General features: G+C 51.3%; 4 protein-coding genes, 1 long non-coding RNA gene and 1 pseudogene across 24 annotated transcripts; 2 read left to right on the top strand and 4 right to left on the bottom strand.

Moving 5' to 3' along the window:
- Positions 1 to 14,994: 14,994 nt before the first annotated feature.
- LOC128117875 (uncharacterized) lies at positions 14,995 to 26,059 on the bottom strand. Its single transcript, XR_008220935.1, has 4 exons — positions 20,504 to 26,059; positions 19,676 to 19,829; positions 15,465 to 15,566; positions 14,995 to 15,378 (listed from the first exon to the last, which is right to left on the bottom strand). It is a non-coding gene; the product is annotated as an uncharacterized LOC128117875 (long non-coding RNA).
- A 129-nt stretch (positions 26,060 to 26,188) lies between these two features.
- Kif1a (kinesin family member 1A) lies at positions 26,189 to 116,035 on the top strand. 18 transcript variants are annotated; one of them, XM_052750352.1, is made up of 51 exons: positions 26,189 to 26,309; positions 44,997 to 45,161; positions 50,531 to 50,607; positions 51,538 to 51,717; positions 52,341 to 52,406; positions 53,168 to 53,346; positions 54,883 to 54,994; positions 56,090 to 56,167; positions 56,884 to 56,949; positions 57,661 to 57,678; positions 61,637 to 61,712; positions 63,227 to 63,305; positions 64,148 to 64,290; positions 64,766 to 64,792; positions 66,162 to 66,295; positions 67,477 to 67,556; positions 67,896 to 67,971; positions 69,942 to 70,021; positions 70,456 to 70,562; positions 71,625 to 71,708; positions 74,387 to 74,567; positions 74,638 to 74,710; positions 74,889 to 74,982; positions 75,829 to 75,977; positions 76,340 to 76,518; positions 78,179 to 78,316; positions 79,079 to 79,357; positions 84,524 to 84,642; positions 87,866 to 87,951; positions 88,798 to 88,936; positions 89,036 to 89,204; positions 89,373 to 89,463; positions 89,822 to 89,940; positions 90,675 to 90,730; positions 91,482 to 91,590; positions 92,035 to 92,101; positions 92,200 to 92,284; positions 94,455 to 94,560; positions 96,777 to 96,803; positions 103,689 to 103,712; positions 104,844 to 104,958; positions 105,902 to 106,035; positions 107,483 to 107,544; positions 107,920 to 108,065; positions 108,463 to 108,663; positions 109,129 to 109,206; positions 109,762 to 109,886; positions 110,461 to 110,613; positions 111,075 to 111,267; positions 112,036 to 112,154; positions 112,866 to 116,035. In XM_052750352.1, exons 2-51 carry the CDS (start codon positions 45,056 to 45,058, stop codon positions 112,906 to 112,908), a joined length of 5,427 nt encoding a protein of 1,808 aa, XP_052606312.1. In that variant the 5' UTR covers positions 26,189 to 26,309; positions 44,997 to 45,055; the 3' UTR covers positions 112,909 to 116,035. The 18 variants fall into 18 exon arrangements, with proteins under 18 accessions (XP_052606312.1, XP_052606313.1, XP_052606314.1 ...); XM_052750353.1 differs by having other exon boundaries at positions 79,103 to 79,357; XM_052750354.1 differs by lacking the exon at positions 103,689 to 103,712.
- Positions 116,036 to 120,577: 4,542 nt separating this feature from the next.
- Positions 120,578 to 126,710, bottom strand: LOC128117383 (aquaporin-12). The gene is made up of 3 exons (XM_052749279.1): positions 126,104 to 126,710; positions 124,100 to 124,216; positions 120,578 to 120,726 (listed from the first exon to the last, which is right to left on the bottom strand). The coding sequence occupies exons 1-3, from the start codon at positions 126,708 to 126,710 to the stop codon at positions 120,578 to 120,580; spliced, it is 873 nt and encodes a 290-aa protein (XP_052605239.1).
- Positions 126,711 to 129,483: 2,773 nt separating this feature from the next.
- LOC128117384 (transcription factor Sp1-like) lies at positions 129,484 to 131,605 on the top strand (annotated as a pseudogene).
- Positions 131,606 to 148,258: 16,653 nt separating this feature from the next.
- On the bottom strand, positions 148,259 to 158,895 carry Gpr35 (G protein-coupled receptor 35). 2 transcript variants are annotated; one of them, XM_052750371.1, is made up of 3 exons: positions 158,694 to 158,895; positions 158,194 to 158,439; positions 148,259 to 154,700 (listed from the first exon to the last, which is right to left on the bottom strand). In XM_052750371.1, exons 2-3 carry the CDS (start codon positions 158,226 to 158,228, stop codon positions 153,773 to 153,775), a joined length of 963 nt encoding a protein of 320 aa, XP_052606331.1. In that variant the 5' UTR covers positions 158,229 to 158,439; positions 158,694 to 158,895; the 3' UTR covers positions 148,259 to 153,772. The 2 variants fall into 2 exon arrangements, with proteins under 2 accessions (XP_052606331.1, XP_052606332.1); XM_052750372.1 differs by having other exon boundaries at positions 158,067 to 158,895.
- A 22,774-nt stretch (positions 158,896 to 181,669) lies between these two features.
- On the bottom strand, positions 181,670 to 195,319 carry Capn10 (calpain 10). 2 transcript variants are annotated; one of them, XM_052750377.1, is made up of 12 exons: positions 194,989 to 195,319; positions 191,569 to 191,700; positions 189,982 to 190,178; positions 189,012 to 189,229; positions 186,912 to 187,053; positions 186,057 to 186,223; positions 185,567 to 185,829; positions 184,608 to 184,810; positions 184,202 to 184,466; positions 182,638 to 182,837; positions 182,363 to 182,408; positions 181,670 to 182,095 (listed from the first exon to the last, which is right to left on the bottom strand). In XM_052750377.1, the coding sequence occupies exons 1-12, from the start codon at positions 195,127 to 195,129 to the stop codon at positions 182,066 to 182,068; spliced, it is 2,004 nt and encodes a 667-aa protein (XP_052606337.1). In that variant the 5' UTR covers positions 195,130 to 195,319; the 3' UTR covers positions 181,670 to 182,065. The 2 variants fall into 2 exon arrangements, with proteins under 2 accessions (XP_052606337.1, XP_052606338.1); XM_052750378.1 differs by lacking the exon at positions 194,989 to 195,319 and adding an exon at positions 194,699 to 194,803.
- Between the last annotated feature and the right edge of the window lie 11,708 nt (positions 195,320 to 207,027).

Consider the following 207,027-nt stretch of genomic DNA (forward strand, 5'->3'; position numbering starts at 1 on the left):
AGGGAGGCTCACCTCACTCTGACCCAGCTGGACCAGAGTTTGGCAAACAGAAACATCCAGGGCAGCGTAAGTGGGACAGAGAGGCAGTCACGTGGCCTTCAGTCCTGGGGGGTGGAACAGCCTCCAGAGAGGAGCCAAGATGGTTGGGACATGAGCAGCAGGCCAAGCTCTAAGCCAGGAGTACACCTTGATGAGGAGGACTGTCAGGAGTAATGGGCAGGAGGGAAAGAGCCTACAGAGGCTTGTGCCCCCGGCAGAGTCACTCAGAGTCCAGGTGGCTTTGGTGGGTTCAAAGCCCTGGGGGAGGTGCTGGTGGACATAGCTGTGGGTTAAGATGCTTCCTGCCCTCACTGACAGGGCTATGCCACAGGTCTCCCAGAGCCTCTGATTCAATGCTCCACTTGTCACCCTCACAGAAGCTAGAAGGGACTTTCTAAAGTGGGAGTCGTCCCCAGATCCACCTGGCCAGTGGCCTAGTGCCCACACAGCATACAGATTCTATGGGTGCTGCCCAGATGGTTTCAGATGGACCCTTCTGGCTGGCCCTGCAGCATCACTGAAGCCCAGCTCTTCATTGGCAATCTAGCCAGACGCTGAGCACCACACAAGTGTGGCTGCGTCTGTCATCTTGGCATCCCCTGTCCCTAACTGGGACGCTAACCCTTTACCTTGCTAATCCATGTCCCTTGAACAGTCTCAGCTTATTTTTCTGTAGGATAAGAATAGACCACGTGAACCCTGCTTGGGGGTCCCCTTATTCCCTAGTTGGGAAAGGGCGGGCTCTCTCCCCTGTATCAGGTCTTGGCTTGGCAGAGTCTGAGAAGAGAGGCATTAGGGGGGACCTTCCTTGGACAAGTCTGTCTGGCTGAGTGCAGCACACACCCCTCAGTGTGGCCTCTGTGACCTTTGTCAACCTTTGACCTGAGACTCCAGCCATTCACTGTTGCCAATACCACAGAATGGGAGTACCACCCCCCACCCCCCCCCACCCCACTCCCCCCCCCACCCCCCACCCCACCCCCGCCAGCAGCTCCGCAAACCCTCGCTCTCTTCCCGCCATTGTTTCTCTCCTCCTGACACCTTCTCTGGGTTTTATTTCACTTCGCTGGCGAGTTTTATAACAAACCCTAGACACTATTTCAGAGTACGTTAAAAAACAAGGAGCATTCTTATAGATCCCTACCCTAACCAATGTAGTCAAGATATATCTGTTGGGCATTATCGTGATTAGGTTGACTTGGGAAGTTAATCGGCTGCATTGTGGCCCACTGTGGGTGGCACCATTCCCTGAGCTGGGATCCTAGACTGTATATAGAGGGGAGAGAGTTGAACTCCAGAATTCTTCTCTCTTGACTTCTTGACTGTGAATGTGATGTGACCAGCTACCTCAAGCTCCCGACACCATGCCTTTCCTCCCATGATGGACTGTACCCTAGAACTGTCAGTTAAATGAAACTTCTCTAAAAATGCTTTTGTCAGGGTGGGGTGGTTTGAATGTAACTGGCCCCCATAGGCTCATAAGGAGTGGCACTATTAGGGGGTGTGGCCTTGTTAGAGTGGGCGTGGCATTGCTGCAGGAAGCATGCGTGTTTCCTGTTCACTTCCTGCTGGCTGAGGATCAAGATGTAGAGCTCTCAGCTCCTTCTCCAGGACCATGTCTGTCTGCATGCCGCCATGTTTCCCACCATGAGGGAACTAATGGACTAACGTCTGATCTGTCAGACAGTCCCAGTTATATGGTTCCTTTGTAACAGTTGCTGTGGTCATGGTGTCTCTTCCCAGCAATAGAAACCCTAAGACACAGGGGATTTCATCAACAACAGGAAAGCAACTAAGATACCTGGTCTCCACATCACAGACCTCTTGAGGAAACTGGATCCAAGGGCCTAGCACTGGCCCACAATTTGGTCTCAGCATTCACAGTGGTCTCCCCACAATAGTCCTGTGCTCACCAAACTTGATTTATGTCTACTGGCTCCCTTTAGCTCAAATACTTGTTTGTTTCGGTTTTATCCATTTCCCCCACAACCTGTCTGAGGAAGGCTGAGTCTTTCTGCCATATGTTATCTGCCCCATTGGAGACAAGTGGGTAGGGATTCCTGTCATCTCTACTTTGCAGTCACAACCAGCTCTTTTGTGCAGGGTGGATACGATTTCCTGAGGGCGGGGAGCCCTAAAACAAGTTGGCAAATGGGCCCAAGAGTGATGTCCCCTCTGAGATAGGGGGCAAGTATGCCAGTGTAAAGAGGAGGCAAGAGCCAAGCCTGAGCCCGTGGGTTTCATAATCCGTCTCTTTCTGCTTCAGTTTCCCCACTAGGGAGAGACATCGAGACACGAGGTGTCTACTTGAGTCAAAGTCTGAGATCTATAAAGCCCAGAGGAGGAATCAGCCCCACTAGGAAGCAATTTACCACAATGCCTGGTCAAGAGCCAGCTCCAGGAAGGGGGCAGGTGTGTGGGTGAGGCTGGGATAATGTTCCTTGTCCTCCATCCTGCTGCCCTCAGCCCTGGCCTCCAGAGCTGGTCTCCTCTCTCAGAACCCCTCTCACACAGGAGCCTAGACCTCCTATCTCAGAGCTAGGAGACCAGAGAGACTCATTGCCATCCAGAGGTTGAGCCTCAAGCCTATAAACCACAATCTGAGGTCACAGGACCCAGCTAACCTCTATCTGGGAAGGTGTCCCCTGTGCGGCTGCTGGAACCTCAGACAAGGCATGTTGACTGCCACAAAGCATAAGCACAGCCAGAGGACCCCCGAGAGAGACCTTGGCTTGGTCCATTTAGAAAGGAATGACCACAAAACTCCCACGGGAAGCAGAGTATCAGCATGTTCTAGACCAGTCTCTGAGTGCCCTTTCTCTAAGTTCTGCAGGTCCTGCTCAGCCACACCTCGCAGCTCCCAGAAGACCTTCTATCCTTCCTACAGGTGAAGAGGTCCAGGGCAGGGGGGTGATCTTCCCAAGAGCATCCGGAGAATGGGGTAGAGGCCAGATAGGGGAACCTGAATAGTGCTGGAATGCAGACTGGGCCTCTCCACTTGAGATTTGGGGTCCTGTGTGTGCTCTGACACGGCTTTGACAATGAATTGTGGCTTCCTATCCTCGGGAGGCCAGTTTCCAGTCACTGCACTGAGATACCCCCTTTCCCAGGAGGACATTTGGACAGTGGGTTGGGGGCAGGTATTACCCCAATGGGATGTATTCCCTGCGGGTCTTTCCTGACATGTCTCCATATATTAGAGTTCACTTCTTTTACCCAGGTGTGACACTGGATAGGCTACTTGGAGCCTTCCTATTTGATGGGCTCAGATGGCGTCATCACTGGATCCCAGCCGGAGAGTCTTTTCCATCATTCTTACCCCAGGCCGTGCCTTAGTTTCCAATATTCCCAAGGAGTCCCTGACTCTGACCCTTCTTGCCTCCCTTGCCTTTCTTGCCTTCACACCTTCTGATTGTACCTGGGAAGGAAGAGGGGGACAGAACTGACCCTGGAAAGCAGTGATCAGTGACACCTGGAGAATGCTTTGTGAACCACAGCGTCATCTGCAGTGAGAGAGCCTCCTGGGAAACAAAACAAACAGGAATCGATCCCTAAACTCCTTCCTCCAAGGTCAGCCTCTCTTCTGCCAAGATCTAAGAAAAGACTTGGTTCCAGCGGCTTCTACTGGTGGCTTGGTTCTGCAGTGTCATCGGCTGACCTGTGAGGTTGGATGGAATGAATTCTTGTGCGCTGTGTGGGGGTGGAAGTGGCGTCCAGTCCCTTTGATGGAGCCCCAGAGGCTTCCTGGTTTACACATGGAGAGATCGAGGCTGGAGAGACAGAGCTCTTCCCAAAGCCAGGAAATACGTGGAATGGGGCGGGGCTCAGGTATCCCCTTCCTGGGGGTTTTCCAGGGTGGGCTCTGAGGAAAATCATTTCCTGGTTCCACAGAAGGAGCTTAGAGGAGGTGGGGCCAGGTAGCTCAGTGCACATGGACCCCAAATTGCCAACACAACCTTGCACAGGGCAGGTGCTGGAGGCCATTCTGACAAGTTGACCAGGCACGATGAATCAATCCCATGGTAACCGGGCCTCTGAGGAAGTCTGATGGAGTCTGATTCCTACCTACAGATGAGGAGGCCAAGCCCCCCGCCCCCACAGCAGCTTCCTCTTCCTGCCATAAGTTGAAGCAACATGTGTGTGTGTGTGTGTGTGTGTGTGTGTGTGTGTGTCATTTATTTGTTGTCCCGTGACTTAGAGAATGCCATTGCTATGGTGTATAATCTGCCTTCCACATGTTCATGTGTCAAAACGTTTTGAAGCTTTCAAAACCGCGTACCCATCACCAATTTAGTAAATGTTAAGGATTTCCTCACTTTTTGCATCAGACCTCCCCTCACTACTCTTTTTTTTAAGGAAATGGTGTCAGTCACCAGCCAGTGTGGCACTGGCAAGAGGAAAGACAAACGGATCGATGGAGCAAAGTTTCACAAACAGACGCAGCATACTGGGCAGGGCAGGCCCTAAGAGAGAAGTGACGCTGTGAGAGGGAGAGAGGCGTCTTCAGCGAGGGGGTCGAGCTTCGTCATGCTGCTGCGTCCGTGGTTCCTACACTGAGGCTGACAGATGGGTGGCCAGAAGATGACACTGAAGGACGTCTTTGTAGACTCAGAGACCAACAGTTTTTTTCAGCTATACACACACACACACAAACACAAACACACACACACACATAAAACACACACACACACTCACAAACACACACACACAAACACACACACACACAAACACACACACAAACACAAACACACACACACAAACACACACACACACTCACAAACACACACACGCACACACACACACACAAACACACACACACACACACACACACACACACACACACACACACACACACACACAGTACTGGTACTAACTGTAAAAGGAGAAAGTGGAACTTTAGTAAATTAAAAACTTGTTCACCAAAAGCATCATCAACAGAATAGAAAAGCCACACACTGGGCTGGCAAGATGCTTGGCAGACAAAGGCACCTGTCACCAAGCTTGATGGCCTGCATGACTCACATGGTGGACAGAGAGCTCTGACCATTACATGTGTGCTTACACACACACACACACACACACACACACACACACACACACACACACACAGAGAGTCATACGAAATAAATGTAAAAAATGTAATAAAAAATCATCTAGAAACCACAAATTGGTAGAAATATTGATAGCCCAAGTAACTGGTGAATGCATTATATCTAAAATTTGAGTCTTGCAATTCAGACATAAAAAGACAAATGTCCAGGTGTGGTGGCGTATGTCTTTAGTCCTAGCACTCAGGAGGCAGAATCTGGCTAATTTCTGTGAGTTCCAGGCTGACCATGGTTACATGGTGAGACCCTGACCCCCCCCCCAAAAAAAAAGGAAGAAAAAGAAGAAGAAAAGACAGATGTTCAACCTTCCTTCTGCTTGTAATGGGCAAAATCTTGAGCAAGCCTTTCACAAAAAGAATATCCATGCACAAATGAAAAGATGTATATGAAAAGGTTCTCAGTATTGTTGGTCACAAAAAAAGTCTCAGCCTTATTAGGAAACATGCCTTCTAGAATGGCAAAAGTCATGCATACAGACAAAACCAGTGAGAATGTGGAGCAACTGGAACCTTTGGGCAAGGGTGGAAGTGCTACAAACACTTTGATAACCCACTATAGCTCCTTCAAGTCAACCTGGACTGCTACGCCAGTATTTACTGCCCAGCAATATTCATAGCCATAAAAGATCAGAAGTAGCCTACAAAGCCAATAGAAGAACAGATCAACACATGGTGGGAAACTGAGAAGTTATTATACACAGGAAGAGGAAGATGCAAAGTTCAGGAGCAGCAGCAGCCTGGGCGAGCCTTAGATGCATGTAAAGAGAATCCATCCAGGAACGTACAGGAGTGCCAGATTCCAGAGTGGGAGTCAAACCAGAGGAGGTTACCTCCCAGCTGGGAGCACATTGACTGGGGGCAGGAAAGAATCCTCCTCCTGCTGTGCATTTCAGAGTGCATTAAACTCTACGTACCTGAGCTATCTATGTATGTAACTTGTATCTCAGGAAAAAAAAAAAAAAAAGACCAAGCCCTTCACCTTTCTCTAGGGATGATGCTGAAGACCATCTGAGCGTCAATCTTTGAGACTTTATATTGTTGTAGATATATAAGCAACAGACTGCACTGTCTGTATGAAACAGGTCAAGTGAGTGGCTGGCTGTTTGACTCACCATCCAGCTTTGCGTGGGGAATTTATCGGTGTAGTGCGTCCGTCTTGGTGCTAAGTACATGAGCATCCACACTTCCTTTGCCCTGTCTTCTGCTAAGAGACTCTTCAGTGCTGTTTTATTTGGAGATGTTCACTAACACAGCAATGAGCATCCTTGAGCACACCTCTGCTCTCCTACTGAAGCAGGAACACTGGGTCTGTGGGAAGCACGTCCTCACTCCTTGGTCCTTAGGTGTGTGGGACTCAGCCTTGGCCAGCAGCTTGCCACCTGGACAGATACATAGGCTATGAGGCTATATTTTGCTTAAAATTCTTACGTTTATTATTGTATGTGTGTCAAAGTGGTGTGTGTGTGTGTGTGTGTGTGTGTGTGTGTGTGTGTGTATGGCACATGCCACACACAGTGTGTGGAGGTCAGAGGACAACTTGAAGGAGTCCGTTCTCTCCTTCCGTTGTGTGAGTTCTGGACATCAAACTCAGGTCATCAGGCTTGGTGACGAGCATGTTTTCCAGCTGAGCCATCCTGCCGGCCCTTAGTTTTGGTTTTGGTTGAGCATCTTTCTGTGTGTTTTCCTGTGTTGACTGGCCGTTCACTCTCCTACCTGTCGTTCTCACCCTGGCCATTGCGTTTTCAGGCAGCTGCTGGTGTCTTTTCTGCTTGATCTAGTGTCTGGTCACTTTACGAATGTGTTTATTCTCTTGCACTTTCTAAGTAGCAACAATATTTCACTTGGAAATGGTCATCAGTTCCCTTCCTCTCGACAGTTAAAGCCGGCACCTTCTTGTCTGCACACACAGAACAAGCACTGTGGAAAGACTGAGTGTGGATAGTGAGAGTGGCCAGAGCAACAGCTTAGTTTTAATTGATTGGAAATCCGCCTCAGTCATTTCAGTTCCATCCACCCATCACTGCCATGTATTTACTGCCTCATGCTCTTAGAAGGTACCTCTTTTTTAGAAATTGGCATGTAGTATTTGCATATATTTATGAGATACAGTATAATAATCTGATGTAGTCAAGGTGTAACAATCAAACCAGGGCAATTAGTATTTTCTCTCCTTAAATATTTTTCATTAAATATATGTACATATATACACATATGTATATATAATATATGCAATATGTAATTATATATGTAAATATATTGTAATATATATATAAAACAGTGCTGGCAGTTGAACCCAGGGTCTTAGGCATGAAAGGTCAGCATTCTACCATTGAGCTGTGTCCTAAACCCACTGAACAGCATCCCCAGCCCAACATTTATAGTTCCTCTGTGTTGGGAACACTGGGACTCTTGTCTTCTAGTTCTTTATAAACTATACAATAAATCATTGTAACCTATAGTCCCACATTGTGCTGTAGAGCTGAACAGTGGTCCTTATCCTTCTCGTCTGTGTTTCGACTGTCACCCCGCCTCTCCCCCCAGCTTCTCCGTGTCTTCCCAGCTTCCAGCGCCCGCTGCTCTGCCATTTCCACCAAATCAACTTAAGCATCACTTACATTGGTGAACATGCGGCACTCGCCTTTCAGTGTCTGACTTGCTCCATTTAACAAATACCATTTCACTCTCTTTTTTTAGACTATACTTAGCCAAGGGTGACCTTGAACCCCTGCCCACCACGTCTGCTTTATGCTGTGCTGGGGTTTGAGCTCAGGGCATGGTGTGTGCCAGGCAGACACTCTGCCAATGAGGTTCACGAGTTCACCTTCTTTCCTTCCTTCTCTAGACTCTGTGTCAAGCTTGGTTGTGATTACTCTCTAGATCTAAATGAGTCACAATTCTCATCCTCCCTAACTTGTCCGAGGGCTTGTGGTGTGCCTTCCCGTTGCTGTAGGTGCTGTGTTCCTCTAGAATGTGAAGGAGAACCCCCCTTTCATTCATTTCTGAATGCTTTTCTTTGTTCCTTACACTCAGTAAGTTTTTCAACTTCTAAGATGTTGGACTTTTTCTCAGCTGTTCTCTTATTACTATGAGCGCAGAGACCAGGGACCTGTGTTGTTTCTCTGTTGACACTTTTTGGGGGGCAGCATGACTAGTTAAGTGACGTCAGTGCTCTTGGGTTCTAGAGACAGCCTGTGCCTGTCAGAGAACTGCAGCGGAAAACCCTGGGGACACTGCAGATGTCAGCGGGGCCGGGGACTCACTGAGGAAGGAGCCCAGTTACGAGCACCAGCCTGGAGGGTGAGGGACAGAGCCATTGCTGCAGTGGAGGAAGGGACGAAGGATCCAAGGCCCCCAGCAAGAGCTGCAGCCACCTGAGAGGAAGGACTAGGCAGAGGTGGGTTATGAGGCCTAGTGGAGCTGGGCTACCACACTCCACCACCTCTGCAGCATACCCAGCCCAGCCCGGCCCCTCCACAGAGCACCCAGCACAGCCCGGCCCCTCCACAGAGCACCCAGCACAGCCCGGCCCCTCCACAGAGCACCCAGCACAGCCCGGCCCCTCCACAGAGCACCCAGCACAGCCCGGCCCCTCCACAGAGCACCCAGCACAGCCCGGCCCCTCACAGAGTACCCAGCACACCCCGGCCCCTCACAGAGTACCCAGCACATCCCAGCCCCTCCACAGAGCACCCAGCACAGCCCGGCCCCTCCACAGAGCACCCAGCACACCCCAGTCCCTCACAGAGTACCCAGCACACCCCAGCCCCTCACAGAGTACTCAGCACATCCCAGCCCCTCCACAGAGTACCCAGCACACCCTATCCCCTCACAGAGTACTCAGCACACCCCAGGCCCTCACAGAGTACTCAGCACACCCCAGCCCCTCCACAGAGTACTCAGCCCACCTCAGCCCCTCCACAGAGTACTCAGCACACCCCATCCCCTCACAGAGTACTCAGCACACCCCAGCCCCTCACAGAGTACCTAAGACACTGCACACCCCAGCCCCTCACAGAGTACTCAGCACACCCCAGCCCCTCACAGAGTACCTAAGACACTGCACACCCCAGCCCCTCACAGAGTACCTAAGACACTGTACACCCCAGCCCCTCACAGAGTACTCAGCACACCCCAGCCCCTCACAGAGTACTCAGCACACCCCAGCCCCTCACAGGGTACTTAGCACACCCCAGCCCCTCACAGAGTGCCTAACACATCACACACCCTGACACCTCATAGTAGCACCTCCCTAGCTTCAGTTTCTGTGTCTATCTGTCTTCTGCAAGACTGGAGAGTTCCGGAGGCAGGTGCCAACCTCCAGTAGTGCACTCCAGTCCTCACAGACACCTGTTAGTGTCCATTCCCTCCTCTCTACAGGCCAACAACAGAATCTGTGCTGTGTCGTTGGGTGCTTCCACCATACCCCCCACCCTTGGCCAGCTCAGGGTAGATGGAGGGGCTCACGTCTAACAAACTTCACCTAAGTCGTACACAGAGGGACAGACTTCCTGTCCTCAAACCTTAGCCCAGAGCAAGCTTAGGCATATCTGAATAGAGGAGGAAGCATCATGGGCCAGGGCTCATGAAAGGAGAAGGTTGTGGCAACTTTGATCTGTAAGCAGTCACTCCTCCAGGCTGGGTCACTAAGGGACAGTGGCTGCTTTGCAGACCCAGGTGTCCCACAACGAGTTCTGGACCAGTCCACATCGCCGTTCCCTACACCAGCTGCTTCTGGCCAGGTACTGAGTCAACAATGGGTAATTCAGTGCATAGCAGCAGAGCCCAACAGATCTGTCTGTGCAGCACAGGTCTCCAGCCTCCCCAGCCTAGAGCAAGGTCATTCTTTGGAACCCTGCACAATCCACCATCAGCCGACCCCAGTTCCAGCTTCCCTGAGACTCCTGTGGCTGAGCTGGGTGAGCAGTGAGGTGGGGATGGGGCAGTAGTGAGTCAGGATTCCTGAGAAGGTGGGAACCCCAAGGTGGGGCCCACGAGCTCTTTCCTTTCACTATCAGACCCCCAACACCCACTCGAAGCCGGGGTGGGGGTCTCACAGGCCTGTCACTCAGCTTTCACCTGTACACATCGATGTACGCACACATGTGCTATCTAACTGTGGGTCAGCCTTCATGGCAAGAGGCTGTGACCATACAGGCTGATGATGGATTAGCATGGCAGTGATCTGGAGAGGCTGAGATATTGCAAGTCCAGAGGCAGATTATGTTAGGCTATCTTCAGCCCCTCATCAGCCATACATTACCCACCTGTGCTGGCTAGTTCTATGTCACCTGGAAACAATCTAGAGTCATTTGGGAAGAGGGAACCCCCGGAGCTGCCTCCAAGAAGAAAAGGCACCCCAGTGTTAGTGGTGACCAAATGCCGGGTGGATGGTGTAATGGTGTCACATCAGTGATGTTTGACTCGAGATAAGACAGGCCAGTGATGGGGCTGGGATATGGGAAGGGAATCGTATCACAGATTTGCCCTTGGGCAGAAGATGATGCCCAATACAGGAATCTACACTCTTTTTTCTTCTCTCTTCATCTGCTTCTTTGCTTTTATTTTTTCAAAAGGTCCTCAGTAAGTAACATTAAATTTTTTTTTTTTAGTTAAATCGTAATTCCATCGGTACTGGCTAGTTTTGTGTCAACTTGACACAAGCTAGAGTCATCAGGGAGGAGGGAACCTCCATTGAGAAAATGGCCTCCATCAGCTAGGGCTGTTAACAAGCCTAGGGGCATTTTCTTAATTAGTGATTGATGGGGAGGGCCCAGCCCATTGTAGATGGTGTCATCCCTGGGCTGGTGGTCCTGGGTTCTATAAGAAAGCAGGCTGAGCAAGCCATGAGGAGTAAGCCAGTAAGCAGTATCCCTCTGTGTCCTCTGCATCAGCTCCTGCCTCCAGGTTCCAGCCCTGCTTGAGTTCCTGTCCTGACTTCCTCCAGTGATGGACTATGACCTGGAAATATAAGCCAAATAAACCCTTTCCTCCCCAGCTTGCTTTTTTGGTCATGGTGTTTCATCACAGCAATAGTAACTAACTCTAACTAAGACACCATCATTTACCCCCTTTCCTTCCTCCAACTCTTCCTGTGGCTCCCCCTTTAATCTCAAACTCACTGCCTCTTCTCTATGATTATTGTTGTTACATATATGCATAACTATGTAAACACCACCCGATGAGACTGTTTAGTGCTGCTTGTATGTACATGATGTCAGGGCTGACCATTTGGTATTGGGTGACCAATTAGGGGGCTCATCCCTGGGGAAACTAATCCTCCCTCTTTATAAAGTTCTTAGTTACATATAGTTCTTTGTCTGGAGGTGGGGCCCTGTGGGATTTTCCCCTTCCACATTAGCATGTCTGGGGGGGGGGTGGCATTGTTTGAGTCTTGTTTAGTCGTTTTGTTGAAATACAGGTGTAGCTTCCATGTCATTTCTAGGAGACACAATCTCACAGCAGACTTCAGTTTCCTCTGCTCTTTCAATCTTTCTGCTTCATCTCCTGTGGTGTTCCCTGAACCTTAGGTGCAGGAGTTGTGTGTGGATATATCACCTGGGGCTGGAAACCCCAGGATTAGTTCTCTATATTTTGACTGGTTATGGGTTTCTGTGATGGTCTCAGTCTGCTGCAACAACAAGCTTCTTGGATGTGGTGTGAGAGCCGCACTCACGTGTGGATATAGTGATAGGTGTTTAGAATACAGTGGGGACTGTATTAATTCCGGAACGTGACAGTAGGAAGTGTTCTCCTGTAGAGTCCATGACCTCACCAGCCACGGGCAGAACAATCAGAGATGAGAAAGTAAATGATGAGATACAATAGGAAAACAAGAAGTGAGACCATCCCAATCTGCAGATGATATTGTATTATACGTGAGAGAGCCCAAAAGTTCTGCCAGGAAGCTTCTAGAGATCATCAATATTTTCAGTAAAGTGACCGGATACAAAGTCAACTCACAAAAGCCTCTTTTTATACACCAATAACAACCACTGTGAGAAACAGGCCGTGGAAACATGAATGAGAATTCAGTTGCCCCAGAAAATTACCTAGAGATAAATCTAAGCAAGGAGGTGAGAGACTTCCAAAACGAAAACTTTAAACCTCCGAAGAAAGGAATCGAGGCAGACACTGGAAGATGAGAAGACTTCCCAGTGCTCGTGGATTGTTGAACTCAACATTGAGAAAATGAGCATCCTACCGAAAGCAATTTATAGACTCAGTGTGACCTCACCAAAATCCTCACAACATTCTTCACAAAAGTAAACAATCCTCAAGTCCACAAGGAAGCCCAGGAGACCCCAAGAGCTAAAGCAATCCTGAACAAGAGGGACAATGACCGAGTTCTTTCACTGGGTGTGTTCCTAAATGATAAAACAATGCTAATCTTGATTTTGATAAAGTCATAGATGAAGATTTTGTACTGGCTGGTTTTGTGTGTCAACTTGACACAAACTGGAGTCATCAGAGAGGAAGGAGCCTCAGCTGAGGAAATGCCGCCATGAGATCTGGCTGTAAGGCATTTTCTCAATTAGTGATTGATGGGGGAAGGTTTAGCCCATGGTGGGTGGTGTCATCCCTGGGCTGGTGGTCCTGGGTTCTATAAGAAGGCAGGCTGAGCAAGCCAGGGGAAGCAAGCCAGTAAGCAGCTCCTCTCCATGGCCTCTGTATTGGTGAAATTATTAAGGCCATTCCACGTAGTTAAAAGGGAGGTTTATTTTGTGGGGTAACTTACAAATGAAGGAATAGTTTACAGAGTCTGGGAAAGGGGTGGCCCAGTCCGGCGGTGTTCTCTGGAGAACTCTGCTCAGTCTACCTCCAGTGTCCAGAGTCCAGGAACCAAGAGAGCAGGCCCATCTGGATCTCGGGTCTTTAGGGTCCTCCCTTGGCCCCGCCTTGTAGGCGTGACAGTTCCCGAAACCTCAATGCGGGTTGGAACTTCCCGATCAAAGCTGGAATAGCTACCCACTACACCTCTGCATCAGCTCCTGCCTCCAGGTTCCAGCCCTGCTTGAGTTCCTGTCCTGACTTCCCCAATGATAGACTATGATCTGGAAGTGTAAGCCAAATAAACCCTTTCCTCCTCAACTTGCTTCTTGGTCATGGTGTTTTGTTGCAGCAATAGAAACCCTAACTAAGACAGATACTAAGTCCTTTCATTAATCAAGGTTTTGTTAGGAGTAGTTGTTCACCTGGAACAGGAAAACTAGACTTGAGTGCAGTTTTCAAGTTTAAAAAGAGTCCAGTTTTTTTCCCCCACTGTCTTACAAGAGAATTTCCTTATTATTCAGTATAATTTGGACAAAAGAGATCTACTCTTTAAAATAACCAAAACTTACTTTAAAATTTCCAAAGGAAACTCTATTTGGGGGTTGCTTATACTTTAAATCCAAACTCTTAGACAAACTTTTTCCAAAAGGGAAAGCTATACCTGGACTCTTCCTTTCTTTTTAATTTTTAGTTTTTCGAGACAGGGTTTCTCTGTGTAGCCCTGGCTGTCCTAGAACTCACTCTGTAGCCCAGGCTGGCCTCAAACTCACAGAGATCTGCCTGCCTCTGTCGCTCCGCCCCACCCCCGAATTAAAGGCGTGTGCTATCCCTGCCCAGCTAGGGATAGCCACTTTTTTATGAGGTTATAGCTATATGGTCAAACTGGTCAAACAAACAAAAAACAAACACCCGCCCAAAAAAGATTAGTTTAAATATGCCAAATACAAAATAGCTCAAAGAGCACAAAACAAAAACGAACAAAAACCTGTAAAAACACAGGGAATGCTGCTTAGGAAAAAAGCTGAAGACAAAGTATGGTCAGTCGCAGGGCTGGCCTGCCATAATGGCCCGGCTATGGGGCAGCCGCCTGGAGCAGAGCAAGCAAGCTGAGACCAGGAGGTCTCCGTTTTCCTATCTGTACCATGCCTTTGAATCCCTACAGGCTTCCATTGTTCAGTCTGCGAGGCTGCACCCCAACCCCATCGTGAGCAAATGCGAATCCCCAGAGCTCCACAGGCTCACTGGCACTGCAGAAACCTGCTGAACACAGCAGTAAGCCCTCCAGCAGCCAGGAGCCCAGCGCAGGCAGGACCAGGCACTGGCTGCAGTTTACAGAGAGAGCCCTGGGGATCTCAAGCCCGCCTGCCTCACAGTCGCTAAGAGCCACACTGCTCTAGTGAAGGGCGGGGCAGGGAGTCTAACAACTACCAAAGAGATTACCACGGCAACCGGGCCTCCTGTGGGAGTGACTTGAGGGCGTGGCTGGAAGCGGAGCCGGGCGGTGGTATCTGCTGGAGTCGCCAGCATCCTCAGAAGCTCAGATGGACTTGGGGCTCACAATCGGCTTCTGTCCAGATGACCTGTCTTCACTCTTCTTGTTTACTCCTTGATCTCTAGGTTTGTTTGTTTGTTTGTTTTTGTTTTTTCTAAGCCAAGACAACTTCAAATACTGCTTCAGTGCCTATACTCTTAAGCTCCAGGGATCTTTCTTAGCCCTTCCCTTCTCTGCAGGGCGCAGGCCTGCCTCCTGACCCGCCTTGTTCCCCTAAGGCTAACCTGGGTAAGACCTCCCATTCCCATGTCCACCTAATCCCTGAATGCTTCCCCTTATCCCCCGGATCTGCAAATCTGCACAATAGCTGTCTGAATGCCTCAGTTCTCCCCATCCCTGGGTCAGCAGCCTCTGGAGGGTTGTTCCTTTCAGATGGTGAACTTAGGCTCCTCTGATGACTTGTTATTCCGACATTTATGTGGTTGAACCTTTAAATTTTTATTTCTTTCTTTTATTTTTTGATATTATAATACAATTACATTATTTCCCTTTCTTCCCTCCAAACCCTCCATATACCCTACCTCACTCGCTTTCAAATTTATGGCCTCTTTTTTTCATTAACTGTTGTTACATGTATACGTGTATATATACACATAAATTCCTAAACACATAATTACAGCCTGTTTAGTCTGTGTGTATGTTTACAGATATGATCGTTGGATAAACAATTGCTGTATTCTTTCCTGGGGAAGGTTATTTCTCCCTCTCCTTGCATTCTTAGTTGTCTGTCGCTCTTTGTGTAGGGTAGCGACCTCCAGGATACACCCCGCCCCATCCATGTTAGCATGTCCACTGTGTCATCCTTGTTTTGCTCATGTTTAGAAGTCATAAGACCAGCTCAATGCAAGGGAAATAATGCCTGGTACCAGAACACCTAGCCAACTAGCCTGGGCTAGTGAAGTCATGGATCCTGGAAGAGAAGACACAACCACCACTTTACTTAAAAAGCATAATCCCTAACGACAATCTAAATATTTATCTAAATATTATACCCACCTCTCATTAAGGAAACTTCTCTTTGCAACACGTGGAGAGCATCCCAGAAACCCACAACCAATCAAAATGCAGAGTTGTGGAGTTCAGTCCCAGTGGACACATCTACAACACCAAGGCTCAGGGATGATTTCGGAAGAGGGGTCAGAAAGATCCTACGAGCCAGAGGCCTGGGAGTGTGCTCTGACATTGAGTCTCCTATGGATATCAGATGCTGTGGCCACAGCCTCACCACCATGACTGCCCACGCGTGCGCTAAGCAAGGATAACAACAGAGATATTAAGTGGAAGGAGGAGAGCCCTCGTGCCTCAACCTACACAAAGAACTACAGGTGACTAAGGAATGCTGACAGTGGCTGGCCCTTTTCGGATATGGTCACAGCCCCAGACCCAAAGAATTTCATAGGATTCAACCGACTGATTGTTCATCATGGTTTGATTTTATCTAGATGTCTGAATCTAGTAAGATGTTTAAAACTTTTTCTTGTTTTGCCGGGCGGTGGTGGCGCACGCCTTTAATCCCAGCACTCGGGAGGCAGAGCCAGGCAGATCTCTGTGAGTTCGAGGCCAGCCTGGACTACCAAGTGAGTTCCAGGAAAGGCGCAAAGTTACACAGAGAAACCCTGTCTCGAAAAACCAAAAAAAAAAAAAAAAAAACAACAACAACAAAAAAACTTTTTCTTGTTTTATTGGAAGATTTTTTTTAGCAGTTTAAACGCAGAACATTATTAAAAAATTAAATAGAGTGAAAATTTGCCCTCATCAGTACTCAAGTCTACTGGTGAGAAAGCGTTATATCTGAGCAAAACCTAAAAATTCAAACTACAGACAGAGGGAGAGTATTTATTTAAAAAGTGAAACAGAGAATGCCACCCCTCCTTCCAGCAGGTTCTGTAGTCTTGCCAACCCTGAAAAACCAGAAGCAGGGTTACCTATTCATACCTGTCTCTAAATAATTCATCAAAACATCCCAGTGTGCTAGCCAGCATTCATCAACGCAATACAAACTGCAGTCACCTGGGAAGAGGAACTTCCATTGAGAAAATGTCAGGCTGGCTGGCGGGCACACCTGAGAGGCATTTTCTTGATTAATGATTGATGTGGGAGGGCCCAGCCCACTGTTGGCAGTGCCACCCCTGGGCAGGTGGTTCCAGGCTGTATGAAAAAACAAGCTGAGCAAGCCATGAGGAGCAAGCCATTAAGCAATGTTCCTCCATGGCCTCTACTTCAGTTCCTACATCCAGGCTCCTGCCCTGAATTCCTGCCCTGACTTCCCTTCACGATGGACTACATCTGTAAACCCCTTTTCTCTCCTTATTACTTTTGGTCATGGTGTTTGTCGCGGTGATAGAGAGAAAACTAGAACATCTGGCCATCTTCCTCCCTCATCATACACTGTTCTATCTATCTATCTATCTATCTATCTATCTATCTATCTATCTATCTATCTATCTATCTATCTCTCTAGCAGCTTTGGAGTATCACCCCAATTCATCAAGCCAGTTCCCAAAAAATGAACACTCTATCAGCTTCAGTTTTTGCTTCCATTGTGGTTAATATTCTTGTCTACTTGAGCAATATTCCTGTCTACTTGGTTTATATCCTTGTCTATTTGGGCAATATTCCTGTCTACTTGGTTTATATCCTTGTCTACTTGGTTTATATCCTTGTCTACTTGAGCGATATTCCTGTCTACTTGGTTTATATCCTTGTCTACTTGAGCGATATTCCTGTCTACTTGGTTTATATTCTTGTCTACTTGAGCGATATTCCTGTCTACTTGGTTTATATCCTTGTCTACTTGAGCGATATTCCTGTCTACTTGGTTTATATCCTTGTCTACTTGGGCAATATTCCTGTCTACTTGGTTTATAGCCTTGTCTACTTGGGCAATATTCCTGTCTACTTGGTTTATATTCTTGTCTACTTGAGCAATATTCCTGTCTACTTGGTTTATATCCTTGTCTACTTGAGCGATATTCCTGTCTACTTGGTTTATATCCTTGTCTACTTGGGCAATATTCCTGTCTACTTGGTTTATATCCTTGTCTACTTGGGCAATATTCCTGTCTACTTGGTTTATATCCTTGTCTACTTGAGTGATATTCCTGTCTACTTGGTTTATACTCTTGTCTACTTGAGCGATATTCCTGTCTACTTGGTTTATATCCTTGTCTACTTGGGCAAATCTCTGTGTGCATTGAAAAGAGGCACAGAGCAGGGATCAAGTGTAAGCTCAGTTTAAATGCAGATGTATCTGGACAAACTTCCTCTAGGGGAGTGGCACTACTTTTCCTGGAGTGACAGTGACAGACAGCTGGCTCTGCCGAATGTCACCAGACATGCTCATCTCCAGAGGCCATATAGTTCAACACAGATCTCTGTTTTGATCTGAATTTCTCTGTGATGGTCTTTTGGTTTGTTTGTTTGTTATTCATCTATTTTCTTTATGTAAGTGCTCCATCTCAGTCTTTGTCCATTTGGCTGGGGATTACATGTATTTCTGTTTTGCTTGCTGTTGACCTGAACAATCTTTTCTTACAATTAGGGAATGCTCATTACCTTCATGTGTGTTGAAATGCTCTTTCTGGTGTGGGGTCGCCTTTTGGATTCTGTTCTTGGCTGGGTTAAATAGATGTTCAGGCATTTTTTTTTTTCTTCAGCCCATCTATCTTCTGAGAGTTCAGGTTACAGGCTATATCCTACGCTCTCCACTCTATCCAGCTCCCTAAATGTTCTCATCAGAGATTGATCTCACCGTCAAGTATCAGGTGGAATCCAGCTTTATAGCTTCATACAGGTCCCACCCATTTCCCCCAAACGATGCCTTCCTCATGCGAATTTGATGCCCTTCATTCTGGCATCTTTGTAACTACCAGAGTTAGGTGTTTTGAGACAGTCTGTCACTTTGTAGCCCTAGCTGTCCTAGAGCTTGTGGTGTAAACCAGGCTGGACTTGAACTTACAGCAATCCTCCTGCCTGTTTCCCTAATGCCAGGATGACAACGTGTCCTCACGCCTGGTCTGAGATTTGATATATGAGTGGCAAATCCTCCTAGACTTCCTTATTGTTTTTCCCATGTAAACTTCGGCTGCTGTTTTAATTGTATATTGAACACGGATTTTGAACTTGGGGGAGTCCTCCCTTTTCACTAAGCTTTAGTGGATTTTGAGTCTTTTCTATATTTAAAAATAACTGCACCACTCTTATGTGTCTCGAAGCTCTCCACTTGTCATTCAAGTTTTCTAGCTAGATCATCACATCATCTGAAAATAATAATTTTGTTTCTTCCTTTCTGGTATTTTTATCTTGTGTTTAAATAGGAAAAAAGCACACCTGTGTTTTTCTTCAGAGTCAATATCTCTGGCACTGAGTTTGAAGTGAGATCACCCCCACATCACAGAGTTCGTTAGCTCTCCTGCAAACCAGCCAAGTGTCCCACAGCTCAACTCTGTCATGGATTACCGAAGCCAGAGTGAGTCCCCACAGGGCAGAGCTAAGTTCCTTGAGATGGAGTCCTGCTTCAGTGCCAACTACAGGTAGTGAGTTATAGGTCACCTAAACTCTGACCTGTGGTAAACCAGGGACTCCTGACGCCTCTCCAGAGCTTTGGTAATTTTCTCTGACAGCTCACAGAATTCAGAGCAACATAGAGGTTCACCCATGTGTTAATAGGACATGGTAAAAAGCCGGGTAAAGAGGTCACAGATGAGTCTAAAACAGTCCTGGGTTCAGGAGCTTCTACCATCCTTCTGGCTCGGGGATGTGTTTACCAACTTTCGAACTTCCCAGTCCTGTATCTCAGGGATTTTTGTGGAGGCTTCCTGTCTTGGTCTGTCTGGGGTGCCATAACAGTATACCTTAAGCAAGGTAATTTAGAAACAGCACATTTTTTTCTTCTCAGTTTTGGAGACTGGAAGTCTGAGAAAGGAATGCCAAAAGAGTCATTGTGCCAGATGAGGACCTGACCCTCATGCATGGAGACTTCCTCACATGGTGGAAGGTATTCCCTTGATCCTTTTCACATGGGCACCATATTGGTTACATGTCTCATCTCTGTGGCCAAATAGCCAACTAAAGCAATTGGAAGGAAGGAAGGAAGGAAGGAAGGAAGGAAGGAAGGAAGGAAGGAAGGAAGGAAGGAAGGAAGGAAGGAAGGAAGGGATAAGGGCTACCTAGCTGACATCTGTCATCCCGTTGTTCATGATGCTTACTTAATTCAGCTGATCCAGCCGCTTATGTGGCCTCCCTCACTACTCTGTGTCACTCTTGAAGTGTTGTGCTCAGCAGAGTAGGATGGCCTTCCCTGATAAGGAGAATGCTTCTTCAGTCCAGAACATACTATAGGCTATGATCTCTCGATAGAACCTACAAGCTCAGAAGAATGAAAGCGTTAGTTTGGCTTACTGTTTGAGTGAATGCATGTCAGGAAAGGCATGCCAATGGGTGGCTTCTTGGTGACTGGAGTCAGATGTAGCCAGGTCTCAGACCAGAAACAAGGCAGGTTACAAAGCAGGTTACAAAGCTCAAGGCACACCCCAGTGGCCCACTTCCCTAGGCCCCTCTTTCCTAAGGTTCCACAACCTCCAAAACTAGCTCAGAAACCACACTTCAAACATACAAGCTTGTGGGGACATTTCATGCTAATGGTACCAAGCAAGAATCTCATTTGTGAGGGAGGGCTCTGCTTTTCTGACCTAATTTCCTGAGACTCCATCTCCCCGCCCCTCTCTCTCTGTTTTTTTTTTTTTTTTTTTTCAAGATAGGGTTTCTCTTTGTAGTTTGGCTATCCTGAAATTCTCTTTGTAGACCAGGCTGGCCTCGAACTCACAGAGATCCTCTTGCCACTGCCTCTCGAGTGCTGGGATTAAAGGCATGCACCACCACTGTCCAGCAAGACTCCACCTCTTAATCCTATCTCACTGAGGGTTAAGTCTATCTGGATGACATAACAGAATACCTGAAACAGGTATAAACTGCGGTGAGGGGCAACATTCAGTCCATTGTCTTCATCCAGTAGGTGTGATCCACGATGAACTTACCTCTCTATCCCCAAGGATAAGGGGATGAGATCGGAAGTTCCCAGCTCCCAGTACAGCTTAAGCTTTCTATGACAAGCCTTGGGCCCAAAACTGTCCAGGAGCCCACCAAATTTTGCTCATTAGAGCGAAAGGCATTCCATTGTCCTGTAAGGTCCAAGAAGAGAAGTCAGGTCTTAGAACCAAAGATTTGGTCTAGGAGAAAAATATGGAACAAAAGATGGTCCTGTAGTCAATAAATAATAAGAATTTTAGCAACTTTGGTGGGCAGAGGTGGATATGAATATTTCTCTTCTTATGTCACATTTTCTTCTCTTCTCTATATGTATCAGATGATACTTGAGTTGAAGCAAGAGTGCACATCCTTATGATAACGGGAGCTACTTTGCTGTCTCACTATTTGTCTTGTGTATGTGGGCTTTGCTGTGTGCCCAGACCCAGGCTCAGCATTCACATCTGCTAATTCATTGCTAACTCAGGTGCCTGAGGGTGCTCTTCTCCCACCCGGGGAGGACTAGCCCAGGGCTGAGCACTTGTGGAGGTCACACAATTGCTGGAGGATTGGGTTGACCTCTGCCCCTGGTCGCCCCAAGGCTGAAATTGCCTAGTGAGACGCTGCCAAGCTTCTCTTTTCTCCAGTAGAAGAGGAGGTCAATCCCAAAGGGGATGCTTATTTTTTATTTTTGTACTGAGCAACATAGCCGGGACTCTTTATCCAAGGTGGACACACCTTTGACTGCTTAGCTACCCTCGTCTTGACCACTTCAATCCAAAGGTTTAGCCGTGGTGTAGCACAGAATGTAGTACTGGATCCTGCCTGGTCACGGTGTTACTACAGTGTTAGCATCACCAGGAAACCCGTGGAGGTCACTAAGGCCTCCCCACCAGGCATCGCTGTTGTCCTGACTTTGAAAAAGGGTTTCATGAACATCTTCCATTTTGCAGCTGTAAATCGCTTTAGCCAACACCAGACGACTCTCGACTATTTTTATGTTTGAAAGAATGTGAAATTCTCCTGGCCAAGTCTGTGGGGTGCTTCTCTGTGAAAGTGTCCATTTCCTCCATGATGCCCGTCTATTTGAGTTTCAGCTGATTTATTCACAAAACCATTCACTTCACACATATTTTTCAAGTTATTTGTGTGGAGCGTTTCACTAACTCTAAATCTGTTTTCTCTTTTGTTCTAATTTTGTGTTTCTGTGTTCTTCCATAATTTCTTTGAGCACGCCAGTCAGCACGGCTTCTGCTCCACCTCCTCCTTTGTAAAGTGTGTGTGCGTGTGCGTGTGCGTGTGTGTGTGTGTGTGTGTGTGTGTGTGTGTGTGTGTGTGCACACATGGTAAAGTCTCACTGTGTCGGCCACATTAGCTTGGGACTCACTGCATAGCCTAGGCTGGCCTGGAAATATTGCAATCCTCCTGCCTCTGAGACATCAGAATAATTTCCAGCCAGGATCCATGTTAGAAGACTTTACATGTCATGAATAATGTAGATATAAAAGAAGCTTCAAGAAGTATGGAGCTAGACAAGGTGATACCCACCAAGAAGCTCAGAGGCTCAAGGTCATTCTCAGCTACACAGCAGATTTTAGTCGAGCCAGGGCTAAGTGAGACCCGGTCTCAAAGCAAGCATGGAGAATGAGGCAACAAGAGGGTCAAGTATTTCAGAATGTGCATCCACTGGTTTAAAGCAAGGAGCCAGGGGAAGAAGACTGTGTTTCTGCCATAGCTATAAGTCTAGACAGACTCAACAGTGCCTGCGATAGGGAAGAAGGGACCAAAGTGATGCCCAGCAAGTGAACATTGAGACTATGCGTCCTCCATAGGTGTGTGAGTCCTGTGCTCTGCACAGTGAGTGTCCCACACCAAGTCCTGACCCCAGGTGGCACTGTGGGGAGAGGGCACAGATTTTTAGAAGGTGGAGCCTAGTGGGAAGCCCTGAAGGCATTGGAGATAAACACTTGGCTCCAGCACACTCCAGCCCTCACCAGAGGGCCAAGGCGGAGGAGTCGCCCTCCCCTGTTGTGCCTGGAACCTCCAGAGTCATCTGCTGACACCGAGCCTTTCCTTTCTGTAATTTCATTGTTTTAAATATTTTATTTTTGTTTTTTTGGTTTTTGAGACAGGGTTTCTCTGTGTAACCTTGGAACTTGTCTTGGAACTCATTCTGTAGACCAGGCTGGCTCAAATTCACAGAGATCCTCCTGCCTCTGCCTCCCAATGCTGGGATTAAAGATGTGCACCACCTTTGCCTGGCAAATTGTATTATTATTGTAACAAACAAACAAACAAACAAACAAAAAAAGCAGACTTGTTGGGACTGGAGAGATGGCTAAGCAGTTAACACTTGTTGCTCTTCCAAATGACGTGAGTTCAGTTCCCAGCAGCCACAGTGGGTGGCTCTCAGTGGCTTGTCACTCCATCTCCAGGGAATCTGATGCCCTCCCCTGGCCTCTTAAGTCACTTGCACACACGTGTACACACACTCAAACACACATATAATTTTTAAAGAAAAATTTAAACTTGGATACAGGATAAATCAAAATGAGTCTTAAGTTCAGAGCAATTGTCATAGAATAAAAGTAAGAATAATTTAGCAGAAGAAAACTCAGATTATTTAATGAGAAATAAGGAGAACGCCATTGAATTAATGGACATTTAAAATATGGTGTTAAAACTGGGTCTTGATATAGTTGATTATTATAGTGGATTAAGTTAGAAAATTAAAGGTTGAAACAAAGTAGACTTAAAAGTTCCAAGAATTGACTGGGCAGTGGTGGCACATGTCTTTAACTCCAGCACTTGGGAGGCAGAGGCAGGTGGATCTCTGAGAGTTCAAGGTTAGCCTGGTCTACAGAGTGAATTCCAGGGCAGCCAGGGCTTTACAGAGGAACCCTGTCTCACACAAACAAAACAAAAAGCAAGCAAACAAACAACAACAAAATGATCAAGATCTGTAGAGGCTCAGCTGTTAGGAGCACTGGCTGTATACAGAGGACCAGGCTCCAGTTCCCAGCACCCACATGGAGGCTTACAGCCCACTGTAACTTCAGTCCTAGGTGATCCAATGCCCCCTTCTTGTCTCTTCAGCCTCCTGAATTCACACAGTGCACGTACATACATATACTTCTGGCCAGGACCTTGACTGAACGTACTTTGTAATGTAAGGAGGTTTAATTGGAAAGTGGTAACAAAAGATTACAAACACACACTACAGGAAAGTAAAATTATTCAAGAGAGGTCATTAGGCACACAAACATTTAGATCAGAATGACCACGAAAATGCAGGAGCCAACTGGTTAGATCAGTCTGAGGCAGGACTGGAGAAGGAGTTCTGCAGCTCTAAATAGATACTGAAATTTTAGAATACGGAAAAGCTTAAAGAGAGACACAAACAGAATCCAAAGACTCGTGAAGGAAATAACAGACGGGGACAGAAATAAATAAAATAAAGGGGAAACCGAGAAGATTCACAAAACTAAAGTTGGATTTCTGACAATATTCAAAATCACATCAAAAAGAAGAAATGGGGCTGGGGAAACGGCTCAATGGGTAAGTGTTTGCTTCGAAGGTGTGAGGGACTAGAGTTCCGTGCCCCAGGATCTGTGTAAATGCTGGGTAGGTGTGGTGGCCCACCTGATCCCATTGCTTGGGAGACTCAGACAGGAATCTCTGGATAGAGCTGGATAGGTAGACTCACCCAATCAGTAAACTCTGGGATCACTTGAGAGACCTTACCTCAGCACACAAGGTGGGTGGCCAAGGAAAATACTGTGTCAGCCTCTGGCTGCTGCATACAAGTGCACATATGCAATGCACTTGCACACACATGTGGCTTCACTCATAAATGCATATAACACACACACACACACACACACACACACACACACACACACACACACACACACACACCACAAAGTGGAAGGAACATATATAACAAAAAAAGTACAGAAACAATGGCATCTTTTTTCATTGTCAACCTGGCTGGATTTAACATCACCAGGAGACACATTATGGACTTTGTCTATGAGGTCTTTCCAGAAAAACTTAACTCAGGGGAGAAAAACCCTAAATGTGGGTAGTACCGTCTCAAGGGCTGTGGTCCTGAATTGAATAAAGCAGAAAAATTAATCCGGTTCAACATTCATCTCCCTCTGCTTCCCGACTGTGAACACGGTGTGACCTGCTGCCTCAGGCTCCTGCTAGCATGTCCTCCCGGGAACACAGCTTCCCACTGCCCTGACAGTATACCTTCTTAACAAAAACCATTCCCTTCTGTTAGTTGGCCTATGTCACAGCGGCAGCCAACGGTAAGGAACATACTTCCATATGCTGGCAATTCAAAAACTCAATCGACATGAATGCTTAGCAAAAGCTCAGCTGCCTGGAGAGCCATCGGCTTTGTCCGGATTAACAAGCAAAAATGGAGTCATAAACATTATGACTTTTTGTTCTTATCATCCTTGAAGATTAGCTGCCTATCAGCTCTGTTGTCTATAGCTGTCCAGTAGCTTATTCGGGTGATACTGGGAAACAAAAAGGGGGGAGCTTTTCCCCAGCTTTGGAGGGGTGGGGTGGGAGTGGGGGTAGTATCTGCCAGAAGATGGAGGGTCTGGGCCCGCGTTGCTTACAGGGAATCTTACTGCACAGTGGCGTGGTGAGCGGAGGTGGAGCACCGCCTCCCTCAGGCTGCTGTGGATTAAGTGGCTAACAATTTAAAGTGCCCAGCAAACTGCCTGGAGCAGGAGATGCTGCCGGCAGGGGCTCTGTGGAGAGGAAGTCTGGAGCCCTGGTTTCATGGTCACATGACGTCATCACACCCACCACAGCAGTGCGGGGAGTCCTGGTGGGTGAGCGACCATAGGCCCTGTCCGAGTTACTCAGTCCTGGGCTGTGACTGGCCCCATAGTGCAACGGCTACCAGCCAAGCCCTACTGAAAAAGGAAAACGGAGGAGAGTCCGTGAAGGCTGGGTTGGCCAGTGAGGATCCAGAGAAGCGTGTGGGTTGAGGGCCGGGGAATCTAGACCCGAGTAATAGTATGTGATGACAGCCACGGAATAGGAGGACAAGGATGGAGGTCTCCACCTGCAGGAAGGAGGTTCGGGTCAGCTCGCCGGCTGTGTCGTCATCCTGGTTAGCAGCACTCCCTGCAATGTTCTGGCTTTCTTCTGATGATCTGGGCCAGACACCAGATGCGATGTTAAGACCCACCTGTTAACTCTCTGGAGTCCAGATCCCTAGCCCGCCCCTACATACCTTCTTCAGTGAAAGAAGCGCCCCAACCCCACACCTAGCTGTATTTTTTTTTTGTTCCCTATGACGCGCCTGTGTTGATGTCCCCGGGCCCAGCAGGTGGATGGTTCACAGTTTTTATGATTTCCGTTGAAAGCAGTAAGGGCTTCGTTCCGAGTCTGCAGGCAGGTTCAGCTGGGCGCCACCGAGTCCCTCTCTGGGAGTGAAAGGCAGTGCTGAGCGAGGGGATGCTGCCTCCGATTCCGGGCGTCTGTCCCCCACCCCTCTCTGGTGATGTCACAGCCCAGCCCCAGCCCCCTCCCGCTCCAACCTCATCTCTTCTGCCTGTCCCTCTCCCCGCGCGACAAACCAGCTGGCGGCTGAGCCTCGGACGCAGCGCGCAGCCAACCAGCGCATCGGGAGGGGCTCGGGGAGGGCCGGGCCGGGGGCACGGAGCTCGTCACGCGGCGCCACCGTCACAGCACCAGCAGCAGCCAGCGAGCAGCATCAGTTCCAGGCTCGGGGACCCTCTCCGGTGCCAGTGCCCATGCGGGGCCGCCGCCAGTGACGCCTGAGAGGTAAGGCTACCGCCCGCCCTGCCGGTCGCCATCCGCGTTCATCATCCCGCACCTGTCCGTGGCATCCGGCACCCGCACTAAATGCATCGGGTGGGGGATTCCGGGCCATCGCCAATGTCCTTGTCGCAGCCCAAAGCGCGGGCTTGGAGCTGCGGCTTCCCTTCCCCCGACCTTCCTCCGCCTCTTCGAAGAACAAAGGGGCGAATTCAGGGGTGTCGGTGCTCCTTGCGAAGCTTTTCAGGGCCCTCAGAAAAGACTCCTTTGCTGCTGAGCGACCCTTGGCCCGTGTGGGCGGAGGTCGCCAGCGAGAGGGACAGGCCGATTTGGTCACAGCCTCCTTTCCCCCTGTATCCCTCCACTGCAGAGGAGCTACCCAGAGGGATGCGACGGATCCGCGGGGGGAGGGGAGGCAGAGATGCCGAGTAGGGACCAGGACAAGGCTGCGGGGCGTCGGGACGGGGCGCGGCTGCTGATCCAGGCCCTAGGGAAGGGTGCGCGGGGCAGCCGCTCTGGTCCCCGGTGGGTGGGGGAGGGCCGATGCTGGAGCCGACAGCAAAACAGGCGGGCGGGGCGGGGGATGCGGCGCCACGGCCAGGCCACCGGCTTAATGCGCACTTCACCGGTGACTGCCCATCACTCCTATTGCTATATATATGCCCCTCCCTCCAGAGACCCCATTTCCCTTCCAGAAAGACACAGCGCGGGAGGAACCACCCGCTGACACGCCTGGCAGTCACTAAGCCAGCGCCCCAGTAACAGGTGTGGCCCCCGGCTGGAGGGAGGGGGCTGAGGGACGCGTCGTCTGGGCTAGCAGAGATCCCCGGGCGTCTGGCAATGGGTTGACTCTAGGAACATTGCCTGCGAAGACCCTCGCACTCCCTCATTAAGCCACTCCTCGCCCCAACTGCTTCCTAGGGGAAGGCCACCGCCCTCTGCTCCCCAAGGGGCAGGGACCGCATTCGGGCTGAGAGGGAGAGGGAGGGTCTGCGGTGCGGTGAGGTGCAGGCTGCTGGGGGCCACAGGCGAGGGGCGGGGGAGGGGAGAGAGGGATTGCCAAGTCATGGGGCCTGCTGGGCCCCGGCGCAACGTCGCCCGGGCGCGGACCCGATGCGCGCCCACGTCCCCAGGAATGGGGACTTCACCCCCGCCCCCCATCCCCGAAGGCCAGAGGACCGGTCCCCCAGCGGCTAGCCTACCTAAGAGGGGACCGCATTGCTGGGATTAAAGGCCTGCTAGGGCAAGCGGATTGGATCACGAGGCGGAGGGAGGAGGAGGTGCGGAGAGTTCCTGCTGCGCTCAGGGCTGGTGCGAGTCCAACCCCGGGGACCCACAGACTCAGCGCAGGCTCCTGCGGAAGACACGGTCACACCAAGCGGGCCGAAGGCGGCTGCCAGGGCAACGTGCCCAGCGCCTCTGTCGAAGGAGGCAGCGCAGGCTGCAGGGAAGCTGTTGGGGTTCGGGGGGCTGGGGCCGCACCTGCGGCGGCCATTTTGCAGGTGTGGCTGGTCACCTGCCCGAGTCAGGCTGTGGGGAGGGGGTGGGCAGGGCAGGTGTGGAGCAGCAGGGTGAGGGGTGCTGCCGGCACAAGCATGGTCCTCTGCAGGTTCCTTGCTTTTGGTGGGTGGAGTCAGCATTCAAGCCTTCTCAGGCGGAGGGCTGCGGGGGAGCTATGTGTCCTCTGGGTGTGAAGCCTGGGGAGGGCCCTTTTCCCAAGGCAGGGACGGACCCCCTGTTAGCGGCTTCCTCCTGCAGTGAGGATGGATCTGAAGGACAGGTTGTCCTTCTTGGTTTGTGGGCCACTGGTCAGAGAAGCCCTGTGTGGGAGCTTGCAATGTGACCGCGGGGGGTGGGCTCCCCCACTGAGACCTGTCAGGCTGGATGCCTCTCTTGCCGTGCCCCCTGTCCTAACGCCCTACCCAGATGGAGCATGGAACCTGTAGACTGCACTAGCCTCAGACAGGTGGAGGTCTGAGCTCTGCACAAAGCCAGAGCTGATGAGTGGCTGAGTAGAATTTAAGATCAGGCCAGGAGGCAGCGGGCAGGGGGTGTCTCAGGATTCAGGATTCAACCTGTACTGTGCCTATTTTTCTGTCTCTTATGATGATTGTGTGATCTGCAAATGTAGCAGGGAAATCCTTCTGTGGGCTTTGTAGGGTGTTTTTTTTGGGGGGGGGCAGCAAAGACAGGGTAGCAGGTGAGTCTGACCAGCAAAAGCCCAGAAAGACAAGATTGTTCAAGGAGGGTCATCCCGCACAAAAACTGTACCCTGGCCAAGCCTTTGGGCAGAGCTCATCTCTCCAAGAACTGGGGGGGACTCAGTGGTCACCTGTGGAGAGTGATGGGCCTCGGCCACTGAGCTAACAGATGAACACATGATATGCAGTGTGCAGAGGTCCACATGTTCCCTAGAGCATGGGCAAAAACCTTAGGCCCAAAGAGCTTCCCACAGCCCGCCCCAGAAGCAACACCAGAGGCAGTGTGGAGCCTCCTCAGCCCCACCTGAGGTAGTAGTGCTGCTTTACCCCTGAGCCCAACCAGGGTCCTGGATCCACACTTGGCCTGACTGACTGCACCTCCCCGCAGGGTCTTGGTGACTCAGACTGGCTAAGCCCGGCCTGCCATGATATAGGAGGGGACACTGTGGGGATGGACAATTCAGTCAAGGTCAGCAGCAAAGGCCCTCCTGACTCCTCTGAGTGCCTACCCAGTCCCTCCGGCTGGCACTTAGTTCCTGAGTTGCCCTCAGCAAAGCCTTTACACCCTATGTTTAATCTAATCCTGGGTGCAGTGTGGGCAGGCCGAGACATTCAGATGGTCTGGAGGTCCCCCTGTGCGCCCTCTCCTGCTCAGATTTCAGGACTCACATCCACCTACCTTACTCCCGCCCAGGGACCTGCAGCAGTGGCAGCCCTGGTCCTAGAAGCAGGCGGGGGAGTTAGGACCAGGGCCACTAAGTAGCTGAGTCTCCTCTTGCTTGGGTTGGCAGTGTCCTTCAATGCTGGCTCCCACGGACCTCTCACTTCTCCTCATCCTGGTTTGAGCTGGAGATAGGTGGGGAAGGCAGCCGTGGCCCATCTGAGGGTGGCTGGCAGGCGTAGACAGAAGCACGAGTTCTGGCATCGATCTAGGACTTCCCGGGTACCACTAACCTTATGCTGGGACAGACCAGAGGTCAGCTCAAGGGTAGGGGACTGCAGAAGCAGTCAGGGCCATTGAGACCCTAAAGGTTCCATCTTCCCCCCCATTCACCTGGGGGGCTGCAGCCACACACACCAGATACAAACACACCATGGAACAGCCACATGTACACACATCTGCACAGGTCACACTCAGGCACACAGACGCACATGTGTAGACACACATGCTTTTCCCCACCGTTTGAATCTTCTCTGGGTCGCTGTCTTTCCAGGCTTAGATCTTCCTGAAAGGCCTCTTGGGTGCTGCCTCCTCCAGAAGGCTTGCTGTAAGTCACTAGCACACAGGATGCAGACCCCTCCCCCTCCCTTCGTCCCCATTTCTCCTCGCCCCCATAGGCTTGGGGCTGAGAAGAAAGCAGGGGACATTTATATGACATAAACTGCACTGTGCCGTTGTGTGCATTCCATTATCCGATGCTCTCAGATGACAGTGAGGAAGTGATAGCACGCCCATTACTCAGATGCAGACACTGAGGCTCCTGAAAAGTCATGCTTGACTTTTCCAGGCACCAAACAGTGGCTGCTGCTCTTTTAGTGCCTTCTCTCTGCCTCCCACCCCTCCCATCTGTCTTTCCCTTTTCTCTTGTATCCCCATTCCTTGCCCCTTGGCGGGGGAGCATAGTGTTACCTCTTATCCTCCAGTAAGACTCAGTGAGTACCTTCTTTGATCTCTAAAGCTCAGGGTAAGCAGCTGCTACACTATCTACTGGAGCAGTCTTAGGTCTGTGGTTTTTGAGGCTGGCTGGGCAGGACATCCTTCCCTTTGGTGGAGCTCTAGGGGTCACAACAGCTTCTGATTGTCCCTGTGGTCCCCTCCCCTTGAGCTGACCTCTGGGGATGATGGTGCCCAGAAGTGTGCTAGAGGGGTGCCAGGACTCCCCACATCCACTCGCCTTCAAGTGGGCCTCAGTTGCCTATCCCATCGGTCACCCGTTCAAAGTAAGACAGTAAGATACAGGGCCAGTGGGCACCATTCTGAGGCTGCTGCCCTGGGGTAGGGGTGGGAGGGACTCAGCGGCTCCGTGTGATTGGCTCTCACTTTCTGCCCGCTTCTCGGTCTAGGGTCACTGTGGCTGCAGGTCCCCTCCCCAGCATGGGGCAGAGCTGTAGCAACTGCGGCAGGCGACTGCAGGGCATGGAGGAGCACAGAGAGGCACTGGCCTGAAGTTTAGATGCTTGTGCATTACTTCTGTGCTTTAGCAGGATTTTCTTTTAAATTTAATTTTATGTGTATGTGTGCTTTTTTTGCATGTATGTCTGTGCATGCTTGGTACCTGAGGAAGCCAGAAGAGGGTGTCCTTGAAACTGGAGTTACAGGCGATGGTGAGCCACCACGTGGGTGCTGGGAATTGAACCCAGGTCCTCTGGAAGAGCAACCAGTACTCCTAACCACTGAGCATCTCTCCAGCCCTGGCAAGACTTTCTCGGTTAGGGTTTTCTTTTCTTAGACCTCAGATATCTTTGCTTTTTAATGGAATGGATTTCTTTTGTCTCTAGGGTCCTGCAGCTCTGCTAAGTCCCTCTTTCCTGCCACCCCATCTCCGTCTGTCTGTCTGTCTGGTTGCTATTAGCCTGGTGCTCACCCCCTTTGTCAGTTCGTTACCGCTCCCGTCAACCGAGTCTCTGATTCTTGGCCCACCTGGCTGTCTGTTTATGGTTTTCTATCTTGCTTTCTTTCTATCTACCTCACTGGGGTGTATCCTTGTGAGCTGTATTGAAAATGACGCATGAATCTCTGAGTGTGTGAGGGGGCTCTGCTCCATCCTCACCCGATGCTGAGTCATTTCCTCAGAACTGGGGAGGCTATGGCTTCACAGGCCTGGGCATCCCTGGCTCATGAGTGTGCCTTCTGTGATTCTCTTCCCTCTGGACGCTCCATTTTCCATGAGAGTCCACCATGCTCTTGGAGAGGTCTCAGTGGGTTTTGTTTGTAATGATGCTTGTGGGCCGTTTGGATGGAAGGTTGGGTCTCTTATTTGTAGGTTTACGGTCTTCCTACCTTTTTTCCCCCTTTCTTCCTCAAATTTCCTCAAATGCTGCTTTTCTCTCTCATATTTGTCTCCTTGTCTTTTCTGTTTCGTGGACACCTCTTAGTTTCCATTTTCCAGTTCATGGCTTGCCTCCAGCACATGCCTTCTTTAACTGCTTCCATTTTAGAGCGTCCTGCTCCTGTTGCCGAAGGTGGCTCTTTCTAGAGCACCCCAGTCTGTAAGCGGAGGTTTTGTTTGCTTGCTTTGTGTGTGGCTCCCCTTTCCCAGGGGGACCCGTTTCCTGCTGCTTTACTCAAGCTCCCCGCTTTGCGCATTTGCGGTACTCATAGAGATGCCGGAGTCCTTGTCGGTACACGTAGGACTTGGGGGGGAGGGGCAGCATCAGAGGAATGCTTGTGATGCATCTTCTTCCTCCGAGTGGGGCTCTAACTGGGGCACGGACCCTTTACAGGCTCAGGCCCAGGTGATGGGGTGGCCGCTGCCAAGTTCCCCACCCAGCAACAGAGTTTTGGTCTCAGCCTCTGCCCTGAAGACTGTGCTCTTTAATATTTGTCCGGGGCGCGGGGGTGGGGGGAGCATTCTGCTGCCTGCTGATGGTCCCAGTAATGCTATCTATTATGAGGTGGATGGTGGCAGCGGGGCTGTTTCCTGTTTAGCCCTATGCCTCGCACCTGCCTTCCTCCAGATTCTTTGGGTGCCCAAACATAGCCCTGGGAAGAGTACCCCACAAGCACCTTCCTCGCTTCCCTGCACCCCTGCAGGCCATCCAAGCCCTTTATTCTCACCACTGGGCTGACTCTACTGCACTCCTTCTCTCGTTCTATGAGGTCTCAGTGTGACTGGCAGGCATGATTGTTAGTTTGTTGAGGGCCGGGCTCCTCTCTCTTTGGGGGTCTTGGGTGTGAACTGGCTTTGACTCTGTGCATCCATTGTGATAAGAAGGGAACCCATTTCAGATGTTTTCCCTCTCATACTCAGGAAGAGGAACCTGTTGATGCCATGTTCTTCAATGTCCTTGGCATGTTTGTGTGTCCACAGATCAGCTCATTGACCTATCTTAAAGGTAGATAGATTCCCTAGGTAAAAGTTGCTGCTAGGTTGCAGAGGCTCATCCTTCCCTGGTGGCTAAGAACACCTGCTGCTCATGCCCACCCCACATACTTGTCTGCCTTCTGCATGTGTCTTGATCCAAGTTCTGTAGCTATCATGAAATACCTGGGACCATGTAACTCACAAAACATAGGGCCTTATTTGACCCATAGTCAAAGAGCATGGTGCCTGCCTTTGCTTAGCTCTCGTGAAAGACTTATCTGCATCTAACAGCCAAAACTATCCCCTTCAAGACAGAACAAGTGTGTCAGAGAGCTTGATTTTGTATTAATGTTGATCCTGTGATGAGCCGTTAAACCACGAATGCATGAGTGCTCCATTTCTTCATCCTGAAGCTGCTGTTAACATGTGGCTCTGGGGATTCAGTTAGATCCACGACTGTGTTCTCAGCCATTGCATCATGGTTGTCTCCTACCCACTGTCCACAGGGATCTGGCATTTCCTTGCTCTCCCTGTGCACAGTCCTGTCCCATGTTGACAGAGCATCCTGAAATATACAGATGCACCCTGGTCCATGCCACTCTCAGACACTGGTAGCAATGCTTCTGATGCCCCAGCATGGGCCCCATTCCCTGGCTTAGGACCCCCCAAGACAGCTCAGTTTGCTTTTGACTTCGCTGTGACAATGCTCCACATTAGCCTCCCCTTCCATTGTGCACAATGACCTATTCTCTTTGCCTCTGAGAGAATTCACCCTCCCCCACCCTCTGGAGAATGGTGTGATGATGATGTTACCCTAACGATCTTTTTGTTTAATTAAACATTTAAAAATTTTTGTATATATGTATGTGTATGTGCACATATGTGCAGGTGTTTATGACCATGTTTGCACATGCAGAGAGGATGCAGAGACCAGGGGAGAACTTCGAGTGTTCTGTTCTGCTATTCTCCATCTTACTTTTTTGAGACAAGGGTTTCTCACTGACTCTAGCTCATCATTTGTTCAGCTAGGCCGGTTGGTCAGCAAGCCCCAGGGATGCTTTTGTCTCTGTAACCTGCCTCTTCAACCCTTGTTTGGGTTACAGGTGTGCCTGGCTGCTTCCATAGACGTTGGAAAGGTGGACTCAAGTTCTTATATTTGGTTAGCAAGTGCTGTTACCTACTGAGACATCTCCCTGGCTGTGGCTACACACCACATGCAAAGGACTGTACTTCATAGGTCCGTTTCTGATCCTTTCTGTTTACATGGTGGGTTTCTATCCCTCTCTATACCACATGTCTGTCTGTCTCTGTCTGTCTATCTATCTATCTATCTATCTATCTATCTATCTATCTATCTATCTAAGATTACACATAGATCAGACTGGTCTTGAACTTGCTGTGAGTAGAAGATGAACTCCTGAACCTCCTGTCTCTACCTCTCAAATGCTGGCATTACAGAGGTGGGCCCACCACATCCAGCTTTCTACTCAGTCCCAGCCATTGTACCTCCTGATCTGCAGGGGACACATCCCAAGACTCCATGTGTATGCCTGAAACTGTGGTAGGATATGGCTCCATACAGACTTTTTTCCTACACATGTGTATCTGATAAAATTTTGTTTATGCAGCGGGCACAGTAACAGGTTAACAGTGGTTCATAATAAAATGGAGCTGTTATAATAATAAATCTTAACAAAATTTGCAACTTAGAAACTGCTTAGTTTTGCAAATTTCCATTTAATATTTTTAGGTCATGGTTGACACCAGGTAACTGAATCCAAATACATTAGCTGTTCTTACAACAAATGCCCTAGAGTATCAGCTGATAAAGGGGAAGGTTTAGTAGGCTTAGAGTTTGGGTCCAAGGTTGCATGGCCTCATTGCTTCGGGTCTGGGTTGAGATATCACTGCAGGAGTTCACTGTGAATGAAGCTATTTATGTTTAGGAGAGAGGAAGAGAGGGGCTGGGGTACCTCTATTCCTGTCAAACATTTCCCCAGTGACTGGGAGACCCCCCCCCCCCAATTAGGTCCTTTCCTAAAGGTTCTGTCACCTCCCAGTAGAGTAAGCTCAGATCACATGGGCTGAGTGTGGGAAGTTCAGATCTAAATTGTAGCTCAGGGGACCGACCGTGAATCCATGGTCTGTTTCCCTTCAGACTTGGTATTGGCATTCCTAGTATCTTATTCTCCCACACACATTTTTAGAAGCAAGTTGCCAAGTTTAATAAAAGAGATTAAGATATACTTGAAATTACACTGGCGCTTTAGATAGATTTACATAAAAGTCAACATTTTTGAGATGGTTGTTTTTCACAAAAGGTCATAGCTCAGGCCGGGGAGGTAGCTTAGCTGGTAAAGCTGGTGCCAGGCAAACATAAAGACGTGAATTCAAATTCGACCCCCAGCACGATTGGGGGATGGGCAGTTCTTGCTTGTAATTTGAGTGCTGGGGAGGTAGGGGCAGGAAGGCTCCTGGGGCATGCCGGCCAGCCGGTCTAGCTGAATGGGTGAGCTCCAGGTACAGTGAGAGTGCCTATCTCAAAAGCTAAGGTGGAAGAAGACACCTAATGTAGACTTCTGCACCTGCGGGCACCGTGCACACAAACGTGGACACAGTAAATGTGCACGGAAATAGGCAGGAAAAGGTTAGAGTTCTTTGTCTAGATCTTGGTAAAGTTTAACATTTTTCTTCCTGGAAATTTCATGGGATCTTTAGTCATGAGCTTTAGGTACTTCATAGTTTGGTTATTATTTTAAATGGTAAAATGTTAAATGTCAAATGTTCCTAATTCTCTGACCTGGTGTGCATCAACGCGTAGAGTTCCAACAATCTTGCCGAAGCTTTGCACTTACTCATGACTTGTGGGAAATATTGGTGTCTATGCAAATGAGCAAATGGGCTGAGTGGTGACTGTCCCCTCCCCTCATCTTTGTTTATTGTTTTTCCTGTCTTAGTGTGTGGCTGGAACCCCTTAACAGTTAAGCAGAAATGGCAGCAGTCATCCTGGGCTGGTCCCAAACTTTTTATAGGTGGAATATTTTTTCCCAAGTCACTGACAAATGTAACGTTTGGGTGGGTTTCAGGGGATGGCTTCTGGGATTTAAAAGTCTTTTTTTTTTTTCTGAGAGAGTTCTTATATGTGGGTCTGGAAGACTACTGACTTGTTGTTTTGATTTACTTTTAGTATCTATTGAGGATGTCATATATTCCCCGTTTCCCGGGTGTGTAATGACTTACAATGACAGCTGTCCCCGTTGTGCTTGATGCCAATATTTCAGGAGTTCCAGGTTGTTTTGGTTTGTTCTTTTGCTAACTAAATGTTTTACATTACATTTCTTTTCTTTTTATTGCGTGTGTTTGCAAACTTGAGAGCCGTGACCACACCTGTGGCGACCAGAGGAGCGCCCGCCTGTGTTAGCAGGTTCTCTCCCCCCACCACGCAGGGCTTGTGACGGACGTCAGACACCAGGCTCCGTGGCCAGTGCCTCCACCCCTTGAGTCATCTTGTCAGCTCTGTGCAGTCTTCTGGGCTCCTGAATCTATGTTCATTGGTGAAATCAGCCTATAACATCCATTTTTCTAATTTTCCCCGATTAATCTGTCACCAAAGTCTTGCTAGTTTCAGTGAACAAATCGGAAATATATACTTTCTCTCTGTATCGCCTCTCTCTTGCCTACTTTCTTTCAAGGTCTATATAAAATTTGAATTATTGTTTTTAAAATGTATGGTGGACCTCACTTATAAAGCACTTCCAGTTTTTGTGTCTAGTTTGTTGGCAAATTTAATATTTTTATATTATTTAATTTAATTCTTTTCCTGAGGTAGAGTCTTGCTCTTTTGCCCAGGTTGGTATCAAACTCCTGGGCTCAAATGACTCCCACCTCAGTCTCTTTAGTGCTGGGAAATCACACACACCCCAGGGTGCCTGGCCTGTGGGTAAAATTTAAAACCACTGACTCAATTTTATCTAATAATGTAGAAAAATGTGTGTTTCTGCTGGCTGGCTGGCTGGCTTTTCTCTAGTTACAGGTTTTCCTGCTTCTTGGCACATCTAGTAATAATTTATTGGATACTAGGTGTGGTTTTTACACTGTGGTCTGAGTTACAGGTTTTGCCTCTAGAGCCCACTGGATATTGCTCTGGCAGCTCCCTGGAGGGATGGCTTTGTCAGTCAAAGCCCATTAAACTTTTCCAGGGTAGGTCTAGAGTAGATTTCCTGCAGGGAGGTGTAGGGTCACCCAACGATTCTTTGGTGTCTCCATGGAGTTCCTGGGATGGAGAAGACCCTGTATCCTGGCTGATTGCATCACAAATACCTCTTTACCAAGTGCAAGCTTTGGGGACTGTTTAGCCTTCAACTGCTCTGTCCTTTGGTCTCTGGATCACATAGCCGTAGACAGACACTCTGCAAGGCTCAGGGGCATCACTGACAAATACCTGGAGTTGTGAGCAGTTTCTTCCTTCCAGAACTATCCAAATTTCCCACCTACCCAAACCCTGAGAGTTAAGTCTTGGCCCTGTGGCTCCATCCCGGTTGGAAGTGGAAAACCCATATGGTTGCCAGTAGAACTGTTGTTATTGTTCACCAAGCATTTCTGTAGTTCCATTGTGACTTTGGTGTATCCATTATTAAAAAGTTTATTTTTAAAATTTCTAAATATGTGGGCTAGGGTTTTGTTGTTGTTGTTGTTGTTAATATTTTGTTTTCAAGTGAAGTGATCCATTTGATAGAATATGGAAGTTATTGGGAGTCACTTTGTGGCCTGCTAAGTTTCAGATTTTTAAAAGTTCACATTTTACCCTATTTTTAATTACTGCTTTTTTTCAGTAAACATTAAGACAACTAACTCTATTTGGGCATTTAAAAAAAAAAACAAAACTTAAGCCTGGACTGGAGAGATGACTGAGAGGTTAAGAGCACTGGCTGCTCTTCCAGAGGTCCTGAGTTCAATTCCCAGCAACCACATGATGGCTCATCAGCCATCTATAATGAGATCTGGTGCCCTCTTCTGGCATACAGGAAGAACACTGTATACATAATAAATAAATCTTAAAAAACAAAAAACAAAAGAAAAACAAACAAACAAAACCTGAAGCCTTCCAGGGTATGAGTCCCTGCCTACTTCCTCTCTCCCTGCTTTGCCTCCAGTGGAATGAAATGCTTTTCCATTTGCTTGGCAATCTATGACTTTGAGCTTACATGATCATCTGCCCCGGGGAGACTGGAGCTGGGAAGCGTGGATGGTGATAATTTGCTGGAAGGCTTGTGGCTGTTCTCACTGAGGATTCAGATCTGATGCTGAGACCAGCGTGGGTGCCATGGGTCGCCCAGATATTCTCAACTTGAAACTGAAACTCCATGAGGACAGGCCATGACCTTCGACTCTTGGCAACTCTTGCCTTGCCATTCCTGTGTCTGAATGTCATTGAGTCAATCCCCTGTGACCCTTTGCTGGTGTACCCTCTCCCCAGCCTTGCACACTGAGGGTGTAGCTTTGAGGATCTGCTGTCTTGAGGTGATGCTTGTAGTCATGAATGGTCTACCTCCTGCCACGTGGTCCCAGTGCTCGGATGCCCTTGCATCAGCAAAGGCCCTTGCCTTCCTCCTGACATGGCGCCCTTATTTTAGTAAAGCTGTGTACGCACTCTCCATTCATTTTTGTTTCCTGAGTCGTTTTCTGGCTTGTTTCTGATGTGTGTTGTTTGTCCTGGATTTCCAGGTGCTCTGTCACGCAGGCCAGAAGTGGCCGTCTCCCTTCCTCTTCTCCCTCCTGAGAAATGTCCATTTTAACGAGAAAACTTTCTCTTGTCTTCACACACAGACACACAGTATTTGCCGATTAAAATGAGTCCTTTTCTTCTTGATTGTTTGAAGACATGTGGCCCAGGCTGGCACAGCCTCCTAAGTGCTGGGATTACAGGTGTGTGTGTGTGTGTGTGTGTGTGTGTGTCCACCAGCTGAGCTCTTACTTATCTGAACTACCTATAACATTAAAATAATTCTTTTTAAGTGAATATGCGCACAGAAGAATCAAGAGATGTACCTAATTTAGTTAGAAAAACCACCAGTTTTTCCTTCCATCTCAATTCATTTCACCCATGTAAATTTTTTAAAGCTTTCTTTCTATAGCAAAATAACAGGCTCACTCTGTGGGCTCTCACTATTTTAAGCATTGTACAAAGACGCAGTGAAGGCATTTTAGCCTTTGTATTTTGTTTGTTTCAAGGTCTCATTTTCGAGATTCATTCATTCATTCATTCATTCATTCATTCATTCATTCATGCTCTCTACCCTGAAATTCCACTGGAAAAGACAGCAAACTAGAACCAAAGAAAAGAGCCGGGCTTCCCATGAGGATGCCGAACAGGCGAGAACACGGAACAGCAGAACAACCAAATCAGTACACATCCAAAAGAAAACTACCACCAAGAAAAAAAAATCTTTTGTAAAAGGCGAAAGATTTATACGATCTGAAGAGAAAGCGGAGTGGAAGTTGCAGTGATCGAGCATAACCCACACGTTTGTATAAATTATTGAAATCCATTTGCACCCTGTAAGAATGGACTTAAAAGTACTGCTGGGCAAGTGTGCTGAAAGTACATTGACTGCTCAAGTCTAAGGAAGTGGCCCAATGAACATGGTTGTGGGAGGGGAAGAGGAAACAGAGCTAGTCAGATGTGAATTGTATCTGTTGTAATAAACATGTTTATTTTTCCATCCACAAAAAGAAAGAAAAAGAAAAAGAAAAAAAGAAAAAAATCCTTAAAAATTAAAAAAAATAAAAAGAAAAGATTCTTGATGGACAGAGAAGCAAGTCTTCAACAAAATACCTATGGAGCCAAACCCCACAGCACTGGAAAGAGGGTCAGTTGAACAAAGCAGAAGGGATTATACCGTCTGAATTCAAATGACTATGTGTCTGTTGTAATCCAAACAGCACGACAGTGACGTAAACGCAGATACACAGACAAATGGAACAGAACAGGGAGCTAGAAGTGAGGCCCGCATCTGCAGCCAACTGCTGTTGACATAGAACACGCAGTGGAGGAGAATGGGGGACAGGCCTCTAATCCCAGCACCCGGGAGGCAGAGGCAGGCGGATCTCTGAGTTTGAGGACAGCCTGGTCTACGGAGTGAGTTCTAGGGCAGCCAGGGCTATGTAGAGAGACCCTGTCTCAAACAAACAAACAAACAAAACAAAACAAAACAACAAAAAGAACACACGCTGGGAAAAGGACAGTCATCCATAGTGGTACTCAGACAATCAGTTATCCATGTGCAGAAGAATAAAGCTAGACCCTGTCTCTCACTCAGTATAACTAACTCCAAACAGGTTAAGTACTTACATGGAAGATCTGAGATGTGAAAGTACCGGATGACATCGGAGGAATGCTTCCGGACACGGTCATCAGCAATGAGTTTTCAGAGAAGACCCCAGAGTCCAGGAAGCAAAAGCAATGATAGGCACATGGGGATTGTTTGGCTGCGGTATAGCAAGAGCCTCAGGAACCCCCAACCGACAGAGCAGGCAGCAGTAAATGGCCCTTAGGCAGCAGCTCCCGAGGCTCACAGCCATGCTAAATGTTGCTCTTCTGCTGTCTCTGGACTGCTTTGAAACAGTAGTGATTCATTTCTTGCAGTTTTGGGGACTGGAAGGCTGCACTGAGGTGTGCTCAGTGTCTGACGCAGGCCCACTCTGGCACCTTCTTGCTGTGTCCTCACAGGGACGATGGGGCCTGAGCTCTCCCTCAGGCCTCCTTCATAAGTGAGCTAGGCCAACACGGAGGTCTCCCCCTCTTGACTCAACTGCTTAGCAGATGTTCCAATGCTTTGGAGGTTAGGACCTCAGCATAAGAATCTGAGAGGGACTTTCAGACTATGCCTCCCATTCCACCGACCCCCATATTGCTACTTGTCCTTCTCCTTCACAGTTCTATCCAGTGTCTTCAGCTCTTCATTTCAGTCAGTGTATTTTTTTTTTCAGTTTGAGAATTTCCTTTTGATTCATTGTAGTTTCCAATCCTGGGCCTGGAGAGATGGATCTGAAGTTAGAGCATTTGTTGCTCTTATGAAGGATCTGGGTGCCATTCACAGCATCCATACAGTTGTTCATAACTATCTATATGTCTGATGCCCACTTCTGGCACCCTGGGCACCAGGCAAAATACTCATGCACATTAAGATAAATATTTTTTTGAACTTCAAACTAAAACTGAATCTTCTGGTAAAATTCTCCTCTTCACTGACGTCTTCTCCCCTTTACCCTGGGATTTGAACGTGCAGGTCATGGTGCTCTTAAATCCATGTTGGTAATTCCTAGGTCTGTATAGTGTGTAGTTTTCTCCCCCCATTTTAAAGTTTTGGTGGATCTCTGTGAGTTCAAGGCCATACTGGGAACAGTCAGGTAGTGGTGGCACATGCCTTTAATCCCAGCACTTGAGATCTCACGCCTTTGCTTGGAAAGCACACACGCCTTTAATCCCAGGAAGTGACATGGCTGAATGGAGAACGGTATACAAGGCATGAAGAGACAGGAACTAAGCAGCAGTTCAACTGAGACCCTCAGGGGTGAGGACTCAGAGGCTTTCAGTCTGAGAATTTGTGGAAACAGGATTGACTGAGGAGTTGGCGAGCTGAGATTGGCTGTGGCTTGTTCTGTTTCTCTGATCTTTCACCCCAATATCTGGCTCTGGGTTTGTTTGTTTGGTTTTTGGTTTTTCAAGACAGGGTTTCTCTGTGTAGCTTTGCGCCTTTCCTGGAACTCACTTGGTAGCCCAGGCTGGCCTCGAACTCACAGAGATCCGTCTGCCTCTGCCTCCCGAGTGCTGGGATTAAAGGCACGCGCCACCACCGCCCGGCTGTTTGTTTGTTTTTTAATTAATAAGATGGTTTAGCAATTCATGTTACATCGTCCCTCTATGCCCTTCTTGTTTTAATGACATTTCCCAGACTATTTAAAAACATTTATCTTTATTTTATATATATAAGTGTTTTGTCTGCACATCTGTATGTGTGTGCACCATATGCATTCCTGGAGCCATTGGAGGACACCAGAAAAAGGCACTGAATCCTCTGGAACTGGAATTACAGATGGCTGTGAGCTGCCACATGGGTGCTGGGAACTGAATCCAGGTCCTCTGTGAGAGCAGCAAGTGTTTCTAACAGCTGAGCCATTTCTCCAGCCCCGAGCCTTGTAATTTTTGATATAAGGGCTCACATTGCTGACTGAGATGCCATCCAGACCCTGACATTGCTGTACCCCACTGCAGAAGGCTCATCTCTCCCAGGAGCTTCAGTCACAAGCAGTTGAGGCCAGGCTGCGGCAGGTCTCATCCGTGGGACCTCGTCTACTGGGCTCTGCGGTCCATCCCTGGATTTCCAAGACTGGCCTCCATGACCCCTATAGTCTGTAGTGCCGGCCTACCACTGCAGAAGTTTCCTTCGGCTTTCAGAGGCTCTTGGCTTGGGCTCTTAAATTCTATACCTTGGATTCAGAACTTGCCACATGTCTTCGGGGGAGAGCTGCCGGTGTGTCCACCTTTGACATTCCACTTCCTTATCTTGGCCTCCTGTTTGTTTCTACACCACAGCTCTGCAGGTTTTCCTGTCACTCGGCAACAGCTCCCTGCCTGGAAAGACTCCAGCCTTTCAGCCTCTCGCCTCGTGTCCAGAATGCAAATGGGCTGGGAGCCAGTGCTGCTCAGGGTTCTCTGTCCCTGCACCCTCTAGCCCCCTGCCCCAGTACCTTGGCCTGTTACCCCCACGGCTTCAGTAGCTCTGATCTTCACCGGCTGCCCACCTGCACGCAGGAGTGTTTTGCTGGCTTCCTGAAGTGGCTTTTTTTTTTTTTTTTTTTTTTTTGGAGTGGGAATAGCCCCGTGTGTTTGTGTTTCCAGAAAGGAAGTTCCAGTCTATGGTTCAAAGTGGCCATTTGTCCAATACTGACCTTAAATTATTTTTCACTGTCCGTGTGTGAGTGTTTTGCCTGCATACATGTCTGTGTACCACATGTGTGCAGTGCCTTTGAAGGCCCGAAGGGGACATTGGAACAGCAAATGGTTGTGAGCTGCTGTGTGCGTTCTGAGAATCGAACCTGGGTTCTCTGGAAGAGTAGTCAATATTCTCAACTGCTGAGCCATCTCTTCAGTCACCCAATACTGAGCTTGTAAAACATTACTATTGAGAGAGAGAGAGAGAGAGAGAGAGAGAGAGAGAGAGAGAGAGAGAGAGAGCCGGGGGTGGGGGGTGGCACATGCCTTTAATCCCAGCACTTGGGAGGCAGAGCCAGGCGGATCTCTGTGAGTTCGAGGCCAGCCTGGTCTACAGAGCGAGATCCAGGACAGGCACCAAAGCTACACAGAGAAACCCTGTCTCGAAAGAGAGAGAGAGAGAGAGAGAGAGAGAGAGAGAGAGAGAGAGAGAGAGAGAGAGAGAGTCTATGAACATGCTCTATCTGCTCCAGAGAGCCTCCCTGTGTGGGTACTGTTCTAGTCAGCTTTAATTGTCAACTTGACACAGCCTTGAGTCGTCTGAGAGGAAAACCTGGATTGGGGAATTGCCTAAATCAGATTGGCCCGTGGGCCCATCTGTAGGGGACTGCCTTGATTATTAAGTGACGTACGAGGGCCCATCCCACTGTGAGTGGCACCATCCCTAGGCAGGTGGCCATGGGCTGGATATGAACCTGCCAATGAGCCAAGAAGCAGCATTCCTCCATGGCTGCTGCTTCAGGTTCCTGCCCCGACTTCCCTCAACGATGGGCTGTGACCTGGAAGTCTCAGCCAAGTAAATCCTCTCCTTCCCATGCTGCTTTCAGCAGCAGAAGTAACTAGAGCAGAGCTGCTGTCAGCCCTTAAATGAGCATGACTTTGCGGTGGAGGTGAGGCCGGGAGGGGTGTGTGGCCCTCCTTTGTCCTTGTTCTCCAAACATCTCATCTTGCCAGATTTCACTGAACATCCTGCTGGAGTATCTGGGTTACAGGAATTGAGCATCTGTGCAGCTGAATTTGAGGAGAACAAGAAGCTTACCACGTCATCTATCTCAGAAACATTTTCTTCCTCGCTAATGATTTCCTGTTTCGATCCCAGGATACCGCTTAAAGGGCGCAGTGTGTGCTGCAGCATGCACGCTGCCCAGGACTCTTGTCCTAGTGCTTCACGGGCTTGCCCGGGCCACACCCTCGCCACACCCTCATCCCTGGCCAGGATGTCAACACGAGGAACCATGGTTCACCTGCCCTTCTTGGGTGGTCACTCATAGTCTTGGGGAAGGTGGCACATGCTCTCAAAGAGTGACGGACACTCTGCCTTGTGGCTGCAGGGATTACCATGAAGGTGTGAGTCCAGCCCCACCAGTTTCGGTTCCAGTGTGGATTTGTCCATCCTCAGTGGTGGGGAGGTCTGTCCCTCTCCTGCAGCCTCTGAAAGAGCTGTTAATGAGGGGCCATCAAGCCCCAGTTTCACCTGTGAGTGGGGTCATCGGCCTCAACCCTGCCCTTTCAGCATACCCATAAACCAATGCCCAGAGGTGAATCACACAGCCAGAGAAAGGCAGGAGCAGACTGACACCTGTCCATCTACAACCCTTGCCCAAAGAACCCTGTAGGTGTGATGGTCCCCACTTTCTTCTTTTTTCAATTTGGTTAAAAGATTTCTTTTTTCTCTTCTTCCTTTCTTTCTTTCTTTCTTTCTTTCTTTCTTTCTTTCTTTTTTCTTTTTGGAGACAGGGTTTCTCTGTGTAGCTTTGGAGCCTGTCCTGGAACTCACTCTATAGCCCAGGCTGGCCTCAAACTTAGAGATCCACCTGGCTCTGCCTCATGAGTGCTGTGATTAAAGGCCTGCACCACTACCACCTGGCTCAAAAGATTTTTTCATACTTGGGTCATAATCTTTCTCCTTCCACAGCGCCTCCCAGCTCCCTCCTCATCCCAACCTACCCACCTTCATAGTCTTTCTCTTAAAAATGAGAACAAGAGAAAGCACACTGCCCCCACCCCACCCAGGACACACACAAGAAAACAATAACACAGAGTCTGTTTCATGTTGGCCAACTATTCCTGAGCACGCAGGCTGCCCTGGGGTGTGCTTGATACACCCATTGGTAACTCATGCTCAAATTCTGCACAAGTTCAATCTGGACAAAATCCCAGCACTGGGAGAAGGAAGTGGGCACAAAGTCCATCCCTAACCAAGAAGTCATTTGCAAATTATGGCTGCCGGGAGAGGGGGACAGTTTTCTTTGCTGGAGGGCCACTTTGTTCTGGCGTTGTCGGGCTCCTCACCCTCAGCTTAGCTTTGTGCTATTCACACCAGTGCCTTTTCTCACCTGTCCTGTTGGCTGCTCACCACACTGTGTCACTGGGGAGGCTGAAGGGAGGGGAGAAGTCCTGGGGGTATAGCCAGGCACTCTTGTACTGCCTCTTTGAATACTGCTCCTAATTTTTGTGTCCCCCGTTCCCCCAGGTGACTCTGCCCTCTCTGGGGCAAGTATAGCGGCTGAATTACCAACCAACGCCACAGAAATGGCCGGGGCTTCTGTGAAGGTGGCGGTCCGCGTCCGCCCCTTCAATTCCCGGGAAATGAGCCGTGACTCCAAGTGCATCATCCAGATGTCAGGAAGCACCACCAGTGAGTACTGACCGTAACGGCTACCATCAACTGCTGGTCACACGGGACCATGGGACCATGCCTACTAGCCAGACTCAAGAGCCAACCTAGCCTACGTCCAAGAGCCCTGAGCCTTCCTCATCCACATGATGTGTGTGGGGAACCCAGGGCTCCCAGATAACACATGACCACAGATGACGGCTTGTGGAAACAGAAATTTGTTCGCAGGTTCTGGAAGCCAGACATTCAACATCAAGGCATGGGCAGATGTTTCCGCTCCATTCAGGGGACCATCCTTTCTGCCTCTCCAAGCGTCTGGTGGTTGTTGTCTGGCTGGGCCTGTGGCCACACTGCTCTCCCTTCTGCCCACATTGGCCCTTGATCTCCGTGCTGTCCATGCCCCTGCGTTCTGGTTGTTCGTTTGAGATAGTCTCAGATTGGATCTTAGGGTGGATTAATATTCACAGTGTAGCCCAGGCTCTCCTTGAACTCTTGCCTCAATCTCACATATTGTAATTCCAGGTTGGCCTGAGACACGGGCATGCGCCGCCCTACCTGGATGTATCTCTGGCCTCAGGTGGCCTTTTTTTTTTTTTAAACAAGGACTTAAGGCATAACGCAATTCAGTATGGCTCCACGTTAAAGGCTAATCACATCTTTACCATCCTGTTTTCAAGCCTGTAACCTCAGCTACTCAGGAGGCTGAGGTGGGGGTACCAGCTGAGATTAGGAGGGCCCAGTTTAGGCACCATAGTGAGGTCCTATTAAAGGAAAACAAAACACAACAACAAAAAGACCTGTTTCCAGCTAAGACCACACCCTAAAGTTCCAGGAGTATGAATTTGGGGGTAGAAGCCAACACTGTTTAACTCAGGGTATGGTTACAGCCCTGGGTTTCCAGCTCCCCACTTGGTCTGTTCTTTGCTGTGTTTCTCATTTTGGTCATGTCAGACCCCAACAAGTGGGAGGTATGGTCGGTCTAGTCTTGGGGAGGCGGGGGACAGTCCTTCCATGAGGCCAGGGACATAGACCTGCCCCAAAGGGCCCATCCACAGCAGGATTTGACTGCTAGGGTGGGAGACAGGCCCAGGCTCTGAGGCTCTTGTCTGCTCATTATTTTATCTGGAAGATTTCTTAATGAGATGTTATAGAATGGCAGAGAGGTGGGCAGAGGCAGATCACAGTGGGAGGCTCTCTGGATTTTTCAAGCTCTGACAACCACACCTAGTCCTAGAACAGTACTCAAGCTGGGGTCAGGTGCTGCTGCTGCAATCCCCCCATGCCACCACTAGGGGAGCTGTCAGCCTAGCTTCTGACTCACTAGGCTGGGTGGGCTCACTTTGGGGTTCTCTATGAACGGCCCAGTGTCTGAGGGGACTATGTTGATGACAGTCCACCCTAAAAAGCTGAAATCTTAGGATTAGAATTAGCCATCACCTCTGTTCAGGGTTGGTGGACCTGTGAGCCTGGGTCTCATGTGGCTTCTGTCCACTGTCTTCCACAAGCTCCTGCTGGTCCAAACTGTACCCAGTGCTTGGCACCAACAGTTACCTGGTGCTTCCTCAGGGTGTCAGATGATGACAGGAGTCACCACACAGTGTTCAGCACCTGTGCAAACACCTGGCCGGTCACTTCCTGGCTCACAGGTGGCTGCTGGAGTCAAGGGTCCCAGAGGTGTCCATTGCTGCCTCCTTGGGTGGTCACTAGGCCTATTGAGGGAGGGAGGAGGGAGGAGGACCTTGGAATCACTGTGGGTGCTCCAGGCACCTTTAGGTCCCGTTAGTCTGTAATAGTCATCGGGGTAAATAATGTGTTGTGTGCTTTATTCATGGTCCATATCCTCAGTACACCCCAAAACCTCTTGGGTTTTGGTCTCCCTAAGTCATGTTCTGTTCTCAGAGAACAAAGAGACGTGTGGGCTCTGGCTCAGCCACGTCCCTGGGCAGGCCTTAGGGTGGGCTGATGACAGGCCCCCTCACACAGAAGAGTCAGTCCAGGACGTGCCTCTGAAGTGAATTCCTGGAGAGCCAGGGACAAAGAGCCTGAGAGGGAGGGACTCTGCTGTGCTCTTGGCTTACTTGGGACCGACCTTGGTGGACCATATCTCTAGTGATGCTGGGTCCTCCCCACAGCCCCAATTCCAGGTCACTTCTGAACCCTCTTGTCACACAGAAAAACCCCTGGGGTCAGGAAGCAACGCCCCCCCCCCCCCCCCCGCCTTCGCTCACTCTACCCCCCCACCCCCGCTCACTCTGCCCCCCCCACCTCCACTCACTCTGCCCCCCCCACCTCTGCTCACTCTGCCCCCGCCTCCGCTCACTCTGCCCCCCCCACCTCCGCTCACTCTGCCCCCCCACCTCCGCTCACTCTGCCCCCCCACCTCCGCTCACTCTGCCCCCCCCACCTCCGCTCACTCTGCCCCCCCCCCCACCTCCGCTCACTCGCCCCTTACTCCGCCGTGTTACTGGTTGCGGGGGGGGGGGGGGGGGGGGGGCATTCTGATCCTGAGAAGACTGCTCAATTAATTTCTTTCCCTCTGCCACTGTGCACATTACCCCCACCCCCACTTTTGTCCTTCCCACTGGGTGGCCGCCTCTGTGCAGTCCCCACAGGCCTTGCATTGTGCATTCCTTGTCTTGGAAGAGCCTGGCTTCCGGGGGCCCAGCCAGAGTAAAGGGTAGGAGGGATGGAGCCTTTAATGAGCTGGTCCAGTGGACTGGCTTCCAAGCCTAAATGGCCCCTTTTCACTCTCCTCCTGCTTCCACAGGACCGACAGTTGCTTTCTGGCCTAATGGGCTCTGCTTTTATGAGAAAGGGACTGTTGGGGGAGGGGCTGTTGGCCCCAAACAGGGCCTCTCTGCTGGTTGGGGGCTGGGAGCTGTGGTTGGACTGGAAGGCCTGATGCACTCTGGGATCTAGGCTTTCTGTGTTATGTGAACTGTGGGGAATCTCTCCACTCTCTGGAGCTCGGGCCCCATGTATAATGACTGAAGGCATTTCCAGTAACATACTGCAGGATCCAGGAGACAGGTTATGGGGGACAAGCCCAGGGTTCTATGCCAGGGGGCCCCCACAGTAGATTCTCCCCAAGGACCACTTACAGCTTGAAATGAAGACCTGTCCTCCCCATTCATTGTCTGCTGCCCCATCCCCACCGAGCTTGCGTACTTCTTGTGCCCTGGGAGGCCCCCATCCTAGGGAGCTTAGGGTCCATATGGGGTCCAATGATGCCTCTAATACCAGGACCCCATCAGAGTCAGAGAGGATGGGGAGGTTGGGGCATGGAGTCCGGAGCTCAGGCCTGTCCAGGAGAAAGAATGGGGCAGGGACAGGGAATCTGGAACTATGTGAAGGTCCTGACCCACAGTACAAGGGGTAATGGAGCAAAGCCAGTGGAGATGGGCATTTTAGTGGCGTGAACAGAGGGGTCCTGGCCTCCTCGTCGGGGTTTCGGAGGCCTGGTTACGCTGCACTGAAGAAGTACCACAGCAGTTTCCACAGCACCGGCCTCATCTGTGCTTGGGTTCTGGCTGCATTGAGGCCACCATTCCTGGGTCCCAGAAGGACTTGAAACTAGGTCAGCTTGTACCTCTGCCTCCTTGAGGCAGCTGTGGTGGGACATACATGGTCAGTCAGTGTGTTCTCCCACTGGCCTCCCAAAGGCTGGACTCGGGAAAACTCTAGTCTAGGGGCCTAGGTAGGCTCTGAGGAGAGAGGGATCCCAGTGAGGCTTGGGCCAGATGTTTGACCAGAGGGGGGCTACTGAGCATGTTACAGCGGTAGAGGACTGCGTGGCCATAGGGTGTTTGGCTTCCCAGAGCTGCCATGACAGGTCACGGAAGGGTAGTTTAACTTCAGGAATGGACTACACAGCCACTCCGCAGATTTACAGTCTGGGTTGAGGCCTCCTGGGGCTGGAAGGGCGGATCCTCCCCAGGCCCCTGCATAGCTCCTGGAGTGCTGATGGATTTGGTGTTGTGGAGTTCTCACCCTGCTTTTCAACTTTATCTTAAGCGGTGCAGTGTTCTCCCTGTTTGTGTGTGTCTCCCAATTTTTCTGTAAGGCTATCTAGGTCATACTAGACGAAGGTCCACTCTGACGACATCTTTTGCAGTGACCTTCGTCTCCAAACAGTCACCTTGGCATACCAGGGCGTTCATTCTGAAGTAGGTGCAGGTTTTGGAAAAAAAGTTCAGTCATGTCTGAGAAGAGGTGTCTTCTCCCTCCTCGTACTGGAAGCAGGAAGTCATCTTAGATGCAGGCTGGTGGATGTACCAGGGATTCTAAGGGCTATGTTGTGACTCTCACTAAGGAAGACTAGTCCCAAGTTGACAGAGTCCTGGGGGTGGGGAGCTTTGCTTTCCAGAATTGATGATGACTATGATTGGCCCATGTCCTTTATGGATGTGAGAACCCCGGCCAGGGTATGCATCTGACCTGGGGGTCTCAAGTCTACATCATACACAGGTATTTTGTCTTTGATAGTCTGAGGAACACAGCCTTAGGGTGTAGGAACCAAGTCCCCTCTCTACGGCTACTGAGCATAATAGGTGCTGTGGGTCAGGCTTGTGGGGGATGGAAGTTGTAGGCTTTTGTGTGGCATTGTAGGCCTCCTGGACTACTGGGGGCCTCTCTTGGGAAACTTCAGGCCCTAGCTGTGGGTGACACATCAGTGCTCACTCAAAATTCGTCCCTGGCTATAGGGCTAAGATGATGCCTCAGCCATCTAGGTCTCTGGGGTTGGGATGGGGCCTCTGTGAGGATGGGAGGAGGAGGCAGACACTGTAATACCTCAAGAGGAACAAGTCAGGGGAGAAGCCCATGAGCTTGGGTCATAACAACAGGCTAGAAGGCATTCTCTGACAACAGAAGAGGAGGGGATTGTGATATGCCTGGCAATGAGTACCTCCCCTGCAAGACAGTGAGCATTACCCCCCCCCCCCCCCCCCCCCCCCCCCCCCCCCCCCGCACACAAACACCCAGATGAGCTGTGCAGGTATGAGAGGGCCTGCAAGAGGTAGGGCTGGGAGTGTGACAGGGTACCCTAGACATCAGCTACTTTGGAGGCACACGTGTGCCTGGCAAGGCAGGTAGACCAGTAGGCTGTAGAACCTTAGAACCCGGGAGCTGGAGCATGCAGTGTGACTGTCTTCAGGAGGGATTCGCCAGACGACAGGCCTGATCTGGTGATGCTCTCTGGCATCCGTGAGTCCACCCCAGAGAGAAGGGCCGAGACTCCTGCGTGTCTGCAAGTGGGTCTCTTGTCCCATCTAGTTTGGGGGTCAGTTTGACTTGCCTGGGACTCCGAGGATTAGGTGTCTACTTTAGTCAGGATGGTTGGGAGTCCGTAGCATAGAACTAACCAACCTCATTATCTTTGTCCATTGCAGCCATTGTTAACCCCAAACAGCCCAAGGAGACCCCCAAGAGCTTCAGCTTTGACTACTCCTACTGGTCACATACCTCGGTGAGCTGCGTCTGGGGAGAGGCAGGCTGGTGGTGTGAAAACTGGTCCAGCCCTGACTGTAGTGTGACCCTCGGGAGTCCTGAGATCTCCCTAAGCTGCATGCATGTTCTCCTATAAAAAGGAATGAAGACTCTACCCTATTCTCCTGGAGGGTCACTCTGAGTTGATCACCAACCTCTAAGGACCAGATCCTTCTGCTCACAGTATCACAGCTATGACCATCCACTTATGTCTTCTCCCCTCTCCCAAATATTCCAAACTCAGAAATCCCAAAGCTGAGCCCTACCTGTGAGCTCCAGTATCCTGAAAGCTGAGAGATAGAAGGACTCTAGACTCCTTCCTCCCCAGCCCCGACACCCAGTCCACACCAAGCCGTGCCCATGTTCCACCTCTTCCTGGCTCCTTCTAGAAGCGTGCCGTCCATTCCCTCAAGCTCCTTGGCCTCTGGATCTCTGAATGTAGCCCCAGTTCTTCAGTGCTGTCTCCCCATCTAGTCCTCCTTCATGGTTGTGCCCTTTGGCTTGGCCATGTCCTCCCTTTGCCTGAGGAACCCTCTGCCTTCAGGATAATGTCCAGCCTAAACAGTCCCTGAGCCCCTGAACCCCTGAGCCCTGCCTCCTTTCAGCTTTTGCTACTGCTAAACCCAACACTGTCACAGGAACCGGCTGGGTTGAGCTCTTCTCTCTTATCTCTGGGTCTTTGCACATGCTACACTCTGCTGTGATTTCTTCACCCCCCTCTGCTGCCCAGCCACCCTCTGACTCTCGTTTGTGACTCAGAGGACCCCTCAGAAAGCCATTCCCAGTCAAGATTAGGATGTACTATAGCATAGCCCTTCATCCGGAGGCCCTGGCCCTACTTGGGCTCCGAGGATTCAGGGACACTCTCAGGGCCCATAGCCTTCTACAGCCACACTTCTTCTCTCTGCAGCCCGAGGATATCAACTATGCCTCTCAGAAGCAGGTGTACAGGGACATCGGAGAAGAGATGCTCCAGCATGCCTTCGAGGGCTACAATGTGTGCATCTTTGCCTATGGGCAGACAGGGGCGGGCAAGTCCTACACCATGATGGGGAAGCAAGAGAAGGACCAACAAGGCATCATCCCACAGGTATGCGTGGGGCCTAGAAAGGGTCATGGGAGGTGGCCTGGGAAGAGGAAGGGGTAGGACCTGGGATGCGCTACAGGAGGGGGTCAGCCTTTGACAGTGCCCAGTGGGGGCATATACATAAGATAAGGCACTGGCTGGGGAGATGTTCTCTGTGGGGGTTGTGAGGATTGGGGGCAGATGTCAGGTGGCCTGGACAAGGGGTGACAACATGTTTGAGATATAGATGGCTCCTCAGAAGCCACTAAAAGTCTGACCTCTCCCAGCCCTTCCTCTCCTCCCAGCAGGAGGTCTCTGGATCCAAGCTGGGCCAGCACTTGTCCTGGTCAGAGAAGGAGGAATGTTGGGTCCGCTGAGGAACCATGGCCCCAGCCTCTATGCAGATGAGGACAGGGTGACAAATAGATAATCTCGGAAAGGGTCAGATACTGACCAGGGGGACACTAGAGTCAGAAGATGGGGTGCTTAGATTCAGGCCTTTACATTGGAATGCGTATCTTGGAGGGACCAGAGGGGTCTGACCGAGCAGCACCCCGTCTGGGTACAAGCTGCCCACAGCACCATGAGGGACAGGGATCCAGGCCACCAGCCCTCATCAGCTAACATGTTTTCCTCCATCCTTGAAGCTCTGTGAAGACCTCTTCTCTCGCATCAATGACACGACCAATGACAACATGTCCTACTCCGTGGAGGTAGGACCGCCTGCATGCTGCCTGCTTCTGAGTGTAGATCTGGGGAGTTCTAGGCATGGTCGGTGATGCTTCTGTGACCTAAAATGATTATCTATTCCTGTCACTTATCCGCATAATGACTGTGTCAGTATGCCCACATGGGACTTGGAAACTCTCAGAGCTCAGGGGTGATGGGAAGTTGACCTCTGGCAGGTGTTTATTACATAGCTACTCATTCTGCCCGGTGTAGGGGAAGACACCACAAAGCCTGGGCTGTACTGTGGCTTCATCCTTGAAGCTGAGGTCGCTCCAGAGTGACCACAGCGGTTTGTGCTATGTGGCTAGTCTCAAGATGGCTCTGAGTGGGAGAGGGCTGGGTAGGTGGAAATAGGCTGAGCCTGGCTGAGGACCTCTGTGTGTCCTGTTCAGTAGGCAGGCAGCCACTGTCCTGCCTTGGAGTCCCTGATGGTGTAGCTTGGTCCTGTCAGTTACATGGAGGAAGGGCTGGACAGTTAGAGGTGGGATGACATCCACACTCATGCAGAGGCCACAGGCTGATGCCCTGTGTGCCCTTTTCCAAGGATCAACTCTCTGCCATGCCACAGGGTTCTGATGATGCAGCTCAGCCTCACTTGGGGTCCTGATGGTGCAGTTCAGCTTCACTTGGTCCTGACAGTGTAGTTCATCCTCATTTGGGGTCCTGATTGTGTAGCCTAGCTTCACTTGGGGTCCTGATGGTGCAGCCTAGCCTTACTTGGGGTCTCGATGGTGTTGCTCTTCAGGTCAGCTACATGGAGATTTACTGTGAGCGGGTCCGTGACCTCCTGAACCCCAAGAACAAAGGCAACCTGCGTGTGAGGGAGCACCCTTTGCTGGGGCCCTATGTGGAAGATCTCTCCAAACTGGCTGTAACCTCCTACAATGACATCCAGGACCTCATGGACTCAGGGAACAAGGCTAGGTAGGTAGGATGACTTACCCTCCTTAGCCACATTCACCTCTGGCCTGGTTCTTGGGGGCACTATTGACTTCACCTTCTGATAGGTCTGTGTTGTGGCTCCCAAGGAGGCATGGGCCTCATGTGCCAGACCACGGAGGGCATGTGTCAGCCTGAGAGAGGCATTGGCTTCCAGCTGCGTGAGGGTTGCTCATAGGCTGAGCAAATGGGCTGTGTGGCACTGTCACCTCCAACAACAAGGCTCTGATAGCAATACCAATAGCTCCGAGCCAGTCTTTGAGTCCAAGGGCAGCTGTTCTGTTAGGCCTAGGTCTAGACACTGTGAGGGTTCATCATGGTGGCCATAAGCAATCCACTCCCTTTGGCCTGGGACACTGATTGTCCTCATGGTCCTTCTGACACACATTGATTGCCCCAGGTTGCTCAGGTGATTGCCTTCAGCTCCTGGGGTAGTGTGTGTGTGTGTGTGTGTGTGTGTGTGTGTGTGTGTGTGTGTGTGTGTGTCCTGAGCTACCCCAACAGTCCTTTATTGGTGAAATTATTAAGGCCACTCCACGTAGTTAAAGGGAGATTTATTTAATGGCATAACTTACAAATTAAGGGATAGGTAGGTCGCGGAGTCTGGGGAAGGTGTATCACAGTCCAGCAGTGTTCTCTGGAGTTCTGCTTGGTCCACCTCCACTATCCAGGGTCCCGCAACAGAGAGAGCGCTGGCCGATCCAGATCTTGGGTCCCCGGGCGCCTCCCTTGGCCCCGCCTTGTAGGCGTGACAGTTGCCGAAGTCTCAATGGGGGTTGGAACTTCCAGATCAAAGCTGGAATGGCTACCCACTACAGTCCTTCAGTGTTGTTCATAAAGCCCCTCAGCGCATGTAAGGGACAGTGTGTCCTCTGCAGGTTCTGAGCTGCTGCAGTGAACTCCATCTTGGGAGATTCTATGATTATGTAGCCTAGCCTCACTTGGGGTTCTGATGGTGCAGCCTAGCCTCACTTGGGGTTCTGATGGTGCATTTCAGTGTCCCTTGGGGTCCCGATTGTGCAGCCTGTGTTTGGCAGACTGGGGCAGTTAGGGACCAACCCCCACCTGTCTCGAGCAGCTTTGGGCTCTTTCCCTGATGGGCCACATAGTTGGCCCATATTACCTTCTGTGGGGTATGGCTACTGAGGACATGGCACTCTCCTAAGAGTGGCTGCAGTGGCATGAGATGGGTGATGGGTATTTTTCCCTTCCAAGGGGCTTTCCCGCATCAAAGCCTGTGAGGACTTCTGTCCAGTTGGGTGACATTGAACCTTAGTAGCAGGAAGCACTGGAGACACTGTACCCCTGCCCCCATATCTATGACATTATTGAGGGTTGAGCACGTCCATGATGGACCAGCAGGTGGGAACTGGTCTTGAGTTTTGTCAGGTAGTGTGGTCATAGCAGGGCTGAAGAATTTGAGTTCCAGTGACCTAAGGGAGCACACTGCTGCCACTAGTGACCCTCATGCCTGACCACCGGGTAAGGGGCAGAAAGCCTCAAGCAGCTTCTTGCCCCCAGGACTGTGGCGGCCACAAACATGAATGAGACCAGCAGCCGTTCCCACGCCGTCTTCAACATCATCTTCACCCAGAAGCGCCATGATGCAGAGACCAACATTACCACAGAGAAAGTAAGCATGTGGAGTGGTCTGGGTGGGCAGATTCCACCTAGGGTGGTAGCTGTCACTGGGTTGGGGGTGGAAGGTTACAGTGGTGTTTGTGGACTCTTGATAAAGGCTGGTAGGGCAGGGTCTCCTACTTTCCCTGGAGAGATAGGATCCCAACTGGGAATAGGACATGTGGTGGGCAGTGTTTTCTTAGATAGCGTGCCTATGCTGAGGGAGCACAGCCCTGGCAGTCCATGCTCCAGATGCCCTTCCTACAAGGCACACCTTGGCATTCTCAATGGATTGGGACATTGTCTGGGTGTTGTTTCCGGGGGTCTTTATCTTAATGATCCAATCTGTGGGCTTCTGAGAGGGTAGCGGGGTCATTCTGAGCCTGTTGGTCTCTGTGTCTCTTTGCCTGGAGGTCTTTCTGTGCAAACATTCTCTCAAATGCCTGGGGAAAGAGCTCTGAAGAGGAGCTAAGTGTCCTCTAAGCTCCCTGACAGTGGTGGGATCACCTGGACCTGGTGCCATGCTCCCAACTGTGTCCCCATGAAATAGTCAGAGGCTCAGGAAGGCAGAAGAGGGCTGGGGCCACTGGAGAGGACAAGGTTTCACTGCCAGGGTTTTCTCTGAGAAGATTCCTCTTACATCCAGATGGTCAGGAGAGGCTGTGCCTTCCTGGAGTCATGTAATTGACTACATCTCTGCAGGGAACCTGGCCAGCGCCCTATGAGGCAGCCAAGCAACAGCCAAGGCCTTTCATGGATCTGAGTTCAAATTCCATGACAGATGATTAGAGACATCTGTGAAAATGGGTGACAGTACCTGAGCCTATTTCCTGTGTTGCTGTATAGCACGCCCAGCCCAAGGAGGCAGGGCCGTGGGAGATGTGCGCAGCTTCTGAAGAGGTGGTGTGGTACCTTGCTGGGATAGAACATTGAAAAAGCTGTAAATGGGGATGAAGAAGGAAACTGGGGGGATCAAAGATGGGAAGACCCCAGGGAAGGGGTGTGGCCATAGCTCCTCAAGTGGTTCATGAGACTCTCCTCAGAGGGACAAGATGCCCCTAAAGGGGCTTGCGGCAGGAGATTGCATTTGATGCATCTGCCATTTCAGGTGAGCAAAATCAGCCTTGTGGACCTGGCTGGCAGTGAACGAGCAGACTCCACCGGAGCCAAGGGCACACGACTCAAGGTAGGGCCAGGCTATCACACCCAGAAAGGGCAGTGAGTCCGCTCAGAGGCCCAGTGTCCAAGCATTTGCTGCTCCAGGGTGGGCCGGACAGAAATTCTGTTTGGGGATGGAGCAAGACTGGGCCACTGTCAAAGGCAAGCCTGTACAGGAATGGTGGGGTACACAGGCTGGAGTCTTTGGTCTTCAGTAGACAGAATACCAATCTCAGCACCCCAGCTCTAGTATACAAGGACAGATACCAGCCAGAGAGTAAGCTCGTAGTGTCCTTCACTGTACTTCATATCCAGTACATTTTATTTCCCACCCTAGAGGAGATAGGCTGTGGGGCAGCAGTGGACTGAGCTGACTAGCCTGTGTCCTGAGCACACCCTTTCTGAAATCAATCTTGCATGTCAGGAAGGAGCATTTTTATCTTTCTGAGTGTCTCCTACCTTTGACTCATCGTGCCTATGGTCTGTTGATTGGGAAGGGGCCCCTGTAAGTTGAACTGTGTGGGGACATCTAAGAGATTATCTAGGATGCTGATGGGAGCTGAGCAAGAACTCTGGACCTCTGACCAGCTAGCTGCCTGCCCCAGCATCCTCTGTGCCTAGTGACCTCAGAGATCAGCTTCAGGGCTTCAGCCCCATGCCACACAGACCAGACCCCTGGGGACCATACTAGATCAAGAGGCTGCAGGTACCACCTGCCCCCCTGATCACCTTCTCTACACACAGGAGGGAGCCAACATCAACAAGTCTTTGACCACCCTGGGAAAGGTCATCTCTGCCCTGGCTGAAATGGTGAGCGTGCTCCGGGCTTCTGGAGCTCAATTGGTGGGAATGGGCTACAGAGGTGTGACCCTCACCTGCCCCCAAGGAAAGGCTGGGTGTCTTCACGCATGTCCCTAGGTTCTATTTTTAGAGAGAGAGCTGGGACTCAAGGGTAAGTCTAGAGATGGAAATGAAATAATAATCCTTGTTACTCTCTAGAACCCTGATTTTCTTACCTGTAACAAAGGGATGATGTGCCTCCTTCATCACACCTTTCTAAGGATTACCACATGTCAGCTGTGAACGTGCTGACTGGCGTCCTTGTGGACGGGTAGTACAGCGCTTAGCTCTGACCAGTGCTGATCTGACAAAGGCCATCCCCTAGAGGGAGCCCACAGTCCTTGGAGGCGAGGAGCTAGGAGTGACAGACACTGCAGGACAGACAGCAGTGTCTACCCACCAAAACATCCAAGGAAGGATTCTAGAGACTGTATCCTATTCTGAAATTATTAAGAGTATGCGAAGATTGCTGTGTGACAGCAGCCTGAGAAGTCACACTCTTACTTGATTTCTGTGTCATGACCAGCTCAGGGTGGCCAGCTGTGTCTGGGCAGTGAGTGACAGATACCTGGCTTCTGCCTACCATCGGTCCCTCTGGAGCCAGCCTGTCCTCCCTGCCCACGGTACCCCCGTACCCCTAGAACCTCTGGGTTCTTAGACTCTCTGTTCTTTGTTTTTCAGGACTCTGGACCCAACAAGGTAAGCTGAGTTCTTTAACTTCGAGGGAGAGGGGTTGGAAACTGAGTGCCCTTGGCCCCAACTATGTACACCTCAGCAGCAGAGTCTACACCCCATTCATTCACTCCATGAAAAAACACAGAGTGCACTTCTGAGCTGGGGACCTGTGCTAGCAGCTGGGTCTCAGGATGAACAGCGCATATGGCTCCGTGTTGGGGAGGGGCACGGTAAACAGAAACATGAAAATGTAATTACAAATTGGGATGAATTCTACACAGGGTGAGGAAGGTCTTCAGCGGTGGCCCCAAAGTGAAATCCTTTCATCTGAATGGATAGAAAGCTTTCCAGAGAAACTCGGCCTCAGGCAGAAGACCTGAGCCCTGGCGGGGAGCCAGAAGGGCTGACGTAAGATGCTGAGGTGGTAGAAGTTTGGAATGTGTAGGGAACTGTGGGAGCTACTAAGAGGCAATATGAGAGAAAGGAGGTGAAAAGCGCGTGGAATTATATGAGGAAGTGTGTGTAAAGGTGCAGGAATTGTGTGAGGGCAACACAAGGAACTGTGTGGGCAACTGTGAAATACCACATGATAGACTGGAAGGAAGGGTGTGAGGAAGTGAGAGCGAATGCCTTACGCTGGGTGGAGACGTGCAGGAAGCTGTGAGGAACTGTCCCGGGGTTCTTTGAGGAACCGTGAGAAACCTCGGGGGAAATGCCTGAGGAACTTGATGATGGCTTCTGACGGGGACTGACAAATTATGTGAATTTTGAGAAACTGTGGGGGGGTGGGGGGTATTATGGGAATTTGAGATGAAATTGTGAAATTGTGGGGAGCTCCGTGGAAATTTCATGAGGAATCATCAGAAACGTGAATTTTGTGGGACTGCGAGGAGTATGTGAACGGTTTCGAAATGACAGAAGCATTTTAAAGAAACTGAAATGAAGCATGTGCGTGGTGATTCTTTTCTCACTGCTGTGACAAAATCCCCAACAACAACCTGAAAAGGGAAGGGTACCGGCAAGATGGTCCAGTGCGCAGAGGTGCTTGCCACCAAGCGTGACTGATTGAGTCTGAGCCCTCGGACCTGCGTGGTGAAAGAAAAGCCAACTCCACAGGTTGTCCCCTGACCGCCACATGTATACAGTGTGTAAACGGAAGTTTCTGTCCTGCCAGCAGCTCCCAAATACCCGGCAGCTGCTTCTCAAATTATTGACTCAGAGGCTTAATATTACTTATAAATGTTTAGCCATTAGCTCAGGCTTGTTACTAGCTAACTCTTACACTTAACCCATAATTCTTATCTATGTTTAGCCATGTGGCTTATGGCTTGTTACCTCATTTTCTACATGTCTTGCTTGCTCAGCGGCTGGCTGGCATCTGGCCCGACCCTGTCCTTCTTCATCTCCATCTTCAGTTTGAATGTACTGCCTAACCTTATTCTGCCTCGCCATTGGTCAAACAGCTTTATCATCAACCAATGAGAGCAGCATGTAGTCACAACATATGGAAGGACATCCCACAGCACTCCTGTGTGTAAATAAATGTTTCTAAACAGAGAAAGGAAGGGTTTATTTGGCTCAGTTTGAGGATATAGCCCACCGTGGTGGGGAAGGCAGGGCAGGGACTTAGGAAGCAGACAGTAATGAATACTGCAGCTCAGCTCCCTCCTTTTTATTCAGTCCAGGGCCGTGTCAACCCTGTGAGGGGAATGGTGTCACTCACATTTATGTTGGTTCGTCACACTTCAATTAACTTAACTAGAAACTCTGTCACAGCCATGCCCAGAGATTTGTCTCCTAGGTGATTGTAGATTTCCTTTTTTCAAGTTGACAGTATTTACAATCATGCTGTGGTTTGTGAGTGCCCAAGAGACATGAGCGTTGTGAGGAGCTGTGAGAAACTAGGAAACTGTGTGAGGAAGCATGTCCAGGACTTTTGAGGATTTGTATGAAGAATTTCGGGGAGTTTAATTACGTGGGCAACTGAATGAGGAATAGGAGCAGCATGGACATACATGAAGGAACTTTGAGGTTCTGTGTGGGAACCTGTGTGAGGAACTTTAAAGAACTGTTTGAGGAACTGTGGAGAATTTTGATAGAAAATGAACTGTGGAGAGAATGTTACTGAATTGCATAATTGCTGTGTCTAGGATTGGGGAATTATGTGGGAAACTGTGAGGGGATGTATGTGGGTTTAGGAGAAATCGTGTGGGGAACTGGGTGAGGAGTGGTGTCTGAAGTACCTGTGTGGCCATGCTTGAAGACTTGTGAGGAGCTGTGTGGACAGTTGGTGCCGGAACTATAGAGAAGCCGATGACTTAGAGTAGTTGTATAGAAATGTGAATACTGTGTGGAAGAACAGTGTGAGGTGTGTGTGGTGTGTGCACGCACGTGTGTAACTTATGAACACTGTGAAGACTTATGGGGAAACTGAAAAATGGGTGATGATGTAAGGGATTCTGTGAGAGGTTTGAGGGATAGTAAGAAGCCTTTTTAGGGAAAAAGTTGCGTGACGACCCTTCAGCAGCTGTGAGGCTGAGAACTGCGTGAGGAACCCTGAGCGGAATGGTGTGGAACTCTGAGGGTCTGTGAGGAACAGCTTGAGGAATGGTGTGTTTAACTGTGAGGGACTGAGGGAGGAGAGTGAGGCGGTGGGAGACCTTGTGAGAACAGTATAACGAGCCGTGTGAAAGACTTTGATAAAAACTTCTAGGAACGGAGTGAGTTCTGAAGTTGCTGGTTGAGGAACAGAACCTGGAGAGGAGGCAGCTATAGATGAGGAAAGACAAGGAGGCTGAGGACGAATGTGAGATCTTTGGTCTGCAGTTTAGAGTTTGGCTGATTGTAATTTAATAGGAAGCAGTGGGTGGATTTTCAGCAGGGCTGAATCAGATTTAATCTGGGCCGTGCTCAGGCATGAACGTAGATTGGGAGTGAGACGGTCTGGCATGGTAGTCGGCAGAACAGAAAGTCAGTGTGGCAGTGATCCAGGTTTGAGATGGCAGAGAGAGAGAGCAAGCGAGCGGGCGGTTCTGGGAAGTGGCAGAGATGACTGGACAGGGCTCCCAGGGGCTGGAATGAGAACCGTAGACTCATGGGTACTGTTGGGCTCCTTGGCTGAAGCGACCAACATAGGCTGTGGGACAATATATGACAGAGAAGTCAACCTCAGGAAATAGACATTAGAAAACCAAACCAGAAATTTTTTTTTTCTTGCACTGAGTTTTCAGAGGTAAAGCAGAAAGTGCCTGGTGTGGTCAAGCTTTCAGCGGGGAGGAGGGCACTCTTACGAGCCACTCAGAGAAATTAGTGCCGCGGTTCTGAAACCCACTTTGATGGTATGGCTTCAGGACATCCAAAATTGACACCCTTGTGAGGTAGTGGAGTTCATCCTAGGGATGATGATGGACTGTGTCTGCATCCAGGAAAATGAATGGTACCTGTGTGCTTGAGATGGTACCTGTGTGCTTCCCTTAGAATGGAGGCTTCAGGGGACAGGGGCTGTGTCTGCTGGCCACAACTGGTGCTCAGGAGAGGCACAGAGAGAGTGAATTATTAAAGGAGGGGCTCAGAGTTGACTTCTGAGGGACAGGAGGGAGTTTTGTGGGGAAACAGAGACTGGGTGGACATTGGAAATGTCTCATTAGTGGAGAATACGTTTCACCCTGCTGGAAGGGGTTGCTGTCCCAGCAGAGTAGGGGAAGACACAGTGGCCAGTGATGTCAACATCCCTGGTCTCGAGTCCATTTGAGTGACCCAGACACATCGGAATGGGTGAGGGAGGAGCCAGAAGGATGTGCTAGCATGGCCTTGATTCCAACTCAGATTTGAGTTGCCTGGAGGTGGCACCCCAGGATTCAGGTGAAGTGTAGGGAGGCACTGAGAACATTGTACTTGCCTCCCTTCCTTCCCTCTCCCCCTTTCCCTTCACCCTTCCTTTCCCTTCCAGTAGACTCAGGCTTGACCTTGAATGTCCCCACAGAACAAGAAAAAAAAGAAGACAGATTTCATCCCTTACCGAGACTCCGTATTGACCTGGCTTCTCCGGGAAAACCTGGGTGAGTGTGTGCCAGTTCCCTAGTCACCGGTGGGTTAGCTGCACCAATTCCCTGGTCACTGGGCTTTTGACTTCCCCTCTGCGCTACACCAATCACCTTGTGAGAAAAGAAATATTTCATTGCTTAGTCACAACGCAGCCTCTTGTCCTTTCTGGACAAGTCCAAAGTAACCCTGGAAGGGCCAGTTGGTTCGTAGTACAGCCCTTCTGGAAGGCCTGGGGCAAAGGCGGGTAAACCAAAGCAAGTTTGGGGGGTGCACAATGGCCCTTGGGACCCACAGAATGCATGCTCTGGCATCTACCTTCGTGGGTGAACTTGTTTAAGGCACCTGAACAAATTCCCACTCTTCTTTGGACCTTTAGTTTTGTGTCTATAACACAGACCTAGTTCTTGGTTCTGGGAGTCCTGCTGACCTGCTAGGATTTGAGGGACTGACATTAACCTCCTCCGTGCTGCCTGAATTCTGAGTGGGGAGAGATGATGGAGAGATGAAGGCTGAGAGATGAAGGCTGACCTTCATCTTTTCCATGACCTCAGGGTCCCCTCTGAATGCCCTTATCGCTGGAGAAGCTGACATCCGAGGTGATAAAATAGATCTTGGTTGGGACTCCCTGACTTCCTCGGCTACATGACTCTGCATCCCACAGCTGGCTACGCTGATATCGATCTCAGGCCAGCATCATGTGTCATGGCGGCCTCACGTGTATGAAAGCATGTTGGGTCCTAGTGAGAGGACAGGAGTGTTGCACAATCACCTGTTCCTTCGCCTGAGATGAGACCTAAGTAAGAAGCAGGCCTCTCTCATGGGGTCACAACCAGTTTCAGCACTAGAGGAGGTCCTCGGGGAGAATCTTCCCCTATAGCCATTCTTGGGGTGTGTGTCCAAGCCCTTCTCTCCTCACAGTCTCTATCGGAGACTCACTGGAGTCACACATCAGGGACACAGTTCTCTGAGGTAAAGCAGGCAAGCCTGGGCATACTTGGAGCATGGACAAGTGTCAGTCCTGAGGACTGAAGTAGGCTCAGCATGTAACTTTGTCAGGACCACTGGGCCAACTGAGCCTAACAGGGTTCGCTATCCAACACTCAGACAATGAGGAATCCAAGAACCGCTGTTTCTTTAGTTATTACCCACTCCAAGCCAAGAACCCGATGGCAAATATTCAGGCGAGTAGTTCAAATGGAAAAGATAAAAATGAGTAGGAAAAAATTGGTCACAAATACTGAAATAAACACCAAAACAAACAAGCAAACAAACAACAAAATCAAAACCCAAACACACAAAACAAAAAACCAAAAACAGACTCCCTTCAACTTATCTCTGCTGTAGGGAAAAGGAGGCCCATGGTTGGAAAATGGCTAATGGGAGCTGAGGGGCAGCCAAGGAAGGCCCGACCCGCCACTGTCTACGTAACACAGGACTGTGACTCAGTTTCCTCTCCGGGCTTCATCATCTCTTAGACCTGTAGCTTTGGGAAGAGGACCTTATGTACACACTGATTGTCTTCCCACAGGTGGTAACTCAAGGACAGCCATGGTGGCAGCCCTGAGCCCTGCAGACATCAACTATGATGAGACCCTCAGCACACTGAGGTATGTTCTGCAGGGGACCCTGGGGTAAGGACATGTCTTTCCATGTTTCAGCCAAAAACACCAGAAAAAAGGGTGTTCCTTTGGAAAGCATTCTGCAGGAACTCAGAGGCCAGCAGTAATGATGCTGGAGCTCCAGGGTGTTTGTGGGCCTTGTTCTGTCCCTAGTATCCTTTAGGGCACATTTCAGGGCTGCAGGTGGCCCAGAGCTCTGTGGCGCCACGCTGGAAAAGACATACTTCTGGCTGTGGGAGTGGAGGACTTTAAATTTGCAAAGAAGGGCCAATGAGCTCCCCCAAAATCTCCCACTAAGAGGTGGGCATTTGGGGATGGGAAGCCTGAGGCAGAAAGCAGCTTGATTGACTGGGTTGGGAATGTTTGGCCTCTAGAGAGTGTACACTTTCTGTGGAAAATAGAGCTCATGTCACGGCAAATTCACATGTGCTTCTGGGATGACAAATAGCATGCTGAACTGTGATAGGTGTGGGTGGCCGTTCTCACATACACGTGCATCTTGCACCCCTGTTCTAGAATAGCCCTCTCTACCCTGGACTGTCAGATTCAGGTCCAAGGGTGTCAGTATGGAGTAGGACACTGCCCTGTGCCTTCTGCCCCGGAACCTCAATTTCCTAAGTAGACAAGACAGGCTGGATTATCCTACCTGTAGCTTGTTCCTGGTCAGCGGTCCCAGAGCCTATCCTTTAGGGCAGTGGGGTGATTTCTCATTCTGCCAGCCTAGGTCAAAGATTTTCTCCCCAGCCGAACTCACCAGGCAGAGTTCTGAGCACCCCCTGGGCACGCTATATGGACCTATCCCCCAACTCCTACATCTCTTTGCTGCCCAGATATGCAGACCGGGCCAAACAGATCCGCTGTAACGCCATTATCAATGAAGACCCTAATAACAAGCTGATTCGAGAGCTGAAGGATGAAGTGACCAGGCTGAGAGACCTGCTGTACGCCCAAGGTCTTGGCGACATCACTGACAGTGAGTGTCTGTGCCAGCCTGCCCTGGGTAGGGCAGGGGCCTCAGACTTAGGGAGCTCTTGGGCCTCAGGCCCTCTCTCCTGCGGCTGCCTCCTACTCATGTGCTGATGACCGCAGCCACAGTTGTCTGGAAGTGTTTAAGCTGGTCCACAGCCTCATCCCTCCTCCAGCTCCTGGGCAGAATGCCTCGGGGTGGGAGGCCTGGGCGGGCAAGGACAGGGCCAGGTTTTCTGGCCTTGGCCTGGAAGGATTGCATGGTTTGGGTTTGGAGCCGGCCCAAGCAGGCCAGGGAATGTTTCCTGGAAGCCCACAGGCCAGCCAGCTGCAGCTGCTGGGATTTCGGTGGGTACCATGTCCCTACACTGAAGACCCACTTTACCCTAAGCTGTTCACTCTGTGAGATGGGTACGTGAACCCTTGGGAGACAAACCGCTCTGTTTCTCTGTCTCTTCCTCCCCTGCCTGCCCTCCCCATAGCCAACACTGTGCCTGGAGGACCCAAATGTGTGTATTCCCCACTGCCGCTCCGCACCCCTGCTTTCATCCCGGCCATGGGGGCCACAGGGCAGCACGGGTGGGGAGGGAGACCCCACTACCTCTCCTGCCTCCCCTACTTCGGGGCTGTAAAGCGATGGGGGATTGCATCTGCCTCCAAGCCACGTTTCTTGTTCATCCCTGCCTGTGTGGGAAACGAAGGCCATAAATAGGCAGAGTGCAGTCAAAAGTGGCTGGGGCCAGACTCCTGAGTGCCCGTGGGCCTAGAAAGGTCAGATGTTAGAGCCTGAGGACTTGGAGGGCCAGGAGGCCATGCTCTCCTGGCTCCTGGCCCAGACAGACCTACCTCTGCCTGCTCCTGCTCCAGCTACCCCCACGTCTGGGTCCCTGAAAGTTTCTTGAGGCTGAAATAAAGCAATGGTTGCTGCCAAGTCCTGCCCCCGCGGTGTCTCCTCCATTCTGAGACCTGGATCCTTGGGGTTCACTTCCCCAGTGCCCCGTGCTGTCCTGTGCTGGCTGCTGCTTTGCTGTGTGTCTGCTTCTGCTGGGAAGGGCCTGGTACTTCTCCTCCAGGCGTCACAGCCCGACTCCCCATCTTTAAGGGCTGACGGGATTTTGGGGTGGTGGAAGAGTAGGGGCTCCCTCAGGAGTGTCCTCCATGCTCCTTCTCCAGGTAGTCTTTGGGTCCATTCTGGGTTCAGTGGGATGCTGAGTACAGCTCGGCTTGCAGCAGAGGTGCAGCCCATCTGCAGAAGATGGACATGAACATTGGGGTGTAGGGAGGACAGGTGCCTGAGCGAGCTTAGGTGAGCTCCTGGCCTCAGGTGCAGGGGTGCTGTGAGGCGGCTAACGGTCGTGGGCCTCGGATGCAGGTACAGGGGCTGCAAAAAGACCCTAGTCAAAGGGAGAGTGGAGTGGAATGTGGTACAGAGGGGCTGTGGGTGCTGCTGAGGGGAGAGAGAGCCTGGGGGTCAGGCAGGGGAGCGGCAGGGCTGAGGGTAGCAGAAGACCTTGCATGCGGCAAAAAGACCCTAGTCAAAGGGAGAGTGGAGTGGAATGTGGTACAGAGGGGCTGTGGGTGCTGCTGAGGGGAGAGAGAGCCTGGGGGTCAGGCAGGGGAGCGGCAGGGCTGAGGGTAGCAGAAGACCTTGCATGCGCTTGTCCTGGGCGGCTGGGCCAGGCTGCCGGGCCTTGCCTGTGTTTCCCAATTCTTGCCTTCCCTTCCCCTGCCTCTTGCTTCCCCCAACTGCTTCTTTTTCTTCTCTCTCCCTTTCTATCTTGCCTTCCATTCTTGCCTTAGACATGTCCGACCTTGAGAACAGGAACCATAACTCTGGTGGGGCCGAGCTAAGCCAAGCCCCTAACAATCTCTCCACAGTGACCAATGCCCTGGTGGGCATGAGCCCCTCATCCTCGCTCTCAGCCCTGTCCAGCCGTGCAGCCTCTGTGTCCAGTCTCCATGAGCGCATCTTGTTTGCTCCAGGCAGTGAGGAGGCTATTGAAAGGCTGAAGGTGAGGGCCGCCTGGTCCAGGGCACTCTGGGGGTGGGGGTGATGGACATCAGCCTGTGGGACAAGGCCGGCTTCGAGAAGAGAGAGAGGACTCTTGCCTGTGACCTCTGAGATACCCCTTATGTACAGCCTCACCTCTCAGGATCAGAGTGATATAATAATGGAAGTCTTTGGGATGTGGCCACCCTGGTACACTGTGGCCAGCCCACCCACAGCAGCCAGAACAGCTTGTGCATTCAGGCACCAGGCTGCACGAGGTTCAGATAGTGAACTTCTGGGCAGTAAGTGCCTTCAAAGGTTCTCAAACCTCTCTGGATGGCCTTGACCCTGAGTGCCAGGGGAGGGAAGCCCAAATGAAGAATGTCAGGCACAGGATTCACACTGAGTCTTGAACTGGGTGAGCTGGTGCTGGTACAGGAAACAGTGGGCTGTGCAGTGGCTGGGGTGGGGGCGCCGGGTTCCAGCAGCACCTCTATGGTGCCGTTGTGGGTCTTGGCAGCTCTATCTGGTGTCCTGATGAGCTGCCTTCACCAAGATGATGTTCAGGCTCTTAGCTACTTCCAGGCTGTCTGTTTTCCCTCTCAGATGTGTCCCCTGCTCCCCAGCACTGTGCTTGGCTAGCTCCAGCCTCACACTCCTTCCGAATGCAGTGTGGCCCAGTCCTAGGGGCTGAGGGCCAGGGAGGCAAGGGACAGAGGCTAGTGTGAGGCGTCATATAGGGAGACCAAGAAGCAGGGAGCATAAAGCTTCAAGGTGTGGGATAGATGGCCTATTTGGGACTTGGGGGCCCAACTGAAGTGTTGGGGAGGAGGAGCTAGGACATAAGTGGGAAAGGGAACAAGGGACAGTGCCATGGATGAGGCGCGCGGCCAAGTCCTGAGAAGGGACTGTTACATTTGGGAGCTGCGTCCAGTGTTTTCCAGGGGCACTTGCTTCCTCTCCCCTCCTGATTTATTTTGCTGTCCTTGTTCTATGGGGTGCGTTCACAGCAGAGGCCGCTGTACCTCCCCTCGACCCCTCAGAATCTCGTGTTCCAGGAGGTACCTGAGAGTCAGCCCAAGTTCTCTGCAGCCCCTTCCCTGGCTCCCCTGCATCCTCTGACACCCCGCTCCCCCCCCCCGCACCCCCCCCACACACGCACACACTCCCTAGGATCTCACTGTGCTTGGTCTCGCTCCCCAGGAAACAGAGAAGATCATCGCCGAACTCAATGAGACCTGGGAAGAGAAGCTGCGGCGGACAGAAGCCATCCGGATGGAGAGGTGAGTAGTGTGTGTGTGTGTGTGGGGGGGGGGGGGGACAGGCCTGGGGGTGGGGGCGGGGTCAGAGAGTCCTGGCCTCCAACCCTGGAAACCCAAACCCTGGGGGAGGTTGCGTGCCAGCTGTGGGACAAGCCTGTGCCATCTGACCCAGGCAGCTAATGCGTGGCACTGGCCACTGGCCACCGAGGCCTTGAGGAACAGATCTGCGGGTGAGCACAGTCCCACTGGTGGGCACTGTCCAGGCATTGCTGATAGCTCCTGGTTGGTGGGTGGGTCGGGCAGGGTGAGGCTAGTCCTGGAAGCCTATGAGCCTGTGCTGACCGCAGCTCTGTCTTCCAGGGAAGCCTTGCTGGCCGAGATGGGTGTGGCCATGAGGGAAGATGGTGGCACCTTGGGTGTGTTTTCTCCCAAAAAGGTAGGAGCTGGTCCACGTGCCAATGTGGCGAAGTGGCACTACCACGGGTGGATGTCAAAGAGGGGGGGTGTCCTGGGGGAAGGTGTGGCAGGATGGAATTCTGGCCCAGGCATGAGTCAGCCTTACTTAGACTTTCCATTGTGTGGTGACGTCCTGGTGGCTGAGTAACATCATGTGGGTCCCTGAACGGCTTGAGGTTTAGACTGGATCCCTCAAGAGTGGAACAAGACTTGGGAGTGATGCCCAGGCTGGAGAGCTGAGTGTTGTAGACCTACCTCCACTCCTGGTCCGCTGCCTCTGGAAGTTTCCTCCCCAGAGCGGTTCCGCTGGCTGCAAGGCAGAGTGGCAAAAGTCCAGGAAGATGGTCCCCAGCCACAGCCAGTTTCCAGGCCCTGCTTTGTGTCAAAGAAAACGCTGCCCTGGGGGAAGTGGAGTTAGTGACTTGGGCATCTGAGAGATAGGGCCAAACACCTGTGGTGGGGGGGTCAGCCCCCCTAGATTCTGCTGTCCTGTCTTGGTCTGGGACTGCTTAGAAACAATGTATCAAATGATAGCTTGAGGTGGGGGGCATGAGAGAGGCCCAGGTGTAGGTGTCCCCGTGGGCTCTAGCCAGGCCATTCAAGGCACTGTAGCCGGTTCAGCGTGCACACACAGAGGGGCTCACTTCAACTTGCTCAACTGTGAAATACGTTGCCAGAGAGCCTTTTTTGGCATTACACATATCTCTGGCTTTCAAGACTAGTTAGTGTACTGCCCAGAGGAGGATACAGAACTGCAGAGTCCCCACCATGTATCCCCGCCAGTGTCCAAGTGAGGGGCAATGTTGCCAGGACATGCCATTAGGGGGCTGATCACGTGGACAGTCACCTCTGCGACCAAAGCTTGGGGAGGGCTGGGAAAGGCCACGATCTAGCTTGGGACTCTGTGAGGACCTCGGAGTTCCCGAGACTCAAGGAAAGTAGTGGTCCTGCTGAGTCACGATGGTACCACCTCCGCTCTGCTCTTCCTGGCCAGACGAGTTGAGGATGGTCGGTGCTGATAGTCAGAACTCTACACCCATGCTCAAGGGTGCACTTGGATTTATAGTTTAGCGTGGCAGTGGCTCACCCCACCATACCCTAGGGGAACAGGAAGCAGTCCCATCCTGGCACCACTTCCTTGTTACAGGACCCTTGCTTGGGACACAGGTAGAAGATGGCTCCTTAGAAGCTTGCGGGAGGGGTCTGAGGCAAGACAGACCTGGGACAGGGGGCAGAAGGCAGCTATCAATGGGTGTGGGGTACAGGAGGCAGACACCTTGACCCGGACGCTAACATGCAGGTCCTGGGTAGGCCAGTGGTGACTCCATCGGCTGGTTCTTCCCAGGCCTCTGGAGAGACTCTTCTTGGCCAGGGCACTCATCACTATTTACTGATAGTTTTACTGGAGAACCTTCTATTCCAGGTTGTCCCCCTGGAATGAGATTTCTGGAGCCTCCTTGTATGGTGCAGAGTCAGGTGCCTAGGACTCTTGGGATGGGGTGCAGGACCAACCCTGGAACCCAGAGTGTACCCTACACATCCAGGACCCACACACACAGATTCCATCTAAACCTTAGATGGGGCCTTCCAAGAAATGATCCCCTTGCAGCCCAGCTCCCCACAAAATCTTCAGGCCCTTGAGCCTGATGCTGTCAAGATGGGCTGAGCCTGGACCCAGGGCTTTCTTTGTCCTTCAGTTCCCTGACAAGGACTTGCCAATCTGGTGAGGCCAGCTTGAGCTTGGGGCTCTGGGGTTCTGGATGCCCTACTAAAGATTCCATGTCCTCCATGTCTCTTTTCTTCTCTGTCAGGCTGGGGAGGGCACTATGTCCCCAACAAGGCCAGGTCTGAGAATGGTGGTGGTCTGGTGCCTGAGCAGAGGGCAGGCGGGATGGCCACTGTGAGGATTCTGCTCCTCCCCAGGAGAGTGACCCTTCTGTTTCTCCCCAGACACCTCATCTTGTCAACCTGAACGAGGATCCATTGATGTCTGAGTGCCTCCTCTACTACATCAAAGATGGAGTCACCAGGTAGGGACTAGATGGGTCATCAGGTGGAGGGAAGGGTATCCAGCTGAGGGAATCACAAGGTGAGGGTGCTATAGCATCTCCAGCCAGTCTGGGTCTATGGGTTGGGGAGTGTGGGCCCCCTGTTCCCACTATCCTGCACTGTCCCATAAGAGCTGAATTGGGTATCAGCCCTTTGTGGCCCACACTGCTTTTCCAAAGTGCTTCTGGGGGCCATCTGGATTTCCGTATAGCTGGGCTGCACTGGAGGTCTGTTGCCCACTCTCGCTTCCCCATAACCCCATAGTACACATACCCTGGTATTTAAAAACAAAACCAGAAATGAAACACACAACGAAAACCAGCTGGGCATCCCTGGGAGGCTGCATGTAGGAGTGAGCCAGGCAGAGTGGGTGTGCTGGGGCCCTGCTGCTAGGCTGCCCCTGATTCCTCAACAGAGTGGGCAGAGAAGATGCAGAGAGGCGGCAAGACATCGTCCTGAGTGGGCACTTCATCAAGGAGGAACATTGCATCTTCCGGAGCGACTCCCGGGGAGGAGGAGAAGGTAGTGTTGTCCTGCCTCCCCCCCCCCCCCCCGCACACCCATCCTGCCCACCCCCATCTTGCTGACCAGGCATAAGTGAGACCTAGTGGGTCAGCCCTCGGAGGGCACTAGCCATCCGCCCAGCTTCCTGGCTCTAAGTGGAACCTGAATCATACTTCTGGACAGGAACTGTATGAGCCTTGAGGATAGCTGAGTGACACCCTCTATTAGAAAGGTATTTGGGAAAGGCCTGGTTGGTTCCTGTGGCCAAGTGGTGGTTGCTCCGGGGAGCCAGCTGCCTTGAAGGGTGGAGCCCAGGGGTATGGTGGGATTCTGGGACAAGGAGGGTGCTAAGTATGTTAAGTAAGCAGGTAGGTGTAAGCAATGCTTACAGTAGGGATGTGTGCGGGCAGAGGGACAGCGGGCCACCTGGATGGAGCCCACTCTAGGGTTGAAGGGGTTTGGAGAGCACCCTCTCCTGTTGGCTGGGGAGCAGCTATCTGTTTTCTCGACCTGCCCACCACTGCCCTGCAGAAGATGGTGCTGCCTCAGAGCTGGTGTGCAGACACTGTGTCCATGCCTCCGAGTACAGGGCTGGTGTCCAAGCCAGGAGGCATCTGACCATCCTCAGGCCTGCGAATCCATTACTGAATCTGTGTCTGACTTTGCTACCTTGGGATGGTGGCCTGAAATGGTGCGCGGGACAATTAATACTCCTAGATTTTCCCATCCACAAATCCCCATTTCTCTCCTGTGCAGATGAGTCAAAGGGATCTAGGGCCTCCTGGGGACGTGTTAGCCACTATTTCTTATTCTTGTCCACTTAGAGACCTGAATAAGAACATGAGAAGTGAAGCTCAGCATTGCCTCCCCAGCCTTGGCTTGGGCCCAGGAGCCTCCTTCTTGACATTTTTCTCCTTTACTAAGTGATGAGACCCTCAGTTTCATCCAAGGGGTCTTACTCATGGTCAGGTTCTGTGGCCAGCCTGGAATGAGGAACCTGAGTGGTGCCCACCAGGGGCCAGGGGAGCCGAGCCCCTGAAGTAACGACCTCTTACAGTACCCCTCTTATGTGTCTTGTAGCCGTGGTGACCCTGGAGCCCTGTGAAGGAGCCGACACGTATGTCAATGGCAAGAAAGTCACTGAGCCCAGCATCCTGCGGTCAGGTATGGCTGGGAGCACCAGGGCACTGCAGGGTAGATGAGGCAAAGCCTTTGTGCTCATCCTCTCGGGACAGTTTGCTCCCGACAAAAAGCAGCTTTGCTAGGGGGACATGAGCATCCCTGAGATCCTCTAGTCCCCAAACTGGGCACTTGAGGACTCGAGTGCCTGGGCCTGAGACTATAAACGCAGAGGAGGTCCCGAATGGTCACTTCGTTGGACTAGGCTCAGGAGAAAGGGCAGGAGACGACAGACAGTTGCCAAACTGTGGTGTTACAGAGCAGTCAATGTGGGACAGGTCACCACCCTCTCAACACCAGTTTCCTGGGATTCAGTACTGTGATCCCCAGCCTGCTGCTATAAAAACCACGCATGGAAGCATTAGTCTCTTTCGGGAAAGTCATTTAGGATATATAAGGTGGGTCCCCAGATGACGTAGCTCTTGCTTGCATGGTGGGAGGCATGAATGTACATGTGGCTGCAGACAGAGCTGGGCAGATGAGTCTGAGGCATACACACATGAACAAGGAGACTCTCAAGGAACTGACTTATAGCAGAGTCAATCACCATCTGTTGCTATGACAAAGTATCCAAGGAAACAATTTAGGGGAAGAAGGGCTGCTTTGGGCTCACAGTTTCCAAGTCTGTAGTCCATCTCCATTGCCTTGGGCCTGTGGTAGTCAGAGCATCATTGTGGGAGTTTGTGGTGGAACAGAGCTGCTTACCTCTTGGTAGCCAGGAAGCAGAGGAAAGAATAAGCAGGTTCTGGGAACAAGATATACCCTTCAATGGCATACCCTCTACTTCCTCCAACAAGCCCCGCCCCCTAGTCACTCACTCATCCACTGGTGAACTAATTAATAGATTAATCTACCAATGAAGTTAGTACTCTCATGATCTGATCACCTCTCAATAGTGCCACTGGCTGGACCCCCAAACTTCAACATATGAACCTTTGAGGGAGACACCATATTGAACCCATAACATTCTACTCATGGTCTCCCAGCCTGTGTCCATCTCACAATGCAAAGTGCATTCCGTCTTGTCTTCAAGAGTCTCCATGCATTTAAAGTTCCGTCATTGCTTAGGAGCCCGAGTTTAAAGTGCCCTCTTAGACTCAGAGCAAACTTCAGGGCGAGCCTTTGTAAAATCAAGATGACACACTTCTGGTGTATGATGAGACGGGATGTACATTCCCACACTGAAGGGGAGGAACAGAAAATTAGCAAGGAGAAATGGGGCTGAAGCCAGACAAAAACTCAGCAGGGCAAACGTTAAATCCTATAGCTCCATGTTCAGAAGCTAAGGCATGTGGTGGTGTGATATGAACTTCAAAGGCCTTGGTAGCCTCATCCCTCTGGCCTCTCCAGCTGTAGCCCACAAGGCTTATTTCCTGAGAAGTCTTTGCTTGTGGCTCATGGCTTTCCTCAGAAGACATTCTGTGTTCTTGGCGTCTCTAGCATCTTGGGGTCTTCATAACAACACAGTATTTACTCTCACGGCTTTATATACTATCCTCTCGAGGTCTGCCTGTGAGGGATTTAACCCTACTCTGTAAATATTACCTGACCTCTCAGGGCTTCCTTTGAAATCTATTTGGAAGCCTCTGTGACTACACAACCCTAATGGTTCATATATCTGCAAAATCAGCATCCCTGGACAATGCTAAAACTTACTGCCAGCTTGAGAGGTAACGGGGCCTGCTTGGATCATGGCTGCAGTGGTCACTGAGTTCCTGGATGGTTGGACACAAGGAAGTACTTACTGAGACAGCCTGTGTACACACCTTCCTTGGCTCTACTAGAACTTCCAAGTTTTCAAATCTTTCTGCTCCCCATTCTTACTGTAAACATGGCTAACAGCAGTCGTTAAAGCCCATGCCACGGCTGCCTGGATGCTACGCTGCCTTGACATGTCTTCCGCTAAATTAATTAGTCCAACACTGAAATCCAGCCTCTCACGCAGTCTTAGCACATGGACAAAGTGGAGCCAGGTTCTGGCCAGAACGTAGTGTGAAGAGCCTCTAGCCCAGGTCCTAATGGAATCCTTGTTCTCATCTGAAACCTCACGAGCAGTCTTTACATCTGCTTTCCAATGGGTGTTCTAACTTCTGCCACAATTAAGCTTCCCTTACAGCACCCTGGGGCTTCTATAACCCTGTGTCTCTAAACTTTACCACATCCCTCCTACAAAACCTAAACCACATAGTCAAGGGGCTAGATTTGGGAGACAAGAAAGGGACCCATTCCAAGGAGAAAGATCGGGCTGGAGAGATGGCTCAGAGGCCAAGAGCACTGGCTGCTCTTGCAGAGGTCCCAGCAACCATATGGTGGCACAGCCATCTTTAATGAGATCTGGTGCCCTCTTTTAAATCTTTAAGAGGAAGAGGGAGAGAAGGAGAGAGAGAGAGAGAGACAGAGACAGAGACAGAGACAGAGAGACACAGAGAGACAGAGAGACAGAGAGAGACAGAGAGAGACAGAGACAGAGAGAGAGAATCCAAGGAGAAAGGTGATTTGGAGCCAGGGTTTTGGGGGTTGGATGCTCTTCCCGAGGTGGGTGGTGCTGGGATACCCAGGCAGATGAAATGCCTGCACCCCTTTCTCCCTTCTCCTTCTCCCACCCCTTGAGGGCACCTGGAACCCACAGGCACCTCAAGGCTGGTTTTGCCTCCATCTCCCAGGAAACCGCATCATCATGGGTAAGAGCCACGTGTTCCGGTTTAACCATCCTGAGCAGGCCCGCCAAGAGCGGGAGCGAACACCCTGTGCAGAGACGCCTGCTGAGCCAGTGGACTGGGCCTTCGCCCAGCGTGAGCTGCTGGAGAAGCAGGGCATCGACATGAAGCAGGAGATGGAGCAGAGGTGAGGCCTGGGGTCAGCTGCCCGCCTGCCGGGTCTGATGGCCGTGTGTTCACCGGACGTGCTCTTGCAGGCTCCAGGAGCTGGAAGATCAGTACCGGCGGGAACGGGAGGAAGCCACATACCTGCTGGAGCAGCAGAGGCTGGTGAGGATGCCCACCCAGCTTCACGGCCCCTATGTGCTCTAGCCCACTGGGAAAGTGGATCTCTGCTCCCTCTGGCCCCCCTCCCTGCTGGCCTGGGCCCTCTCTTGCACTCCAGTGGGCTGGGGTGAGGCTGTCTCCGTCTCTATGGTGGTGCCACAGGCCCTGCCTATCTCTTCAGGACTATGAGAGTAAGCTGGAGGCCCTCCAGAAGCAGATGGATTCCAGGTACTACCCAGAGGTGAATGAGGAGGAGGAAGAACCAGAGGATGAAGGTAAGGACTCTTGAGATGGCATGTCTCCCACCAACAGGGCCTGAAAGAGCAGGTCCCAGGTGCCTCACTGGAAGTCAGCCGATCTGAACTTTGTCCCTGGGAGATAGACCTCCTTAATTCTGGGTACTATCGTATAGACAGGATTGGGGAGGCCGTACCGAAGCAAGTGACCCCACATCTCACACACTCAGGCACATGTTTGCTAATGGGAATGGGCCAGAACAGAACCATGGGTGCTGGCGAGGGCTCGCCTTGCTCACTGTGTGGTAGATGGAGACCTTGACCAAAGTCCTGGTTCACTCTGCACCTCATCTGAGGATTCCCTTTCTCTGGAGGGCTCCATGAACAAAGGGCATGTCAACCTCCGCTCTGGCCTTCCCCACTACCAGCCCCACAAGACAGATGTGGCTGTCACTGGTGATATGGCCCCTGAGCTGCTTTGATTTTTAAGCTATTAGGGGAGCTCATTTGGGGAGTCTACCTAATCTTTGGGTGACCGGGGGCGTTTCCACACTACTTGTTTGGCTGGTCTTTCTGCTGGATTCTCCTTTCTCCACACTAAAGAGGCTTAGGATGAAATTAGGAATTCAAGCGTGGGGGCCCCAGCCCAGCATGGGAGGGACTGATCAGAGCCTTTATCTGGGGAGAGAGGGCCGGAGCCCAGCAAGTCTTCCAGTGACTATGGAAGGGCTACTTTATTTAACAGACCAGCTATAGTGTGAACTGGGTACAGGGTCCACCCAGCTAGTCCTCTGGCGTTGCCAAGCCATCTTGATCTTTCAAGACTCAGGTTGTGGTAGGCTCTATTGTGGCTTTCTTTGATGACCCACATGGCTTTCCTCACAGTCCAGTGGACAGAGCGGGAGTGTGAGCTGGCATTGTGGGCCTTCCGGAAATGGAAGTGGTACCAGTTCACTTCTCTACGGGACCTGCTGTGGGGCAATGCCATCTTCCTGAAGGAGGCCAATGCCATCAGTGTGGAGCTGAAGAAGAAGGTGGGACCCGTCAGAGGGGGTTCCCCACGAGTGATGGTCTAGTTGCTTATAGTCACAACACAAGACCAGCACTCAGCCAGCCCTAGAGTTGACTGGGGGCCCTTGCCTGAACTAGGTACCAGTGTGGGTTGATGAAGGAAGCACCGGCTGAAATAGATATCTTACTGGCTTTGCTTGAGAGTCGACAAGCAGTGGTGGACGGGGGTGGGGGGTGGGGTCAGCCATTCTCAGTGGTTAGTTGAAAAGATTGGTGAACTATGGAATATAGAGCTGAGATCTCAGGGGCGTGGGGAGAAGCCCCCTAGAAACCTGGCTTCCACTCAGGAAGGGGTGGATGCATGGCCATCTTCTGCCCCTTACAGGTCCAGTTCCAGTTCGTCCTCCTCACAGACACCCTCTACTCCCCGCTGCCGCCAGACCTACTGCCTCCAGAAGCTGCCAAAGACCGAGAGACACGGCCTTTCCCTCGAACCATCGTGGCAGTGGAGGTCCAGGACCAGAAGAATGGGGCCACCCACTACTGGACGCTGGAGAAGCTCAGGTGCTACTGGAGGGCAGTGAGGTGGAGGACGGATGGGGTCTTCCCCGGGGAGAGGACAGACTGGGCTCTGCTTCACAGTAACGCCAGTGGGTCTCCTGGTGTCCTGTTTTTGTTCTGAGCAAACACGTAGACAGCAGAGGGGACTGGAAGGTGGCTCAGTGTCTCCAGCCGGGTCTGTGCCAAGGGCCTCAGAGACAGGGGGGCCCTGGCTTCTCCACTCTGCGTGTCTGAGGGAACCCATCCTCCTCGGCCCCCAGAAGGCTGAGGACCTGGGAAGGTGGAGGGGCATCTGGAGTGCTCCGCCATCACTGAATTTTTTAACTGCGTGTGTGTTGTGAGAGCGCTCTGTCTCCTTGGACTCTTCCTCTAACTTATGCCAAGTCTCCATGTGTGAAGGTGACCGGGTAATGACAGAGACATCTGCCATGAGAAGAGTAGAATGTACTCACAGGCCTGGAAATAGGAGGCACAAAGCCTGCAGGGCCGTGACTGGGCACCAGAGCAGGCCAGGAAAGCCAGAGTGTTTCCTGGACTTCTGAGGAAAAAAATGGAGCAGCTGGTCTCTAGGGACTCCCTGGAATGAGGCCAGACTTGGGCAAGGGGGTTTCCTAGTTTCTCAATGTCCTGGCTGATTTAAGGCAGAGAGAACGCTGGCCAGGTGCATGAGACTCTAGAAAGAGGGGAGGTGGTGTGGACTTGGGGTCTGTTGGTTTGTGTGTAGAAGGCAGGCTCACTATGAGTTGTTAGCTATCTCTGGGATTAGCTAGATCAGAGGTTCCCAACCTGTGCATCATGACCCCTTGGGGATGGATGACCCCTTCATAGGGGTCACCTAAGACCATTGGAAAACACAAATATTCATATTACAGTTCCTAATAGTAGCAAGATTACAGTTACGAAGTGGCAATGAAAATACTTTCACAGTTGGGGGTCACCGCATCTGACTGTATTAAAGGGTCTCAGCATTCGGAAGGTTCAGAATCACTGAGCTAGATAGAGAGGACCCTTCCCGGTCAGCCAGGTCTCCTGGAGATAGCGGATATGGACGGTAAAACATGATTAGTAGGCATGCCCTTTTCTTGTTCCATTTGTGTGTGCCTACAGGCCCTCCATCCCTCCTGAGTTCTTCTGCGAAGTTAGGTTGACTGTAACACCATCAGAGAGGATGCATATCCCTCTAGAAGTCAAACTCCGTGTCCCCTAGAGAGCACAATCTCATTTTCTCCTCCCTACGTTTTGTCCTCCCTGGGGGGTGAGATCTAAAAGTACTTTGTCTTCTCCGCTCCCTTCCTGCCTCACTTGAGCTCACTATGAGAGCTTTCAGGGCTGCATTACCAGTCCTACTTCTGAGTTGCCATAGGGTGCCTCCCTGCTCCTCTGTCAGCTTCCCAGCTGGGCTCTGCCTCGTCAGTTCAGTTCACCTTACTGTCACCGAGGAAGACTTGGGAGGCATTTGTGGTGACCTGCCATTCTCACTTACCCGTTTCCTGTGGATGCCGAATTCTGAGGGCCACGGAGGGGTTTCTGGCTGGCAGACCTCTGAGCCTGTGACCCTGACAGGCTGATGGAGCCAGGCCCAATCTGGTGCCCTAGGAGGAATGGGGTGCTGGGCTACACCTGGGCACTGGTCTGAGCCTACATGATCTTTGAACCCCGACAGGCAACGCCTGGACCTGATGCGGGAGATGTATGACAGGGCCGCAGAGGTGCCCTCCAGCGTCGTTGAGGACTGTGACAACGTGGTGACTGGCGGGGACCCCTTCTATGACCGCTTCCCCTGGTTCCGGCTGGTGGGCAGGTGGGCACCTCCTCCCTATCCTTGCAGAAAAAGTGAGGGACAGAGGTGGCATGGGGTCAGAACCCAGACCCTGAACTGCCCTGGCCTGAAGTCAAGAAAGAGCCAGATTCCATTTTTGTCTCCCCCACCCCAGTCATTCCTCATCATGTACCTGTAGGGCCAGCTTTTTTAGGAGACCTGGGGTGTCATCTTGTCACTGCTGCTACACCTGCTGTGATTCATGTCTGTGAGTGTGAGTGTGTGTGTGTGTGTGTGTGTGTGTGTGTGTGTGTGTGTGTGTGTGTGTGTGTTGCCTAAGCACCCAGGGGCCTAGAGCAGGCATTGCAGGTCACTGGTGTTTTGGGGGTGGGGACACAGAGGCAAGATTAGAGACTACCAGCCCCTTCCTTGTTTTCCAATCTGGGGTCTGTACCTAGTCTCCGACCCCCGCGTCATCCGAGGAGGTCCTCAAAGAGCTTTGGCTAGGGCCAACCTGGACCCTTGTGCTCACTCATACCTGTTGGTGGTGCTTTCCAGAGCCTTGTACCGACCATGGATTCTGTTGTCGTTGTTAGTCCGGGGTGTTTCGTTTTGTTTTCTCTTCCCAGCCCTGGAGACTGGGTGCATTTTTTTTTTTTTTTGTTCCTTGTCTTTTAAAGCAGCATCTCTTGATGGTTGGTGCTTGGTTTTAAACAGAAGCCCTCCTTGTCCCGCCCCGCCCCGCCCCACCTCCCCCGGAGTAGCTGGTGTTAATTTCTTTCTGTCTTGTCGCACTAACCTCAGTTCAGTCATCTCTGGCTGCAACAGCTACCCTCTTCTCAACACATGCATGAGCGAGCGCATGGCTGCTCTCACCCCCTCCCCCACCTTCTCAAGCCCCGACTCCGACACCACCGAGCCTGCCGAGGAGCAGAGCGTGGGGGAGGAGGAGGAGGAGGAGGAGGAGGAGGAGGAGGAGGAGGAGGAGGAGGACCTGGAGGACGACGTCTTTCCGGAGCACTCGCTGTGCGACGGCCGGGACCCGTTTTACGACCGGCCCCCCCTGTTCAGTTTAGTAGGAAGGTTGGTGAGGTTGAGGCGCGCATGCTGGGGAGGAACCAGCTCTTTTGCGTAGAAGCACTGCTGTGGCACGATCGATCGGGGGATCAGGGCAGACACCGGACCCTCTGGGCCGGGCAGGCTAGGGCTACTAGTCTCTGAGGAAGCTGAGAGAGCCAGGCTCACTTTGTGTCTTCACGGTGGGACATGTGCACATCTAGGAGACGGATGCTCTGGCTCGGCAGGGAAGAGTCTGAGGCCGGGGGGCAGGAGAGGCTGGGGCTTGGAACACACAGCTACAGCCAAGAGCTCCTGGTGCCCACTCCGGATGGCTGGGATAGTTCCTGTAGGATAGGCCGTAGGAAATGACCAAGACTGCGACTCCTTGTGCAGGGCTCAAGGGGCATTTGAGAGGGGAAGAAAGACGTCCCCAGGCAGGGTGCCCCAAACCCTTGTCTTGGGAAACAGCTTGGTTCAGCTGAGGTGGCTTCTGCTTATTCCACTGTTGTCCAAAGAGAAGGTACCCTATGTATTCAATGCCGCTCTGTTCTGGGAAAAAGAGCAGGTGTGTGAGCCACCCAATGTAGGGGAGGAAGGGCTTCTACCTATCTGCCTTAATTTTGTAGAGCCTAGCAGGTGGCAGTAGCTCCAAGCCCCTGACCTACTGGGCCAGCTTGATGAGATGGGCATGCAGCCTCTTGCAGAGAACCCCCCCGGGACACTGAGTTTCTGGAATAGGTGAGAGAGGCTGAGGTTGGGGCCACAGGGAGGCAGGTCTAGCCACTGGCTGCAGCAGCAAGGCAAAGGTGACTTAGAAATGCTAGGGTTTGTATTCTACCTGCTTGAAACAGCAACAGTAGCATCCTCTCCTGGAGTTTGAGATTGCTTCTAGGACAATGGGAGTCTCAGAACTCTTGATCTTGGAGCACAAGTATTGAAAGTTAAAGGCTGAGCATGGTCCTTTACAGACTATGGACTTTCTATGGAGTTCCTTCCTTCCTTTCTTCCTTGAATGGAGGTGATGGTATAAGCACCCCTCTCCCTGGGAGGTAGCAGGTCCCAGATCACTGGCTAGGATCTTCTCTGATTAGTTTTCCTAACTGTCATTGGCTGGCATTAGCTATGATGAGCTAGCCAGGTGGACACAAGTGGGTAGCCTCTCCCTCCGAGATAGCCTGGGTCTGGATTTCCACCCTGCTGGGCCTGAGCAAGAGGTACAGATTCCAGGCCAGCTCTGTACGGGCTTCTCCCAACAAGCCTTGGGCTATAGCACCAGACCTCCCATGCCTGCTGGGCCCTGGGAGTGGTTCCAGGTGTCAGGTAGGCAAGGGGTCAGGAGATACAGGGGACAGTGACGTGAGGAGAAATGGGGTATGGGCTCTGCAGTCTCACGAAAAGAGCTGGGTCCTTCCAACGTTGTTTCCCCTCTTGTGGACCTGAGATTTCACAAAATGACCAAGCTTAGCAAAAGTCATCCATGAGAGGCCCGGCCCCCTGTATCGTGGGGTGCTCTGTGCAAGGCTTCATTTCGGCAACATCCTGACCTTTTCGGTTTGGCAAGAATTGGCTTCTCTGCACAGCAGCTATGCAGGCCCAGTCCTGAGGAGGGCTCCACCTTGGTTTTCCTTTTATCCTCTGGTAGCTGCTGGCTCTCTCTCCAAAGCTTAAGCGAAATTGGGGTGCCCACTCTCGTCCCCTCTGGAAAGGCTTCCCTGGGTTCCAGCATGCGTTTCTGCACCTCACCAATCTGTGGTTAGCGCTGCCTCCTCCCTCCCGCCTCGCCACACGTGCCGCTCTGCCCCTTCTTCCCTCCCCTCCTCTTTCGGGTATTTGAGCCTGCTTCAAGGTGCTCTGGATCCGGGGCAGTGGTCTCATGGCCATAACCAGGGCCCCTCCTCCTCACATCCAGGGTCTCTGGTGGTTAGGTGTCCAGTGGCCTGGGGATGTGGGTGAGTTAGCTGATGCAGTGGGCCCAGAGGCTCCCATTTCCTAGTTAATACACATCCAGAGGATGGGAGCAGGGGGCAGGTACTGCAGACAGGACAAGCTCCTCTGGGGGAGGAGCTGGGGAGGGCACCAGATGGGTAAATGTTGACCCAGCAAGAGCCTGCACTGATAGCTCCATGCAGCCCGGAGCCTCTTAGCTCCATGCTGGGCCTCCTTATCTGGACCTCCTGTCTTTGTCAGTGTGGCTGTGGACAGTGTTCTTCGACCTTGAGAGCAGCTGGGTGTTTGGCTGGTGTGGCATGCCAAAGGTTGGCAAGGGCTGTGTTCTCTGACCCTGCAGTGGCTTACACTGTCTTCTAGTTGTTTCTGGTGCCCAGAGAACAGGTAAGATGAAGGCTAGAGTCTATTGTCCCCCTGAGCAGTGTCTGCCTAGGTGCCCTCATCCCAGGGGTGCTGGCTGAGTGAGTCCTACTCAGACTGGGGCACAGAAATCTTCCAGATTCAGCTTGCAGCCTCTTCAAGACCCATGCTGCCCCTGGGAGGCATTGCAGGCCCAGAGGTCTCTTCTAGCCGATTGACTCCACCACAGTGCCAAGTGGACTGGGTTGGTCATGTAGATCATATAGAGAAGTGGGGGGGGGGGGGCATTGCATCCTTTTTGTCTTCTACAACATCTGGCCCCACAGCTGCAGCTAGACTCGCAGTTCCCATGAGCTGTGCAGGGATTGTGAGGTCAGGGAGGCTCCAGGGGCTTTGGCCACAAATGGGTCTCTTTCAGTACACAACCCCAGCCTCCAGTGGGAGATTAGGGTTAGGGTTAGATGTGGGTCACTTCGTTCCTACAGTTTGGATGTGGGCCACGGCAGCCTGGATTTTCCCTCTCTGATGGAAGTTCTAAAAGATGGAGATACAAGATTTATACATGATTAGTTGCGCTGACGAGCAATGAACAACAGAGTTGAGAGCTACCTAGAGGGCAACTTGCAGGTCCCATCCTAGCTCTGGCCCTTGCTGCCACCCCTGGCTACTGCCTGATATTTTTATGCATCAGTTTCTTCTCTTGTGAAATGAGCCTGAGCGCCATATTCTACCAGCTCTAATGGGCCATGCTGGACTCCAGACTCTTTTTTTTTTTTTTTGGTTTTTCGAGACAGGGTTTCTCTGTGTAGCTTTGCGCCTTTCCTGGAACTCACTTGGTAGCCCAGGCTGGCCTCGAACTCACAGAGATCCGCCTGGCTCTGCCTCCCGAGTGCTGGGATTAAAGGCGTGCACCACCACCGCCCGGCTAGACTCCAGACTCTTTACATCCATAAAAGAGGAGAGCACAGATAGCTAAATTGAGGGGCATCACTGTTAAGACATACTTGATAAACTACCTTCCAGGCATCGGGGAGCAGAAGCTGTCCCAGGATGTGTATTTCTTCTTTGGGTCCTGTGGTCTCTGGGGTCAACCCCATTTTAAAATAGGCCCCATAGGGAGCCTAATGTGGGGATTTAACAAGGCAACTCCACGTAGTTAAAAGGAGGTTTATTTTGGGGTTAACTTACAGCCAGTAAAAGGGTTGGTTACAGGATCCGGGAGAGGTGAGGTGCAGTCCAATGGGGTTCTCTGGAGAACTCTGACTCGGTCTTCCAACCAGCATCCAGGATCACGAGCAACCAAGAGGCCCGGCACATCCTGATCTCCGGTCTTAAGGGCTCCCGTCTCAGCCCCGCCCCAGGGGCAGGTCATAGGTAGGCGTGGCAGGTACCAGAAGCCTCACTAGGGGTAGTACTTCCAGGTCAAAGCTGGAATAGCTACCCACTACAGGAGCCTTACCATATGACTTGGGCATGGCCTTGCCCTACCTCAGTCTACCTATCTGAGTACTGCTCCAGAACCCCTAGTTCTGGACAGTGGAGGAAGGTTAAGCAGTGAGTGTGTAAGATCTATGAGCCTCCCTATGAGTGCTCACAGAGCTGGGGGTATCTCTGAAGTGCTAGTAGAGCACATCTGGAGAGCCCAGAACCTGTGCTCTGCTGATTTCAAGCAAGCTCTGTGGCGCTGCCTCCTGGGCCTTCTAGGATGTCCGAGCCTTGGCAGAGGTAGGTTTCAGTCTGGCTCAGGGGACCAGGGCAGTCAGCACAGTCCACATCCTTTCCACAGCACTTCCCCAACTGGACAGAGGGGGTTGGGCTAGTACTCTTCCTGAGAGGGCACCATGCTAGGGAAAGTTGGGGGAACCACTAAGGCCCCTTGAAGAGGGCTGCCTCCCACCATCTGAGGCCTGACTTTGAGGATTTTGCTAGAACAACTTGCTGAAGCTCGGACATATATTAAAAGCACAGAAAACCAGAAAGTCTACAGACAGATTCTTAAAGTCAGAAGATGTCACTGAGAGGAGAGTGCAAATGGGCTGTTGTCAGGAGAGTAGACAGATAACAGGGACCCATCGGCCCCTGTGGCCAGATGGAGGCTGAACATAGGGGCAGTAAGATGTAGCTGGCCGTCTTGAACCTCTTAGGGCTTCGATGATTCTGTAAGGAGTTCAGGCATCACGGAGCCCCTTCCCATCACTGGAAACTTCTATGTGACAGGTTCCCTACAACCCTCTAGGGACAGTGGGAGAGGCAGAGTGATGGAGAGGCCGGCTGAGGGAACTCCAGCAAGACTCTTGAGAGAGGTGGTATCTATAGATAGTGAGGATCAGGGCAGGGCACAGGCTTCTGAGTGATGGGCCACACGCTCTGAGTTGTACCTGCCCTGAGAAGGGTGATGCTTAGCGATGGATTGTGTCTGACCTCCAGGTCAGCCGAGAGGGCACAGGTGTTTGTTAAAGGCGCTCCGCGGAGGAGTTGCTTGATGGCGCCCAGTGGGAAAGAGGCATCTGTCCTCGACGTGTTGAGGCTTGTTAGCATGGCCCTGTTCAGCTCAGGTCCTCCAGCCCTTGAAGCAGCCTGAAACCCTCTCTTCAGCTGTCCTCAGACAGCCATGGCCAGGCTGAGCTGGGCTGTACCCTCCACCCACCGAGGCCCCTTCCTTCCTCTCTGTACCTCCACCTCGTGTCTCCTCTGAGCACCGACAGCCCTCCCCCCTCCCCCCCTTGCCTGTCCCCAGCCCCCCTCGCTGCGTTCGCCCTGGCTGTCCCGCCGCTTTGCTCCGCTTTGCAGCTTCGTGTTGTGTGTGAGCTGGCCTTGGTGTCACTGCTGTAGCTCAGAGTCACACCCCGAGGGTCGCCCGTGACTATGGCTCTGCCCCTGCAGGGCCTTCGTGTACCTGAGCAACCTGCTGTACCCCGTGCCCCTGGTGCACCGCGTGGCCATCGTCAGTGAGAAGGGAGAGGTGAAGGGCTTCCTCCGTGTGGCGGTGCAGGCTATCTCAGGTGTGTGTGGGCCCAGGTGGTGTGCGCCTGAGTCCCTTGGGGGGCTTTGCCTCTGTGGGCCGTGGCGGGAGGGAGGACATGGCGCAGGATCCAGTGTGAAGCTGGCCTTACCCAGGACTCCCAGCCTCCCTGTGGCCAACACGAAACTTTTTCCCTTTCACGGACAGGTGGGCAGGTGGGGATAGATGCAAAAGTCTCCTGTGCTGAGCCCTTGGCTCTGGCCTCCTAGACTCTCCTAGACTACATAGAGACATCTCAGTCATGCAGGCTCAGTCCAGGATGCCTCAAGCCTGATCTGGCTTGGAGTCCTCGCCTATCCCACAGATCAGGTGGACCCAGAGATTGCCTTGTCAGCAACCTACCCACTCTCCACTTTTCCCCGTAGTCAAGGGAGCCTGCAGACTCCTAGTCCCTGGCCAGAGTGGCTCTCAATAGCTGCCTCAGTTTCTCTTCTATGTTCCTCCCTTAGGTCCTGGTCTCAGGCACAGGCCTAAGCTGGAGGCTGCAGACGCTCCCTCCTCCTCATTTGTGGCCTGATAATAGAGGCTCTCCCGTTGTAAAAGAGAGACTTTTTCACTACCCCATCCCTCTGGAATGACCAGGAAGGACCAGGATTAGCCAGCTGCAGAAGCCCCTGGGCCTCAGTTTGCTCGCCTGTGGGCCTATAATGCACTTCCTACATGGTGAGAACATTTGTAGGGACACCGAGAACAGTATGAGGGTCGTGACTCAAAAGGCATCCGCAGGTCAGTGGTAACATCTACTGTAATGGCAGCTCGGAGACTCCTTCCTCTGCCCGAGACCGTGGTCTCTTCCTGGAGTACTCACTGTCTTTATCCCACGGCTTCCTGGCACCTGGGGAGAGAGGGAGACAAAGGAACAGAGGGGACTAAGTGGGACGCTGCAGGTTGGCCATGGTTAGTCTGGGGCTGGCTCAGGGTGGGCACATGGAGGATCTGGAGAAGGCCAACCCCCCACATGTGTTAGACATGCCCAGGTTCTCATATGCTCCAATTGTCTACTCCCCAGGCTCTCCTACCTGCAGGTTATCATGTCCTCACTGCCCCTGTCACTCTCATACTCTCAGATCCACAATACCCCAAGTTCTCCTACCGCATAGCTTATCACACCCAAATACCACCAATGTACCCCCAGGTTTTTATGTGCCACAGGTTTTCAGACTACCTTCCTCGAGGTTCTCACACTCCAGGTTCTCACACCCCAGGTTCTCGTACCCTGGGTTCTCACACCCCAGGTTCTCACACTCCAGGTTCTCATACCCCAGGTTCTCACTCTCCGGGTTCTCATAACCCCAGGTTCTCACACTCCAGGTTCTCACACCCCAGGTGCTCACACTCCGGATTCTCACACCCCAGGTTCTCACACTCCAGGTTCTCACACCCCAGGTTCTTACATTCCAGGTTCTCACACCCCAGGTTCTCATACTCTAGGTTCTCACATTCCACGTTCTCACCCTCCAGGTTCTCACAACCCCAGGTTCTCATATCCCGGGTTCTCACACCCCAGGTTCTCACACTCCAGATTCTCACACCCAGGTTTTCACACTCCAGGTTCTCACATCCCGGGTTCTCACACCCCAGGTTCTCACTCTCCGGGATCTCGCACCCCAGGTTCTCACACTCCAGATTCTCACACCCAGGTTCTCACACTCCAGGTTCTCACATCCCGGGTTCTCACACCCCAGGTTCTCACACTCCAAGTTCTCACATCCCAGGTTCTCATACCCCGGGTTCTCGCACCCCGGGTTCTCACATCCCATGCTCCCACGCTCCTGAGTTCTCATACCTCTGACCTTCAAATGCCTCTTCCTCCTCTCCTCTGAAATGTCTAATCACTTCTTCCCTGGCATTCTGGCCACATTAGGTGACTTCAGTTCTACTAATTAAGCTAATAATTGGCTCTATTTTCAAACTCTCCTCAGCCTGTGATTTCTAAATGTTCTCCCCCACTCCCACCTGTTACCAGCCATGACATACCCATGATTGCTTAGATGAGCATAGTCTAGTCACTGTTTTCCTCAGTGATGGTCCAGAGGTCCCAGCTAGCAGGGAAAGCCAGGAGTGGATGGATTATGAGCTGCTAGAAGAAGCCACACTTCACCCTGGCCACACTGCTGGGAAGTGAACGTTACTAAGATGTCCTCACTTGGGGTGCCTCCTTCCTGGGGTCCTTCCTCCTCCATCTTGCAAGGCCCTCCTTCTCTTGTCTGGTCTAGCAGCTCCCAAACACACTGGGTAGATGTCTCCATTTTGTCCATGTATTCCTAGAGGCCAAGGGGCTCGCCCATGGCCCTTGTAGAGGACAGTGGCTATCTTGCTCTGTTCTTGGTGAGAAGGGCCCTCTAGAGGGTCATTAGGAGAGCTGGTGAATGACCCTATCTCCAAATCTAAGCTCAGGTTTACCTCCAAGGTCCACCACTCTAAACCCAGTGGAACTCAGTGGGTCCTCTGTATATCAGTTAGTTATACCAGATAGTATATCAGATAGGGCTGATCGTTAGGAAGATGTATGAAGCTCAGAGCCCAGGCCTGTGAGGAGCCACAGCCCTGCTGTCCTCCAAGTCATATTCAGGAAAAGAGGATATGATGAAGTCTGATCTGTGTCGGTCCCCAAATCTTATAAGAAGATAACTAGGCTTTAGTGTATTTGGGGTCACAACTAATATTTCCCCATCTGCGGCCATGGAAGAAAGGAATTTAGGAAACACACAATCTTGTCACCCCTGCCATGCCCTGTGGCCATGGGTTGGGGTCAGCTCATCCACTGAGCCCCATTGGGGCTGGCCCTGGCTATCAGACACTGTTGGCTGACTGGGTAGTAGCAGAGGAGTAGCCACAATGCTGGAGGTGGCATGGTAGGGCCCATGGGCTCTGAAGAGGGTGGTGGAGGGATATCAAGAGCCTCCCGTTCTCCCTGAGCACCTGGGACAGGCAGGTCAGGGTCAGAGACTGTAGGTTCGTGGCTCAGGATGAGTAGGTCTTGACAAGGACATGTGTCTGGGTCCCTGAGGCAACATAGGCTGGTGGTCAGCTTGTCCTGGTGACTCCTGAGCCACTCCAGGTGAGGCTGGCTGCCCAGTGCAGTTAAGAATCTGGTCACCTGGTTCCTAGACCCTCTCCAGGGTCCTGGGCCATTTGGCCCGGCTCTGTCCACTGTGGAAAACAGGTTGGCCAACCAACCCACCTACTTATTCTTCTCACAGCTGACGAAGAGGCTCCGGATTATGGCTCAGGTGTCCGTCAGTCAGGAACTGCTAAAATCTCCTTTGATGACCAGCATTTTGAAAAGGTACTGTGAAGGTTTGCCTTGTGTACTGAGGAACCCCTTCCACTGAACCCTAGGCTCTAAGGGCCAGTCCTGGCAGGGTCCCATGGGCTTGGAGTCTTTTCTCTCTCCCTGAGCGCTGTGCCTGTCCCATCCCTGGCTGTCTAAAACACACAATGTCCCTCCCCCAGTTTGTCAGGACCCACTTGGTCCAACCATCTTCCTGAGTCTCACACAGCAAGGCATAGAGCTGGTAAGTAGAGCCAGCTTTTAGAATAGGCACCCCCCCATTCTCCCTTCTCTTGGGTTAGCTGTTCTTGGGGTTCCCAAAGCATACTATAATTTCTACCATCCTTCTTCCTGCCTTCCCCAAAACCTGTGAGAATGAGGACAACCCCATTGAGGCCACCCTCTGACCCACACAGGAAAGGCTATCTGAGGAGCTGGTAGAGGGATTAATCCCATGCAGTGCCCCTCCTCGGGTGGGTGGCTTATTTAGCTGTCTGACTTCAGATCTCAGTCTGAGGATGTTCAAGATGGAAGAGCTGCCTGTGACCTGCCACAGGAAGTGCCCTGGTTGGTAGAACTGAAGGCCAGGAATGGTTCCTGTTTTCCCTTCACTATGCCTCTTGCATTGAGGCAGGCAGAGTGTTCTTCTCAGGCATTTACACCTCAGCTCATCTAAACCAGAGAGTCAGTCGGAAGTAGAGTGGTCTAGAGAGGTGGGTGCTTCATCTAGAGGTCAGTGGCAAGGCTGGCGCAGGGCCCTAGAGACCCAGGCCCCGGGGCACAGATCTCTATAGCCTGTGACAGGGAGGCTTTAGCTTAGCCATCTAGCTCCCGGGCTTTCTCAACCCTGTGTCTTCACAGTTTCAGTCTGAGTCCTGCCCTGTGGTGGGGATGTCCCGCTCAGGGACCTCCCAGGAGGAGCTGCGCATTGTAGAAGGCCAGGGTCAGGGTGCTGACTCCGGGCCTTCAGCTGACGAGGTCAACAACAACACCTGCTCAGGTAGGCGCAGCCCCACTGTGTGGAGACACGGATGTGTGGGACCAGGGCTTGAAGAGCATGGAATCTAAAGGCCCCGCGCTCTGCTCTGGCTCCCAACAGCTGTGCCTCCTGAAGGTCTCCTAGATAGCCCTGAGAAGTCTGCCCTGGATGGGCCCCTGGACACGGCCCTGGACCACCTCCGTCTAGGCAGTACCTTTACCTTCCGCGTGACAGTCCTGCAGGCATCCAGCATCTCTGCTGAATATGCCGACATCTTCTGCCAGTTCAAGTGAGCCTGATGTCTATACCCTGGGATACTGGGAAATAGGATGCTCTCCTGCGGGGCATGCAGCCCACATAGGCTGTGCTGGGGGCCACGCAGGCTCATGCAATGCCCAGTGAGGCCACAGGTCCTTGTTGCAAGTCCTTGCTCCAAGTTCTTCTTCTTGATCTGCAGCTTTATCCACCGCCACGATGAGGCCTTCTCCACTGAGCCCCTGAAGAACACTGGCAGGGGACCCCCTCTTGGCTTCTACCATGTCCAAAATGTAAGTCTTGGCCCTTATCCCCCAACACCCAAGGGCCTTCCCATCCATTCTTTCTCCTCTGAACGGACTGTCCTGGGGGCTGTCTGTCACCAGGTTATAGAACCTCCGTGCCATGTTGGAATACTGACATTGTGGTTAGGTAGCAGGGGAACCTGTAGTGTTTAAAATTGGAGCCTAGGGTCAGAATAGAACTCCTGAAAGCTGCTCACAATGAGCCTTGGGCAGACACAGACACAGAGCATCCAGGGATGTCATGGCTGGTATTAGTGCTGAGGGCTGGCTGGGACTGGAGTGTTGTGTTTTCATGGACACTAAACATGTTCAGATATGACCCATACTTTCCCTTTTTTCCCTCTAGATTGCGGTAGAGGTGACCAAGTCCTTCATCGAGTACATCAAGAGCCAGCCCATTGTGTTTGAGGTCTTCGGCCACTACCAGCAGCACCCATTCCCACCTCTTTGCAAGGATGTGCTCAGGTCATCTGCCTAGGTCACCCAAGTGTCCTTGTCTCCAGGCTACAGAGCCCATGTACCTGATCCCCTCTCCTTAGCTTTCTGGGATGGTCAGAGCATGGGCCGGCCTGCCTCTCTCCTTTGGAACTAGGTTCTTTAAAGACCATTGCTGTCAGAGCTTTGACATCAGCCAAGCATGGGAAGCATCCAGGGCATAACCGGGTGTTGCTGCCCACTGCCCACTTCCAGGAAGGGAACATCTGTCTGACTCCCTCATTCTTTGCGGGGGAGGGGAGGGAGGGAAGTCTCAAGAGGCTAGGGTATAAGGGTAAGGTACCCGTAAGCCATCTCACCCTGTGTCCAGGAGGTGGGCTGGGAATGCCAGCCACCCTGGGGCCTGGAGATACGTTGAAAGGCCTTCCCTCCTCTCCAACTCTGTCTCTCTTCAGCTGAGCAGACCTCACAGCTGAGGGATAACCGGGATATGATAATGGAAGAGGGAGGCAACAGAGATTATTTGAGGCACTGCGTCCCTGGAGCCTTGTAGAGCCTCCGGGATGGGGTCTAGGGCCCCAAGGGTCCCTAGGGTTCCTCCTTTCACATCTAAGCGTATACGGAGACCTGGGTTCTTCCTGGGTCTGATGAACAGGGGAATTAGGGATCCACGAATGGGCTTCTGATCAGCCTGCCCTGCCCTGGGCTGCCCCAGGACTCACAGACACCAGCCTAGGTCTGCTCACTCTGACTTTCCTCCACAGCCCCCTGAGGCCCTCACGTCGCCACTTCCCCCGGGTCATGCCACTATCGAAGCCAGGTAGGTGAGACTCTCCCGAGTCCAGTGGGGCAGTGACGGCCCACACTATGGGTGCAAGTGTGGTTGGACCTGCTGTGAATGTAATGGTTCTTCGGGCTGCAGATGACACAGCAGATGTCTTCTGGCCTGTGGAGTATACAGCTTTCAGCTTTGTGCTCTGCTGTTCAGCCCTGTCCACAATTTAGACCCAGTGACAGGTGACATGATGATCAATCGAAGGGGACTTCGAGGAAGGGCCCAGAGCAGGGGCTGTGGACAGACATGGTTGGGCCCAGGAATCTGGGGGTGGGGCGGGGTGGGCAGAAGCAGTCAGGAGGTAGACATATTGGAGAGCCAGCAGAGCTGAGTGTAGGGCATCCTAGGGGAGGTGTGGGTGTTGGCAAGACACACTTGGACTGATACATTCTGCTGTGGTAAAGTGTAGCTCAGGTAACAGGCCAGGCAGCCGGGTCCTGTGATAGGACCTCTGAGCAAGTGTCTCTGCTGCCCTGGTGGTGCTCGGCGTCTCAAGCCACCACCCTCATACCCAGCTGTGTAAGGCCACGTGCTCCTGCTCGGGTGTAGAAAGCATAAGTGGCCACTCATGTGAGACCTGTGCCAGATCTCTCATGCCTGAGTGTGCAGAGCTAGGGGGACCTGGCCATGGGTATGCCAGTTGGGCACCTCTGTTTGGGCGATGTGTTGCCCGTGCAGCCTGTGCTGCGCTCTCCCTGAGTACCCCCACGACAACACTGCTTTCTTGTCTTCCTAGTACCTGCCACTAAGCTCAGCACCATGACGCGGCCTTCCCCAGGTCCCTGCCATTGCAAGTACGACCTGCTGGTCTACTTCGAGATCTGTGAGCTGGAAGCCAATGGCGAGTGAGTTGGTACCCAGAGTGCCCATGTTGGGCACCAGCTTGGGGTCCAAGAGTCTGTTCTGTGATGACGAAGAAGGGCACTGGGAACGGTGTTCTGAGGGCAGCTGAGAATCCACAGTGGCTAACATGGGAAGGGAAGGTCGGTGGGCTCTGAGCTGATGGCTGGGGATGCCTGGGACCAGGTTCTCCTTGAGTGCCCCAATCCTAAGGCATGGAGCACAGAAGCCCTTACACACAGTACCCAGGTCATTGGGTGTAGATTTCTGACTTGTAGGGTATGAAAGAGAATATGAGAGCTGCTGTAGAGAGCCAGCCTAGAAGGACCTGCTCTCCTCAAGGGGTGGTCAATGATCCCGTTTTCAGCTCTGCCGACTCTGGGACCAGGTCCTATGCTGTGGGTGGGACAGAGAGAGGTTTTGCACCTCACCATCACTGTCTTTTCCAGTTACATCCCTGCTGTGGTAGACCACCGTGGAGGGATGCCATGCATGGGGACCTTCCTTCTCCACCAGGTGGGAAGCCTTACCTGCCCTCCTCAAACCTTGCCCTATTCCAAAGTCCCCCATGTCCCCAGTGCCACCTGATGGTTCCCTCTCCTGGCATGTGACAGGGCATCCAGAGACGGATAACTGTGACGCTGTTGCATGAGACGGGAAGCCACATCCGCTGGAAGGAAGTGCGGGAGCTGGTTGTGGGTGAGTGGTGCGGGCAGGGGTTACCTCAGGAGTGGACTATTTTGGGCAAAACCCTGGGTTCTAACCACAGTTCTGTCCTGTGCTTTGTGGCTCTGGCTAGGTCACCAAGCCTTTCTGTGCTTCAGCCCATCGCCTGTAAGGGAGAGCCCTGGATCTGTGCTATAGTCCCAAGTTTCTACCTAATCTGTGTTGCCCTTCCAGGGTAGTCGAAACAGTACAACCAAATGGCTTAAAACAATGGAAAACTACCAGGTGTCACCGTTCTGGGAATCAGGGTGCCAGCAGCAAGCATGCTGTCTGGGGCGCTGCAGGGTCCTTCTCTGCTTTGCCTGGTCTTGGGAGATGGCTGTAGTCCTGAGTGTCCTTAGCTTGTGGAAGACTACTCCAATCCTCAGCTTTGCAGGGCGGGCTCCATGCGCTTTGATGGTACCAGACATGTGGCGGTACCAGACATAGGGCTGCCACACTCACTCCAGGATGACTTTAGCTTGGCTAATGGCACCGCTGTGCTATGGGGTCGGGACTCTAGCACATCTTGTAGGGAGGAAAAGAACACTGTCTTTCTCTGTGACCTCCCCTTTTGAACTCTGCTTTACCACGCTGTCCTCTAGACTCTCATTTGGGGACATGGGTAGATATCCATCCCAGTACGTAGCTCCTCTACCCTGGAGCCAAGGCATATCTATCTAGAAGCTCCTCCCAATCCTGGGTAGGCAGGATCTCAGGACCAATGTCCTTAGACTGACCTGTCATTCTGTGTCCCAACATACAGGGCTGTGGAGAGTTGATCTGGGTACCAGGATGGACACTTGTGTTTTACAAACTCTGTGTCAGGGATCAGAAAAAGCTGAAATCAGTGATCAAAGTGTCCTATGGGAAGAGTCCAAACTGAATCAGTTCCAAGACCAAGGTCAGGCCTAGCACCTGGCTTCTGAACCAAGCTATCTCTGGAGTGGGGGCAGCTCTGCCTATGCTGTCATCCAGTGGTGTCCCACCCCACCATGTCCTCCCCTTTAGATGGACAGCCCAGACTGCCTCAAATCTCACCTTCTTCTCCTCTTCTAAAAATGAAGACACCAAAAGCTGCCAATTTGGGGTGGCAATGGGGACTTAGAGGAAGTAGGGGAGATACTGCTGTGAACGCTCAGTCCCATTCAGGTTATAGCCAAGCCTGGCATCGCTCCCAGGAAGGCATGGGTCTTTTAGGCCCCGTGAAGTGGACATTATGGAGATGGGCCAGCAAAATAAGGAAAGACAAGAGACCCTGGGGCCATGAGCTCCATGTAGGTGGCCTTTTGAGGAATACAGATGACCCTAGCCAAGTCCCCACATCCCTCTTGTGTCCTGCCAAGTATATCCATCAGATCCTCAGGCAGAGAGCTCTATGAAGGCCAGTTCCCAGGGTTGAGTATCTGCTCTGGGCAGGCTTTCCTTGCCCTAAACTTCTCCTTGCCATGGGTATCCCAAGCAATGGAGAGTCTGGGATCAGGAAAGGACTGGCTGAAGGATCCCAAATTGCCTCCTCCCAGAATCCTCATGCTGTAGAGCTACAGGGAACTGGGCAGGACTGCCCAGGATGTGCAGCAGAGGAGAGGGAAGCTGGTCACTCTGTTGCTGGAGCAAAGGACTTGTGAGCCATCTGTGTGCTCCTTTCAATGGGCAGAAAGTTGCTTCCAGGGTGAGGATTTATGAGATGAAGTGTCTCTCTCACAGACAGACAGATGGACTCCAAAAGCAGGCATCTCCTAGGCCCTGGAAGAGTGGCTAGTGTTCAAAGGGCGTATACATGGACAATGCTGCCTTCTCCCTTCATTTTTGTTATGTTAAGCATGAAATGGGGTAGGTTCATCCCCTCATGGCTTAGATCTCCTTGTCCCACAGGTAGCTTGCTAAGCTAGGTAGCTGAGATCCACCAGAAAGTGTAACTAGAGTTGAAAAATAGAATGCAGCCCTCTCCTGGAAGGAGACAGAGAAGGGAGACATTGGCTCTGTCACAGGAGCCACCAGGTCCCCATCAGCCTTCTGGTCCACCCTAGTGCCTGCCTTTTACTCATGGCCAACAGTCATGTAGGGAATCCACTTGCCACCCTGGCTTCTGTCCAGAGGCCTCAGCATCCCTTGATTACTAGCCTTCCTGGGCAATGACACCCAGCCACTGCCCTTCCCACAGGTCGCATCCGAAACACTCCAGAAACTGACGAATCTCTGATTGACCCCAACATCTTGTCCCTCAACATCCTCTCCTCGGGATATGTCCACCCAGCCCAGGATGACCGGTGAGTCACGAGAAGGGTGGGGAGAACCACAACTCCTGCTGACCAGCTCCCACCCAGGTCAACCGCCAGCCTGCCATGGTCTCTACTGACCCAGCCACTCATGCCCCGGCCAGCTCCAGGCCTACACACCCTCTTTCTAACACCTAAAGGGACAGGCAGTGAGCGATGGCCTGTGGCCTCCAAGTCTCTCTGCTCCCTTGATTGCATGTCCCCCATCCCTGGTTTATACTCTTCATGTCATCCTGTCTGTCGCCTGGTGAGTGCCAGCATGGGCTCAGAGTCCTGTCCCTGGGAGTTTGTGGGTATATGGTTGGTGGCATGGGGTGGGAGACTTAACATGCAGGCCATGTTTCTGAGGACCACACTGGTATGAACAGGTCTGAAGTCTCTAGCAGGGGTCCCAGGGGTGTGGGGATCGCGAAGGCAGTCCAGAGCCCACAGAACTGGCAGTTGGGCAGCTTGAACAGAGGGGTGACTGTGGGTCACCACTGAACACATGCTTTTCATCGCTTTCCAAGCTCCAGAGAGTCCCAGCTCCCATCTTCATTTGAACAGTAGAGGGGTAGTGGACCCCTGAGATGTTCTTGGCAGCCCTGAAGGGTTTGCCAAGGTGCATGGGTATGACAGTTCTCACAAAGGCTGCCAACGGCCAGGCACTGCAAGAGTCACCCTGCCGAGGCAGGTGCCCAGCTGGACAAAATTGCCTGGGACACAGTCTTCCAAGGATTTGTGGAGTGTTTGTCCGGGGCTGAGCCCTGGCCTGGTTCTTCCTCAGCCTGGCCCAACGCCAAGGAGCCAAGAGCTGACCCAGGACCTATAGCTGAGGCTGTTTGTGGCAAAAACATTTTTTGAGGGTGTGACAGACACCCTTGGAGAGGCGCAGGAGGATCACACCCCTGTGAGGGGTTGTATGGACCCAGAGTCCTGGGTGTGGCCTGTTCTTCCAGCTTCTGGGTCCAAAGCTCTACTTCTTCACAGACACCTGGGGAGACACCAGAACAGGTCCTCCCCAGAGCACCATAGGCAACCTCAACCGGGAGCCCGGGCTGGGCGGCAGTGGGGACAGTGAACAGGACAGGACAGAGACTAGGGTATACACATGTGGCTGTGCTCCTCACCCTGTGCTCCTGGAGGCGTTCTCTTGGGAAGATTGCACGATGAGGGGTAGGCTGGAGTTCACGTCGAGGAATAGCAGGAGAGCCAGACCACGACATGAGCCGGGACCTAGAGCGTCCTCTGGTCTTCCGTCGCCTCTTGCTCTGCAAATGCACCCTGCTGAGGCAGGGAGACCTATGACCCTCCTAATATGAGTGCTGCCCCTGAGTGTAGGCCACGGTACCTGGGCATGGGAGTTCAGGGCCACGGAGGCAAGGGTGGGCACTGGGAGGCCCCATCTGACACTGAGTGCTAAGAGGTGCTTTGGGGTCTGGGAGTGACTTAACCCCCCTGACCTCTGACTACCCACTGCAAAACATTCTGGGAGCAGAGGAGGAGGGATGAGACCAGGAGGCCAGTGGGTAGGTGGGAGCCTTCCGGACCTTCCTTCCTAAGTTGTCTCCTTGTATTGAAGACCTTGTGGCCGGTGTCTTCTTGTCATCCGCTCCCCACCAGCTCAGCTGTTGAGGGCAACTAGGAGGCCAAGACTCATTGTCCGTCAGCTGACAGAACTTTGGTTAACCAGGCTCGGCCCTGGCCCTGGACTGCCTAGCTTCTGTCCTGTTCCGTGTCCAACCCCACACCTAGGCTGGAGCCCCTGGGTGCCAGGAGGAGGGAAGACAGACGTGGCCGCTGGCTTGGCTCCTGCCCTTGCTGTTCCTGCTGGTGCAACCCCAGCCTTCCCTACCCCAGGAAAGTCTCAGGCACGCTCCTTAGTTCATGGCCTCCTCCCCAGGGCCCACTGGGGCCAGCTTCCTGTTCCCTGGACATGGCTGACATCTTAGGAGCCTTTGAGGGCCAGGCTGCTCAGAGACCAGCCACTCTGTAAAGGCTGCGGCTTGGGCCTGGCCTAGCTCTGCCCAGGGCCTCAGGCCACCATGCGCTTTGCCACACCTGGGCCTCTTCCTGCTCCGTGGTCCCTGCTTTGCAGCCCCCCCTGGCCCTGAGTGGGTCCGCCAGCCACAGGCGGCTGCCCGCCGCTGCCGCTTGCTGCTGCTACCCTGCTGTCCCGCTGCCCACCCGCAGCCCTTCACTAACGTGTGGTTGTTTGTGTTTTGCAGGCAGTTTCTTGATTCGGACATACCTAGGTACCATTTCTGTCCCTCGGTTTGATTTCAGCCTCTTCCCTTCCCCTTCCCCTTCCCCGGTCACCTACACAACCCTGAAATTTTTAATTTCTAGCTTTTTCAACTCATAACTTGCTCACCTTTCCTTCCTGTTTCTCCCTCCTTTTAATTTCGTTTCCTTGGTATCATAGCTTTCTGGTTTTATTTTTATTCTCCTCCCCCAGCCCCACCTTCCTGGCTGAGTCTCTCCCGCCTCCTCTAGCCTTCACTCCTGATTTCGGCTGCTTTTGTAGTTCTCTGCCTCTGTAGACACTGGCCGGCTCCTGCTCCTCCCATCCCAGCCTTGCCTCCTATGCCAACCTCTAGCCTGGCCACAGTGGGTGCAGGTATCTCCCGCATGCAGGCTGGACAACCCGGCTGCTGGGCTGCACCAGCTCCCAAGGGCCAGCCACTTCCTGCAAGGGGCCGTAGCAGGCAGAGCCGGGAGCATGGGGAAGGGGCAGACAGGACCCACAGCCAGGAGACTCGAGCTCCCATGTGCTCCACAGCTGCCAGGGAGCCCTTTCCAGGCCAAGTCAGGAGGAGGGACATCACTCTAGCCTCACTTTACCCCAGCCATGGCCTCGGCCTCGCCTTTTGGAAGTGGCAGGCACTAACTCCACGAGGAGACTAGCAGGCTTTTGAACGTGGCTCGTGCCCATTTCAGACTCACTTACCAGCGCTGAGTCCTGGTAGGGGAGATGGCTGCGGCTTCCTTTCGCACTGGCCTGTGCCGGGACTCAGTAATCACTGGGAAAGGACAGCCTCCAAGTCCCGAGTCCATACTGAGTCCAGGGAGAACTTGGGGCTGTTCTGAATGGAAGGCCAAGTAAGGTGTCACCTTCTGGGCGCTGGCAGGATGGTGGCCAGAGCTTCATGGTGGTTATCTGTCTCACGGGTCAGCTTTCTTAAAGTCATGAGCGCTTAAACCTGTAAGCTGCTCCACCTATACAGAGCTCCAGGGTCGAGTGGGCATAGCCGGGACTTCAGGTGTGTCCTTGTGGTCACGGCTGTAATGGTCTGAGCAGAAAGTATTCATTTGCTGTCTTGCCTGGGTACCTGGGAGTGTGGGCCCCAGAAGGAGACTCTATGGGGTTATAGAACAGAGGTTCTTTGGAACATATTCCTTGGGCCATAATAGGTGTGGGACACATTTAAGTTATTGACCAGATCTTTTTCACATGATACTGTGGGCCAAGAGCCGCGTGGACACTCCCTGGGGACCTGGGGCTAAAAGGATGCAGAAATCTCATCAAGAGACAGCTGGAATGGTGGCCACACTCAAGCAGAGGACATAGCTCTGCCAAGCCTGAGCATTTCTCCCTACCAAGATCAGCTGGGTGGGCTCACTGTAGGAGGTGGCATGTGGGCTGGCTCTGGAGGCAAGTGATCTATGCTCAGACCAAAACAGAACTGGGCATCCATCTGCTGGGGCCTCTGTATGTTAGAGAGGTCCTCTTAACTGGACCAGGTAGCTCCAGCAACAGACATCTAGTGCCTCAAGGGTTGTTAGTAACCAGCCTGGGGCTTGACCTCGTGAGAGGGAAGGAACAAAGGAAGGAACGAAGGAATGAAGGAGGGAGGGATGGAGGGAGGGAGGAAGGTAGGGAGGCAAAGGAAGAAGGAAGGAAGGAAGGAAGGAAGGAAGGAAGGAAGGAAGGAAGGAAGGAAGGAAAGAAGAAGGGAGGGGAAGGAAGAAAGGAAGGAAGGGAGGGAAAGAAGAAAGGAAGTCTTTCTGTCCTTAGGCTGGAACTCAAGCTTCCTCCCAAAACCAGTTCTACAGGACAGGGATCCATTGTGGTGGCCAGTAATGCCATCATGGTTATGAAAAGGGAGAAGCCTTATCCCATGTGATCCTGGGACGACACAGCTGAGCTAGAGGCAGCCTGATTGAGTCACTTGCTAACTAAAGAGGGACATGAAAGTGCCAGAACTTTCTGGAGGTTAGTCCCGCCCTGGGCATGGGAGGTAGTGATAGCTGTGGGCTGTGATGAATTAGCTGATTCATGCAAAGCTCTCAGTTCAGAGCCATTACTGTCACTGACAGTGGCCTTTGGTGTAAAAATGCAGAGCTCCTGAGCGAATTTGTGGTTTTTATCCTGATCGCTGAGAGACCACACCAAGACACTGTGGGTCACACACAGGGACTCCATGAGAGTTGTGGAGTGTTAGCATGGGTGTTTATGACCTCTTATCCACATTTTAAAAGACACTCAGTCTGACCTTCTGCCCATCCTGTGCTCCTTCAATGGCTTCATATCCTGCCTATGCTGAATTATGGTGTTCTCCTGGATGGGTGTAAGGGGCATCAGGTCCTTTAAAGCCGGGTCCTTCTGAAGCATCCACAGGAAGTAGAGGAGTAGCTGTATCTTGGCTCTTTTCATCTACCGAGCTTCAGAACTCATTTTCCTAAAGCTCTGAGAGTTCTCTAGCCTCCTGGGGAGGGCCGGATGTGGGGTCTCATGGAAACCCATTTTCCTGTCTATCTCCTCTGGTGTATTTGTGAGCTCATAGCATTCGTTCTTTGAGGCATCCCTCCAATCCTCTGAGCTGCATCTGGAACTGTGGGGTCCAGAGACACTAAAGCCCATTGGACTCCTTCACCCCATCCCCACTGCCGTGGCAGACTGAGCAAGCTCTGTCCTTGCCTTGAGGCCCTGGGGTGGGGGTGGGGGATAGCAAAGAGCTTTGCATCAGGATCCAGCTCCTGAACTTCCTTGATGAGGGCGGGGCCCTACGGAGAAATGCACCAGTTCAACCAGGCTGGGAGTGGAAAGGGGTCCCATGAATACAAGAGGAGAGTCGGGAGCAACTAACCAGGATTTCCCTAAAGGTGGGTCTGGCCAAAGTGAGTCCTCCCCCAAGGATAGTGACTATCAAGACTGGACGTGCCAATGTGGAGGGGGGGAGGGTCATGGAAGGAAGGCCGTCTTCCAGGTACAGAAGTCATTACCAGCTCTGACTGCCTCTGCTGGGCTGTGGCCCCAGCACTTGCCAGGCAGATCTTAGATAGGGCCACACTCTGTTTTCCTGGGTTCCTGTACATCCCTACGGTCTGTGTATCAGGAAGAGGCTCTCCGCAACTACACGCCCTCTCTCTGGCTCGCTTGCCCTCCCAGCTCCTCAGCCCACATCCTTCCTTGGCAGGCGTCATGGTGAGCAGCACCTCCTGGTCTAGGTGTCCTCCTTACCTGCCTGTCTCCATCTCCCCTTTGCCTGTCTGGATCTGCTGAATATGTCTTCAGGTTAGGGTTCAGATTCTAGCCTCGTAGTTCCCCCAAAGGATGGGACCCTTGAAGGAACCACAGGTCACCTTGAAGAGTGAGGAAAGCAGGCCAGGATGATCCGATCAGGACCCAGCCAGAGAGGTGGAGAGCCACCATGAACCGGCAGGGAGGGTTCGGAGTACAGCTTGCTGAGGTGGCTGGTCCAGCCTCCCGAGAGCGACTGCTATTTCAGTCCTTGGAGAGGGTCCAGCTGCGTGTGGCCACTGTCTGTCATGGGCCATCAGATCTGGAGCTACGGGTGGGATTTCTGCTTGACCGTGCATTGTGTCCTATCTAGACCTTTTACACAGGGTCTCCAAGGTGATCCCTGGACCGCTTCCCTGGTCTCCGTTTGTTATCAGTCATGCCATCGAGCCCCTCCCCCATGGCGAAAGGAGCTGCCCTGGCTGTGGCTGGGATACCATCGAGATCTAAGAGGAGTCAGAGTCGGGGTGCAGTTTAAATACACTTCCACAGCCGTCAGCAGCAGCAGGCAGAGCGCGTCGCCAAAGAGTGACAACGTTTATTTACAAACGTGTCATCGTAACCCACAAGCTTACTCAGAGAGCATGAGCAAGAGGAAGCTTTTTTTTTTTAAGGTTTTTCATTTTTGGATTGCATCAGTTATTTTGAAACAGCGATCTTTAGTCACAGTGATCAATACCAAGAGACGTCAGCAGCAGGTTGACGAGACATGCTTGCAGCAGCACTCGTGCAAGCTCCTGGTTGTGACCGTCTTGTGACAGTCACTTGCAGACAGTTGTGATGAGAAGTCTCCCTCCACCGCCTCCTGGGTTTATCTTTTACGTGTCATAGTTGACACAAGGGAATCCATTTCAGTCCGTCGATGTCCTCTGCTGCTCTCCGGCACCTGATGTGCTCGTGCCTGCCCTCTGGAGGCCAGGCGAGGAAGTGCAGCTACCTTCACAAGGACGTTCACAAGCATCATCTGGTCAGACTGGGAAAACACATGTTCCTAATTTACAAACACGCGGTGGCGTGGAGTCACTTGCCCAGGTCCCTGCAGCCTGTCTGTGATGATAATGGAGGTAGACAGAGTGGTTGTTCCACCGTACCCACTGTCCTCTTTGTGACCAATCCTTGTATAGTGAAATCTGCAGTACTACTCACACATGGCTCATTCCCTGCTTGAACACTCCGCCTGCCGTATTACAGGTCTGAATTTGTCTGTCCTGTTTGTAGGCTTGCAAGGGCAGCTGTGTCCCCTTAGGAGAGACGAGAACCACACAGTAGGCCTCCTGGTGTCCCTCCGGGTCAAATAAGCCAGTTGGAGGCAGGACATTGCCCGGAGGCCCAAGCTACTACATCCTTAGGCTCTGGCTCTGGCTTTAGAAGGAGCCTTGCTGGCCAACCTTTCCTTTGGAGACCCTATGTTACCGGCCCCACACGCTGCATGGTGCAGATTAGCCATTTCACGTCCCGTCCATTGGAATGGGGTCCCAGGAATGCCATGTCTACGGGGAGGCCAAGGGGGTATGCACAGTGGACGTGGGCTCAGGAGGCACCAGAGGGGTTGCAGCCAAAGCAGTTGGTGATGGGGCTTGGAGGGACTTTGCCTGCCCTAGACCTGTTTCTTCAGCTGTCCTTGGAGGGTCTGCAAGATGATGGGGGGCAGAGCAGATAACAGAGGCCGTTTGGGGTCAGCTGAGGTTCTCTGCTCACAGTTTCTGACTCAATGGTCTGGGGTGAGGCTCGAGAATGCACACCCTAGCAAGTTCCTGAGTGGTTCTGGTATAGGGTCTTGGCTGTTTGGACTGCTCTCGTAGTGTATCTGAGAGCTACTGGTCCATTTCGCGACACTCTAGGAAACTGTCTGAGGTTGGGTGACTTGGAGAAGAGTGTTGGGGCTTGGAGTTCTGGTCCATTACGGGTTGGGATCAGGGGAGACTGGCATCTGGAGAAGGCTTCTTGCTGCAGTTATAAAGTGACATAAAGGCATCATGTGACAAAAGGCAGGAGACGCACGTGTATGCTCTGTCTCCTCTTAGCCATCAGAGTTCTGTCATGGAGAACCCCTGGCAGCCTTATGTAGTTCCACTCGCTCCTGGAGGCCGCATCTCTAGACACTGTCTTCCACCCTGTGGATGCCTCCCAATAGGGAGTACATTTTGGCCCAGGAATGCTGGGGTTCCCATCTCCGAGCCATTGGCTAAATGTCAGCCCGTAAGGAGTGAGAGGCTGTGTGGAGGGGGTCCCGGCTTCCCCTGAGGTACCTGATGCCCAGTAATCCAAGGGGATCCTGAACTCCATGTAGAGTGGGGGTCCACTGCACCTCCAAGGGCTTCCCCATTGTCTTTGTCCTGGGCTTTCCTGTGTAGGCCACCTCAGCGTCTCTGAATTCTATTTTTCTGCCTTATTATGGATGGTAATAGATCGTGGGTCCCACATAATGGCCTGCGTATTTGGTGGGTCCCACAAAGGTGACAGTCCCTCTGCTTCCCCTGCACCACCCCCAGCTTGCCCATTCTTGGGCAGGGTGATTTCCCTCAGCAGAGGCTTCAGGAACACTGAGAAGCTCCAGATCCTCCAATCCTTGGGCCACCACAGTCTGTGTCCCATGATCTAAGCCGTGGCTGGTAGAGGATAAAGTCTGGTCACAAGGCCCCATGTGTACAGCCCCCAGGGGACAGCAGATGACCTCCAAGGCGAGGGACTGACCACCATATGGAAGTGACTTGTGTGAAGATTCATGGCTGTGTTGATGTGGGAGCCTGTTCTGGTTGGCTACCTGGCTACTGGGGCAGTGTTTGAAAAGGCCAGTCCTGCTACCGGAAATGGTCCAAATGGAGTCATACCTGCCTCAAATTGGCATCCCCTGGTCAGGCTTTCGGAGATATTCCAGTTTGCTGGGGTTTGCAATGTCCTCCACCAATACACTCAAGGGCAGTAGTTTTGTTTTCTCTCACCTGGGCCCAGGCTAAGGCCACTTTAGACCAGCTGGAAGAGCCTACTCTATTTCCAGAAGCACCCTAGATAACTCCGAGACCACACTAGCCTGGCCAGACCCGTCCCTTTGGGTGTTTTACTCAGGGCCAAGAGGCAAGGACAGGCCTGGGGCTCAGTTCCTGAGGGGTACCCCAAGCTGGAGAAGCCATACTCTTTCCAAGGGCATAGAGGGACTCTGACTACACACACACACACACACACACACACACACACACACACACCCTACATTCGGAAACTGCAGGCCACTTCAGAGACTTCGAAGGCAAAGGATGGTAGATACAGGTGCAAGGTCCAAGCAAGGTGTGACAGTGATGGTCCTACCCTGGCGTCACTGTAACAGTGACACTGGCTCGAGGTGGCCCACCCTACGCTCTCCTCACTCACACGTTAGCTCCTTGGTTCTGAAGGATAAGGTGGGGGACAGTTACTGCCCTACGTACCGCCAGGAAACAGAGCCAAGATGCAGCTGACCCCTGTGGTCATAGCTGGAGACAGTTTTGTGAGGATATGGGGCATCTGTGGGGCTGGGCTGGGGCTCCAGGGGACCCCTCAGCAGCTGTGCCGGCCATGGAAGGCCTGTTCTGACGTCTCGCTCTCTTCTGTGTGTGTGCGTGTGTCCTGGCTGCGCCCTTAGCGTTTCCTTCGGAAATGACACTAGGTACAGGCACCATTCTCCCCTGCCCCGCTTGCTCCGCCCCCTCTACTCCGCCCACCCCCCCCTCCTCCTCCAGTGCTGCCTGCTCTTCGCCCTGTTCTGGTTGCCCTGCTGTCTCCACCTGCCTTAGACCCCTCCTTAGTGACATGTGTCTGACGGTGGTCCTGTCCAGCCTGCCTTGTTCCACGTCCCTGACCCGTTGACCCCCATATCCTATTCCCTGGACAGTGTCATACAGGAAGAACGGCAGCACCCAGCCAGGCTCTCACATGGCCAGGCACCTCAGGGAGTCTGCTGGCGTCCTTGAACGGCCTGGCCATGAGGTGGTGGGAGAGTGTGCTGCTACCTGGCCTGTGAACTGTGTGTCAGTGAGGATGCTTGGAGGGAGTGGGGCTGTGGAGTGGCCATGCTGTGAGCTGAGGCAAATTCCCCCACCCCCTGGGAACCCTGGAGGTTTCTGTTAGGATAAATGAAACAGATGCTGTCACACAACCGTCATCTTCCAGAGCAGGGGTCCCTAGGATAGATGTAAAGTCCTGGGCTCCTGGTAGCCACCCTGAGCCATTATCCTGGGAAAAATTTGAGTCCTACTGACACCCCAGCTGAATACAGGGACAGAGGAAAGAGCCCAAGGTTGCTATTCTCATGGAATTGCTCTCAGGAGCCCATGGGAAGCTGCTTAGGGGCCACTGTTTCCACTCCAAGCATCCTCCTCCAGGGCCTTCCCTTGGCAGCGGGAGTCTCAATGGAAGGGGTGGGCTGAGGAGGGTTGGACTCATTTGGGGAGATCCCTGGTGATGTCTCCTTGCTCAGACTGAGGCCAGGGCAGCCCCCGCCCCTTCCTCTGCCCTCTTCCTTACCCGTGGTGTGTCCTCTGAGGGTTCTTCCCTTCCTCCCAGTCCACACTGTGGAGCTGAGGAAGCTGGGGCTGGCAGGAAATGGCCCCAAGGAGGCCCCTGCTTGGTCCTAGGTCTGAGTGAGGAGGGGTCAGCCCTTCTTGGTGCCACCCAAGCTTCCCAACCTGTGACTCTAGTGATCTCCCTGCAGTTCTCCTCTGTCTGTCTGTCTGCATGTTCCCATTCCTGCTGAGGGCAACCCCACACGTCCTCTTTTACCTCCTCTGCTTTCTCCTAGGACCTTCTACCAGTTTGAAGCAGCCTGGGACAGCTCCATGCATAACTCTCTGCTGCTGAATCGTGTCACCCCTTACCGGGAGAAAATCTACATGACCCTCTCTGCCTACATTGAGGCAAGACACCCACCTCCACAGTACCCCCTATAGCTTGAGGGACTTGCAAAGTGACATTGAGGTCCGGTGACCCCCACTCTCTCCTCAGAACGCCTCAAGTCCTTGAGTAAACCCACATGCCTTTGGCAATGCTCAAAAGTAGTGCACACCTATGTCTTTAGTGTGTGGGTTTCAGCTTTGAGACTCCAAAATGGCTGCATCATCACCAGACATTACATCAACATTCCAGAAAGTACAAAAATAGAAGCCCTTCGCTGCCACTCCTAGCCCCGGGCCTGCAGGCACCAGGCTATGGCCAGATGTGTGCTGTGGCCCTTTCTGAGGCGCAGGTAGAGACCAGAATGTGAGTGCTTCCGCTTGGGCACAGCATCAAAGGAGAAGTTTGGAGACAGTGGGAGCCGGGCCTCCTAAAGGCCATCACTTCTCCATGGAGACAAATCACACCGGATGTCAGGTGTGGGCTGCCTCAGGGGCAGTGGCCCAGTGAGCCTGGGAAACACCGGCCAGGCCCCATACTCAGGGCACACTTGCTGTGATATGCCCATCATGCACAGCTGGAGTAGCAAGCATCAGCAGAAAGGAACTTGCTGTGGCCTGTTAGAATCAAGAGTGAGAGTGGCCAAGGTCAGCCTTGATCTGCAAGAAGATTTCAGGCTACGCCCCTGGTTTATGGTTACCCAGCCAGGGAGCAGGTAGAGCTAGTGCCCTGGAGATCCTTGCTAGCCTCTGTCTTCAGCAATGGGGGCGGGGAGGGGGGACACACAGAGCCCTGGTTCCCTCCCCTAGGACTCTGCCAAGGGTCAGGAGCAGGCATTAGCAGCCTTCAGTGAGTAGCTCTTATGTCCTAAAGGAAGGGAGGGAGGGTGGGACATTGTACCTAGTTGAGCTGGGCCCGGGCACTCTGGAACATCTCCATGCCCGTGACCTCTGTCATCTGTCACAGATGGAGAACTGCACCCAGCCGGCTGTCATCACCAAGGACTTCTGCATGGTTTTCTACTCTCGTGACGCCAAGCTACCCGCCTCACGCTCCATTCGCAACCTGTTCGGCAGTGGGAGCCTGAGGGCCACAGAAGGGTGAGCTCACTAGGGTGGGCAGAGCGGGGAGCTTATGCTTTAAAGACGAGAACCCACCAACGGGATGGGAGAGGACTGCCTCTTCCCACCCGGGGCATAGCAAAAACTATGTTGGACTCAAAAACAGCCTCACCCCAGCAGACTGACACTCCTGTGTCAAGAAGCCCCTGAGCTCCCCAGCATAGGCTGCTGGAGTGAGGACCAACCGCCCACCCTCCAGCTCCCTGCCTTCAGTTGCTCCCGCCCATCAGTGAAAGCACATGTAGGAAACATGCGTCATGTCAAGCAGGCATGAGGGAGTGAGCCTTCTATTCTCCATGGGAAGTAGAGAGGCCTACAGATACCAGCCTCCCCACGGGCACCCTGCAACTCTACCCCAGGAATTTCTGCCCTTATGTCTGCTTGCAGCTCCCAGGAGAAGCTGAATGAGTGTGTGCGTGTGGGGGTGAGTTAAGTGGCTTTGCTGGACACTGAAAGGCCCAAGGAAGTTGGGTCTCGGACACTGGACCATCCTCCCCCATTCTTGCCGCTTACTATAGCTTCAGTGGGAGGGCCTGAACTAGAACCATGGGGGCAGAGAGGCCTCTGCGGCTCAGTGCAGGCCACTAATCTACCGCACGGGCCAACTCTGGACACAGACAAAAGGAAGGCGCTTGGGGATCAGGACTCAGTGGCCATCAAAGCCCATCTCCATGAAAGAGCTGTGTTGGTGACCTTGGCATCATAAGAACAGGAGGGCTTCTCTGTGGGGTGTGAGGACTTCAGGGAACTAATGATGCCTGGTGCTGAGTATAGCAAGTCTGTCTCTGTCCCACCAGCCAGCTCCCAAATAACCACACAGAGACTTATCATTAATTATGAAAGCTTGGCTGGTAGCTTAGGCTTGTTTCTAACTAGCTCCTATAACTTAAATTAACCCATTTATTTTAATTATTAGATTAACCCATCTATTAATCTCTGTGCTGCCATGCGGCTCATGGCTTGTTACCTCATCTCCTACCTGTCATGCTTCCATGTCCCCCCATGACTCCTTCTTCCCAGCATTCTCTCTGCCCAGAAAACCCTGCCTAGTTATTGGCCATTTACCTTCTTATTAAACCAATCACAGTGACAGATCTTCATACAGCGTAAAGGAATATTCCACAACACCTGAGGATCTGGGGAAGGTGGGGGGTGCAAATGTGTTCATGTTTCTGTGTACCTCAACTCCCCAATCAGCTCCAGCTTCCAGAAGGGCCATTTAGTTGACAAAGCTGAGGTCCCATGGGGTCTCCATCTAGAGCTGAAGACCAGCAAGGGGACTGCAGCTCAGGATGTGACATACCACAGCCTGAGACAGGCTACCTGCCTTAGGCCTGTGATGAGATCCGTGCCCGGAACGCCTCAGTGGTGGTGGCCTGCCCCCATGTGCTTACTAATGATGTGGCCTCTCCCTCTGCTCCCTCAGCAACCGTGTGACTGGTGTGTATGAGCTCAGCCTTTGCCATGTGGCCGACGCAGGTAGCCCAGGTAGGAGACCGTCTTGACTACTCCCTGCTGGGGCAAGGGTCAGGGTCCCGGGATGCCTGGCTTGCTTAGCCTCCACCACTCTCCTTGGCTTGACCTCTGCTAAGTTGGGAGCCTCACCTGCAAAGTACAAGTGTTTTCTCTCCAGCCTCCAGAGTGTTCTCGGATGGGAGGGCAGAGAGGAGGAGTCAAGTTTGCTAGCTGCTGTGGCCACCTACGGCATAGTCACATGGGAGAGAGACTATTAGACAGCCTCTTGTGGGTAGGCCCAGGGGAGCCAATCTTGAACCCAGAAAGGAAAGAACTTTGGCGGCTGTGCCGCCAGCATGGGAGAAGCCTGACGTCTGTCAGAATGCTAGAGTGTCGATCCCCATGCAGGGATGCAGCGCCGGCGCCGGCGGGTGCTGGACACATCAGTGGCCTATGTCCGGGGTGAGGAGAACCTGGCTGGCTGGAGGCCTCGGAGTGACAGCCTGATCCTGGACCATCAGTGGGAGCTGGAGAAACTGAGCCTCCTACAGGAGGTGAGTGTGGGGGCCACTGGGGACCGAAAAGCGAGTACAACTAGCCAGCTGTGACCCAGAATGAAGCCCAAGTGAAGCCAGGGAACCCACCCTCGGGAGCTGGCAGTGTTAAGTCTATCCACAGGGTGCACATGGGAAGCGGGATACGGAGGCATAGTCCCCCTACCGCTCACGGCAGGGCCCGGGAGCATCGTGGGGGTGGCTGGCTAGCTATGAAGGAGACCACGAGGCTTGTCTGGAACTTCTGAATCCTGCCAGCAGTGTGCCCCTCAGGTTACCAGCCATAACCCAGGCAGGGAAGACTCCCCCACGCTTTACCAGAGGACCCTGCTGCTGTGCGGGGTGGCTGGCCGCCTGCTCTGGCTGGTGCCATCTCTCACCGTGGTTCCCCTTACAGGTGGAGAAGACACGGCACTACCTGCTCCTACGGGAGAAGCTGGAGACCACCCAGCGGCCTGGCCCTGAGGCGCTGTCCCCAGCCTCCAGCGAGGACTCTGAGTCCCGCAGCTCCTCGGGTGCCTCTTCCCCACTGTCCGCTGAGGGTCAGCCATCGCCTCTGGAGGCCCCCAATGAGAGGCAGAGGGAGCTGGCCGTCAAGGTAGGTTGGGCTGGTGGGTGTTGTGGCCATGGCCGTGGCCCAGCCTGGTTTGTGGCCAGCTCCAATCTGAGTTGCCAGGAGCCGGGGAGTGTGTGTGTGGGGGGGGGGGGGGGGGGGTAGGGGCCAGCTAGTCCCTTGCCTGCTACCTCGCCTCACTTTACTCTCCTTCAGAACCCTCAGCTGGAGGCCTTTTATAGGTCCCTCCCCAGCAGTGACTTGCCATCTCTTGAATCCCTGAACTGCTGGGGAGCTAACTCCCTGCCTCTGTGCAGAGCCAGGCCACCAGGGAGGCCGTGTGTCTTTAGGTGATGCTCAGTCATAGCCTTCCTGGAAGCGGAGTGTGGGAGTGCTGCCCCCTCAGCCCGCTATTCTTCAGCAACCCCCATCTGACAATGTCTGGGACAGGGCGGATGGAGGCCCCTACTGCCACGGGTGCGGGTCTAACGGTGTGCTCTCTGTCTACAGTGCTTACGACTCCTCATGCACACATTCAACAGAGAGTACACCCACAGCCACGTCTGTGTCAGTGCCAGCGAGAGCAAGGTGGGTACAGGCCCCGGGTGCCTGTCGTCAGGGGCGGTCCTGGTCTTGCCAGGCAAAAGCGAGGAAGGTCTTCTTGGGAACTTAACTCTCAGGGCCCAGTGAGATGCCTCACAGCTGAACAGTTGGTTCCCTGGGCCTGAGATCTGAGGAGGCTGGCGTGTGAGGGAGGACCTGACCCAGCCTGGCCCAGAGCACGTGGTGTCTACCCAGGCCCTGTCTTCTGCTCTCTTCCTAACCCCTTGACATCTTTTTTCCCCCATGGGACCCTCATCCTACAGGCTCCTACCAACTCCAGAAGCTCATGCTCCCACCCACCCCACCCCCCCATAGCCCCTGAAGGGGGAACCCACCCGGGTCAGGGCATTCTGAAGCCCTGAGAGAAATAGTCAGGACTGTGTAGGAGTTAGAAGAAGACCAGGGGTACAAAGATAAGGAGCACCTTGAGCTGGAAAAAGGGGGAATGAGGGCGCATTAAACAGAAAATAAAACACAGGCCAGCCCCATCCTCCTCCAGGCCCAGAGGTCCACCTGAGGAAGGCTTTCTGTCTCCTGCAGCTCTCTGAGATGTCTGTCACCCTGATGCGGGACCCATCCATGTCCCCTCTGGGTGCAGCTACGCTCACCCCCTCCTCCACTTGCCCCTCTCTGATTGAAGGACGCTATGGTGCCACTGACGTGAGGTGAGTGAGCTCTGCACTAGCGGGGAAGGGCTGAGGCTCCAGGGCAGGGCGGGAAGGAAACACCGCCTCCCGTGGTGTTGTAACATCACTGTCTGGCTGCGAAGATTCCTGGCTGTTTTCGTTCTTTTCTTTAAAGAATGTTTTGGACTTTCCAATTAAAAAACAAAACCAGAAGGGATGGGGCCTTCACTCGTCCTCAGCCACCTTGCCCCATCCCGGTCATCTCCTGCTATACACCAAGAACGCGGAGCCACCATTGAGCAACGGTGGCCATTTTAGACAGGAAGGGGAAGATGTATGGGCTTTCAACAGGGCAGAGGCTGGAGAATGTCCTGAAGGAGGGGTGGTGCCTCCCCAGCGTCGCAGAGCCTACCCTGGCTGAGCGGCTGTGGAGCCTTCTCACCCAGTCCAGCAGCCCTGGAGCCAGATGGACTCTGAAACCCAAGAACCCCTCTTGACAACTCAGCCAGACAGTCCCTGAACTTTTCCCTAGCAGCTCCAAGGAGGACATTCCCAGGGAACACCAGGCCCTTGAAGGACCCTGGCAGAAGGCAATGTTACCTTCCATTTCTAGGACCCCCCAGCCCTGCTCCCGGCCCGCCAGCCCAGAGCCCGAGCTCCTGCCAGAACTTGACTCCAAGAAGACTCCCTCCCCTACTGGAGCAACAGAGGCGGACAAGGAGCCACAGCGTCTGCTGGTCCCCGACATCCAAGAGATCCGAGTCAGGTATGCAAGGTCTTTGCCTCGATCAGAAGCTTTCTAGCAACAGGCACCCAGCCCTGACGTGTGTGCAGGGCAGAGCTTGGTGTGGGGGACCCCTCACCTATGTACAAGGCAGACAGGCCCCTCTGGCCCTTGGGAACAGAGCAGGTAACCATCAGAGAGTAGAGGGCAGGTGAATGGGGCAGAGATGGGCATCTAGTAGACACTGGGCACTGGGCAACTGCTCTGGGACTTTAGCTTTTTTTCTCCCAAATCTCCCCACTGAAAATTGGGGAATTATCCCAGATATGAGTTGGTGGTTCCGTTCTTGGATATCCCAAGGCAATCTGTCAGCTACCCTTTCATACCTTGTCTCCTTCCTTCCTGAGGACCTAGTGCAGGGTAATAGAGTGTGAGCCCCCTTGTGGGCTCCCCTATCCCTTGCCCAAGGTTCCTGAGCCAAAAGATGTGTCTCTACCTCGCAGCCCAATCGTCTCCAAGAAGGGGTACTTGCACTTCCTGGAACCGCACACGGCTGGCTGGGCCAAGCGCTTCGTGGTGGTGCGGCGCCCCTACGCCTACATGTACAACAGCGACAAGGACACCGTAGAGAGATTTGTGCTCAACCTCTCCACTGCCCAGGTGGAGTACAGCGAGGACCAGCAGGCCATGCTCAAGGTGCGGCCAGGGCCCAGCTCAGGTGTACTGGGTCCGCCCGGGGGAGGTGCCCACTGTTCCCTCTTAGGCTGTTAAAGCCCCTGACCTGTCCTGTCTGAGCCTCAGCAAGGCTCCTGATAACCACTATTGGTGATTGATAGCAAGTATTGCCATTCGCCCACGCAATGGTCAACAGCTAGGTCCTGTCCGGGGGTCCCCGAGAACCCTGGCAGGTGAGGCAGAACCTCACAGCCCCAACAAGCTCTCTTGCCCGAGGCATTGACCCAAGGCCCTCCACGTGCAAACAGTGGCCTAGAAGTGTGGGAGCCAGCTCCTTGCCTCTGGTTAGAGGGAAGGCGCTCCAAGACTGTGGAAGGAGGTCCAGTGCCACTGGATATTTTATTCCCTGTGGTGAGAATTCTATGAACCGAATTACTCCACACAACCAGCCCAGAGGGTGCAGATGAATGGGACACTTCAGCCAGGGTCCCGGGCTCATGAGGTTGGAGTCATGCCCCCGGGGATACAGAGCAGCATGAACATAGAACTGGAACAAGTTTCCAGCCCTCAGAAAGCTTCCAGAATGGAGCTGCATGCCTGTGTGATCAGGACAAAGTGTGTGTTTTACGGAGAAACTAGCCGCCCCCACCCCCAGGGGCTGCTGTGCTGTGGAAGGCTGGCCTTCTCTCCCACCTAGCCACTCTTAAAACTTTCCAAACCGGCTCTTTGTGTGGGATGGGAGTGACCATGTCGCCACGGAGCCTTCTCACCGGCAGCTTCCCTTTACAGACACCCAACACGTTCGCTGTGTGCACTGAGCACCGAGGCATCCTGCTGCAGGCCAACAGTGACAAGGACATGCACGATTGGCTGTATGCCTTCAACCCGCTCCTGGCCGGGACCATTCGGTACGGGCTAGGCGGAGAGATGGAAGAAAAGGAAACATCACATGGAGAGCTATGTCCAACCCTCCATGTTCTTGGGGCTGGGGCAATCTTGATCACGCTGGTACCTAAAGTGTCAATTCCACTTTAGTCAAAAGGATTTATTCTGGGTTAACGCACGCGCAGTCTGTATAAGGGAGTTGGTCACAGGATCCAGGAGGGGTGGGGCGTGGTCTAACGCGGTTCTCTGGAGAACTCTGCCTTAGTCTGAAGTACCAGCATCCAGCATCCAAGACCACGAGGTAGCCAAGAGAGCGAGTGTGTACACATTCCAGGTCTAAAGGGGTCCCCCCTTGGCCACACCCCAGTGTGGGGGCAGTTACCTGCTGCCTACTAGGGGTGGTGCTTCAAGGTAAAGCACAGACAACCACCCCTACATGTGTCCTCACAGCTAATGCAAAAAGTCGGCTGGAAGACTTTCTGAATGGACGGATCTAATGGATGGATCCAGGCCCTTCTGGGGGGGGATCCCACCTCTCCCATATCACAGACTTGATGAAGTACCCTCCCAAAGCACTGATGTATCAGATATCAAGTCTCCACGAGTCTAAGGGGCTGAAGAAGATGCGTGGCTATGGTGTGGTGTGGGGTCTGCTGAGCTGCCCCTGGCTGCTGGAGGGCCCCGGGGGTCAACGCCTGGCTCTGACTACAGCTTCTTTACCCTCACCCTTGCAGGTCCAAGCTCTCCCGGAGGAGATCTGCGCAGATGCGGGTCTGAGCCGAAGCCTTCCGGACATCCAGTGGCCCAGACCACTCCCCTGTCCTTCTCATCTGTCCTGTCATCTGCCACTCAGCCCTTCCCCCACCAGGGGACACCTGTGCTGGGCCCAGCAACCCCACCTCTGGCAGGGAGGCCTATGCCACATGACGAATTGTGCCCCCAGAGGTTGTGTGTGTTGTTGTTTCTTCCAAAATTGCTCTGGTGGGAAGTTCGGAATGCCAGGAAGGTCAGAGGGCACAAGACCCAGGGTATTGCCGCTGTTCTAATATTTTTTTAAGCATAGACAGACTTATAATTAATATACATTAGTTAGTGGCGTTGAAACAGTCCTCTGAGACATTAACTATAAGACTGTGTTCTGTTTATAAGTATTTATTTCTAATGCCTCCAGGTAGGACTGTAAGGTTCATGTGGAGCTCTCCCCAACACCCTGCCTCCCCCCACACCCCAGCCTAGGCCCTGCTGGTTCCCACGTATGTCTCCAGCCTGCTAGGAGCAGAGAGGGAGGAGTGTGAACAGCCACGGCTCCTAACAGCTGGCACAGGGATGCTCCGCCCTGGCCAGTTTTGTCTGAGATGCACCCACCAGGGTATGTACGTGAGGGGTCTGCAAGTCCCGAGACTTAGGCAACTCAGCAGGTGCTGTCTGCTGCTTCTGAGGGAACAGTTCCCAAGATGGCGCGCTAAGGGTGGTGCAGGCGGCTTCAGTCCTGGAGTCCCGGGGAGGGTCAGATGCAGTGTATGGAAGAAGGTCAGCCCCTGCCAGGCAGTGCAGACTGGCTCCAGCTGGGCTGTGTCCAGGCTGCTGGGTAAGGTGGTCGGGTTTACACAGGGCTGTGGGGGCGGGTTGGAGGCAGAGTCCGCTGGTGTTCAGGATAGGGTCTCTGACTTTAGCCTTGGGTGTCGTTGGTGAGAGAGGGGTGGATCTGTATCTGTGGGCAGGTTCTGTGATCAGCGACCCCTTACAGTCTCTGCCCAGCGGGTAGAGCTTCTCTGTCAGTCTCAGCAAGAGAACTCAATGAGTGATGTGTGTCCTTGTCAGGCAGATGAGGGTGACCTCGTGGTGGTCTTGGCAAAGGGGACTCTCCCCTTTTGCATCTGGGGGAATTTCCATACCACGGGCCCATTTGGAAAACCAGAAACCAAACCTCCAGTCCCCAGCGCCCATCAGGAGCAGTTAGACTCAGCTATTTCAGGTCTCTCTCGACACCTTAACTAGCCCCTCCCCCTCTGGATAAACTGCTGGGTCCGAGCTCCCTGTCAGCCCAGGCTGTCTCCACATGACATGACATGGATAGTCTTAAGACCGTTCACAGCATCTCTCCTGACTGGAGAGCCACAAGGGAAGGCTCTGGTTTCGAGGTCCCTCTGCACAGTTATCAAGGGCCCTGTCCTTCATCCAGGCGTCAAGTTCAGGGTGGTAGCAAGGTTCCTGCTGGCAGCAGTGTGTGCACCTGCCAGCCAGTGTGAGCCCTGCTGAAGCTGAGAATTCACCATCACTGGGGTCAGGTGCCACATGAGCGGCCACCCTCATGCTTGGCCTAACCTCATCCCCGGGACCCGAGGTAACAGTCCTTAGCATCAGGTCTCAGGAAACCCTATCTTTGAAATGTAGGATAAGACTGACTTCCAAGAATCCAGATCAAGATGTCCACCCCAGACCAAAATTAAACCATAACCAGAAACCAGGTGACCTGTGCTGTCCAATGTGGACCTTGGAGGCAGGAGGCTGAGATACAGAGGAGAGGGGACATCTGGGTCCTTAACAAGCTCACTCTGGCACGCATGAACTGCTCAAAGAAGGGATTAAGAGTTACTTAAATTTCTTGGTTCCCAAGAGAGAGCCACACATCCACCCAGCCCCCAGCAGGCAGAGAGGCAGTCAGGCCTGCCATGTTCGCTCAGGTCAGCCAGCCTGAAGCTGAGGCCTTGGAAGAGTCCGGCTCCACCCAGCATGTGGGTGTCTGAGGCCAGCCAACCTACAGAGCACCTGTGCCTGGGTCGGGTTGTAGAAAGGTTAAGAACTCTTACCCCCGCCCGCCCCCCCCACACACACACGCACACGCACACCATTCAGGGGCCATTCCATTTCGGCCCAGTGCTATCCTGGTATTGTTTGGGAACCAAAGTGGGCTCCCTGCTTTTGTGGGAGACCCTGAGTCAGAGCCTCGTAACCAGAACTGATTGAGCAAGAACTCCATGCACAGCGCAGGGAACCTGATTTCTTCATGCCCTTCCTACCCAAAACTATCATGTCGGCTGAAGGTCATTCATCCGACAACTGAGACACGGAGGGCTGACTTGGAGACTGGGGGTGGGCTCATGTCCTCAAGAAGTCTTCCTAGCTGAAGCCTGTTTCCTGCTAAGTGCAGGGAATGAGATGGGTCCAGAAAAACACTACCACAGGCAGTTTGGTTCTGATACTTGATGCTTCCCAGGCTGTAACCTCAATTTAGTTTGAGATAATCATCTTTCCTGGAGAAGGTGGGCTGCTTCTGCGTTCTAGGAGAACCCAGGGCTGGGTTCTTGTGATACCCTGCTAACGCCTGGATAACACATCTAAGGCCTCCTGTCCTGCTCCAAGCAATCATGCCAACATATTATTCAAAACACACACACACACACACACACACACACACACACACACACACACACACCCCTACTAAATTGCTCTCCTCATCTATTTCGGCCCCTGGAGACCCCTGGGTATCTTGGGATTACTGAATACGACTGATGTTACAGATGTGAACAAGGCTAAGATGTTGATCCTCTGCTCCACCCAGCATGGGGACCTCACAAGACACATTCCTTTACCCCTGGGTCTGGAGCCATGCAGTCCCCCAGGATGGACAGATGCTGTGGCCGACCTGAGTCTCCCCATGAGCCCGGACCTCCTGTAGTTTGTCTATCCTGAGGGCTCCCCTGCAGCTCAGAGGCTGTGTCCCTGACTTGTACATATGTGATTGCTGTGGGCACCCCCTGGTCCCCATGTCGTAACCATCTGACGTAATGACTAGTATCCTGCTGTTTACACCTGAGTGTTAGCTGTAGCCCCCTGTACTGTTTGTGTGCACTTAGGGCTCTGTCCAATTCAGAAATAAACGTGGCTCTCATGCAACACGCAACCATCTACTTACGTCTTTGTCTATTCGCTGCAGCTGATAACGCTCATGGGCACATTTATCCAACCAGAGATGGCACCGGCCCCTGGTGGTGACGAAGGGAGGAGGTGGCTTCTTGGGGGTCAAAGAGGCAGAGAGGAGAGAGCTTTGAGGGGTTAGGGGTGCATGAGGGTGCCAGCTCTGAGCCCACCTGCTTCCCTCAGCGCCGACTAAACCTATTCCAGATATACCTGTGTACCAGGCTCTGGGCAGCTGCTACCCACTCCTCCCCTCAGCAGCCTTGTGGGTTGTGGTCCCTCAGAACCTTTGACCCACGGGGCCAGGACCCGATGGGAGGCTCTCACTCACAGGGTCCTGCTCTTTCGATGGGCTGAGAGTTTGGGGTCCCCATCGCACTGGTGATTCACGGTGTGTCTTGGGCTTCAAGAAAATGAATGCACAAAAGTCCAAAAGCATATTGGCAAGTCAAGAGCCCAGCGCCTCACTCTGGCGGTCATCGCTTTTCCTCACACTCTTTGGTGATTGGCTAATACAGAGCCGCACAGTTTCCGGGCAGAAATGAAACTTTAGCATATATTTTGATTTCAAGAAATGCTGATCCTGTAGGAATTTGAATTTCTGCCAAGTGGCTTCTTTACATTTCTCTTTAAGTGGAATTTTGTCTTAGTTAACCCTTTGAGAGAAAAGACAGTCCATTTTGCTTCTGTTTGTCATGGGAGGATGGGATCTGTGTGGCTACACGTCTTAGCTGGTTACCTCCGAAGGACCCCAGGTTGGCTGGGACCCTGGGGGAGCAGGGATGTTCTCTGGAGTCTCCTGTTGTACCACCCTCTGGCTGCAGATGGTATTGCATCAGCCTGAGGTGTGCCTGTGTCAGTCTGGAATGCTGAGGTGGGAGTGTTGGGTCTCAGGCCTGGTAGGCTCTAGGCTTGTGGTTGGTGGGGACCAAGAAGGCATCAGAGGGCATGGGCTAGACTTGCTTCCACTTCCTGAGCTGGGTCACCGTGTTGTATTCTAGCCCTGAGCTCATTTGGCCTGGCTAGCCTGTGCGTGTCCCAGGGTTATGAGACTAGATCCCTACCAGTTGTGCCAAAGCTAGGGTCCAGATTCCCAGAAATGTAACATGGCCCTGAGACACTCAAGCTCTGGAAAGCTATATTGTGACTGGGTCACTCCAGACTGAGCAGGGCTCGCTTTGAGGCCACCAGACACCAAGAGTAACAGGTGTTTTCATAGAGTAGGGCCAGCCTGGGTCTGGAGTCAACTCAGGGGCTTAGCACAGGGCCCTACTCCTTAGGATGGATTTCAGGATCCTCTTGGCCCCTGGCTTCGGCGTCCTGACTCCTGTCCACAGAGGATCTGAACAGAATCACGCTCTCTCCAGCCTGAGTCAGGTTCTGGGATAGCAGAACAAGGGATGCAGAGAAGGCAGAGGGCCCAGCAGGGGCAGACGGGAATCAGGGACCCCTGTTGGTTGGCTGAAGTGACCTGAGTAGCTTGGGGCTTGGGAGTGGTGATCCCAAGCTCTTCTGCCCCGAGTGCCCTAAAGGCTATGAAAGCTTTAGTCTAGACTCGTGCAGGACACAAGGCAGATGACCTTACACCCAGGACTGACAGTGGCCTCCCTCTGATTTAGGGTGAGTGGCTACTGCCAAATACTCTGGCAGTAGAATCAAAAGAGTTGAGCACTCTGCCTGAGAGGACTGGACACCAGGGGCCTGCATGGAGGAACCAGCATGGGCGGGGAGAACTGTCTAGTCAGGAGGGGCTGTGGCCCAGGAGGAGGAAGAAGATCCATGGGATACAGGGTCACAGTGCTCAACCGTTGGATGCCATCTGGGAGACAAGTGGCTCTAAACACCAGAAGACAGCCACACAGAAGGTGGCACCAGCTGCGGAGCCCAGGGTCATCCCATGGCCTTGTGGCCTGACTCATGGTTCCACTCCTAGGTATTCCAGAGTCTGTTGGCGGTCACTTAGCATTTGTGGGTGCCCAAAATGGAGTCAGAGCTGGGCAAAAATGACACAGGTTTATCCTTACAACTGAAACGTACGTGCATTTTTAAATTTTACATTTTCTTTTTTTTTTTTTTTGCAAAAAGCAAAAAGCTTATACTAGACTTATGTGGTATATCCAGCCCTAGGCTAAGCCCTCTGAAAATATGAACTCACCTCCTCCTCATCCGAAGCCACAAGGAATCTGCCAGGCTCAGATTTCTGTCTTGGTTCATGTCCTCTTTTCATTTTGAAAGAATTAAGCAATAATGCAAACTTGTTGTAGGGCAGTTTTCAGAATGTGAGTCACGGCAGATTCACGGGAAATTGCAAACAACAACAAACTCACCACACACAGTGGAGAGGCTGCGTTCTCCTCCCAGCCCATCAGATGCTGACAGGTCCGTCTCAGCAACCAGAAGGGAGAGACCCTGCAGAATGCACCCACTGGGACAGAGGACCACACAGGCTGAGCACCTGCCAGCCTGACACAGCCCCTCCCCCCCAGCCTGATATAGCCCCTCCCCCACCTGCCAGCCTGACACAGCCCCTCCCCCACCTGCCAGCCTGACACAGCCCCTCCCCCACCTGCCAGCCTGACATAGTCCCTCCCCCCCAGCCAGCCTGACACAGCCCCTCCCCCACCTGCCAGCCTGACACAGCCCCTCTCCCCCCACCCCCCAGCCTGACACAGCCACTTCCCAAGCTCAGGCACCAACGTCCTGGTTTCACAGTTCTGTAGAAGGCACTGGGGTTGGACTGTCCCCACAGACAGCCAGGGGTATTTCCTGAGGAGATTGCCCATGGCCACTTGGCTTCCTCCAGCATAGATCCGGCAGGCTGCCTCTCTACATCTCTCATCCACCTCCTCCTCTCTCCCATACAGAGGAAATCAGTGTTTCTCTGCCTTTTCCAAGCCAATTTTTGGAAAGAAAGAGGGGAGGCAGGAGGGACAAAGTGAAACTATTCTGATAAACAAGTGGGCATTTCTTGCTAGAAGTAATTTGTTTTCCACAAAAATAATGCATTTAATTTTTCGACAAATCTTAATCTATGGGGTTTTAGAGACTTCTTAATGTGTCACATCATAGACAAACCATAGTGAAAATGGTCTATTTTCAAAAGAATTGTAAACAGTCGGGCAGCAAACATCTATATACCAAAGACTAGGAACATACTCTGGGATAAATTCCTATCAAAAATTGTGTGTAGATATCACCCCTCTGCCCTGTGTATGTGGGTGTGTATGTGTGTACAAGCATGTTCATACAACACACAGCTTCTAGAATAGCTCCTCCGTATACATCACCATATACATCACCCTGTACAGCCACCCTATACATTAATGTAGTATTTTCTCACTTTAAATGTCTGACCCAAGTTCTGCCACATCGTATAATAAGACTGTGACCCTGACACTTTAATCACAGCAGGATGACCTGTCCTGGTCATCTGTGCAGGCTATGAGGACCCCAGGCTGCCAGCCTCCCTGGGTTCAGTATGGCCATGAGGAGCTGTCTCTGCTCCTGGGATGCCACCTCTGATTCAGCAACTACCCACCACCCAGCCCCCATCTCTTGCAGGGATGATCCTAGCTGTCCTGCTCCATCAGGACCACCTTCCAACAACATGCCCAGCCCTGATGCAGGATGCTGATAGGCTCACAGCCCTTATCATCATCCATGGTAGACACACTGCCCCACATCACCACCTCTGTGGTCTCACCCCCTGAAGTCAAAGGCCACACAGAGCTGGCTCTCCGGCCTCTTCCAGGGGCCATCAGGGAACTGGGATCCTTGTCACCCTTTCCCAGGCTGGTCACACCAACAAAGGGAAAGAGGCTAGGGTTCCAGGCAGGGACCTCTGCCAGGATGGGTAGGCAGAGGTGCCTTAGAGAAGGTGAAGGGGCAGGCACGGAAGGGCCTGGAAGAATCTTCTTTTGCCTCCATGTGGCCTCACCAGTATCTGGGAAACCGGGACTACCCCCTTGTTTTGTCCTCTAGTCCTACCCCACCACAGAGCAACTGACCCAGGAACTCATGGGAATAGGGTTGGCCTAGCTTTGGGGGGCAAATAGCCTGTGTCCTAAGGGTAGGAAACTTGATAGATGGCAGCATTAGGTTCCTTGTGCCAGGCCCAGACCCCTGAAACATTCACTGAAATCTCCACTGTTATCTTTGGGGTCCCCAGAAAGACTTAGGCCTCTCTTGACTGTGGGTTCCCAGGCATGTACCAGGTAGCCAGGCCCATGTTAGCTCACCCTGGGCTTTCTGCCAGTCTTTGTAGCCTTACTTTTAATTATCACTCTGTAAACACGAATCAGGAAAGAACGTGTAATAGGTAAAAAGGACTCACCCTCACCTGTCCTTCCAGAAGCTTCCGTCAGGCCAGGGAGACAGGCGGGTCTTAGCAACGGTTTATTGGCAAACGATTTCATCGAGGGGACCTGAGGAGTTTTAGGAGGTGACTGAAGCCTCCGTGAGCAAGACAACTCAGCTGGACTCCAGTGCCTACAGCCCTGGTGTGCAAAGGCTAGAGCCTTTTGCCACTCTACTCCTTTGTGAGCATCTGGGTGTCCACAGAACCTGGGGACAGCTTCCCTCTGGGAGTTCGGTATTTGTTTTTCTGCCGGTAGAACAGATTTCTCTGGAAAAGGCGGGGAAGGTGGCCCTGATGGAGTAAGACAGCCAGGGTCATCCCTGCAAGAGACGGGGTCAGATTATGGAACAGCCCGGATGAAAGAGTCCAGGCCCTCCCGGCAAGGCTCTTCCTGGCCACATCCTTTCTCAGGGTCCTGCTCCTTGGTGCTGAGAACATGCTGCCTAGATAGCCCATGGAGCACTCATGGGAGGTTAGGATCCTTCCAGATTATGCTCTGGGGACCCAGGACTCAGGATGTCCCACGCAAATGTCCCATGCCATTTTCCGGTGCTATATTTTACAGCCTCTCTTTCAGGCTGCCTCTGAGGGTGGTGTGGTGGGCAGGACTGCTTTCAGTGAGGAGTAGTTTGGGGGGAGGGGGCATGCTGGATAGTTTTATGTCAACTTGACACAAACTAAAGTCATCTAGAGGAGGAAACCTCAGTTAAGAAAATGCCTCTGCCTGGTGGTGGTGGTGGCGGTGGTGGCGCACACCTTTAATCCCAGCACTTGGGAGGCAGAGGCAGATGGATCTCTGTGAGTTCAAAGCTAGCCTGTAGAGCAAGTTTCCAGGACAGCCAGGGCTACACAGAGAAACCCTGTCTCAAAACAAAAACAAAAACAAAAACAAAAACACCTCCATAAGAGTGGGCTGTGGGCAAACCTATAGGACATTTTCTTAATAAACAATTAATGGAAGAGGGCCCAGCCCAAATTGTGGATGGTGCCATAAGAGAGCAGGCTGAGCAAGCCAGAGGAAACAAGCCAGTAAGCAGCACTCCTCCATGGCTTCTACATCAGTTCCTGCCTCTATGTTCTTGCCCTGTTTGAGTTCCTGTCCTGACTTCCTTCAATGATGAACAGTGATATGGAAGCATAAGCCAAATAACCCCTTTCCTCCCCAAGTTGTTTTGGTCATGGTGTTTCATCGCAGCAATGATAACCCTAAGACAGGGAAAGAGCAGGGTCAGACCTGGGTTGGGAAGGACAGCGGGAAGCTGGCTCAACCTCCATGTTTTCACTGATATTTTAAGTCCCGCCTCCTCCAGGTTCTTAGAGGGACCAGCTAGCCAGGGAAGGAGGAAAGATCCCAAACAGCAGGTCCCACTCCCCTCCCCCTCCTCCCCCTCCCCACATCCACTCCTCTGTTCAAAAAAGGGCAGGTGTCCCATGGGTGTCAACAAAACATGGCATATCAAGTTGCAGTAGGACTAAACTCCTCTCCTTGTACCAAGACTGACAAGGCCACCCGGGGTGAGGAATAGGCTCTCGCTGTTAGGAGTCCCACAAGTGGACCCAACTACACAACTGTAACACATATGCAGAGGGCCTAGGTCAGTCCCATGCAGGATCCCTGGTTGTCGGTTCAGACTCTGTGAGCCCCTATGAGCCTAGGTTAGTTGATTCCGTGGGGGTTTTTTGTGATGTCCTTGACCCCTCTGGCTCCTACAATCCTTCATCCCTCTCTTCCATAGGATTCCCTGAGCTCTGTCTAATGTTTAACTATCTTGGTCTTTTTGGGGGGGGTGTTTTTTGTTTTGTTTTGTTTTTTCAAGACAGGGTTTCTCTGTGTAACCTCTGGCTGTCCTGGAACTCACTCTGTAGACCAGGCTGTCCTGGAACTCACAGAGATCCTCCTGCCTCTGCCTCCTGAGTGCTGGGATTAAAGGCGTGCGCCACCGCTGTCCAGCTCCTCAATGTTGAATTCTAACTAAACTTTGTAAACTTTTGTTTTTGTGTTGTCAACTTCTAGATGAAGATGGTGGCCTGAGCCAGGCGTGGTGACATGCCCGTCATTCTGTCACACCAGGCAGGAGGATCACAAGTCTGAGGCCAAGCTGATCAGGCCAGAAGTGACGCCCATATCATGAGGGATGAGCATGGGGGCAGCCTACCCAAAGTTATGCCAAAAACTGAATTATTAGGGCTGAAGAGATGGCTTGGCCCATAAAGTGCTTGTCTTGTAAGTACGAGGGCCTGTGTTTGGTCTCTAGAACCTATGTATAAAAAGCCAGACAAGCCGGATACAGTGGTGCAAGCCTTTGATCCCAGCACTCAGGAGACAGAGGCAGACGGACCTCTATGAGTTTGAGGCCAGCCTGCTCTACGTAAAGAGTTCCAGGACAGCCAGGGCTACATGGTGAGACCCTGTCTCCAAGCTCACCCCAAAAAAGCAAGATACAGTGGCACGCACTTGTAATGCCAGCACTGGGGAGGAAGTGTCAAGATCCCCGGTGTTCGCTGGCCAGTCAGTCTACTCAGAGAGCTCTCTCAAAACACAAACCACGAGGGAATGACATCCAAGGTTGGCCTCTGGCTTCCGTGTGCACCCGCGCGTGTACTCACATACATGAACACATGTACACACATGCACATACACCTACATACAAGTTAACTAAAGCTGAAAAAATCATAGAGGAGCCCTGCAGCGTGTATGTGGGGACAAGGGGATAAACTGGAAGCAGTCCACAGAAGCGTGGCCCGTGGGGATAGGGTCCATGGGGCAGAGAGAGGAGTCTTATCTTTTCTACCACATTACAAGAACCCAGGTTCCTGGTGGTGAGACCATCTCCCAGGCATCACGCCAAGCTTGTGTTTGTGGGGAGAGTTGGGACTTCTGTCTCCGTTTCTCCCCCCCAGCCCCGGGTTGAGGCTCTGCCCTGACTCCTGCCGAGTGTGGAGTGTGGACCTGGAAGGAGTGGAGAGTTTCCAAGGTTCCGGTGGACATCAGTCATCTGGCAAAGCCATGAATGGTGTGGGAACACCTAGTGGCTGGGCCCAGTGCCAGAGAGGAATCTGCCAGAACCAGTATTTCCCAGGTCCTGGAGCGAGGGACATCTGGTGGCCTTCTCTGGATTACTCTAGCCCAGGGCCTTTCACTGCTATTCCTCATTCAGACCTTGATGACCGGAGGGGGTCCCCTTTGGGCTTCAAGGGGTCACAGGGCAGACCTACCAGGAGCTACAGGCCCTGACCACTCAGGGCTGCAGCCCCAAAGGGCATGGGATCATCCAAGCATGTCCCAGAGACCCCGTGGTGGCAGCACCCAGAAAGACAGCTTTAACTGGGTATGTAAAGATGCCGTGAGGAGAAGGGAACCCAGACACAAGTGAACCCGTGCAGCCTGTCCCTGCTGCCCACACAGAGCCCTCGGAGTGTCAAATTCTCCATACCCCATTCTCCACCTAACACCATCCCCCTCCTCTGTGACCATCCAAACCAAGACATACCCATCCTAGTCACTTCCTCCAACTGTCCACACTGCAGAGACCAGGAGAACAGATCTGAAACCCTTGTTGCCCCAACCACCAAGATCCTGGGGAGCCAGGAAGGATGGCAGCATTGTGAATCTGTAGCCAGCCATGCCCTGAGTGTCTGTGTCTGTGTCTGTCCATGGACACTACCCAGGTCGGCCTTGCCCCCACAGCTCACCTGCCACAGGACCCAGGCAATACACATGGGCATACTCCAGCAAGGTGTTCCCAGAGCAGTGGAATGTGACAGAGGCAGCCAGGGCAGGATTGAAGAAGGCAGATGTGTAGGGTCCAGCTGTGGACAGATGCACAGAATCCTCATGGGCTGGTTCTGACTGAAGCTGCCGCCTCTGAGACCACACCGTTAGACACAGGCTTCGGCTCTTGGCACTAGGGGACTGGGGGCATCTGGTCTCCCTGTGGCATGCTGATGAGCACAGAGGAACAAGGCTGGAGCAGCCGAGGGCAAAGGTCACAGGGGAGGAGCTGGGACCAAGGTTATACCAAGGATGTCTGACACACTCCCCCATCCCTCACCCCGAGACTCCTGCATCAGGAGTCCTCTGATCCAACGCCCCTGCCTTCTGGGAGGTGGCCCAGAGAGGTATGAGGAGAAATATCAAAGGCTATGGAGAGGGAAAGAGAAAGGGGGTGGGGGGGCGGCGGGCAGACACACCAAGAGAGGACCAGAGCCAGAGAGGGGATTTAAAAAAAAAACCAAAAAACACCACAAAACCAACACCAAAATAAAACAAGGAAAGGAGACGGGAGTGGGGGTGGGTGGGGTGGGGTGGGGGGTGTAAAGAGTGAGACGGGGAGACTGAGATAAAAACAGCAACAGGGACAGAGATGTCACCTTCAGGCCTTGGGATAACTACAGAGGAGTCACCAGCTGAGACCCCACAGGAGAGAAGCCAGGTGAGGGGAGCAGTTGAGCCAGCTACGATTTTTCAGGCCACACCAGGAAGCAGACAATGACGTTGGGCAGGCAGAGCAGAAGCTGGGCCTCAGGAAGAGCAAGTGTTGTGTGGACCTGGACCTGGGTGCAGGTCACAGGCAGCTCTGCGGTGGGAGGTGAGAACCCTGGCCCACAGGGTAGGACACAGCTGCTCCTGTGCATTCTGCAGTAGACCACCACCCTCCCGTGTTCTCTTGTACTTCTGGCCTCAGCTTATCCCCTCTGATCAGGGTGTTGGAGGTCTTTCTCGTGATCTTGCTAGTATAGGTTGCAAAGTCTTGAGCTGGCTTGACTCAGCATTGGCTTGTGCTGTTTCTGCTTCCTGGGCTCTTGGCCTCCTAGAACAAGCCTTTAGAAACCTCAGCTCTGGGCTGGAGAGATGGCTCAGCGGTTAAGAGCACTGGCTGCTCTTCCAGAGGTCCCGAGTTCAATTCCCAGCAATCACAAGGTGGCTCACAACCATCTCTAATGAGATCTGACGCCCTCTTCTGGCCTGCATACAGAACACTGCATACAAAATAAATCTGGAAGGAAGGAAGGAAGGAAGGAAGGAAGGAAGGAAGGAAGGAAGGAAGGAAAAAAAAGAAACCTCTGCATCTAGCATGATGCAACATCCACAGAGTCTGCAGCTCTCGGGAGCAGCTGGTCAATAGCCTGCGGTGATCCCCTGTAGTGCTCCCTGTCCTGGGATCCCATTTAGGGATGCCTCCCTCCAGGTGGATCTGGGAAACAAAATCAGAGTGTAGGCTTTGAGTTGGCCTGAGCAGCGCCCGCAAGAGCACCAGAGACCACAAAAGCCTAGTCAGGATGCCAGCATGGCCGGGACAGAGGTTACAGGCATGAGGGGCTGCTGCTGTCTCAGGTCTGAGTGAGGAGGGTGGAAAGGAGAAAGAAATCCTAAGACTTGTTGCCCTGTATGGGCTGTTCGAGGGCTCAGGGGCATCCAGAGCACAGCCAGGACCAAACCTTGAACTGCCTAGCTGCTCCCGCTGCCCCAGATGTAATGAACATTGCAGCTGGGAATCGAGGAGAGATATATGGGACACGGCTCCCCTACACAAAACCCACCCCCCAGGTCTAGCCTTCCAGCCTCTACCCACCTGTCAGGGGCCCAAGAAGTGACCACAAGGACTTGTGGGACCCTTGGCCAGAAGAACCCCTTTTGGGTACCCGTGAAGGTGTTGAGGTCCTGACAGGTCCAGCAGAAAGGGGAGCGGGTCTCACCTGTGTAGGCCATGACAGTGACCAGCAGAGCCAGGGCAGGCACCCTGTAGACAAGAAGGCTGTGCTGCAGACGGAGGAGGCTCAGATGAAAGAAGAAGGTGCAGGCGCCCTCCACCAGGGTGCCCTGCAACACGGATGTGCGCAGGGTCGAGCTGCAGTGCACAGCCATGAGGCTCTGCAGCAAGTGCAGGTCACTGAGTTCCCAGGCCCAGCAGCGCTGCGTCAGGGCAGCGGCGGCCTGCGCGCCCAGCACCTGGGCCGCCACTTTCAGCAGAGTGCTGGGCAGCGAGGCCTCCGCCATGAGGAACTCCTGGAAGGCCACAGTGGGGTTGGCAGAGGCCCCATCAAAGGTGACCCCGTGCACCACGAAGAGCAGGAAGACCAGGGTCAGCAACAGGTCGGGCCCGAAGCCCCCAGCCCAGGGGCCAAGTTCCACCAACACTCGCATCTCTAGGCAGCAGGCTGCCAGCTGGGCCGCACCCACGGCCTCCCGGGAAAAACTGACGTAGGTCCCTGCTGGGAGCAGGGCTTTCGAGACCCTCCTGGCCACCTCACAGAGGGCACAGGTGGCAAAAAAGAAAGAAAGGGACACATTCAGACTGGCCATCGCTCTGGGATCTGCAAGGAGCCGCGCTGAGCAAGGACCTGGTGCCCTGTGGGAGGCTGGCTGGCCCCACGGCCCAAGGACAGAGGAGCTGTAAGAGAATGCACGTGGCTACTGGGAACACCACACCTGTGCCCCTTACAAGTGACAGCACCGGTCACAGTGCCAAGTGTTGCAAGGAACACCCACAGAGGGCCCGTCTTGCTTAGTGAAGTCCCTGGGCTGAGGCACCCTGCCCCCCGTCCCCCCCCACCTCCCCCACCCCACCCCCACCCCACCCCCACCCCGCTTCCCTCTCCCACCAGCCTGGAGACAGGCCACCTTCTTCAAAGCCACCATGAAGTCTATGACTCATACCCGGGGGTGGGGGGGGGCATCAGGATCACAACACCTCTTCCCATTGTCTACATTGTCTCCACTTGGTCCCTCATCATTCTGCAACTGTACGATGTCCCCTCCTGGGAAGGACCCTTAGAGCCACAATCACACTGGCTCACTAACTCCTGGAATTAACCAAGAAGTAGCTGCCACACTGGGACCCGCTGTATGGGTCAGTCCCCACACTCGCTCCCCCATGCACACGGAAAACCAGGGCCCTAGTAGGGAGCTCCAGGCTGCAGGACACCACGACTGCAGAAGTGGGCCCTTCACCGTGCTTTTGATTTTTCTGCCTGGCTGTGTACATCAAACAATATATATTTTTAAAAGAAAGACCTAGAAGAAGTGTTTGACAAAATGATTGGCCGAGAAACACTGCTGCTTCCTACAGACCCCAGGATGTGTTGGGCCAGGATGAGGGCATGGTGTTACCTGTCAGGGGACACAGCACCCTGCCCCTGCATTGTGGACAGATGAGATGCATGGGCAGGTACCTTCCTGAGGTCATATGTTAGGCTGCGGCTCTCAGGACTAGAGGTATCAGAGGAGTTGTGGACATTACGGGGACTCTGCGCTGGACCCTGGTCAGGCTGCATAGCATAAAGGCTAGAGGTCACTGGGGTGGGGGCTTGTCATAAGGACACCACAGAGACACTAATGGGACAGGAGGATGAGTCTGTATTCAGAGGGGATACTGGAGGGAGCTTCCAGGCACAGGGCTCGAAGTCTTCTATGAGGGGGACTGTGAGCTTCCTTCACACATGCTGGTCCTGAGAGAAGAGTAAGGTAGGTCCAGACAAAGCATGTCCCCAACTACAGAAGGGACATTTCCAGAAGACGCTGCTGTGATAAAAAAAAAAAAAAAAAAAAATCAGACTGAGGTCTGAACAGTGTTCCCCAAGACATCACTACGGTTCCAGAAAGGGGTGAAGTGTGACGGGGATAGACAGAGTGAAGGATGGGGGGGGCACCTGCTTGCCTGGTCCCCCAGCAGTCCCAGAGATGAACGCTCTCTAGGCCCCACTGAGGTCACTGAGGTCACTGAGGTCAGAGTTAGGGAACTCAAATATAGTTACCAGTGGGAGGCTGAGAAACAGGCCTGGCATCCGGCTTCTGACTCCCCGGGGAATGAGAGCAGTAGCGGGCTGGCTGCTCCTTGTGGTGTGGACTTCTGTCTAACATGTCAGGGCACATTTTATGTGGAGGGTGGGCACCAGTGCCGCTCTTCCACCAGAGAACATTCTGGAAGCTGCAGAGCCTTGGATCATGGGTGGAAGAAGGAAGATTCGCTGCAGGGGATCATGGGAGAAAGGGTCCAGGTGATACCCCCCTATCCTGACCCCAACACTCCAACATCTGCCTCGCGCCTTCTCATTGGTGGCTCTTGTCTCCATCCATAGTGGGGGTCTTTGGCCAGGGAGCCTTTCGGACGCTTTGCTCTGGTCTCTGACCTGTTTCTCCCCGACAGCACCAATGTGACACAGTGCACGCACACACACACACACACACACACACACACACACACACACACACACACACACACGTGCACACTCTGGAGCCGAGTGATTTAAGGACTCCAGCCCTCGTCCCTCTCACGACTGTTTGCTATCCAGTATCTTTGCATATCATACACACTTCAGCATCAGTGTGTCAACTTCCATTTTGATCTTTATAAAAGATTTTTATTTGCTTTTCATTACATGTCTGTGTGTGGGTTTGTACACGTGCGCAGGCTCCCACAGAGATTAGAGTTGGATCCCTGGGAGCTGGGCTTGTGGGCTTGTGGCCTGCCTGGCGTGGGCGCTGGGAACCGAACTTTGGTAAGAGAAGTATGTGCTCTTACAGGCCCCGACTTTAATTTCAAAATCTTGTGGAATTACGTTGCTGGAATTGTGTTGAATCATAGAGCAGGGGGAACTGAGTATTGCTATTGAAGAACAGGAGGATCTTCCATGTGGGATGTGTTAGTTTTTGTCCCTTTGCGTTGCCCCCAAAGAACCGCCAGTGCCTGTGATGACGAGAAGTGCAGACAGTGAGTTACCATGTCACTCCAGACCTTTGTCAAGTACTCGCCCTCACCAGCACACGCCAGGGCCTCTATAGATGCCTTTGGTCAAGTTGACGGAATTTCCCTCTGTGACTGGTTTCTCAAGAATGGATGTCAGAGTTTGTCTGGGAAGCTTTCCACTTCTTTTGAGACATTACAGGCAGCAAAGTAGGTTCCAGGGCACAGCTTCCAGCTTATTCCTACCTTTGTCTTTTAAAAAAGCCTCATCTGGACAAGCCACTCCCTCCTGCTCATCATCCCTCCTGAACTGGGTCCAAGTTGGCTTGCCTCATCACCACTACCCGCCTCCCTCTGGACCAGCCCTCTTGAACTCACCCCTCAGCCCTCACCATGAGCAGCCAAGGCTACTCCGGAGAAGAAGTGGCAGCGGTGGTGAAGATTTGAAAAAGATGTTGGTGGCAGTGGTGGCCCCTTTCCCTCAGGCTCACGTGGCAGTGATGGTGGAGGCAGAGGGCAGGAGGCCCAGCTGGCTTTGGCCCTGTTGGCAGCGACCTGCAGCAGAACCGAGTCACCGAGAAAGAATAGCGATTCCTAGGATCTGGGCCAGTCAGAGGCACAGGTGGACTTGACCTCACAGCTTTTCAACTTTCACAGGGAGCCAGTGACTGACAGATCATCTTCCTCCTCTGAGGCTACTACTGTCCCAAAGAAACAGGGGTAGCAACAGCACCAGCACCGGCTATGACCGTGAGCCTTCCAAGAACTGCAGTCTCAGGTGGGCAGTTTGCTGTGGCTGCCGCCTCCGACTTACAGAAGTATCCAGTTCAGGTATCACTCCCCAAAGCGATGCCTAATATTCAGTATGAAGTGATCCCACAGTTCCCGACGCTGACAGGCAGCAGCCAAACCCGTCTCCCTCCAAGGCCTGATTAATAACGTACTCTCAAACAGACTCCATATGCGACTGATGTACCAGAGCCCCTGAGTGGAAGCATTGTTTTGCTTCTCTATCAGCAGTGTTTCTACACTTACCTCGACTCCCAGTTCTCAGGCAGTCACGATCAGCAGCTCCGGATCCCGGGAGAGCGGCTCACAGCCCGTCACCTCAGGGACCTCCATTAGCTCTGCCGTCTCGCTTGCTTGCTGTCTTCACACGCTAGTTCCAGCTGCTTTTGCACCAGAGCCAATAGGCACTCAAGAACCACTACCACCGGCGACACGGAAGTTATGAAGTTTACTACCAGTAGATGATCAGGGACCAGCTCTCAAGGCCAGATGCTCCAGGTCAGTGGGCTACAGGAGCCCGATGTTCTGAACATACGTCAGAACCAGACGCTGGGAAGCTCGCTGCGAGGGAGTCAGCAAAAAGAGGCAGAGTGAACCCAGCAGACATGCTAACAACAAATCCTTACTCCTCTTAGCTAGCTCAAGGGGGACAGCTCTTCAGGCCCCCCCAAGCAGCACCATCATCAGGGCGGACCTTCACAACTCAAGCTACTTCCCAAGGGAACCCTCCAGAGCCTCCAATGTAAGGCTGTTCCAGACTGTGGCATCATCATCGTTTGAGACTCCAATAGTGAGGGTCAAGGGACATGTGAGTCAGCAGACACCACTCCTGCAGCTGCAAGATCTCCAAGTTCAGAACACACAGGCCCAGACAATCACCTTGCCTCAAGTGCAGGGTATTTACTTGGAGCAGAATAGCAGCAGCGATATCACCCTCTACCTCAGCTGCCTCCATTCCTGCTGCATAGTCAGGTGAATGCTGCTCAACTCTCCTCTCCACCAAGCCTCCAGGTGATTAACCTCAGTATTGGGTACTTCAGGGAACCAGACCCATCTCCTAGCCTGCCATTGGTTATCAAAAATACCCCATTTGATCACGGAACTCACCTTGACCTCTATGGATCTATTGGTGATAGGATACATCGGAGACATCAGGTGGGGAAGAGAACAGCCCTGATCCCTATGCCTAAGCTGGTCAGAGGGCCCAGTGGAACATGTGTATCTGACCCTACTGTAAAGACAGCACAGAGAGGGACTCTGGAGATCCGGGCACAAAAACAAACCGTACATCTGCCATATTGGGGTCTGGCACAGAATATGGCAAGACCTCCTACCTCCAGTACTGTGGAGCTGGCATGTAGAGAAGAGGCATGCTTGTGTGTTCCTGGTCATGCTGTGGGAGACACTTGGCACATCCAGATGAGCTGCAGAGACATAAAACACACATTCACGGGGGAGATGAGATTTGCCCGCTCTGAGTACCCTAAGAGCTTCATGAAGAGTAGTCATCTGTCAGAGCTCTCAAGGCCCACCGGATTAAGAAGGGAGGCCCTGACATATCCCTGGGTGGAGGAACCTTGCCTCTGGACGATGAGGCAAGTTTGGAAGGCTGCAATAATGTCACCACTTTATCCTTGTTACCGCCAGTATGGAGGCCATCTGCCCAGAAGATATTACCCATATTGCCAACAGTGGCATCAATGCCATACAGGTGGAAGATCTGTAGTCCACTAATACCTGTGGCAGTGACTTCTGAGATTAGACAGCTGGGGTTAGGGACATAGGCGGACTATCCATCAACCGTGGGGTGCAAGGTTGTATGGATCCAAGAGACATGCAGAAGAGAGAGCCATGAGGCATGAAGGTGCGCGGTGGTGGGAAGAACCGGAAGACGACAAGAGAACAGATGTGGCACCTTTCTTTGTCACCAGTGCCTCCATGACTGTGGAAAATACTCGTGAAAATTTATGTTACCCTTTAGGGAGAACACCTTAGTGCACCTTTTTTTCCTCTCTTCCTTCCTCCCTGTCCCTCTGTGAGGGAACTGGTAGGTAGGAACTATTAACTATTTGGATTGCATTTCAGTCTCCTCCATACTCCTCTGTGTGCCACTCCAATCAGAAGCCCAAAGTTCTCTCTGGAACAGTTGAGGCTCACCACACAGTCGACCTCGTTCACCTGCAGCCAAGCTTGGCCACTGTACCCCTCTCTTCTCACCCTCCCTTTCTCGTCCGCTCCCTGATGAAGGTCGGATGACTCCAACACTCCTCAGCTCAGATCCTTCCTGGAGAGCAGAGACCTGCCCACGCCACAGCTGTCCACACTGCCTGACCACAGAAGGGTGTCATCTCCTTTTCCAGAGAGCCCATCCTTCAGGAAGTCCACTGCTGAATTCTAGAGCCACAGCAAGACAACTCTCTTTACTTAATGAATGCTCATTTTTTTCTCTTTTAGTTTTATAGCTGTCAGTCAATCTGACAGATAATTCTAGGACAACATTCTGTGTTTAGGCATGCTGGGCAATGTAGACATGACTCTTAGAAATTGAATGTTATTCTATTTGGAAGGGGGGTAATTGTGTAATGAAGTAGCAGGAAGCCCAAGGAGAACTTCATCTTCTAAAATAGTTTTGATGTTTCTCTGGCTTTTTTCCCCCTAGTCTAAGCAGTTACACAGGCTCTCAGTGAAGCCCTGAAAGGCTGAAAGGGATAGCTTTAGAGTAGTGTCTGATGAATATGCATTATTACATTAATATGGACTGCTGTGTTCTTTGAGAGTGGATCTCATATGATCCATGCTGGCCTTGAACTCACGACATAGCTGAGGGTGACATTGAACTTCTGATCTTCCTGCTTCTACCACCCAAGTGTTGGGATTGCGGGTACGCACCACTAGGCCTGGCATACATATGGATTCCGTCAGCAACTGGTTTCCAGCTTATTTGATTTCTACATGGTGTGAGTGGTTTGAGAGTCTACTGACCCAGGAGTCCCCATCCTCATGAGCCAACCATGTCAGTTCCTCTCACTTGACTTCATGCTGTCATGAGTAACATGGGGGTGGGGATTGTGCACTCTAAAGTGGGATGGAGCCCCAGATCTGAAGACAGCAGCTCCAAATGCAGCTTGTCTGGAGGGGAGTCCTCAGTGAACTATGATCCCTCTTCCCCTCGGGACCAGGCAGGGATACATCAGACACGAGTGCATGGTGCTGCCCGTGGAGCAAGTGGTGGGCTCACTCCCGGGACAGGACTAGTATGCTTGTGGTACTCAGACGGCTGTGGTAAAGGTTGGGGAGCAGTGCATGATAAAGTTGCCACATACTGGCATGCTGGTTGTTATGCCCAGATTGGGACCCCAAAGACAAACCACCACAGACCTTAGGTTCAGAATGCAATTAGCATGGTTTATTTCTGTTTGTTTACAAGCCGCGGACAGGGAAGCTCGATCCAAAGCACTCACTTGTAGTTGTGAGGCCAGGAGGAACTTGCTTTTTCTTTGTGTGGCTAGCTTTTTAAAGGCAAAATCCACAAGCCCTTCAGGGGGGTTGGGGGAATTTTGCACGGGTGCAACTCGGATTGCTTTATTTTTATCTCTGTTCTCTTTTAATTGGGTGAGGGTATGTAACCTTTGAATTTACTGGTTGGTGGTTACAATTTATTACTTTGGGGGCAGTCCAGCACAAGTCCCAGGCTTTGTCCTTGAGCCACCATGGGGGCTGGCTGGCCAAGCACGTACTGCACATAACTCTAAATTGGTGAGGGGCCCCAGAAAGTAAACATCTGGCTAAACTTTGAGCAGTCTTTCTGGGAGTCATGGCCCTCCCAGAAACTGCTTGCTCAAGTCTCAGGAAACTGAAATTGAGGCCTGATCTCTGAGAGAAGACTGAGCAGCCTGTTATGGCATCTGCTTGGTCCTTTCACTGGTGACTCCAGGAAGTATGGTCCTGGGCTTTGCCTCTTCAGTCTTCATCCTTATATCAATCCATCTTGGGGTGAGTCCTTGCGCAGCATCTGGTGTCCCCCACTTGTCTTCCCAACACCTTTCCCTAGCCTCTCTCTTGAGCAATAACTCTCAGGGCCAGGGTTTACTAACTATACTTCAGAATGCTCCTGTAGGTACGATGGGGCCACAGAGATATTCCCAAGTTGGACTCACCCCTTGTCAGCCAGTCCTGAACCCTAGATTTTCCAAGATTTTAGCTGTCCTGTGTCCATTGGCTCCCAAACCTCTGCCCATTCCTGGCTTTAGATGCCCAGCTCCCCCCCCCCCCCTCCCCCCCCCCCCCCCCCCCCCCCGCCATTCTAGCCCCTCCACTCTCCCCTTTATCTATGCTTGGCCACACCCACTGACAGTTACAACTGCTCAGGGTGGACCGTTTAGAATTCTGCTTCCTCCCAGGCAGCGCTAGAGCTGTGGTCCAGTAACAAGAGCACAGAGAAACCCTTCTGGCTGGCCATGCCACCCTGAGTGCTGTCTGCCCTCTCTACACCGTTGTTGGGTAAGGCTACCACATATGTATGGTCAGAATTTGACATCAAGAGGGGCAAAGTCCACATCAGTGGGAAGAACATGTGTATGGTCAGAATTTAGTATTAAGAGGGGCAAAGTCCACATCAGTGGGGAGAAGAACACTTCCTTTGCTCTGAAGATTATTCAGGGATAGTGGCCTCTGACTGAGGGGATCTGCAGCCTTCTCCTGTAATTCAGGGGAGGTCCCCTTATATAGAGATGGTAACTCAAACTGTTCATTTGGTCCCCGAGGCTGCCTGACTGGCGCTGCCATCAATTTTGCATGGATAGTCTATACTGGGAAGACAGACCTGTCATTTCCTCCTAGTCTCTGTCCACAGGCTTGAGTGCTTTGTGGAAGATTCTAGCCCTGTGGAGAAATATTAGAGCCTCCACCCCAACATAGGAACTACTGCACTTTCTCCAAACCTACAGACAGGTCTCTGTTGCCCTATATTGTCTGAGAAAACACACCCTCCTGAAATTGCAGCTCATGCTCACCTTGATGGGCCTTACAACACAACATGCCCTTATATCCCAGCTGCCAGAACCAGGGTTTTTGTTGTTGTTTTTGTTTTTCCTGAGCCTGACATTTGCTAGTGTCTCCACTAAGCTCCACGGAGTCAGAGGAGTCAGACCAGGGCTCACCACCCTCCCTTGGTGTCAGTTTATGTTTCTATTTTACTTGCAACCCTGACTTCCCAGCTGTCTCTACCCCACAGGCTAAAAACTTGCTCGTGATCGTTCATTCCTCTTTAACGTCATCGAGAGAATGGTTTCAGTGCATCGTGTTCTGGAGGTGCTGGTGAAGCCCCATTCTTTACAGCCTCAAATCTAGTACGCCGATGCTCCGGGATGGGTGAATCGGGGTTTAAAGGCATCCAGAGCATCATGGACACAAGAAGGACCCACTAGGGAGGCAGGGCTGGCTCTGATGCTACCGGCGGCCTCCCTCCCCCATCAAGAGCAGCATCTTTTTGATCCCCTCCTCTAACTCTGTCCACACCGTTTTCCTCATTTCTCTATATTCAATGTACAGAACAACTCAGAGCATCAGGGCTAAACTGCCTGTGGCCTCAGCCTCTAGCCTGCAGCCCCGATCTCAACATGAAGTGCCTGGTCAAGGTGCTTGTCATGATCTGAACATGGCTGCTTCCATGTCCTCTACGGTCGCCACCTGCCTCTGCTTATCTGCAGACATTGCTGCCCTGCTGTCTTCTCAGAAAACATAACTGAGGTTATGAGTTCCACATCACTGCAGCTCCCAGTGCCTTTGTACACACTGGAACGCATATCTGGACTCCTAACCTCCTTCGGGTGTCTCTAACAAGACTAGAGCTTGCAAGCATCTAGCCAGCAGTTCTTCCTGGGAGTATTAGCTGCTATCTGAGGGCCCATGGCTCACAGAGCACAGCCTCCCCCGCCCCCAAATGCCCTTCCTGTCTGGTTGGACATTCTCTTCCTTTTGCCCCTGTGCTGTAGGGTGGCTCCCCGCAAGGCATCCCCATGCCCTGGGGCCTTTTCTTTCCTAAGTATCACCACTGTCCTCCCCAGGATGGACATAGCTTGCTGATCACTATGTGACAGAAGCCACACCCAAGGTGAGTCTGGTCCCCAGTTCACTGCCAGTGCATCGATTTCCCACCATCTCATATTTTCACACAGCCTCTCTATTGACAACACTTTGAACTTGCCCTCTGTGGGTGAAACGTGCTGTTGATTCTTGCTGTGTTCTAGAGCCAAGCTCAGGATAAGGAGCTGGCTATGGCCATGCTGGGCCAAGGAGAGGAATCTCAGTTCCTACTCACCTGCGTTATTCCCAGTCCAGAGTAGTGAAACTTGTATAGGACTGCTCCTTTTTTAGAAGCCAATTTCTCTGCAAGCTCAGCCCTCCCTCATCCCTACTGAACTGTTATGGATAAAGGCGGGGCTTGGCCTTGCACTTCTTAGCAAGAAAGGAACTTGGAGGCATCAGCCTGACGTCCCTGGTGGACCTGTGGACCAGGCCCGGAGCTCCTCCTGGCTTCCATTGCAAGTTGCTGTCTGTGGGATCTCAAAGGCATCTGTTGATTTGTGACTAATGATTGTTCTCGCCCAGCAAGTACAAAGCTGACTGGCTACAAAGGAGACTAAACGTTTACTATCTGGCCCTCTATAGAAAAGGTTGGCCAATGCTAATGGAGACCCCTGGCTTTGTAACTTGCTACCAGAACAAAAGCCACCTGCCTGCAGACCTCTAGGCCAGTGGTCCCACATTAACCTGAGAGGATGAGGGGTGAGCATCTAGTCACGGCCTCAGGGAGAGAGAGCACAGTTCCCACTTCGGGAAGCTGACATGACAGACGGACGTGCCCCATTTACCTCAGGGGGTGCTTAGTCTTCTCTTGCCAACGGGCACCTTGTACGTGGCCTGACTCCTCTCCTGGGCCTCCCACTGCTGGCTGCCACAGTTTCTCGCCATGTGAGGGAACAAGGCAGAGAAAATAATGCACCTACCAACAGCACCTGCTCCGATCCACAGGAAGGCCTGCACCATGCCATTCATCAATGGGACAAACCTACCTTCATTTCATCTGCTCAACAAGATGCCAGCGTGCCTGTCATCCCACAGCTCCACCTGGCACTCAGTCCAGAGCAGAAACCAGCTTCCTCAGACCCTAATTACCTCCCACAGCTCAAATCCTATCACAGCTGAATGCAGCTCAGTGACAGAGCCTTTGGCAAATCCTATGTCTCCGGCACCTCGGACTCATCACAACAAGCCTCCAGCTGGCCAGGACCCTTCCACCATGTTCAGACACCTCCACTAGCAAGTACCAAACCAGGCATGGTTGTTGCTAAGACTTCCTGAGTGGTCTTGGCTGGCAGGCATTGGCGCTGGCAATAAATAGGGCCACCACACTCCTGGCAGGCACCAGAATCTGATCATAGCGCACTGGAATTTCCAGGTTCATGTTTCCTGGTAAAAGAAACGGCCCAGGGACGTGTGAATAGTAGTAGAAGCAGAGACAGTTTATTAAGGAAGAAAGCACCTCCAGGGGAAAACGTGGGCCAGAGTTTGAAGAAAGGTCAGAAGCTCAATGGCGCCAGCGCCTAGGGGTCATTGTAGAGTGTAAGCTTTTTGTGGATCTGCTATGCATTGGCTTTGCAGGGGATGGGGTCAAGTCCCCTCTGCCAACTGGTTTCTTTCATATGCTAATGCAGACCTACCTCTCTGCCCTGCTCTCCTGACACAATCCCTGCTGTCACTAAGGGCCATGCTGGCTGTTGGTCCTTTTCCAGGTTCCAGGTCACAAGGCCCATGCCAGTAGTTCTGCATGCAGATCAGCAGCAGACTGCTAATAAAGCTTTCTCCTGATCGGAGGCACAGCTGTCCTAGCTTGTTGTTTTTTTTTTTCTTTCAGTGATGTGATGATCATTTGGGTCACTTTAGTCCCCTATTTAGACTGACAATGTCACAAAGACTGAGGGACGGGTTCTGCAGTTCCACGGGCACCAAAGTAGGCAGTGTTTGAAGCTATTGCAGAGGAAGCCTCCAGGCTGGGGCCCACCCAACCTGGTCCTTGCGTTGGTTGCTTTAAGAAACCCTGGAAAGCAAATGACTTTTCTGTGCCCATCTCACAGGCCTACCTAGAAGCCTGGTGTCGTGCTCAGCTGGGAAAATGGTGAGACATGTAATCCTCGGCAGTTCCCTGCAGAGGGGACATAACTCAGACCTGTGTCAGGAGGTGACTGGGCCATGTCCCCTAGCGCTGGCCCTGGCCTGAACACTCTCTCTTAAGAGGTTCTTATTCTGGGGTGGCCACAACAGGGAGTCCAGGTAATAAATAAGGTCAAGTGCTAAAATTTTCTTGGCTCTCACCCAAGATACAGGGCAGGAAGCTTCTCTCCTCTCCCTGGATATGAGCAGCTGGACCCAAGGTTGGGGGTGGGGCAGGAGTCTCTTGATCATGCCCAGTGGATCAGCCCCCATGGCCCAGGCATGCAGTAGGAGCAAGAAGTAACAACAGCCCAGGCTGGCTGGCTTCTGCTCACAGAACTACTGAAAACCAGGATGTCACCAGGGATCAGTGCTCGGGTGGTCATGGTCATTGCTACCATCTGAGGTCACTGGGGGGCTGCCCTCCCTTTGGGTGAACAGCATTTATATAGGCAACCTTGGGCTTCCATACCCCCAGGACTGGGATAGGCTGCAGAGGCACGGCCTCCCTGGCCCCGCCCCAGATGTCCCTGTGCAGCTGAGGCTATAACAGGTACTTAGAGACTTTTGCTACATAGCACTGATTCCTCACTTGGGCCCACAAAGCAACAACGTCCAGGAAGAGAGCTTGGCATCTCTGCCTTGTTTTTATTCTTATCTCACCCACCTTCAAGGCTGAAATCTCAGATAAGTTACTGTCCTAACCCTGAGGTTCACCTTGGATTCTAGGAGCAGCAAAGCCTCCCAGGACAGGCCATTTCTCCAGAGGAGGGCAATATCTATGAGCATAAGGCTGTACCTGGACCAGGACTGCTTCGTTATATGTAGCTCCGTTTGTCCTGCACCAATTCTCTGTTGGTTTTTTGTTGTTGTTGTTTGTTTGTTTGTTTTGGTTTGGTTTTGGTTTTTCGAGACAGGGTTTCTCTGTGCAGTTTTGGAGCCTGTCCTGGATCTCACTCTGTAGACCAGGCTGGCCTCGAACTCACAGAGATCCTCCTGGCTCTGCCTCCCAAGTGCTGGGACTAAAGGCATGTGCCACCACCGCCTAGCTCAATTCTCTGTTTTAACCTAAAGCTCACATCAGTATCCCAAAGATGACTGGGGAGGTCATTATATCTGTTCCTCTTTCTACTGTGGCCACAGTGATTAAATTTTCTCCTTTGCATCAGTACTTGTTTTTTTAATTGGTGTACCAGTGACGACAGTGGGTATTGGGGTGTGGTGGGTACATCTAGAGGGGTTCCAGGCTCTTATATCCCCAAACAAGGAATTGGACAGGGACACAGAGTGACAAGCAATGCAAGTAAATGTATTAAGAATGTGTCTCCAGCCGGGCGGCGGTGGCACATGCCTTTAAGCCCAGCACTTGAGAGGCAGAGCCAGACTGAATCTCTATGAGTTCAAGGCCAGCCTGGTCTATAGAGCGAGATCCAGGACAGGCATCAAAACTATACAGAGAAACCCTGTCTCAAAAAACCAAAAAAAAAAAAAAAGTGCCTCCCAGGGAAGCAGTGTGCTGGAGCAGGAAGAAAGGCTAGCAGCTCAGTGCTGGCTCACAAAGGATCGGGGCATTTGTGTCACTAGGGTGCGTTTTAGGGGCTCCTCTGCACAGCATCTACTTTGAGGTTCATTTGTATAGTACAGGATTTCTCTGCACCCTGTTACTTGCAGCTCATAATGAGTTACGGCTAACTTTGGCGTGTTCTGGAACGCGCTACACCTGTTCCAGGAACTTCAGCCAGTTCTAGTCAGGCTTGGTGGCAAGTTAGCTGTTCCAGCCATCCTGTTCTCACCAGCAGCTATTTCTCATATACCGTCTTCACATCCATCCTTTTCTGTAAGGCCTTCTCGATCTCACTGTACCCAACTGTCCCACCTGGACTCCTTCCTGAGAGCTGTGGTCCCAGAAATCTTTGCGGGAGAGCTGTATCTATTTCATAAGTATTTCCTGCTGTGAAGGGGCACAATCTCTGCCTACGAGGGACCACAAAACTCACTAGTTCTAGTCAGTGACTGGGAAGATTTGGACCCCATGTAGTAGGAATTTGCTGAGATCCCCACCTCACACTGAGTTTACTCTGAAACTTCTGCATGCTAGACTCAATTTTTATAAGGAAGTTAAAAACATAAGATCCACAGTGCCCACTAATGGCTCCTAATGGAGTAAGATCCAGGAAGGCTACGAACGCATATTGTCCCAGGGGGGCCATTCTTGTATAGTGTGCTCCTGGGCTGTATCTCTGGGTTGTTTTAAACAAAATACTGATGGTTATATATTGAGAATGCGGGAAAGAACAAAATAATTCTAAGGAGAAATATAATTGTGAAATAGATTAAAAGGAAAATAGTTGAAGTTGTAATCACCGAGCATGTAGCATACAAATAGTGCCAAAAGGAAAATAAAATTGCAGTTATATATGCCAGCAGATGCATTAATCAGACATCTTTAGATTTAAAAGATGTATTTTTCTTGATTAAAGAAAATGTTTAATTTTTTAAAAAGTTTTCAGGTATAAGTGGTCTTCAAGATGTTCTTGAAGCTGTAGAGACCCAGAGGAGAAGAACTGTATTCTAGGGATTAACTTTGTCAGTCTAGGTGGAATAGGCATTTACCCACTCTGAGAAGATGCCAGCAAATATCAGATGCTATTTGCCTCCTGGACAAGGCTTGTCTTTCACATTGCTCTGACTGCTATAGTTTATAAGCATCCTAGATAGTAAACGCTTTGGGCCAAGCAATGTCCACTCGCTTTTGAGTGATGACTCCCAATGTTAAGGCCTATTATTAGACCAATATAGGACAAGTCCCTAACAGGGACACCCACTGCATTAGACAATTAGCTGTGATGGCAAAGCTGAACCCCCAGGAGCAATAATCTCCTGAGACTCAGTCCATACTTTGAGCAATAGGAGCTTTTGGGGACCACCTTCTGGGGCCATAATGGCAATGATCAAATAACACCTTGACCGATTATGTGTACCTCTGACTCTCTGTTTTTTATTTAAATGTAAAACTTGTGTCTAAATATGGACCTGGGGCCATTAGACCTCTCAGTTTGCTTTTTCCAACATGACCACATTGAGCGAACCTCTTTTCTCTATCCCTTTCATCATTTCAGATCAACCGACCATAGCAGTTTGGCCTAACACTCCATTTACTCTGTGAACTGAAAGGAAAAATTTCAGTTTTTTAATCTATAAATCACCTGGGTAGCATGCAAACAATATGCAAACCTAACGCATGCAGACAATACAGATCCACACACAGCTCTATGTGTAGAGTTAAAGCCCGAAGGTTCTGTGGCTTTGGATTTACCGTTTGCCAGTTTTTAAGTTGAGCTGATTCTTTTCCCCCAGAGCACTGAGTGAGCTTTAATCCAAGACCTGCTCTTTCAAAGGCTTTTAATGGAAACAAAGGAGGGCTTAGACCGTAAGGACAGGGACAAGGCTGAAACCAGCCCGGTCTGTGGGTACAAAGCATAAATACTTAGACCGTAAGGACAGGGACAAGGCTGAAACCAGCCCGGTCTGTGGGTACAAGCATAAATACTGAGGAGGCAATTTGACTGCAGGGCCACTTAGCAAAGTAATATTGGCTTCTACCCAGAGCCTATGACTTGCCCAGCCGTAGACTTTTGACCAGGATCTCTGTACCAACCATAAAATTTCCTGGTGTAGAGGAGGCCCCAAATCCAATCAGAAGGTAGTGAGTCACCCCTTCGAACAATTCTGTCACTACTGCACCGTGGGCACATCTTGCAAACAAAATTACAGATAAAACAAAACCAGGCAAATGGGTAGGGAGGGTCTTGTTTCATTTTCTTCCCCAGACACGGCTGGCTGTGGTGTGGGAGAGTAAATCCACACCCTCGGGTGGACTGTCAACAGTAAATGAACAGGAAGGATTCAAAGTGTAACCAGCTCCTTGAGTTGCTGTGTGGGGATGAATTTGGGGAGATAAGACCACAGTGGCTCATTATCTTCTTAGGACATAAACTGAGGCAAGGCACCAGGGCTCTTTAGGAGGTGGGAACTTATCCTTTAAGGTATCACCAGTCACTGGGTCAGGCTCCAGGCAATCAGGATTTGATCTTCAGAGAATGGAGGTGGGGGGTCACTTTTTGGTTTTGGCTTTTTTGTCTCTACATCCCCTCCCTGCTCCGTCCCCACACCCACCCCTACAGATCAGCAGGGTCAGATCATCAAAGGGTAAAGATCTTTCTTCTGGAACTGCTTCACACCCAAGAAGGGGTGCTGGGGGACCTGGTTGGTGCCTCTCTGTCACAGAGTCCTAGGATCATAAGGCAGAAAAGGATTGAGCTGTATATTTGAGAAGAAGGTGGATGGTTATTACAGGAGGTTGAAGGTCACCTGTGACATCATTTAGAGGTCAAGAGGTCAATAGTGGGGCACAGTGTCAGTGTAGATAGTAATGATTGACATCCCTGAGACAATCCTAGCTAGAGCTTAATGGCCTGGAATCCGAAGGTTCCAAACATACCAGAGAGTTAAGCAAGCAGAAGCCCACGTCTCAGTAACTTTCCTGTCGCTATGATAAAATACCTTTACGACATCAGCTTAGGAAGGGGAGTGTATTTTAGCCAACGGCCCAGGGTCACATCCATCACTGTGGGGAGTCACAGCAGCAGGCACTTGCTAGACATATGACAGCCCCAGCCAAGACGCAGGGAGTTATGACGGGTAAGGTGACCTGCTGACGTCCCACGCAACCTAAGTCAGAAGCTCATTTTTTAGTAAAAGTGGGACCTGTAGGGCCCTGACCCCCATTTTGGGTAACTGTTGCCTTGCTTGCTGACCTTGATATCCTCCCTATGCTAATTCCCTGCCGGGTTCCACCCACCTGAATGCTTAAGGGAAGTTCCTTGTTTGTGTATCCTGCATAATGGGTGTTAACAGCTTAGATGCAAGATTGTAAAACATCGGTAGCGAACTTCTGCCCTCCGGGGTGCTCCCATTGTGCTGTAAGCCTGTATTTAAGACCTCCTCCCTCCTTCAATACACGGCATTCGGCATTTAAAAAAAAAAAAAAAGGGAAACACTATTAAAATGGAGGGAATTAGGTCTCTGTATGATAATATGCTGGATGGTTTGAAACTGGAGCAATTAAATGAGAGGATAATTAATTAATTAAAAAAAAGAAACTATCAGAAAAATCATATTTAATCCAAAGTCAGAAAAATGTATACTTTTCTTCTAGAGTTTTGTTATTTTAACTCTCATATTTGATACATCTTGAATTAAGTTCATTTGTGGTGTGAGGTAAGGGCTTAGTGTCATTCTTTTGTATGGTGGCTAGCTCTTTATATTTTAACTATAATTCGTTAGGGTTTTTGTTCTTGTTTGTTTCTAGTGTTGCTCAAGCATTTACAATGCATGCTGTAACTTAATAGAAGTTGCCGTAAATTTCTCGTAACTGTAGTGATACCTATAAAATTTCCCTGTTTTGTAGCTCCATCTATTTATCTGTTATTATATGTGTTATGTCTGTGTTAGAATATAACAAATCATTGTTTTTTTTTTTTAAAAAAAAAAAAAAAGAAGAAGAAGAAGCAGGGAGTTACCACCGTGTGGCAGTCTTCTCCAGACTGAAACACCAGGAAGTGAGCAAACTTCAGTCTTCTCCAGACTGAAACACCAGGAAGTGAGCAAACTTCACGCGTCCCAGAAAGCTGAAACAAAGGTCACTAGGGCCCTCCCTAAGGTCACAGAAGCAGGGAAGAGCTACTGAGGTGGCCGACCAGCCACGCTGCCCAGAGTCTCAGCCCTGTCTGAAGGCTGTGTAAAGAGTTCTAGGAACGCAACCTTCCTGAGCCCTGTTTTTCCATGACGCAGGTTCCTTTGCATGGGTTTGTCTGGTCTGCAGATTTAATAAGTCATTATGTACTGAAGGAGGCTACTTCTGGGAGGATGTTGAAGGGAAGGCAGGTCCTGGGAGAAGGCCCACCCACAAAGGTGGGGCATAACCCAAAGCCCCAAAGTGGGACAGATCAGATAACCTGTTGAGTGTTCTGGGTGGAGGGGTCCTGCCATTTGAAAGCAAATAGGAACTGAGAGTCTGGATGGAGAGAACACGAAAGGATCCCTAACATCTAACACTGTGAATGAGGAGGCCTCAGAGGATGTCCTAGTTTACTTTTTCTTGCGCTGATGAACTCCATGACCAAAAGCAACTTGGAGAGGAAGGGGCTTATTCAGCTTACAGGTTACAGTCCATCACACAGGCAGGAACTCAAGGCCTGGGGGAAGGAACGGAAGCAGAAGCCATGCAGGAACACTCTTTTACTGACGTGCTCCCCATGGTTTGCTCAGCTGCCCAGGGGTGTCACTGTCCACCCTCCCAGATCAACTATCAAGGCTAAAAGTGCCCCCCACAGACATAATCACGGGTCAGTCCGATGGAGGCAATCCTTCAATTAGATTACCTCCTCACAGGTGACTGTAGTCTGCATCAAACAGAAGATGCCTGTCCCAGAGCATTAAAGAACTGCAAACTGTAGGGTGGGTTAGAACCACACAGCCTCATTTATTGTTGTCGGGTCCTGGACCGTTCTAGAAGATCCATCTGATTGCTTTACTACCCAAATGGGGTGGTACATATAGAGGGTTACATGGGTGTCCTAGCCCAGCAGTCAGAAGTCACTGAAATGACTAAGCCTTCCTTTAAGCTGTATTGGGGTTTTTTGAGGAAAACCATTAGAGCCCTTAAGAGTAATTGTTGGCCAGGCAGTGGCAGTGCACACCTTTAATCTCAGCCCTTGGGAGGCAGAGGCAGGTGGATCTCTGAGTTTGAGGCCAGCCTGGTCTATAGAATGAGTTCCAGGACAGCCCAGGCTACACGGAGAGATCCTGTCTCCCCCCTCCCCATCCCCCCCCCCCCCGTCCCCCCCCCCCCCCGCCCCCGCCAAGTAATTGTGACAGGGGTGGCTGTTACCTAATCTCCAGGGATGAAGGCCCCATACTTCAGGTGACACTTGCCAGGTGAGGCAGGAGTCTACAGTAGAGACTATAGGAAAGACATCTGAGGCTCCAGGTGGCTCTTGGCCACTATGGGACAGGGAACTTGGTGTTAGGAATGCCACAAGAGCCTATGGAGTTTTTTAAATGGACCTGAAATTTAGACATAATATCTCTACCTGGGAAGGGATGGGGCAACAAGGCAGGACCAGAAAGGGATGAGTGAAAAGATACTTGTCTGTCATATAAATTATAAGGGGGTTCAACTGGGCTACTTCTGACTTTCCATAAAACAGTGAGGAGAATAGGAAGTGAAAGGTTGAACTGGAGCCACCAGAGTTGAAAAAAATAGTTCCATGGTATCTAAAATGAAAGTAATGTTCCTATCACATTTTGGCTTATCCAAGGCCATCCACAGAGGTGGAGAATACAGGAACCCTATCTTGGCAGTAAAGAAGTCAGAGAGATTGTCCAGAACATGTCAGGACCTGAGTTTAGTAAAGAACAGATGGAGAGAAGGATTGGGGGGGGGGAGTCTGGGAGGGAAAGAGGGATCAGAGTTAAGTGGAAATGGGGCTGGATGGATTGTGAAGCTTGTCCTCTGGGAAAGGAGCTGGTGTAAGAGAATCTGGTGAGACATAACGTTCCTCCCACATGTGAAGGTCCTGTGACAAGGCTGTGAAGGTTTGGACACAGGAATCTCTGAGTCTTTTGAAATTATGAGAAAAAGAGTTCTAATTACAAGATACAAGCATAGCTTAATGAGACTTTAGGCTATCAGCGTTCTTGGTCTAAGAGTGGATAAAAAGAATAAATTTTGTTACAAGGGAAGATAACTTCTTGAGGGTCTGAGGATCAAACAGCAGCTTTTCGGATACATTGCAGAGATGCATGCAGAGACGATGGTGACTTTGAGACCAACGTGGGTCTTACCAGAGACTGAGCACATACCCCCCGAATATATCCCTTACAGTGGTGGGTCAATCTGTGTGCGCTGACTCCGAGGCAGGCCTTCTTCCTGGGCATCCCCAAGGGAAAAAGAACCATGCCCTGTAGCTGGAGAGCCTGCAGAGCATTACAGCTGGCCTGAATTCCAGAGTGTTAGCACCTGGGCTTTGGACTGCTTTTTGTGACTGTTGGCTTTTGGGATCTCTACCTTTTGTTTGAGGTGTTTGAATCTTATCAGAGTTCTTTCAGAAGGGTTCAAGGCCTCTGCAAAATTTGGCTGTGAGAGAACTTGGAGAACCAAGAGGCCTTGTGACTGAGAATTGCTTTGGTGTTTGTTTCCTTCGGGGAAGCTTCAGATAAGAGGTTTTGGTATGCGGAAATTGACTTGCTAAGGTGTAATTTGTATAACAATAAAAAAGGCCTTTGGCGAAGCAATGGCAGTCAGTTCACCAGAAAGTGGCTTCCTTGCTGCTGCTAAGGCAAAGTTCATCCCGGAGTGACCTAATTTCTTCCACTGACCCTCACAAAAGCGAACACTGACAATCCCCTATGGAGGTAAAATCCAGTTTCACTCCAGAGCTAAACCTTCTAGTTGATCAGGCTGGACCAACCTCAAAGGAACAAGCCGTCCACACAGCCCTCGTGAGGGGAGGGACTCTGACCATCCCCAAAGTCAGCGAGTTTGGCTGGGAAGGAGACTGCAGGTTCAGACACCTCCACTATCCTGCTCCCTTCTCCTCTGAGGAGCGAGGCTGGTGCTGGGATGGGGAGAGGAATGAGAGGAGAGGAAAAGGAAGGAGTCCTCAGAACATGCGGGAGTCACTCTAGATCAGTGCTTCTCAACCTGTGGGTCGCGATCCCTTTGGGGAATCGAACGCCCCTCACAGGGGTCTCCTAAGACCACCAGAAAACACAGATATTTACATTACGATTCATAACAGTAGCAAAACTGCAGTTGTGAAGTAGCAACGAAAATAATTTTATGGTTGAGGGCCATCACAACATACTGCATTAAAGGGTCACAGCATTAGGAAGGTTGAGAACCACTGCTCTAGCTGGATGCCACTCTCCCTGTACCACACATTGAGGGTGAGGGGGTTTTCAGAAGGAAGAAAAGAAGTCCTTGCCCTTACAGACTATAGTGGCTTAACCTCCTTCAGGTTCTACCAAAGCACTCAGGATCTGTCAATTGCAAAGAAGAAGAAAGACTTTCCACAAGGGGCCCAAAGTAACCTTCTAGCTAATAATACCTTGATGGGAGATGCCAGTCCAGAGTCACAGTGCAGAGGTTTCCAGACCTCTGGAGATGTGACCCAGACACAAATCTCCAGTTGCATGGGAACAGCTTAGCTGGCCACCACAAACATCATAGTTTAAAGGATCAAGGCAAGGGGTGAGGTCCCCTAGGAGGCTGCCAAAATATGCTGGGAATGAGGAGCCCAAGGAACAGAGAGGTACTTACTAAGCCAGAACTGACTGACGCACAAATTGCAGTAAAGGATAGGCACTGTGGAGTCCATCACAGTGAGCAAATTATCAAGAGAGAATTACACCTAACCCCGGGAAGAACTAAGTCCTTTTATAGCAGTTAAGAGAAGTGACTTGGCCTTGCCTCTTGGGCACTGTGTAGGGATCATATTGGAATTGCTCAGTGGAGTTTGGCAACTCATTACCTTCTTGGGTAGGTACATTTGTGATGCTTGCCCCTCCTGAGACTAGCCACTTAGTGGGCGGTGTCAGCGGTCCTTAGGAGTTAGGCTGTAGTTGCTTGTATAAGGCATGGTAAGTGGCTGGTTTAGGCTCCAAGCAGTCAAGGTCTTATTGTTAGAGTGTGGGGGTTCATACCCACCTTTGTTCTTATCTCCTCAAGCAGGGGAGAGAGAGAATGGTAGCATTTTAGGCTCCTTTCAAGTTATTTCTCTTAGCAGGAAGCTGCTGTGGTTTTAGTGTCTTGATGCAGGAGCATTCTCTTGCATCTGGTGAAGGCTAATGTCTACAACCTCCGCTCAAAACTACATTAGCCTGTCGTGGGAGTCTTCAAGAATAGCATGTAATTCCCTGACCCATCCCGACAGCTGGAGTGGCTCCTCTCAGATACCCCTAGAATAAATAAAACGTTTAAGAGGTTAGACACTTAAGACTTGCCAAATGATGTTAGTGAGTTCAATGGGCATTTCAGGCATCCCAAAGAAGGAACTGGACAGACAGACATGTGGATAATAGCAAGCAAAGCAAGAGAATTTATTAAGAAATGATTCACTTCACAGAGAAAGTTTAGCAGCAAACAGTAATGGCACCCTAAGGATTGGGGACCTTGTTACATAGGGTGGGCTTTTGAGGTCATTTGCATAGTGTCTTAGTTGGGGTTCCTATTGCTGTGATAAACACCACAACCAAACGCCATCTGGGGAGAAAAGGTCATTTCATCTTATAACCCTCAGGTCACACTCTGTTGCTGAGGAAAGCCAGTGCAGGAACTGGTCTGCTCTCCATGGCTCGGTCAGCTTGCTTTCTTCCACACCCCATGACCACTTGCCCAGGGGTCATGTGTGTGGCACTAAACATAATGGGCCCGGCTCTCCACATCAACCACTCATTAAGAAAACAGGCTTGCCTGTAGATGTAACCAACGGTCTTATTAAATAAGAAACACAGAGCCAATTCAGAGAAGAAAGCCAAGAGGTCAGAGCTAAGAGCCTCACCCTTTCTGATTCAGGGATCCTCTCCAGCCAAGAGAGCTCTCCGAAAAGGGACTACTTCCTGTGTGAATGTCTTTTTAAAGTCTTCCTGTTCTGCCTTCTCATTGGTTGTAAACCCAAACATGTGACTGCCTTGTCACTGCCTGAATGTACCGCCCTCCAGGTCCTTAAAGGCGTACGCCACTTGCTATGGCTCTGATAGCTCTGACCCCCAGGCAACTTTATTTATTAACATACAATTAAAATCACATTTCAGTACAAGTAAAATTCCACCACACTTGCCCATAGGTCAATTTTTTTCCTTCTATTGAAAATATTTTTTTTCCTCACATGATGTATCCTGATTGTGATTTCCCCTCCCTTTACTCCCCCCAGTTCCTCCTCACCTCCCTCCCATCCAAATCTATCTACCTCCTTTTTCTCTCATTAGAAAACAAACAGGCTTCTAAGGGATAATAATAAAATATAACAAAATAAGATAAAACAAAAACTATCATACCAGAGTTGGACAAGACAAACCAACAGAAGGAAAAGAACCCAAGAGAAGGCACAAGAATCAGAGACTCACTTGTTCGCACACTCAGGAATCCCATAAAAACACTAAACTAAAAGCCACAATATAGCTGGGCAGTGGTGGCACACGCCTTTAATCCCAGCACTCGGGAGGTAGAGCCAGGCGGATCGTTGTGAGCTCAAGGCCAGCCTGGTCTACACAGCAAGTTCCAGGAAAGGCGCAAAGCTACACACAATATATACACAGAGGACCTGGTGCAGACCCGTGCATGCTGCCTCAGTCTCTGTGAGTTCATATTAGTTTGCTCATGTTGATTTAGGACCTTGTTTCCTTGATGTCCTCCTTCCCCTCTGGCTTTTACACTCTTTCTACCTCCTCTTTCTCAGGGTTCCTTGAGTCCTAAGAGGAGGGATTTGATAGAGACATCCCATTTAGGGCTTAGTGTTGCAATGTCTCTCACTCTCCGCATAATGTCTGGCTGTGGGTCTCTGCATCTGCTCCCATCTGCTGCAGGAGGAAGCTTCTCTGATGATGACTGAGCAAAGCACTGATCTATGAGTACAGCAGGATGTCATTAGGAGTCATTTTGCTGCTGTCTTGATGTTTTGTTAGAACAGTAGTGTTTGGTTTTAACTTAGATCCCTGGCTATTTAGTCTCTGGTTCTTGGTCACCCAAGCAGTACAGGGTATGGGCTCCATCTCAAGGAGCGGGCCCTATATCAAATCAGATATTGGTTGGTGACTCCCACGAGGTTTGTACCACCATTGCCCCAGCATATCTTTCAGGCAGGACACCACTCTAGATCAAAGGGTTTGTGGCTGACTTGGTGTTTATGTTTCTCTTTGCTAGTATGCAGAGTACCTTCCTGTACCAAACATTCTAGAATGTAGGGGTGAAGGCTCTAGGTAGGCACCAGCTCGACTTCTCCATGTTCAATGAGTTGTGTAGGTGTTGAGGCCTTGCTGTCAGTTAGTGGAAAGCCACAGCCTGGGTTGTTTGGGGAGTCCCATGGGACCCCTTTGGCCAACAACCCAATTAGGTGTAACCCAATCCCTATACTGGAAACTTCATTTGGTGACAAGAGATGGCCTTTTGGGACTCTGTCATCCCCATTATTTGGCGATTTCATTTAGCTCACCTTCATATATGTATATATTTTAGGAAACTTTTACTGTATTAGGTTTCAACACTGATCTCAAATTGCCCTTAATTTTAGCTGTCTCTCCCCACATTCCTTCCCTCATCCCTCCTCTCCTTTCCCTCCCCACTTGATTCTCCTATTCCAGCACCCTCATCCATCCATAACTATCTTTCTATCTCTCTTTCCTAATGAATCTATCTGTCTGTCACCCCCTACTTCCTTACTCTATACCTACTCTGTAGTTCTACAGGGTATAGGTTGGTTATCATTGACTTACTAGCTAATATCCACATATAAGCAAATACATACCAGATTTGTCTTTCTGGGTCTGGGATACCTCACTCAGGATAATTTTTCTCTAGTTCCATCCATTTATCTGTGAATTTCATGATGTCATTTTTTTTTAATGGATGAGTAATACTCCATTGTGTAAAAGTTCTACATTTTCTTTATCCACTCTTCTGTTTAGGGACATCTAGGTTGTTTCCAATTTCTGGCTATTATGAATAGAGCCCACATCATTTAATCATCAAGAAAACAGGATTGCCTACAGGCCAGTCTGAAGCGTTTTCTCAATTGTAGTTCCCTCTTTTCAGATGAGCTGTGTCAAGTTGACAAAAACCAATATGAAACAAAACCAGCCCGTACACACAGAATGGGCTTTGGGGAAGTTATTTGTATAGCATGAGCTTTCTCACGAATGCTCTGTCACATCAGTTTTTAACAAGTCAGAGGTCACCTTCAGGTGTTCTGGAGGGTCCCAGCATGTACTCCAGTGGCTCTGACCAGTTCTAGTTGACCTTGGCCAGTAGTGGTATGGGGTCCAGTCTTCCTCTTTGCCAACAGGGTTTTCTACTATGTTATTTTTTTTTACATTTATTTATTTATTTATTTATTTTGGGTATGTGTGGGACCAGAGCACAGCTTGTGGGATATGGTTCTCTCTTACCACCACGTTGGTTCCAGGGATTGAACTCAGGTTGTCGGGCTTGGTCGCAAGCACCCCTGCCAGATGAGCCTTCTCACTGTCTTCATAGTTTTTAGTATGCTAACTTTGCAGCTTTTGTGCGAAGACTCTGCCCTTCACTTCCCACCCATTTCTTCTGCATCATCAGGCCAGATGGCCACGCCTAGCCTAGGGGAGCATGGGATGTCCCCCTAAAACTGTGGTTACAAAGAGGATGAGCAGGGTAGAGTGTTCTCTTCATCAGGGCAAGCACTCTGCTGGTGCTGTGGGCAGAACCAACTGCCACATACGAGGAGGTGCTGCGGGGCCCCAAGGGATCCATTTCTTCCCCTCCTAAGGTTTGTTTCTTCTACCAAGGTCAGGCCGCTTAGAATAAGTGTCTGTTCTTATAGTCTAGAAGCATAATACTCAGAAAAGAACCATAGGCACGCACATGTATATTATATATTTATAGATTATATAGATGCATCATCCCTTCTAAGGTGAAGGTTCAGAGAATATTGCGGAGGGTGAAAAGAACCTGAGAGCTGAAGGAAGAGTAGTAGAGTGTGGTCGGAAAGTCATTTCCTCTGGCTTAGCACGATCACCAACCATGAGCAAGAAGATTGCTGCTTCCATCCACTGAACACCTTGGCTCACAGTCATGACAATGAAATAAGAAAATACTACTGTTCTAAACAGATTGGTGTTGGGCGTGAAGCTGTCAGCATTCCCTCTTAGAGGGACATGAGGGCCAGCGGACCTGAGGTTCCAGCCACCGCTCCCTCAGACCCCCATCTGTATCTTGTCTGGAGTGGGTATCCAGGTGTATATGAGGTGGAAGTTTCCTAGGGACTGGTAATCTACTGGTGCAGTTTTTGTGAGTTGTCACCCACGTTGAGTAGAACTTTTCAGTGATGGAGCCACCATGGAGTAGTGGAGCCACCATGGAATAGTGAAGCCATCATGGAGTGGTGGAGTCACCATGGAGTGGTGGAGCCACCATGGAGTAGTGAAGCCATCATGGAGTGGTGGAGCCACCATGGAGTGGTGGAGTCACCATGGAGTGGTGGAGCCACCATGGAGTGATGGAGGCACCATGGAGTGATGGAGGCACCATGGAGTGATGGAGCCACCATGGAGTGATGGAGCCACCATGGAGTGATGGAGCCACCATGGAGTGATGGAGCCACCATGGAGTGGTGGAGTCACCATGGAGTGGTGGAGTCACCATGGAGTGGTGGAGCCACCATGGAGTGATGGAGGCACCATGGAGTGATGGAGGCACCATGGAGTGATGGAGCCACCATGGAGTGATGGAGCCACCATGGAGTGATGGAGCCACCATAGTGGTGGAGGCACCATGGAGTAGTGGAGCCACCATGGAGTCTCCATGCTTTTGTAAGTAACTCCAGTAAACTGCTTCGCCAGTCTGTACTTGGATGGAATCCTTTCTTTGGTATCTGGAGGGTGAGCAGACTTTTGGTTTCTGCAGAAAAGGTCATAACAAATAGGGGACAGTTAGGCAGTAAGAGCTGGATGAAGTAGAAGTTGGGAGTGTGGCGGGCAACCCCTAGTTGGGGGCTCTGGCTCCAGGTATGGCCGCAGCATTTGAGCCAAGACAAAAAAAAAAAAAAAAAGCACACAGAGAGAAAGCCCAGGGCTATCACACTCCAAAAGTGACTGGCTTTGTAGCTGATCCTGGTCTGTGGAGCCCCTTTGCAGCCTGAGGCCACACCCCCAGAGAATGCAGGGACCAGGCCAAATGTCAGTCTTCTTCACAACAGACTCCAGCAGACCACTACTCCAGCCACTGGCCTTGTAATCAACAGGCCCACTACCAAATGGAAACGCCACCAAGAGGCTCAGGGCTTCAGCAGCAGTGTGTTACTGTTGAACATAGCTTTATGACCATTGGGTCTCCTGAGCTGGAACCCCCTCTGAATACAGAGCAACATCGACAGCCATGTGCCGTAGAAGACAGCCTTCCAGACCACAGCTACTGCTCTCCTCCCTAACCATATAGGAGGTGTGAAGTCTGGCGGCCCCTCAAGGAAGCAGCCATTAGAGAGTCTTCTCAGAAGATGTCTCCTGGCTCTCCGAGCTCCATGTTCCTTCTTAGCCTCTCACAACTTGCATCTGGGTGACACCGAGGGCCCTTCCAGGACCATCTCCAGGACAGATCTCTATTCTAAACCCAGTGGCTGGCCACCAAGGCCCCATTCTGGTGCCTCAGGGGTTCTAGATCTGAAGTGGCAAGTATATGGTCTTGTTCCAGGGTCCTTCAAGTTGGTCTTTAAGAGTCTCAGTCCTCTGGTCCCTTCCAGGGAGCAGATACAGCCTCTCCAGGCCACCTGAGCTTCCTAGAGTGTTCAAAATCCACATCATGTTCAGGCAGATTTGGGGGGGCTCCTTGCTAGTATCACAGGTTCCTCTGGTTCGTGGCACATGCTCACTTCTAGGTGAGAGTCAAGCTCTGAGAATCTTGGCTCTTGTGGGGTATATTGGAGGACATGGCTGACATGGATGCATCTTGGAACTCCTTGGCCATGTAGTAGTAACAGATGGCGTCCAGGCAGCAGTTGGCATCTGAGAGTCTGCTTGTGACGGACAGGGCACGCCTGAAGGTATAACGGGCAGCACAGGTGCTCGGGCCCATGGAGAACTGCACGGTCAGGACCACGTGCAGCGGTAGGAAGCAGAAGATAAACACGGCCAAATTGGCCCAGACCATGTGGGTGGCCTTGCGGGTGGCCTCTGCCTGCGCTACATCAGTGGTTGGCCTCTGCGCCAGGGCAGTCACAACCTGCAGAGAGCAGAAGACCACTATGGCCAGTGGCAGGTAGAAGCCCAGCAGCGAGAAAGCAATGGTGCCGGAGTTTTGTCGGCTGTGGTTCCTGAAGCAGAAACCACCCTCCTGCAGCCCCAGGCGCCAGCGCACTACCAGGGAGATGACCACTACCACCCAGAGGGTCACACACACTGCGGCAGCCTGTCGTGGGGACCGCAGCTCACGGGCACGTATCGGATGCCGCACTGCCACATAGCGGTCCACAGCAATGGCCGTGATCAAGCTTATGCTCATGTACCGATTGACCAGGTAGATACCCTGTGAGAGCTGACAGACCGGAGTGTCCGAAGTGTCTTTCAGGGAGTGCAGCATGAATGGCAAGGAACAGAGCAGGCAGAGGTCAGCCACAGCCAGGTTGGTCATATAGACGCGGGTCTCTGTCCACTGGTGCATGCGAGAGCAGAATACCCAGAGTGCCAGGCCGTTGAGCAGCAGGCCCAGCACCAGCAGCAAGGCTGAGTAGGTGGTGAAGATGTAGGTGATCGAATCAGGCCATGTGCTGCTGCTGTTGCAAGTTGCATTCATGGTCCTGGGGCTGCAGGAGGGTCAGAAAGTCAGTGAGGGTAGGTAGAAGGAGGAGCCCTGGGGTAAGGCCCTACCCCTGTCCCAAGGCCTACCCAACTCGGTACAGGAATTCTGGAGCAAGCATGCACCACACTGTGAAACTCCCCTTTCCAAAGAAACCAGAGAAACTGTAAAAGTCTCAAAGTCACCCTCGAGACCTAACCTTTTCTCACTGGACAGGTAGGGAAACCAAAGACTCCAGAGATGTAGGAAGACCTAATGTTGCAGTGAGCAGCCCAAAGCTAGAGACAGAACGACTCCTCCATCTCTCCCTAGCCTTTCTCTCCTCAGACCAGCCTGTTGCAGGGGAGAGGGAAGGTGGGAGGAGTGTCTATAGGTCCAGTCCAGGAAGCCTCCAACTCTCCTGAGTTCAAGTCCTGGGTGGAGACTGATGCCTGCCAGCCTCGTTCAGCATGCAGCTCTCAGCAGGGAGGCCTCAGAGGCAGCCCCACCTATGGGTCCAATGATCCCAAGGCTGGGCCTTGCAGCTTTCTGCCCCCAACCTGACTGCAAGAAGACACCTACATTTGATTCATAGATATGGCCAGCACCCACTCTGCCCGGTCTGTCCCTGAAGCACAGGACCACAGTGGGTTTATATAACTTGAGATCACCTCTGGAAAGCTGTGGAAACTTCTGAGGTGCCACCACCAGGCATGCATCAGCCCAGGGACTAATCCCAAGCTCATGTCTGAGATCAGGGTGTCCACCTTGAGCTCAGAGGTACACAGTTCCCAGTGGTCATAGCCCTGTCCCTCCAGGACCTGGATATACTCAGAGGCCCACGCCACTCCACTGTCACGAATGCCCCCAAGGCCACCCTCCACTGTCTACACTGGCCCTTTACTCCCCTGTCTGCTCTCTACAATGAGGCCCAGGAGGGTTACTGAGTTCATCAAGCCCCCTCCCCCGTAGGCTTGGGCAGTGGCCTGGCATCTAGGGTATGGCAGTTGGTATGACAATCAGACTCCCCATCTCATCCTACTGTTGGGCCAGCCTCGGCTACCCCACCATAGGGGTGCTGGTGTGACTCCACAACATTGGGTGGGAGCTAACTCAAGAAACTGCCAGCAAGCGCTGAGCCCAGGCACACTGGACACCTGGCTCACCTCCTTGTTCCTTTCTGGGTACCAGGATCAGGAAGGGCTGCAGGCTGGGTGAGTCATGGGTCTAGGTTTTAATGGCTAGGAAGATGGGAAGATGACAGAGGAGAGGAAGAGCTGTTCACCAGGGAGAGTCAGGCCTTGGAGAAGTGGAAGGCATGTTTCCTTCCCCACACCGGAAATGGATAAGCACCCAGCCCAGTGATTGCAGACAGGGAGGTTAATGCATGCTAGATTGGGCCACGGTTCATTTCCTCTTTAGTCTCCAGGGAACCTACAAGGCCACAATCCATTAGAGAGGCCAGGCACAGACTCCAGCTGAGCTGAATATTTTGCTATCACATTTTTGTGTCTAGATTCCATATCTGCTAGATTAGAATGGGCTGATTGCCAGCAATCAGTTTCATGAGCCCTGCTCTGCAGTTTGTGTTTGTTTTTTCATACAACTCAGGGTTCTGAGGCCCCTGGAGGGCCCTGAGCCAGGGTGCGCTCTGAGGACATCCTCGAAAGCCCTGGTACTGACTACTAAGATGGCCCTTCCTGTCTGCCCTTCACTCCCAGATACACTCACCCAGAGGCAACCTGTGGGGCCTCCAGCAGAACATGTCCCTGGAGTTCGTTCAGTATCCAGGAGCAGGACAGAACGGGTCCTGGGCTGCCAATGGGGCAGGGCTCCATGCTGCCAGCAGCTGGGCTCCCACCTGAGGCCCCTTCACCTGAAAACATAGTCCCGCCCACACACACTCTTACTCTCTGCCTCTGGGCTTGGAAGGGGCAGCCTGGCTTCTCAGCTGCCTGAAACCTGTGGCTGTGAGATATGGGGCCATGCTTGGCCCCTCCCTAGTGCCCACTGTCTCACGTGGCTATATGGAGGCCTCTTGTTACATACCCAAGCTTGGAATTTTCAGGTTAGTCTCAACATGACCCAGCATTCTGTAGGGTCAGATCAAAACCTTTGTCCATGCCGGGCGGTGGTGGCACACGCCTTTAATCCCAGCACTTGGGAGGCAGAGGCGGGCGGATCTCTGTGAGTTCGAGGCCAGCCTGGCTACAGGAAAGGCGCAAAGCTACACAGAGAAACCCTGTCTCAAACAAACAAACAAACAAACAAACAAACAAACCTCTGTCCATTTTAAAGATAACACAAGACCCTAAGGAAGAAGGATTCAAACGCTCCAAGAGGTTAAGGTGCACACACAGCTGAGAAGAAGCACCCTGCTCAGGGAAGCCTAGTCCTTCAGGACACCTCCTTGCAAAGTTCAGAATATCAAGTCCCAGGGCCCAGTGACAGCCAGCGCATGTCCTGGCCTTGCCTCAGTATAGCACAGGAGACTGTAGCCAGACAATCCCAATTGCCTCAGAGTTGCAGACGGGTTGCCCTCAACCAGCACTCGGCCTCTGCCACACAGCCAGTGCTGGGATGCTCACGGCTTGGTCTGGAGAAGCTGCCATTGGCTGCTGGCTTGGGGAAATGGTGCTTTCAGGCGAGTAACTTCCTACCTGGGGTGAAATATGGAGCTGATATGAGAAGGGGAGCCAGCTGGGCACCGCGGAGGCCCTTTCCTTCACCTCCCTGGGCAAGAGCAAGCCCCCTGACGGAGAAGCAGAAGGCTGCCCTATGGGTTCAGGCCCGATCATCCAGGAAAGAAGTCTGTGGGGGCAGACGGAAAGCCTGAGCCCACCCGAGCCTGTCCCTCACCCATCCCGATGTCTGGATGGGGACCCACAGACCCCTGAGTGCTTGTCTGTTCATAATCAGGCCTGGGGGTCCCACCCACTACCTGAGATTTGGGGACAGGAATAAGGGACTATCAGTCAGATACTACAGAGGTTCTAAAACCACAGGTGCCAGAGCCTGGACCCCTATGGAAATGCCCCAGGCCCCACAGAAGGCATGCGGCTGGAAACTCACTGCTCCTCTCAAAGACAAAAACAGTTACTTTCTTTTCTAGTTTTCAAGTGCAAGACACCACCTGCAAAACAGACTTTGGAGTCCCCGATGAGGGAGGCACCAGAGCCCAGAAACATGCGAAGTTACTACGTCACCTCAACCCCTACGGAGAATAGTGCACTGGTCCTGGGTGTAAGTACTTCTGCCAGGTCCCTCAAGAAGGCTACCCTGAGGATCCAAGTCCCCAGCCCAGTGCCAACTGTGCTCAAGCATACCTATCTGACAGACCCCAGCCAAACCCCACTACCCCCTCATCTGACAAAGCTCTGCCGCCCCGCCTTACCCATCTGACAGATCCCAGTCCATCCTCGTTCATCTGATAGACTCCAGCTCGGCATCATCAAATGTGATAAGTCCCATGCATCTCTGCCCCATGTGGAAACCCCAGCCGGCTACCTCATGTCACACACCTGGTCTCGCTGGGGCTGAGGATGGCCAGCCTCATGGCTGTCTGTCTCAAGCTTCACGGCTGTCTGTCTCAAGCCTGTCTCTTGCCTGCCGTAAGTTGAGCAGGCTGTGGGCTTATTGACGACAGCAGCAGGGAGGTGGCCGCTCCCCGCCCCTCGCTGTCTGCACTGCTTACGCCAGTCCTGAGGTTGAGCTGAAAAGCGGGGATTTCTGGAAGGGAAGCTGGTACCTGTCACCTCTGAGGACACCTACAGAAAAACAGCAAAGAACGCATTTGCTCTAGAAACAACTTGAAATGGTTACCCGGGCAGCTCGGCCCCACCCTGGGATGCTTCCTCTTCCTTAGTTCACTTCATTCTTTTTTTATCATGACTGGGCAGGCCCCCACAGAATCTGTGGTCACGAAATGGCACCCTATCCCCTGCTCCCTGGCCAGAGGCAGCAATGTTCCCTCTCCTCCATGCTCATGAAGATGTGTTTGCCAGTCGTCACATATCCCTACCTGACAGACGGCAGAAGCAGGCCTGGCTCAGTCGACCCACAGACAAATGCAGACCGGCCCCTCCTGACCTTCTGCCTCTTCAGAAACCTCAACCTCTGGCCACAGGATCTGGAGAAGGTGCTGCTGAGTCCCCTACTGTCCTGTGGACTGGCTCCCAGGGCAGGGCACCACTCCAGGAGATTCTTACCTCTGGTCAGATAGGTGGGACAGCAATATCAACACCTCTCTCCCCTCCCCACTGGGCTCCCCCCCCCCCCCCCCCCCCGCCATCCCGCAGTAGCCTGGTGATCTAAAGGCCAACGTATCCCAGGAAGATGCTGAACATATGGAGGTTACAGTGGGCTCTAAGCCACCATCTTCTCCTGCACAGGCTACAAGTTGCCCTCAACCCTGTCTCTACACCCCACCAGGCCACTTGTACTCTAAACTGGGTTCTGCAGGCGACTCAGGACACCACTACCCAGGCTGCCCTATGGGGGTGCCCAGCCCTTTTCTCAGGGGCTTTAGATCCCCAGGTCTCAGAGACCTGGCCATTGCTGGTCAGGTTTCAGGGTCCTGGCCAAGTCTACACTGTCCCTGCTGGGCAGCCTCAGGACCATATCTGCAGACTGACTGGTGCCTCTTGCCTCTACCAGCCTCAACTCCTGGGCTATACTCCCTCCCTGAGGCCTGCCTGCCCCAGCCAGGGCCCTGCCTCGGCAGCCAGCCTTCACCTTCTTCACATGTGCTGAACCTGCTAAGCCCGCACCAGGCCCAGTCAGTCTCTCTCTCCTCTCTCTTCTCCTCCCTCTCTCTGGATCCATATAGCTGGATCCAGCATACTGCTCCAGCGCCACGCTCCCCGCCATGATGATAATGGACTGACCTTCTAAAACTGTAAGCGAGCCCCCAATTAAATGATTCCTTTTATAAGAGCTGCCATGGTCATGATGCCTCTTCACAGCAAAGAACACTAAGACAGTGCTCAGGCCTGCAGGCAGTTGGAGAGCAATGCCCTCCTCTTGAGGATTCAGAGTACTGGGGGCCACCTCCAGAACCTGAGTTAGAAGCTGGATGGAGCCTGACCTTCCACCCACCTCCCCGGGCCCACCTAGTGCCGAAGGCAAGCAGAACGCTAGGGGTGAGCCTGTCTTTGTCTAAAATGCTGACTGTTGTTGGTTGGTTTTGCTCTTTGCTCTTTGGGGGGCCCACCACCCAGCTCCCAAATAAAATAACGCACACATTTTCTTTCTTATAAATGCCCGCCCGGCCTTAGCTTGGCTTGTTTCTTGCCAGCTTTTCTTAACTTTATAGTATCCTATCTCCCTTTTGCCTCTGGGCTTTTACCTTTCTCTATTTCTGTATATCTTTCTTTCTTACTCCAGTGCTGGCTGTGTGGCTCTCTCCATCTATTTATCCTCTCTGCCTGCCAGCCCCACCTATTTCTCTCTCCTGCCTCACCGTTGGCCGTCCAGCTGTTTATTAGACCATCAGGTGTTTTAGACAGGCACAGTAACACAGCTTCACAGAGTTAAACAATTGCAACATAAACAAAGTAACACACCTTAAAACAATATTCTACAACAGCTGACAATGATCTACACAGATATTTTTGCATTTGTCTTACAAAGACAATGCCTTGAGCATTGACTTTTCTTGGAGTTTATTTTAGGGTTCTCTTAGGTGCTACACCCCATCTAGTGACCATTTAGCTGCACACAAATGGCCCAGTCCCAGGAGCCGGGATCAGAAGGCGGGATCTTCTGTGTTCTTGACCCTGGCTGTGTGAGGTAGGGTGAGCAGAGAGGATGTGAACTACCTCCCACTTGTATGTTGGCACTTTTGGTTCCTTCTTCACAGAACACGGTCTGGAAGTAACCTCTCCCCTCCCCCACTGGCTGGCCCAAAGCCAGCAAAGACATGATCCTGCTTCCAATGCTAGGCTGATGGGATTACGGACTGGAATCCACAAGAGACGGGTGCAGAGTGGAAATACGACACCTAGGATTGTGAGCCCCACTCAGCCATTGGCCCCAGGCGATCCAGCCTTTCTTACTTCCCATTCTGCCCTCATGCCAGGTCCTCCAATACCAGCGCTCAGGCTGCCGAGGCCACCTCCCTTTATTCCACAAGTCCTATCCCCACTTGACAGGACAACAGGGGGACAGAAATGGTAACACCCTCGAGCTCCACTTGAACGGAAGCCCCTCACCATCTCAGGACCCCAGACTTTCCACCTCCTCAGTAAACTACTGCCCAGAAGCCTTGCCTGCTGTCTGAAAGCCCCCAGCATCCAACCTCATATCGATTCCAGGAGTTACCAGTGAAACACCCTGGGCACTCTCTCGCCCCATCCACTCCCTCCCCCCTTGGACCCAGTAACCCCTCTGCGGGGCCTAGCCTCAGCTACGCCTTTCGCCAGCTGTCTACTCCAGCTCTCCCCAGCTCTCCACCGAGACCGTTGGGCATTTCCCACGGCACACTGTTCTTCTGGATGGTTTTGGCCCTGCTGCTGTCCTCCTCTTTGGCTTTGTACCTTTGTCTCCTCTGCAGGGTGGTCTTGACAAGACACAGTGAAGCACCAGGCTGTGGCTCTCACCTCCAGCCGCAGAACCTGGTTTTCCATCTTGGTCCTTGCCTCTGTAGGCCTTGCCAGGCAGCCTATGGCACGGCCCAGACTTTTGTCTGGAGACTAACACTCCCCAAACTCTCCTCTGCTAGCAACACACACTCAAGTATCCGATGTAGTGGCGGGATCTGCGATTCTCCTGAAAGTCCCCGGCAGAGTAAGGCTGGGGGGAGTGGGATCTTCATTAAGCAGATGTGACAGAGGTGGCCCTGTGGGGATGGGTGGCTGGGACCCTGTAATCTCTGCCTTACCCCCCCCCCCCCCCGCTTTTCTGTGCATTTGAAAATTTCCACAGGTTTACAAGAATAAAGAAATGAGTGTACAGCTGTGAGGTGGCCTATGAATGACGAAGTCCATCCGTTATTTAGGCAAAGTGGCCACATAGTTGAAGGACATGATGCCACAAGGCCATTGGCTTTGTTGTGGGGTCCCTTCAATCTGAGACTTGCCCTATGTAGCCCCTTGATGGCGGCACCCCAGCCTCTCCTGGCCTTCCTGAAAAAGAAGTCACCTCAGGCTCCTCCAGCTTCCTGCTATGGCAGAAGAACCTAGACCATGGAAAGAGATTTGGTTTGTGGCAGGGGTGAGGTGACTCGGGGGGGCTGAGTTAGCAGCGGCCACTTCCTCTATCTTTTCCTAAACCAAAGTGCCATACGGCGTCTGAGAGCTGTGCCACCCACTCACACAATCATTTATCCACGCATGCCTTCCACAAGGCTATGGCTTACGACAAGGGTGGCAGTAGGGAGCTGAGAGAGCGAGGGCTGGCTAGGCCTGGATTCACACTCTCTCTTAGGTGCTGGTGTCACACTACACAAACATGCTTGTATTTCCCACTCAGGCTAATTCAAAATGATAACGTCAACAAAAACATGGCAAAGGCAAAGAGAACCCATCTTAGGTCCAAGAAGGGCATTGGGGTCATGCTCTAGCAGTCATATCTGAGACCCCAGGGCCCCACAGTCCTTGGGTAAAGTTGCTGGCTCTCTGAATACATGGAGGCTTCCTGGAGATGAAGGCATATCCTCCCACTCAGAGATACTCAATCTCCCTGGATAGCTCTGGCTCTGCTATACCTTGGCTGCTTCTCCTGGGTGATGCTAAAAGCCCCTTCGGGACTCTTCTCCCAGAAGCTGGACCTCTCCCTCCACCTGTGGCTAGTTAGTGCATTCACAGGTATAATGACTACAGCCCTGGTTTGGCTGAGTGGCCTTGTCCACATCAGCCTCTCAATCTTCTTGGCCTCTCTTCCATCTTAACCAGCACCTGGAGCTGATGCACAGACCCCATTCCTTCAGTGGGCAGCTCTGGCCTCCAGCCATGCTAGTTCCATGGTCTTTACAGGTGGGATTTCCATAGACCATGGGGTTGAGAGCTTTATTAGGAAGACTCTAACATAGGATGGTCAAGGGACATGGTGAGGACCCAAAGAATCCTCCAAGAGTCTTGAATGAGGCCCTTAGCTAAAGGAGTTTTGAGGGGGCTTTAAGAGAGTTATGAGGGGATTGATATGAAAGGGTCCAGGGGACATCCTGAGAGAGTCCTGAAGAGATTCTGAGGCACTCTGATGAGATCCTGAAGTAATCCTGAGGGTTCTAGGGGATCCTGAGGAGGTCCTGAGGAGACACCAATGAGGTCTGAGAGGACCCTGAGGTAGTCTTAAGGTTTTTGGACATCCTGAGAGAGTCCCTGAGGGGAGCTTTCAAGAGTTCTAAGTAAGTCCTGAGGGGCTCCTGAGTTGTGAGGGGGTCCTGATGGGTTGCGGTAGCATTCACTGTCCTTCCTCCCCACTCATCCCTTTACTGTAGGAGCCCAGCACCCACCTCCAGCAGTGAATCTATGCCAGAGAGACATGGGTGTTATCCTTTCTTCTAGGAACCTCCTGCCCCCTTGCCCCTTGGTGCCCACAGAGGGTTTAGGTCAAAACCCATGGGCTGAGGGCAGGTGCCGGCTCAGATGCTGACCTCCAGTCCTTTTATCCTGGTGACTCACTCACTCACCTCAGGCAGTGCTCTTCTGCTCCAGGGCCTTCCCAAAGTGCTGCTTGGTTTCAGTGCTGTCACACACCCTTCTGGGACTCCCTCCGGGACAGTGGGATGGGACCTTGGGTGTCAGCCAGGCCACAGGTTCCCGCCTCTTCAGAGCCTCACCGCCTCTTTGCTGCCCTTGAATTGCTGGTTCACCCTCTCTGCCCTCCTTCCTCTTTTTCTGACCGTAAGGCTGGCTCCTGACCTCACGCTAGCCCCACTGCTGGGGATGCTGTCTTCCCCCACAACCTTCTAGCCACCCATTATGTTTCCTCAGTCTCAGGGAGTTTCATGAACACTCTGTACCTTTCTCGCCGAGTCCTCCCCGCTCAACCCACCTCTAGTCTGAGGGCTCCTCTAGCTACTCCCTTAACCCAGAATCCTGACAGGCTTCTGGCAAAAAGCTCACAGGTCCTGAACTGTGGCACAGACCTCAGACTAAAGAAATCTGGTGGGACAAAAATGACAGTTCAGGCCAGGCAGTGGTGGCACACACCTTTAATCCCAGCACTCAGGAGGCAGAGGCAGGTGGATCTCTATGACTTCAGAGACCAGCCTGGTCTACAGAGTGAGTTCTAGGTTAGCCAGGGCTACACAGAGAAATCCTGTCTCAAAAAACAAAAACAAGCCAGCTCATTAGAGTTGTGTATAGTGAACATCTCACTCTGCTCCAAGTGGAATGGTCGCCACCCAGAAGCTGACACTGGGCAAGAGGGGCCAGTCTCTCTGTGAGGGACTTTTCTATCTCCCCCATCAGGACATCAGCCTGCTGCTTGGGTAGACTAAGGTAATATATCTTGGGTGGGCCAGGAATTGGCTTCATCAGTACACCAGACACACTGAGGCAGCCCTCTTGAGAAACACAGAGCTGAGAATTCTCAAGCCACCCTTTCCTCTACCCCAGGGCCACCAGCTCTCTGAGACACTTCCTCTGAGGCTGAGCAAGATGTGACTGATGGTAGAAATGGAAGCAGAAGCAGATATGAAAAAGGTATCCAGCATAATCAAGAAAGACTGATACAAATTACCAGCTCTCGGCAGCGCCATGACCGTTCCCTCAACAGGGCAAGTCCAAGTGTCTGATAGCAATCTCAGAGTGACTTCCTCTGCTCTGACGCATTGATTTCTAAGATATTACAAACCTCTGGGGGTGGTGGGGGAACTTGAGCATGTTGAGTAAAATGAGAGCTGCCATTATTATTTGACCCCAAAACCCCTTATCCAGGAATCTACCACAGACAGTGAGAAGGTGATGAGCATATGGTAGTGACCACTAAGCCTCAAATGTCAACCTGTAGGGCTCTGGTTGAAGGAAGGATTCTGGTGCCATGGAGCATTGCACAGCTGTAAGAAGCAAGAGGAAATTCTTTGTCTAAGATCTATTCCTGACGGGTGGTGGTGGTGCACGCCTTTAATTCCAGCACTCAGGAGGCAGAGGCAGGCAGATCTCTGTGAGTTCGAGGCCAGCCGGGACTATGGAGTGAGTTCTAGGAAAGGTTCCAAAGCTACACAGAGAAGCCCTGTCTCGAACCAAAAACCAAAAGAGAAAAAAAAAAATCTATTCCAAAGCTGGGTGGTGGTGATGCACACCTTTAATTCCAACACTCGGGAGGCAGAAGCAGGTGAATCTCTGAGTGCAAGGCTAGCCTGGTCTACAGAGCAAGTTCCAGGACAGCCAGGGCTACACAGAGGAACTCTACCTAGAAAAGCAAAAACAAATCTATTTCTAAGCATGTGTATGTATGTATGTATGTATGTATGTATGTATGTATGTATGTGTGTGTGTGTATGGGTTTGATGGAATGTACTGGAATTTCATGTATGCTCAATGAGCATTCTACCCCTGATCAAGTCCTCCTTTTACCTTTTATTTTTATTCAGGATCTTACTGTGTTTCCCAGGCAGGCCTTGAAGTTGTGATTTCCCAGTATTAACCTTGAGATTAGCCTGGGAAAACACGCCTGTGCCACCAGGCCCAGACAATTTATATTCTTTTTAATTTTTGTACTTTTTAATCTAATTTTGCAAAGACAAGATGTCACTGTATAACCTAGGCTAGCCTAAAACTCATGCTCCTTTACCTCAGTGTGATGAGATTACAGCTGTGTGACACCACACCCAGCTAATTTATATCTTGTTCATATGAAGCCAGGAGCTTGGGAAGTTTGTTTATCTTTGTTTCTTTTTGAGACTGGGTTTCATTTAGCTGAGGCTGGCCTTGAACTCCTGAGCCTCCTGCTTCTGTCTCCCAAGTGCTAAATACAGGTATGTGCTACCATGCCCAGTAATCTTGTGTTTTTATACATGAAATATTTATATTTCATATATAAATTATATATAATAAAAATGATATAGATTGGCTTTGATGATGTTATTAGCCAGAGGGTAAATGGGGTGAAGAGACAGGGACAGAAGCCAGACATTATTAGTGTACACACCTTAGAGACGTATGCATGTCAGTGCAATTGCCAAATTAAACTACTCTTAAAAGATTTATTATTTCTATTTATGTATTTATGTAAAGAGACCACAGACCCCAGAGTGTCTTTTCCTTCTGCTGTGCCTTTACATGTCTGCTGCTGCCATCTTTCTCTGGTATCTGGTATGGTGTGAATGGGTGTGGGGAGATCCCCACTGCCTGTAATGTAGTGTGTTTATCACATGGAAGCATCCCGTTCTACTGGGCATTTTTACCTGTGGGTTATTATGAAGATGATTTCTTCCTAAGCTGTACTGTCTAATTGATAATAATAATATTAGTTTAAATAGAGTTTTGATGATTGAAAATAAATAAAAGGAAGTGTCACAGAGCTAGGGCCTATGAGTTTTTCCTATGGAGCTGCATAGATCGCAGTTCAGGTTAATGATTAAGGAAAACAAATGAATCCCAGGAGCCAGGCTGGCTTGAATTCTTTTAATCTTGATGTTGAAAGATGCGCTCACGGATTTTGGTGTTCATCACAGTGGAAACAAAGCCTTAAAATAACTTCAGGTTAGATTAGATGTTTTGATAATAGCTTTGAGGTTGGGGATCAAAAAACAAAGCAGCCCCATTATTACTAGCTGATGTACTTTCCTTTTGAGGATTGGTTGGTGATGAAAGATGATGATTAATTCCTTGTACCCATTTCTGCCCTCAATCTCCTGATATAAAAAACTATTGGAAAGTGGGTATGCACCATAAAGATTCAAAGTAAAGCTGTTTTTCATGTATAAAAGTTTAGGTTTGTGATTCCTTATAAGATTACCTTTCAAGATAAGCAATAAAATAATTGGTACTTTCTTTGTAACCTCAAAATGCAGCCTGCCAGTAAAAAACCTGGCTGAGAAGAATACCTTGCTTGCTTACACTCTGTTAATCTATAACAAGTTGCTTGGGTATGAATGTACGTGGGTTCTTGGGACAACTTGTTTTTCACCTGTAATACGTTAAATGTCAATCACGTAATGGAAATGAAAAACATGTTTCTTACTTGTATTCAATTGTAATAATTCACTTGAAAAACAGAATGTAACCACATTGTAATTTTTAGATTGCTTGAAAGGTTTTGCTGGGGCATATAATCTGTAAGGGAAAAAATAAAGAGAGTTAGAAGGAAAACATCAAGAGAGACAGAAGGAACATTTCTGGACAGAGATAAGAAAAGAGAATAGAGAACACAGAATAAAGAATACAGAAGAAGGAAGCCATCAAGAGTGTGTGAGCGTCTTTCCCCTTACTCCTCAGATAAAAAAAAATCGTAGTACACTGACTCCATGGATTCCCTTCAGTCCTGAGGCTGGTCCTCATGGAGGCAAACAAACATTGTGAGCCACTCAACATTGATGCTCAGTTCCAAATTTCAGTCCTCTGGAAGAGCAAGTGCTTTTAACCTCTGAGCCATCTCTCCAGCTCTGTGGTTTCATTGTTGCTGTTTTGTTTTGTTGTTTGAAAAAGGGTCTCACTATGTAGCTCTGGCTGGCCTGGAACTCTATACAAACCTAGGCCATCCTGGAACTCAGAGATCCATTTGCCTCTACCTGACTGCTAGGGTTAGAGGTGTGTATCACCAGGCCTTACAAAACTAAATTTTAAGAATTCTTAGCAGTAAAAGCAAACTAAAACTAGCTGACTTGTAGTATCAGTAGATAACATAACCCTCCCACTCTTACAAGGGATCCTGAAACCCAGTCATTTCAGCCTGCCTGCAAGAAGAATGACTGAAAAAATGCTCTTTTCAATAATCATTTCAAAATATTTAAAATGCTGTTTTGCCTACCTATCAATACAATCTAAAAAAACTGTATAAATATTACACAAATCTGCACTATTTTCAGCAACCACAGTTGACACTTGGTCCTGTTACCTAGCGCTGTGTGTCTGGGGATGAAAGAATCGAATGACTGAGTACTGCTGAGATTGGGGTGGAGTAATCATGTATGAGGTTGAGTAGACATTGTATGGATATGAATTTGAATGAAAAGTGCCTGTTTATACTTATCTTAAAAATAATCAAACTATTTCTTAGTTCTGTCTACTAACAAAGCCTAGACACAAAGGCTTAACCAAATAGTGACAAGTTCCCCTTAAGTCCACACCTCGGTCTCGGTGGAGCAAGAGAAATTCTTCTAACAGGCAGCCTGGAATGGAAAGAGTGTAAGATGAACCCGGAAGGTCTTTTTGTGCTAGGGAACCAAGGCCACAAACATGGCAAAGGTAATGCTCACGGGGACTGACTCGGACATCGACCCAGATCGACTGCACTGCATAAAGAAGGGATAGTTTGGCTATCAACAGGGTGCATTTAATAAAGTGGAGCAGAACATGTTTAAATCCATAAGTCTGTGATCACTCTTTAAAAATCCATTTATGCTAAGAAACAGTTTGTTTTGAAAGTCAGTCTATGAAAACGAAGACCCACATCTTTATCCTGCCCTTCCCATACAAACTGCATCGGCGTGACCCAGGGGGTCCAGAGGCTTCTGTACACTCACTGCAGCTAGCCAACGAAGGAGAAAAGAATCGAGAGAATGGTTTGCAGACTGTGACCAATGGATGGAGCAGGCATCAGCACTGGTGTTTTTCACGGCAGTCATGTTGCTACACTCACACACGAAAATCACCCCCAAGCAAGAAGTTGGAAGACAACAAAGATTATCCACCAGTTTCTATGGATCAGGAGTCAGGGCTCAGGCAGTCCAGGGCCTCTGAGTCTCATCTGAAGGCTCAGCAGGGAGGGGACCCACTGCACTTTCTATGGAACTGTCTGCTGGGTCACTTTTTTTGCAGGCTGCTGGACTTTCCCTAAGGCAGAGAAATAATAAATGAACCCATTATCTTTGCTGCAGAAGCAGCCAGCTGTTTAAAACAGTGTGATGTGGGATGTCCCTTTGTCTTTTCAGGGAGAGTAGTCTACACCCTCCTGTTCTCTGGAGGAAACACAGCTTCTATATCTTTGCCAACCACTGCAGAATGGACTGTTCCTAGGAAATAGACCTAGTAACTTTCTTATTAACAACTTTTCTTTAGATTTAAAGAATCCCCGCCAGCCAGCATGTCAGATCTGACCATCTGACATCTCTAACTGTATTGCCCATCTATCTGATAAACTCCCATGACTCTTAGTAATGCAGTGCCTGCAGCCCTGGGACAAGATGTTGATAATCTGTATCTAGAGTTTGCTGGCTTTCCAAATAAACCCTTTGCCTTGCTCCATCATGCCCTCAAGCCACTGGCATTTTGAGTGGCAAATAACAACGGGTTTATGGTTACAGAATGAAGCCTCAAGCCCCCCTTGCCCACAGATAGAGACCTCCTGGGCACCTGAACATCGGAGTCTCTCACAGCAGTTGCACACTGTGGGACTGTACAATGTGGCAATTGGTTCCCCTCAGAGACAGCAAGCAGAGAGGGGAGGCATCCTTGGCAGAGGCCACAGTGTCTTCACCTAAGCTCAGAAATGACAATGTACTGTGTTATCTGCTGTGAGACATAAGGAAGGCCCACCTCTTAATGGCAGGGGTACTGGGAGGCAGGGAGGCTGCTGGCCACGTGATGGTCATCAGTAGCTGCATCACAGAAAGATCTGACCACTCTTCCTACTGCATGGTCTTTCCAGGAATCGGGTAACACCGGAGTCTGCTTGGGCATCTAGAGCTGCCTGGAAGTTGTTAGGAGAGTGGTGGGCATCAGACACTAAGTAAGAGATGTGAGCACAGGGGCAGGACCAGCTGGGGGTGGCGGCAGTTTCCAGGGCGAGAGACAAACAAAACAAACAGAGTCATGAGCTAAGGGGCAGATTGGGTGGGGCAAGGAAGATGCCCTCAACGGAGAGACTTGTAGAAAGCCCATCAGCAGTAAACCGAGTGGATTCTCTAGTCTCCATGGAGTTGCTGCATCAAGATGGGTGACCAGGACACAGTCACAACTAAGCCTGTGTCACATCTCACAAGAGGCAGATGAGAAGGAAGAAACTGCCAGCTCCTCATCGCCGTTGGCCCTGATGACCCAAAGCAAGAACCAGTTAGCATACAGATGGGGCTTGTCTCCCTGCTAAGGGACCGTCAAGAGGCCCTGGCCTTTGGATGGACCTGGAAGGGGAAGAGAAAGGCTGAGGATGGCAGCAGGGTGGGGAGCAAGCTGAGGATGGGGAGAGGCCATGGAAGAGTGTTTAAGCTAGGAGAGGGCTGACATGAAGTGAGCACAACCTGCCCCAAGGAGATGGCCCCACACTGGCTCACCCGGAGACAGCGGTGAGCTGGCCGAAGCCCATTCTGGGGTACATGCATGGAGGCATCTTTCCTCAGAGGGCCTGCTGGGCCAGCCTCACAGCTGCTATGGATCAAGCTTGAAAGATCACATAGATAGAAGATTCTGGCCTGCAGCCAAGCCCTCTGGTCCTGGTTCAAATATGGAAATTATGGGATTTGGTCCCTGCCTCTTTTGACCCTGCCACAAACAGAGGTGATCCTCTCCCGGCCAGGATAGTGGTGGTTGTGAGAGTCATGTATTTTTAGAATTCCTTCTCTTTTCTCATTCTGGGCTTTTTGTTGGTGAAATGATTAAAATAATCTGAGCTGGTAGATGGAAGGCAGAGAAGTAATATTGGTCATGGTTTGATCACCACCAACATGGATATGGTGAACTTGTGGGTTTCCTATGTGTAACAACTAATATTGGCTCTGCTGGATGATGGTGATGCACACCTTTAATCCCAGCACTTGGGAGGCAGAGGCAGGTGGATCTCTGAGTTCAAGGCCAGCCTGGTCTACAGAGTGAGTTCCAGTACAATCAGGGCTACACAGAGAAACCCTGTCTCAAAAATCAAAACCAAACCCCAAACCAAACAAATTAAAAACAGACCCACCCACCCCATATTGGCTATCAACCTGACATGGTCTAGAATCATCTAGTGAACAGAAGCCTCCTCAGGACTCAGGGCTGGGTGGCTCATCTGGGTGCCCGATTCTATACCTGTAGCTCCAAATCTACACTGTACAGTGGGGGAGACTCATGGCCCAGGAGAGCCAGATGCTGGCTCAGTCCCCAAGGGAGTCCACGGAGGACAGAAATGGATGACCAGCTCAGGCTTCCTGGCTGACAAAGGCCGGGGGACACAAGAGGCTGTGCGAGCCCTGGAGAAGCACGGGTAGCTGTGGGCTGATGGGGAGTGGGGGAGGGCACCAAGTGGGGTCCAGAGGCAAATCCGAGAGAAGACTCCTCCTGAGGTGTTCAGCTAAGGGGTGGGCAACGTGCTACTGAGAATGGCTTTTTGTTTTGTTTTGCTTTGGATGTTTGGAGACAAGGTCTCGAGGTAAGATAGAAAGGCAGGGAAACGTACAGTCTGGTTGAAGCCTCTCCTCACCTGAAAATCAAGAATTCTAACATAGTAAGCATCTGCTGAAGACCTTCCTGCATCCCCTGCGACTTTCCAGGAATCCCCCAGGAGCCCCATTTACGGTGAAAGGACATGTCCTACTGCCCCTGTGTGACCCTAGTGGCTCCCACTTTTATCTCCCCATCTTGTAATCCCATCCAAGGCAGCTTTGGATCTACCACACAATCCCATTTATCAAAAGCTAGGGAGAAAGAAAAGTAACTGCTTAGAGTCCTTTGGGATGTCATTTGAAAGTCACCAGACACTATGTACGGCTGCTCCTCGGACACTTAACTGTGACTTTCTCTGCCTAGAGTTGAAAAAGGAGTCAGTTCTTCGGCAACAGGCTGGACTGTCATGAGGGTAGCACAGCTGCTGTGAGCCCTTGGTGGACACTCTGAGGAAACGTCAGATACAAACACACTGTAATTATGGCTGCTGCTGCAGCCACGTCTTCTACTTCGGGGGCCTTGCTCCAATCACGGCTCCTCCCGCAGCCTGTAATTGCTCGGGGTGTCTGTATTTGGGCCATGAAAAGCCTTGACTGATGTCTCAGCGACTCCACTCACCTTTTCACTGGAGGGGCTCAGGGAGAACTTCCTTGTTTGCTCCTGATTGGTGCACACTCCAGGCTTATGGCTGATACACGGGGTGGTGATGGTGGGTTTGAAAGCTCTACACGAACATAACACTCCCCTTCTCTGGCTCTATCATGCACTACCGTTTCTACTCTCTGGGGTCGGCCCTGGAGACATCTCCTCCATTTACCACTATGGAGCCCAATAAAGAAGGTTTGTCCACACGGACTCTTCACTACTGTGGTAGAGCAGGCTGAGCTGGTTGCACAAGGCAGACAAAAACCCATCGTCATTCTCAAGGTCCATTTCCTCAACCCCTCAGCACTGAAACGTGGGCTGGATCATGCAGTCACCCAAACATCAGTCCTTAAGGTCCCTGTGGACTCCCGGGTCACCAGACCTCAGAATGCACCTGGTGGACACTATCTTGCTTCTCCTGCAAGCAGCATCAGGCAAAGTTAATATGGCCTCACTCTGGAGATTTTTTGATTAATTAATTTAGTGAAATTCTGGATAATATAAATGAACCCCCATTTACCCACTGGAAAAATTAGGGACAGAACTTAAAATGATCTTGTAGGGTCTCTTGCACATTGCCCTGAAAACCTCTAATTTCCCTGAAACCTTCACATTGGCCTGAAACCCACACCACCACAAAGCCACTTCCTCTTGTGGTAGCCAGGACACACATGCCACTTTGCCCTCTCTTACTCTGACCTTTCCTCTCACACTCCCACTGTCTCCTCATGAGCTCATCTTGACCCTGGGCCTTGTCATAGCACATGTGCCCCACAAGCAGATTCTCCCGCTCTTACTGATCCCACCATTCCCTATGCTCATGGCCCCACACTGCCAGCCTGGACCCTGGCTCTACCTGGACCCTGGCTAACGGGTGTTTTCTCTCGGATGCCTCCAAAGTCCTTTCAAATCAGTTTGTACCCAGACGACATCATCACCCATCCCTTTCATCACCCTTAAAACTAATTCTCCCTAAAATCTGCCAACTCAGAGAGTGATCTCTCTGGTTTTTCAATCTTCCTTCCTTACCTCTTCCCTACGTCCAATTAATCAATAAATGCATGTGATAAAACCTGTAATAATCACTGAAAAAAAAAACCCAAAAAGGTAAGATCACACAATGGAGGCAATAACTGGAATAGAAAACAAGGTGCCAACAATCCAAAATAGGGAGGCACAGGCGGGAGAGGGCATGGGGTAGCTGAGATGAACAGAAACAAAGACGGTCACTTCAAATCAAATGAAATCAACAATTGCTTAAGTGTAGCCTGGCATAAACAATCCAGTCAAAAAGCAAAGCTAAACAGGAATGTTCAGCAAGTAAGAACACCTGCCACGAAAGCTGGATGGGCTGGGTCCTACCCTGAACCCAGGTAAAAAGCCAAATGCAGTGGCACACAGCTGTAACCCCAGGACTGTTTTGGGTGATGGAAGACGTTGCAGACAGCAGAGACGCCCAGAAGCTGGTGGGTCAGCCAGCCTGGAGCATGCAGTGCAGAAACAACAGAGAGCTGCTGCCCCAGAAAAGGGAAAGAAGAGAACTGATGCCTCAGATGTGCCCTCTGACCGCTGCATGTGTGCATGGCATATGTTCACCTGCACACATACAAACGCCCCCTAAAAATAAAATAAAAACAAAGATTATCACGGTGGACTTAAAAACCAGGAAGTAACCATATACTGACTTACTGTGTGATATGCACTTCAAATACAAAGTCAAGTTAAGAGTAAAAGAAAAACAATGCGGGCTGGGTAGCGCACGCCTTTAATCCCAGCACTTGGGAGGCAGAGGCAGGTGGATCTCTGTGAGTTCGAGGCCAGCCTGGTCTACAGAACGAGATCCAGGACAGGCACCAAAACTACACAGAGAAACCCTGACTTGAAAAACAAAAAAAAATAAAATAAATAAAAAGAAAAAGAAAAGAAAAACAATGTAAAATAACGGAGAGGTTATAAGATGAATTGTAAGAAAGCTGGGATGGGTGTCTAATGCCAAAGAGACCAGCACTGAGACTTAATGTCATTCTCAGGAACTCAGAACAAGCAACCCCCAAATCAGTCAGGACATGCTACATTGGGGGTACCAGCTGACATGTCCTAAATGGAGTTTATAGGACACCACACCTAGCCACAGCACGACAAGCAGGACAAGGATTATCTTCAAATGTATATAGAACATTCTCCAAAACAGGCCACATGTCAGGCTGTAAGGCAAATCTCTGTAAAATTAGAAGGTTCTAAATTGGGTTTTGTGGCATATGCCTATAATCCCCAGGGCTCTTAGAAGCTAAGCCAAAAGGATCACAAGTTCAAGACCAGCCTGGGCAACATACAAGTGCTTGTCTCAAAAAACTAAACCAAAACCATTGAAAAGGCTTTAAGTGGAGCTGGAGAGATGGTTTGGCGGATACTGTTCTTTCGGGAGACCCGAATTACTTCAGCTCCCATGTTGGGTGGCTCATAACTGCCTGTGCCTCCAGCACCAGGGGAATCTGATGTTCTGGCCTCCATGGGAACCCAAACCCATGCATTCATACACATACATATACACATGGATGCGTGCATATACACACATGTGCACACACACAGTCTTTTTAAAAAGGCTTTTAAGTTATACAGTGTATGTTCCTTAAATATAATAAAACTTAACAATAAATCAGTAACAAAGAATATCTAAAGAAAGCCTCAAAAAGCTGGGTGTGATGGTACATGTTTGCTATCCCAGTACATGTAAGGCTCAGGCAGGGGGATGGCTATAATCCCAAGACTAGCCTGGGCTACATAGTGAGACCCTGTCTCAGAAAAACCAAAACATTAATATTTTTAAAATTTTAACTTGAAATGCTCCCCAAACAACACATTTAGAAACATCCAAAGCACAGTGATAACTGAAAGAGCATTGAAATTACTTTGAGGGCTGGAGAGATGGCTCAGAGGTTAAGAGCACCGACTGCTCTTCCAGAGGTCCTGAGTTCAATTCCCAGCAACCACATGGTGGCTCACAACCATCTGTAACAAGATCTAGTGCCCTCTTCTGGACTGCAGGCAGAACAGAGTATACAAAATAAATAAATCTTTAAAAAAGATCCCCGGAAAAGAACAAATAACCCAAACAAGTAGAAGAAAGGAATGGGAATTTAATGTGTTAGAACAAAAACAGGACAAAAAATTTGTTGAGACAGTTTCTTGGTGTAGCTCTGGCTATCTGCTCTAATGACCAGGCTGGCCTCAAATGCATAGAAATCTACCTTCCTCTCAAATTCTGGCATTAAATGTGTGTGCCACCATCACTCAGCTTAGAAAAAAAATATATATATATATATTTGGTTTTTTGAGACAGGGTTTCTCTGTGTAGTTTTGGTGCCTGTCCTGGAACTCACTCTGTAGACCAGACTGGCCTCGAACTCACAGAGATCCGCCTGGCTCTGCCTCCCAAGTACTGGGATTAAAGGCGTGTGCCACCGCTACCCGGCTTAGAAAACAAATTTTTAAAAGTTGGTTATAAGCTGGGACTAGTGGTTTGGGCCTATAACCCCAGCTCATCTGGGACTAAGGAAGAAGGTCCTGAGTTCAAGGCCTGTCTGGCCTACAGCAATTTCAATGGCATCCTACACAACTTAGTGAGACTTTTGTCTCAAAAAAAGGGGGGGGGGCTGGTCATCTGTAAAGGTAAATTAAACTGGCAATCTTAATCTTCTGGTTAGATTTGTCAAAGCAAAAATAGGTACAAATCACTAATATGAGAAAGAAGACTTGAGAGACTTCCAACATTAGGAGGCTAAAAAAGGGTATTAATAACTTTAGCCAAGTACATTGGATAACTTTGATAAAATGGATGAAATTATTAAAAGTCAACCTTTGTCAAAGTTAGTATCAGAAATACAAAATAGAATAGCTTATATCCATTAAAGTTCTTGAGTTCATAATTTAAAACCTTTCTACAAAGAAAACACCCCAGCTTGATAGTGTCCTTGGCGAGGTCCATCCTTCATTTAAAGATAAAGTGAATTGAATCTTAACTACTTTCAGAGCATCTCGGAGGAACAGTCCGAGGAGCATCCTCTACAACAGACCAGTGTCACACATGAACATGGACATGGAAATCCTCCCCTTAACCCCAGCAAATTAAACCCAACAATATATAAACTGATCACACACCATTAACCAGTACCCTAGTAAGGCTAGTTTTAAAGTCAGTACATCTGCCAACGGAATTCATCACTGGAAAAATATGAATAGGAAAAAATGAAATGTATATAATCTTCTCAATAAATGCAGAAAATATATCTGACAAAATTCCCTACTCCCGATAGATAGAACCCTTAGCACTCTAGGACTGGAAGAATGCTCCGCATGCATGATAAAGGACATCCACAGACAACCAACAGGACACCTCACATGAGACGAGGAGGGACTAAAATTTTCCTCTGTACTCAGAAACAGCAGCTCTGGCCACTGCTATCAGATTGGCACTGGGGGCTCCAGCCAGAGAGCACAGGGGCGGGAGGGAGGCTGAAAAGAAAAATGGTATTGTCACCAGGGTTGAAGTGTGCATGCGGAAGCTGTAAGTACTTACCAGGGGAAAAAAGCAGAGACTGAAAACTAATACGTGAATTAGAAAATTCCAGTGCTCTCTATTAACAGGTCAAAACAATGTTTCTCTATATAGTAATAAACCATTAGAAGCTAAAACTACAATACTACTTGTGGACACTGAAACATTAAGGGTTAAGTGTGAAGCCTGTGTTCTCAAAGCTATAAAATATTGCTGAGAGAAATGAAGACAACCCTAGATAGACACGAGAGGAAGATACTGCTTCTCCTTAGGGTGACCTAGGGATGGATGGTTCTAGTGCCGGGGCAGACAACACATCTCACTGGTTTCCTGATCGCACTGGATCATGGCCTCTTTTGACTCTATGGCTCCCACTCAACCCAGGCACCACCCACATGGCTACACAGCCTTCTAGAGGTCCACAAGACTTCAGCCAGAGAGAACTAACACAGCCCTGTGGGCAACTCCCTATTGCCCATGTGGTTAAGATTCGTCCTTAAGTCCCATAAGGCCTTTGTCTGACTTTCCAGCCTGATCTGAGTGCTGTTCTCCCATATCCTCTCTCCACATTCAGGCCCATCCCTGAGGGTGTCTAGCCCACGCTCTGCCCCCAACTGATCCACTGCCACACTGTATGTTCATCTGTCATCTCATTTTCTAGATGCCGAGGATACCTGTGTGTAGATGGTCCTCCCTAAAGGATCATGGGCTCCAAGGTGGGGGTGCTGGACATCTCAGCCACATCTAAGACACTGGATGGGCAGTGCGCCTTTCATCCAACATACACATTCTGGTGTCTTCAGGATGAAGTGAGGTTGGGAGATAAAGATGTGGTGTGAAGTGAGTGGCCCTCCTGCTCAGCATCCCTGCTGGGCCTGGAGGATGAGGGTCAAGCACAGATCAACTAGGATGCAGAGTTATAGGTGCAAACACCACAGTGTCCTAACATGACGCCTACCCAGGCCCTGGGCACCCACAGAGCACAAACACCACAGTGTCCTAACATGACACCTACCCAGGCCCTGGGCACCCACAGAGCACAAACACCGGTCCCTGGCCCAGCAGCCCCCAAAGCTAGGCACACTTTCCTGGTAGGTAGACTCCTGGCCAGCTGCAAAGGAGCAAGTATCCCAGGAGCCTAGCCTGAGCCCTGGTCTGGGTGGGGGGACTGCACACACCCTTGACTGAGCCTCATACCTGTGTCCCCTGAGATGCAGGGCCAACAGGCCATGTGTCCCCAGCCCAGACCTGAGACATCACTGTCTATGTGGGTGCTCTCGGAGGACAAAGGAAAGGCCAGGGGAGTTCAGCGCCAATTGGGTGACTCAAAGCTGCAGGTGTGGTTTAAGCACCCTGGGGTATATGTAGAAAGTGATCTCCGCCAGCAAGGGCAGTCAGCTTGCCCTACCAAAGCAGGGGAAAAAACCCTCTGCCAGAGCAGCTCCACCCAGAGCTTTGTGGTGGGTCTAGAGGCTGCAGTGCGTTTCCAAGAACAAAATGATTCTTCCATTCATTTCATAGGGAGGCAAACCTGGCTTAAATCTGGCTAGTATCAGGATAAAAAAAGACAGGGAAAACCAAGAGAGGCACATGCTTTATAGATTAGTAAGGCATGTTTATGAATGGGAAGGGGTGAAGGGGAAGAAAAGAAGAGAAGCTAGGGAGAGGAAGGGAGGGAGAAAGGGGAGGGGACTCACCAGAGTACAGTGACAGAGCATGGCATCTGCTGCCTGGCCTATATGATGCCCAAGGCTCTGACCAGTCCACCCCAACCCACTGAGCCTCCTAATCCATGCTGCCCCTCCATGACCACCTGCCCTCAGGACCAGGACTCCATACTCACCCTAGAGGTTCTGGGCCCTCAAGGTTGACTGGGCCTGGGAGAAAGGAGGGGTGAGAAAAGACGGAGAGGGACCGCCAGGACTGAGCAGCACACAGCCTCGGGAGGCATTTCCCCACTGCTCTGGAGCAGGAAGTACTGGGAAGGAGCTGGGCTGGTAGAATGGCCAAAGTCTCCTAGGAAGGAGGCATTCTCATACAAACACGCCCGACCCGCCCTTCTGGATCTGCCAGGTCCACCCTCATCCCTTCCTGCCACCGAAGGTATAGTCTGCATGGCAGGCACCGTGTGGCCCTGGACACCATGGAAGACAAGCTCTGCTGAGATGCCTCAGCTCTCCCCGGAAACCTGTTGCTCCCAGCAGGGTTGCTTGACATACCAAATGGCTTATAAACAACAGAAATGTATCTAACACTCCTGGAGGCTGCCAGTCCAAAAGCAAGGTCTTGGAGACCCAGTGGCTGGTTCATGGCTGGTCATCTTGCTGCAGCCTCATATGGTGGAGAGGTAAGGAGGTTCTCGAAGGTCCCTTTTAAAATGAGGACACTGTATTAGATACTTTTCTTATTGCTGTGATAAAATACCCGATTTAGAACAACCAAAGGAAGGGTGGGTTTATTTTGGTTCACGGTGGGAAGGTATGACAATGGGAGCGTACAGCAATGCGGCAGCGAGCTGGTCACACTGTATCTGTCGTCGGAAGCAGAGATTCTGATAGTCCGCTTTTGTTCATCTGGGCCCCCAGCTGACGGGATGATGCGCCTATACTCACGCCAGGTCTGCTCACATCAGTTAATCTTCTGAAAACAGACAAGCTCATGGTGTTCCCGGGGGAGTCTAAATCCTGCCAGATTGACAACCAAGACTGTGCCAAGCCCTCAGGCCTGCTCCCACCCTGGTTAAGGTAGTCCTGCAGGCCAGGCAACTGTGGGAACTGCCACTACAGAGCTTGGCATACTCAGGGTGGTGGGATCCTGACCTAACCATCATAAACACTAGAACCCCTCATGCAGTCTCTACCTGTGTCCAAATTACTTTCCTAAGGTGCCAACTAAGGGAGGGCAGACTTTCAGATCCCGGTGGTGCCCCCACAGCTTTGGAGTGCCACTCCCCACCTGGCCTTTGCCCCCTCCCTCCCCGAGTCCACAGTGGCCTATGTTCACCCTTCTAAACCAGGGCTGTTCCTCTAGTCCCTGCCTGAGCTAGATATCTGGAACTCCTCAGAACATGGCAGGTAGGCAGTAATCTAGCTGAAATGGCTCCATGATCCTGAAGAGTGGGCTACAGCTTAAGTGCGCCTCCTGGAGGTCATTAGGGTTAAACTCACTGGGGAGCATCAGCCTGGTACTATGGCAGTCCCCAAAAGGCCTCCAAGAGCCATGGCAAACTGGCTGGTTGTGACACTGGTGAGAGGCACAGTAACCATGGAACTCTGGGCAAGGGTGTGGGGATCCAGATGCCTCCAACCCCTAGGCAGATATCTGACACCTCTAGCAGCTGGGAAAAGCCCACTGGGTAGAGGCTTGGCTATGTTACTTGGGGCAGCCTGAGGGGACAGGCACTCCAGGGGCCTTTCCTGTCAGCTGTCAGGTAGAGGGTTATCCCTCAAGCGTCCTTCTAAGATGTCTCTGAGGTTAATTCCAAAACAGACACTGTTGATGGGGGGGGGGGGGGGGGTGGCGACGACACAGCAAATAATAAATATGCTGGCTCAGGGAGCAGTTGGAGGGGAACCCCTGGGAAGGGCTGCTGATCTTTAGGGTCTACCTTACCTTGGAGGCAGCCTTGCCCAGGTGACAGAATTGCCCAGGCATTTCAGCCCCACAGGGAACATGCAGTCAGGGCTCCATCCTTCTAAAGATCCTATTCCAGGCAGGGGCTGCCCAAGTGTCCTAGGGAGAGTATTGTTTCTAACCAAACAAGTTACCCCAAATCCTGTTCTGCTGTGTACTTCTAGAAAAAGGGTTCTAGTCTGAAAAAGCTGACAATCTAGGCTGTGGAACTAGAGTACCCGCTACCCTCGGAGAACAAGGACTTGTCCCAGGTAATGGGCAACAGCAGGCCCTGACCAGAGTGACTGTCCTGTCTGGTCCAATTGCTGTTTGCTGCTGCTGAATAAGGTGTACATGGGAAGGGGGTGTGATGGTTGACTCAGCACACTGTCTAGGTGCAGAGATGAAAGACGGGTCCCTGCGAAGACAGGCAGGTGGCTGCTGCCCAGCTTTATTAAAGCCCTCAAGCGTTATTTTCTTTCTTTCTTTCTTTTTTTTTTTTTTTAAGATTACTTATTTATTTAGAAGAGGTCATCAGATCTCACTACAGATGGTTGTGAGCCACCATGTGGGTGCTGGGAATTGAACTCAGGACCTCTGGAAGAGCAGCCAGTGCTCTTAATCTCTGAGCCATCTCTCCAGCCCCATCAAGTGTTATTTTCAAAGGAAAGACCGGGTCACATCCTGCCAAGCCCTCAGGCCTACTCCCACCCTAGTTAAGCTAGTCCTGCAGGCCAGGTGACGGTGGAAACTACCATTCTAGGGCTTGGTGACTACCAAGGTGGTGGGATCCAATTCCAGAGAAGACAAGTCAGATGACAGCCCTTGTCAGTAAGAGTGATGCAAAAACTAGCTGCCCAAGGAAGCTGTGGTTTATCAACAGGGTGCTGTAGAGGGCCACCAGCCAGACATCTGACCAAGCCAACCAATGAAGTGCCACAGCTCTGGAGGGAAAGGTATCCTGACTGGTCAGGAAGTCAGGCTATACCTGAAGCTGGGTCCAGAGGGGGATGGTCTCCTCAGAGATATGGCAATCCTGCTCCTGAGAGATAACTGTTACAGCTGAGTTCTGCTCAGCTCCCAAGGAGTTTCCCAGCAGAGGTATCTGTTTCTTCTCACTCTGGCCCAAGTTACTTCTTCTGCTTCACTCTGCTAAGGAGAAACCCCTGCAGAAATGTAGCAACCTGCTCTGGTTCCAGCAAAAAGTTGTTACTTCTGTTCTGCTCCCGTAAGGAAGCTTCCCAGCAGACGCTGCTCTGCGCTGGCAAAGCTCTTCACCCAAAACTTTCAAGAGATTTGGGAAGGAGGAATCCAGGAGAGTGGCTGCCTCTGCCAGGGTGAAGGGCAGCTGCCAACTGAACAGGCACAGGGCTTATATAGGGGCTCTTGGGGCGGAGTTTTTCCAGGGAGATGTTCAGGGAGGGAACTGGTCAGATTTCGATCCCCTTGAGTTTGGACAAGCTCAGATCGGCTAGATTTTGTGCTCAGTGATTGGTTGGTTTCGTGCTCACTTGGCACATCACTGGGACTGAATAACATACTCCAGGCGGAGATCGCAGCTCAGGAAGGCCAAAGTAAGATGCTGAACTATGCCAAAATCTCTTGTTTTCCATTCCTTACCTCCTTGCCCATGCTGCCCACCCCCTCAGCACCCTCCCAGATGTGCGGCTGACTACTAGGATACTAATCTGGCCTTGGGCTTTGTGGAACAAGACCAATTCATAAATTACTCAGATTTATTTACAAAGTCATATCCTAAAAATATTTCAAGTAATAAATAGTTTTCAACATTTGTCACAATCTGCCTGCCTGGTGTAAGGCTTCCAAAGTCAAGAAGGGTATGAGGATTCTGCAGAGCCTTCCACAACAGGCCTGGCCTCCAGGTCTCCTGGTCTTCACTGAGGAATGAAGATGTCATCTGGGAGTCTAGCCCCACCCTGCAGCACCCACTGGACCCCAAGATGTCTAGGACAAAGCACCCTACTTTCACCTGAGGATCCACAGCCAGCCCTCAGAGCTGCTGAGAAGCCCAGGCTCACGACCGGCTGGAGATGTGCCCAGATGCTGAGCGCAGGGAGTGTGGCTGCTCCTGGCCACAGAAAGCCCACAGCTGCTCAGTCAGGCTTTCATCACGGCCATGAAGGAGACCTGCAGGGAGAGAAGGAGGGCTTTGGGCCTGCCCTCTGCTCCCCACTGTCCTTCCAAACACCTAAGAATGAGACTCAGCCCCAGCTCCCAAACCCGCCCCCCAGGCTCTGTCTTGTGCTCTTTTATGAGGGGTCATAGCACTTTATATCTCAGACAGAGACCACTTGCAGCAAGGCTCTTGGCAGGAGGGGGATGGAATTAAGACCTCAGACCACCAAGGAGATGTAGGTAGGTGAGCCAAGCTAGGCAAGGGCATCACATACAAACCTCTTGGAGTAGCTGGCCCAGCATCTCCTGGCTGTGAATGGACTGCCTGTGGAAAGAATGTCAGGTCATTCCCTAAACCTCCTTATGTACCTCCCACCAGACCCAGGCCCTACTCCCAGGCTTAGCCCAGAGCAAGGAGTCCCAAAGCCCACAGGCCCACCTCTTGGCTCTGCCAGAAAGGCAGGAGCTTGGGCATGTGGGCCAAGCAGGAGACTCATATGGAAGAAAGTGTTACAGCGCTAACCCCTCCTGGCCTCCAAGGCCTGGAGCCCTACCTGTCTATTCTGGTTGCTATGGTCACCGTGAAAGTGCCCTCTGTATCTGGCAGGTAGGTGGAGGGCACAACCCTGTAGGTCCCCACTGACAGGAGGCAGAGGCGGCTCACTTCCTGAGCATAGCGATGTGGTACGCAGCTTAGCAGTGGCTCCTGGAGCAGCAGGGAACATGCATTCTGGTTCTCACCATCTGCAGGAACCTGGGGCAACAGTGGAATCAGCATGGGGAGGCCTACTCAGGATGGCATGGTTTGCTCTCCCTCTGAACAGCACCAGCTAAGGGCATAATGCCCAGGGCCAGCTGGGGTATCTGATGCTCTCAGTCCTTGAGCTATCAAACCCCTTTGCCAAGGACAAAAGCCTTGGAGCCATGCCACTCTTGCCAAAGGCCCTGTCAGAGCTCCAGGTGGCATGACTCAAGACCCCAAGAGTGCAGCTTTTTGGGATGTACTGACACCCCTCAACAGAATCTTCTTAATGAGAAAGTCCTGTTCTCTCTTCCCCACGTCCCCTGCATTCTAGGTATACGTGTTTCCACCCACACAATGAATCCTGAGGCAGCCCAACACACACTCAGCCAATGTGAGGCCCCAAAATAAACAAAGCCTGATGAGATGGGAAGCATCATTATGTCATCATGGAATCTGTAGCCTATGACCCTTGACCTGGAGCACAGTTTTTTTCTCTTCTCCCATTTCTCCAACTAAAACTTTGCTCAGTGTGCTCCCTGGCCTGTTGTTGGCTAAGAGGTAAAACAGTGAATAAAGAAGCAACCCTGGGGAGGTCGAGGCTCACTGAGCCATCCCCAGCCTCGACAGCTGGCAGAGACACTGGTTTTGTAAGCAGAGCTCCTGGGCTTACAGAGTCCCCATGCTGAGGCCCTTTGGTGTGGCCTCTCGTCCATTACCTATGGTTACCCTGAGCTGACTGTCTCAAGTTCCTGGAGCATGTGTCCAGAAGTCCTGGGCCACCTCAACCATGCTGGAACCTATCCGTAATCTTCTGGGCTTGGTGACTGGCTGTAGCACCTGACCACCAGGCTATCCTGCCTCAGGCAGTAGCCAAGTACAGGTCTCTCTCCCATGCTGTTCTTCTGGACTCTGAGCTTTCCGGCAGAAGCCCAGACTTCTGTCCTGACCTACCTGACCCTGCTACAGAAGAGCTCTTGCCAGTCCCACCTGGAACACGGAGTGACACAGGGAAGGACAGGCCATGGGACCCGGTACTGCCATGGCTGTGTGACCACTGTCTGTGGTATGAGTGAGTGAGGCCTCGCTACAGTAACGGCCTTGGACCACATCCACTCAAGGTGAGGCTGGGCTCTGCCTCAGAACTCCTGAAGAAGCCCCAGAGCCCAGGGTCAGGGATAGGAGGCATGCACTGGATAGAATGACTGAGACGCTGGTGTTCGGAGCCATGAGCTGGCCCAGATAACCCCAGAGAATAGAGACTTTGCGAAATGTGCAAGTGAGTCTTTGAGGCCAGCCAGCTGGACCAACAGGCCCAAATGACAGACTCCAGCCTCCGTGTCACAGCAGCTGACCTCTCCTCGAACCCAGCTCACCTGAAAGATATGGAAACCAATGGGGTGGAGCTGGCTGTCACCCAGTCGGCAGTGTTGGTGCAGGGTGATGCGGATGTAGCGGGGACCAGCACCCTCAGGAACGGAGAAGGGGAGGCAGGGGTTGCAGGGGTAAGAGGCAAAGTTCCTGCTGCCCCCGGCTGTCTGGCCAGCCTTCCAGCAGCCCCGCAGCTGCACGGTCTCCCACTCGCCTGCAGGCAGGGCTGTCCCAGGTGACTTTGTACCCTTGGTGGCTGGCCTGACGGTGCTGTCAGGAGGACAAGTACAGAAGGCACTGGCAGCCTGGTCCAGAGGAACCCGCCCGAGTCCGACCCTCACAGAGCGCACCCCTGCTCCTCCCCTGGCCTCAGCCCCGTTGAAGGGAAGTCAGCTAGCACTGGCTCCTCACCTGAGGGAGATCTTCCCTGTGGAGAAGACCCGGAGTAAGAACTGCCCTGGCACATCCTTCAAGAAGGTGCTAGGGACGGCCAGATAGTAGCCCGGGGAGAGCTCACAGCGCAAGTGGACCTCACGGTCATACGCATGGCATGCAGTGCCAGCCACAGGTGGTGAAGACAGGACTCTGGGCAGGCTGACCTTCCGCTTCTCTACCTGCAGGAATGGACGCAGGAGGCTCTGAGGAGAGTCACACCAACACGCTGCTGGGCCTCTGCCTCCCTGCTCTTCAACAGCTCAGGCAAAGCTCCCGGGAGACAGCCACAGCATCCATCCTTCTCAGCCAGGTGGAGGTGCCAAAGACTCAGGGCTTCCCTCAAAGGTGCATAACAGACCAATCTAGAACTATGTGCAAAAAGCCCATGACCAGAGCAGCCTGGGGAATGTTGGAGAAGGTAACTTCCAGCAACTTTATTACAAAAGGACCATGAGGTAGGCCACACTCACAAAGGAAGAATGAGTTGTCACACTCTATATCAAGATACGTAAGATTAAAATGTAGCCACTGAGTAAGCAAGTAGGGCTCCTCAATGACCTGTTCTAGGAAATAGATACAAGTTCATAAAACTGACCAGATGTCTGAGACTGACAATAAAATAACCCTATACACTTAGAGGTTGTAAGGGAGGAGCCAGAGGAAGGCAGCTAGGTGGAGTACACAAGGCAAGCAGCAGCCCTAGTATAATGGGCCACTTCCCTTGGGGGAGATGGGAACTGTAGGGATCAGGCTAGCCTTCACCTCTGAGGTGGGATGGGCGGGCTTTGAATGGGCTGCATCTGCTGGTATATCAGGTGCCTGTGGCCAGAGGACATGGGAAAAGGAATCAACGGCCAAAGGATGAATGCTCCTGGGACCCAGGCCTCCAATACATCTGCCTACCTTTCCACCATGGGGCCAGCAGATGGAGTTACCTTCCAGATGTGCAGGCCCACAGCCTGGTAGTCCTTGCCTGGGAGATTCACCGGTGCAGGACTGGCACCCACCAGAGCTCGGGTCTGGCCCACTAAGCACCTCCGGGGTCTCTGAAGGACAGCCACACACACCTCACTGGGTTCCAAGAGCCGTAACCAGAACTTGGGGTTGCAGGGAAAGCAACTGTTGTTCCGGCAGCCTCCAGCTGACTGCCCTATGACCCAGGCGCCAGGCAGTGCCTGTGTGTGACACAGCACCTTCTCTAGTGGGAGAGCACGTGAGTCAGCTTGGAGAGGATCTTGATGGCTCTGCCTTACCCACAAGTGGCAGTCAGCCCACCCTCCGAGAATTCCAGAATCCCACCCATTCCCCATTGCTCAGGTCCTCAGTCAATCAAGCAGAAAGGGCTGTACCCAGTCACTGGTGTGCCAGCACCTGTGAAGGCTCCTGACTTCACAGAGGAGCGTCCACTCCCGCTGGTGGTCCTACCTGTGTAGAGACTCTGTAGGTGGCCAGCCGCTGTGACTGGGTAGCCAATGGTGACCTCGTCAAATTCCCTGAGGAACTCCTCTTCCTCCACCCAGAACTCGCCTTCCTGGAGTAGTGCCAGCAGCTCAGACTCCTCAGCTGGCTCTACCTGGTTCCACCCTTCACCCCTGCAGGAAATCTTACTTCAGTACAAGCTCATGGTGGGTCATCAAGAGGCAAACGGGGGCGGAGAGCCCCAAGTTGCTGCCAGATGCTGGATGGCCAGCTGCACAGCACACTCCCTTGCTACGTGACTATAGAAGGGGCCTACCGTGGTCTGGCTGCCCATCAGAACCCCTCCTTCCCAGGGGTCCCCATGCCTAAGAACTTGCCTTCTGAAGGTCATCACACCAGAGCCGGGACCCTCTGGTCTCTGAAGGAGCTGACATGTTGAGTAGAGCACTGCTCTACTTAGTGGCAGCACCAGACCCAGGCTGGGTGCAGAGGGTAGTTGGGGTCCAAGAGCCTCAGAGCCCCCAGGCCTCAAGGGGATCCTGGCTTTGTCAGGTCTTAAAACTGAGCTGAGGACTTTAGCTGCAGGCCACCGCCAAACCCCTACTTATCCAGGCATTTACTATCCTATGGGTACCCAAGATAAAGCCCCATAAAAAAACAAAACAAACTTGTATGATCCAGGTCTTCTAAGACCTAGGCGAAGCAAGGAGGTGTGCAAACAGGTGCTGAGTGAGCTCTGCCACAGAACAGCAAGCACTATCCTGGCAGCTGGACACAAGCACAGGCCAGGCCAGATGGCATCGTGGCATGCCCTCAGGATACCAACCCTTCCTCCCACATGCAGCCCCTCCTGGTACTTACCCCTCTCTCCAGAGGCCCTGCCAACAACGTCGGCCCCAAGGGTTGTGAATCCGCAGCAGGAGGATGCCCCGGCCAGTCCGACTCCACAGCTCCCGAAGATCTGAGATAATGAAGGCATGGAACTCCCCGAGCTCCCTGGCACCTGTGGGAACAGCTCAGCCATGTGCAGGACCAGCATCACCAGTCCCCAAACCGGATAGGACATGTTCCTGCTTTCTTGCCTGTAGAAGATGCCCCGGGTCTCCACAGAGTTAAGGAGCTCTGTTCCTAACTCTAGGTCAGCTACTTGCAGTGTTCACTGGCGTTCTGTGCCAGGAGAGCCCACAGCTGGGCCCTGATTCACTGCCACCAAGGACTGGTGCTGCACGTAATATCCCTTCCTCTGGGCCTCATTTATACCATGTGTGTCAGTGCAGGGCCAGCTATCAGGTGTGAAACCACTATTACTGTCACCGACATACCCCAAACCACCAATAGCTAAAAGGCCCTCCCCTAGGCAAAGCCAGATGGAGGATGAACATCTGAACCAGAAGTCAAGGTTGAGGACTCGAGGTCAAGAGGAATTCTACCTGCCAGACCACAGGACAAAGGGCCCTTACAGGAAAGAGAAGAAGTGCTGCTTCAGGGAGGGTGGAAGCCAGAAAGAGGGCAGGAGCGCCCGTGTGATGAGCACAGTTCTATTCCCAAAGGCTCTGCTGGCAGCTACCGTTCTCAGTGTCCCTCTCAACCCCAGTCCATGAGGCTTCAGTAGCCCCTGCAGCTCTCTGCAGGAAGAGGGGTCTCCAAAACTAGGAGTGTCAAGAGCCAGCCCTCCTACACTCTGGGGCTACCCAACATCAACGGTTCTAAGAAGCTGATGGTTAAGGAGGGAGGTTTAGTGGAGCCAGCATGAGCAGCAGTGAACACACACTCTCCTCTTGCCCTCAACCCTAGGATCTGCCTGAGGGGATCCCAGACCAGAGCTTTGCCAACTCTCAGTGCTGGACTGGCTGGTGTGATTACCAACAAGTCTTGGGTTATTTTGATAGTCACATTTTATTATTTATGTGTTGTTCACATGTGTGTATGTGGGTGTGGGTGTGCATGTACATACGTGTGTCAGGCCAAAAGACAGTCCTGGTGTTATTCCTCAGGAGCAACATGCCTTATTTTTGAGACAGGGTCTCTCACTGGGACCTGGTGCTCAATGACTCAACTAGGCTGGCGGGCCTCCTGTCTCCACCTCCTCAGAGCTGGAATTACAAGTCTAAATCCCCGCCTAGCCTTTTACCTGGGTGCTGAGCATCCGACGCAGGTCCTCAGGCTGTGCAGCAATGACCTTACTGACTGAGCTGCCTCCCTAGCGCCTGACGTTCCTATTTTTGAACCAAAGTTATATTACAGAAAATACTCTGAAATGTGAATAGAAAACTATAAAGGTGTTCACTGCAGTGTTGTTATTAGAAAGATCTAGTCAGGCATGTAATATTGCCAGTGGTCTCAACACTCACGGGTCAGAGGCAGGACTACCACCTGAGTTCAAGAAAGCCTGAAAACCCCAAAACAAAACAGCAACAATGATGAAAAAAACGAAAAAGATCTCAACTATCCAACATTCCTGGAAGGATCAAGAAAACCACAGCAGGTCCAGCAATGGAGGAAGGCACTCCGAAGTTTACATAGTAACACAGAAAATGGTATAAAACAAAAACAGAAAAGGCTGCAGACACAGGGGAAAACTCAAAAAGCGCACTAAAAAGTTCTAAGTGGCTTTATTTGGGTGAGCTTTTCTTTCTTATTTTTGTACACAAACTTTCCTTCATGAACCTTACTGTGTCAGTAAGATAGAAAATGGCTTTGGACTTTGGGTGGCCACCAGCTGGGCAGGGATGATGGCGTGGTCAGTCAGCGTAGACACTCTTTCTGCTACTGCTTCTAAGCTGTCTGTGAACAACGGGGACACGATGTAGGTTCTGCCTTGCTCTAGGGGAAAGGAGTAGTCGAGGAGAACAGGATCACCTCTCTCTGGAGGAGGGGTAACAGAACCACACAAACCCAAGACAGCCCTCTCAGGGACAGACTTCCTTTTCTATAACAAGCTAATGGTAGAGGGGGCTGTACCTGCTCTGGGGCTGAGCACAGAGCAGCTGATCACACACTGGTCCTTCAGGCGGAGCAGCTGCCGACAAGTCCTTTGCTCCCCGCCACTGGGTCTGTCCTGCTGGCCACTGGCTCCCACTATGTCTTTCAGGCTCCACCTTTCTGCCAGGCTTCCAGTGAGATCCACCAAGGCATCTGCCACCTGCCCTGCCCACAGGTGCTCATAGGATCCATGGACCCTGGGGAACCACAAGCACAGGAGGTATAAGCCTTGCTACTGCAGCTTCCTGCCTCTCCTAGGCCCACAATCCATCACACCCCAAAGCACCTTCTAAGCCACCCTTCCACTGCACCTGGACTGCTCACCTGCTTTGCATCACATCTTCACTCATCTGTAAATGTCAAAATCTGCTACAGCCCTGCTGTTCTCTGCCCAGGCTCAGACCCATTCTTCTCTAGTGTGGGCAGCAAGGACAAGACAAAGGGGCACAGAGGCTCCATCTTTGAAGCTCAAACCCCACTGTCCCAAGTACTGATATTCTGCTGGCCTTCTGAGTCCCTGTGCTCGGACACCTGCCCATTAGCCAGCCTCCTTCAGCAAGATGCCCAACACCACATGGGAGGGACAACTGTTCCCTAGGGACTGTCGCAGTGAGAGCAGGACTGTGGTAAGCAAGTGCTGCTCCTCGCTCCCCTGCAAAACCGCAACAAACCACTTGTCTTGACTGAATGTTCAGAAACATACATGGGGGCATCTTCGTGCTGAGACTGAGGAATGAGGAGGACCTCTCAGTAGAGTGCTGGGAAATAGGGGAAGGGGAAGGGGAAGGGAGGCAGGAGGGCAGACCACAGTCCTAAAGCAGAGTGTCCACACCAGGACCCACAGGACTGGCTGTCAGACCCTGAGGACCGCACAGGGCTCTGCAGCCCAGGGCAAAGATGGGCCTCTGCGGACAGGCTGGGTCGGAAGCCACCGCTATACCATACGTACTTAGCATAGGCCTTTTCCAGTAAGGGAAGCCAGAACACATCCTCTCTCTGGCACCGGGAGAAGCAGAGTCTCCCAGCAAGGCAAGGCAGGCGGTCATCTATGGTCACCTCCTCCCAGTGTCCAAACTGCCAAATTCGACAGGTGAAGAAACCTTGGTACTTCTGGTCAGACCAGCTTGGCTGTCCTGGAGGGAAGACCTAACATGCACAAGGAGAGGCCAAACAGACAGCATGACATCAGCATTAGTGAGCTCCTCGGCGTCCCAACAGTGTGGCCTCACAGAAGCCCTGCAGATACCCAAGGGACCACCATCACCTCTGCTCCTCAGCGTCCCAACAGTACGGCTCACAGAAGCCCAGCAGATACCTGAGGGGTCACCTGAGGGACCATCATCACACTGTGCTCCTCAGTGTCCCAACAGTGTGGCCTCACAGAAGCCCTCTATGAGCACCTGCTAAGAGTAAAGGGCTCTACTCTGTTGGATGCCAGATCTATATGGCAAGTCACAACAAACTCAACCAGTGAACACAAAACCCAGATTTTCACATAAATAACTCATGTCCCAAAGCTTACAGCCAATCACATTTACTGCCCCAAATAAGCATTCGACCTGAATCCAAAGCTTTGGCAGGCAGGAGTAACTCAATTCTTTTTTTTTTTTTTTTTTTTTTTTTCCCCGAGACAGGGTTTCTCTGTGTAGCCCTGGCTGTCCTGGAACTTGCTCTGTAGACCAGGTTAGCTTCAAACTCAGAAGATCCACCTGTCTGCCTCCTGGGTGCTGAGATTAAAGGCATGCACCACCATACCCCACTTCTGTAACCCAATTCTCAACAGACCTGGCTGTAACACAGGCCTAGCAGCCCTTCCTGCTTCTCAAAGCCAAATGCCCCAAACTGGCCAGTCACTGGCCCAACTAGGTCCACTGTTCACTTCTGTTAGCAGGCAAAAGCAGGTTCTGCACCTAGGGAGACTTAGTGTGGTGCTGGCTTCCACACTCAGGAAGTGAGGAACTATGATGGCATCAGCATCCTCTTTTATAGACAAGTTAGATGTCAACAAGGCTGTGAGGACAGGTGACAACAGCAATGGGCTTAGCCAGGGCCCGGACACAGAGAGGCCATGTATGGGTCACCCCTCAATGCTGTTGCCTTAACTGAAAACCCTGAGCTAAAAGCCAACCTAAAATAAGCAGCACTGGGAGGAAGGAAACCCACAAGGCCTTTCTATGGAGTCTCTCTGTATCAGAAGACAGTTCCAACGACGTTTTCCCTATTGGTATTTAAAACCTACATATGAAAAAAGAAAGCAATCAATCCAGTAAAGAAAATAAATTCCAAACCAGAGACACAAGATGCCTCTGCTGACCCTGTTCTACTTGCTAGCCTGGTCTGTTTTGTGTCCTAATGTGTAGGTGGCTCTGGTCTGGTGGACAGGACACACTTGGGTCATTGTCTTGGTGCCCTGACCTTTTCCCAGCACCCATGCTGCGCAGCCACAGATGTGCTGCAGCAGGCCCTGCTTTTGGAGTAACTCCCTGTTCTGTGCAGGTAGAAGGAACTGAGTGGAGAAGCCCAAGGCGGCTTGTACCTGGTCCAGGAGGTGTTGACTCTTCTGCAGGGCAGCGCAGGCACACAGGAACCAGCAATCCCCCAGCAGCCCTTGCTTCACCTGTCCTTCCCATGGGTTATCTGGAAACAGCTGAGGTGTGGCACAAATTTCCTGAAATCAAGTTGTCCAGAGTTATCTCACGCCTGTGGTTACTCTTTAAGCTAAGAACACATGAATCCAGGGCAGACTATGGAGGCATTTTCTGATTATCTGAGCTTCTGGCCCAAAATGGAAGAGAAAGCTACTTCTCCGTCACCTCTACCCTTCAGCATCTCCTTGGCTACAGTTCTCCCATGGAACATTGCTACACACTTTCCTCATTGGCAAGCCCTCAATTCTGGATGACCCTTTTTGAAACAGCTAAGTTTAGAAATCAGCTCTACTTTATAAATTCATGGTGACAAATATCAAATGGGTCCTTGCACTGCTACAGCGTCTACTGTCCCTCTCCACGGTTCAATTTCCCACATCCTCAGACAACCTCATGCCTTCCCCTTTATCTCTCTTCTCAAAACATTCCTATCCCCTTTGCCTGCACGCCTGAGCCACCAACCTGTCCTCCCGCTGCAGAGAAGCCACTGGGCATGCACCTTCTGCTACCCTGGAGCGGGGCTCATCCTGTTACACCCTCTCCTTTCTACATGTTCAGACATCCCACTCCTGGGGCAGACCACCCCAGCAGGCTAGCAGGACAGAGCTCTCCCATTTTTAGTGTCTGGCAGCACTGTACCCCCTTCCTAGGCTCCCTTCAATGACAGCTTCTCAGAGAAACTGCCGAGCCTATTGCCCCTTCCCATCACTCTCATCAAAGTCTGCTCCTCGGTCAACCATGCCCCGCCCCCCAAATGCCTCAATTTCACCTTCGCGACATGAACTACACTGGGCAGCCTTGTCATTGAGTGACTTTCAGAGCTGCTGACTGTCCTCTAACCCTCAAGGACAAGGAAGCTCCCATCAGCTTCCATGGTCGCCACTGCTCCTCTGGTACTCTCTCCCTCCCTGCTGCATCTCGCCTGCTGCTGACTACCTGTTGGGTGCTCACTTGCACACTTCTGCACTAAGGCTTACGGCTAAGTCTCGAGACCCTTCCTCCACCCCTTCCCTCCAGGTCCCGAGTGGCTGTTCTAAGTTGCACTGAAAACCATCTATCCCATCTCTCCCACTTCTCCTGAACTTCTGCCCCATCCACCTGACAACTCCACCTGAACAAGGGAGGCAAAGCAGGAACTGCCGAGGACCACACCATCTATCACTCTGGCCAGGAATCAAGAAGTCATTCTTTTCTTCGTCTATCTACATAAATTATGCCTGTTTCCTTGTGACACAGTCTGAGTATGGAGGTCAGAGGCCAACTTATTGGAGCGTGCTCTCCTTCCATCATGTGGGTCCCAGGGATCAAACTTAGGCCACTAGGCTTAGCAGTAAACGACTATCTGCTGAGCCATTTCAGTGGCCCAAGCACTCACTTCTGATTCCTACTTTGGCTTTTACTTAAACAGGCAGTCCTTCCAAAGTATTCTCAAAGCTGTCTACTGCAAAGCCCCCTCCACCCAGCTGCAGGCTAACCCGAACACCAAGATCAACTTCCAGCACTACTAAAGGGCAGCCTGCTTTCCAGCCCTGACAATCATCTCCCTCCCAGGAGTGAGTTTCTTTCCCACTGTTCTTTTTCTGTCCTGTTTACTACTGTTGGTACAATTATAAAGAGGCTACCACTCACATGGCTAAAATATAAAATACAAAAAGATATTATCCCTGTGTCCCTTAACTGAAAACCCTTTACAGGTCTCTCATGGCACCTGAAATCCACTTACTAATTTTTATTTTATGTGTATGAGTGTTTTGCTTGAATGTGTGTCTGTGGACCCATGTGCATGTACTGCCTTCAGAGGCCAGAAGGGACTGTTGGATTCCCTGGGACGGGACTTACAAGTGTTTGTGAGCCACCATGTAACACTCATTTTTTATTTTTTTAAAGTAAAAAAGAACAACAAAAAACCCTCAAAACTCTCAGTGTTGTCCAAGAAAATTCAGGATTCTTATCGACACCATTGAGCCAAGCAGCGCAGGCTGCACGGGGCAGGCATCCACCCAGTTGTCATGGATACAGCAGCACGAGATCCATGTGGGGCAGGCTGTTCCCTGGGCAGTCTTGGTTAACAGATAAGCCACATCAAAAAAACACCAACCAAAGCACTAGGCCTGGGCATCCGTTTCAGCTGCAAGAAGTCCAAAACAACATCTACCACAGCTCTTTGTGGCCATGAGAGGGTAACACGGCTGTGAGGAGAAGATCTGAGCGGACACAGCAAATGACCAAGACTGATGGAGGCTGGAGAGAGGCAAGAAAGTGGGGCTGTGCCTGTTATAATGACCAGGTGGTCTACCAGTTCTTATGCGACTCCACCTTCAGCTTCTGGATCAGTCAAATAGATTTGCTCCTGCAAGTTCAACTGTTCAATTGAATACATCTGCAATAAACTGACCAGTTGATCCAGAAACTGCTGGTTGGTGACCAGAATTTTCCTGTCTATTTTACAATACGTAGTCCCACCTGCCTGTACCATTTAAGGGAGTCCTGAGAAGCCAACAGCAGCAGCCCCTTACGTTTTCCCAATATGCACTGGTTAACCACAAAGATCTCTCTGTTCTGTGCCATCTCTTGGTGTTCATATCCCAACGCCAAGAGCTACTAAAATAAATGTAAGCAACGTACAAAGCCAAGAAAGATATGTCGGGGCTGAAGAGGTGGGTCAGCAGTTAAGAGCACTGGCTGCTCTTCCTAGAGAACCCGAGTTCAATTCCCAGCACCCACATGGCAGCTCACAACTGTCTATAACTGCAGTTCCAGGGGATCTGACACCCTCACACAGACATGAAAGCAGGCAAAACACCAATGCACATTAAGAAAAAATAAGCCGGGCAGCGGCGATGCACGTCTTTAATTCCAGCACTCGGGGGGCAGAGCCAGCCTGGTCTACAGAGCGAGATCCAGGACAGGCACCAAAACTACACGGAGAATCCCTGTCTCGAAAAACAAAAAAAAGAAATGCACATTGAAGAAGAAAGATTTGTCAAAGTATGATGAATTACACCTGACCAAACTTACGTGGTGGGACCTGGAATTACTTCTTCTAATCTTCAGAGTAGAACACTCTGGGTCGTAGTATATTTTAGTGCAAATACTCCAAGACAACATCTAAAAGACAAACCGTCTAGTTGCTTCCAACCTCCTGAACTGGAGGAGCTACCTCATCTCAATCCTCAGGGTTAGCTAGTACCTTTCTGAATGGGCGTGAGGAACTACTGGAGTGGGCGGCGGGTCCTGCTAACCCCAGAGCCCACGTCTGTGGGAAACTTATCCGCAGCACCCGCCCAAGGCGAGAGACCCGGCTGCACCTGGGGCCGTCTCCAAGTGATGTCCTCCCGAAACTGGGCCAGAGGCGTGGACAAGTTGAAAAAGAGCGAGGAGTCCGAGGCGGGGAATGCGGCGTCCCGGAAGAGCTCCCGCGCCGCCGTCTCGGCCCGGACCGCCTGCATCTTCGGCGCCCTGGGCTCCCATCTGCGGCTTGTGGACTCGGTCGCCGCCCGGGAGCGAGTGCGTGACCGTCGCTGCAAACCTGGTCAGCTCAGCCCGCGAGACCTGCCGGTGCTGACCCGCCCGGCGCCGCAAGCTCCGTTGTCCCGGTAACCCGTCAGCAGCCAACCAGGCGCTGTTCCCAGGTCACGTGACACAGCTGCCTAATCGCGCACGCGCTTCAGCTCCGGGGCCGGGGGGGGGGGGGCGGGGGGGGCGGGGCTGGACGCTCAGGTTCTGCTCTCGCGAGAGGTCGTCGCCTCTGTTTCTTCCCCGCCGGCGCTAACCTGATAAATCGCTATGCTTTATTCTCAGGACGGCACCGCTGTAGTCGCGTGAGCTCCACGTCTAGGGGACCACAGCAAACTTTGGTTTAGGTCGCTTTGCCCACTACCTATCCCAGCATGCAGCGCCGTTCCCAGCATACTTCGCTGATCACGGTCGCCGCCTGCTTCCCAGCATGCGTTGCTCCTTCCGGTGTCACCGCTGCTTTCCTCCCTGTGTTCTGAAAGGTCCCGTGGGGAAGTGGCTCGGGAAGGTCCGTTGTGACCCCTTCGGGCCGACCCAGTGACTGTGCCGTGGTGGTTGTGTTGTCCTGGGAAGGCAGAGGTGTCACTGGGGTTGAGATTTACCCGGCTTGGGCTCTCGTCTCAAAACAGTTTGATATCGGACGCTGTGGATCCTAAAGAGGGCCACGGGATGCGGCTGGAACATTCCTTGAACCCCTAAATGGCCGGGTTTTGTTGGCTGGATGGTGACTACCTGGATTTGCGGCTCCATTCACGGTGCCGCGGGGAGATGAAGACAGTGACCTTTTAATCTGCTCGAGAATCCACTCTACTGCAGGGACCGGCCTTTCAGTTCCCTGGAAGGACACAAACCTGCCAGAGGAGATCATTCTCTGTTGCTTCTCCAGCTGTGCTTCGTCGAGGGTAGAGGGTTAAGTAAGGGAGGAGAGGCCGCCTCACACCTTCGTGTGACAGCTGCCTGCCACCCGTTAGGGCTGCCCTGATTTTTGCCTCCGCGGGGCCCCTTTAACTCAGCATTGGATAAAGGGTAGTCCGGTTGAAATCCGTTTTGTGCAGTTAGGTAGACAAGTGTCCACTGCTGGAAGAGGAACAGCCTGCTCAAAGAGCTTCTGTCCTTAACCTGACTTTTCAGAGCCTAGATAGGTGTCCCTTCTTCCAGTGAAAGGATGTGTAACTCCTGCATTAGCAGCAATTGTTGCTGGGGCGTGACACCGCTACCTTGACTCCACTAGGCCTCAGCACCTATGATTTGAGACAGGACACTCATCTCTTTGCTGAGGTTGTCAAAGGAGTAGCCACATAGTCCAGCACATCTTTGAAATGCTTTTTACTTTTTACTCATGGTGTTAACCCAGGTGATTCTGCCTCTGACCAGCTGAAAGCAGCAGCCCAGTTGAATCATTCAGGGTCTGGGTTCTGTTTTATCAGGAAGTCTTGAATGATTGCGATAAATTATCCCCAACTGGGAGTCCTGTACAACTGGTTCACCCCAGAAGTCTCTTGTGGTGCAGTGGTTAGGTTAGCTCAGGGGAACAAGCAGCTTCCTGAGGCCACATCCAAGTCCAGGGCTTGGCCATACCCAGAACCTGGAAGGAACAGTGTCTTAGGGTTACTGATACTGTGATGAAACACCATGACCAAAGCAACTTGGGGAGGAAAGGGTTTATTTCACCCACAGTTGCATATAAGTTCATCATCAGAAGCAGTGAGAGCAGGAACCTGGAGGCAGGAGCTGATGCAGAGGCCATGGAAGTGTGCTGTTTACTGGCTTGCTCAGCCTGCTTATAGGACCTGGGACCACCAACCCAGGGATGGCACTACTTACAGTGGGCTGCACCCTCCCCATTGATCGCTAATTAAGAAAATGCTTTACAGCTGGATCTTATGGAGGCATTTTCTCAACGGAGGCCCTCTTCTCTGATGACTCTAGCTTGTGTCAAGTTGACATAAACTAGCCGGCATAGACAGTAAGTCACCTGGTGCCGGCTAGGCAGTAGCCTAGGCCTGCAGATGCTTGTACTTTAGTCAGAGACGGTGTTGGGCAGCTTATCCACTGACTCATTCTGTTCTAGAGCCCTGTGGTCCATTTGCTCCCCACTGTGTGGCCATGCTCCCTCAGCCAATTTGGAGAGGGCTTTCTTTTCCTCCTGGCCCATCTCCATTCCTGGGCTTGGATCCTAGGGTACCGAGAAAGACTAGAAAGAAGTAGTCTAGGTGGACAGATGAAGAGGAGTGTGGAGGCAGCTGGCTCTTGGCATAAGTCCCTACTACTGAGGGACTTAAAAAGTCTAAGCCCAGATTGGCTGTGGCGGAACACCTACAATCCTAACACTCAGGAGGCAGAGTCAAGAGGATTGTCTCAAAATCTCAAAAACCCATCAGCCAAAGGTTCTTCATGCAAGGGACTGGCAGCTCATGTCACAGCATCATGTGGGAGTCCCTTACTACACTGATGTTCACGGTCACTCCAACTTGCAATGGGAGGACTGAAACATACAAAACACTTTCTCTGCAAGTCCATGGATGTCTTGGGGCCCTTTGAAATCTTAACCCTTGTTGCTGCTTTCTTTCTGAACCCTTCTTTTTGCCTACTCTGGTTTTTCAAGGGAGTATTCCCTGACTTGCTCAGGAGATCCTCTTCTGAACCCTGATACGTCCACTGTTGAGTGGTAACAGCTGAGCACTTCTGTGCTGGTCATTGCATTTCCATGGAGCTCTAGAGATAAAAAAGTCAGGGTTAGCTTGCAGATTACCCAGGTTAGACTGAGGGTAGTGGTGGGGAACAAGAGGCAAACTCCATCTTGGAGAGGGGACAGTTAAGGTGTCCTCAGTGAAGGTACAAATAATAACTGCCAGAGAAGACAGTGACTGCTGAGCCAAGGGTATAGTCTTGGGCAGACTGCCATGTTTACTGTTTACTGGGGACCCACCATACAGTGTCTATCCTCTTAAATAACCCTGGTTTCAGTTCTTTGTTTTCTGGTAGCTAGTGACCTCTTCCTAGCTCTGAGGTCATAAATAGAAAGGAGGTGTGCTTCAGCTCTAGATGGACAGTAGTTTGGGATAGATTGCTTCCAAGGTAAAGTGCTTGTTGGAGATGCACGAGAACCTGAGTTCCATCTCTAGCACCCACATAGAAAGCTAAACATGATTGCATGCTCTTATCATCCCCGTGCTGGAGAAACAGATTGGGAACCCTGTGCTTGATGCTAGTGCAGCGTAGCCTAATCAACAAAGCTCAGGTCCCAGAGAGATTAGATCTCAAGGTGCATGACATCTTAACCTATTCCCTAAAACCTTTCATCTAACTGCCCACACACAGAGCCCAGGGCCAACCACCGGCTCTGCACTCCATTTCTCAATCCTCTAAACTGCCTCTTAGGTACTACAATGAAGTTGTAGATAAGAAAGCAGCTGGGCACACACACGATGTAGTCTGATGCCTGCGGAGGTCTTACCTGTTGTGGTGTGCAGAAGATACAAAGACAGGTATCCTGTTCCAGCCTTCAAGTGCCAACATGTGCAGCTGGAGTGCTTCCAACCGCAGCTGAAGTCAGCTTGTAATCACATGGTGACATGCCAGAAGACAAAGACCAAGGTACTGAGAAGCTGGTGCGGACAGTAATACTGCTAAGTGCTCCTGTTGGTGAAGTCACCCCAGTTTGGAGCTCACTGAGCATGTGGTTACTTTAGACATAACTGTACTGTTGAAAACTTTGTGGTCTTTGTGGCAAGACGTGCAAGAATTTTGTTTGCATCATCTACTGCATAACAACTAACACTTATCTCACAGCTTCCTCAGGCTGGGAATTGGGAGCAAGTCATTTGTGGTTCTGATTTAGGATCTCTCAGAACATAAGGTCAAGATGTGAGACCAGGGCTGAACATGTCTGCAGGCTTGCCTGGGGCTGGAGGATCCACTCCAAATGAAAGTGAGGCCTTCCTTCCTCACCGTGTGGCCCACCATTCATCTTTGCTGATTACCCCAAGGCAGTCTTTTGCCAGGGGAAAGAGAAGGAAGAAGTGCAAACCACTATGTTTTGTGACCACCTCAGATGGCAAGGTCTGTCCTCACAAAGAGAATCAGGACTCTAGTTGTCATTTAAGAATTATATGTCACACTTGCCACTGGGATCAGAGACAAGCTCTTTCCAATATCTGAAGCTTCAGTGTAGGAGAGACCTGTTTCCTAGAAGGAGCATGCTGAGTCTTCACAAAGGGCAAAGTTGTAGTTGGGTGTGGTGGAGCATCCTGTAACTACAGCACTGAGGAGAAAGCAAGAGGACCACAAATCCAGACTGGCCTGGACATCACAAGCTCAGGCCAGCAAATGTTAGAGGTTGGGGTGTCAACAGAGCATCGGCCAGATCCTGCAGGATTGGAAGACAAACACACCATCAGTTTAGGAAGCTTGTGAAACGGAATGGCGTAAAAGTATCGTGATGTGAACTTGGGTTAGGCACACACACAGTTACTTGTGCAGATCTGAAATGCTTTAGGCTTGTGAAGGAGTGGCAGTTGACACCCAGCATCCCATGTGGGTCATCTGCTGAGGAGCAGGCCTGGTGCCCTGTCTCTCTGAGAAAGGCCTTACCTCTGGGCCCCATAAGAGACTTAGTAGTAGTAGGCTGGTATGGATTTTGTGGGTTTCCCATGTTATCAGGTCCTGAGCCACAGGTCCAGCTACCACCATGTACATCCTAGAGCCCTCCAAGTATAAGAGGTGATGGGAGCATAGCACCCACTTCAGTGGACCTGAAGTGTGTCTAGAGAAGCACCCTGGAGTCCCAGATCCCCCAGCTTTTTTCAGGGTATAGGTAGTGAGGTTAAGTTCTTGAGTCTTGAGTAGTAGTGGAGGGTGACTGGCAGCCAAATAGGAATTGTTCTGTGGAACGGTCTCATTTAGGGTTCAGTGGGGCTGAGGTCCTGGACGCCTGGGCTTCTCCCCTTCCTTGACAGTTTCCAGCTAGAGGCATCCTCTGGTCAATACTGGGGCAGAGACATTATCTGTCTTCCCTGCAACCTTCCCTGGGGAGAATGAGGAGAAGCCCACGTGGGCAGATCCTAAGGCTTCAAGGGTCAAACCATGTCGACATGTTGAGATTCTGGTCCATATGAGCCCCAGATGCAGTTATTCCCCCATTTTATGAACCAAGAACCTGCACTTCAGACAAAGCAGTCGATGACTTGGGAGTGGCAGCTTCGGAGAGGGCAGCAAACCAGGCAAGCTGTCTTAGGTTTTCTATTGCTATGATAAAACACCACGACCAAAAGCAACTTGAAGAGGAAAGGTTTTACTTCATCTTACACATCCAGGCAACCGGTCAAAAGTAGCCGCATATCAGCTGTGCACCTCAGGCAAGGGACATCACCTCTCTGAGCAAGTCTTCACATCCTTAAAATGAATAGTCTGGTTGCCCTATTTCTATCCCTGAGGGAGGTTAGGGCAGGAACTCCAGCAGAGCAGGGACTGATGCAGAAACCACAGGGGTGCTTCTTGCTAGCTTGCTCAACTTGCTAAATATACAACAAAGGCCCACATGCCTAGTGAGCTGGGCTTTCCAACATCAATCAGTCAAGAAAATACCCCTATGGACTTTCCTATGCCCCTGTGGAGGCGTTTTCTCAATTAAGATTCCCTCTTCTAAGATGACTGTATCTTGCATCAAGCTGAGGAAAAAGTCAACCAGGACAATTGACCCTTGTCAACTTGGCCCACAAACACATTACTATTCAACTATAACCTTCCCTTTTTTTGTTCATACCCAAGGTCTTGTATTAATATTAATAGCACCATACAAAACATAAATAACTTTAAAAGTTCCACAGGCTTTAAAACCTTCCATCACATGTAAGTCCAACATCTCTTTAAAACATTCACAGTCTCCCTAAAATTTCAAAGTTTCTCTAAAATACCCAAGGTCTCATAACTGGGGGTCCCATACTATCAAAAAATGAAAGCAAACTTTTTTTTTTGCTCTCTCAGGGAAAAACCAGGTGACAGTTACAAATCATAGCAAAACCAAAGTGTAAAGCTCAGTGACTTCTGGCAAAACCTTCTGAGCTTTAAAGGGCTTGAGGGCCACCTCTCTGGCTCTGCCATCCATAGCACACACAGCATGTCTCATAGACTCAAGCCAGCTCTGCTCTACAGCTGCTGCTGTCCCTGGTGGTCATCCCAGGATACGGGTATCTGGGTATCTTCAATGTGCTGAGGTCTCCACTGTAACTAGGCTGCACCCTCACCAATAGCCTCTCCTGGGACTCTGACCCTACCACACAGTACCAAACCTCAGCTGCTTTCCATGACCCCTTCACGCCTTCAGAACAAGCATCACCTGGGTGACTGTACACATTACCAAGTTCAGCTTCCAGCATGAGACAACAGCCTCAGCCTCCTCTGGACCACAGCTTCTGTGTGCTGAGGAAATACTCTCACAAGATTTCACCTCAATGATACTGGTCTCTTCCTAATCACCACTAATTTTCCAGTTCTAGTTAACCAGCACCAATTGTCCCAGAAAAGCAAAGGTTTCCTGCTGTGGGATGGTCTGTATGTCAAATGTGTTGCTGATTGGTCAGTAAATAAATCACTGATTGGTCCGTGGCCAGGCAGGAAGTATAGGCGGGAGAAGGAGGAGAATAGAGCCGGGAAGTGGAAGGCTGAGTCGGAGGGAGACTGCCAGCCGCCATCAGGACAAGGAAGATGTAAAGTACTGGTAAGCCACAAGCCACGTGGCAAGGTATAGATTAATAGAAATAGATTAATTTAAGCTGTAAGAACAGTTAACAAGAAGCCTGCCACGGCCATACAGTTTGAAACCAATATAAGTGTCTGTGTTTACTTGATCGGGTTTGAGTGGCTTGGGACTGGCGGGTGACAGAGATTTATCCTGACTGTGGGCCAGGCAGGCTTCTTGTTAACTGTTCTTACAGCTTAAATTAATCTATTTCTATTAATCTATACCTTGCCACGTGGCTTGTGGCTTACCAGTACTTTACATCTTCCTTGTCCTGATGGCGGCTGGCAGTCTCCCTCCGACTCAGCCTTCCACTTCCCAGCTCTATTCTCCTCCTTGTCCCGCCTATACTTCCTGCCTCCGCCTCCTTCAGCAAATCCTACCGGCGTGCGCCACCACCACCGGCAAACTCTAGCAACAGTTTCCTTTTAGTCATTCTGGTCCCTTGTTAATCACAGCCAATTCTTCAGCACGAGCTGACCAGAAACACACATTTTTAATTCAAGCATCACTTACTCAAACTGCCCTGGTAGTCTTTACTTCCCTCTGAAATGCCATAAGCCAGGTCCTGTCAATTGCACTACTCTTAGTATTATTATCTTCCAAGATCCCACAGAAAGCCATTAAGCTCTGAGCACTCCAATGAGGCCATGGAGGAGTACTGCCTACTGGCTTGCTCCCTATGGCTTTCCAGCCCAAACTTCAAATGCCACCACACGCCTTTCAAAAACACATGGTCAGATCTGTCACAGAAATACCCGACTTCCGGTACCAATTTCTGCCTTAGTTAGGGTTTCTATTGCTGTGACAAAATACCATTGCCATAAGCAACTTGAGGAGGAAAAGATTTACTTTGCTTACACCTCCACATCATAGTTTATCATTGAAGGAAGTCAGGGCAGGAACCTAAAGACCTGATGCAGAGACCATGGAGGACTATTGCTAACTTGCCCCCCAGGGCTTGCTCAGTCTGCTTTTTTATACAGCCTAGGACCATCTGCCCAGGGTGGCACTTCCCACAGTGAGATGGACATCAATCTTTAATCAAGACGATACTCCACATACTTGCCTTCAGGCCCATCATATGGAGGGGTTTTTCTTAAGATTCCCCATCCCAGATATGTCTAGGTCTGTGTCAAAGTTGACAAAAACCAATCGCTATACTATCTATCACAGAGATTCAGGACAGGAACTCAAGCACAGGAAAGGAACCTGGAAATAGACACCACTGAGGAATGCTAGTCTTGCTAGTCCAGCCCGTGAGTCTTGTCACTGTGAGTATTTATGGCCCTATAGCCAAAATGGCTGAAAGATTTAATGTAATTCCCATCAAAATTCCAAGGACATTCTTCACAAAATAGAGAAAATATATCCTAAAATTCATATGATATCATAAGAGATCCTGAGCAGAAACAGCAAAGCTATTGGTATTACTGATTTTAAATTATACCACAGAGCCATAGCAAAAACAGACTCACAGACCAGTAAAAGAATGGAGGGCCCAGAAATAAACCCATTTAGTCATCTGATTAAACACAGCTCTTCCCCCCCTGCCCCGTGTGTGTGTGTGTGTGTGTGTGTGTGTGTGTGTGTGTGTGTGTGTGTGTGCACGCCAGCATATACACATAGGCAGGTCAGAAGACAACTCTGTGAAGTTGCTCCTCTCCTACCTGTAGAGGGTTCTGGGGATTGGACCTAGGTTGCCTGGTTTGTATGGCAGGCACTTTTACCTGCTGAACCCATCGTGCCTGCTCAGACCTCTGATTTTTGACAAAGGTGCTCAAAACACATGCTAGAAAAGACAGCCTCTTCAACAAGTGGTGCTGGGAAGGGGACATCCACGTGTAAGAAAACGAAATTAGATCACTGTCTCTTGTCTTCAACAAAAATCAGCTCAAAAAGACTGTAATACAAAACCTGAAAGTTTCATACTGCTGGAGAAAATCCTTCAAAATCTAGGCACAGGCAAAAACTTTCTGGAAGACTCCAGTAGCCCATGAAATGACAACAATGACAGATGGATTGCACAAAATTAAAAAGCTCCTGTGTAGCAAAAGAAAGTGAAGAGACAGCCTAGAGCAGAAACACCTTTGCCGACTGTACATCTGGCAGGAGACTAATATCTAGCATCTATAAAGAACCCAATTAAATAGATACCAAAAAACCCACCTCACACAAATCATTCAATCATTAAATGAGCAAGTGAATTCAACAGACAGTTCTCCAAGGAATAAATACAAGAGCAGGGGAGATGACTTGGCAGGTAAAGGTGCTTTCCATCAAGTCTGAAAACGGAGTTTGATCTATGGAACCCTGACAGAAGAAGCGGGGAGCTTATTCCCATAGATTATTCTGACCTCCACATGCACACCAATGCCACAAGTGCATCCACACACACAACAAAATGAATACATATAATAAAAATGCAAATGACCAATATATAGATGAAAAATCTCAACACCTTAGCCATCAGGGAAATTCAAATTTAAAACTATATTGACATATGTAGCTATCTAAAACACACACACACACACACACACACACACACCACACACACACACCACACGCACATACACACCATACATTGAGATTTTATCAGCCAGAATAATTAATATAATCAACAAAACAAACAAAAATTGCTGGAGGTAATGTAAACTAGTGCAGCTACCATAGAAATCAATATGGAAGTTCTTTAAAAAAAATTAGAACTATAACCATCAAGCTAAACCACTCTCGGGTTTGTATCTGAAGGAATAAGTCAGCCTACAACAGAGTTATCTGTGCATCTGTTTTTATTGTAGCACTGTTCACTACAGTCAAGATATGGTATTAGTTTAGATGTCCATCAACAGATGAATGGATAAAGGAAACGTGGAAAGTAAATATAGTGCAGTATTATTCAGCCACAGAGAAGAATGAAACTATGTCCGTGGCAGGGAATTTGCTAGAACTAGAGATTATCATGTTAACAGAAAAAAGCTGGGGTTTGCTGGAGAGATGGTTCAGTGGTTAAGAACACTGGCTACTCTTGCAGATGACCTGTGTACACAGAGGCAAACACTCACATGCATAGAATAAAAAGAAGCCAGACTCAGAAAACTTGTTTTCTCTAATATGTAGAATAAAGAAAGGAGGGAAGACGGGAGTGAGCGAAGACGGGGATGGGAGGAAATTTATTTAGTGGCGAAGTGGGGCATGAGAAAGTAATGAGTGAGTACAATATATACACTATGAAAACACCATCATCAACCCCAGTGTTTCCCATATAAATTATTAATAAAAAAGTCCAAGGTCTCTGGCATTTCTGTAACCACTGTCACTGTTTCCCAGGGCTTATTGCTATCTGTGTAGTCTATTTTACGCCTCCTGTTTATATCTGAGCCGTGTGTTCTGAAGTTCTCTGCCAGTGTTCCACAGCTGTGTCTCAAGTGCAAGCTTGATTTGTTCCATGTTGTCCTTTGCATTGTTGGCACTAACCAGTGGGTGACCTCAGTTGTGCCTTGTCTTTATGCCAGAAGTTCCCCAGAAAACTTTCCACGTCTCTATGAAGGAGAGCGCTAATGGACATTCCAGACTGCACAGGACATGGCCTGAAAAAGGGTCTCAGAAAACTTTATCTGGACCCGAGTAAAGGCTCTGGATAACACAGGGACTACATGCAGACCCACCATCTCCTCATACCACTGCCTCAGGCAGGCTTCAGGTCTCTGTGGATTCCAGTCACTTCCACCAGAAGCCTGGCCTCTAAAATGTTTTTAAAATTTATTTTACGTGTATGGGTATTTGGTTTACATAAAAATCTGTGACCATCTCTGAGCCTGGTACCCAGAGAGGTCAGAAGAGGGTGTCATAACTCCTAGAACTGGAATTACAGTTGCAAGTAGCTATGTTGAGTGTTGGGAATGGAACCTGGGTCCTCAGGAAAAACAAGTCTGCGCTCTTAACCACTAAGCCATTTTTCCAGGCCCTGGTCCATTTTTTTTTTAATTCTTACCCACAGCTTCATTGACACCACACTCTTGAAATGAAATATCCCAACCTTTCAACCCCAGCTCCTTAACTGGTACTACCTACTAGAAAATCCTATGCACAGGCCAGGGTGGGCTATGGGAGTACAAATGAGACATGACCCCCTCTATGGCTTTTAATCCCTGGCACACTGCCTGGAAACACATAAAATGCCCTCCATCAGCACAGGTCCCTGGGCAGCCCCAGAGGGAGGAAAAGACAACCAACCCCCACCATCCCTGTGTGGCTCTCACCATTATCTGTGGTCGGAGTGTAAGTCTTTTACGCAGAAGCCCTCTTGGAGGAGGGATGCTGGCCAACAGGACACTGGGCATGTGATATTGACTGGGGTAGGCTGTGGATGGGAGCAAACATCGGGATTGAAAATGTTGGTTTGTGCCACGGGATGTGAGGGCAAAACATCTGCTGAAGCCTACCTATGATGGATGACTCACAAGGCAGGTAGTGTATGGAAGAGTGAGGTGGGCACAGCCGAGGAAGCTGGGAACACTGGCTGTGAGTGACAGCTGCAGGCTGCCCTAGCAAGATATTACAGGGAAGAAACTCCAAGGCAGTCCAGCTCCGCCAGCTGGAGAAAAGGCACAGGGCATCCAGGAATTCGAGGATGTGGTTGAAAGCATGCTCCTCTGTACCTCTAATGGCACACAGAGCCACGGCAGATTGACATCAAGGATGGCATTCTAGGTAGGCACCCTTCCGTGGTTGTAACTGTGGGGAGCCATTTCTGGTTTTGTACAGATCAAAGGAATGTCTGGAGGACACTCGTGGATATAGCGGGGTGGGGCGGGGGCAGGACACCTAGAGCTGGAATCCACGCTCTGGGAGACCACAAAGGTGTCAACTGGTCGAAGAAATGAGACGCCTAGATGAGTCTGTGGTGACAGACTTGAAAGCCGTCTTAGCAGGAACAAGTTGAAAGCAATTCTGCTGTTGAAGAGGGCTTTGTGGACACCTTCAGGTCACCACTCTGGATGGTGGCACCTGGGCCAGAGAGAACAAAGCTGAGTGGAATACCCAGGACTCTTGGCTATGCCACTGGATGGGGCTTAAGATTAGTCGTCAG

The sequence above is a fragment of the Peromyscus californicus genome, unplaced genomic scaffold (assembly GCF_007827085.1).
Source record: "Peromyscus californicus insignis strain IS unplaced genomic scaffold, ASM782708v3 Scaffold_21__1_contigs__length_65335640, whole genome shotgun sequence".
In the NCBI taxonomy this organism is placed as follows: domain Eukaryota; kingdom Metazoa; phylum Chordata; class Mammalia; order Rodentia; family Cricetidae; genus Peromyscus; species Peromyscus californicus.

Excerpts from the sequence above, each read along its gene's own strand:
- Kif1a (XM_052750352.1), top strand. The coding sequence starts at position 45,056 with ATGGCCGGGGCTTCTGTGAAGGTGGCGGTCCGCGTCCGCCCCTTCAAT. Across the intron at positions 89,464-89,821 it reads GCTTCTACCATGTCCAAAAT|ATTGCGGTAGAGGTGACCAA; the intron begins GTAAGTCTTGGC and ends TTTTCCCTCTAG. Across the intron at positions 92,102-92,199 it reads GGACCTTCCTTCTCCACCAG|GGCATCCAGAGACGGATAAC; the intron begins GTGGGAAGCCTT and ends GGCATGTGACAG.
- LOC128117383 (XM_052749279.1), bottom strand. The coding sequence starts at position 126,710 with ATGGCCAGTCTGAATGTGTCCCTTTCTTTCTTTTTTGCCACCTGTGCC. Across the intron at positions 124,217-126,103 it reads CACTGTCATGGCCTACACAG|CTGGACCCTACACATCTGCC; the intron begins GTGAGACCCGCT and ends ATCTGTCCACAG. Across the intron at positions 120,727-124,099 it reads TTGCCTGGGTCCTGTGGCAG|GGATGACCCTGGCTGTCTTA; the intron begins GTGAGCTGTGGG and ends CGTCTCTTGCAG.
- Gpr35 (XM_052750371.1), bottom strand. The coding sequence starts at position 158,228 with ATGAGGCTGGCCATCCTCAGCCCCAGCGAGACCAG. Across the intron at positions 154,701-158,193 it reads CTCAGCCCCAGCGAGACCAG|CCCCAGGACCATGAATGCAA; the intron begins GTGTGTGACATG and ends ACCCTCCTGCAG.
- Capn10 (XM_052750377.1), bottom strand. The coding sequence starts at position 195,129 with ATGCAGGCGGTCCGGGCCGAGACGGCGGCGCGGGAGCTCTTCCGGGAC. Across the intron at positions 190,179-191,568 it reads GTCAACACCTCCTGGACCAG|GTCTTCCCTCCAGGACAGCC; the intron begins GTACAAGCCGCC and ends TGTGCATGTTAG. Across the intron at positions 182,838-184,201 it reads TTGGTTTCCATATCTTTCAG|GTTCCTGCAGATGGTGAGAA; the intron begins GTGAGCTGGGTT and ends CTGTTGCCCCAG.